The following is a 265460-nucleotide window of genomic DNA, read 5'->3' on the forward strand; positions in this document are numbered from 1 at the left end:
ACACAGTCTAGACCATTAAAATTTAAATTATGAATAAGCAAAAACTATGATCAAAAGAAAAGATTTACAGAATAGAAGCCAAGGAGGCCAGCAAGAAGATACTAGAAGAAATAACTGAAAGTATTTGAGTTCCTTTTGATGCCGTTGTAATTAGCTAATTGTTAATATTAGAAAAGGAGCAAAGGACAAGCTTATTATCAGACATAATAAGCATGTCATTGGGCAGCTTCACCAGGAAGATGCAATTTCACGCACCCCGGGGAACCACCGGCCCATTCCCTGCAGATCCTTGGGGAAATGCGTCCAACAAAGGGGAGACAGACACATGCCCAGTGAAGTGGGTGGCATCGGGGAAGGTACTTGTCTGTCAGTCAAACCTGGGAACAGAGATCATTGGCCAGATGGGCGTGGCCACAGCAAGTGAGCCAACATTTATGAATGCATAATTCCCTAATTAAAGGAATTCTCTCTCTATGAGCTCTTGGCTCTGGGCTCTTGTGAGGCTCTCTCATTCCTACTTCCTTGCTTTCATCTCTATGGCCCATGATCATGTGGAACCCCCACAACCCCCCCCCCAAAAAAAAAATCAACGCACTGATGAACACAGCGGGAAATACAAACTAAGCTAGCCTGAGGCTGCATGGGATTGTTCCAACATGGAACAGAAGCTCTGGACACTCGCTCTGATTTTAGCCCTGCACTAGGCAAAACAGGACTTCTTCCTTGGCAGGACAAGGGGGCAATGGGACCTTGGAAACTCAGGGATGTAATCCCACAGAAATAAAAATCACTCCTTCTCCTGTGCGAGTCTCAGAAAATACCTTTCCTTGCGCTATCACAAGAATTCCACTCCCACAAGCAACAGGTAGAGCCGAGGGCCTCTCCCAACAAGTAACACTTTAATGGTGATATACCCAAAATAGTTTGCTCCTGACCTTCTAAAAGCATCCTCTTTCTGAGGCTGCGTCAAACTTTGGGTTCTGTCCTTGGCTCCCCAAGCAGCTCTTCTGTCCTCTATCTACAATATGCCATCTCCTTTATCCATCCCTCTTCCTTTCTGGAGCTAATCTGTGGGAGTCTCTGATATAGGGGCAGTGATGCGGGACTGGAGCCCTTTCACTGGTGGGACTGGACACCAGCTTTAGGTCGAAAGTATCAGTATCACATTCATTTGTTGGACGCCCAGTTGGTGTCAAAGAATCAGAGAACTGGTTGTGGGTGAGAAGAAGAAAAACCAGACCTTGTTATATTTCTCTGTTCCCTCATGTTTAACTTTCAACCTGTAGTTATTGAATAAACGGACTTTATTTGACTAGTAATCTAACAAATTTGTTGGGTAAATGTATGTGTGTGTGTTGGGAGGTAAGTGGTGTGTTCGTAATCTAAGACATACCAAGTCTTGCTCCTCTGGAAGAATGCAAGATGGTTTCCTAAGCTTGGAAATTAGTAGTGAGGGGAGGCAGAGTTTGCTACCCCAAAATATGCTTTTGGGGGGTATTGATGGTTTCAAGCTGGTTATTTTTTAAGAAACAAAAGGCTCAGAAAGAACCTTTGAATCTCCTCCTTTACCTGAAAGGGAATGTGATAGAAAAACCCGCTTAAAGGAAGGGAGCTATCCTCTTGGCATAATTGGATCTAAGTGTGGCAGGCAGGGAGGATACAGGCAGAGTCTGTTTGATAGACTCTTCTCTGTGTCCCATTGGCCCAGTGAGAGTTTATTTAATATACTAGAGGCCCAGTGAACGAATTCATGCACCAGTGGGGTCCCTCAGCCTGGCCTGCAAGATCAGGCCGAAACCTGCTCTCTGACATCCCCCAAGGGGTCCTGGATTGCGAGAGAGTGCAGAACAGGCCGAGGGACCCCACCAGTGCACAATCAGGGCTGGGGAGGGACACGGAAGGTTATCCAGCCAGGGAGGGACTGCAGGAGGGCTTCAGGGAGTGTCCGGCCCATCTTGCTCAGTCCTGATCGGCCAGACCCCAGCAGCAAGCTAACCTACCCATGAGTGTTTCTGTCCCCTGGTGGCCAGTGCACATCATAGTAAGTGGTTGAACGACCTTAGCATATCATTAGCATATTACACTTTGATTGGTTGAACGGACGACTGGACCCTTGGCATATTAGGCTTTTATTATATAGGATGTGTGCTCTTTCTCATCTACCTGTGAATTGCCTACTTTCCCTTCAAAATCCCAAACCTCTGCCTCCCTCTCCTTACTCCAGAATGGCATGTAACCCTCAACTGCCCAATGCTTCTTAAGCTCTCATATTCTTAGGGAACCCCCCTATGTACATATGTAATTAAATTTGGTTTTCTCCTATTAATCTATCTTATGTGAATTTGACTATTAGGCCAGCCAGAAGAAATTTAGAAGGGTAGAAAGACAATTATTTTCCTCTCCTACAATTTTAGTGAGCCAACTAGGAGGAGGAAATATAATTTCCCCCAAAATGCATATTTTGAGGTGGCAAATTGCTTCCCCTGAGTAGCTATTGAATCTGAATTTGGACTGCACTTGACTGCTACATGCTGCTATTCCTTCGGTAGCTAAAGGGGTAACAAGTGCCTGGGGAGTGATTAAGAAAGAATTAACCTATTAAAGTTAAAAATTTTAATAATGCCACCAGGCACTTGTGTGCTGTTCCGTAATGCAGAAAGAGCTTTCAAATATACTAATTTTACTGTCACGACGCTGTGAATTAAGCCCACATTAGTGTGGGGAAATGAGAGTTTAGGTCATAAAGCTCACAAACAGTAGATCCAGCATTCAAACCCGTTTCTTTTCATGTCAGCTCCAATATTTTCTTCCAGTGGGTGACAGTAAACGCCAAATTTCCATGAATCAGAGTAGCCCACGTAAACCAAAAGAGGGACGTCATCTGTGTGTAAGTGTGGAGGCACGTTCCAGAGCGTAAGTGAGTGGCGTTGTGTCAGGGAAGGACCTCATTCTAAGGCAGAATCCAGGACAGAATAGGGCCCAGGGGTCCACCCATGGGCACGAAGGAAGATTTTCCTGGGAATATTGTGGAAATATATCTATCTCAGTACTCCTCTTCCTCAATCGGAAAGCAGTCTAGGAGTCACTGGGAATGCAAAGTGCGCAGTGTGCAGATTGTCAACTCTGCCGAAAACTTCATCTCTGCTTGGTTGGGTGCCAGCATATAGAAAGGGCATAGACAGGTATTTCTCTCTTTAATAGAAGACAGAGTGTTTTCAAGGGTTTTTCCGCTACACACGTTTGAAGAACTAGAGAACGTGCCTGTGAAAGTTCCTTGGCTCCTTCCAGAGTCCCTGAATGTATTGCTATGTCTTTGTCCATGGATGTGCCCTCATCCAGAATTCTTCCTTTCACACTTGATCTCTCCTCTATGTTCTAATACCATTAGTTACTGTTTTATTTCTATTTTTTATGTTCTAGTAAATAAATAGCTACTATTCGCTGAGGGCTTACTGTAGTCCAGACACTGTTCTATGTTTATTCATATGTTGTCTCAATTTCTTTCTCCAAAAGCTATGGAGTAGCTGTGATTGTTATCCATCTGACCAATGAGGAAACTGAGACTTGGTGAGAATTAGCAGATCTGACTCCCAGTAGTCTGTATCCAAAACCTATCCTCTGACCATGAAGCTATATTGCCTCCAACACCAGCACTTTTTCAAAAAATATATTTTTTTATGGATATCAGATACGAAGAGAGAGAGAGAGAGAGAGAGAGAGAGAGAGAGAGAGAAAGAAACACCAACAATGAGCGATCATTATTGATCAGCTGTCTCCTGCACGCTCCAGACTGGGGATCAAACCCACAACCTGGGCATGTGCCCTGATCAGGAATCAAACCATGACCTCCTGGTTCATAGATTGACGCTCAACCACTGACCACACCAGCCAGGCCAACTCCAGCCCTTTTTGCTCCCACAAACACATCAATAATCTCCCCCCACACTTCTCTGTTTCCTTCCTTTCTCTGACTTTCTTCTTTTGGAAAATGATTGCTTCTCTATGCTCAACAGCCACCCAGTAGGTGTAGTTTTAAATCTTAAGGAGCTCACTGAGGTACCTCCAGTTCAATCTCCATCCCCCCACCCTCTAGACCTTTGGAATGCCCCACTACAAGTTCAAAGCTGGCACTCATTACCAGCTCCTCCCATTTCCTCACCAACATGGATGACAATCCCATTTGTTGGGCCTGACCCTGGGAAGGGCCCAGGACCCTGCACAGGTCAACCAGCACTAGCCGGGTGGCTTCTTTCTCTATAGGCAATCGTTACATTGGCCATAAACATAGCAAGGGACGGGACTCAGCTTCTCCCAACACCCTGTCCATCCCCACGAGAAAAAGCACGACTGGCAGGCGTGTAACTGACCGAAGTCTCTCCCACAGGCCCAGCTTCTCTGTGGGAATCTCTCTTGCCTCACTCTCTGCAGACATTTCCTGATCAGCATTTTCCCTCCTCAGTCATCCCGATTCCTACACCACTGTGGACAGCAGTGCAGGGCGCATTGATTACAAATGTGGATAGCGCCTGGGCAATGTGCTCAGTGGTTAGCAATGACCTATGAAGCAGATCACAGTTCGATTCCCAGTGTGGGGAATGCAGGAGGCAGTCAATCAATGATTCTCTCTCATCTCCTTCTTCTATCTGTCTCTCTCTCTTCCTTCCTCTCTGAAATCAATTATATATATATATAAAACTAGAGGCCCAGTGCACGAAATTCATGCACAAGGGGTGTGTCCCTCAGCCCAGTCTGCACCCTCTCCAAACTGGGACCCCTCGAGGGATGTCTGACTGCCCATTTAGGCCCGATCAGGATCGGGTCTAAAAGGGCAGTCGGACATCCCTCTCACAATCCAGGACTGCTGGCTCCCAACTGCTCACCTGCCTGCTTTCCTGATTGCCCCTAACCGCTTCTGCCTGCCAGCCTGATCACCCCCTAACCACTCCCCCTGCCAGCCTGATTGATGCCTAACTGCTCCCCTGCCAGCCCAATTGCTCCTAACTACCCTCCCCTGCCGACCTGGTCAACCCTAACTGCCCTCCCCTCCCAGCCTGATCACCCCTAACTGCCCTCCCCTGCCAGCCTGTTCCCCCCCAACTGCCCTCCCCTGCCAACCCAGTCACCCGTAACTGCCCTCCCCTGCCAGCCTCATCACCCCTAACTGCTCTCCCTGCAGTCCTGATCCCCCCAACTGCCCTCCCCTGCCAGCCTGGTCACCCCTAACTGCCCTCCCCTGCAGGCCTGGCCCCCCACCAACTACTCTCTCCTCCAGACCTGGTCCCCCTCAACTGCTCTCCCCTGCAAGCCTGGTCCCCCCCAACTGCTCTCCCCTGCAGGCCTGGGTCCCCCACAACTGCCCTCCCCTGCAGGCCTGGCCCCCCACCAACTACTCTCTCCTCCAGACCTGGTCCCCCCCAACTGCTCTCCCCTGCAGGCCTGGGTCCCCCACAACTGCCCTCCCCTGCAGGCCCAGTCACCCCCAACTTCCCTCCTCTGCCGGCCTGGTCACCCCTAACTGCCCTCCCCTGCAGACCTGGTCTTCCCCAACTGCCCTCCCTTGCCGGCCTGGTCCCTCCCAACTGCCCTCCCCTGCTGGCCATCTTGTGACAGCCATCTTGTGTCCACATGGGGACAGCCATCTTGTGTTTGGAGTGATGGTCAATTTGCATATTACTCTTTTATTAGATAGGATGTGGATAGCAACCCTATTGTTTATGTTTTACACTGTGATGTCCCTGCAGATACCAGTTCAGTGACCAGCTTTACCCAGGAAAAGATGAACAAAAGAAATGAGTTCTCCATACTTTTGAGCAAACACACACGAGGAGCAGTACCTTATCTTTTACATTTACTTTTTAGGGATTTCGCTGTTCTCTCCTTCAAAAATGAAAATGCTATCTGTTGACTTTGGAGTTACAGTCATGTGATATACGTGCTCATCTGCTGGTCTTTTTGCTCCTTCATATGCATGCATCTTCCTAACTCTGAGGGGGGTCAAAGCAGGTTCCTGTGTCCATCCAATGGTGCTCGGATGACATCAAGGCCAGAGGCATCAGGAGGACATGGTTCCCTGGGACACGGAGCAGCGGGCATGGCCTGGCTCAGCGCGCGGGCTCACTGAGCACTGTGGTCACACCCCGGCCGCCGGCTGCGTGGGGCAGAGATTCCGCTGCACGCCGCCCCACGTCACCGTGATCCGCAGAGTCATGTTTCCACTTGTCGGGGCTGCCTCTGCGGCATCTGGCTGCTCTCGGTACATTAGGCATTCTCATCACACCGGCGCTGTTTCCCGTTCCGCGTGCCTTCCCAGGTCGCCTTCTGCACGGGGTCTGAGGAAGCAGCAGCTCGGGACAGATGCTCACAGTCACACCCGAGTGTTCGGCGGGGCTGTCGTTACGGATTCCCATTTGCTCAGAAGCTCCTTTCAGTGAGACCTGGAGAGAAGACACGAAAAGCACTTTCTGATTCAAGGTTCGCGAGACAGGCAGGCGCACTGAATATTTTACCCCGAGGGAGAGAGGAGAAGGAATCTGGCAAAATGGCACTGTCTCACATGCAAATGAGGCTAAATCCCTGGAGGAGTGTAAGGTACTGCACGCTGTGGATATAAAAATTAAAAGGCTCTTGCCTTGAGTTAACAACCAGGACCTGCCGTCCTCCACAATCTCTTGTGTCCTCTTAAGCATTTGAATTTGCCTCAAGCAGCTCCCTTTTGCAAGCAGCTGAGAATTCACATAAAAGCACTTTGAGCAAATGCTCCTCTGACACCTTTTATCTTCAAAACATCAGGCACCCCTGGTTTCCTAATGCTTAAAGACTTCCTTCCCCCCAGAAAACTCGGGGTACCATTTCCTCCCGAAGCCTCTAGCCTTGATGTCATCCGAGCACCAATGGATGGACGCAGGAAGCTGTTTGACCCCCCCTCAGAATTAGCAAGGTGCAGGCATATGAATGAGCAAAAAGACAAGCAAATAAGCACGGATGTCACAAAACCGGAACCCCCAAAGTCAATAGGTATCATTTTCATTTTTGAAGTAGAGAACAGCGAAATCCCTAAAAGGCAGATGTAAAAGATAAGGTACTATTCCTCATGTGTGTTTGCTCAAAAATATTGAGAAGTCATTTCCTCTGCAATTAATAGCCTTGTGCGTACATTATTTCTTTCCTGTCTTTTTCTTTTTGCCAGTGTGACTAGGAAAGATTCCTAAAAATGGGGTTGCTGAGTTGAAGAATAAATGGATATAATTTTTGCTAGATATTGCCTAATTCCCATAAATAGAGTATGTGTTTAAACATTAAACTCAATAGCTCAGTAACTTTACATAAGGATGTTTTTTTGTTGTTGTTCATGCTTCAGTTTCAAACCAGATTAGTAAGAGGTGGGCATGCTGAGCTGTGTAGTGACCCAGGGACTAACTCAGTCCCAGCTGATGGGGACTTCAAGCCTTTTTACAGCCACCATCTCAACACTCAACCTTCACCAGGTGGAAGAATTCATAAAGAACTCGACCAAGCTTCTCTGCTTTGTCCACAAAGTGACATAGGTCATGTCTACTCATAGTCCATTGACCAGAACTTGTCACATGAACCTGTTGGACAGCAAAGGGTCAGAATTTATTTTTTTTTAATTTCTTTATTGATTAAGGTATCACATATTTGTCCTCATCCCCCCATTCCCATCCCACACCCCTCCCCACACATGCCCCCAACCCCCCCGGTTGTCCCCAACCGCTAGTTAGGTGCATATGCTTGCACACAAATCCTTTGGTTGATCTCTCCCCTTTACCCCCACCCTCCCCTACCCTCCCTCTGAGGCCCGACAGTCTGATCCGTGCCTCCTTGTTTCTGGGTCTGTTCTTGTTCATCAGTCTATGTTGTTCATTATTTCCACTAGATGAGTGAGATCATGTGCTATTAGAAATACACTTATAAGAACCGAAAATGAGACAAGCAATAACGTGGTCTTCCCATACTAGCAGTTAGCAGCTGTGCATCACTGCAGGTTGCCCAGGACCAAACCAGAGTCAGACCTGCATTACCACCATTTGTCCACCATCCAGAACTGTAATGTCAGTGCTGACATGTACACATAAAGGGTCAAAATTTAGAAGACCACAAATCATGGCCACTTGAGCAAGCAGTTGTCACTCCCAGCCATTGGATCTTCGAGGTCATGTGACAAGATTTTGTTACACAGATGTTCATCAAAGAGTTGTTTATATAAGAAAGAAGGAAGGAAGGAGTATGATAGGAAGAGGAAAGAAGGAAAGAGGGAGGAAAGGGGAAGGGAGGGAAAGAGGAAAGAAAAGAAACAATTGAGAATACCAATAGGGACGAGTTAGATATATTGTGCATGGTGTACACAAAGAAATGCTGAGTGATATAACTCAGGGCATAAACTCTTGAAGATTTATATTCTGTTTCTCTCACTCTCTAGATATGTGTCCTTGCATATATTACTTAAGCTAAATTTTTAGTTCTTCGGATATAAAATTAGGATAATAGCAACTTACAGGGGTATTAGAAAGGTTAAATTTAATAAAAATATGGCTGGTTCTATAAAGCACATTGTTATAATTTTTTCAGCTATTAAATTATGCATAAAAATACTTAGTGATCTGAAAGTGCTCACATTATGATTCTGGAAGAATCAGAAGCCTCATTACTCTTTTTTAGTTTAATATATGTTGGTTATTTTAAATCACAATATATACATAGAAAAATCTGGAAGGTACACCAAAATGTAGATGATGGTAACCTGCAGTGTGTGCTGTTTTTGGATTTTTGTGTAATAAAATAGAATGTGTCAAGAAAAGAAAGGGATTAGATGTAGATTCTATCACAGCCTAAGCCAAATTGCTTGTACATTATGAAACCCTTTTTCTCTTACAATTTCATGGTCTTATAGCTCATTGGGGAGACTGAAAATATGTCTTCAGTTGCACTTAGAAAAAATGTAATGTTTTCTGTTCCAAGAAACTAGCCTTGTATGAAATCAAATACAGTATACGTATTAGCCATGCCCAGAGGCCTTTGACAAGTCTTGTGGATTATTTTGTGGGGGGAAAGGGGTGTATCTGTAAGAAAGAATTGCACCCATTTTTCTATTTTATATATTTATATATTGCAAAATGGTCTTTATTTTTAATCAATATCTTAAAAGGTGCTTTTTTAATATATATATATGTTTTTATTGATTTCAGAGAGGAAGGGAGAGGGAGAGAGAGATAGAAACATCAATGATGAGAGAGAATCATTGATCGGCTGCCTCCTGCACGCCCCCTACTGGGGAATCAAACCTGCAGCTTGGGCATGTGCCCTGACCAGGAATCAAACTGTGACCTCCTGGTTCATAGGTCGATGTTCAATCACTGAGCCACACTGGCTGGGCCCTCTAAGGGATCTACAAGAAACACATGTCTGCAGTCTACACAGCATTGTGTTTTAATCATCCTATGATAGCCACGACTAATTAAGAAGTTACAACCCCATGTTCATGCCATTAAATCTGATTTCAGGTTTAACTTTAAAATCTTTCCCTGTAGAATGGAGGGTTCTGAAACTGTATTCGTACATTGAGATGTACTTCTCTCTTTACAAAAACATGCTCTGACTGCCCTAGAGGCAATTTAATATTTCCATTGAATGAATGTGATCTAGTATTTGATATGCTTCTACTAATGATAACTGGATTCCCAATAGCTAGAGTATATGTCAGTCAACTGTACACATTTTTCAGAATATGATTTGTTATATAAAATCCTATATAATAAAAGCCTAATATGCTAAGTGTCCCGTCGTGGGGTCGGCCATTCAACCAATCAAAGCATAATATGCTAATGATATGCTAAGGCCGTTCAACTGCTCACTATGATGTGCATTGACCACCAGGGGGGCAGGCAGTTGACCGGTTGACCAGTCACTATGATGTGCACGATCACCAGGGGGAAGATGCTCCAACCCGTAGGTGAGCTTGCTGCTGGGGTCCAGCCTATTGGGACTGAGCAAAATGGGCCAGACATGCCCTGGAACCCTTCCGCGGTTCCTCCCCAGCCCCGATTGTGCACCAGAGGGGTCCCTCAGCCTAGCCTGCACCCTCTCACAATCTGGGACCCCTTGGGGGATGTCGGAGAGCCAGTTTTGGCTTGATTCCACAGGCGGGCCGAGGGACCCCACTGGTACACTAATTTGTGCACCAGGCCTCTAGTAAGGAATAATAAAACTGAAAGTCCCCTTTTTGAAAAGGGGGTAGTTATCTATAGAATTCTATAGATATCTTGATTTACCAACTCTACCCTTTTTAGTAGCTCACTTTCATCTTTTTTTATGTATGTTTTCTTCACTGTCTTGAAGCACCTTGATGCATTTTTCTCCTTATTATCACCGTTTTCTAAGAAACTCGTACTTTTGGGCGATCAGAAAAATAATTCATTGATCATGAGAAAGTCAGGCCACGTTTAACAATTTCAAGATTGTAAGGCATCCCAAGAAAGATCATTTTGTTCTAGTTTTCAAGTCTGAAATAACATCAGCTTGTATTTTTCATATTGTGGTATAACAAGTCTCCAGCACAATGGAAAGCTAGCTATGTAATCTGGGAAGGTTGTCTGATATCTCTGCATCTTAGTTATTCTAATCATTAAAATTGGAGAAGTTGTAAAAAAATAAAAAAAATAGACCATTAGGATTCCTCCCAGTTCTAAACTTCTCTGGGTCTACATGCATTTGGGATCCCATTGATCAACTCCTAAAGCCAAGTTTGCATAGTGAAACGTGATCTGAACTGACACAGTCCATTTATATTCTAATGATCCCACTTACACTTAGTCTTTATATGTTTCTCTGTGGACTCATAATCCACACGCCGCCCCTTAGGATTGTTATAGCATGTGGTACCTGGACCACATTACTTTCCTACCACAGAAGGAATTCGGAATTATAAAACATATCTGGCCACAGGATTTAGATAGTGACAAAGACTTGATTCTCACTCTTCTAAATATGAGAAAACTGAGGCACAGAAAAATTAGTTAACTTACCCAAGATCACATAGGTCATCGGACACTGGCCAAGTCGGATTCAAACTCACGATGGCTGCTTTTCACTGCTGTGTCATTATTGTTAACTGCCAAAGGGCTACTACTAATACTACTGCCATAATGACAAAAACAATGATTTTCCAATATATTCTCAGTACTCAATATAAGCTCCACTCATTAAATCTCTGTTTACTGAATAATTACTTTGTGTACGGCTAATGCTTGCTTCTGGAAAAGCAGACCAGTTCTCAAAGTGTACAGTCCACAATAGGTGAAGGATATTAAATAAGAAAAAATAATAATCAGTTAACTACCAATTTTGCCCCAGCCAGTTTGATTTAGTGGTTAGAGTGTCGGCCCGCAGACTGAAGGGTCATGGGTTCAATTCCAAGCAAAGGCACGTACCTTGTTTGCAGGCTCAATCCCGGCCCGGTCAGGGCATGAGCAGGAGGCAACCAATGGATGTTTCTCTCTCTGTGTGTCTCCCCCTCCCTTATCCTCTCTCTAAAAATCAATGGGAAAAAAATATCCTCAGGTGAGGATTAACAAATAATTACCAAGTTTGGTACGTGTTGTCAAGGAAGTTAGCAGAGTGACTAGTAAATTAGACTTGGGTGAGCTGGTTTAGTTAGGTCAGATTTCAAATAATGCCAACAATACACACACTCACCCAGGAGATTTAAAAAAGGGAACTCTCCAAACTCGCATTTTGAAGCCAGCATCACTTTGATTCTAAAATCCAACAGGAACATCATCAGAATAACAGAATGTTCAGCAAAATTTTCTTCATGAATGAAATGGGGAAAACAGCAAACAGAATTTAGTAATATATAAGAAGTAATACATAAGAAGGATAAATCAACTCTGGCTGGTGTCGGTTCATGAACTGAGGGGTCTCGGGTTCGATTCCTGGTCAAGGGCACTACTTGGGTTGCAGGTTCAATCCCTGGTGTTGGAGGCAACCAATCTCTCTCTCTCTCTCTCTCTCTCTCTCTCTCTCTCTCTCTCTCTCTCTCTTCCCTCTTTCTCTCCTTCCCTCCCCCCTTCCCTTCCACTCTCTCTAAAATCAATGGAAAAAATTTCCTCGGGTGAGGATTAAAGAAAACAAAAAAAAAAGGATACATCATGAGCAAGTTGTATTTATCCCACCAATGAATACTTTTTCTGACATTAGTAAAATAATCAATGTAATTCTACATATTTACCGACTAAAAGAGAACTATAGAGTTATCTCATCAATGCCGGTTCTGGACACAGAAGCTCAGGTGAGCTGCCCTGGTTGGCAGTACTCTGTGCATCTTGTCCCACGTGTGGCCAGGAGGAGGTAATGTTGCCCCCAAGACTGCACAGGGAGCGACAAGTGGAAAGACGCGCCTTCCCAGACCCTATGTAACCAAAAATTCAATTATCAGTGCCATCAACAGACACAAAATTTAAATTTTAAAAATAGCATTTTCAGTAACATCCAAAATACCATGTAGCAAGATAAATTTCACAAAAGCTGGACAAATTTCTATGTAGAAAACTAAAGATTCTTAAGAAATTTTTTAAATAATCTGAATAAATTGAGAGATATACCACCTTTCTGGATTGAAAACTCGGTATTTTAAAGGTGTTAACTATCCACAAATTGATGTATAAATTCAGTATAATCTAGCTAATATCTCAAGTTTCTTTGCATGCCTTGATCAGCTAATCTGAAAGCATATAATAAAATACACAACCAAGAATAAGCCAAAACACAATTGAAGAACAATAATAGGAAAGTAATTGTTCCACATGATAGCAATATTCATTAAAAAGTGGGCCAATCTATTATTGTTGTAGGAATAGACAAAATAATGAAAAAGAAGACTCAAATACAGAGTCGCTCTTATATTAGCATGATTTATGACAAATGAGGCATGGCAGAGGAGCTAGAGAGAAGAGCCCTCTTATAATAAATGTACTGAGAACTCTACTTCACTCCAAAAATCAATTCCAGACCCAGGTGTAAGAAGCAAAACAACATTTTTGGAGAATACTATTAGGTAAAAATCTTTAGAATCTCAGGATAAGGAGATACTTTTTAAGCAAAAGAAAACTACTAAGCATAATGGAAAAAATTAATTGAATACATTTAAAAGACAGCACTTCTGCTCATCAAAAGTCATCACTAAGGCCAGGCCAGTGGTGGCTCAGTTGGTTGAGCATTGTCCCATACATGGTTCGATTACTGGTCAGGGCACATGCCCCGGTTGCAGGCTTGATCCCCAGTAGGGGGCATGCAGGAGGCAGCCGATCAATGATTCTCATCATTGATGTTTCTAACTCTTTCTTCCTCTCCCTTCCTCTCTGAAATCAATAAAAATTATTTTAAAAAAATAAAAGAAGGGGAATAGGGGTTTTCATTTGGGATGGGCAGTGGTGGGGAGAGGGTGTGCTTCTGTGGATCAGACAATGGTCCATTCCTTGACCTTGGGGGGAGGGTTTGCCCAGGTGTTTGTTTTTCATTAAGCTGAATATTTAGTGTTCAGATCATTGCATTTGAGAGACTGTGGTCAATAACAGTCCCTGCCTCCCAGGATGAGGATACATAATACATGAAAAGCTCTTTGAAACCTGCTAGGAATAGAATAATCACTGATTGAAAATGAGCAAGTGGTGCTGGCAGTATAAAAGATGATTTTAAAGTGGAATCTGTTCAAAGAAATGGTAATCATGGTATAAGGGAGTTAGAATGGTATTCCGATTGGATATGAAAATAACGAAGCATACATTTTATATAATTTGTGGCACTTCCCTTTCTTCTCAAGGGTGGACCCGGCCTAGTGCTGGGGGCTAGTTAAACCAAAGTGAATAAAACATAGCCCCTGCCTGTGAAACCATAGTCTAGCCAAGAAGATAATTTGATTACTCATCCATTCATCTAACAAACATTTGTTCAGTCTCTGCTATGTGCCAGGTACTAGAGATTTAAGCAACGTTTTCAAGGAATATACAGACAATCCTGAACAGACCTACATAAATAGGCACATCAGAATACAAGTGCTGTACCGGGAAAATGTGCGCAGCGCGATGGGGAAGGAAGTAGCTATGACGCACCCGCTGGGTAAAGGGTGAGCAGGAGACTCCAAATGCACGCACTCTACTTCCATGCCACACCCGGACTAGTTCAAGAAACCCAACAGCTAAAAACTGCCCTTTCCAGACTCCCTTGCAGCTAGGATTCTGCATGTAAATCAGGCTCTCAATTACATGCACTCATGAGATGTGCAGAACTGGAGGGGGCCATCCTCCATGATGACTGGCCCTTTCTGCTGTTATCTGGCATCAGGGAAGTGGGAGGTTTCCCTGCAGCAGCTCCCAGCCTGCACTCCCCTGGTGTCAAGCAGTTGTGGAGGCAGCCTGGCCGGTGTGGCCCAGTAGTTGGGCATCAACTTATGAACCAGGAGGTCACCGGTTCGATTCCCGGTCAGGGCACAAGCCCAGGTTGCAGGCTCCATCCCCAGTGGAGGGCGTGCAGGAGACAGTACATCAGTGATTCTCTCTCATCATTGATGTTTCTATCTCTCTCTCCCTCTCCCTTCTTCTCTGAAATCAATAAATATATTTTTTTTAAAAGAAAGAGTTGTGGAGGCAGCCACAGTTCCAGGATCTGTCCTTGACCCCTGGATTAGAGTTAAGTGTCCACCTCCATCTGCCCAGTTGGTGAGGAGCAGCTGAGGCAGTGGCAGCAGCTTACTGCCAGCCCAGCTCCAGGGACATCTCCGAGGTGGCATTCCCTCCAGTGGGACAGTCATGAATTGTTCTAGAATGTTCTCAAGGCCCAGGTGGAATCAACTCCTTTCAAGAATTAATTGTTAGGACCTACTTCCCTATGGATAATCTCTTTCTACTTCGAGTGACTTCTCTTTTCTGCACCGAGTCACTGGAATAAATCAGTTTGCACACTTCTCATCCTTCTCATCGTCACCGCCACCAAAATGAAGCCTGTTGTTCTCACTGCTGTTGTTGCTCAGGAAATACTGTGTGGGGCCAGCCTACGGGTGCATGACCCAAAGTGAACACAGCATGTGCAGACACACATCTCCCCAAGAACGTTCCTTAGGAATAGAGAGTCCATGGAAACACACCCTTCTTATTGCCAAGCACACTTCTGCATCCTGAGAAGTTGAATAGTGATGTGTGCCAGATGGGTCCAAACGCTCATGCTATGGATTAACTTCCAGGAAACGCCTGGCATCAAAGGGAAGTTGGCTTAAACAAGCAGGGAATATTGGCTGCCACATTTTCATACTTATTGTCAAGGATGAGAGAGATTACCTATGTAAGTAAATAGGACACACACCACCACCACCACCAGGGCGCTGGAAATTTTCCTAGAAGAAATTTGTTTCTTGAATTCCCAACAGCTGAGAATAAAGTGATTCACCCACCCATCGCCTTAGAGAAAATGGTCCTGGCTGTCTTGTATTCTCCTCAGAACTTCCTTAGACATGGAGAGTCCCATTAGGGTCTCCTCTTTCTCCTCCTTCCTGTACCCCCTGGGCAGGACTCAGGAGAGAAAAATAGAGCACAGAGCATGTACATAGTAGGCTCTCTACGGCTGTATCTTTCTTTAAGTTTTTAAAAATATGTCTTTATTGATTTTTAGAGCAAGAGGAAGGTAGAAGGATAGAGAGATAGAAACATCAGTGAGAAAGAGAAACATCGATCGGCTGCCTCCTGCATGCCCCCTACTGGGGATGGAACCCACAACCTGAGGGTGTAGCCCACAGCCCTGACCTGGAATTAAACCCATGTCCTCCTGGTTCATGAGTTGACACTCAATATTGAGCCACAGCAGCCAGGCTCCAAGAATAACAGACCCACTCAGATGAATGTTTAACCAAATATCTGGGCACCCTGTGGCTCAGTCTAGTTGACACACAAAATTAACCATCACCCTATATGATTCCAACTACATGACATTCTGTAAAAAGCAAAACTATAGACACTAAAAATATCAGTGGATTCCGTGGAATTGGGGGGATGAAGAGAAGGATGAACAGGTGGCACAGAGGGTGTTTAGGGCAGGGAAACGATGCTGTGTGATACTACACTGGCCAGATTATTATGATCTCTGAATGCATAATAATCTGGCCACTCAGTGTATATCCTATATAATAAAAGGCTAATATGCAAATTGTCCCCTCGACCAGGAGTTTGACCAGCAGGCAGGCCAGCCAACTGCCCATGTCCCCTCCCCCTGGCCAGGCTGGCCAGACCCCACCCATGCACTAATTCATGCACCGGTCCTCTCAATGTGTATACTGAGTGGCCAGGTTATTATGCGTTCAGAGATCATAATAATCTGGCCACTCAGTGTATAATGCTGGACTCATGCCATTATACATTTGTCAAAGCCCATAGAATATCCAACACAAAGAGTAAACAGCGGTATAAGCGGTGGCCTTGAATTAATAATACTGTACCAATATTGGCTCATCAACAACTATATTGAACTCATGTAAGATGTAATAACAGGGCAGACAGAGGTGAGGGAGGTGGGGTTTATGAGAAAGCCCAGTACTTCCTGTTCAAATGTTTTGTAAGCCTAAAACTACTCTAACAATTGAAGTCTGTCATTTGAAAGCAACATGCAGGCGAAATGAAACTGCTTAGAATGAAAGAAATGCTGAAGTTTCTCAGGCTGAACTGACATGGCACCAAATAGAAACCCATCTTTTGGAAGGAATAAAGAGTTCTGGAATGCGTAAACATGTGGGTAAATGGAAAAGCCCATGTTTTCCCTCTTCATTTCTCTTCTAATCACCTCTATTAGTCAATATGATGTTACCCTGAGGCTTTCGAATGTAAGTATGAGAGAAAGATGCAAAGTGATTTCTCAAGAATAGTTAATAATTTATATTTTTATAATTAAAAGAAATCTTTCAGCCCAATGAAGTGGGATGTATGGGAATTCGCTTAGAGAACTCTAAAAGAGAGAAGTTGGGTTGTAAAAATAGAGGCTCTTCGTTTGAGTTTGGTTCATTCAGCCTGGCCCATCGGGCAGCCGGCAGCCGTGGGCGTGAGCCACCAGGACCCTCAGCAGGAGAGAAACCCTAGGAAGGACTGCAGACAGCGAACAGCCTCGCTACAGTGCCCCGGGGATCCACAGCATGAAGGGGACAGGAGAGCATGCTGCCCTGGGCAGCTGCAGCCAGTGACAGCGGGAGGGGGACACACAAAATTAACCATCACCCTATATGATTCCACATGACATTCTGTAAAAAGCAAAACTATAGACACTAAAAATATCAGTGGTTTCCGGGGAATTGGGGGGATGAAGAGAAGATGTTTCCTCACATCTTGTAAGCCCAGCAATGTATTTAAAAGTCCCCTGCCCCAATGATTCTCTCTCATCATTGATGTTTCTCTCTCTCTCTCTCTCTCTCTCTCTCTCTCTCTCTCTCTCTCTTCCTCCCTCCCTCCCTCCCTCCCTCTCTGAAATCAATAAAAAATATTTTTTTAAAGGTCTTCCCTTCATCTTCTTGTTGGCCATAGAAGAACTTCAGATCTTATTGTGGATGAGATGCGTAGGGGAAAGTATTTTGTTGTTTTTCAAAATATATTTTTCTTGATTTCAGAGAGGAAGAGAGAGAGAGAGAGAGAGAGAGAGAGAGAGAGAGAGAGAGAGAGAGAGATCAATGATGAGAGAGAATCATTGATTGGCCGCCTCCCGCATGCCCCACACTGGGGATCGAGCCAGCAACCCAGGCATGTGCCCTGATCGGGAATTGAACTGTGACCTCCTGGTTCATAGGTTGACGCTCAACCACTGAGCCACGCTGGCCTGGCTAGGGGAGCATTTTGGACAGAGGGGAGAGGTGGTCTGGCTTACACTGTAACAGGATCTCTTTGGCTGCTAGTTGAGCATGGAGTGTGGACAGGCAAAGGGGTGCCTGCCCCACACCCACTCCCAACCAGGGCCTCTATCCTGGCAGTTTCTTTTGCTGGATGCTCCTCTTCCAGACATCAGCATCTCTAATTCCCCCACCTCCCTTTTTTTTGAGGAATTGATTGCAAAATCGCTCAGGTTTAAAATGAAGGTCCACTCTACCCTGCTTTGATTGGGTTTTACTTGAGAGGGAGCACTTGGAGTGTTTCCTCACATCCTGTAAGCCCAGCGATGTATTTAAAAGTCCCCTGCCCCCAAACACACGTGCACACCCAGCTGTTACTGGGTGATGGGCTCTGCCTCAGAATGGGCTGCCTTCCTAGAAGCAGAATCCCCCTGGAATGTGTTCTTTCAGATTTCACCAGTGAAGTAAGTCATGAGCGGTAGAACCTAAGCCCCGCGTGGCGGAACAGTCAGGAAATTGGCATTGGATAAGCAATCCGAGCTTGGCGGTTGGAGGATCCCTCAGCTACGCATTGACCAGGCTTGATGCAGATAACAGAATAGAGAGCAACGCAGCTCAGAGTGCAACTTCTGGGGCCAGAACTGTGGAATCCAAGGTGACAGGCTGTGCATGACCCTGGCACGTCCCTGAGCCTGTCTGTGTTTCCGTTGCATCGTCTCTGAACTTGACATGATGATAATAGTACGTCGTAGGGGATGGGAGAACGAAGCGAGATGATTTCGAGTATTTCAGTGACTTAGCACAGTGACAGAGAGTGCCATGAATGTTAACTCTAGCACCTTTGAAAATGTAAAATGTGTTTCCTTTTGCTTTAGTGCTCAGGTTTTATACGTTAAGTAAATTTAATTAATTTGTGCTTTATGTATGTACTAGAGGCCCAGTGCATGACATTCGTGCACTGGGGAGGGTGGGGGTCCCTCAGCCCAGCCTGTGGTCCCTCTCGCAGTCCGGGACCCCGAGGGGGATGTCTGACTGCCAGCTTAGGTCCGCTCCCCCACGGGGCCTAAGCCTGCAGTCGGACATCCCCCAAGGGGTCCTTTACACTATGGCGGAGGCGAGAGAGGATCCTGCCACCACCCCTGCGCTCGCCAGCCGTGAGCCCGGCTTCTGGCTGAGTGGCGCTCCCCCTGTGGGAGTGCACTGATCACCAGAGGGCAGCTCCTATGTTGAGCGTCTTCCCCCTGGTGGTCAGTGCATGTCATAGTGACCGGTTATTCCACTGTTCGGTCGATTTGCATATTAGCCTTTTATTATATGGGATATTATGCATGTAATTATATGTTCCTTGCTATATTGTTACTGTGTTTACCTAAAAGCAGTAGATCTTCCTTTAGCCCAGAGCAGCTACCTCTTTATAGGATGGCAGGGGGTGTGGAAGGCTGGGTACCTGGGTGTCTTCATTTTACTGGGGTCACAGAAGAAGTTCATATGCTATACTTGCTATACTACCTAAAAAAGTCTTCCCTTGCCCACCCGACGTAGCTCAGTGGTTGAGCGTCTACCTATGCACCAGGAGGTCACGGTTCAATTCCCAGTCAGGGCACATGTCTGGGTCGCAGGCTAGATCCCCAATAGAGGCATGCAGGAGGCAGCTGATCAATAATTCTCTCTCATCATTGATGTTTCTGTCTCTCTCTCCCTCTCCCTTCCTCTCTGAAATCAATAAAAATACTTTTTTAAAGGTCTTCCCTTCATCTTGGTGTGTTAGCCGAGGTGGGGTTCAATGTTTAGGGATGTTATTAGGGGAAATGCCTGTGGGAGGAAAAATATAAGAGAGTCAGAGAACCTGGAGAATGGTCAGTCTGATGCCAAGGGAAGGAGAGAGGGAGACAAGCAGGAAGAAGTGATCTAGACCAAGCATGTCAAACTCAAAGGCTAACACGGGCCAAATAACGAGGCATGCGGCCCGCGGGCCACGAGTTTGACATGCTTGCCCTAGACCCGTGGTCGGCAAACTGTGGCTCATGAACCACATGCGGCTCTTTGGCCCCTTGAGTGTGGCTCTTCCACAAAATACCACGGCCTGGGGGGAGTCTATTTTGAAGAAGTGGCGTTAGAAGAAGTTTAAGTTAAAAAAATTTGGCTCTCAAAAGAAATTTCAATCACTGTACTGTTGATATTTGGCTCTGTTGACTAATGAGTTTGCCGACCACTGCCCGAGACAGTCAGTCTGCTGTCCTAGGAAGGCTCAGCAGCATCTCCGGGAAGCAGTCAAGCCCAAGTCAGCCATCCGAGGAGGCCCTTCTCTTTGGTCTGTTGGTTTCTTCCTCTGAGTTCAGGTTCCGGAGGTGTCTGGGCATTGACTGGGCACAGCTGGCAGGGGGCGTGGCTTCCAGGTGATGTCCAAGTGCAGCTTGTTCATGGGTGGTCTGCGAGGTGCTTTCTCCTGGCTGCACTCCAAACAGGAGGATGGGTCGGAAACAAGTAGCAAGACCATCTCGTGTTGAGCATCGATACAGTCGGGTGCGTCTGTGTATCCGGGTTTGCAGCTCTGTTATCCTTGTTTTAACCAGGAGCTTGAGTTCTCAAGTTTCGTATTTTTCACCTGCTTGAGCGGTGTGTTGTTCTAATGAGGTGATAGCTTATCTACAGACCCTAACAAAATGGTCCTTGCTTGAGGCGCTTCTTGTGATTTATTGAGTCCTTGAACCCATTCATTTATTTCACAATCATGCATCAAGCGCCTCCTGTGTGTAAGGGTGATTGAGACACCGTGCATCCTGCTCTCCAAACGAATATTCCGTACATCCTGTGATGGCCACCATTGCTCAGGGTGTTTGGCTGGGAACCCAAAGATAAATCCCTCAAAAGCTAGGCTTGAAGGATTATAACATTTTATAGAGATAGAGATAGATAGAGATAGAGATAGAGATAGAGATAGAGATAGAGATAGAGATAGAGATAGAGATAGAGATGAGATTTTAAAAATAGATATATATTTTTATTGACTTCAGAGAAGAAGGGAGAGGGAGAGAGAAATAGAAACATCAATGATGAGAGAGAATCATCATTGTCTGCCTCCTGCACATCCCACACTGGGGATCAAGCCCACAACCCAGGCATGTGCCCTGACCGGGAATCAAACCATGACCTCTTGGTTCATAGTCGACGCTCAACCACTGAGCCACACCAGGTGGACAACATTATATATTTTTAAGAATTAAAAAAGTAGCCACACATTTAAAGATTTGATTTTTTTTCTCTCACTGAGAGACCTTGGCAGAGGTGAGAGAAGACGGGCCATTCAGAGCATCATCCACCTCGGGGCCCCCCGAGGTTTCCCGTCGTTAACGTGGGCCAGTTTCTCTGCAGTCGGATTCCATTTGCTGACGGTGGGATGTGACTTGCGGTAACATTTACATTCTTCTTGTCAAGCCCTGAGCTGCCTGATTGAAACCCTGGTCACATTTTGATTAATGTTAGCCCTTATTTATTCTATGTACTCTCGTGGTGGAATTAATTATTTCTGGAGTCCCAGGTGCCAGGCCTGGCATCAGGATTGATGGGCACCACCTGAGTCATGGGGTGTAGAATATTGCTTTCCCGGGGGCCATTCCTCCAGGGATGTATTTGTCAACAAAGATGGAAAATTCTTCACCAGATTTATATACAAGTGATCCTTGGGTAGTGCAGGAAGTAGCGAGCGCCATAAATCTCGGGAAAACTTTACACATATCTGTGCCTGGAGACTTTCATTTCCTCACACCTTCCTCTTCACAAATGTTATCGCTCCTCGGAGGGAAATCAGAGTTGTGCTCTCAGACCCCGTAGTGCTGGTGGAGGAGGAGATGTGCTTAGCGGTTGTTTGAATATGGTAAGCAAGGATTCTGTGTGATATCAAGAGAGGTGTATCGCCCTACCAGCGTGGCTCAGTGGTTGAGCATCAACCTATGAACCAGGAGGTCACGGTTCACTTCCTGGTCAGGGCACATGCCCGGGTTGTGGGCTCCATCCCCAGGGTGGGGTGTACAGGAGGCAGCCCATCAATGATTCTCTCTCATCATTGATGTTCCTATCTCTCTCTCCCTCTCCCTTCCTCTCTGAAATCAAGAAAAATATATATTAAAAGAAGAGAGGTGTACATTTTTATTAGATGTCGAAATCAAGGTCACATACTCTGAACATCGCAGAACTAAGACCTCATTATTGCCGAATCCTGGTGACATGCCCACCCATTGGGCCTTTGATTAGAAGGACTGATGAAGTCAAGAAACTGAGGAAGTATTTCTTCCTCTAAGCCTGTCCTCAATCAGTCATTCTAAGTGGCGAACTTTAATTCTTGATAAATTGCTCATCATTGCAAAGTCTATGGATATATTCTCCTCTGATTAGACCCACGGTGCAGTCAAATTAATTATTTTAAGGGGCATGTCTCTGTCCCACCCTCCATTATATATTTCTGAGTCAGCATACAGTCAAAATACTGCTTTTAAAGGGTATTTGCATTAGTAGTTTTCAGTATTAAAATTGATAGGCCTGGCCAGCCTGGCTCAGTGATTGAGCGTCGACCTATGAACCAGGACAGTGGTTGGCAAACCGCGGCTCGCGAGCCACATGCGGCTCTTTGGCCCTTGAGTGTGGCTCTTCCACAAAATACCACGGCCTGGGCGAGTCTATTTTGAAGAAGTGGCATTAGAAGAAGTTTAAGTTTAAAAAAGTTGGCTCTCAAAAGAAATTTCAATCATGGTACTGTTGATATTTGGCTCTGTTGACTAATGAGTTTGCCAACCACTGAACCAGGAGATTACAGTTCGATTCCTGGTCAGGGCACATGCCTGGGTTGCAGGCTGATCTCTAGAGTGGAGTGTGCAGGAGGCAGCCGATCATTGAGTCTCTCTCATCATTGATGTTTCTATCTCTCTCTCCCTCTCCATGCCTCTCTGAAATCAATAAAAACATATTATAAAAATTGATAGGTTCAGTTCTTTCTGTTGATAAAAAGTGTTAGTGTCTTTAAAATTTATCTTTATTTCTTGTTGAATTATTTTTATTTCTTTACTATGGAGCATATTAACATGGTTCCAAGGCAAAAGAGGTGTTTGAAAAGGTGTTCTAAGAAAAACCTTTCTTCTGCTGGTACCCACTCTCGACCCCCTCCATGCCCCCCCATGGGTAACTGATTTCACTAATTCCAGGTTATCTTTCTGTGTTCTAGTCACCTGATTATGCAGAACCAATGGGAGGGGAACCAGTGTCTCACGCAGAGGAGAGAGTAAAGACACTGGTAGAGCCATACACGGGAATATTATACAGAGTGCAAACGACAAGTGAGCCTGGGAGTCTCACACACATGAAAATTAATACAACTAAATGCTTGTTTAAAGGTACATAGACAGAAATATAGAGGAAAGCAGAGGAATGGCGATCGCAGAAGTCAGTATTGGTGTCTTGGGGTGTGGCCTGGCTGGGGAATACAGGTGACAATGTTCTGTTTGGTCACATGAATAGTGGACATACGGGTGTTTATTTCTTATTCTTCACATACATGTTATAGAGTCCTCTCTCTACATGACATATTTGCAGGTTGAAAAGAAGAATTATAGCCCAAATACAGCATTTTGAGTCACAAAATAGATTTGGTTCTTTTGCTAAGAATTAAACTTCAAAGCATAGTGTTTTATAGCCTTGTGCACTGTGATTACCTTTATAAATTACGTTTTTTCCCTACTAACTCCCCCGTTCCGTGTGAAACTTACATATACCAATATGAAATTGACAAGAAGGGAAATGGCATTCCCTTGTGGTACACTGGGGAGATAATGAGGCCTGGGTTCCTTTCCGCTGTGGGATGAAGGGACTCATGGGGATGCCAGATAAGGCTGCAAATTTTTCACCGTGACATTTAGGACCTGGCTCGTCTCATTGTTTCCACCAATAGACCCAAGAAGGGGTGGGAAGATAAGAAAAGAAAAAAAAATGTCTACTCCTTGGTCATTTCAATTTATAGGCCAGCCCGTTCATTTTAATGGAAAGAGACTGAGAGATGTTGCATGGAAGTCAGCAGTCTGTCATTTTTACGGCCCCGGGATGTGGTTGTTGTGCTCAGTCCCTTATCGCTACAGCGCATCCAGTTCCAGAAACTCGATTCCCTGCAGGCCTGAGTCAGCTGACAGGCTTCCATGACTCGATTAGCAGGAAGAGTGACCCTGGGCCCAGGACAAGGGGACTTCAATGGAAAGCACTCATCTGGAGTTGGTGACCCTTGCCCTTTGGTGGATCTACTGCTCATGGAACAAGAGTGCCAACAGTATGAGGCACAGAAGCCAGCCCATCATCTAATGATGATCAGTGTCTGGAGGTGCAGCCGCCACCCCCCAGCATCCACTGACTGCCTTAGCATGGGGGTGGGGCAGCCTTCAGTGTGAGTCCCTGTGGCTCCCCACTGAGTTTCCCTACGGACTTCATCCAGTCTTGGCCTCTGGACTTGTAGTAGCCCCCTTAACATTGAGGGAGGGCAACTGACCAGACCCAGTACTGCATAGACCCATGTCAGGCACAGGACCAGAGGCACTAAACTCTTTTTAAAAATTCCTCAATTTTCATTCTCCTGTGCCCTCCTCTGCTCTTTTCAATGTTCAGAGTAATTTTACTATCGGTGAATGTTGTATTTTTTTAAAATATATTTTATTGATTTTTTACAGAGAGGAAGCAGGAGGGATAGAGAGTTAGAAACATCGATGAGAGAGAAACATCAATCAGCTGCCTCCTGCACACCCCCCACTGGGGATGTGCCCGCAACCAAGGTACATGCCCTTGACTGGAATCGCAGGCCGACGCTCTATCCACTGAGCCAAACCGGTCAGGGCAGTGAATGTTGTATTTTGACCTTCACAACAACCTTGGTCTGAGTAGGTTCTTGTGCAAATGGAAGAGGAGAATCAGGGTGGTGGAAAGGATTGCACTGGGAGCAGAAAACAGTTTAAGTATGTAGTCGAGGATGGTGCTCAAAGTGGACTTCATGCAGCCCTGGCCTCTGTGGCTCCATTGCTTGGAGCATCATCCCATGCACCAGAAGGTCATGGGTTCGATTCTTGTCGAGGCACATACCTAGGTTGCGGGTTTAATCCCCCGTTTGGGGTGTGTCGTGGAGGCAACCAATTGATGTATCTCCTGCACATCGATGTTTCTCTCTCTCTCCTTTCCTCCCTCTCTTTTAAAAAAAACAACAACAAAACAAAACAAAAAAAATGGACTTAATGCAAAAATATGTATTCAACGGCTGAAGGATACCTCCTTCCTCTCTGCCCCCCTCCCTCCCCTCTGTACTGAGAAGCCAAGTTCAGAGCTGCTAGAGGGGAACATTTATCTCCTCGCCTTGAAGTAAAGGTCTCCGGCAAAGGGAAAATCCGATCAGGCTACTGCTGAGTCCTCCTGGAGCCCTAACACCAGCTGATTCTTGCATCATTTTTAATCCGTGGCGCCGCTCTGCCCTTGTTCTTCTGGAAGGCAGCACGTGTCGGATGGATGCGCCGGCCCTTCGCTCATTACCTAGCCCTCCTTGAGCTGGTCACTGGGTTCTCTGAACTGCATCTCCACATCTGCTCAATACAGAAAATAGTAGCCAGTTGGGAGGATTCTCGTGAGTATTAAGTAACAGGATGGAGGTAAGGACTTCCTTTGCCCAGGATAGACCTTTGACAACTAGCTGTTTTGTAGGAGCTAGTATTTGTCTCCACCCATTTTTTTGTTGTAACTGTACCATGGAAACACCTTTTATAAAGTAGGTGGAGCGCCCTAGCTGGTTTGGCTCAGTGGATAGAGCGTTGGCCTGAGGACTGAAGGGTCCCGGGTTCGATGCCAGTCAAGGGCACATGCCTGGGTTTCGGACTCCATCCCCAATAGGGGGCGTGCAGCAGGCAGCCGATCAATGCTTCTCTCTCATCATTGATGTTTCTATCTCTCCCTCCCTCTCCCTTCCTCTCTGAAGTCAATAAAAATATATTTTTTTAAAAGTAGGTGGAGCAAGTTGATGGGTAGTGGAAGGTCAGAAGGTGCTGAGCCAGCACGGTGTTTGGAGTTGGAGAGTTCGTGTGTCTCAGAGTCTTCACCTACGACAGGCTCAGAGAGGGGATTGGCTAGATTTCCAAAGACTTCCTCCAAGGTCAACAGAGGTCAAAGTGCTGCTTCTCAAGTTTGTCCTTCTAGCCCTAACCCAGGTGACTCGGTGGCCTTTACTGGTATCAGCAAGGACCTGGCCGACTCTTCCATTCCTCCAGAGAATATTTAGGCTGAGAAACGTGCAAACCCACACAGAGAGGGGAAAGTACTGAGTGGTGCAGTCAGGATTTGAACCCAGAGCTCAGGCTGACCAGTGAGTGTTCTTTACTCTCCACCACAGACAGCAGTGTTAATAAAAGTAAAAGGTGAGATGCTATCTTTCCAACCATTAGACTAATGCAAGAGCCGAGGAACAGAAACCAAAACAGCCATCATTAGTTCAAGAACATTCTAGAGTTTGCAATGAATATGTTATGTGCATATGTGTGTATGTGAATACACATATGTGTGTGAGATGAATATAGGTGTTTTATATGCATCTATATTAAACCATTTAGGTATGCATGCATGTATGTATATATCTACAGAACCATATACAGACCGTAAATTAGATAAATTCTATTCATTATGATATTGATTTCAACTTTATATTCCCTTGTCCCTCAAAGAAAATTTTTATATTAAAGACATCATAGTTATGTTTTTTAAGGAGAAAGAACATACTCTAGAAGAATGTTAAAATTTATGGTTTCGTTCATTATAAAGAATTATAATCATATTGAGTAAGTGTGGAACTAGCAAAATAACAATGAGTGGCTGAATTTCAGTGCCATAACACAATGACCATTATTAGCATTTTGATGTTATTCTGCCCAGTCTCCTTCCTTAAGAAATTTTCTCTGCAAGTCTTTTCTTTACACCTCTTGGTTAAAGTATGTTAAGCCAATAAAACAACTCAATAATCTAACTGACAGTATTAGCCATTACTTCCTCTCCCAGTAGATTTTAAATTTCTTTAGACAGGTACCAGGTCTTATTCAGCTTTCTATTTCTGATATTTCTCTCTTTCCCCCAGGCCTACCATAGTGCCTTGTACCTAGCAAGTATGCAGTGAATCTTGCTGAATCATATTTTGCTGAAAATTGTAGAAAACCTAAGAGGCCCTAAGAATAAAGATTCAAGTGTCAAACGAAAGATGGTTTTTTAAATTGAAGACCTAATAATAACACATCTCGGCTGTTCCCAGGAGACCATCCTGATTCAAATATGCACTCAACACTGGGATTTCCCTTTTCTCCCAGGTGAGTGTTCCAATTTATTGGGTCCATTCAAAACTTGGACAGATTCCTCTCATTCAAATCAAGCTGGTCTACAGCAATGGACTTACACAAGAGGAACATGCAAAGTGGATTTTTATTATATATATATATATTTTTAATTGATTTCAGAGAATGGAAGGAAGAGGGAGAGATAGAAACATTAATGATGAGAATCATCCATTGGCTGCCTCCTACATGCCCCCTAGTAGGGATAGAGCCTGCAAACCGGGCCTCTGCCCTGACCCAGAATTGAAATGTGACCTCCTGGTTCATAGGTCGGTGCTCAACCACTCGGCTGGGTGTGAATTTTTATTAACAAACTAGAGGCCCCATGCACGAAATTTGTGCACAGGTAGGGTCCCTAGCGGCTGCTGGCCAGGGCCTTCCTTTGTTTCGTGCCGCCCCCTGGTGGTCAGTGAATGTCATAGTGAGTGATCAAACTCCTGGTTGGTCGAACTTCCAAAGGGACACTTTGCATATTAGGCATATATATATATATATAGATATATAGATATATAGATATAGATATATAGATATATAGATATAGATATAGATGTCCCTGCTCAGTCTCCAAAGAAAGTGGCTGGACTGCTTTTTGCATGAGAAAAGGGATTAACTAAATGAGAATTGCAGTTAATCTGCTGTGAGTCTGCCCTGATTGTTCTGGAGTGCTCTTTTCGAAAATTGGAAGGTCTTGATTTCACTGGAGTTTTTCCATTGTGCCCTCATCGAATGTGCAAAGGAGTTGCAAATGTAGATGAAGTGTGTGTGTGTGTGTGTGTGTGAGTGTGTGTGTGTGTGTGACAGTATGTCCCACTTTTGTCTAAAACTTTTTAATTTTAAAATATTATCATTGTTTCCGAACTAAAGGGGTTTGTTTGTCGGTGAGCATCAAAGCCCAAAAGTCACAAAATGGAGTTGGCAGCAGAGAAAGTAAATGTTTATATAAGGAAATGGTGCTAAACCCGGAGGCACAGGTGAACTAGTGTTCTAACACCTGGCTCCTTGATGGTTTCTAGGGATTGGATCATACAGGGGACTAAGGGAAGTTAGGGTCTTGGTCTCTACTGATTGGTTGGTTGGCACTAGGGTAGATAGTAGTTGATCATTGAATCTGCTCCTGATGTCAGCCATGGAGTCCCTCTGTCTGGTTTCACAAGGGCGGGGTTGATGGCATCCTTTGGCTTTTCTGGGTCTGAAGCTGAAACACTACGGAGGCCTAGATGTTGTCTCTAGTTTGACTGACACTCAGTCTCCAAGGTCAGTGGACAGGAGGCTTTGTTCCTAAGATTATTTGATGCTCAGAACCTCATTGTCCTGAGGGCTCGATGATTAAGGGGGTGTCATGCAAGGGAAAAGGCGGTGGTGCCGGAAGAGGCCAGTGTGAAGCTAAAGGAAAGAAAGGAGAAAGGTGATGTCAAAGAAATGAAGTTTCTGCATAGTTACATAAATGATCATAATGTCAAAATAACATGTAAGTTTAATAGAATCATGGTATCTTGGGTTCAGTCCTCTCATAGGTCCTCCTCCCAGCATTTTGTTGTTGTTGTTGATCCTCACCCAAGAATATTTTTCCATTGATTTCTAGAGAGAATGGAAGGGAGGGGGAGAGAATGAGAGAAATATCAATGTGAGAAAGACATATCAATTGGTTGCCTCCCACATGAGCCCTGACCAGGGCCAGGGATTGGATCAAGCCTACAACCGAGGTATGTGCCCTTGACCAGACTCGAACCCAGGACCCTTCAGTCCTCAGGCCAATGCTCTATCCACTGAGCCAACCTGGCTAGGGCCTCCTCCCAGCATTTAAATCCGTATAGCATTAGTCTCTCAGCTTGAATGTGTTCAGTGTTGGGGATTTACTCTCCCCCTCCCCGCCCCCCAAAAATCCATCTTTGAATGTAGAAATTTCTGAAGACTGTCTCCCTGTGCCTTCTGCTTGCTGATCACCCATTAATGTTCATGGGAAGTGGGACTTGCTTCCTACCCCTCCAGACCCACCAACCCCACCCCCACCCCCAGGAGACTTAGGTCCTTAGCTGAGGGGTGGGAGATACACATCTGGAGACTGTCAGAGTAGAGAAGACACCTTTTTAATGGAAAGATGGCAGAGGTATTTTTAACCCCTTAGGATGGAGCAGAACTGATGGGTGACCTGGAGTTGTGTGTGTGGAGGGTTGTGGAGAGGGGACTCAGTCAGAGGACAGAGAAGGAAGTAAATTCTAAGGGAGAAGGGACCCTGGGACCCAGGCAGGGGGCACAGAATGGGAATGGGAACAAGATTTTGATTCAGATTTTGAGTGGCCTAGGTTTTCTCCTGGATTCCCAACCCCATGGCCCCACTCATCCTGTACTCCCTGGAGCACCAAGGTGAGGGGACAGGAAAATGGGCCACCCTCTGTGAGCTGGCTACACAGGGAAAGGTCTAACAATGATGCCAACAACAGTTACCATTGATAACGAAGTGCCAAGGGCTTCACCTCTGTCCTCTCTTTTAACCCTGCTTGTGGCCAACCCTCTTGAGTTATCCTCATCTTACAGATGAGAAAACTGAGGCTGAGAGAGGTAAATAACATGGGAAAGTAAAGCAAAGTAGTGACTAAACCAGGATGTAAACAGGATCATTGGACCCCAGAGCCGATGATGCAAGCTTCATCCCACACGGCCTCCCTCCACTGGAGCTGCACATAGCTGTGAGCAAGCCGAGGTGGAGGTGGAGGTGGAGGTGGAGGTGGAGGTGGAGGTGGAGGGCGGGGTGTATGTGTGTACACTGTCCTCTGCCCAGCCTGCCTGTGGACACACGCAGCTAAGGTGGCCCAGAGAACCACTGAGATCACAGAACACACTCAACTAAATAATCCGAGTCCATTTGGGAAATGGAAAGAGAGATGAGCATTTGTTGAGAATCAGCTATCTGCCAAGTGGAGTGCTTGGAGTTTAGGGTCTATCTATAACAATAAAAGCGTAATATACTAATTAGACCAGACAGCCTAACAACGTTCTGAACATCCTTCCGGACGACCTTCCGGTCAAAGCCGTGGTGGCAGGAGCTGAGGTAGAAGTGGCTGCCGCAGAGGGCAGGGGTCAATGCAGTGACAGTTAGGGGCGATCAGGCAGGCAGAGGCGGTTAGGGGCAATCAGGCAAGCAGGTGAGTGGTTAGGGGTGATCAGGCAGGCAGGCGAGTGGTTAGGGGCAGTCAGGCAGTCAGGCAGAGGTTGTTAGGGGTGATTAGGCAGGCAGGCAGATGAGCAGTTAGGAGCCAGTGGTCCCGGATTGTGAGAGGGATGTCCAACTGCTGGCAGTCGGACATGGACATCCCCTGAGGGGTCCCATATTGGAGAAGGTGCAGGCCAGGCTGAGGGAACCCCCACCCCCCATGTACAAATTTCGTGCACTGGGCCTCTAGTGTATATATAAAAGCCTAATATGCTAAGTGTCCGACTGGTCAACCGTTTGGTCTACTGCTCGACCAGTCACTATGACATGCACTGACCACCAGGAGGCAAACATTCCAACCAGTAGGTTACCTTGCTGCTGGAGTCTGGCTGATAGGGACTGGTCAAGAAGGGCCAGACACACCCTGGAGCCAACCTCCCACAGTCCCTCCCTGGCCTCTAAAATAGTTCTTCTAATTAATTTCCTTTCAATGTGCATGCATTCGTGCACCAGGCCTCCAGTATTTATATAACATACAATAGATATAATAAACTAAATAATGTATCAAAACTCTCTTTTGAAAACTAAAAATTCCCAAACAGAGGATCCATAGAAGAAGAATTTTTTTAAAATATATTTAAAAAATATATTTTAAAAAAATATATACAGAGAGGAAGGGAGAGGGAGAGAGAGTTAGAAACATTGATGAGAGAGAAACATCGGTCAGCTGCCTCCTGAACACCCCCTACTGGGGATGTGCCCGCAACCAAGGTACATGCCCTTGACCAGAATCGAACCTGGGGCCCTTGAGTCCACAGGCCGATGGTCTATCCACTGAGCCAAACCGGTTAGGGCTATAGCAGAAGAATTTTATTGAATTCAATGCATACATAGACCTCATCATGTGCTTAATACATTTGTTGAATTAATAACAGGTAGATAAAAATCTCCCCAAAAAGGTAAAACTAAGATTAAATTAGTTCTGTTTATGAGCACCCACAGGATCCTATGCTAGTGATACTGGGGCCATGAAATAAATGTGACACAGCCCCTGCCCTCACACACATGCTACACAGGAAGTTACATGCTAAGTATCACACAAGAGTAGACAAATGCAAAAACAAAAGGGAGGGAAGCAGGTTTTATATAAAGGGGGGAGATAAGAGCCATTTCCCTGTCCTTGAATTTCAAGGCTCAGCTTTGCAAAATTGGAAAAAGAAACTCTTTTGTTCCTGCACATAAAACAAGTCCCCAACTTCCCACTCCAGTGACTAATGGCGGCTGTGCCCGGCGCCTTGGGAGCCGTCTGTGCAGACACTCGCCTGTGCTCCTCTCCAGCAGGATTTACAAGAAGAAGGGCCGCTCACTGAGCTTCCGACAAAGCGAACCTGCGACGCCCGGCTTTCCTTCACTGTAACTGCCTCTTGGTCAGATAAACCTCCATCGCCGGTCCCCCTGTGGCCTCCACGCCATCACCAGCCCTCAAACTTATTAGTTTCCCCCTCTAAGGGCAATTTGTTTAACTCTTGGAAGCCAAATACTACTGTATTTCTTTTGTTTGCTTTTTACAAATAATATTTAGAGCACTGGTGACGCTGCTTGATCTATTTTGGCCATTCCATCCCAAGATTCTGGTCCTTTGTCTATTATTTCTAAACTAGAGGCCCGGTGCACAACATTCGTGCACTGAGGGGGGTTTCCCTCAGCCCGGCCTGTGCCCTTTAGCAGTCCGGGAGCCCTCGGGGAATGTCTGACTGGAGGAGCAGTTGGACATCCTTAGCACTGCCACGGAGGTAGGAGAGGCCCCGGTCACCGCCGCTGCACTTGCCAGCTGTAAGCCCGGTGTGTGGCTGAGTGGCGCTCTCCCTGTGGGAGCGCACTGACCACCAGGGGGTAGCTCCTGCATTGAGCATCCGCCCACTGGTGGTCAGCACGCATCGTAGTGACCGGTCGTTCTGCCGTTCGGTCAATTTGCATATTACCCTTTTATTATATAGGATGCCTTCACATTTTCATGTAAGAAAGCTGGAAGATTGGCGTCCAGGGGCATTGCTGCAGCCTGTTGTGTTGTAGGCTAACAGGATAGAGGTGGTATCTATGAGACTCTGAGTTTATTTCCGAAGAAGATGGGAGCAATAAAATCCAAGATGTGCCCTAGCTGGTTTGGCTCAGGGGATAGAGCGTCAGCCTGCGGACTGAAGGGCTCAATCCCCAGTAGGGGGCGTGCAGGAGGCAGCCGATCAATGATCCTCTCTTATCATTGATGTTTCTGTCTCTCTCTCCCTCTTCCTTCCTCTCTGAAATATATATATAATAAAACCAAGATGTAAACCGTATGGAGGTAAATGGGCACTGGAGTGACGTGGGGACTCAGAAAAGACTTCCTGTGGGCACAAGTATAGGAACCCCCGTTGTGTCCCTAACACCAGCCCCCAGGGCCAAAGGCGACACTGGTTGCAACAGTTCCATCTCCTCCTCTTTTACTGATTCTCCTGTGAAGGGACAGACGGGATCAATGCTATGGCTACTTCCTATCCTAACCAACGAGATAATATCCCAGAGTGCTGTTCTCTTGTTCCTTTTCATCAGGAACAGGTAAACGACATGCTGGTTTCAGCCACATCTGTGCAGATCATGATCTAACATTGTAATGAAAGAGGACTGTTGCCCTGTGGTGAAAGTAGAAACCTGGGCCACGGTTATCTCTTCTTCCTCCTCCTGCATGTAGTGGTGTCTGGTGGATGTTTAACCACCAGCAGTTGGGAGTGGGGGTGAGGTGCTGATTTGTAGTGTTTGCCAATTTCCTTGGTGTCAATACTCCCACCATTGCTGATTTCAAGTGAGCAACCTGAAGTCACTGAACACGGATTGGGGAAGAGACGCACACAGCGGCCCTCGCTAGCCTGTAGGTGGCGGCTCCAGCCCCATGCTGCCTGCATCCCGATCTAAGCCAATAAGATTCTACCGGAAAACAGTCCTACAGCGAGAACTCTAATGTTCCTCATGACTGAGCCCCGGCTTGGCAAGCTATTACCTTCAAACTAAGATAAATGAGTTACTTACGGTGATATCATCACAGTGAGCATTGGATTTCTGATGCATATTTCCTGTCCAAGCATTCAGTAACACTGCCGCTTAAAGCCGACTTCACACGGCCTGCATTCACACGTTCCCCTGTGCTTTCCTGGAAAGTCATAACTTTAAATGCTCCGCGTAGCTCCTTCTGGTAAATGATGCTAATTTCCTAGGTGTCATTTGGATTCCCAGGGGAGCTCTGGGAAGAAAGTAACATAATCTCCCAGGGAATCCCTTTGGAAATATTTGCTGCCAGAGGATTCTTGTTGAGTCTCTTAGAAAAACTTCACCCCCACCCCCCGCCCTTTCTCTGGGTAGACTGTCCATGGAGTGCAGATTGCTGCACCAGACGGTCTGCAAAGAGAAGTGAGAAGACCGGCAGAGGCAAATAAAAAGGAATGGTTTCTAAAGGAAGGGAATGAAGATCTTGGAAATTATTCTATGTTCTAAGCTTAGGGACTTGAAGAAAACAATGGAAGCCTTGAGGTTTAAAATCCACAGATTCTTCGATACGTTCTAATAATACAGAAAAAGAAAAAGGGAGGCATGGGGGAGGGGGAGGAGGGAGAGGAAAGGGATGGAGGAAAGAAGACAGGGAGAGAGAGGGAGAGGGAAGGAGGGAGGTCAGAAAGCAAAGATAGTATCTTTCAAATGATAGCTTGTACCAGGCATGCCGTCTTTGTTGCTTTCTTTTCTTTTCTTTTCTTTCTTTTTTTTTTTTTTTTTTTTACCATTAGGCAGCCATCCTAATCCCCTGAATACTTTCCAGGAAGTAGAAACAGAATGCTGTGTATCACACCCTTTGGTCACCATAACATAATGTGAAACATCATGGGCCAGTCATGAAATTCTGTGTTCTCTTCTCACCCCTTGTCTCCCACCCCTCGCCCGCCTCCTGCAGGGGGTACCTTCTCTAGGGACCAGGATCTACAACAGTAACTTGCCTTCCCTTTGAGTCATGATTTCTGCAAGGATTGAAACGGAAGTATCACACTGTCCCCCAATCCCACCAGCGGCGAGCCTCCCTTCCCTCTCTGTCTGGGGATGAGCTCTCGGGATGAGTCTATTCTCCTCTCTCAGCTCTGGGAACGCCCACCCTCTGCCCCCTGGGCCCCGCCCCCTGAGATAAATGAGGTGTCAGGGCAGCGAAGCAGCGCCAGCACTTTGTGAAGTTCTCAATGACTTTGTCAGGCAGTAATGTCGTTACATCCCCTGGCTCCTAATCACATTTTGAGGCAGGAAAATTCATAATCCTGCATCGCCCCGTGCCGCTGCCACAAGCAGAGAAAGGGAATGGCCACTCTGGCTACCAGTTATTGGGTACTTTCTCGATTTAGATCATTCCAGGCCCCCCCGCCACCATGGGAACCATAAAAAGCCTTCCCTTCTAAGAACACAGAAGGCAATGGTCACAATTTTTTCTCCTCTTGGACAGTCCATGCATACTTTCAAGGAACATAATTGGAAGTGGATCGTTGAAATAAATAGAGGCAAGGGAAAGAATTCCCGAACTTCCTTTGGCAATGCTCCCCTGTGCCTTAAAGCACCATGAGATCCTTGGGTTTTTGCACAGAGTAGCTAGCTACTCAATAAAAATGACTTCCTAGCCCGGCCAGCGTGGCTCAGGGGTTGAGCATCAACCTATGAACCAGGAGGTCACGGTTCTATTCCACATCAGGGCATATGCTTGGGGTACGGGCTTGATCCCCAGAAGGGGGCATGCAGGAGGCAGCCGATCAATGATTCTGATCATTGATGTTTCTATCTCTCTCTCCCTCTCCCTTCCCCTCTGAAATCAATTATATATATATATATATATATATATATATATATACATATATATATATATATATATATATATATAAAATGCATATACTGTGTGTGTGTGTATGTTTGTGTGTGTGTATATATATATATATATATATATATATATATATATATACACACACACACACACACATATATGAGGCCCAGTGCATGAATTCGTGCATGGGTGGGTTCCGGCCAGCCTGGCCAGGGGGAGGGGACATGGGCGGTTGGCTGGCCTGCCTGCTGGTCGAACTCCTGAAAGAGGGGACAGTTTGCATATTAGCCTTTTATTATATAGGATATACACTGAGTGGCCAGATTATTAAGCATTCAGAGATCATAATAATCTGGCCACTCAGTGTATATATATATATGTATATTTTAAATGACTTCCTAAATAAATGAATACTTGAGTGATACAGTGTCCCAGATTTATCACCTGGAATCAACCACTGGGGTATCACACAGAGATCTCTTGCTTCCTTAGTCAAGAGAATCAGGGAGAAGATGGGACTGCTTTCCTGTGACTCCCAGAGGGTGATTATTGCTTGAATGTGGTCAATACTTGTGACTATCATTGGTTGCTCTTTGAGTTTATTTCCTGAGAACTAAGGGTATATTGCAAGTGCAAACCACTTCATTGTCTCTTGACCCGACCCATAGGTTAGCCTGGGTTGGTTGCCCCTCCTTCCCTTACTTTGCCATTTGCTGTTTCCTGCTGGCCAAGGAAATAATTAGATGGATAAAATACCTATGCATCTGCAATAAGGCTGATGTAGCAGAAGGGAGCTCTGCTGAGGAGAGGGAATACTTCCTGCTGCTGAATCAGAGAAAAGCCACAATGGGATAGACCAGGCGTCCTCAAACTACGGCCCGCGGGCCACATGCGGGTGTTTTTGCCGTTTTGTTTTTTTTCTTCAAAATAAGATATGTGTAGTGTGCATAGGAATTTGTTCATAGTTTTTTTTAAACTATCGTCCGGCCCTCCAACGGTCTGAGGGACAGTGAACTGGCCCCCTGTTTAAAAAGTTTGAGGACCCCTGGGATAGACGGTTTCCCCTGCTCAGATCTGGATTCTTTGGGACTCTCGGTTGGATCAGGTTAGTGGCAATCAGACATTTTGTCCAGTGGCACATGGTGGAGCTAGTTGCCCCTACATATTCTGCCCAATTATTCATTTATTGTGCCAAGCCGGCATGGCCATGGGGTGAACCTGAGAGGGGGTGGTGACGGATGGAGAAAGACAGACAAGAGAATAAAGCTGGGTCTGGGTGGGACGCTGCTCTCTGATGGAGAGAGACAGTGCCACAGCCTGTAAGCTGTCTCTTTATTGTATAGCCAGATTCCATGAGGCAAAGTAAGGGCGTGGTTACAAGGTTCTCGTGGGTTTCAAATCTATGCAATTACATGCACCTGATCAAGCTTTGTTTACTTGCTGCACCTCCCACAGCCAATAATACTCAGCCACGTGGGACCACAGGTTCAGACCATAAGGTCAAGCTTACAATCATAGCCTTTGGCTATAATTGTGCTGGGACTTACACGTGGCTTTGCCACGTGAGAATCGTGCCTTCTCATTAGTCCCCAGGCTTGAACCTGTCCAAACGCTGTAGCCGCTCTCCACAATTTATTATTATCGTATGAAGCTGCCCAGTTATGCATTGTGAACCGATATGTAAAAGCCATTTTAAAATCCAAAGCACTATTCCAATGTATGGCATTTATTATCCATACTATTTCTAATCATTATAATACCATATGTGTTGTACTTCACTGAGAATTTTTCTAATGTACAGAAGATGTTCCCAATATTCTCCTTGACTTTACACCTGCTTAAGCCAGAAGACTAGGACAATGCCTTAGGTGTTCCTTACACACTGATTCAAAGTGAGAATTGCACTGAGTCTCTGCTAAGTCCCAGAGGGATTATGGGAACTGAATGGAGATTACAAAAACACAGGTACCCCTTGGTAATAGTAACAGGTCCTTGGGATGAAAGCCATTTTCACCCTTACCAGTTAGCGGATGGACACTCCCGTTGGCATATTTTAAGATTTATGTGTCTGAACAAGGTTATGGTGTTGATTATACTGCCCTTGTACAGACTATGTAACCTTGTGAAAAGTGGTTTTCACAGCCAGGGAGAGAACAGATCTTAAGCGCTCTCAAAATGTGTAAGTGAAGGCATGGCCCAGATGGTTGGGGCAAGTCATCAGGTGAAAAGAAACCGTAAATATATTTGATCAGGGAGATTGCTCAGGTCTTGTCTTCAACAGTGTGATGTAAAAATTAAAAGAATGTTATTATAGCCCGGCTGGTGTGGCTCAGTGGTTGCGCATTGACCTATGAACCAGGAGGTCATGGTTCGATTCCCGGTCAGGGCACATGCCCAGGTTGCGGGCTCAATCCCCAATAGAGGGCATGCAGGAGGCAGTCAATCCATAATTCTCTCTCATTATTGATGTTTCTCTCTCTCTCTCCCTCTCCCTCTCTGAGATCAATAAAAATATTTTTTATAAGAGAGAATGTTATTTTAGAAAGATAGAAGTACTTAGCATATGGACTGTGTGGTACCCTTTCTATATTAGCCCTGCTGGTCTTATCGCAGAATAATTGGGCTCTCTGTCTCTGCCCCACCATAGGGGATGCTTGCAGGGCTGTGCCCTCTCCCATAGCTTCTCACGAGCTTTCTAGGATCCAGCAATTCCCGGCCAGAAAAGGCAAGCATTCCTTAGTGGATTCAAATGAAAAATGAGAACACAGCCAGGTTCCTCCCAAAGGGGAGAATGGAGGAAAATGGAGCTGTACTTATAGGGTAGCACACATACTTATACCACACGAAGTCCAAGATCCTCATCGTATTAAGCTGAAAATATCATTCTCAGAACATCTGAACATAGTTTGTTGGCGAAATAGACACTGATCCTTTTTTTTTTTTGATTGAGTGATGGGTCATAAAAATGTGAAACCATATAAGATACGTAAAATAAAGATTAGATGGGGATTAATTCCCAAACCCAATACTCAAGGCCAGTAGTGGCCGAAGTGTGATGCTTGCAAGAACTTCTGTCAGACCCATCCTTTAAGCAAACAAGCAATTTGGGACAGTCTTTGACAGCTGGGGTCCATTAGAAATCAAATAAGTGATGACATGGTGCAGATGAAATACACTCAGCTTGGAGCATTTGGGTCATGCCTTATCAGTCACTATTTCCGCAAGATCCTGACGGTCATGGCATATGACATCAGTCTTTGCATGAACAGCACTTGGGAGAAAATCTGCCTGTTGATATATTTTTCCTACCTACTCACCTTGCACGCTTGTCTTCCCTCCTTCCAATGGGGACCTATAGATACTCCTCCTTGCATTAGAACCAAAGAGGGTTTTCAGGCCAATGTGGGTGAGAGGCAGTCTAATAAGACTGCATGCTAAAAGCTGACTCAGTGTCCCAGAATGTCAACAAAGGCATTGACTGGGAATCATGCCATAGACGCCAAGTACTCCTGGGGTGCTAGACCAACCTTGCAACAGCCCACATAAAAAATAATCCTTCCCGATTAACCCGTCATCTACTTCTAAACTAGACCAGAAAAGAAAGAAAATTCATTGGCAGGTAAAGAGGCTAGTGGTGAGGATTTATCAGGGAAAGGGACATTTTCTCTGGGCACCTCTAGCCAAGTGAGGGGTCTTCTAGAGAACCAGTTTGGGAACTTGAGGGGTGACCCCTGGCATTTGGGGGAGCCACTAAACTTAGTACCCAACCCCTTCCTGGGAAAATCTAGAGAGAAAGTTCATATCTTCCTCTTAACACAAACCAAGTGAGCCACACCAGCCAGGGCCTGAATCTTTTTAAAGTTAAAAAAGGACAGAAATAAACTGAAACCTGCCTGAAGTGTCCTCCTTGAGCCGGGCGAGAACAGACCCACAGTCTGAGTTTACCAGTGAGAAAACACACAGGCTTTCTGCTTACTCAGCCAACTGAGTAACACGGGGAGAAGATACTCGGGGAGAGCCTGCGTTTTGAGTTTAGTCCTGGGTTGTACTCCATATTATGTCACTTGCTTTAATGTGACCTTGAGCAACTCCCTTAACCCCTTGAAGCCACTGTCTCTGGGCTATGGAATGGAGATGATAGGATAGTAGATTGCTGGGAGGACTAAGAGTGTATGCAGCCCAGCCGGCGTGGCTCAGTGGTTGAGTGTCAACCTATGAACCAGGAGGTCACGGTTCGATTCCTGGTCAGGGTACATGCCTGGTTGCGGGCTCGATCCCCAGTGTGGGTTGTGCAGGAGACAGCCAATCAATTACTCTCTCTCTCATTGATGTTTCTATCTCTCTCTCCCTCTCCGTTCCTCTCTGAAATCAATTTAAAAAAAATATATATATATATATATATATATATATATATATATATATATATATATATATATACTAGAGGCCCGGTGCATGAAAATTCATGCACTGGAGGGGAGGTCCCTCAGCCCGGCCTGCCCCCTCTCACAGTCAGGGAGCCCTCAGGGGTGGGAGGCGACCCGGCAATCAGGGGAAGGCAACGCCCCCATCACACCTCTGCTGCTGTCACTGCCGGCAGCGCAAGCCTTGGCCGGCCCTGGTTACCTGAGCCTTGAGTGGCCCTGGGAGGCTGGGCAGCCGCCATCAGAGGCTTCCCTGCGCTTTGGGCTGGCCCTGGGAGGCTGGGGGACTGAGGGGACTGGGAGACTCTGGAGGCAGGTTTGCGGAGCAGCCAGGCGCCTGCCACCCCAGCGGGGCTGAGGGGACTGGGAGCCACCATCTTGTGGCTGTGGGCTCTGCCATCTTTGAGGGCATGGCAGTCAATTAGCATATTCCCTCCTTATTGGCTGTGGGCACTGCCATCTTTGTGATGGTGTGATGGTCAATTAGCATATTCCCTCTTTATTAGATAGGATTTTATTGATTTTTTACAGAGAGGAAGAGAGAGGGATAGAGAGTTAGAAACATCGATCAGCTGCCTCCTGCACACCCCCTACTGGGGATGTGCCCGCAACCAAGGTACATGCCCTTGACCGGAATCGAACCTGGGACCCTTGAGTCCGCAGGCCGACGCTCTATCCACTGAGCCAAACCGGTTTCGGCTATTTTTTTTTTTTAAGAATGTATGCAAAGCTCTTAGCACACCATGAGCCAGGGAGTAATCATTCAAACTTGCTCCTGCACCAAACAGCTTCTGGGGTGCAGGATCTTTCAGGACAGGGAGGCTGGGGAGAGTGACCTCAGGCTGGGCTCTGTCTCTTCTCACAGAAGAGGAGAGCGACAGGCTGAATCCTAAGCAGAGTTTCTATAAATCACACACCAATTTATCTCCCCTAATAAGACTGGAAATGGAAGCAATGATTCTTTGCGATTTCAATTGGCTGGTTGCAATCATATCTTCTGCTAAACTGATTCATGACAATTATATGCAACTTACTAGACCTACTAAGCCAGTTTTTCCTCCTGCATTTTCTAGGCGGGTTCCTGCCTAGCTGCTGACACCTGCTTTAGTTCACCTGTTTCCTGTCTTCTCCTCCCTTCCTGTCTGAGACCCTGGTCTGGAGATGTGTGTCCTCTTATCTCTCCTGCACACTGAGGGACTCCTTGCTTCACCTTCCTCTGCTTACTATGGTTTCTCTGCTGGAACTTGGAGTCTCCCCATCCATCACTTGCACGCAGGTGAACACTGTGATCTCTAAGTGGAGGCAGGGAGTTTCCTCTTGGAGAACCCAGAGGTTTTAGTTGCCTTTCCCTCACAGTGTACACATGGGCTGCGAGAGTCTCTGTCCCGACTTCAGGAAGTGCACATACCCAGAGGTAGCCCTAGATTTGCATTAACTGACGATAATTTATTTTTTCTGTCCATAAAATTCTACTCAGCCCGGTGGGCGTGACTCAGTGGTTGAACATCGACCTATGAACCAGGAGGTCACAGTTCGGTTCCCAGTCAGGGCACATGCCCAGGTTGCAGGCTCAATGCCCCGTGTGGAGTGTGCAGGAGGCAGTGATTCTCTCTCATCATTGATGTTTCTCTCTCCTTCTCCCTTTTTCTCTGAAATCTATAAAGAAATATATTTTTAAAAAATTATACTCACACAATCACTTGGAATAATCCAAGTACACTAATGGTTTATTATATTAGAAATCTAGTTTATAGATCTATAGTAGGAAAATAAATAAGTGGGCGATTTGCTAACAGGATTGAAAGGGAGGAAACTGCATGCACCTGTTACTCTGATGTTAAATATAACATATTCCTCGAGTGTCCATTCCTAATGAAGAGACTGAAGCCTGTAGAGTGTACATTATCATTCTGAAGCTGGAAATCCTACCAATTTATAACCCAGGTGAGCATCCGATTTAGAAGATGCCTTGACATGCATCCTATTCCACAGTAATACCTTAGCTGCATCAATAAACTAGTATCTCTCTTCTAAAATAGGTCATTTTATTTTCTGTTTAACCCTGTTAAACAACTCTAAGAACCAGCTTCTTGTCTACAGTCTACTGTCTTTTTCTTTTCTTTTTTTAAAAAAATATATATTTTACTGATTTCAGAGAGGAAGGGAGAGGGAGAGAGAGAGAGAAACATCAATGATGAGAGAGAATCATTGATCGGCTGCCTCCTGCGCACCCCCACTGGGGATCAAGCCTGCAACCCACGCATGTGCCCTTGACCGGAATTGAACCTGGGACCCTTTAGTCCTTAGGCCAATGCTCTATCCACTGAGCCAAACCAGCTAGGGCGCTACTGGCTTTTTCCATCCTCTGGGACCTGCCTTCCCAAACTAGGTTATAGACCCCAACTCTGGGAATGTGTATTTTTCAATAGCATAGCATGCTGTCTTGTTTGGGGACTATTGATTTAGCATTTATTTTCTTGACATTTGATCATATGTTATTTGTCGTTTCATTAGGAGTTGTCTATTTTGAAGATTGTAAATTCATTTATATCTGGGTTTATGATTTCTCAGGATGTTGAATCTCTGTGATGCTTAATAAACTCTAAATACACACTAGAAACTCAATACATGATTGTCAAGTTGAAAGTATGAGTTCCATTTAGCAAAGCCCAACTCCGTGTCTTTGCTAAGGTCCTCTGAGTGTGTACTTAACCTTTTCTTTTCATTTACTTATTTGTTTATTTATTAGTTTTTTAATCTTCACCCGAGGATATTTTTCCCCTTGATTATTAGGGAGAGTGGAAGTGAGAGGGATAGACAGAGAGAAACACTGATGTGAGAGAAACACATCGATTGGTTGCCTCCTGCAAGAGCCCTGGGCTGGGGAGGAGCCTGCAACCAAGGCACATGCCCTTGACCGGAATCAAACCCAGGACCCTTCGGGCTGCAGGCCGACGCTCTGTCCACTGAGCCAAAATGGAGGGCCCTACATTTTCTTTTCAGAATCTTACCCCCACTCTGGTGTTTTCTGGGCACATTTCCCCCAGCTCAGTCTCCACCCTGACTCGCTCTCTCTGCACCTCTGGTTGTTCTGTTACAACATTCCTCTGTGTGCTTCTCCAACCAGATCGAGCTTAAATAATTTTTAATCTCATTGGGTTCTATTTATCTTGTGTCTCCATGGCCTAGCACACGTCCATTGCTAAAATGAATGCTTTCAGAAAGCACAGGAGTGGCTGAGCATAGTGAGAATAGAAATGTTACAAGGAGGAAATGGACAGTACTTCATGTGCCCTGTCTGTCCTTGTTTATCAGTTTAATAGTTTTTGTAACTTGAAACCCATCCGTCAGGTTGACATGCCGACAGGCAGTCTTGGTTCGTGACAGATGAACAGATTAACTAATTCTTCATCTATTATTTATACTCTGCCTACCTTTAACAAAGCCATTAGAAAAAACAACAACCGGAAAAATAGCCTCGTTAAGAATGAAAACCAGGGTAAAGAACTAGATCCACCTAATAGGGAATGAGAAGTATATCGTTGGCCCAGAAAACCTAAAACCAATGGAGGCTGAGCATAAAAATCAGCTCTGAGCTTTTTGTTGTTATTGTTTTAGCTCTGAGATTTTTGAGTTTCGTTGTGGGGAGCTGAATATCCTACCTTCAAAAGAGATTGTGTAATGAACAGAAGCAATCAACAGTGAATTAGACAAGCATTGAGATGGAACACATCAGCCTGTATTTGTTTAAGTGATTTACAGCAGAAAAAAATGTACTCTAATTGTCAGGAATACTGAATATCTACGGAGTCAGTAAATTAAATTCCTCTTTAGCTCAAGTGAACAAATGGGGGATGTCAGAGGTGTCCAAATAGTTTTATGATATTTACTAATTCCATTTTGTTGACCTCGATAACAGCAGTGGGTTTCTAAAAGGAACCAAAAAGTAAAAGAAATCCATGACCACTGCCAGGGTACAGTAAAAATATAAGAAACCACATTGTCAACGTCCATTCTTCATGGGCACCCAAACACAGCCAATGCACCTCATTCTCACATCGCTCGACTTCATGTTAGATTTCAGTTTTAAGAATCTAGGGATGAGTGAGAATTGTCATTATCATCAGATGTTTCCCTTTTTGCTGTTGAGTTGGCCATACTTTACACTGGACACCACGACAGATTCCTAAAAGATGGTCCCAGGTAATTATAGTGGAATTTAGATTTTGAAGAATCCACAGTTCAAAGGCTTTGGGCATGAAGGCCAAATGAAGTGACAATTTGAGCAATTGTCTGATTGACTTCATCCATCCACACTAGGAATTAAAATAATTCAGATTCTTTTCCCACTAGGAGCTTTTAGTTGTACTAAATATCCAGTTAATCATTTCAACTATCCTCTTTTTTTTTTTTCTCCCAGTATAGACACTGGCTAATTTTTTGTGACTCAGCCAATAGATGTGTTGATATGATGGATCTGTCTCGTGCTCAACTTTGTGATTAAACCGTAGCTACTGGACAGATTCAATTAGGCAAAGCAGCATAAGTGCCCACCGTTGGTTGGTTATCAACTGAACTGGCACTAGAAGCAAGGTCTCTAACGCTCAGAAAGATCCCAGTGCCATCGATTTGGTTCTTTGCATGGATAAATTGGGAGCCTCCGTGGAACTGGATAAACTCACTCTGCTGGGCCTCCTGCTGGAGGCTACTAGACTTTCCCCCACTTCTCTGCAGCTTCCCTCCAGGTCTCTGTGGGGGCTCTCAGCTCCGCAGACATGCAAGGCCAGGCGGGTTGTACATTCAGAGTGGAGCCACCCTGAGCTGCAGCCATAACGTTGTCTCTTGTTAGTGTGTCTCTGTGGCAAGTGTCTTCCTAGGTCTTTGTTTCCTCATCTGTAAGATGGCGGTGGTTATGTGGACTTGGCAGGGGTTGGATGAGAAACAAATGATATAATAATGCCTTTGATAATGGACCAGCCCAGGAAACCGAGCGCAGTGCGCACTCAAAAAATGAGTCGTTGGTCTGAAATAAGTTTGTATATAAATTTACTTTGTTAATAATTTAGCATAACAGTTAAAAGTCCACATTGTCATTTTATAGCTAATCAATAATAGCCACATGGCTAAAGAAAATCTATATGTAGACTAAAAGACCCTTCTCAGAGATTAATGTACTATATTAGTGCTTTCGGGAAACGTGTTCAATCTAGGACTACTTCGGTTTTGTTCTAATGCTATTATTTTATTCAAATATTCTTCAGAAATAATTAACATATGCATTTTTAAAAGTAGCCCCCTGGCTGGTGTGGCTCAGTGGTTGAGGGTTGATCTATGAACCAGGAGGTCACTGTTCAATTCCAGGTCAGGGCACATGCCTGGGTTGCAGGCTCCATCCCCAGTAGGGGGCATGCAGGAGGCAGCCGATCAGTGATTCTCTTTCATCATTGATGTTTCTATCTCTCTCTCCCTCTCCCTTCTTCTCCGAAATCAATAAAAATATATATTTTTCTTAAAAAGGAAAAACAATAATGCTTGGTATTTTCCCAAAGGAGCTGAAAGCTTATCCTATATAATAAAGAGCTAATATGCTAATTACACCGAACAGCCGAATGACCTTCCGGACGACCTTCCAGACGAAGCCAGGGCTGCAAGGGCCAAGCCCCTGGCACGAATTTCGTGCATTGGGCCTCTAGTGTCCACTTAAAAGCCCACGTGTGATGTTTATAGCATCTTTATTTATCATTACCCAAACTTGGACGCAACCAAGATGCCCTTCAGTAAGTGAATGAATAAATAACTGGTACATCCAGACAGGACATTATGCAGAGCTAAAAAGAAGTCTCTGTTCTTTCCTCTGAATTTTGCTGTGAACCTAAACTGCTCTTAAAAAAATAGTCTTGAAAAGAAAGTAATGCTGTCTAAAGCTGCCAGACTCACTTCTTGACAACAAAAAGTGACTTCTGGTGTCAGTGTTTTAATGGGATCTTACACAGTGTGAGAGTGATGAAGGAGGTCGGAATGCAGACTACCAAGGAAGGTCTCATAGTTGAAATGTTTTCTTCATCAGTAACAAACCTTTAATATATTTTTTAATTGATTTCAGAGAGGAAGGGAGAGGGAGAGAGATAGCAACATCAATGATGAGAGAGAATCATTGATCGGCTGCCTCCTGCACACTCCCTACTGGGGATCGACTGCAACCTGGGCACGTGCCCTTAACTGGAATAGAACCTGGGATCCTTCTGTCTGCAGGTCGATGCTCTATCCACTGAGCCAAACCGGCTAGGGCAATAATAAACCTTTAATTTAAAAAAGAAAAAAAACTGATCAATTCAGTAAAAACACACATGACAATAAAGCATATAAGTACTAAGAAGTATTCATGTGTGATTTTTTTTTTATCTGATGTGGTTAAAAAAAATTTTATTTATTTAGAAACAGTGAACCTAGCTTGTCCACCAGATTCTGTAATGACTAGACACATGGCTCTGAGCGGGTCATTTAACCTCCGTGAGCTTTTTTCAAAAACTGGAAATAGCCCAACCAGCGTGCCTCAGTGGTTGAGCATTGACCTATGGACCTGGAGGTCATAGTTCAATTCCTGGTCAGGGCACATGCCCAGCTTGTGGGCTCAATCCCCAGTGTGGGGTGTGTAGGAGGCAGCTGGTCAATGATTCTCTCTCATCATTGGTGTTTATATCTCTCTCCCTTTCTGAAATCAATAACAATATTTTTTTAAAATGGAGATGGTAGCAATTACTAGAGTGATTTCCCTAGAAAGGCATAGTTTAAAAAAAAAAATAATAATCTGTTCAACATGAAAACCTGACTAGATACCGACACCATCTGTTTAAATTCTCCTACAGTGGGACACTTCGTTATTGCTCTGAATTGGCTATCTGTCACTTGTCAAGCTTTGGATATATCGCATGACCCACAGTATAATCTTACAAAGCCAAATTCAGAAGTATCCTTTTCAGAAAGGCAGTCAGGGCTTTCTAAACCAGTAAAAGAAATGTGCAATTGTAGTCATTTATATTGTGTGTTTACCCTTTTAAAGAACAAAATCTGCCCTGACCGGTGTAGCTCAGTTGGTTGAGCAAAGTCCCGGCACCAGAAACAGTGAGCGGTTCCATTCCCCGTCAGGGCCCAGGCCTGGGTTATGGGCTCCATCCCCAGTGGGGGCCATTCAGGAGGCAGCCGATCCATGCTTCTCTCATCGATGTTTCTCTCCCTCTCTTTCTCTACACTCAATACAAACATTTTACAAATACAAATAAAAAAGCAAAATCGGTGAAAGCTAAATTGTAAAAGCAACGAAATAGGAGACAGGACAGTGGAATGTATAGTGTTCACAGCCTTTTAATCCTGGTTCAAATCCTGGCTTTGGAGTGTAATTTCTGCTTGAGCCTCAGTTTCCTCACCTGGAAAATGGGGTTAAAACCTTTATTTGCAAAACTCAAGAGATTACCCACCAGCATTCAGCTCCTAAGAAAACCAATCTAGAATAACCCAAAATTGTGTGTTATTTGCATTTAGTTGCTTCATCCCCAAATGGACTATTCATAGGATTTCACTTCAACTACAATTATTACAATACCACCTCTACTACGGATACTCTAAAAAGGCCTGAGGCACAATCCTTGCCCTCACAAAACTTCAGATCCCTTCCCGGAATTCCTTCTTGGAAACCAGCATGCAACTCGGACAGGGCTGGGGAACACTTCTGCACAGGGCCGGAGGGAGGAGAGATGAGGGTCCCCCGTGGCTGGCTCTCTTTAAAATCTCCAGAATACCTCCCCGGCTTCCATGCGCTCCCCAAGCTTTTCAATGCACCTGAGAAACCCTTAGCCTTTAGGTAAACCCCCAAAAATGTTTTGAGAGGCTGACTCCAAAGATAGTAAAAGATTTTTTTTAAAAAAACTTAACGTTAACTAATTAATTAAAAAATAACGTATCACCTTTCCTTTTATAATCCTCACCTGAGGACATGGGGGTGGGGGGTGGGGGGAGGAGGGAGAGAGATTCTTAGGCGCCGCAGGGGATCGAACCCACAACCCAGGCACATGCTCCTGAGCAGGAATCAAACCTGCAACGCTTCGGTGCACAGGTGAGGCTCAACCCACTGAGCCCCCCCAGCCGGACCAGGACACCTCCTTTCTAAAGTCAGCGCGCCTGGCTGTTTAAGGCTGGGCCTGGGCAGGGAAGCCGGTGGGAAACCCCGGGGGAGTCAGGGCTGGCCGGGGGACTGTGAGCAGAGGCAGCCAGAGCACTTGCTGGGAGCGCCCGGGTGTCGCTGCCTCGGACGGGTGGGTGGGCCGCGGGGAGCTTTGTTCAGTGTGAGCGCGGGGCGGAGAGGTCCCGCCAGCCCGGAGCCCGGCCCCGCACGGCTGGGTCCTGCAGGAAAGTAGCGTGCACGGCTCCAGAAACGCATCCCGGTGGCCATTCTCGGGGGGGTGGGGAGGAAAGGGGGGGTTCTAGGCACCCTGTGCTCTAGGGCCCCGGAGGTGGGAAGTTACTGAACTTTCCCAATAAAGCCCCAGAGTCGGGCGGGGTGCGGGGGCGCTGCGGGCTGGGAGTGGGGGAAGGGCGGAGGTGGTCCCTGGTCTGCGGATCCAGCCCCGCGCAGGCGGCCGGAGCGGGGAGCGCGGGGCCGGCGCCCACTTCCCCGGAGCGGCGCGCCTCCCAGTGGACAGGCGGGAGCTCGGGGTGGCGGGTGGACCGGCGGGTGGGCCCGCGAGCCCGCAGCCTGAGCCGCCCGGCCGGGGCGCGGCGGGAGGGGCGGCGGCGGCTCCTCTCTGCGCCAACCTGCGGGCCGGGCTGGCTCGGCGGCCCCTCCCACCGCCCCGCCGCCTCCCCGAGCTCCCGCCCCGTCCGGCCCGGGTCCCAGGCGGCGCCGCGAGCAGCCGGCGCGCGGAGCGCACGCCCGGGACCGCGGCGGCCGGTGAGACCGCGGCCCCTCCGCTCCCACCCGCACTTCTGCCTTCGCGGAGCAGGCGCCCCTCCCTCCCCGACTCCCTCTCGCCCCCGCCCCTCCTCCCCTCCTCCCCTCCTCCCCTCCTCCCCACTCCCTCCCCGACCAAGCCCGCCCCACTCGCTCCTCTCTCCTCCGGCGCCGCCCCTCCCGCCCGGCCGTGCGCCCCCCGCGCTCCCGCCCGCCGCCCGCTCGTCCTTGGCGTCCCGCTCCCCGACCCTCCCGAGCCCCCGCGCGCCGCCCGCCGCTGGTCATGTCAGCATGGAGATCCGGCAGCACGAGTGGCTCGCGGCCTCCACCCACGAGGGCTTCGAGCAGATGCGGCTCAAGAGCCGCCCCAAGGAGCCCTCGCCCAGCCTGACCCGGGTGGGCGCGAACTTCTACAGCAGCGTCAAGCAGCAGGACTACAGCGCCAGCGTCTGGCTCCGCAGGAAGGACAAGCTGGAGCACGTAAGGCGCCCCGCTCCCCGCTCCCCCGGCCCGCACCTGCCGCGCGCGCGCACCCACCCCGAGGGCGGACCCCCACCCACCCACCCACCCACCCCAGGGCGGCCCGGCCCCGGCGCGCTCGGAGGCAGGGCGTCCGCGCCCCCCCTTCCAACCCGGGCTTCTCCGCCGGCACTTTCTGGCCGTGAGGACCGGGCTGTGTGGGGAGGAAAGGGGAGCCTCCTCTCCAGGGACCGCCTGGCCCCGCGCACCTCCATCCCCCGCAGGCGTCCGCGCCGTGGGGCTCATTGGCGCTGTGCCTTGGGGGGCGGGGGTGCCTAGAAGTGAAGCCGCCGCCACCAGCGTGGTCCGAGGAGCCCGGCGTGGCGCGGTGGTGGCTTTAGAGGGGCGTTTGTGCGGGTTTGGGGGGACTAAACTGCGTCCACAAAGTGACTAAAAGAATCTGGAAAGTTGTCGCCGCTGGCGACTCGCCCTGGGCCCGCGCCCAGGCAGTTCCTGCAGAGCGGCCTCTGGATGAGCCACGGGCGATCCCGCTCCACCTGAGCCCAATCTGCAGGGATGTGCGCGTTGCAAGGAGAAAGGGAAAAGGAACACGCCCCCCCCGCACGCCCCCCCCCCCGAGGGTGGGAGCAGGCGAGCAGGGACCTCCACCCCCGGAAGGTGCGGGCTCCCCCCCCCCCCCCCCCCCCCCGCCAAGCGCCCTGGGCTCTGGGCTGAGCCCCTAAGACTCTTCATTCTAGAAGGAAAAAGTCCCTCTAAAGAGGCGTTTCCTGGACCCACAGTTTCCCATCTAACCCATCAGCATCTCCTGAAAGCAAATGTTAAAAGGAAGCAGTTATCGCAAGAGCGCAGCACCACCAGCTAAGGAGAGGCGATGTCTTCCCACAGAGACACCTCATCTAGTTGAGTCTGTTCATGGAACGTGGAGGTTCCCTTGTATTTGGGTCACACCACCAGTTATGTTAGAACCGTAGGACTTCTGGGACTCACACACATCTACCTGCACCGACCTGAGTCCCCCTACCCCCACCCCCACCCCCCCAAACTTCCCAGGAGGGAGCCTGCAAAGGGATGTTTCTCTTACAGGAAGGTCTCTGCTTTTTCTCCAAGGGCTTGATGAAGCCACTGAACGCTCACATTGAAAGCTGTTAAGTTGGGGACCAGTTTCTGCCTCGGGGTGTAGAGAACCATCCATTTCCTTAACACCAAAAAGGATGTCTCCTCCTTAAGACCTGGGAAGTAATTGAAGGAGATTTCTAGGGTGGCAAGTTGTTTGAGAGGCAACGGTGTCCATTAGGGACCGCTGATGGTATTCCTGTAAAGGGGAGCGAGTGGCATCGTGGTGTAATGAATGGGGCACTTGATGTAATCTGCTGTGAGGACCTGGGAGGACGGTGGAGGCTTAGGATGGTGATGCATCTTCATTTCACTTGCACTCGGAACGTGTGTTCATTTGCAGCGTGTGCTTTTAGCCGATCTGTTTCCTTGCTTCTCCCACTGAAAATCAATAGCGCAATCTCCTATGAGTATGCCTCCTTGAGTCACAGACGCCGCCGCGTGCGATACGTTTAAATGGTTTCTCCCACTCAGGTTTTTATTGAAAGTATGGAGTCATCCCAGGTGGGCCGGGGCAGAGCCAGTACCTTTCTGGACAAGTAGAGCGAGAGACCAAAGGGAGGTGAAATGGTTGTTGGAAGCATGCAGGGACCTATGCTTTCTTCACTCAGGTGCTCCACAGAGAGCATTGCATTCATTAAAAAAAAAAAAAATCAATAGCCTCATTTGTTATTTAAATTAACAGCATGTTTGTGTGCCTTCTCACGTGCATTTCGTGAACCATATTCTGTTTTTTCTCTATACTTGCTTTCGATTAGAAAGGGGCCTTTGCTTCAAAGGAAGCCTTTTATGATATTCTTCTGCTCCTTTGAAACACCCACAAACTTTTTAAATGAAAGAATATTTACGAAAGTGCTATGGAAAAAAATAGCATAAGAATGTAAACTCGTCTGAATTCAATTCCTGGGTATTTAGAATATATATCAGCTGTGTGTACCTGATGATGTTTCAAGTTAGTTAGATATTGGAAATGTGAAAACCCATAACAAATGCTACCTGGTATATTGTGGCCACACAAAACATGAAAATGTAATGTTGACTGTAGGATAGACAACGTTCTGAACAAATGCGGCACCTTCGGATTTGGGTGTTACGGAGAGTAGGATGAGTGAGTCATATGAAGTTCAGAGGTGATGGTAGTTAAAAACACAAAACATCCTTTGTTCGGTCTAATCAACTGGATGACCATGATTTTTATTATGAATAATTATAATGGAGAGCATTTACATGAAAGCAACCTACTGTTATTTTGCTGGGGTTTTAAGAGTCAGTCTGGTAGTATGGGTATAAATAAATTATGGCATCCGTTGACACCCGTGTTCTGTCCTTGCCGTAAAGGAATTCCCTGCAGTGAAAGGTGGCAGGGTGTGGGCTCTGTCCAGACTTTGGAGGCATTGCTTAATGTGAAAGTCAATAGCACAACGTCAGGTGACAGCTAAAGAATATATTTCCACCTGCTTCGCTGGAAATGAGGATACTTAGTAAGTGGTTTCTTTCTCCTTTTCTAGTTTAAAGGCTACAGGACAGGAGACAAGTGACATGAATCAGTGCAGGATTGGAGTGCTTTCAACCCACCTGGAAATCTGATTCCTGTCATTCATTGGTTGCTAGATACTTAACAGTATGAACACCCATCTACACGAATAAAAGAGTAACATGCTAATGGACTGTACCTTCACGACGCCCACCAGCCAATCAGGAGTGAGTATGCAAATTAACCCACACAAAAATGGGTTAATTTGCATACACAGGGCAGAGAGGCTGGGGGTGGGGTGGGATGCTTGCATTGTCACTATGGTGACGACGCAGGCATTCTGCACCACCCCAGCTGCTCTGGGCCTCTGGGCAGTGTGGGAAGGCAGAAAGGTGGCTCTGGGCCAGAGCGAAGGTGGTGCCGGAAGCCAGGGGAAGGAAGGCCCATTCTTGCACGGATCTTCGTGCATCGGGCCTCTAGTTAAGAAATAAAAGCACGTGAGGGAATTCTTCCATTCTTGAGTCGTGATTAGAAGCGACAAGGAAGGTGTGTTTGTACCATGGATTCTGGACCTTGAACTCCAGCTGGAAATCTCAGGGACAAGTGAAATTGCTGGGCATCCCTAGAATGTTTGTTATCTCATTAGCTCCAGACAGTGCTCCTGATCCTATTATTTCGCTTCCATGTCTGTATCATAAGGCCCATGGCATTAGAAGGGTTAGGTTTGGGACACAATGGTCGTCTCTTGTCTGTAGGATCTGTGTGTACTTTAGATGTAATGTCAAGGGGAAATATATGGTCTAGCAAAGCGAGAGGAGCAGGTGAGATGGGAAGCCAAGGCTGCAGGCTCCACCCTGAAACTCCGCCCCATCCAAGCTGAGCACAGAGGCTTTTACGATTTTGCAAGTCTAGTTGAATAAGGCTGTCTCCCGGCATAGACACAGCTGATCCTCACAGCCAATTGGACTGGAGGTCAAATCCTCCCAGTGTACCAACAGCAATCAAGGCTTAACAACACCAAGACTTTGCACTCAGCCCACAAAGGGGGATACCAAGAGCGACCACCTAGGGAGATTGGGGAAACTGAGCTACCGGCCCCTATAGGTCACTGACCACACAAAGCCACTCCATCAACATAGGGAGGCAGCCAAAAGGTGGAGACACCGAAGCAGGTCACGAATAGAAGGGATGAAGGAAAGTAAACTAATGGACGACACAGTGTTCAGAGAGGAGCAGGTGGACACTTCTTCAAACCCCTCCACCCCCCGCCCTCCCCTGCTCTGTCAGCCCTCCCTGGAGCTGGTGCCTTCGGGCCTCCCCGTTGCTCTGTGGTTTGACTACCCTCCAAGAAAGAGCAACATTAGACTGGTGTCCTTTGGTGGCAGATGGCCTGTGTGAACTTGTTTGGTGTTTTTTACAAAGTGGGAGAGGCTACTCTGCTTGGTCGCCTGGCTTCACGTCAGTTGCATGTGGGTAGAAGTTCCCTGATGCATTAACGGAGGTGGGAATGCCGTATTTCCCCTCCTGCTTATTCAATTTGCTTTTGCCATACTGTGGAGAAGAGTGGGGCTCTGGGTAGACAGACCTGGGTTTAGGCCCTGACTCCATCGCTCGTTAACTCTGATCTCGGGCAAAGGACTCAGTCACCAGGAGGCGGAGTCCAGGTTTGCTGGGCAGATTCAAGGAGACAGCCCATGTGTGTGCTGCATGACACACAGTCCCCTGGTATTGGGGGTCCACACCACAGAGGTGCATGTTCCCCTCATGCTTCTCATCTGGCAGGTTGACAGGTGTCTTCGCTCAGGTGGGTCGCTGTAACGGTACCATGGGCCGGCTTAGACACAACGAGCATTTATCTCTCACAGATCTGGAGGCTGAGTAGTTCAAGATCAAGGTGAGGTGCGGGCAGACTTGCTCCCTAGCTCATTGGCAGCCCTCTTTCCGTTGAGCCCTCACGTGGTGGGAGGGGCGGGGGGAGCTCTCTGGAGACTGTTCTAGAAGGGCACTAACCCTAATCCTGAGGGCGCCAGCTTCATGACCTCGTCACCTCCCAAAGGCCCCACCCCTTAATGCCAGCTCACTGGGCGTTAGGACTCAACATCTGAATTTTGAGGGACAGAAACATCTGAATTGGGGGGAACACAAACATCCAGTCTATAGCAACAAGGTATTTTCCTCCTGTCAGTTGTCTGGGCTGAAGGAAGTACCATTCGGATCATTGTTGTCGTGGTTGTCAAGGTAGTTAAAGGGATGCCGGTGAGTCATGTCCCGCCTCTCACTGTGTCCGCCCAGAAGTGGTACACCCTTTGGCTCCTTGTCATTGGCCGGAGGAAGTTTCATGGTCAAGGCTGCTACGGAGAGGGCGAGGGAGGCAGACTCAGCCAAGACCCAGAAGAAAGAGAACGAACAGCCCTGACTAGCTCAGTAGGACACCACCACCCGTCAAGCACGTAGCACCGTGCGTGGCCCGTGTGCCATCTCCCCGCACGTACCCATAAGCGTGATTTCATCTCAGGTGTGGCCTGGCGGGCCGGCCGAGCCCTCACACTCCACCCAAGCGGCTTCCACTTCCCAAGTTTGAGAGCAGGCTATTTGCATTTTAGTTGTGGACGCAGCGTGTGGGTTCTCTGGCCGGCAAAGCCAGCTGCCGGCCGCCTCCTCGCCTGGCCTCCTGTCCCCCGGGCGCCTGGCTCTTTCCTGGGCCAGTGGCTCCGCGTGCGCCCGGCCTGGCCAGCCTGTGGCTGACTCTCCTTCTCACTCTCTCTGCCGGCTCTGCTAGCGGAGCCCAGCTCCTTGTCCGGCCCCCAACCCCTCCTTTCCTTCCCAGCTCTGTGCTGGTTGAATTAAACCTAGCGATGTTTTATTTATCTGCACGGTGACTCACAAAGCCCATTTAAAACGAAAAGAGAAAGCAGAAGAGAGAATGTGTAAAGAGGAGAAGCTAGAATCCTAAATGTTCACACTTGTACGGAGCCCTGTATCTTGCTTGGTTTAGTAAGTGCCTCTTTAACAAAAAAAAATCTCCTCTACCTGTGAATTGGCACCTGCTTCGATAGCGTGCATGTTGCCAGTGAATAGTAAATAAATGCCAAGTACACACTTGCCTCCTGGAATAAATTATTCACGCGATGAGCAAAATGGATAGGCGCGAACTTGGTCACCGTGGTCCAGGCTGTTATTATGTAATGCTGTTTATGTCCCACAGAGCAGAGGATGGTACCCCGCAGCGCCGATCAGGGAAGCACCAAATGACGAAGTTCAGTCTAAGGGAGTGAGTCTTTAAAATGTTCCAATAAAAACCTATCAAACAAGCCGACAAGCAGAAAAGAGCCTTTTCCATGTGTATGTATATTGGCCAGACTGGATCATTTTATTTTATTTTTAAAATACATTTTTATTGATTTCAGAGCGGAAGGGAGAGGGAGAGAGAGAGAGAAACATCCGTGAAGAGAGAGAATCGTTGATCGGCTGCCTCCTGCACGCCCCACACCGGGGTATGGAACCTGCAACCCGGGCATGAGCCCAGACCGGGAATCGAACCGTGACCTCCTGGTTCATAGGTTGATGATGCTCAACCGCTGAGCCGCACTGGCCGGGCAGACTGGATCCTTTTAGTGCGGCAAACATTTAGGAACATTAACGTTTATCAGGATTATTTGCCGTGAGATTTTAGATAAACAGAACGGACAAAGCCGAGGCCGAGGTAGGACTCTCTGCCTCTCTAGCTCATGGGTCAGGGGAGGAAACCAGAGATGTCTCTTGAGGGTGTTCTAATGGAGCTCAGTGTTGTGGCCATTATCGCGCTTGTCACCCCTGTCGGTAGCAAACTTGTTCCACTAATGGGCTTCTCTCACTGTGGGCTGACATTTCCGTTGGTTTTGAAGAACCTTTGACTTCTCTGAACTCTGTTGGGTGTGGCTTATTGACTTACTTTCACATCAGCATCAGTCTGTGATATCATCACAATATATTTAACTTGAGAAGCTCAAGGCGATTGCATTTAAGATTCTTTTTCCCCCCTCCTCCATATAATAGCTACGTACCCACTTCTGGCTAGTTTCTCTTAAAAGGTGTCACTTCTCTTGGCAGGCTTCTGTGTCTGTCTCAGGTTAAACCTACGTCACAGCTTTCAGTCCTTCTATTTTAGCTCTAACGATCAAGAAAACATGGTGCATCTTTTGAACTTCTGGGACAAGGAAGTGGCTGTAACACACTTTCCTACTGAGTTAGCTGATGGGCGGACAGATGGACAGAGGCGGACCTTGTGGTAAGCTGTTAGCTCAGAAACTTGGCTCCACGTGTGTGTCTTGGGGACCCTGGAAGCTTCCGGATTGCCTGCGCTCCACGCCTACACCGGGCGTGCTGTGTGCGTTCAGAGGACAACCTAAGTGTGGAGAGCAGCTGAAAAGCCCAATTGTGGTTGTTAGACACAGACCTTTTTACCCAAAAAAAAAAAAAAAAAGAACATTTCTATTCTTTCAGAAATAGAGAAAAATGAACCCCATTTCTAAACTCACACATCAAGCGCTTAGGCAGGGCTTATGAGAAAAGAGCAACACCTGGAACCTTTGCCAGGTGGACTCGGGCACACGGGAAAAATCTCACACGTGAGGTCGAGCCACCTGCCCAGGTGTCGTGGGACTGACTGTCACGGCCAGTGGGTGGTGTACATGGTTCTCTATTCACTAAAGCGGACAGCAAGCCTTGTGAACATACTGTTCTTGGAATTGAGGCATGATCGTGCTCCTGCCAGTAAGTTGTTAGGTCTGATTCCGTGATAACGTGAGGCGTTAAGTTGAGAAGATGGGCCTCACTGAAATAAAAAAAATAAAAATAAAAAGCACTAACTGGCAAACTCATTATCAGTAGACGTTTATTGAGAGTGTCTTTTATGTGGAAGGCACTTTGTTCGGAGAGGGTGAGTACTTCATTCAGCACCATTTACATGGCGCATACTTTGTTCCAAATCGTAGGGAACATCCAAAGACTAGAGCAGGGTCCCGCCCTCAAGATGTTCAAGTTTTATAAATGCAGTTATAATACAATTGCAGTGTTAGGAATAGTGCAGAATAGTGCAAACTAGTACAAAACACTGCCTTCAAAGGACTTGTTTAGACAAGAATAATATACAGCTAAAAAAAAAAAAAATAAGGAATGCATCCTGCCATGTATAATGATAACAAAGTTGAACTTATTCCAATAATGCAAAGTTGATACAAAATTTGGAAATCAGTTCATGTAATTTATCACATTAACAGAATAGAAGTAAACCCATATGATGATCTCAAAAGATGAAGTAAAAGCATTTGCTGAAGTTATAAACCTGTGCATGATAAAATTCTCGATGAACTAAAAATAAAAAGAAACTTCATTTACCTGATAAAGGATTTTTTTTTTAAATCACAGTTAATGGTGAAATATGGGACAGAGATGTCCACTATCATTACTTCTGTTTAGCATTGTGCCAGAGATCATAACCAATGCAATAAGGTAAGAAATAGAAATAAAAAATAAATATAAGAATTAAAAGGAAGTAATAAAATTGTCATTATTAGCAGATGACATAATCATCTACACTTGAAAATCCAGAGTAAACTACAGATATAGTTAATGAATTAATATAATAAAAGCCTAATATGCTAAGTGTTCGACCAGTTGCTGTGATGCTTACTGACCACCAGGGGGCAGACTCTCCAACTGGTAGGTTAGCTTGCTGCTGGGGTCCTACCGATCGGGACTGGGTGAGACAGGCCGGACATTCCCTGGAGCCCTCCCACGGTCCCACCCTTGCCCCAATCATGCACTGGTGGGGTTCCTTGGCCTGGCCTGTGCCCTCTTGCAATCCAGGACCCCTCGGGAGATGTTGGAGAGCCAATTTTGGCCCAATCCCCGCAGGCCAGGCTGTAGGACCCCACTGGTGCACAAATCCGTGCACCAGGCCTCTAGTGAATTAATAATATCTCTGGGTTTATCACAGCCACCAGATACAAAGTCTATCTACAAAATTAAATTAGGAAAAAACAATTACAAAGTAAAACTGAAAACCATTAACATTATCATGAAAAATATCAAATACTTAGGAATAAGTCTAGCACAAAAGTATCAAATACATAACGAGACTGACAAGGCCTCTTGAATTCTCTCCCAGATTGATCTATAAGTACGATTTCAATGAAAATCCCAACAAGTTTGTGTGTATTGAACAATAATTCTAAAATTCATATGGAAATGCAAAGGCCCAAGAATAGACAGAACCATCTTGAAGAAGAACAAAGTTAGATGATTGCTTCCAGATAACGAAACTTACTAATCAGCTAGGTTCATTAGAGCAGTGTGGTTTGGTGCAAGGATCAGTGACAAGATCAGTTGACACAACAGAGAGCACAGAAACAGACTTGAGTATATTTTGTTATTGACAGGTACTTAATGACAAAGGTGGCAGGCACAGAAGTGTACGGGGAAAGAGATGGTCTTTTAAAAAATGGTATTGAGTCCGTTATATAGCTGTTTCAAAAATGGATCTTGATTTCTCTTTTACACCACACACAAAAGTCAGGTAGATATGAGTTGTAGAACTAAGAAAGTGAAACCATGAGGCTTCTATATAATAAAAGCCTAATATGCTAAGTGTCTGGTCGTCCGTTCAACCAATCAAAGCATAATATGCTAATGATATGCTAAGGCGCTCAACTGCTTGCTATGACGTGCACTGACCACCAAGGGGCAGACACTCCGACCAGTAGGTTAGCTTGCTGCTGGGGTCCGGCAGACAACCCTGGAGCCCTCCTGCGGTCCCTTCCCAGCTGGCCAACCTCCCGCATCCCTCCCCAGCCCCAATCATGCACCGGTGGCGTCCCTTGGCCTGGCCTGCACCCTCTCACAACCCAGGACTCCTCGGGGGATGTTGGAGAGCCGGTTTCAGCCTGATCCTGCAGGCCAGGCTGAGGGACCCCACTGGTGCACAAAGTCGTGCACCGGGCCTCTAGTAATATAATAAAAACCTTCATCAACTTGGACTAGGAAAAATTCTTAAGGAGCTTTAATAATCCCAGTGAAGATTAGTAAACTGAGATACATTAAAATTAAGTAATTTGGTCTATGAAAGAGTCCATTAAGAGGATGAAAAGGCATGTCACAAAGCAGCAGGATATGTATATTTCATATGTATATTTCAATACACACTCTGACAGGGTTTCAGCCAGAATATACAAACAGCGCCTACAAATCAATAATAAGAATGTAGACAACCTAGCAGAAAAGTGAGCAAGACATTTAAACAAGAAAAAGTGCCTGATGTCATCAGTCAACAAGAAACTAAACAGTTAAAACAAAACCATACAACATTATACAATCCCCCAAATGGCTGAAATTAAAATGATTGACAGTAATAAGTTTTGATGAAAATGAGGAACATCTCTAGCTTTCGTAAGTTCTGGTAGGACTATATAATTCATAGAGCCACCTTAAAAAACTTAGCAATACCTAGTAATTTAAACACATGTATACCTTATGACTCTGCAATTTCAAGTATGTATTTATAAAAAAAAATGTGTACTTATGTGCACCAAAGACATGTACCTGAATGTTTATTGAAGTTTTATTTTAGTAGTTCCCAATCAGATGTATCCCTAATATCCAGTATAGTTGACTATCTCATTTTCTAATATCTAATATCCTAATATCCAGTATAATTGAATGGATAATGAATTCTAATTATTCATATAATACATTAAAAAATGAAAAAAGTTTAACTATCTATATATATATATATACACACACACACATATATATATATATACACACACACACATACACACACACACACTGAGTGGCCAGATTATTATGATCTCTGAACACATAAAAATCAGGCCACTCAGTCTATATCCTATATAATAAAAGGCTAATATGCAAATTGTCCCCTCGACCAGGAGTTCGACCAGCAGGCAGGCCAGCCAACCACCCATGTCCCCTCCCCCTGGCCAGGCTGGCCGGACCCCACCCATGCACGAATTCATGCACCGGGCCTCTAATATATGCACTGAGTGGCCAGGTTATTATGGGTTCAGAGATCACAATAATCTGGCCACTCAGAGTGTGTGTGTGTGTGTGTGTGTGTGTGTGTGTGTGTGTGTATGGATGACTCAGACTTTACAATGAGTGAAATCAAGACATATAGACTACAGGATTCTGTTTATGTGAAAAAACAAGCACAGCTAGATTATGGATATAGAAATCAGAATTAATGATTACCTCTGAGGATAAAATGGGCACTGGGGGAAGCTTTGGGGGAGCAATAGTATTGTACCTCCTTTTTTAGGAGGTGGTTATGAAGTCACGTTTATCAAGCTGTACACTGAAGATTTGCACACTTTATCATCTCTCCATGATGGTTTACCAAAGAAAGTCAAATGTGTATAGTGCCCTTCCCTTGCTTACTGCTTATTTCTGGCTACATTCCTCAGACTCTATGCTTCTCCCATCCTACTCTCTCCAGCCCCTGGACCTTGGGCCCTGATGCCTTCTGTCATTGTCCGCATGTGGGTGACTCTTACCTGTCACCTCCCTGGGAGTGGCTTCCTGGATCCTTCCTTCTCATTCCCACCATCTGCTTTCAGCATCAGCAGCCTTCCCTGTCCTCCCTGATGCACATATTACGCTGTGTTCTCATGGTGTGTTCGTCTTTTCTCCTGGACCGCTCATTCCTTAATAAACCCTTATTGAGCTCCCTTCCGAAGCAATTGTTCAGTGAGTTGTAACTCCTGGGGTTGAGAAACCTTCCATCACTCCTGTCCGGAGAAGGTGGTTAAAGAAGGCTTCCCCCTAGGCCCGTGGTCGGCAAACCGCGGCTCGCGAGCCACATGCGGCTCTTTGGCCCCTTGAGTGTGACTCTTCCACAAAATACCATGGCCTGGGCGAGTCTGTTTTGAAGAAGTGGCGTTAGAAGAAGTTTAAGTCTAAAAAATTTGGCTCTCCAAAGAAATTTCAATCGTTGTACTGTTGATATTTGGCTCTGTGGACGAATGAGTTTGCCGACCACTGCTCTAGGCCAACAAGAAGAGCTGCTGGGTTGAGGACCGGCCCGGAATCAAGGGTTTCGAGCAGAATCTGAGCAGCAAACGCGTGTTTGGAAGACCAGTGAGCACCAAGTATGGCTGGAAGACGGGGTTTGTTAAGGGAATGCTGGGTGTGCGAACACAATGGTAGATCAGGGCAAGACCTTGGAGGGTTTGAGGATTGAATGAGCATTGAATGGCAAGCTGGAGATGTTGGGCTTCACTCTATAAGCAGAAGGGGAGATATTTCAATAGGCACTTTAATTAGCAAGCTCAGGCTTCGGTGCTGGTGGCATGTGGTGTCTGGGAGTGAGATCTGGAACTGGGGGGGGGACCCGGGTCCAGTGTCTTTTAGTGGTAGAGATGGGAAATCACCAAAAAAAAAGTGTGGCAGAAGAAGAAAAATGAGGAGGGACAGATGCAAGAAGTACTGTGAAATAAGAGTTCATGGGACTTGATGCTTTGTTGGCTGTAGGCAGGCCAAGAAAGCTGATCCATTAGCAAACATTTGCCGAGTGCCAGGGATGTCCCAGAAATTGTAATTGGCGTGATGGAGACAAGGATGAACAGGGAAAATTACAAGTACTCCTTGAGAGTTGGAATTCTGCCCTATTTATCTTTGTATCCTGGACCTGAGCCATTGATACTGGGTTGATCCATAATACCAATATTATTATGACATTAATTAACAGCATTCCAATTCCTGCTCCCCACAAGGAACGGAGCTTCAGGCTTGGGAAGATTCCAGTGTATATGATTGGACCTTTGACCTCAATTGCTCATGATCTAGTCCCTCAGAACTCAAATGTTTTCACCTTTAAACCTACACCTGGTTAGGTGCCCCTCCTGTGTCGCCCAATGACATCACGGGCAGGCATCTGTTATAGCCCTTAATGCCCTGTCTTCTTAATTGCCTCATTAATTGTTTATCTTTTACCTTCAGCGGAAAGTTTGAGGACAACAATGCTGTCTTACTCATAACAGTGCACCCTTAATGCACGGTGCCTGGTAGACATCCGATATTGATTGACTTGACTATGGAAAGAGTGGACAAATGAGTGAATGAATGAGTGAGTGAATGAATGAATGAATGGTTAGGGATGCAGAACTTACATAGGAGTGATGATCAACCAGGAGCAACACACAGGAGGCATTCAAAAGGCAGGCCCTTGCTCTTATGATTTGCATGTAGTTGCCTTTCTTACTTTATTAGGATAACTTTTTTCTATGTGAATGCATCACTTAGCTTTATATTGCATTTAGAGTATTGGTCACAGAACTGGTATTGAGATCAGGAAAGGAGGTTGATAGGTGGGGAGAGTTTGAGTGTTAAGGAGAGGGACAGGCAGAAAGGCTTACAGATCCCGTGGAACTACTGGGGACGGAGGCCTAGTCACTTGAGTTCGGTCGTTTATGTCTTTCCTGTGTTTAAATGCCAGAAGGGCAGGACGTACTTCTTAAAGGCACAGCGCAAGATGGAAAACTTGCCAGTGGGGATGTCTGGGTTTCTGATTAGAAACTTCATTCTGCGTTTTAAGATTTGTAGTGATCCGGCATCAAGAGAATGTGTAGACATTAGCTTTGCTAAAGATCGCTCTTCTCAGTAGCTGAATTGTCAGGGGAGAGGCAGTGAACTCCAGAGGTAGGCCGTTATGTCTGGGAAACGGGGCCCTTGCCAGGGGTACCACTTTCTGCTGCCCATCAGAACTTGACTCACTGGTTCTTAATAATATTTTTATTGACTTCAGAGAGGGAGGGGGAGAGAGAGAGAAACGTCAATGATGAGAGAGAATCATTGATCAGCTGCCTCCTGCACGCCCCACGTTAGGGATGGAGCCTGCAACCCGGGCATGTGCCCTGACCGGGAATCAAACCGTGACCTCCCGGTTCATAGGTCAACGCTCAACCACACCAGCTGGGCCAGAACTTTCTTCTTTTTCAGAAGCGTGGTAACAGCAGTTCTCGTGAGTTCCTAAGCCAAAGCAAGTGCTACCTATTGGTGTCTCCACTTATTGTCCTTTTTAGTTAAAGCCTCTTTCTTTTTCAACTCCTACACTTGTGTTTGCTGGGGCAGGGCTGTTACTATACGCTCATTCTGTGTAGGTGCGCTGGGCTGGAGGGTGAGAAAGGCCGTGATTTCTCCGCAGGCTGGTGAGCGTGTGGATGTGGGAGTGCCTGAGCTGCAAACTGGAAGGGAATGGCCGTCACCTTGTCTTTCATCGCCAGCTCGGATGAGGCCGTTTGTAATTCACTGCTCAGATGGTCTCCCTTTCTCTGGTCCATGATATGAAACCATAGGATCCAAGATGATGCCCTGTACCTTGCCATGGTGTATTCCATGGTGTCTGTGGGTTACAATAAAATCACAAACATGTCAACAAGCTTAAGTTATAAACTTGTTTTGGGAAGAGTTTAGAATTTATTTTTAGACTAGAGGCCCAGTGCATGACATTCATGCATGGGGGGGGGGGACCTCAGCCCGGCCTGCACCCTCTCAGGGAGGGGGCCTAAGCCGGCAGTCAGACATCCCTCAAGGGGTCCGTAGCACTGCTGTGGAGGTGGGAGAGGCCCCCACCACCGCCACTGCGCTTGTCAGCTGTGAGCCCCCTGTGGGAGCGCATTGATCACCAAGGGGTAGCTCCTGCATTGAACGTCTGCCCCCTGGTGGTCAGTGCGCGTCATAGTGACTGGTTGTTCCGCCATTCAGTCGATTTGCATATTAGCCTTTTATTATATAGGATGTTGTAGTGTAAGAAGTGCTTCCATAGATGGAGGCAGTAATTTGAAAAGGACCCGCCTTGGAAACTGCCCTCGGGGTTAGTGTCTCGTATGAAAATGCATCAAAGAGCCTTCTTGCTCTCTTCTGGAATGATGAGGCCTAAGGGGGCCTGTGGATTGTAGAGTCCAAGAGGTCGGCCCCTCATGCGTGTTGGAGTTTAACAGGCTCTTGAAGGACACTAGTGGACACCCATATTTGTCCATTTCCCCCCAACATAAGCGCCTGCAACAAATCAACTGAAGACAAACCAGCTGCTTTTGACAGAACTTTAGGGACTAAAGTGATTCAAACAATACATTTGGAGCCCAGCTGGTATGGTTCCGTGGTCGGGGCACATGCCTGGGTTGCGGGCTTATCCCCAGTGGGGGGCATGCAGGAGGCAGCTGATCAATGATTCTCTCTCATCATTGATGTTTCTCTCTCCCTCTCCCTTCCTCTCTCTGAAATTTCATAAAAACATAAACAAACAAGAACAGTACATTTTGAGAGGTACCTGTAGGGGTGCTCTCAGTGGAAGTGGAGTTCTTGGGGTACGATGAGGAAAAGGATTTCCTGAGGCCCCCCCATGGGAGGGTGGGATTTCGTGACAAGCTTTATTGATGATGTCAGATGAATGGGGTTTCCTCCAAGGTCCCATCTCTGCCCACCTCGCCGTGGAGAAAGTCCAGCCACGTTGTCAGCAGGACAAGGCCTCTGCCCAGAATTCCTGTCTCATGTGAAAGTCCAGTCCAGCCCTCGCCGGTGTGGCTCAATGGATAAAGCATCGGCCTGCGGACTGGAGGGTCCCAGGTTCGATTCCGGTCAAGGGCATGTACCTTGGTTGCGGGCACATCCCCAGTAGGGGGTGTGCAGGAGGCAGCTGATCGATGTTTCTAACTCTCTATCCCTCTCCCTTCCTCTCTGTAAAAAAATCAATAAAATATATTTTTAAAAAAAAAGAAGAAGAAGAAAGTCCAGTCCAGTCTAGCATCAGCCAGCTTCGCTTGTGTTCCCAGCTCTAGTCCATTGCGTGTGGGGGACGCAGCGCCCACGGCTGCTTCGGGCCACGTGGCAGCCGAGTGTGGGGAATGGGGCAAGAGAGAGTAAGGGGGGGGGGGGGGACCGGAAGGCGAGACAGAAGGAACTCTCGGGGGGTTTTAACCTTCCAGCATTTCTTGCACTTGCAGCGGCTCCACTCTTGTAGCCACTGGTCTTTTTCCCGGGTTAGACTGACAGGCAAGTCACCCCAACTTCCCTGCGCATGCGCCCATCGCCCCCTTTGTCGGACCCCTTCCCCCAGTGACCTGCAGAGAACGGACCCGGGGGCCCCTCCTGGGGAGCGTGACGCTGTAGCTTCCTGGTGAGGCTGCCCAGAGGACCCTGCTTACCACGTCTGCCCCCCCCCACCCCCGCTGTGCTCTCTTCCTATGACTGATGTTAATAACTAGCTAATTGTGCCCATAGCAGGGGCACAGTCATATTCTGTTTCCTCCCACCTGTCTAAGTTCTTCTGCCTGAGCTCGGATGCACATTAACATGGGACATATTAACAGGAGGAAAGGTTTCAGATCTTATTACGGATGTACAGGCGGAGGTGCCGAAAGGATTTGAGGCCGCGAGATTTATTGTGCACTGAGGTTCCTGTGCCATTTTAGACAAAGGAGAAGGGGCTGGACTCGGAGCTAGAGGGAAAAGAGCAAACACAGGGTAATCAAATTCCTTCTTGGCCATCCAGGAACCATAGGACACGGAGGGGAGTCCAGTGAGCAGGCTTTGCTGGAGAGCTCCCTGTTGGGCACATTTTGTTTATATTAAGATGCGAAGGTGGCCCTGGCTGGTTTGGCTCAGTGGATAGAGTGTCAGCCTGTGGACTGAAGGGTCCCGGGTTTGATTCCGGTCAAGGGCACATGCCCAGTTGCAGGCTGGATCCCCAGTAGGGGGCTTGTAGGAGGCAGCTAACCAATAATTCTCTTTCATCATTGATGTTTCTATCCCTCTTTCCCTCTCCCTCTCTCTGAAATGAATAAAAATATATTTGGGGGGAAAAAAGATGTTAAGGTGGTATTTAGATGCTAAGATTTTGCTCCTTTAAGGAGGTGTTTCTATTTGAATTCCTTTAGGCAGATAAAGGGGGAGGGTCAAAGGTTGTTTCTCAGTCTTTTGTTTCCCAAAAACCAGCTTAAAATAATCACCACCCCAAAAAGCATATTTTGGGTGGCAAAGCTCAGTCCTCTCACACCCTCAACAGGCGATTCCTGTGGAACTTCCCTTTAATTGGCCTTTCCTCCCCTCCCCACATGGATATGTTGAATTTCTGCTTGTTCTGTGTCAGAAAGGCCTAACCTAAATCACTTCCTGTAGTTTCCTTTTATGAGAGAAGAAATGGCAAGCACGTAATGTTTTTCAAAAATAAAACACAGCCCTGACCAGGTTGGGCATCGTCTCGTGCACCGAAATGTCGGTTTGATTCCCCATCAGGGCCAGGTTGTGGGCTCAATCTCTGGTTGGGGGCATGCAAGAGGCAGCCGAGCCCTAGCCAGTTTGGCTCAGTGGATAGAGCGTTGACCTGTGTACGGAAGGGTCCCTGGTTCGATTCCTGTCAAGGGCACATGCCCGGGTTGCAGGCTCCATCCCCAGTAGCGGGGCGTGCAGTAGATAGGCGATCAATGACTCTCTCTCATCATTGATGTTTCTATCTCTCCCTCTCCCTTCCTCTCTGAAATCAATGGGGGAAAAAAAATTTAAAACAAGAGGCAGCCAATAGATGATCTGTTCCCACATCTATGTTTCTCTCTCTCTCTTCCTTTCTCTCTCTAAAAGTAAATAAAAAATATTGAAAATAAAGAAAGAAACAGCCCTAACTGGTTTGGCTCAGTGGATAGAGCATCGGCCTGCGGACTGAAGGGTCCCAGGTTCGATTCCAGTCAAGGGCATGTACCTTGGTTGCGGGCACATCCCCAGTAGGAGGTGTGCAGGAGGCAGCTGATCCATGTTTCTCTCTCATTGATGTTTCTAACTCTCTATCCTTCTCCCTTCCACTCTGTGAAAAATCAATAAAAATATATTTAAAAAAAAAAAAGAAAGAAAGAAACTAGAAAACTCTCATGCTTGTTTAGTCCACTTATGATAGGTTCAGCCGTAAGTAAGAGAATGGCCAGGTCAGAATGTCTCAGAGAGTAAGGGCACTGATTACCTCACATGAACAGTTTGGAGGGATAGATGATTCAGCAGCTCACAGCATGGTCATAAGCCATCCTTGCTGTGGCCTGCCCAGATCCCTGACCCACAGAGTCCATGCGTACAAGAAAGTGGTGGTGTTCATGCGACTGCGTTTAGGGGTGGTTTGTTTCATGGCTATCGATAGATACTGGAACGTCTCCTAAAAAAGAAGTAACAGCTCATCCCTTACGTAGTGCATCTTACTGCCAATTAAGATGCGCTACACCAGGCCAAATAAACAAGCAAACAAACCAAAGTGTAAAGTAAGAAGAGGTGAAAATCTTAGAAGAGAAAAAGGAAAACGTGGTAGAAAAGGCTAAAGATACAGATATATTGATATAGATATAGATACAGGGTTAGATATAGATATATAGATAAACATAACTATAAAAATAGGTAAAGGCTCAGGTACATTATTAGCATAACACTTTTTAAAGAAATATTTGTATTGATTTCAGAGAGGAAGGGAGAGGGAGATAGAGATAGAAACATCAATGATGAGAGAGACTCATCAGCTGCCTCCTGCACGCCCCCCACTGGGGATCGAGCCCACAACTCAAGCATGTGCCCCTGGCTGGAATCGAACCCAGGACCCTCCAGTCTGCCAGGCCGAAGCTCTATCCACTGAGCCAAACCAGCCAGGGCTAGCATAACTCTTTATTACTAGATTTTGCTTCCAAATTCTTTATATAATACCCAGTTTACTTAGTTAAGTCCTTTGCTACATTTATTATCCTTTCTACTAATTTGTTTTTCCAGGGAATCTACTTGTAGCTTATTAGGGCCTGAGAAAAGAAGCATATGTGTCAAAATGTTCCCTTAATTATCTTCTCTGAGATATTAATGGGCAATAAATGCCTGAATATGGCTCATTTCACTAACAAATAGATGCAAATCAAAACTTTTAACTCTTTGGGTGGAAGTAAATTGTAAAAACCCTTTCTCTAATGATTTGGCAACATACATCAAGAGTTAACACTGCTAATCCCCTTTCACCCAGAATTGTTTTCTTTCATAAATTTATTTTAAAGAGATTGATATATACACATAATTTTTTCTCCAAGGATGTTCCCTATAACATTCATTCTTTCCTTTATTTAGTCAAAAAGTAGTTCTTGACATTAGGATTCTGAGACCAGTTCCATTGTGTGGGTTCTTTCTCCTTTTTTTTTAATATATTTTTTTTTAATTTCAGAGAGGAAGGGAGAGGGAGAGAGAGAAACATCAATGATGAGAGCGAGCCCTGGCTGATTTGGCTCAGTGGATGAGCGTCAGCCTGCGGACTGAAGGGTCCTGGGTTCAATTCCGGCCAAGGGCACATGCCCAGGTTGCGGGCTCGATCCCCAGTGTGGGGCGTGCAGGAGGCAGCTGATCCATGACTCTCTCTCATCATTGATGTTTCTCTCTCCCTCTCCTTTCCTCTCTAAAATCAATAAAAATATATATTTTTTAAAAATGATGAGAGAGAATCATCAATTGGCTGCCTCCTGCACGCCCCACACTGGGGATCGAGCCCCCAACCTGGGCATGTGCCCTGACCGGGAATCGAACCGTGACCTCCTGGTTCATAGATCGACGCTCAACCACTGAGCCACGCCAGCCGGGCCGTTGTGTGGGTTCTTCCTGCACAACACGCTGTGCTTTGACAAGAGCTGGTGTTCCACAGTTCAGCTCAGTTCTGTGTCTCCAGGTAGACAGTGTCAGGTCCCACAGGATAAGGGCTCAATGCCATAGACTGGCTTCCACGTCAGATGCCGATTGCACGTCCAGGTTCCCTCTGCTGCTGATGGACGGGGTTCCCGCCCTCCATGAGTTCAGTTAATTTGCTGGAGCAGTTCACAGAACTCAAATAGACACGTGACTTACTGGCTCACTGGTTAGTGATAAAAGGATATCGATGCACAGGCTGTGTGGGAAGGGTGTGGATCTCCCGTCTTATCCAGGTGTCCCGCTACCCACACCTCCATGTTCCCCGGCGCACAAGCTCTCCAGCCCCTGGGTGTTCTGTGGTTTTTATGGAGCTTCCTTACACGGGCTCATTGGATTAAATCACTGGACATGGGTGGTTGATCCAACCTCCAGCCCTCCCCCCGCCCCAGAGTTAGGGTGGCGGTGTTGGTGGGAACAAACATTCCAGCCCTCTGATCACTGTGGTGGGCCCCCCTCCCCACCAGCCCTCATCCTGGGGTGTTTTCCAAAAGCCACCTCCTTAACATAACAAAAACCATCTCTATTGATCTCATCCTAGCAAATGCCAAAGGTTTTAGGAGTTCTGTGCCAGGCACTGGGATGAAGACCAATGTGTATCTATTCCTAATTACAGATCACAACAGCACAGACATCTGCTCCGTGCCAGGCCGAGATCTTGGCCTTGGAGCTACCCCAAGGAAGACGACAAAGTCAGTTGTTGTGCTGGGCTTCGATGCTGGCGAGGGGAAGGGGGGGGATAGGTGATAAACCCACCCACATATACAGGGTGCCCCCCAAATGTATACACACTTAACAGCTGATAGCGCAGTTTTGAAAATGAAATGTATTTTAATAAACACCGCCCTTATCATTATTCAAAGTATATGTACACTGAGTGGCCAGATTATTATGATCTCTGAACGCATAATAATCTGGCCACTCAATGTATATCCTATATAATAAAAGGCTAATATGCAAATTGTCCCCTCCAGCAGGCAGGCCGGCCGGCCAACCGCCCATGTCCCCTCCCCCTGGCCAGGCTGGCCGGACCCTACCCATGCATGAATTCATGCACCGGCCTCTAATATATATATATATATATATATATATATATATATATATATATATATTATATATATACATACATACATATATATACATATATATATAATACACACACACACACACACACACCCTGAGTGGCCAGATTATTATGCGTTCAGAGATCATCATAATCTGGCCACTCAGTGTATACATTTTGGTGGGACGCCTGATATAATACTTCTAAAATTTTAAGTGCAATGAAGAAAAATAAAGCAGTTGTGGTGAGTGGGAGCTATTTTAATCAGAAGCATCAGGAAGAGCCTGCTAAGCAGTGTGCATTTTAATAGAAAATGCAAAAGCACACAGGCCCAAGGAAGCCTGGGGAGGGATTGAATATGGTGTTTCCTTGATCGTAGTGATGGTGCACACGTGTTCGCATGTGTCCACACTCATCAAATGGTGCACATTCAATAATTCCTCAGTTCGGCTGTTAAAAAACAGCTCTTGCCTATCTCAAAATACAGACTACTAAATGACTTCCGGTACCTCAGGCAAGGGAATTCCATACAGCAATTGAGATGATAATGCCATACAATTTTCCTCATTAATTTCACATGAGAAAAGAAGATAAAAAGCTGTTTGCAATATGTTTTGTATAACCTGTATGTTTATAATAGAGGATTATAGCCCTGGTTGGCTCAGTGGATAAAGCATCGCATCGGCCCATGGACTGAAGAGTCCCGAGTTTCATTCTGGTCAAGGACACATACCTTGGATGCAGGCTCAATCCCTCGCCCTGGTCAGGGTGCATGCAGGAGGCAACCAATCAATGTGTCTCTCTGGCATCGGTGTATCTCTGTCTCCCTCTCTCTCCCCCTTGATTCCACTCTCTCTAAAATTCAATGGGAAAATATTCTTGGGTGAGGATTAACTAGAAAAAAAAGAAGTTGCACTTCCTCTGTCATTAATAGCAATAATAATAATGAAACATTGTAAAAAATAGAGGATTATATCTCGCTCAGTCCCAATCAGCCGGACCCCAGCAGCAAGCTAACCTACCAGGCCTCTGGTAAATACATAAAAGCATAAACAAAAACATTGAGCGTATGGGGAGAGAAATAAAAAAAAAATTACAAATGACAACGTTGGTGATTTTTAAACTGCCATTTCGCTTAGTCCTTTCATAGGAATAATCTCTTCAAGTCTGATGAAGTAAAAGAAAGTGAAGTATCCAGAAATGCTTCTTTAAAACAAAAACGGCCAGTAGGAACATAATCAAGTGATGTTGGATAAGGCTGAAGTAGAAGCTATTACCTCCTTGCCTTGTATGACATTAAATAGCAAAAAAAACCCCACAAAAACCATTTTAAAAAGTTACTGAAAGGGGTTGTCAGTCTGTGCCTACTGAAGTTGAACTGACTCTTTCAAGAGTAATTGTACGGAGTATTATTTTCTTCAGAGCTGCTTTCCATCTCAGGAGAGCAAAATTCAAGCCAGGGAGGATTTTTTTTTTTCTGGCTTTATCTTCTTTATGCGTTTAAAGGAGAATTAAGGTTATTTTAGTTCTCTGATTTTTTAGATTTTTTATTTTTTTTGGCCACTGCAAAATTTTCTACTTGGAAGGTAACCCAGTGTTCTGAGATATTATTGTGGTTGGAGAAGTGTCCCCGGCTGCACAGCAGGACATTAAAGAAATAACTTCTCTTCCTGCAAGGATAATTGCAAACACAAAATGGGACATTTGGATGTAAGTACGGGTAGTAATTTCTCCTTTAATTTACATTATGCCAATATGGTGCAAGGATGAATGGGAGGAGTCAGATGATATCATTAAACGTAAAATAAGACAACATGTGGAGGGTTAGGCCGTCCTGTTAACATTTCATCTGCAGTTTATAACAACACTAGAGGCCCGATGCACGAAGATTCGTGCAAGAATGGGCCTTCGGCCACAGCCGCCTTTCCGCCTTCCCACGCTGCCCAGAGGCCCAGAGCTGCTGGGGCGGTGCGGAACGCCTGTGTCGTCGCCATGGTGACAACACAGGTGTCCCGCCCTGCCCCCAGCCACGCGGTGCCTGTGTATGCAAATTAACCTGCCATCTTTGTTGGGTTAATTTGCATACTCACTCCTGATTGGCTGGTGGGCATCGCAAAGGTATGGTCAATTTTCATCTTTCTCTTTTATTAGTGTAGATAGGAAGTTTCCACAGGGTCCTGATTGTCAATGACACCTGTGATACTTGGGTAGTTTCTAGCACTTGAATAATGAAAACTTTGTTGGTTTAAATCATTGTTCTTTATGTCACAAGCTTTAACCCCAGATGAGGTCGTATTTGACTTTAAACTAGTGATGGTTAGGATTGAAAACCTAGCTAATCACATCCTACCTCCCGGGCCTCTGTCTTCTTGTTAACATCCTCATTTCTCCCCTGTTTTCTCCTTCACTCCGTTATTCATCCAGCTCTACTATGTCTGTAAACTAGAAACGGCACCTCAGTAATGGTGAAGCCGTTTTCCTTCTCGCTTTAGAGGGATGCTGCGGCTTTGCCGGGCTTCTGCCTGGGATGGTGCTTAGCGCTCATAGCTTCGCGGCCTTTTCCATCTGTGAACTGGTTGGAATCCAGCTCTTCCAAATGTGTCTTTTTCTGGGCCTGGAAAAAGCATCAGTGGGCCTCCTGCAGGAGGAGGTGGTGTTAGTACAGCCAAGCCGCCCGCCACCCCCCCACCCCCCACCCCCGCTGCCAATACTGCCTGTGTGGCTCAGGGGTTGAGCGTTGACCTATGAACCAGGAGGTCATGGTTCAATTCCTAGTCAGGGCACATGCCTGGGTTGCAGGCTCGATCCCCAGTAGGGGATATGCAGGAGGCAGCCGATCAATGATTCTCTCTCATCATTGATGTTTCTACCTCTCACTACCTCTCCCTTCCTCTCTGAAATCAATAAAAATATATTTTAGAAAGAAAGAAAGAAAGAAAGAAAGAAAGAAAGAAAGAAAGAAAGAAAGAAAGAAAAGAAAAGAAAGAGGTCCCATGCCCGCCTCTAGAGATTAGAGACAAAATCCAGGTCGTATACATTTTCACTAAGTCTGGGATCCCGTCGGGGCAGAGCGGCTTGACTCGGTCCAGGGACCTGGTCTCTGCGCATCCGTGTTCCATAAACAAGCTGGAATGATGACCCTGTTTTTTTACCATCTCTTAGCAATGTGGCCACTTGGGTGACAGTGCCAGCTCCCACTTCCAAGGGGGAGAAAGCTGACAGAGGACGAGAGGGCTCACGGGCAACCCCGGGAAGCTGGGCCCACTGGGTGAGGGGGCACGTCCCCCGGACTGTCTCGCTTTCAACCTGACAAAGATGTGACGCGGAACACAGCTCGGGAGGAGTTAGCAGAAGGGAAGAGGAAAGATTGAAAGAATACTAACAAGGAAGGCAAAGGAGGGCCATTTGTATTTATTTACCCATAATGGCAACCCAATTAAGTCAATTTATGGGAGCGTTAGCTGATTTTTTTTTAGGAGTCTGATAAAAGGAAGGTTTGCAGCAAGAGAAGTGGACTCTGAGGCACCCCGGGATGATTGCATAAGAACCCCGTAAAGAAGTAATTGGTGGTGATGGGGCGATGTTCTCTCTCAGTTATTGAGGTTCCACGGATGAGAGAGCCAGGAATGCGTTTGGGACGGTTTATGGTCATTTTGAAACATAAAATAAACATTGGCTGGGGTGGAGGTGGCTCTTAAGTGCCGGCCGATTCTGTTATGTAAACCCGGGGCAGAGATGTGTGATGTGTGACGTGTGGTCGGCGTGCACTGGGGATTGGGTGGTGCCAGTGGTTGGGACAGACTCGGGGCATGGAGAGGGGATGCCAAAGTGGTGGGGGCCGTGTCCACAGACCCCGGGTGGACCCTGTGCTGAAGCCTATGACCTGAAAGCAGAAGGTGGCTGTGGCCTGGCCGGTGTGGCTCAGTGGTTGAACGTTGAATTATGAACAAGGAGGTCACAGTTCGATTCCCAGTTAGGGCACATGCCCGGGTTGTGGGCTCGATCCCCAGTGTGGGGTGTGCAGGAGCCAGCCGATCAATGATTCTCTCTCATCATTGATGTGTCTATCTCTCTCTCCCTCCCCCTTCCTCTCTGAAATCAATAAAAGTATATTTTTTAAAAATCCAGAGAGAGCCTGGCCAGCATTGCTCAGTGGTTCGGCACTGACATGTGAATCAGTAGGTCACAGTTCGATTCCCGGTCAAGGCACATGCCTGGGTTGCAGCTCAACCCCCAGTGGGGGGCGTGCAGGGAGCAGCCGTTCGATGATTCTCTTTCATCATTGATGTTTCTATCTCTCTCCCTTTCCCTTCCTCTCTGAAATCAATAAAAATATATTTTTTAAAAATCCAGAGAGAGAAAAGCAGGAGGTGTCCTGATGCCCGGACAGATCTAATCATGAGCTAGGCCAGTGGTCGGCAAACTCATTAGTCAACAGAGCCAAGTATCAACAGTACAACGATAGAAATTTATTTTGAGAGCCAAATTTTTTAAACTTCTTCTAACGCCACTTCTTCAAAATAGACTCGCCCAGGCCGTGGTATTTTGTGGAAGAGCCACACTCAAGGGGCCAAAGAGCCGCATGTGGCTCACGAGCCGCGGATTGCCGACCACGGAGCTAGGATGAGAGATAAAAGGGATTTCTGGGATACCTGGGGTCTCTATGAGGACCACATTGTGAGTTGAATAACTCGTTGCTTAAGTCCCTTTGGGCAGAGCTTACCTATAACAAAGACTTTCGTGGTCAGGAGTGCTGAGAAGGAAGCCATGGGGAATAGTGTTTACAATGCTCAGCATGCCTGACAGCGTGGCTCAGTGGTTGAGGGTCGACCCATGAACCAGGAGGTCACGGTTCAATTCCCAGTCAGGGCACATGCCTGGGTTGTGGGCTCGATGCCCAGTGTGGGGCGTGCAGGAGGCAGCCGATGGGTGAGTCTCTCATCACTGATGTTTGTCTCTCTCTCTCTCTCCCCCTCTCTCCCTTCCTCTCTGAAATCAATAAAAACATATATTAAAAATAAATAAATGTAATAAAAAAGCTTAGCAATATAGGTCCTCCGTGCAGCTCCAGGACAGGTCCCGGAGGTGACAGCCTGCCCCCCTGCCATCAGGAAGGGCTGAGGAGGAAGTCTGCAGCTGTCCTCTGTGGAGGCCTCCCGGGGAGGATGGAGGATGTGCGGGTGGGATCAGCGAGCTCTGCGCTTCCGTGTGGTCCCACCTGGTAGCTCCCTGCACCACACAAACAGGCCCATCTACCTAAGGGGCCATGTGGCAGCCGCGGGCTATGGGGGCGGGGAGGGGTCTGACTTCTCTTACCTGGCCTCTGCCAGTCCTTTCTGCCCACAGGGTTTCTCATTAGCTCCGGGCCTGCCCAGTCCACCACCTGAACAGGTCCCTTGGACCCATAGAACGGACACTGCCCAGGATGTAACCCTCTGCCCACTTGTCTCCCCTTCCCTTCTGGCTCTTGTGTATTATGCTGGACCGAGCTAGGGTTTGAAGAATGTCCTCTGCCCTTGGGACATTGGGTCTGAACTTCAGGAAGAGGACGGCACCGACCCCTTCATCTGCACGGGGTTTCCCAACTTCTTTCTAGTCAGGTTCACAGGTTGTTGCTCTTTTCTCTACTTTCAAGGAGAGGGTGGGTTGTGATGTATATGACGGTCATGGTAATTGACCAAGCAAGACATTCTGAATAAAATTTAGGAAAATTGGTGACTTTTTTTTTTATACTAAAGATAATAATGAAGTATTCTACATGGGTAAGAATTATTTCTAACTTCTTTTTCTAGTGAGCCTGAACTACGAATTTGTGTGTGTGTGTGTGTGTGTGTGTGTGTGTGTGTGTGTAAATCAGGTTTGTTTCTGATTATTTCCTTTTGTCATATATTTAAAACATAGTGTTGTGGACTGAATGTTTGTGTCCTTCCCAAATTTCATATGTTGAAATCCTAACCCCTTGTGTGATGGTGTTAGGAGATGGGGCCTTTAAGGATGATTAGGTCATGAAGGTGGGGCCCCCATGAGTAGAATTAGTGCCCTTCTCAGGGGAACCATGAGAGAGATGACCCAATCTGTGGTGTTCTGATAAAGCAGCCCAAACTGCGTAAGACACACAGTAGACATGCAGGTTGTTTTGCAGTCTCATCAGATAGATGGGATACTGTACCAGGTGACACTAGAGCAGTACTGCGCATGCTGTTACTATACTGTGTGTCACATTGGTGGCTGGGTCAGAGAGACAGAGCATCAGGGGGTATGGGGGTATTCATGGAATTCTCGGCCTTGACAGTAGACCTCCTCATTAGAAACTATTGGATATATTGGAAACCAGTGGACTACCCTATATAATAAAAGGCTAATATGCAGATTGTCCCCTTGACCGGGAGTTCAACCGGGAGTTTGACCAGGGGGCGGGGCCAGCCGGCCAACCGCTCATGGCCCCTCCCCCGGGCCAGCCCCACCCCTGATTGGCCTCCCCACCCGTGACCCCTCCCCCCTGGCCACCCTGATTGGAGCGGGCCTGCCGACCCCACCCATGCATAAATGTGTGCACCGGGCCCCTCGTGAGATAATAAGAACTAAATAGACATGTAGAGCTTGATATGTTGCTTGCATGGATAAAAATGAGAGTGACTAGCAGAGAGATGAGTTGTGCATTTCCGGCCTGTGATAAGGTGGGTTCTTGAGCTCCAGCGTTCATCACGTGTCGGTCATTTCGGATCCATGTGAGCGGAAGGAAAGGGGAGGTCTGAGCAAGCCAGGTTTTCAGAATGCATGTGGAAGTTTATTCCAGCAGCTTCATGGAGACAAAGTCTGATGGCATCGGGGGAGGCGGTGGATCGCCAAAGCATGGCCCGCCATCAGTCTCCAAATAGAAAACAGGCAACCGCAGAATGAGCCGTACAAAACCCCGCAGGCTCCGGGGAAAGGAGGAGGCAGCAGAAAACGGGCAGAGGAAGCTGAGAGCAAAAGAAAACAAGGGACTCTCTGGAAAACGTTCTGGAACAGAGCTCAATTCACGGGACGATCACAGTGTCTGAAACACTGAGATATAACACATGATTACTATTTATTTTTCTGCTGTTTTCTGCCATGGGGTTTTGAGCCCAGTAGAGCTAAACTATATCTGATGTGTTTGCATTCTCAAAGTTTGATGAACTTTGGAGTTTTATTTTTCTTAAGCAGGTTAATGTGTATATATGTATATATCTATACCTACGTGTCTCTGTCTATAAATAATATGGAAGAGAGGGAGTTCATTGAATTTTCTAATCTAGAATCATGATTAATAACTCAGAGAGGAAAAATTTTTAATGTAAAAACGACCTAAAAGATGAATGGGCGTGGACTGGGGAGGTCTAATACAGAAATAGAAGGTGCTGTGTGTAGGCATACTAAACTAAGAATGTGAAAATGGAAGACTATGAAAGATAAGGAAGATGCTAAGAAGTATTAATCATGCAAGACTACTAGAGAGAATTAGGAACATAATTTGGATCCGCTCAGCCGGAGGAATCTCTCAGTCAAGGACAAGGGGATAAAATATCTCTGAAAGGAAGAGGCTGCTGTGCCCCAGGGTAGCTCTGGGCGGGGAGACCCACGCCTTGAAGTACCAGGAGCTCTTGGTGAGCCTGGCTGCTCAGTGTGGCCCACGGGTAGCAGCGAAGCATCGCTGGAGCCCTGGTACCTAAGGTGCTTTCCTTCCCAGTTACTGAATCACTTACCAGGACCACAGGGCGATCCAGGAGCACGTGACAGGTCGAGGAGCACTGTTCGTATGGGGACTAACTAGCATTTTTTATGTGGGTAATTTTTTTAAATATATTTTATTGATTTTTTTTTTTACAGAGAGCAAGGGAGAGAGATAGAGAGTCAGAAACATCGATGAGAGAGAAACATCCATCAGCCGCCTCCTGCACACCCCCCACTGGGGATGTGCCCACAACCAAGGTGAATGCCCTTGACCGGAATCGAGCCTGGGACCCTTCAGTCCGCAGGCCGACGCTCTATCCACTGAGCCAAACCGGCTTCGGCTTATGTGGGTAATTTTTTGAGGTTATTGACTTCCTCAAGATTAAAGAGGAGATGAGCAGTGGAAAAGTTCTCTAGAGCAGATGTGGGTTCTAGGCAAAAGGGTTACTGACAGGTAGCCTCATATTGGATGGTTTAGAAGTAACGTTAACACCACAAAGAGCTGTCTGATACAGCCAATGAGGAGCCTCGGCTATGAAAGAAAAGAAAACGTATGTTAAGAAGAAGTGTTAACTGTGCAAGACGGAAGAGGGTCAGAGATTGGAAATCCTATATTCAAGTTATCGTTTTGAGATTTTATGTTTCAAGCAGAGATGGAAAGAAAATTTATGTGTACATAGACCATTGCAATACCAGCAAAAAAATGGTATTTGGTTTATTTTAGCAAAGCAATGGTCCCCAAGAGCCACAGAACAGCTTGCTGGTTTTGACTTTCTGGGTTTATTACAACTGAATACATACAAGCCTTGAGGTCAGAGGTAAACTTCTGGAAAACAGATGGTGTGGAAACACCGGTGAGGCCCAGGCCTGACCAGAGCCTGTCTCGGGAGCCACGGTCCTCACTAAGGGTCATTATGATTGGTCAGTGGTGGCATCAGCTCACTGACATCACAGTTGCCATGGGCAGGGGAAGCTGCAGAAGGGGCTTGCAGGGGTGAGCGCAGCCGTTCCAGGGTGTCCTTCGCAATCAAGGTCCCTCCGTTACTGATGCCCCGAAATGCCAGGCTTGAGTGGCACCTTCCTCTGTGTTTCAGCCAAGAATTTGGGGACAAAAAAGCTTCATCTTCTAAGTGACAACTTCAGTATTTAGTCTTGAGGAAGCTTCTATCTGCACATTCCCAGTGCCTTAAGGGAATTCTCATGCACCTCTGCAGAAGTTAAGCTTTAGTGCACAGTGGACGTGTTTATTTTATTTTTATTTATATATATACTAGAGGCCCTTTGCATGAGATTTGTGCAATAGGCCTTCCTTCCCCTGGCTGCCAGCACCAGTTTTCCTCCAGCACCCGGGACCCAGGCCTTCGCTCTGGCCACCGCCTTCCATCTTTGCTCTGGCTGGAGTCTTCAGTCTTCGCTCCAGCCGGAGCACCGCTCCTGTAGCTCCCTCCACTCCCCGCCCTCCCCGTCATAGCAGGCATCCCACTCCACCGGCCACTTCGCACCTGCATGCGTGCTGCCCAGAGGCCCAGTGCGGCTGGGGGAACAGGGCTGCTGCCTTCTTTGTTGGGTTAATTTGCATATTCCCTCCTGATTGGCTGGTGGGTGTTATGAAGTGACAGTCAATTTGCATATTTCTCTTTTATTAGTGTAGATTGATTTCAGAGAGAGGAAGAGAGAGGGAGAGAGAGATAGAAACATCAACAATGAGAGTCATTGACCAGCTGCCTCCTGCGTGCCCCCTCCTGGGGATCAAGCCTGCAACCTGGGCATATGCCCTGACCGGAAGTGGAACTGTGACCTCCTGGTTCATAGGTTGACACTCAACCACTGACCCACACTGGTCTGGCCAGCTGGACCTGTTTTGACAAATGTATGCACTGTTGTAACCAAGGCTTCAATCAAGATGCATATTTAGTGCACAGCTTGTTAGATTTACCCTAAATCATGCATGTTTCAATGATCCTATGAATTGTATTTTTATTTGCAGTTGTCAATTTTTCATTGCATTTGTCAATTTTACATTGTTCTATGGACATAATATAGAACAATGCTTATTGTCAATTGTGCATGAAAATACATTTGTCAATTGCTTGTAAAAATATAATTCATTTTTTATATTGGGCTTATTGCATTTCTTGCCTCATTTCCTGTGCTGTCTGTAGTCCAGTGTCTGAAAATGTTTTTATATATTTTGTTCAGTTTCCTAATCATTAACAATGCAAGGCTAGTCTGGTACACTAATTCATCAGAGCCAGAAGAGGGAGTTTTATGAGTTCTACTTGAGCAGACTTTATCTTATTCCACACCTCCTGTTTTATATGCCACGTTTTCATTTTAAACAGACATTAGCATATCTTTATATCATTTAAATTTCTTCATAAAAACTTGCATTTGGTAGCTGTTTAGTTTTTATCATATGAATGTTCTATAATTTATTCAAGTAGCCCTTTATTCTTGGACTGTGAAGTTGTTTACATTGGTTTAAATATTGCTATAGCAAGTTTTTTATGTCATCTGTTTGTATTTTCTTTTTTTAAAATATATTTTTATTGATTTCAGAGTGGAAGGGAGAGGGAGAGAGAGATAGAAACATCAATGATGAGAGAGAATTATTGATGGGCTGCCTCCTGCACGCCCTACACTGGGGATCGTGCTCACAACCCGGGCATGTGCCCTGACCGGGGATCGAACCATAACCTCCTGGTTCATAGATCAATGTTCAATCACTGAGCCACGCCAGCCAAGTTCATCAGTTTGTATTTCTGATGCATTTTACCTGTTTCTGATGCAGTAATTCTATCATTGCACTGTAATTTTTTTCATGAGCATCTCTGCTAGGGGATTACAAAGGATTACAATTTTTCTATCGCCCCAGTACCTAGCATCCATGGACTGTAAACAGTCCATTTCCCATGGACAGGTGGGACCTGCTACTCCATGAGAGGTCATCAGACTTGATAAGTAACACCTTTGTTTCTGTAAGCTTGGACCTTTCCAAGCAACACCTGCTCTCAGGTGACCCTCACATACTGGGCGTCAGTGAGTTGGAGATGAAGACACTGGGATGCAGAGGTGGGAAGTCAGGCGCTCAGAAAGTCCCTTTCCTCCACCTTTCCCTGAGTCTTGGGACCGAGTCAGCCTTCCAGAGGTCCTCTGAATTCCTGGGCCGCTACAGGGCTTATTCTTCTCCAAGTAATAGCTGGCACAGTGAGCCTCTAAAGGCCTTTTTAAGCCCGGCCGGTGTGGCTCAGTGGTTGAGCATCAACCTGTGAGCCAGGAGGTCAAGGTTTGATTCCCGGTCAGGGCACATGCCCGGTTGCAGGCTCAATCCCCAGTAGGAGGCGTGCGGGAGGCAGCAGATCAATGATTCTTCTCATCAGTGATGTTTCTATCTCCCTCTCCCTATCTGAAAACAATAAAAAAATATATTTAAAAATAAAATAAAGGCCTTTGTAAGACAGTGTTGTCCCCTGGGAACCTGGTTTAGGGTCGGAGCCTTCTCGAGAGCCCCTCGGTGTGATGAGCTGCAACGCCCTGGCTGCCCTTGAGTGTATCCCGACCCCCATAGCCTGTCACGTTCCACTTGGCCGTGGGCCCGGCTTTAATGGCTTTCTGCAGGTTGCTTTACAAGTGCTGCTTCGACATGCGCTTTAAGGAATATATTAACGGAGAGCGTTTGCATCGTCAGTGTCCCCAGACCTCCCAGCCGTGGACACCAGCGAGGACCCCTTTATATTATAACTCTGCAGCCAGAGCTCAGTGCCGTCCACTCATGTGACACAGAGAATGCGGCATGGGTTAACGTCCCCATATCGCTCAGTAGAACTGTGCCCTCCATGCAGCTCCTGTGTTCTTCTGGAAGCTTCCAGGGTTGAAATCATGTTGCTGTCTCTTTGCTCCAGGCTGTTCTTCTTCTTGCTGTTGTTAATCCTCACCCGAGGATATTTTTCCCATTATTTTCAGAGAGAGTGGGAGGAAGAGAGGGGGAGACCGAGAGAAACATCAATGTGAGAGAGGCACGTTGATTGCTTGCCTCCCACCCGCGCCCTGCGACCCTTCGGCATGCAGGCTGATGCTCTAGCCCCGTGGTCGGCAAACTGCGGCTTGCGAGCCGCACGCGGCTCTTTGGCCCCTTGAGTGTGGCTCTTCCAAAAAATACCACGGCCTGGGTGAGTCTATGTTGAAGAAGTGGCTTTAGAAGAAGTTTAAAAAATTTGGCTCTCAAAAGAAATTTCAATCGTTGTACTGTTGATATTTGGCTCCGTTGACTAATGAGTTTGCTGACCACTGCTCTAACCACTGAGCCACACCCGCCATGGCTTCTGCAGGCTGTTCCTAACGTTCCGCCTGGGCCACTGTCCTTCTTTGCTTCTCTTGAGCCTGAAGTCCTGGGGCGGTGGCCCACCTGCCACTTGCCATCCTCTCATCCACCAGTTAATGCTGCGTCCTCAGCCGGCACCATCCCTGGCACCCCGCTGCTTGATCTGTCCCCCCTCCCCCCCGCCCATGCCGGGCCTCACCTCTGAGCTGCTCCTGGTCCTCCCCAGATGCCATTCCACTCCTCTGCTTGACTGGGGGTGCGGCCCAGTCCCCCAGGGGACGCTGATGCATGACCTATTTCCTCTGCTGGGCTCCTTTCCGAGTGGCCCAGTACCAGGTCGTCAGGCCTGGCGTCGTGCAGAGCGTGGGAGGGGAGCTTTACTGATGGACACGTGTTCTGCTCTCCTCGTGGTCGGCGTGGAGCACGCTGTTGGGACACTTCAGCCAACAGCCACCCTGATGCACGGGACCAGCGTTCCCCTTCTTTGGCCCTGACTGAGTCTTCCTCACTCCCTCCTCAGGGGGTGTCTTCTCTGGCTGGTCCCACCTACACCTCGCCTGTATATGTGCGAACCCAATAGGGGACAGGTTTGGGTCCTCTTCTCAGGAAATCCTTCAACCTGCATTGCAATCAGTGGAGGAGGAGGAAGTAGATGGGCAGAGACCAGGAGGTGGAGCAGAAGGTATCTGGATTCCAGGTAGGGGGCTCACCTTGATCGCTGTCATACTGGGAGGTTTTAGACAAAGTATCGCATAAAAGACTCGCCCTTTATGGAGGTGTTTGGAGTTCCTAAAAGGCAAATCTTAGTCCTGTCTGTAATTAGACATCCTTCTAAGAGGAATGTCATTTTAAAAAATGTTTTTGATTTCAAAGAGAGGAAGGGAGAGGGAGAGAGGGATAGGAGCATCCATGATGAGAGAGAATCATGGATCAGCTGCCTCCTGCACGCCCCCTACTGGGAATCAAGCCCACAACCCGGGCATGTGCCCTGAACAGGAATTGAACTGTGACCTCCTGGTTCATAGGTCAACGCTCAACCACTGAGCCACACCGGCCGGGCAAGAGGAATGTCTTTTTTAATGCTTCTAGATATCAGGGCTAGAAAGTATCCTTAAAGTTAATGAATCCTGAAATTAGTCTTTCCTTATTCTGAGTTCAAATACAGTAGCAATCCTAGGGGGAAATGACTGGGATTTTTTTCTACCTACCAGCCTCTCAGATGCTTGGAGACAGCCCTCACGTCTGTCTCCCAGGTCTCTCTTTTCCTTACCAACCGTGCCCCCCCCCCTTTCCCCCTAGAGATTGATTACGTGTCAGTTTCCTGGGGCTGCCAAAGCAAAATGCCATAGTCGGAGTCACTTCAACAATAGAACTTTATCGTCACACAGTTCTGGAGCCTGGAAGTCCAAGGTCAAGGTGCTGGCAGGGTTGGTTTCTTGGAGGGACGTGCGGGAAGGACCTGTCCCGGGCCTGTGTCCTTGGCTGGCGGACGCTGCCCTCCTCCTGCCTGTCACGCGTCCTCCCTCGGTGCACGCATGCACTTGACCCCTGTTGTTTCCTTCTCTTCCAGTAAGGACACTAGTCCTATTGGATTAGGGACACATTAATATCCTCATTTTAATTTAATCACCTCTTCACAGACTGTAGCTCCAAATTCAGTTACATCCTGAGATGCCAGGGCTGGGGCTTCCGCATATGAATTTGGGGGGCACATCACAGTGTGTGTAGTTTTCTCGCTGTTGGGTTTGCTCCGCGGAGGAGGCTCCAGTGAGCTGTCCTGGGCAGGATGGCTTGGTGAACAAGGACAGTTCATCTTGGTTTTAGGTTTATTTGGAAAATTGGTGGTAGAATTTGCATTTGCATGGCAGTATTTTAGATCGGGGGTAACAAGAAGCCACATGGCAGTGGGAATTGAGAGGAAGGAACACAATTGAAGCCTGTATAGGAAGTCATTTTGCACCCGGCCAGTGTGGCTCAGTGGTTGAGCATTGACCAGGAGGTCGCAGTTTGATTCCCAGTCAGGGCACACGCCAGGGTTGTGGCTGGATCCTCAGTGGGGGACGTGCAGGAGGCAGCCAATCAATGATACTCCCTCATCATTGATGTTTCTATCTATCTTTCCCTTTCTCTCTGAAATTAATAAATGAATATATATTTACATATAATATATATATTTTTTAAAGAAGTCGTTTTGGAGGAACTTGAAAACACTGAATATGGGGCAGTGATGGGGAGCAGTCCAGGTTTCTGACTAGAATCCTGGGAGCTTGGTAGACTTTTCAGCTGAGCATAGCAAATAGAAGAGATGACGCTTTGGGGCTGATAATTAATTGCATATATATATATATGTATATTTCATTTAACTTTATTGTTGTCAAAAAGAGTTCCAGTTTTAGTCGCTTGATGGAATAAAAATTTGATATAGTTTATTTAACTTTATTTTTTGTCAAAAAGTAGTTATAGGTTTAGCCATTGGGTGAAATAAAACCCTGTTCGATTGTATTCAAGCCAAAGAGACAGCTGCATTTAACAGACTGAACCCATCTCTAATAAGAATGTCAGCTAGAGAGCTTCACATTTGCACTCTATGATTACATGGCTGAAAGCAGCACTCCACGCCCGGCTGGTGTGGCTCAGTGGTTGAGCGTCAACTGTTAACGTAAAAAACCATTGAAACCTGTAAAGAATTTTTGTGAGTTTATTTGAGCCAAACTGTCAACAATTGCCGGGAAGCAGAACCTCAACAAACTGAGATAATGCTCCGGAGAATGGCGGGCTACATCTGTATTTACACATTGCAATCAAAGGAAAGGGACGTAGGTGAGTTACATGAAATCCACTGGTGATAGGCTAGAGAGGCGGGAGAAAGCAAAGCAGGGAAACCCCTGGGACTGGATAAAAAGTAAAATGATGGACACTTACTTAGGTGGGTGCAAAAATAATTAACATAACAATAAAGGAATTTGTGGTATCTATCCTGGAGCCCAGGTACATTAGGTTATGCCCCAAGGGGTACAGAAAAAGAAAGGGAAGTTACAAGTTACCCAGATATTTCAAGACATTATTATAGATGCAAAAAGACAGATAGGCTCAGTTAAGGTAAAGGTTGACCTTGTCAGTGAAGATACCAGCCTAGGATGTAGCTACCCACCATAATTGCTTTTAGTTAAAGTTTAATTTCATCCTTTGTGGTTACTTTAGGTCTCTGAGTTTGCAGGACCGCCATGCAGGCCTCCCCTGAGCTTGTCAGGTCAGCATGTGGCCCCTTTCGTCCACATGACCTATGAACCAGGAGGTCACAGTTCCATTCCCGGTCAGGGCACATGCCCAGGTTGTGGGCTTGATCCCCAGTATGGGGCGTGCAGGAGGCAGCCAATCAATGATTCTCTGTCATCATTGATGTTTCTATCTCTCTCTCCCTCTCCCTTCCTCTCTGAAATCAATAAAAATATATTTTGGGGGGAAAAAAAAGAAAAAAGAAAGTGCTTCATTCTAATCCCAATGGCCTTGGGAATACAAGGCAGCGGTAGCCAGACCTTGTCCAGCATCTGGCCTCAAGGCTGGACACGGCAGGCTAACCCTAGCATCCATCTCCAAACCCACAGGGTCACCTCCCGCTCTGTCAGCCCATCATGACTTTGAACTAGATTTTTAGGTTCAGTGTCCGTAGATCTCTCTGCAGCACCCAGGAAGATAGATACACAGTGTGGACGAAAGGAGCCACATGCTAACCTGACAAGCTCAGGGAAGGCCTGCGTGGCAGTCTTGCAAACTCAGAGACCTGGAATAACCACAAAGGATGGTTTGAAAATTAAATATTTAACTACAAACAGGTTATAGTGGGCAGTCATTCCTAAGCTGATACCTTCCCTGACAAAGATCAACTTAGATCTTCTTTCCTGAGCCCATTTGCCTTTTCGCCTCTAAGATAACATATCTGTGAGATGTCTGGGTAACTTGTAACTTCCTTCTTTTGCTGGAGCCCCTGGGGCACAACCAAATGTGGTAGGCGCCAGGACAGATGCCTCAAATTCCTTCATTATCCTGTTAATTGTTCCTGTACCCACCTAAGTATGTGTCCATCATTTTACTTTTTGTCCAATCCCAGGGGTTTCCCACCGTTTGACTTTATCCAATGAATTTCATGTAGCCCACCTATGTCCCTCCTTTGATGGCAATGCATAAATACAGATGTAACCCACCATTCTTCGGAGCATAATCTCAATTCGTTGAGGTTCTGCTTCCCGGCATATGTCGACAGTTTGGCTCAAATAAACTCACTAAAATTCTTTACAGGTTTCAATGGTTTTTTCGTTAACATTACTTGGCGTAGTCGTGGCAGGATTCCAAAGAAAACTCACCCAGGATCATCCTATGGACTTGGACTTGGAGCTAGGATCCAGCAAAGGGCCCCTTGAGCCCACCGGTTCTCCGCCCATTGGGTGAACGTGGGTGAGTCGTCTCTTGGATCCAGGACCTTCCCTCGCTTTGGTAGAGGGTCTGACTTTATTTGAGCTGTGTTTTAAAATCCTCGAGGTGGAACCAGGGTTGACAGAACCCCAGGTTAAGGGTTGGCAGAACCCAGGCTAAGGCGGGACTGGAGAAAAAAAAATGGGTGGCTGGTTTTGATTTTGGCTTTTCAATTGGAATTGCTGAGAGTCTGAGCAAAAGTAACTTTCGCCGTATAAATGAGCTGAACTCATTCAGCTCCGAAGATAAAGGGGCAACATTTTCTTTATTTTTAAAGAATAGTCCGATTCTGAGGTGTTCTTAGATGACTAAGAATTTTGTGGAAGTGTCAGAAATGCAGGAGCCCCATCTGGAAGTTCCGACACAACTGCTAAATGGCTTTTCTAGGGGGCCACCATAAGATTTGGTCTGCCCGGACCCCAAAACTTTTTTTGTGGTTTTAGACAGCCGGGAGAGAAACTGAGGCCACATTTGACCTACTACATAACATATCTAAAGTTTGCTCAGACTACAGATATCCAAAAATAAAAAAATTTAACATGGGAAATTGTGCCTCCAAGGCTAGAAGCTCCCAAGACCCCAGCCCTCATTTAACACTCCTGATAAGAAGCCTTTACTTGCAAGTACTTAACAGAAATGAGAAAATTTAACTAGAAAATATTAACTGAGGAATGGCCAGAAAAAAGAAAGAAAAAAAAATGCAGTTTGTTTGGGGTACCTATGTTAATATTTTGCATGCAGAAAAAAAAAAAAAAAATGCCGGCTCTGAAATTAAAGTGAATGAGTATATGGGAAGCGTATCTTGATTTGGAAACTAGAAGCTTCTAAGAAAAAAATTTTCTTCCAATAAGATGGAAATTAATAAAAAAGATTTTCAGAGACTGTTTCAGAACTATTTTGAAGTTAACAAATGTCTACAGCCATTTTTGTATAGTCCTTTGGGAATGTACTGAAATTCTAGAGAGAGGCAGTTCCCGAACCGGGGACAAAAGACACTGCTTTGGTAATTTTAATGCTAGACATTCTCTGGTGTAAATTCTTAGTGTGTTTTCTGCGCGCCTGTATAAGAGTGTTGATGTTTTTGTGTCTCTTTGTTGTTGTTTAATTTGTTGAAAGAAGAGGCAACTTCCGCTTTGGGGAAGCCTAGTTGTGTGTGGTGGGGTTGAAGGCGTGAGAGAGATTGCAAGAACGTCCCAGCAGCTGCCAAGAATTCTTATTAATCTTGGGGGCTCTTCTTGCTCTCCCTCTCAGGGTTCAGCCTCCAGAAACAGCTAGTGAGATTTCTGTCTGTCTGTCTGAAAATATAATTGTGGCTGTCTATCTTTTAGGGATTTGGTTTGCTCTTTCCTTATTTGTTGTGAGAATAAACAAATCATCTTCTCTGTCAAAGAATAGTTTAGACAGCCTCCATTTTGGACTGTGACTTGGCAGCCGCCATGTTGGCCGCATGGTTTGCTTCTTCCCTTGAAAGAGCAAGGGCCAACCCCTCCCTTTGAATTAGCCAATCGGGAAAGACCGTGTGCCTGAGCTCCAATCAAGAGCAAGGACAGGTTACGTGCCTTGTTAAGGCACTCTGCTTCAGAAAGAAACTTGCAAAAATTCTCAGAGCTAAGTTCAAACAGGAAACTTTAGGAGGGTAGCATGTGTCCAGTCAGGGACACTGGCAAGCCAAGAGTCATGATTCCCTGTGGGGGCGTCTGCCAGTGATACTCTGGGTATTTGCGTTTCACATATTGGGAGTTTATGTATTATTTTCAATGCTCAATACACTGCTTGCAATAAGCCATGTGCCTCATTTTAAACTCTTACATATTATTCTTTATATGTTGAAATTATAATTGAATCTAAAGGTATACAAATTTTATATTATTCTCTGTCATTTTACAGGGATTATTACTTACCAAGAAGTTGTTGTCTTGGAATGTTATATTTTATAGAAAAGCAAAGTTTTTATCAAATCTATAACCATGCCACTTTTAAATTTTTGTCATTTGTGGACAGCTTTATTCTGATGCATTTGTAGGTATATATGTCTAGAAAAATCCATGAAAAGGACTCAGATTTACTCTAACTTGCAGGCTTCTAAGCAGGTCATATTTTGAACTGGATGAAGATTTATAGAACTTCAAGGAATAAATAAACAAAAACAACTATGGGACTAAATGAATTGAAGATAATTATTCTTATGATTCTATTTAAAATATTGTTGACTCTTAAATCTCTTGTTTCCTGAATATAGGGAAAAGTAAAGAGCAGACATTCTGCATTATAGGAACTAACAAATTGGTAACAGATTCATTTCACAGTGCGCTCCCGGGAGACGAAGCGTTCAAAGATCATGGCTTACAACCAGGAGATTTGCTGTCTTGGAAAAGACACCAAATAAAAAAACTCTCCAACCTCATTGGAGGGGACCTTACCAGGTATTACTAACTAACCCATGTGCAGCTAAGCTTAAAGGAGTTAGCTCATGGATTCACATTTCTCATTTAAAAAAAGGCATCTGACTGTGAATGGACATCTACTCCCATCTCTGACACCATCTCCGTCTGCAGCAGAGATCACAGACTTTTCAAGGACGAGAAGTCGCTGACCACGGAGGCAGACAGCTATCCCAAGATGACGTCAACAAGGCCTGTATACTCACAAACTGATAGCTTGTTTTTATATCATCTGATTGATACTGATTGAATGTACATAAAATGATTTTCATATTATTATTATCCTTATGGTTCCCTAGTGGAAACAATGTCTACCCCCCAGACCTCTTTCTTTATTAGATATGAAAAATTTAACTTAGATACCTGCTAACCTTTCCTACCTACTACACAATGATGTTCTGGTTATCAGGTATGATAGTGAAATTAATGCCTTGTTAGCCACACATTGGTCTTCTCCTATCAATATAAGCTTTGGTTGTTGTTGTTGTTGTTGTTTTCTGGCTCTATCTATTATAAAGGACCCACCTTAGGCAAATACCTCCAAGAATATTTCCCTGATAATTCCACTGGTAGAATTGTATATGGATGTAATCTGGATGAATATTGTATGGCTATAGAGATGGGTGATGAATAGCTAAGAAAAACACCTGGATATGATGGCCAAAGGCTTGCAGCAGCCTGTCCTATCTGTCATAGCATACCATGTCCTCGGACTCACCAGCCATGCTCTTGTGGCTGGATGTCTGTGAAACAAGAAAGAAATCAATGGATCCCATTTCAGAAATTATTGACATCATTTGGTGGGTAGAGATGTTTATAATTACCCCTCCATCCTTGCATCCTGGATGCTTGTGGGAAGCCCTATGGAATACTCAAACTCTAGCTCATTTGGGGGTCACCTTCCCCATTTAACTATGGCATGGGAAACTCAACATTTTGGGCTCCACTCAGTATACCCTAACTGCTCCCAAGCCATAGCTACCCAATGGCAACAACATTCCTGGTGGATCCAACAACATTGGTCCCCCTAAAAGAAGCAAAAGGGGAATACTTGGAGCAGTAGGGGCTGGCCTTGGTATCCGGGACAAGCTGAAGTTGTATGTAGCTAATGAAGAATGTCATTCATTAGAAAAAGATTTTTATCTCAAATAGGTCACATAGAGGGAATGCTGTTTCTGGAAGAAGGAAAAACAGTGGGAAGCAGCATGGAAAGATAATAAAGCCTTAGTTTAATGGATAGAACAGGCTCGACAGACTAAAAACTCATGCCCAAACCCAACAATGGGAACATGCTTGTGCCCTAATTCAACTGGGCCTGTTGTCTATGCTAATGCAAGGAATCTGAAGTGGCTATGAAACAATGGCCAACTATAATGGCTGCAGAAGCCCAGGCCAGACACTTATGGGACTCATATGGTTCCCCAGGCATTTGGAAAATTTTAAATGGGAAATGTGATCTACAATATTGTGTTTTTAAAAGCCCAGGTGCGAGTTAAATCCTAGGCTTAAATTCCCAGTAGTTCAACTGGCCGGCATAGGGACCATCCTCAATAATACTAGAATACTTCCAATGGGAAGTAGATGGGCCATATTTAAAAATAATAAACAATGTGAACCCATCTCACTGTCTGAAAATTGGAAAAGTGAATGGTTATGCCCTCAATCCATATGGAATACTGAATTCACCCAGTCCTGGCTTATTGTATCTACCCCAACAAATAATATAGTATATAGGAAAGGGGCGTTTTTGCTGGGAAGGGTTAAAAGCAATCTTTACTGTAATATCACCAAGTTTACATTAAATAATACTAGAATATGGTGTAATACTGAAATTATAGTCAGAATGACTTTGCCTGGTGTTCATAAAATCTGTGATAATATTGATACTGAAAAACCAATGTATTGGGAAATTGAACTCCTCCCCATGAAGCCATTTTTATGGGAACTAATTGGCCAGAAGAAAATTAGAGCTCCTAGATAATGAAATAGTAGAGTCTTAATTCATTTGGCCAAACATATCATAAGGTACAAATGACAGTGGATGAAGGAGGAAAGCATAATTAGCTTAATAAAAGATTATGATAATACATGTAAAGGGTTTTTTGGTTAGCTGTGATGCTTGTTCCCCTTAGAATTTTCCTTGTCTAGTATTAGACATTTTCTGTTCCTAATCAGTGTTATTGGTTTACTATTGTTACTTTTGTTCTTGATATGTAAATGTTATATTAGATGCAGAAAAGCAAAACGTAAGACAAACAGCAAAAAGACTCGGATCATGGTGGCTCAAAATTAGAAATGATCCAGAATACTTTTTAACAAGGACATATAGGATTTGACTGCCTCCCATTTACCTGCCTTTTTAAAATATATAATTCGACCTTAAATGCCATCTAAGGTTATGGTCTTGCCCCATCCCCAGTGGTCCACCTGTTCAGCAAGATATGCTGACACTGAGACATCCTAGGAATGAGCCTTCCTAGCACCGTGGGACTCCATTATCCAACCAAAAGGTTGGTCATCAATGCATCCTTTGGATTGATTTATGACCAAAAGGGGAATGTGTGGACGAAAGGAGCCACATGCTAACCTGACAAGCTCAGGGAAGGCCTGCGTGGCAGTCTTGCAAACTCAGAGACCTGGAATAACCACAAAGGATGGTTTGAAAATTAAATATTTAACTACAAACAGGTTATAGTGGGCAGTCATTCCTAAGCTGATACCTTCCCTGACAAAGATCAACTTAGATCTTCTTTCCTGAGCCCATTTGCCTTTTCGCCTCTAAGATAACATATCTGTGAGATGTCTGGGTAACTTGTAACTTCCTTCTTTTGCTGGAGCCCCTGGGGCACAACCAAATGTGGTAGGCGCCAGGACAGATGCCTCAAATTCCTTCATTATCCTGTTAATTGTTCCTGTACCCACCTAAGTATGTGTCCATCATTTTACTTTTTGTCCAATCCCAGGGGTTTCCCACCGTTTGACTTTATCCAATGAATTTCATGTAGCCCACCTATGTCCCTCCTTTGATGGCAATGCATAAATACAGATGTAACCCACCATTCTTCGGAGCATAATCTCAATTCGTTGAGGTTCTGCTTCCCGGCATATGTCGACAGTTTGGCTCAAATAAACTCACTAAAATTCTTTACAGGTTTCAATGGTTTTTTCGTTAACAACAGCCTTGTGGGTGGCTGCGATCCGATGCGTTGGCCTTGCAGAGTCCTTTCATTTCAAAACCATCATCTGTGAAAGCCATTCAGCAAATGACTTCAACAAGTTTCCACCACTCCAATGACTTAATTAGAGCAAATTGCTTTCAAGTACGGCGCAGACTGGGGTGGCTGAGGGTAGGAACATGAAGAAAAATGATAATCTTGGTTTTTCTCTAGCCCATTATGAAGCCAACTTGATTGGCTTCGACGTTCACAAAGGAACGCATTTTCCCTCCTAATTAATGCTGCCACCAACACAGTCACAGCTCATAAAACTCCGCTGCAGAAACCCTGGCTGCCTTTGTTTACTGTGCGTGGGTAGCATTTATGGCATTAGCTGGAGAAGAATGACTGACCCGGGGCAGGCGGGGGATATGAGTTATATCCTTTTGTTCAGGAATGAACTCCCTGAGCCCCAAGGTCAGTCACAGGTGTGGGCCCTCACCTCCTGTCTTCCTGCTGCTCGGATGGGGTCAAATCCCCAGGAGCCGCCAGTGTCTGAGGAAAGTCCCTTGTCATGTGAAAGGGGTAAAAGAGACCCTAGAATGACCAGCGTTATTTCTACTGAAATAATCTCTTGCATTCTGCATCAAAGGACACGGGCTGGGCCAGAGGTGGTGGGACTTCAGGGGAGAGTGGGGGACAGGAAGTGTAGGAGGTAATTGCTCCTGGCGGGGGGTGGGGGGGGTGAAGTGGCAGGAGCCCCCTGGGGGAGGCCAGCTGTCTGGGGAAAGGACCTCTGGGTGAGTCTAAGGAGAGGAGACATTGAGAGCCCCAGCCAGCTCACCAGGGAGCTCTGGAGTGAGTTTAGAGTTAGGCAGGGATGGTGCGCAGACTCCCACGCCGCCCTGAGAACCACTGTGGCTTAGAAGGGGATCTGCCCTCCTGTCCGTGCCAGAGGCCTCTAACCAGACCGCTAACCTCAGACGGGAATGCCCGAGTCTGGCACCAGCCTGCACCACGGGAGCCAGCAGGCTTGGTCTCTGAGCTCAGCTGGGATTCCTGGACAAGGAAAGAGAAGAGAAGGGCAGACAGGGAGACAGACTTCCTCCTCTTAGGGTACATGGAGCTAGAGGTGAGCTTCAATTAGGAAAGTAAAAGATCATCACCGAGTTTTATCCATAGCTAAACTAGCCAAGCCAGTCATGTCAGTTACATTGGGCAAATCAGAACATTGGTTTCTCCTCAATCACCATCAAAGATATTAGTACAGTTGACCCTTGTACAATGCAAGGGCTGGGGTGCCGACCCATGTGCAGTTGAAAATCCATGCATAACTTCTGACTCCCCCAAAACTTAACTACAGTAACCTTCCCATCCTCAGGGGATTGGCTCCAAGATCCCGTGGACACCAAGATCGGCGGACACTCCAGGCCATTATATACAACTAGAGGCCCGACGCACGAAATTCGTGTGCGGGTACGGTCCCTAGGCCTGGCCTGCCATCAGGGCCGTCTTCCCCAGCTGCCCACAGCCAGCCCTGCCCCCCACCGCCACCCACCCCCGGTTCCCCATTCGCCTTTGGGTGATCGGAGCCTGCTGGCCGGGAAAAGGGACCAAGAGTTGTCAGTGCACCTCATAGTGACTGGTCGAGCGGTTGTTCTGGTCATTCCACCTTTAGGTTCAATTTGCATATTACCCTTTTATTATGTAGGATATGGTGTGGAGCCTGGCTGGCGTGGCTCAGTGGTTGAGCATCAACCCATGAACCAGGAGGTCATGGTTTGATTCCCGGTCAGGGCACATGCCCGGGTTGCAGACTCAATCCCCAGTGAGGGGTGTGCAGGAGGCAGCCAATCAATGATTCTCTATCATTGACATTTCTGTCTCTCTCTCTCTCTCCCTCTACTTTCCTCTCTGAAATCAGTATAGATATATATGTAAAATATGGCATGGAACAGTGCATACAATTGGGCTCGTGCATCTGCGGATTCCTACCCATCAATTTATATCCCGGTTGAATCCACGGATGCAAAACCCCGGGATCCGGAGGGCTGACTGTATACATATGAAAAAATGTCCAAGTACAATTGAACCTGTGCAGTTCAAACCAATGTTCAAGAGTCAACTGTATTATCAACCATAATAATAATCAGTATGATCATTCCGTATTAATAATTGGCTACCAGTTGTGTGGCCAGATTCTGTAGTGGAGACTCACAGATCTTGTCCTTCATTCTTATACTAGTAGCTCTGCCTGGTGAATTTTCTGATTCTTGTTCCATGGACACTTGGACACGGGAAGAAATTAACCGATTTGCCCAAAGGCCCCCAGCTCATGAAGTGAAGGCTCCCGAATTCAAACCCAGGCCCGCCCCATCCTCTGGCCCCTCCTGGGTGGTCTTGGAAACCATCATGTTTGCTTTTCCTGACACCTCACCTTGGACCAGTACAACACTTACCGCAAAGGAAAATGATTGCACTTGGGCCGGTCGGGAGCTATACCCACAGTTAAACTCTGTTATCTCTCTGCTCTGCTGGCGAGTTTGCTCGGGAGGAGGCAGCTGTATTGCATGCGTTCTGTTCTCAGCTCCTCGCCTCTGGATCTTACCCAGGAGCCTGTGTGTAGCAGCTGCTCCGAGTGCTGTCGGGGACCCCCCAGGGCAAGTGCCTATGCCCTGCAGGGTAAAGAGCATCTACTAATCCACAGGAAAGGACAGCTCAGTAGAAAAAGGGGCCAAAATATGAGAAGCCGAAATTCAAAGACCAATAAATACGTATGGGCAATACATGCTGAGATGCTGCTCCAGCTCACTGGTGATCAGGGGCCTGGGGGTTCAAGCAAGACCAGGATTGCATTTTGTGTTTTCTGGCTTATCGCAGAAGAAAAACGATCATTAACATCTAGGGTCCGGGAGGTGCAAGGAAACAGCTTTGTTTGGGGGAAATGGCAGTAGGGATAGCTTTACCAGAAGTCAATTAGACCTTCCCAAATTGTAAATGCCTGTGCAAGCAATCTTACTTCTAGAAATGAATCTCCAAGAACTATTGATACACTAGAGGCCCGTTGCACGAAGATTCGTGCAAGAATAGGTCTTCCTTCCCCTGGCTTCACTCCCGGCCATCTGGGAGCCTGCAGTCCTTGCTCCCAGCCAGAGCACAGCTCCTGTAGCTCCCTCCGCCCCCTGCCCTCCCCATCATAGCAGGCATCCCGCCCACCATCTTTGTTGGGTTAATTTGCATACTCACTCCTGATTGGCTGGTGGGCGTCATGGATGTACAGTCAATTTGCATATTTCTCTTATTAGTGTAGATATGCTGAGGGTGTTCACTGTGGCCTTGTTTAAAATAGTAAACAACGGAGATGCCGACTTCGTGGAGACTGGTAAGCAGTTGACAGCATCACCAGTCAGCGTGGTGGTGAAGACCATGGACTTTGGAACCAGATTGTCTGAGTGTAAACCATAGCGCCACCTCTCGGTCGCTCTGTGACCTTCAGCGAGTCATCGGTTCTGTCTGTGACTCAGCTTCCTCACGTGTAAGGCAACCATAGATAGCACCTAACTCCCAGGGTTGTCATTAGTGGTTGAGGTCAACCAGAGTCTGATACAGAGTGAGCCTTAGAGAAGTGTTTTCTGTTGTTATTGCTGTTATTATCTTCTTCTTTGAGAAATACTATTCAGTTACTAGAGAGAAGGACTGTTCTGGCCTGGAAAGTTTCAACAGACACATGTTTCGTGAATGGAAGAATGTTTCAGAACATTGTCTATGGTAAATCCCATTTGGTAAAGTAAAAAATAAAACCATATTTTTATTTTATTTTTAATTTATTTTTATTGATTTCAGAGAGGAAGGGAGGGAGAGAGAAACATCAATGATGAGAGAGAATCATGGATCAGCTGTCTCCTGCATGCCTCCCATTGGGGATTGAGCCCCTAACTCGGGCATATGCTCTGACTGGGAATCGAATCATGACCTCCTGGTTCATAGGTCGACACTCAGCCACTGAGCAACACTGGCTGGGCTCGCCTGTATTTCTTTTTTTTTTTTTTAAACCATATTATTAAAATATGCAAATATATGTGCAAAGCTGTTAACAGTAATTTAAATAATTTGAGGAGTAGGACAAGGAATGGGGCAGAGATAAAGGAAGGATATTTTATTTTGTATGCCTCTAAAGTGCTTGAATTTTGCCTAGCCTTTGTGGCTCAGTAGATGAGCGTCGACCTATGAACCAGGAGGTCACAGTTCTATTCCCAGTCAGGGCACATGCCTGGGTTACAGGCTCCATCCCCAGTGCAGGCATGCAGGAGGCAGCCAATTAGTGATTCTCTTTCATCATTGATGTTTCTATCTTTCTCCCCCTCTCCCTTCCTCTCTGAAATCAATAAGAAATATATTTAAATAAATAAATAAAGTTCTTGAATTTTATCTCAAGCTCATATCATTTTTACAATGAAAAAATAAGAATAGCATACCTGTCTGGTCAGCATACTATGAGCATACTACATGTGCTTGTCTGTTTATTGGATAGGGATTCTAATTATAATATTGGGAATACCAGTTGTAATTCAGGCATCGCTTAAACATTAGTGTTAAATATCTTGTTAAGTGAGAGCTCATGACAAATGCCAAAAGTCAGCAAAGCACTATGAAAACTCAACCATGTGGGGACGTGAGTTGTTTTGGAACTCGAAATGCTTTGGCTAAATGAAAAGACCTTATTATGAAAATAACAGATTTTCCTTTCCTCTAATTTTATAACTCTTGGCAGTACAACTCTGGTTGTGCTGCGAAACGTTTGAAAAGGAAGTGAGTGTAACGCACTGAGCTTTATTTTCCAAAATAGATAGGTTTACGTTTTGTCTGGGAGTTGTAGGATACTGCGATATCGGGATATCACTTAGAAGGGGGTGGCAGGGGAGTGTGGGGGAGGGGCTTTCTTCTGGGCTCTAGACTGAAGTAGGAACCCTTAAGTCACAGATATGGTACAGCAGCTTTAACCCTTTGCACTCGCTTGCTTTTTTCTCGATTCCTTTATTCTAATGCTAACCGTGTCGAGTCACACTCGACATCCGAGTGCAAAAGGTTAAAACGGTGAACGAGGCCCCGTGTTCTATGACAGTGAGAGCCCAGCTGGGACCGGTAGACAGTGGTGACACTGAGGACACTCAGTATTGGGTGGTCTGGTCTAATGGCATGAGATTCAAAGCTGGGGACTCTTCGGGGAGAAGGAGGGAGAGTGCAGGATCTCAGTGGCAATGAGGAGCAGGGAGGACATCCACCGCCCCAGGGGGACAAGGATGAAGGGAGGAGCAACAGCTTCCCTGAGGGGCTGCAGGGAGAGCAGTGGCCCTGGGGCAAGGCCAAGTTTCCCGTGGGGCAAGGAGATGAGGGAAAGGTTGAGGAATAGATAGTATAATAATAATACCACGTGCTCGGCCCGGCCTGTGTGGCTCAGTGGTGAATGTCGACCTATGAACCAGGAGGTTACGGTTTGATTCCCGATCAAGGGCACATGCCCGGGGTGTGGGCTCCATCCCCAGTAGGGGGCGTGCAGGAGGCAGCCGATCAATGATTCTCTCTCATCATTGATGTTTCTCTCTCTCTCCAGCTCCCTTCTTCCACCTGAAATTTTAAAAATGTTTAAAATGTTTACAGTATTCAAAATCAAATTTTCCTTAGGCATTGCCGTTCCCTTGCTAAACATTTGACCCGTGGCTCAGAGACCCGGCAGCTGCATGCTAAGCACACTTCCCGCAGAGCCCCGTGCAGGAAAGGCTCGGGGCCTGAATTCATGTAAATATCATGACGGCAGGTTGACATCAAGGGGAAGGTGGCGGAGGCTTAGAGTTTTTCAGGAAATGTCCCGCTCCCCTGAGGGTTCTGCTTTTCCACCGGACACACGTTTATTGAGAGACACAGGTGTGTGTGTGTGTCACGTGTTAGGTGTTGTATTGTGTGTTTGTATGTGTTGTGTATGTGGTGTTTGTGTGTGTTATGTGTATGTTTTGAGTGTGTATGTGTTGTAGGTGTAGGTGTGTTGTGTGTTTGTGCATGTGTTTTGTCTGTGCTGTGTGTGTTGTGGTTGTGTGTGTGCTGTGTATGTGCTGTGTTTGTGTGTTGTGTGTGAGGAGCAGGGGGCAGTAGACTATGGAGGAAAGAATCGCATCTCTAGCATTTCTCCTCTCTCTTGCCTTTCTTCCTTCAAATTTGAAAGTCTAGAGTGTTGGGTACAGAATTATTAGAAATTAGGAAGTTTGCATTAAGCTTACTTTCTAACTCACTAACCCTATTTTTATAGATCAAAGAGCACCATTTGGATAAGTGAATGGAGTGTATCATTTAAAAACAGAAAGACTAAGCCAGGGTGTTCTGGGTGCCTTTTAGGATGTTGTATTACTAGTATAGATACACGTTTTTCAAAGCTAGAGATGCTGCCTTAGTGCCTGTTCAGCTGCATTTGCAGCAGAAAAGGTGGAAACACCTGGGTGCAGTGGCTGGTGGGGATTTGGTACCGACTGAAGGCACCTGCTTTTGAGGGACAGCAGTTCCTGGTCCCCAGGGCTGAGCTCCGGGGTGGGAACGCGGGCCCGGAGCGGCCAGATCTTCCTATATTTAAAAAGAAATCAGAATACTAGATTTTTAATGAGTTCCCATTTTTTAAATGATGGAGACTAATTCCACCATGTTTACAACGAGCCAGAAGCCAAAAATATTATTCCTTCCCCAGGCAGCCAGTTTGATGTCTTTGATTGGACCATCACCAAAGCAATGCTCCCATTTGTGATGTCTAATATCAGCCAGGGTCACTGCAGACTGTAACTCCAAATAAGCAAACTTACGTGTGGATTTGTCCAACGATAGGAATGTTCTCTATGTCTGTTGTCAGATCCAGTGGCCACTGGCCCCCTGGCTAAAGTACGGCTACTGTGACTAAGGAACTGGGTTTAAAATTTCATAAAAGTGCCCTTCCGGCATGGCTCAGTGGTTGAGCATTGACTCAGGAGGTCACGGTTCGATTCCTGGTCAGGGCACATGCCCAGCTTGCAGGCTCAATCCCCAGTGTGGGACGTGCAGGAGGCAACTAATCAATGATTCTCTCTCATCATTGATGCTTTTCTCTCTCTCTCTCTCTCTCTCTCTCTCTCTCTCTCTCTCTCTCTCTCTCTCTCCCCCTCTCTCCCCTCTCTCCCTCCCTCCCTCCCTCTCTCCCTCCCCCCTCCCTCCCTCTCTCTCTCTCTCTCTCTCTCTCTCTCTCTCTCTCTCTCTCTCTCTCCCCCCCCCCTTCCTCTCTGAAATCAATAATAAAAATATGTTTTTTACAAAACAGTAAACTTTCATTAAACTTTAAATAGCCACATGTGGCCAGGTGGCTGTCACGTCTTACCTCCTGGTCTCCGCACAGTTCTGGTCTCCATAGAAACCCAACCAAGAGTTACTTAATTGTACCAAACCAAGATACGCCTTTGATTCTCAAAACGGAATAAGGAGAGACGGGAGCAAACCCACCCCAGCACTGCCGGGGGCCAGGGCAAAACTTTATACATCTAACGGCATGGAGCTTGTAAACCAAGCTGACACACTCCTTTTTAAAAATATATATGTTTTTATTGGTTTCAGAGGGAAAGGGAGAGAGAGAGAGAAATATCAGTGATGAGAGAGAATCATTGATTGACTGCCTCCTGCATGCCCCACACGGGATGGGGCCTGCAACCCGGGCATGTGCCCTGACCGGGAATCGAACTGTGACCTCCTGGTTCATAGGTCGACGCTCAACCACTGAGCCCCACCGGCCGGACTGGAAACTTATTTTGAACAATTGATGGATCACATTCATTTCCCCAGTGTCCTAACTGGTCAGGGGAGTTCTGTTATCACGCTGAAGGCTGGAGAGCGCCACCCTGATTGTGCTGCAGCTCCCTCTTGTGGTGAAAAGGTGGAGCGGGAACATGATCCCTGATGGTGGAGAAGAAATAGTTGGTCCAGCCCAGAACTGGAAAGGAAGAACTGAGATGGGCTGCAGAGATTGGGGGCTGCTGATCAGCTGTTCCTATAGGTCAGCACGGCCTACGGGACAGGCGGCATGCCTTCTGCAAGCCTGTCGAGACCCTGAGATGAGCCGCTACCCTCCCCGAGGGCACCCCCATTTTACTGCTTCCTCCTGAATGTTTTCCTCCCTGCATCCACTCTTCATGGTTAAAAGCAATCTTGTGTGATTTCATATCTCACACATAATGCAGTCATGGAAATTCATGCAAATATTTCACTGCCGAAATGTGTTTCCCCTGTGGGCCTGTTTCCGTAATAGAAATATTTGGCGATCTTGGGGTGGCTTTCGGAAGAGGCGGTTGCTTTTGCTCAAGGCCTTGACCTAATTTCTCCCGTGCCAACGTCACCTTCAGTCTGCGGAAACAGAGACTTTTGAAGGATTACTAGAAATGGAAAGGCCGCGCTCCATGCTCTGTGATTCTTAGGGTGACGAAATTTGAAAGCACCATCTTGCTGAGCGATTATTGCTAAGGGGTTCGGTAACCACTGGTCCATGCGGAGATCTCTTGAGTCCCATCACTGGAGTGGCTGCAATGTGGGGCAGGCCGGGGGAGCGGGGTGAAGCCAACCTCATCCAACACAGAGCGAACATCCAGGCAACCCGGGATGGTGGGGTTTGGGGTTGGCGCTGGAGGTGGGAGAAACAGGGGAAGGTACACAGCCCCAGCCCAGCCCTCTGTTCTTCTGAGGGGTGGACGGGTGTAGTTCTGCTCTGTGGGACAGAAGGGTCTGCTAGTCCTCATTGCCTCTGCACCAAGCATGTCAAACTCAAAGGCTAACGGGCCAAATAAACGAGGCGTGGGGCCCGCGGGCCATGAGTTTGACATGCTGGCTCTGTGCCGGAGGCCAGTTCCAGCATGTCAGCAGGTCTGAAGCATCTGGGATGGCTGAAAGGCACTTCCCCCAAACCTGAATAGGACATTTCCCCAAACCTAAAGATTTGTGTATATTATCCTTTGCAGCCAGACAGCTCAGAGCATCTTAAATCTGCATGTTATTGCCTCCTGTTGGCCAAACACCTGAACAGCTGTAGGCTATTCCCCAAACTGACCATGCTTCTGTACTCATCTACCCTTTGAAACCTTACCCTTTGAAGTGTATGTCTCCACCTTGCCTTAGGACAAATTGTGTTAATAAATAGCACAGGGTCCTTAGACAAGGGGTAGTCTTCAGTTCCTTTAGCTGAAGATCTTCTGACCCCCCAATGCCTTTCAAAATTATCTTTCATCCTTGGACTCCTTCTTGAATCTACCATCAGCTCCTTTCTCCAGATTGCTGAACCCTTTGTAAGCCTGGGACAAGAACCCCGGCAGCTCTGGACTCTTGCCCACAGGGAAGCCAGGGGTTGTGGTAGCAGGAGCTGGATGTATCAGTGGCCACAGGGAGCTTCCAGTTTCTATTAGCTACCTTTTTTTGGAATATGAAATAAGCTTTTTATTCAGGCAGGACCAACATTAAGATACTGAGTAGAGTGAAGAGATTGGGGGGGGGGGGGAGAATCACAGACAATAGTATGGTGATTACCTACCAGAGGGAAGGGGGGTGGGAGTAGGTAGAAGAGGGTACAGGGGCATAAATGGTGATGGAAGGAGGCTTGATTTTGGGTGTTGAACACCCAATACAATATACAGGTGATGAATTTTAGGATTGTAGATCTGAAACCTATAAAATTTTATTAACCCATGTGATTGCAATAGAAAGAAAAAAATAAAATACTAAGTAGATGCATATTGAACACTTTTTAGAGGGAAGTGATGGTGTCTTGCTGGCCTTCTCAGGTGTGCTTTGATATCTTTTAAAGGTGCAATAAAGATTTTCTAAAAAGATAAAGTGGAATTGTTCTATAAGAAAATACTAAACAGAGTAGGTGCTATTTGTACACGTTTGTAAAAGAATTCCTTTCCTTGCGCCCTTCCAAAGCGGGGGTGGGGGTGGGGGGGTCTCCGCTGGCCCTTTCGCTGTGGATCTGAGACCCTTCAGTGCTGGGCCTGGCTCCTCCAGCTGTAAGGGGGGGAGGAGGGGGCTGGGAAATTCAGGAGGAAAGGACTGGCTTTTTGGATTTCCACATTGTTCATGAAAACATACAGACCACTGTTTGATAGAAATTTTCTTTTTTGTTTTTGTCTACGTCTCACTTCCCGGAGATTCCTAGCTTCCTTGCTGATCATGCCTGGGGCTGGTGTCACGGAGGTGGCTGTGAGTTAGTGATTCATTGTGTTCTGACGCAATCAAGCCGGGAAGTCTAACAATCTCGGTTAACCCGAGTGTCCACACAATTCTTACCGTCAGCAGAATCCTGGTTCGGTCAATAGACAGACGATTCTTCAGGAGTCCTTCTTCATATTCCCGTATGGTTCCTGCCAAATAGTAACTTCTTTCAGAAAAAGTCTACTTTTCTTCGGGGAAAGCAGTGCCAGTCCACTGTGTGAGCATCGCTCGCTGCAGAAAAGGCAGAGTGGGAATCTGCTTAGGTGTGCGCAGGGCTCTGACACACACATGGGGATGGGCACACCGGGGTTGCGTGCCCCCCAGCCTTCGGGTTCCTTGGGGACCAGAGGAAACGGCCCAGGGGGTGGACACTGAGGGAGGAGCTGGGGTTCCCTGGTGGACCCGGCACGTGCAAAGGCCTGGAAGCACGAGCGAGCCCAGCAATTTGGGGGAAAGGGGAACTACAAAGCGTTCTTTGTCACCAAAGCAGAGGTACTGGCAGGGGGGTGATGGGAGAGCAAACTTAGAGGCCCGTTCATGAGGGGCCTTAACTTCCATGGTGAGTAATCATAATTTTTCATGTCAGGGTCAGTGGGATGCCTTTGTGAATTTGATTGATTGGTTGATTGATTTAAAATACATTTTTATTGATTTCAGAGAGGAAGGGAGTGGGGGAGAGAGAGAAACATCAGTGATGGGAGAGAATCATTGATTGGCTGCCTCCTACACGTCCCCTATTGGGGATCGAGCCTGCAACCCAGGCATGTGCCCTTGACTGGAATCGAACCCGGGACCCTTCAGACTACAGGCCGATGCTCTATCCACTGAGCCAAACCAGCTAGGGCCATTTGTGAATTTTATACAGGCACAACATGTCTACCATTTGGTTAGATGGTAAGACATACCTAAAAGGAAAAAAGAAAATATAAACAAGGGCATCCAAAGACTGCCAGAAGACAGGATATGAGTCCATGGGAAATGGTTGGAGTGCCAGTCTTGGAGCAGAGAATTGCTACGGTTCGTAGCCATCGGGGGCGTCTTCTTGATGGACAAGGGGCATTGGACCTTGAAGAGCAGGTGGAAGAAAAGGGAGATGCCTCGTTGATGCCCAGGGCAGTCCATTGCCTACAAAGACCAAGGCTAGTGGAAAGCAGGGAGGCCCTCTTACTGGCCACGCCGCCGTCGATGTCCCCCGCTCATTCCATTTAGAGTACAAGGAATTGGCACGGAGTAGGGGACGCTTGAAGCCGTGTGGCCAGGTGTCCTAGCGAAGGGACAGAGGGGTGGGATCATGAGCCGGGACCCCAGATTAGGCAGTGCCGGCGCCTCCCGGCTGGACGGCAGGTGGCTGGCATCCCAGAGTTCCGAGCAGCCCTTGAAGGTTGGTGTGGCTTCAGTACGTGTCTAGCACCTACTGTGCGCGAGCACCCAGCTGCCTCTTGGCCACGGACGTGGGCTCCGTCGTCTCACCTGGGCACCTGGTTGGCCTGCCGCACCTACTTTTCTGCCGTGAAAGACCGTTACCTGCGGGGAGGAAAAGTGAGTCGTTTTCTTGGACTCAGTTGATTCACAGCTACTTCTTGATGCGATCAGGCCTGATAGATGCAATGGATTCCTATTCTTGTGAAGAATATATTTTTATTAATTTCAGAGAGGAAGGGAGAGAGTGTGTGAAACATCAGTGATGAGAGGGAATCAGGGATCGCCTGCCTCCTGCACGCCCCCTCCTGGAGTTCGAGCCCACAACCTGGGCACGTGCCCTGAGCGGGAATGGAAAACGAGACCTCCTGGTTCATAGGCCGACCGACACTCAACCACTGAGCCACGCCAGCCCGACCGAGATGAAATTTTTAACCAATAAAATGTTTACAAAGCATAGGGGGAGCAAAGAGGGCAAGAGCTTGATGAAGTTTAATTCATAGTTCAACATAGCCCAGCTCGATTTAAAGAGTCTTCGCTGATGGGTTGCTGTCCTTGGAGAAGGTTGTTCCGGAAGATCAGGCTGCGTGTGCTCCGTGGGCTCCTTGAAGGAGCAGAGAACTTCTCTTCCCACGTGTTGGGGGCTGACACCCCGTGGATAAGGTCAAAGAGAGGTCCGATGCTTGCTCCCCGGAGCTCTCAGCGGACTCCCACCAACCCTGGAGCTGCTGACGCCTGGAGACCTCGCAGCTTTGCCCTTTTCCTTCCAGACCTTCTAGAAAGAACGCTCTTCCCTGATTAGAACTGCAGCCAAGGCCGGTCGGGTTGGAGGAGCGGCAGTGGGCTCGGCGCCTGCGTCCCCCGGGTCAGCTGGAGCTCTGGCCACCGTTTCATTCCGCAAACAGCAAAGCCCCGCACGGCTGCAGAGGAAGAGGGAGCAAAATCTCTGCTCGCAGCAGCCACGGGCGTTTGCTGAAAACGCTTTCTGACGGGCCCACCCTCTCCCCAGCACGATCCGGGGAGACTCGCAGGCTGCAGGCTGCAGGCTCCGTGCTCGGCTTGGCTGATTTCCAGAGCATCCAGGCCAGCCAGGCAGGGACTGAAACACAACCGGTGGCCAGGCACTCGCACCACATGGAACATTCTGCCGCCCAAGGCAGCAGCCAGCCGCAGCTCCTCCGGGCCGCCGGGCTCCACGGGGAGGGGAGGTCCCATCGCAATGGTAAGAACCCCTAGTTTCCCACAGACCCTCTCTGCCGCCTGTGAGATGCTTAGCAGGTGCTGACGCCACCGGGGAAGGGTCAGCCACCTGCGCTCTGGGGCACTGTCGGCTTCCCAGGAGCAGGGCAGGGACACCCTCGCCACCAATCTGAAAAGTCAGCCACTGAGTTTTGAACAATGACTCCGTTCGTGTCTGGGGTGCTGCTGCCTTGTAATTGAGGAGGAGTGTTTGCTGGGCTCGGCCCGGGGAGGACAGTCCCGGGGTGACCTCGGTCGAGCCCCGATGGATGCCGGCGCCTCCGAATGCAGGTGTGATTTCCGGGAGGCTTTGGGGGCACGGCTGCCTGCTTTCTGGGTCTGTGCATGTGGATTCAAACCGGAGCAGCTTTCCCTTCTGATGAGTGAATGGTCACCGTCTGCAGATCCACTGCTGGTTGGAGGCATTTGCACGTTAAATGTTACCAGAGCAAATGTCTAAGTGATGAGTTTATTTTTTCCTTTTAAAACTGTCATCATGCCCGGCCGGTGTGGCTCAGTGGTTGAGCATTGACCTGTGAACCAGGAGGTCCTGGTTTGATCCCCGGTCAGGGCACATGCCCGGGTTGCAGGCTCGATTCCCAGTGTGGGGTGAACAGGAGGCAGCCAGTCCATGATTCTCTCTCATCATTGATATTTCTCTCTCTCTCTCCCTCTTCCTTCCTCTCTGAGAGCAATAGAAATATATATATATAAATTATTATTATTATTATTATTATTTTATATATATTTTTTTTCTTTCCTAAGCCTGTCATTTGCAGGCAGAAGTGACAAGAGCCCACACTGTGCAGGAACATGTTGTGGGACTTTGCTGGGAGGAGGTTTGTCGGATTCCCTGTGCAGAGCAAACCAGGCTGGGGCAGGTGCGCCTTGTGGACACGTGAGGTCCTTGGAGGGGGCGTTAGGATTGGCCGTGGACATGACCCGGTGCCCAGTTCACGGTCTCAGCTCCATGTGACTTTTCTCCATCACCCGTGATAGAGGGGGAGGGGCGGGAGGAGGAAGACCGGGTCTAACAAGTGAAGCCGCTGGCTGGCTTCTGTAAGGAGTCTGGGGTGAAGGTGATAACGTTGCGTAACGTTTAGGAGAAAATAGAACCCATTGCTGTGTAGCCTGATATACACGTCTTTGACGGCACAGCTGATGAGTGGGAAACGATTGTTCCGTTTATAACCCCGATGGATGGGGAGTGCTGATGGGGGGAGGGGGGGAGTTTATAGAAGTGGGTCTGCCTGCCCAGCCACTAGAAGGGACACGGGAGGCCGGATGGACGAGAGCGTTTCGATTCAGTTCCTGACCTCCTCGTCCCCCGGGGCATCCGTCAGCAGCTGGGAGACCCCGGGAAGAAGCTGCAAAGATGAGGGTCAGGCTTTCCCCCGATCACTGAGCTCTGCTACCATCTCCTCCGCTGTAGACGCGCCTCTGGCCTGTGGAGAAGTCACATTAAAGGCACTTACTTCTCCTGAACCAGCAGGACGGGGGGAGATCACCTCCCCAGCCTGAGAGGTGTTTTGCCTGATTTCTGGGAGGCATAATCGCTCTTTGCTTCCCTTCAGTAGCCTGAGAACATTCCTTTAAGGATTAGAAAGCGCGGGGCTGAGCTGCCCATGGAGCCCCTGCCAGCACACGTTCAGCGTGGGCACAAGCACAAGGCCAGTGACAGTCTTTCTTTTTCTTTTTTAATATACCGCATTTTCCAGCGTATAAGACGACTTTTTAACCCAGGAAAATCTTCTATACGCCCAGTCGTCTTATACGCCGGAAAATACGGTATTTTTATTGATGTCAGAGAGGAAGGGAGAAGGAGAGAGAGAGAGAAACATCGATGATGAGAGAGAATCATTGATCGGCTGCCTCCTGCACGCCCCCCGCTGGGGATCCAGCCCACAACCTGGGCATGAGCCCTTGACCGGAATCGAACCTGGGACCCTTCAGTCCGCAGGCCGACGCTCTGTCCACTGAGCCAGACCAGCTGGGGCCAAGTGACAGCCAGCCTTGCACGGCGGTCAGGGAGAAATACAAGGAGGCGGTCGGGGGCTGGGGCACGTAGATGCAATAGCGCGGCCTGCTATGAACGTGTTTAGATTTCCAGAGGAGCCAGCTTCCTCTGAGTCCGGGGGAGGGACCGTGGGGACCGAGAGGTGACTAAAAAGCGGGGTGCGGGGGGTATGACTGCAAGCTGCCTGCTTCCAGGCCATCCGCTGGCTCTTTCGACTAAGTACTATTTAGAGAGGGAAAACGGTACCCAGTTGTACATTAAAACCGAAGCTTTGGTCTGCCCGAGCTCTTCCTAAGCGCAGGCGCTAAGGTGGTAACACTTGGGCAGGGAAGACGTCCCGACCCGCTGGCTTTTGCAAAGGGAGCTGTGTTTCATCTTCCCTCGGAGTGGGAACCCGGTCCAGAACGCCGGGGGCTGGCAAACCAGCCTTGGACTGCAGGGAGGGTGCATCTACGGGTTCGATTTGCTCTAAGTCCCTCCCACGATGCGAAGGAACCCGATCTGCTTCTCATCACGCAAATGGGGTCAGTTACCTTCCCAGAGCAAAACGTTCACTGTGGGTCAGACCCTCTCCTGGGCCTCATGAGAGTCGGCACTCGGGACCTGCTGGCTGGTACACCAGATGACCAGTGTGACGTGGGCTCTGGCCTATGGTGGCTTTATTTATTTATTTTTAACTATAAATGTAAAAGGATTGCCGATAATGAAATCCATACTGCATGGCCACAAACAGCTTTAAATTGTTCCAAAGCCGAGGAAACGTCTCGATGTTTTCCAATAATATTTTGTAAATATGTAGGGCACGGGTGCTATGTTTTAATCACTTTAGTAATCTTCATCCTTCCTTTTCGGCAGATGATGTTATCGTTGTTGTTGTTGTTATAATTATCATCATCCTGATGGTGCTGAGGTGAGGCACAGAGACGTTAAGTACTTTCCTAAGGACACACAGCTGGTAAGAGGTAGTGCCAGGGTGGGGCCCTGGCTCCTTAACCGGCCTCATCACATAGCCTTCTAAGAGTCAGTGAAGGGAAGCCAGGCCAGCCTCCCATGACGCAGCCTCTACGACTTCCAATCTGGGACGTGTCTCTTTCCTCCTCATAGCCAGTCTGCTCCCACGTCAGGTGTGTTCTTCCTTCTTGATGTCACCTGCATTGGTGTCCCGGCATTTGCTCAGTGTGATGCTGTGATTTAGGATATGAAATATACACTGAGTGGCCAGATTATTATGATCTCTGAACGCATAATAATCTGGCCACTCAGTGTATATCCTATATAATAAAAGGCTAATATGCAAACTGTCCCCTCGACCAGGAGTTCGACCAGTAGGCAGGCCAACTGCCCATGTCCCTTCCCCCTGGCCAGGCTGGCCGGACCCACCCATGCACGAATTCATGCACTGGGCCTCTAATATGTGTATACACACACACACACACACACACACACACACGCACGCACGCACACACGCACGCACGCATGCACGCACACACTGAGTGGCCAGATTATTATGCGTTCAGAGATCATAATAATCTGGCCACTCAGTGTATATTGGTCTTGGTCCTGCTTCTGGCACAGAGCTCCTAAAACCCTTGGGATTTCCCAAATGATGAGAGCAAAGTATCTCTTCTTCTTCTTTTTTTTTAAAATATTTTATTGATTTCCCAGAGAAGAAGGCAGAGGGACAGAGAGCCAGAAACATCATCGATGAGAGAAAAACATCGATCAGCTGCCCCCTGCACACTGCCCACTGGGGATGTGCCCGCAACCAAGGCACATGCCCCTGATTGGAATCGAACCTGGGACCCCCCAGTCCGCAGGCCGACGCTCTGTCCACTGAGCCAAACCAGTCACGGACAAAGTGTCTCTTCTTAACGTTAGTGAGGTGACTTGGAACGCACCACACAGAATAAAGGGGGGAGTAATTGTATTCATTAGGATGGGTAAAATACTGATTGTCAAGAAAGGGGATCGTGTGGTGACAGTTTTAGGGGGTTGAATGTGTTGGTGTCTTTGAGTTTCTCCTTGAAGATGGTGTCAAGAGCATTACAAATCATAAATTGCTCATACCAGCAATATCCTAAAGATGCATAGCCTCTCTCATTCATTTTCCCGTGGTCTCCTGTGAAGGAATCATACTGGATGGGCTAAAGGAAGTGCAAAACTAAGCAAATATGAACTCGGTTCAAATGTCCATCCCAGTGGTCGGCCTCATGGGTACCGATGACTCCTGATGGATGCTGGACAGGTTGCATTGGGTGAGACGACCCAGGCCTAGTATATTGGGATGATGGATAAAAGGCATCCATTGAAGTCGTTGCTGATTAAGCATAAGGTTGATTGTAAAATCAATGTGATAGATGGAAGACCCGGGAATGAACTAAAAGAAACTAATTAGCTGGATAACCTGGGGATGAACTAGGCTCAAGATGGATGAAATCTCTGGAAGATGCTCGGAGGATCGCAGGAGAAAGGATACAGTTCAGGTTGTTGACCTTTACTGCAACTCTAAGTCCCCCCCCCCCCCGCCCCCGCCGTGAACATGGATACGGTATAACATCAAACACCTCCAGAGGTCCCTCCAGTTGAGCTTATAATAGTTCAAGTTCACTCTCCCCTCCCTTTCCTGTTTTTGCTTCAACACTTCACGTTCATTGGCATTCCCAGGTACCCATTAGTGTTTGCCTCTCTTCCTCATCTCTTCTCCTCTTACTCTTTGCATTTAGCAACCCAGTGTGTGGATCATCTGCCCAGAGGTCGTTGACCCCTAAGGACTTGGCTGTGGGCAGCTGCTTACTGGCTCCAGGAAGGGTTCAGACTCCCCAAAATGTATCACCTTGCATCAACCTCCCTTATGACCTCACCCTAGAAAGGCAGTTCTATCTATTGGGGAAACTTTGGTGTTTGGAGTTTGAAATTTGCTGTGGATTCATAGCCTTTGTTCCAAAAGTTCTTGGATTAATGTCCTCACTTGTTTAATTACTGGGTTTATTTTAGTGTCAATAGTGAAATGAAAATATAGTAAAACATGTATGGAAGTGTTTTAGGGAATGGATAAAATCTCTGATAGAAAGGGGGAAAGTACACCTGTGTATGCTTAAGAAATCTCACTTTTACACTAGCTGTTATGCTCTGATTTTAACGTTTATTTTTTAAATTTGTTTTTTATTGTTAGTATTACAGATGTCCCCCATTCCCCCCCCCCCCTCCACCCAGCCCTGCCCCACCCCAGGCCTTCACCACCCTATTGTCTGTGGCCATGGGCTGTGCATATATGCATATTCGTTCTTTAGCTGTACTATTCCCATCCCCCCACCCCCTCCCCTCTGAGATCTGTCAGTCTGTTCCATTCATTCATGTCTCTCATCTATTTTGTTGGTCAGTTTATTTTGTCCATTAGATTCCATATGTAAATGACATCATGTGATGTTTGTCTTTCTCTGACTGGCTTTTTTCTCGTAGCATAATGTTTCTTATGAACACTATGGCTGATTAATTAGCTCATAGGACGTGTGGCTCATCAGTGTGGGTGTGTTGTCATAGCAACGGCAGGCTATACTTTAACCTTTTGCACTCGGATGTCGAGTGTGACTCGACACCGTTAGCATTAGAATAAAGGAATCGAGAAAAAAGCAAGCGAGTGCAAAGGGTTAATATACCTAAGGCTTTCCCATTTATGTTCACCCAGCGTGGAGATCCTTTGCAAAACTGTGTTTATTATTTATGTTTAATTAAATTGAAGAAAAAAAAATACCATTTACTCGGTCTAGGACTTAGAATTGCCTATTAAGTTTGTGTGAAAGTGCATAAGCAAATAATGGATAAATTTTTTAAGATTCCTAAAATTAAAGACCACATAAAAATTGATATAATTGACTCTTGGATTATATATGCTTCCTCTCCCTGACCCTCTTCTTCGTTTGCTTGAAGTACTGATTTACTTAAATCCAGGTGTTTTCAGTATAATATTTTTACTCAAGTATAACATACAGACTGAAAAAGTGCATAAATCATAAATGTGCAGCTCACATATTTGCACAATGTACAGTATTGTAATTAACACCCAGCTCAAAGAAAAGGGTATATAAAGCTTAAAAATAAGCTTTTTTTTTTCATTTGGGTTTCTAAGAAGAAGCAAAAATTCCCGTTGATGTCAAGTTACATTAGTAGATCTTTGTGTAGCCCGATCGGCCTGGCTCAGTAGTTGAGCTTCGACCCATGAACCATTGATAGAAATAGCCATGATGAGAGAGAATCATTGATCAGCTGCCTCCTGCCCGCCCCCCACTGGGGATCGAGCCTATAACCCAGACATGTGCCCTGACCAGGAATGGAACCATGACCTCCTGGTTCATAGGTCGAGACGCTAAACCACTGAGCCACGCCAGCTGGCCTGGATCTTGTACCTTTGGATGCCTTTAAAGATCAAAGGGGAAATATAATTGACTTATCCAAAGGACTTAAATAAAGTTGGCAGATCATATGATTTTTTTTTTTTTTTTTTAGTTTGAATTAACCCTTGTGAAGTGGGAAGTTGGAGTGGAGAGAGGTAATTCCTTTGTTCTCATCTTAGCCTTCTTTGCAACGTGGTAACATCGGGATGGGGCCTTGCGAATAGACGGTGTTCAATACATGTTTGTTGAATGAATACGTGAAACTACAAATATAGAGCAATATCCTCAGCATATTCATTAGAAAATGTAAGGTGCAGAATAATGGGTTTAGATGCTCTATTTGCATAAAAGGGGGACAACACAAACATGAATACTAGTACATCTCTATTCTGGATTAAATATGAATTCTGGGGCACACCAGAGCCTGGTAAGAGCGGTTGCTTCAGAGAAAGAGAACTCGCAAGGGTGCCCATAACATCTTCTTCTCCCCCCAAAACCAACTAAAAACGTTAAAGAGACCATGTTACTTTAAAACCCTCTGTACTTGGGGGAAGAATTAGAAATTGAAGGTATTGCTGGATTCCTACGGAATATGGGCTCTCGGCTTCTTTTGTGCGCTTTTTAAAAAAATATATTTTATTGATTTCTTACAGAGAGGAAGGGAGAGGGATAGAGAGTTAGAAACATCAATGAGAGAGAAACATTGGTCAGCTGCCTCCTGCACACCCCCTACTGGGGATGTGTCTGCAACCAAGGTACATGCCCTTGACCGGAATCGAACCTGGGACTCTTGAGTCCACAGGCAGACACCCTATCCACTGAGCCAAACCGGTTAGGGCCTTTTGTGTGCTTTGATAGCTTTCGTTTATTTTAAGAAAAAAGACTTGACATTTTTGGGTCATTTTGCTCCTTGCCATCTGCCACAGAAACATTGACATGGGGATGAGACAGGCACAATGTCAAGTTGGCACCATTTAGCGTGGGATTATTTTTTAATGCGAAACATTCAAAGCTTCTATCTCATTTTCAGTGGCCACGTTTTCTTGTTAAAAGTCTGCCTTGGGTCTCTTTGGCTTTTTTCTAACCCCCTGTGGCTTCCCTCCTATGGGATTTCATTTGGGTTTTCTGTGCCACAGATCTCATTGGGAAGAATGGACCCAAATGCCCAGGAGCGTGGCCTTTGTCAGCCGTGGCCCCTCCTTTGCTGTGGTCCTCCGGGGAGGGCCACACTCAGCAGCCCGCTCGGCTTCATGCCAGGGGGCGTTTGCCTGGGGTCACCCTGGAAACAGAGACCGTTTGCTCCTCTGTGGTTGTACGGAAACCCACATGTCTTGTTGATCAAGGTCTCAGAGATGGTCGGTAGTCTTAAGCTTCAGCGTGGACGACAGATTTCTAAAGACACTAGAGGCCCGATGCATGAAGATTCATGCAAGAATGGGCCTTCCTTCCCCTGGCTGCTGGCACCGCCTTCGCTCTGGCCAGAGCCGCCTTTCCGCCTTCCCACGCTGCCCAGAGGCCCGGAGCGGCTGGGGTGGTGCGGAACGCCTGCGTTCCCGCCCCGCCCCCGGCCGCTCGGCGCCTGTGTATGCAAATTAACCCACCATCTTTGTTGGGTTAATTTGCATACTCGCTTCTGATTGGCTGGTGGGTGTTGCAAAGGTACGGTCAATTTGCATGTTACTCTTTTATTAGGTAGATACCCTGTGCCAATGGTCACTGAGCGGGGGCATAGGTCACGCAGATGTGGGTGAGGCCCCGCCCGTATTATCATGTGGTCCCTCAGACTTCACAAGGAATCCCCTGCATTGGCAGCTTCCATTGTGGCCCTGTCTTATGAGAGGGCCACACAAACCTTTCACAAACATGCGTGTTCTTCAAAGTGGGAGGAACCCACTTTGTGTTCATCTGTGGGATGACCCAGGCTCATTTTGTGGAGCAACTTTTCAGCCAAAACTTCACGTCTTTGGAAACAGATAGACTTCTTCAGGGCATGGATGTGAGCTTGCGGGTGGGTCCAGGCACGCAACCTGCCTCATGAGACGGCCCCGGTGATGAGCAGTGAGCATAGAGGCCCAGCCTCAGAGGCCCGCTGTGGAGCTGCTAAAGGGCAAGCAAGGGAGCGGGTTGCCATTTTGAGAGTACCTCTAGAGCCAACAGTGGATTAGGGCTCAATGAAGGGGACCCAGCTCCAAACTCAAACGGGACAGTCACACCTGTGCCTACACCACCACCACGCCTTGGTCTGGGGTAGTTTATCACAGGGACCCCGTTGTAGCAAGGGACAGAGAGTCTACAGTGAGAACCCAGCCAGCCACCAGGACAGGAACCAAGTGGCGTTTCATCACATGATTCGTGGTCATTTCTGGGTGTTATGAATGTCCTTGTCTCCCCTAAATTTATATACTGAAATCCTAACCCCCAGTGCGATGGAGGTCATTAGGTTTAGATGAACCCATGAGGGTGGGCTCCCAGGATGGGTGCAGTGCCCCTATAAGAAGAAGCAGAGCCCAGCCGGCGTGGCTCAGTGGTTGAGCATCGACCTATGAACCAGGAGGTCGCAGTTTGATTCCCGGTCAGGGCACATGCCTGGGTTGCAGGCTCGATCCCCAGTGTGGGGCATGCAGGAGGCAGCCAATCAAGAAGAAGAGACAGAACCGGTTCTCTCTCTCAGCCATGGGAGGACACAGCAAGAAGGCGGCCGTCTGCAAGCCAGGAAGAGAGCCCTCACTCCTCACTAGGAATCAAATTTGCCAGCACCTTGATATTGGACTTCTAGCCTCCAGAATTATGAGAAGGTAAATTTTACTTTAGGAACAAATCCTCATGGTGATTTAAAGATGCAGTAGCAGCGATTGCTCCTGCATATAAAAAAGAAACAATGATTTAGATGCCATTGGGAATGTACTCATGACAAGATGTAAAAGTGGTAATTAGTCAGAAGAACAACAGAAATACTTTATACAGTTTTCCCGGGTTGTTCCTGATATCGGCTGCCATGGGGATAACGGTTGGAAGAACATTTCCATTCTTGTTTGCAGAGCCCGCAGTTAAACTTCGGCTGCTGGTTTGCTTTGCCGTGGGTTGAAGTGTTTCCAGAAAGCGTGTGTTCCCGCTCCTGCGTTAAACGCAGACATCGCCTGCCAAACCGAAGTTATTAAACTGCGTTCGGCAGATGTGAAAGCTGGACCAGCCCCAAAGGAAATTCGATTTGGCTTTGGAGGGTTATTTGAACCTTTTCAAGATCAAGTTTTCCTTTTCGCCTGCGTATTATTGGTGACATCTTATTTCTCAGCGGATGACTTTGTCGTGGCCATTCACCTTTGGGCTGTAACTTGTTGTTCACAGAGCCCTGGCTTGAGGCCAAGGGGTGAAGGCGCCGTGAAATGTCATCTGGTCGGGCGGGACCACATCCATCACAGAGGATGGTGGCTGCCTGCGCCTGAGGCAGGTTGGCGAGAACCTTTGCCTGGATGCCTCGCTTTCCATCACAGAGGGTGTGACTGCCGACCCCAACGCAGTGGACGGTTTTGCGATTTCTTTGTCACATTCCCAACCTCTCTCCTCCTGTTGGACCCACGTACATGTTTATTATCATGGCTTCTTCCCCTCTGATCCTTCCCTCCACTGCTGCTTCTAAAATGAGTGCACTTAAAATGAGTGCAGTTGTGCCCAGCCGGTGCGGCTCAGTGATCGAGCATAGTCCTTGGACCCAGGGGGTCAAGGTTCCATTCCTGGTCAGGGCACATGCCTGGGTTGCAGACTCGATCGCCAGTAGGGGGCGTGCAGGAGGAAGCCGGGCAGCCGATCGATGATTTTCTCCCATCATTGATCTCTCTTTCTCTCCCTTCCTCTCTCTGAAATTAGTAAAAACAGACTAAAAAAATAAATAAAATGAGTACAATTGAACTTTGCAAAACTGAAAGTTCATTCCACAATTTTTCACCCCCTGTGTAGAATGACAATTTGAGATTATAAAGCACTGGGAAAACAGCAGTTAGAGGGCTGGGGTGATGGAGGTAGCTGTTTAGGCTCAGTGTGACATTTAATGAACAGATAACCTGCAGTTGAAGAGCTGAATAAATGAGCCCATGTATTAGGCTTCCGAATTTTAAAGATAATGTGACTTTTTTTAAAAAAAATGTTTTTATTGATTTTTAGAAAGAGGGTTAGGGAGAGGGATAGAGAGATAGAAACATCAATTGGCTGCCTCCTGCACACCCCCTACTAGGGATCAAGCCCACAACCTGGGCATGTGCCCTGACCAGGAATAAAACAGGTGACCTCTTGGTTCATGGGTCAACGTTCACTGAGCCCCGCCACCTGGGCAAAGATAACGTGACATTTTGCACAGATAGGAGACTTGCTTGATCAGATCAGTCTTTTGAAGGAGTTTATAAATAGGGCGGACACCCCCACCCCCTTTTCTAACCATAGCTCACTTGTGACTGTACCTACTAAAATAATGTTTGTCTTACGATAAGTGGGAGAGCGGGTGGGCTATTTTTCTAGCCAGAGAGTGACTGGGTCCTGCTGGAACAGAACTGTGAGACTGCAGTCGGATTCTTAGCCAAGACAGTTGACAGCGAAATCAGAAGTGATTTCGGCTTTTGTTTCTATAACCCACCAGATTGCATTTATTCTTCAACTAGAGGCCCCATGCACAAAGATTCGTGCAAGAATGGGCCTTACTTCCCCTGGCTGGCGGCACCGCCTTCGCTCCGGCTCAGAGCCACCTTCCCGCCTTCCCACACTCCCGAGAGGCCTGGAGCAACTGAGGCACTCGGTTTATGCAAATTAACCCACCATCTTTGTTGGGTTAATTTGCATACTCACTCCTGATTGGCTGTCGGTCATCACGAAGGTATGGTCAATTTGCATCTTACTCTTTTATTAGTGTAGATGCTCGCTGTGTCCGTCTAAACTAGGTGTTTCTCGGGCAACATTTTTGTGGCACCTCCTCTTCCCTAAAGCCTGTTAGGATTCAGTGTCTGCTTCAATGGAGACAATCAGAAGAAAGGTATTTGGATGTTTCTGAAAATTTCTAGGACAACACGTCCACCATTTCAGCTCTAGAGAAGTTCATGGTCTAGAACGAAGAGGGATTCAGTGGTTTCATTCTGGTTAGTGACTTTCCCCCCTGGTCCCCCATCTTTACAGCTGAGATTCTTTTCTGTTTTGACACGAGAAGAAAAGCTACCAAGAACATAGAGGAATGTCTGTCAGTCAGATTTACTCCTTTAAATGGGGGGAAAGAGCCTGGCCGGTGTGACTTAGTGGTTGAGCATCGACCCATGAACCAAAAGGTCCCCGGTTGGATTCCGGGTCACGGCACATGCCTACGTTGCGGGTTCGCTCCCCAGTAGGGGAGTGGGTACAGGAGGCAGCCAATCAGTGGTTCTCTCTCATCATTGCTGTTTCTGTCTCTCTCTCCCTCTCCCTTCTTCTCTGAAATCAATAAAAATATATATTTTTTAAAGAAATGGTGAAGCCTTTACTGGTCTCTCCTATAGTTGGTACCCTCACTGTGTAATTTATGGCTGTCGTAATTGGCTTGCAACTCCTGCCATGGTTTATGATCTTAAGGGACTCTGCCTCCACCTGCTAGGCATCGTACGCTAGTAATGTTGTTAGTTTGTACATCGGGAATTACATTCGCCCCCACAACTTCCAGCCTTCCCATACTCGCTGATTACCATATACAGTGCTATTTGTCACTTTTCAGGGAAACTGCCTCTTGTACATGTTCAATATTAGAAGGGAAAAAATGAGCTTGGACGTTAAAGAATAAAATATACTGGTGTATGGGGAAGTTTTTCTCATGGTGGGCATAGTGAATAAAAATATAGCTTTAATAGAATAAATCCATATTGTGTAGAAGAGTACCAATAAAATTGTTTCTTTCTCTATCGCCAGTTAAATAATGAATGAAGTCCATAACGCTTCCAAGAAACTGGTGTTCTGTAAATTAGGTGACCTTATACTTTGTCTATTCATATTTTAAATTACTTTCTTTTTTGTTATATAGATAGAGCTACCTCAACATCTATAATCATTTCCCTTATTACTCTATATTTTTCCATCTTTTTACAATGCACAAGACATCTTACATTTTTTAAAACAGTTCTTTGTGAACTTCTAACGCATATATGCATAACCCAAGGGCACAGACAATAGGGTGGTGAAGGCCTTGGGGGGGCGGGGCTAGAAGGGGTCAATGGGGGGGTGTGGGGAGGAATAGGGGACTTATGTAATATTTCCAACAATAAATATTTTTTAAAAATAAAAACAGCTCTTTGTAAAATTTTTGATTCATGCAGGGAAGGTCGACATGGTGAAGATTTGTGCAAAAAAGAAAAGTCTTATTTGTATGGTTCCGTTTTGCGATGGGCACTATGAAACTATGAGTAATTCTATTTGTTCCACTTATTCTCAAGTTTATGTAAATCAAATCCTACCGTTACCCTGTCACAAACATCACTGACTAACCTTGCTCCTGAAATGTATTCCAGACCACTCTCCCAGCATGAATGGGCTTGAAATCCCTCATTCATTTTCTCAGCAACCTCGATGGCGCGGGGGGGTCGGGGGGGGGGCTCTAAACATTAGAGAAAAACAGAGCTGTGACCGGCCGAAGCCTGTGTCAGAGAATATTCTATGTGGAAAACTAATATCCCCCTCTTTCCCCCTTTTAAAATACTTCTTTTAATTTTTATGTTTTTCAATTTCCAGTTGACATTCAGTATTGTTTTGTATTAATTTTGTGTCCAGTGTCCAGCTCAGTGCTTAGACAGTCATGTACTTTACAAAGTGTTCCCTCCGATATGTCCAGCACCCACCTGGCACCGTACAGAGTTATGACAATGTTATTGACTCTGTTTCCTGTCTGTGCTTGACCTGCCTGAGGCTGTTTTGTAACCACCAATCCGTACTTCTCAATCCCCTCCCCTTTTTCTTTTTGAATGTATTTTTATTGATTTCAGAGAGGAAGGGAGAGGGAGGGAGAGATGGAAACCTCAGAGATGAGAGAGAATAAACTACGCTTTTCGTAAGGGGGATGGCCTGTTTCTAGGGCAGCCGAAGGTGGGGCAGGTTCTGGGAAACCTCTTTTTGGTCAGATGGCTTCTCGGTTATGGGTTACCTTCACTCCAGTGGTTGGAAGAATGCAGATCTTGCTACGTTAGCTCTGGATGTCTACCCTGCTCCTGTAACCCAGACTCCCTCTCTGAGCAATACTCTCCTCTCATCGTTCCCCCAACTTTAGTAGCTCCCATACCCTCTTCTTCACAATTAATTTTTAAAATTCCCCATTTGTTTTTCTCTTTCGATTTGCGTTGCTTGACCGCCTTAGTGTCATACTGAAATAGTGATCGCTTTCGTACAGCAAACGCCGTGCAGCCCTAAACTGCAAAGAAATCTACCGCCGGGACCCTCCTTCTGTGAGGTGATTCCTATGGTCAGGTACAAAGGCTACAGCAGGAGCCACGACTCTTTTTTTTATTAATATATTTTTTATTGATTTGTTCTTACAGAGAGGAAGGGAGAGGGATAGAGAGTTAGAAACATCGATGAGAGAGAAACATCGATCAGCTGCCTCCTGCACACCCCCAACTGGGGATGTGCATGCAACCAAGGTACATGCCCTTGACCGGAATCGAACCTGGGACCCTTCAGTCCGCAGGCCGACGCTCTGTCCACTGAGCCACACCGGTTAGGGCCCGAGCCACGACTCTCCGCCACCATGGAGACTTTGACCTAGTTCTTTGCCCATCGTTCTAGGTACTGCCGCACCTCCCTGCCACTCCCCTGGGTCTTTGACGTGAGGAGGTGAGGTCCTTTGTTGCGAGGAAGGACATGGTTTTCCTGCGGGCGAAGTCAGGAATAGCCTGAGCTGGTCCGACTGAGGACGGACGGGCGGCAGACCGCAGGTTGAAATGCTAAACCGTTATCTTTCCCTGCGACGGCACCAACACGGCAGCAGAGATGCATCATCTCTGTCGTTTCCAACGTTTCAGTCAATGGAATAAACAATTGCACCAGGGTCATTCTGACCTTGGCATCAAATAGTAGATGCTTTGCAGGACTTGGCTCGTGGAAATGTTTTCAAAGTATATTCTTTATATGCCAACAGAGGGAAATGGATATAAAGATTAAACCTAGGAAGAGAGTGAACGTTAAAAAGCTCAAGCAGCCAGCCAGTGTGGCTCAGTGGTTGAACGTCGACCTATGAACCAGGAGGTCCCGGTTCCATTCCCGGACAGGGCACATGCTTGGGTTGCGGGCTCGGTCCCCAGTGTGGGGCGTGCAGGAAACAGCCGATCCATGATTCTCTCTCATCATTGATGTTTCTCTCTCTCTCTTCCTCTCCTTTCCTCTCCCAAATCAATAAAAATATATATATTTTTTAAGTTGAAGCGGAGAACGAGGAAAGAAGCAGTTTTTAGGATATCTCCCCTTGTTTCTCTCTGCTAAATATCAGCACTGTAAGGTTTTGTTGTTGTTGTTTTCTGTTTCCAGGTGGCCAGAGTCTATCCTTATCTGGGCAGTTACTTGAATAATTTGTACTATTATTCCTAGGAAACTACGTCAGGCTTTTAAACACTCTAGCGATGGCATAGAGCAGAATTGAGGAGCCTTCTGCAGGGCGCCAGGCTTGTGCTGTAGATGAGATTGTGTCTCTCTGAGCCCATAAAACAGGAGGGTAGCCGACATCCAGGGTCGTTGGGTTCCCATAAATCCACGGAGCTCTGACGGGGATGCTGATGTACCTTAGGGGCCACTGTTGACCTTGATCTCCCAGGAAACACGACGGACCACGGTAGAGAGAGCGGAACGGATGTCTGCTCTTCAAGGCAGATGGGCTTGAGTCTTATATCATTTTATATTATTAAAGGGAAGGGCATAAAATGTCAGAGTGGGCATATCTATTTCAGTCTGCTGCTTGGGTACCGCTCAGAAACTCTTAAACTGATATTTGCCCCTCTAAGAGTGTTTGAGGGAATTTTAAATTCTAGCACGGCGAGATACTCATCACTCTATGGGGATTGTAGTAGACATTGTTTTAGATGGTGCATGTTACCATGGCAATATCATAAATAACGTCTAAACAGGGTAAGCAGACATGGTACGGATGACCGGGTTTATGAAAACTGTTGGCATAGATCATTAAAACCGATTGAGAGTGTCAGCAGTTATAAGATGCACATTAAAATGCAAATGCTCTTTTGATTAATTAGAAAATTAACCCCAATGTAATGTGCGTGCCGGGGGTCGAGAATTTAAAATCGGAGAATAATTATATTTCCACACTTTAAAAGGTATTTATTTACTTACACGGATCGGACACTCTTTACTGCTGCAGGTGGAAAAGTGGCCTTCCATTGGTCAGCTTTCCCCTCATTCCAGGCTCATGTTATTAACCCTCCATCGACTTGAGGACTCACGCAACACCCCGGCTTCCCCATGACTTTTAATCGTCATCCCTCTACCCCGTCTCAGTCACCCCCTGCCATGATTACACCTTCAATGTTACTAGCAGGACAGTGTTGGATCTGCTCCGCTTTCAGCTCATGTGCAACATGACTGCGATTTTATTAAATGCACTAGAGGCCCGGTGCACGAAATTCGTGCACGGGGAGCAGTGGGGAGGGTGTCCCTTGGCCTGGCCTGCACCCTCTCCAATCTGGGACCCCTTGTGGGATAACCAGCAGATGGACATCCCTCTCACAATTCAGAACTGCTGGCTCCTAACCACTCGCCTGCCTGCCTGATTGCCCCTAACTGCTTCTACCTACCAGCCTGATTGTCCCTAATTGCTCCCCTGCTGGCTTGATTGCCCCTAACCACCTCTGCCTCAGACTGCGGTTTTATTAAATGCATAGTTCCTTCTGTCCACAAGTCTGTGCATCTCTATTTAATTAGGTCTTTGATATTTTATATACAAGGGAATATTACTCTTCCATAAAAAAAGAATAAAGTCTTACCATTTGCAACAATGTGGATGGACCAAGAGGGTATTGTGCTAAGTGAAATAAGCCAGGACGGAGGAAGACAGATACCATCTGATTTCACTTCTATGTGGAACTCTATAAAACAAACAAAGAACAGAAACAGATCATAGGCACAGAGAATAAACCTGATGGTTGGCAGATGGGATGGGGATTGAGGAACTGGGTGAAAAAGACAAAGGGATTGCCCTAGCTGGTGTGGCTCAGTGGATAGAGCAGGCGTCCTCAAACTACGGCCCGCGGGCCACATGTGGGTGTTTTTGCCGTTTTGTTTTTTTACTTCAAAATAAGATATGTGCAGTGTGCATAGGAATTTGTTCATAGTTTTTTTTAAACTATAGTCCAGCCCTCCAACGGTCTGAGGGACAGTGAACTGGCCCCCTGTTTAAAAAGTTTGAGGACCCCTGGCATAGAGCATCGGCCTGCGAACTGAAGGGTCCTGGGTTTGATTCCAGTCAAGGGCACATGCTGGGGTTGCAGGCCCCACCCCCAGTAGGGGGCGTGAGGGAGGCAGCCGATCAATGATTCTCTCTCATCATTGATGTTTCTCTCTCTCTCTCCCTCTCCCTTCCTCTCTGAAGTCAATTTTTAAAAAATGAGGTAAAATACATTTTTAAAAAAGAAAATACATAGCAGACAACATGTAGATGTCACCTTTAACCGCTTTCTGAAGGCAGCCTCCTCTTCAAATCAAAGCGTATTCCCAGTAACCAAGACTTGGAAACAGCCTAAGTCAGTGGTCGGCAAACTCATTAGGCAACAGAGCGGCAAATGCGGCTCGCGAGCCGCAGTTTGCCGACCACTGGCCTAAGTGTCCTTGGCAGATGATTACATAAAGGCGTGGCACATATAGACAATGGGACACTACTCAGCCATAAAAAAATGATGACATAAGTAATATTGGATTCTCTAGTCTTGGCGAGATTTTGCCCTCCTCAGGATGCCCAAAATGCTAGAGCTAAGAGGAAAGTAGTTAGCACATTTTGTGTTTATGAAAATTGACACAGACCGTTTCCATTTAAAGATAAAACGGAACAAAAGACAGAGGCAGAATCTTTTGCGGCAGTAGAGCAAAGAGAGAACTAAACAGAAAATTAAGAGGGAAAGAAATGAATAAAAAAATAAAACTTGCCCTGGCTGGTTTGGCTCAATGGATCGAGCGTCGGCCTGCAGACTGAAGGGTCCCAGGTTTGATTCCAGTCAAGGGCACATGCCTGGGTTGCGGGCTTGATCCCCAGTAGTGGGCGTGTAGGAGGCAGCCAATCAATGATTCTCTCTCATAATTGATGTTTCTATCTCTCCCTTTCCCTTCCTCTCTAAAATCAATAAAATAGATTTAAAAAATAAATAAATAAGAAATAAAAAAAATAAAACTTGATCAGAGCAGAATCCCCCAAAAAGGAAAAGATGGGGGTAGAAGTAAATTAAACACACGGAAAGGGGGGGAAAAAGAGTTCTGGCATCAAAGATGGGGACATAGAGCAACTTCTTAAATATACAAAAGTCTTGCCCAGCCAGCGTGGCTCAGTGGTTGAGCATCGACCTATGAACCAGGAGGTCAGCGTTGGATTCCCAGTCAGGGCACATGCCTGGGTCTTGGGCTCGATCCCTAGCAGGGGGCGTGCAGGAGGCAGCCGATCAGTGATTCTTGTTATTGATGTTTCTATCTCTCTCTCTCCCTTCCTCTCTGAAATCTATAAAAATATATTAAAAATATATATATATGGGGACCAGGGAGAATTGCTGAGCAGTCTTCAGCAGCTGCTCTGTGTGAGAGAGAGGAAAGTGCTGGACCCGAGGCCGTAGGCAGCTCATGCTGGTTTCCACTGCAGATCAAAGTGGGCATCGGTCAGTGTCCTCCTGATAGGCCGAGGTTGGGGGCTTGGACCCCAGCAGGGCACGTACAGGAATCAACCAATGAGTGTATAAATAACTGCAACAACAAATCTGTTTCTCTTTCCCTCCATCCCCCTCTCTAAAATTAAAACAATAACACACACACAAAAAAAAAACACTTCTATGAAGGAACTAATTCTGCCTGGAAGGTTCTCACTTCAGACCTAAGTGAAATGATTTTACCTGTGAATCTTTTGCTAAAAACGTAAGAGTCCTTTCCCAGCTGGTGTGGCAGTGTCCAGTGTGGGAGGCAGCCAATCGATGGGTCTCTCTCACACTGATGTTTTTCTCTCTCTGCCTCTCCCCCTCCCTTCCACGCTCTCTCAGAAAAAAAAAGAAAACAAAACAAAAAAACAATGGAAAATTATCCTTGGTGAGGATTTAAACAAAAGAAAAAGAAAAGGGAGAGGTGAGAATGAATCTGGGATGTGGATTGATATTTGAAGTGTTGGAGTGAACTCAGGTTTTTATTTTATTTTATTATTTTTTTTAATAGTCATTTGAACTTGTTGGCTATTTTATTATTTTTCAATATATATTTTATTGATTTTTTACAGAGGAAGGGAGAGGGATAGAGAGTTAGAAACATCAATGAGAGAGAAACATCGATCAGCTGCCTCCTGCACACCCCCCACTGGGGATGTGCCAGCAACCAAGGTACATGCCCTTGACCTGAATTGAACCTGGGACCCTTCAGTCCACAGGCTGACGCCCTATCCACTGAGCCAAACCAGTTAGGGCTGAACTCAGGTTTTTAATGTATAGAGACAGATGTCAAAATATAAACAGGAGAGAGCCTGTGTGTTTGTGTGTGTGTGTGTGTGTGTGTGTGTGTGTGTGTGTGTGTGTGTATTTCCTAGCGTTGTGCACTGGGAGGGTCTGGGAGAGGCAATACCCCAGTAATAATAGACATGCTTAGTACTTAGGTCTTGGTTTCTAAATCGTATTCTCCACTAAAAGAAAAAACTGGAAACAAATGTACAAACAAGGAAACAAAACTCAACAGACCAGACAACGTACGGTGGTTCCCAGAGGAGCAGGAGGTGGGGATAGCACAGGGTAAAGGGAATCAACTATGTGGTGACGAAGAGGTGCCTTTGGGTGGCAAACACACATTGCAACATCCAGCTGGTGTGTTACAGAATTGTACTTGATACCTGGAAAGGATCGAGCCCGCAGCCCCTGTGACCAGGAGTCAAACTGTGACCTCCTGGTTCCTAGGTCGACGCTCAACCACTGAGCCACACTGGATCTCACATCAATACGTGTTGCCTCTCCGCTTCGCCTTTTGTTTTTAGGGTAGCGATGCTTACTCATTTTCTCTTCCTGATCCCATCATTCCCTAGTCATTTATTCTGTGGCTTAGGGGTCTGTGAAGGGGTTCTCTTTGCTTCGGAGGGGGTGGTACAGATGGCAGGTAGGGAGGCGTGAGGAGCAGCTGCTGTTGACGGCTAAGCCAGAGGGAGATTGAGGACCAGCCTGACGCAGCTCAGCTCGCCTCCAGCCGAGACCACGGTCACCCTGTGCGAGGTGGCCGCTCTGTGGCTCAGGGCGGTGCTGTGCGCAGATACACGTATGTTTCACCCCACTCGGACCCACAGAGCAGTGTGTCTGCAGTGCCTGCCCATGTGTGCACATGGCTTGTGAGGGGCCTTCCCCCGAGTCTGTGGGAAAGGAGGTTGATAACATAGTTTGGGAGGTGGTGGTCAGAGCAGCATCCAGAAAATTTTATGGAGCCCCCCTGCGTTTCATTTTTAATTTCGATCATGGATCTTGTAGTGAACTTTCCTTGACTGCTTTTTTTTTAAAAAGATTTCTTAGTTCCAGCCGGTTTGGCTCAGTGGATACAGTGTCGGCTGTGGACTGAAGGGTCCGGGTGGATTCCGGTCAAGGGCATGTACTGTGGTTGCAGGCTCCTCCCAGGCCCAGGCCCTGGTTGGGGCTCATACAGGAGGCAACTAATCAATGATGTGTTTCTGTCACATGGATGTTTCTCTCTGTCTTTCCCCCTCCCTTCCACTCTCTCCAAAAAATCAATGGAAAAATATCCAAATATCCTTGGGTGAGGATTAACAACCAATCAATCAATCAATCAATCAGTAAATGGATGACTTTTTAAGGGGAAAAAAAAGATTTTTTTAAATTGATTTTTTGAGGGAGAGAGAGAGAGAGAGAGAGAGAGAGAAACATCAATGTGAGAGTGGAACATGGATGGGCTGCCTCCTGCACATCCCTGGCAGACCAGGAATCGAACCAGCAACCTTTCAGTGCCTGGGACGATGCCCAGCCAGCTGAGCCCCACCAGCCAGGGCTTGGCTACTTTTGATGAGAAAGAAGAAGAGCTAACTCATCTGGAAGTCTTGATGCAGCGGTTGAATTATTTAACAGGCTCTCACACACGGTGTGGGCGTTTGAAGTCTGTGTTGAGGAATGAGCAGGAAGGTCTCAGGCATTTTCCCCAGAGCAGCCCTTCTCTGGCTGTGAGGGAAGGAATTGTTTCCCAGAGGATTCTCGTGGCATCCGAGCAGCTGTCCGACCCTGCGCCCCGTGGGCCACAGCCTTCTCACTCCCCCCTCTCTCCTCTTCTCCGCAGTCCCAGCAGCGGTGCATCGTGGTCTTCGCCCTGGTCTGCTGCTTCGCCATCCTCGTGGCCTTGATATTCTCGGCCGTGGACATCATGGGAGAGGATGAGGACGGGCTCTCGGAAAAAAATTGCCAAAATAAATGTCGGTAAGAGGTAACAAACAAAAATTCTCTCTTGGGGGGTGGGCGAGAGAGCCAGAGGGCCCTGGGCAGTGGAGAGATGTCACAGCCGCACGTGGTCCCCGGCGTTCGCCTCTGGGTCCACCGAGACTCTTATTTTGACAAGGAAATAAAAGGGAGTCGTGATGTCATTCGTTTTACAGTTTGGGCAGATCCTGTCCAGGGGGGTGGGGGACAAAATGACAGTCTGCACCAGTCCGCACTTCTGAAGGCCTCTGCTTATGAGGTTTCCGTCTGTTCTGTGACGGCCAAAAATGAGGACCCCGAATGGACAGGGGACAGTGTGCTAATTGTTCCATCAAATAGAAGTTAAAAGAAAAACACCATCTCATGCCCGGCCGGTGATGCTCAGTGGTTGAGCATCGACCTATGAACCAGGAGGTCATGGTTCGATTCCTAGTCAAGGGCACATGCCCGGGTTGTGGGCTTGATCCCCAGTAGGGGAGTGTGCAGGAGGCAGCCCATCATTGATTCTCATCATTGATGTTTCTCTCTCTCCCCCTCTCCCTTCCTCTCTGAAATCAATAAAAATACACATTTTTTGAAAACTGAAGTCAACCACAAAATGACAAGTTACTATGAATTAGCGCTTGTAATGAATTTTAATTATAATTTTCTCCCATGGGAAGCATCGGTCTAAGTGTCTCTCCTTTCTGGCTTAAAATCAACCACCCGGGAACGTGCATGTGAGTTTTTATCCTGACTTTTCTGCCTCGAGGGTCGAACGTCTGGCGCCCACAAAAAAATGTCTGGAAAAGGCAACTGGAGTTTGATTTCTTTGTAGCTCATGATATATTAGAGTCTTGTTACCAGGCAACTGTATTATATGGAGAACAAAGGATACAGGAGAGAAGTCAGTTCACATTATAGATTTATTCCTTCAGGTTCAGAAGGCGTCCCCTCAGTCTATTTACTTCCCAGACTGGATTTGGGAGAAAAATTGTATTGGGATCATAAAAGCAATAGAACAATAGCGATCGTCATTCCCTTCTCCCTGGAAGCTCCCGACGTAATGTGGACAAGGGGCCAGTGGCCCGTACAGGGGAATGCTCTGCCCTCTCACCTCACCCTGCAATGATTACTGCTGGTGTCCTAGCCAGTTTGGCTCAGTGGCTAGAGCGTCGGCCTGTGGAGTGAAGGATCCCAGGTTCGATTCCGGTCAAGGGCACATGCCCAGGTGGCGGGCTCGGTCCCCAGGACGGGGTGTGCAGGAGGCAGCCGATCAATGATTCTCTCTCATCATTGATCTTTCTCTCTCCCTCTCCCTCTCCCTCCCTCTCTGAAGTCAATAAAAATATACTTATAAAAAAAAGAAAGGCCTATCAAGCAATATGTAAATATTAACCCTCTCCTGTTCCTTTCAGAGTCAGAATCCCCCTCTTCCCACATCCTCCCTTCTCCTGAACCAACTTCCTCCTGATTGTAGTTGTGGGGTAAACAAGGACCAAGCGCGTGAGAACGGGGGCTCTTTATTCGGAGCTTGCTATCACAGGGTGGTCAGCCACCGTCCCCCGCGTCTGGCAAAGTCTCCAAGGCAGGCAGGGGAGGGGGAGACCTTTACAGCAGCAAAAAGGGAAGGTTCGGGTGCCCTGATGGGAGGCTGTTGGTGTGAGGAAGCGGGAGGCCTGCCCACTAGCAGCGTGGCATCCTGGGTGACTGGCTGGGAGTGCGTGTTTGACTCTGATTGGTCCCAGGTCGGAAGTGGGGACGGAAATTAGGGAAACTGGCACTTGCTAAGCAAGCCAGGGCCGTTTGGGTTCCAGAAGTCACGGCTCAGCCCTCTAGATCAGTGGCCGGCAAACTCATCAGTCAGCAGAGCCCAATATCAACAGTACAACGATTGAAATGTCTTTGGAGAGCCACATTTTTTAAACTTAAACTTCTAACGCTACGTCTTCAAAATAGACACGCCCAGGCCGTGGTATTTTGTGGTAAGAGCCACACTCAAGGAGCCAAAGGGCCGCATGTGGCTCACGAGCCGCAGTTTGCCGACCACGGCTCTAGATGATGGCTAGGGAAAGCAGCCTGACTTGGAGCAGGCTGGCTTCCTGGGCAGGTTGCTATACTTTGTGCTCAGAGTCCTGTTTTATATATACTAGAGGCCCGATGCATGAAATTCGTGCAGGGGCTCAGCCCTCACAGCCGCGGTAGCTTGCCTCGGCCCTCGCAGCCCCGGCTTCATCTGGAAGGTCGTCCAGAAGGATGTCCGGAAGGACATCTGGAAGGTCATTCGGTTGTCCGGTCTAATTAGCATATTATGCTTTTATTATGATGGATGGTCTGGTCCATTGGCATCTGCAGTCTCCCAGTTTCTGGAACATCCTCCTGGACCCCAGCCCCTTCTGTTTTAATGTTCAATGTTCTCGTTTTCTTGTTACCCAATCGCTCCTTCCGGCAGCATCCTCCATGCCCCCCAGGTCACTTGCCTCCCTGGAGCTTTGGCTTCAGCCACGATGCCAGGTCACAAACAGGCTGACTCCTGGCTCCACCCATCCTTGTCCTCGGGGCAGCCTGGCCATCGCATCCAGCCCCTCAACAGAGGAGAGCGAGTTTCTCTGTTCTTCAGTCCTAGGACCCTTTTGGCAGGGATGCCCCTGGGAAAAGAGGGGACACGATTTGGGGATGCACCCCAGTGCGTACGCGAGCACTGAGGTAGACCAGGAGGGGACGCGCCCACCTGAAGATGTTCTGCCCAGCCTGCCAGTCCCAACACAGCCCTCTGTGCAGAATGCCATCCACCACCTCACCCCTTTCCTGGCACTAACTTCCCCAGGCTCCACCTCAAGGTGGCGCCAGTGAGCAGGTGCTGCTCAGCTTCCAATTACCCTCTCCTTGGCCTCCTGGCTTTCTGTTCCTGCTTTTCTCCTTAGGGTGTCCTGATCATAGAGAGCGCCGCCCGCCCGCTGAGATCTTATGACGGTGAAGCTACAATTAAATTCCCTCTGGGTTTGCAGCTCTTCCCACTCCCGGGACCTGGAAGAATATAAACTCTGTCAGTGGCTTCTCTGTGTTTTGACAGCCTCTTCCCAAGATCTCTCACCCCGGGCTCGCTCTCCGAAATACATGTAATTCAGCTTATCTCTACTACTTCTACACACCGCCAACTCAGTCTTTCCCCAACGTTTATGTCTTTCTAAAAAGCTACCTTCTGCCCGGCCAGTGTAGTTCAGTGGTTGTGCTTCGAGCCAAGAACCAAGAGGCCACTAGTTCAATTCCCCCCCCCCCCCCCCCCGCAATCAGGGCACATGCCCCGGTTGTGGGCTCGATCCCCCGTGCGGGGCGTGCAGGAGGCAGCCGATTGATGATATTTCTCTCTCATCATTGACGTTTCTATCTCTCTCTCCCTTTCCCTTCTTCTCTCTGAAAAAATAAATAAATAAAATAAATTTTTAAAATAAAAGTAAAAAATGTATCTCCCTATAAAAAAAATACCCTATTTATAATTTTTCTGTCGGACTTATTTTATTTCTTTTCCCCCTTTTATTACTTTGCCGCTATAATACTGAACTAACAGTAGACTGATGTTCCCCTCGGCGCTCATAACTTCCACATGAATCTATAACATAAACACTGCTCGGCACTTATCCTCCGAAGTGCCTTTAACCAACCTCAGTTGTTAGGCTCAGCAACGAGGTCCTCTGACCTCGGTAAATGACCTTGACCCACTGCTTTGTTTCTTCCGGGGGCGTTTCTGTGTGCTTCCCTCCTTTCCCAGTGCGTTTCCAGTTGCTGCTTCGGTCCCTCCAGGGGATGGGGGACAGGTACAGTGACACAGAGGCAAGGCTCTCCTCCTTCCTTTGGTGACTGAGCCAGGTTCCCCCTCCTCCGTCCCCTGCCTGCCTTTCCTATGAGAGACGAAGGACATGGACTGCAGGGCGGAGTTACCTGGTGTGAATCTGGCGGGGCCATTTGGGAGATGGGAGATCTTGGGCAGGTTTCTTGATTTTACGGGGCCACATTTTTCCTCACCCGCCCGATGAAGACACTTGTGGTGCCTGACGTGAGAGGGTTCTGTGAGCACAGAATATGTTCCTGCGCGTGCCCTTCATCCAGGAGCATCTGTGATGTCATCGCGGACCAAGCCAGCCGGCTATTGTGCCTCTAATTAAGGGGCAGAAGTTCACGGCCCGAGTTTGCAGCCCCTTCTAAGTTCCATCTCACTTTGCTCCGAAATAAAGACCAGCTTACAATTCACTTTTCATCCTTTTCTTAAACTACGGGTTTTTCTTTTTATGCACATTAACTTAGATCTGCTATGCGTTAGATTGACAAACCCAGTGATGTCTTTACTGTTGGGCCTAGCTTGTGTGGCTCAGTGGTTGAGCGTCGAGCTATGAACCAGGAAGTCACAATTCGATTCCCGGTCAGGGCACATGCCCGGGTTGCAGGCTCAATCCCCAGTGTGGGGTGTTCAGGAGGCAGCTGATCGATGATCATTGATGTTTCTCTCTCTCTCTCTTTCTCTCCCTCTTCCTTCCTCTCCAAAATCAATTTAAAAAAATCAAGTAAAATAAAACTGGCAGGTGAGAGTGTACTGAAGCGCAGGGTATTTGCATAATCTCAACATCTATCCCTATAAAGTACTTTTTAGTTACAACAGGGAAGTCCTGCCCACAACCCGTGCATGTGCTCTGACCAGGACTTGAACCAGTGACCTCTTGGTTCATGGGTAAGGTGACCAGATCATCCCGCTTTTGGCAGGACAAAACCAATTTTTAACAATTTGTCCCGCGTCTCACGGCGTTTTTAAAAAGTCCCTATTTTTGGAAAGATTCTAAAATAGGGACTTTTTTAAAACGCCGTGGGACGCGGGACAAACTGTTAAAAATTGGTTTTGTCCCGCCAAAAGCGGGACGATCTGGTCACCTTATTCATGGGTCGATGCTCAACCACTGAGCCACACCAGTCAGGCCAGCTACTCTTTTTTAATGGGCAATGATTTCCATGTAACAACAAGTATCTAATACAGGAATAATACTGTTCATTGAGATACTATGTGTTATCCAGATCAATGTATTATCCCTCCATGGGGGAATGCACTTTTGGGAAATAATGGGATTGTGAGAGGGGAGACTGAAGTTAATAGATTATTTGCTTACAGACTATTTTATGGAAATTAGTTAGAAAAAGAAAGCTGCCGAAACCGGTTTGGCTCAGTGGATAGAGCATCGGCCTGCGGACTCAAGGGTCCCAGGTTCGATTCCGGTCAAGGGCATGTACCTTGGTTGCGGGCACATCCCCAGTAGGGGGTGTGCAAGAGGCAGCTGATCTATGTTTCTCTCTCATCGATGTTTCTGACTCTCTATCCCTCTCTCTTCCTCTCTGTAAAAAATCAATAAAATATTTTTTTTAAAAAAAGAAAGAAAGCTGCTGAAGAATTGCTAAAATGAAATAGTATAACTAACGTTGCATGAATAACTTTTCATAATAATGGGGAATGGAAGACAAAAGCTTAATTTTAAATGAAGGAAAGAGAAGTCCTCAAACGTTTAAATTCAGATATGTATATTCTTCCGAACTGTATTCTCATATGAAATGACACATATGGGCGTATTTCACCACTGAGTCAAGTAAAATTCAAATTTCCTGAATTACGAGATATTTGATTAGCTTAGTACCCTGAAAGTATTGTTTCTATTCCCATAGCTAAAATCTCAAAGGCTATTAGTTTTCTTAATATATTTTTTTAATTGATTTCAGAGAGGAAGGGAGAGAGATAGAAACATCAGTGATGAGAAAAAATCATTGATCGGCTGCCTCCTGCACACCCCCACTGGGGATCAAGCCTGCAACCTGGGCATGTGCCCTTGACTGGAATTGAACACGGGACCCTTTAGTCTGCAGGCCGACGCTCTATCCACTGAGCCAAACCGGCTAGGGCTCAAAGATTCTTTTAAAGGTGATATTTTATCTTTAGCGTTTAATGTTCAAAAGGAGGAAATGTGAGCGATCGTGCCACTTCCTAATGGTCCATAATTACCTACCACTTTAGGAAGCAGCAGAAGCTAATCATCTCAAACTATTAATTTTAATGAAACGTATATAATTAATGATGTTGACATTTCCTGTCGCCAGGTTTGTTCTCTAAAAAAAGTTTGAGTGTGGGGTATATTTTTCAAAGAGTTCACGGAACCCATTGGCACAGCCATTCTGATGATCACCAATGGTGCTGAGGACAGAGAGCACAGCTGGCCTTTGCCCTGAGAGCCTGTTTCAGCCGCCCTGGCCTGAGGGCTTCCCATAGTGACAGAGCTGCCCTTTAGCCTGAGGCAAGCAGGACATTGACCGAGGGAGTGAAGAGGAAAAAGAAAGCCCAGGTGCCCTGGCCGGCAAGGATTAGTAGTTGAGTGTTGACCTATGAACCAGGAGGTCATGGTTTGATTCCCGGTGAGGGCACATGCCGGGGTTGTGGGCTCCATCCCCAATGTGGGGCGTGCAGGAGGCAGCTGATCAATGATTCACTCTCATCATTGATGTTTCTATCTCTCTCTCCCCTTTCCTTTCTGAGATGAATAAGAATATTTTTTTTAAAAAGATGTCACATTACTTGTTTTCTCCACTCTTGCCAACATTGTAGTATACACTGAGTGTGTGTGTGTGTGTGTGTGTGTGTGTGTGTGTGTGTGAATGATTCATATATATATTAGAGGCCCGGTGCATGAATTTGTGCATGGATGGGGTACAGCCAGCCTGGCAAGCGGGAGGGGACATGGGCAGTTGGCCGGCCTGCCTGCTGGTTGAACTCCTGGTCGAGAGAACAATTTGCATATTAGCCTTTTATTATAGAGGATATACACTGAGTGGCCAGATTATTATGCGTTCAGAGATCATCATCATCTGGCCACTCAGTGTATTGTCAAATCCTTTATCTTTGCCAATCTGATGATGAAAAAGTGGTGTTTTATTGTTTGGTTGTTTTTATCAATTATGAGTCAGGTTGAAACTCTTCACCCATGTTTATGAGCTGTGTCTACTCTTCCATCTGTGACTTGCCTGTTCATGTCCTTTGTATGGACATGGTTAGGAAAAGCATGGCTCCGGAGAGGACCAGTAAAACACCGGGAAGTATCTGAGAGCAATACAATAATCATTATCATAACAGTAACACAATCAGTGACATCCCACAGAGCCCGTCTGTCTTATCAGAGAGGTAGCATGAGATTTTTGAGCCTCTCTTTTCCATTGAATTAGAAATAATCATTGTAGGAGCTATTCACAGGTCATTATTACTTTGTTGTGCTTTTATAGAGCATGGAACATTGATTATCCATGCATCTATAAGGCGACCTCCCACTGTAATCTCTCTGCATCAATAATGGTGACATCCACTGCATGGGATGAGCCGAGCTTGTCCCGTGTTGTAAATGAAGTACTTCATCCTGAGCTCGCTTTCGGAAATACTGCAGGCTGGGCTCTTTGCTTCCCCAGCTCTGAGGCAGATGCTTTCTTGTCTTACTAATAGCTGAGGGGAGAGTCGGCCAGCTATTCTGTTTTCATTTGATTATCACATTATCCTGGCATCCAGGTCTGATTAGTTAAGGGACTCGGAACTAGACTTGCAGGTGGGGGTTGGCTGTGACCCATCACAAATGACCATGCTTATACATGATTTCGTTTTATTATTACATCTGTCACTTTTCATATACCTACAATATGCCAGCTACCGTATAAGGTGCCTGCCGGAAGCCAATTCCAGCATGTCATAATAGCAAGAGTTTCATCAAAAGGTTGATGGATCTTGGGGACTCAACAAGGGCTGAGTCACATATGTTATCACCTGTTGGGAATGGCTAAAGGCATTTCCCCAAAACCTGAATAGGATGATTGTTTGCTGCCAGACAGCTCAGGGCATCTTAATCTACATGTTATTGCCTCCTACTGGCCAAACACCGTAGGCTATTCCCCATTCTGACAATGCTTCTGTGTGAAACTACCCTTTGAAGTGTATATTTCCACCTGGCCTTAGGACAATTTGTGTTAATAAAAAGCAAGGGGTCCTGAGACAAGCAGAACTTAGCTCCTTCAGCTAGGCTCCTCTGACTCCCAATGCCTTTCAAAATTATCTTTCGTCTCTGGACTCCTATTTAATCTACACACAGCCTTTCTCTAGATTGCTGAACCCTTCTTAATGCTGGAACAAGAACCCCAGCAAGTGCCTAATGTTATCTCACTGATTCTTTTTTTAATTTATTTTTATTTTTATTTTATTTTATTGTTGACGCTATTAGAGGTGTCCCCCTTTTCCTCCTGTTTACCCATCTCCACTGGGTCCCCATCCCCCCCGCTTCCCTCTGGCCATCAGCACACTGTGTGCTGTCTGTGTCCATGGGTTATGTATACACTGTATGTTCTTTGGCTAATCCCTTCACCTAATCCCTAGTCAACCTCCCCCTCCTTTCCCCGACAGCTGTCAGTCTGTCCATGTATCCATTCCTCTGTTCCTATTTTGTTCATCAGTTTATTTTGGTCACTAGGTACAATAAAGCAGATATTATTTTTATTTTCCAGATGAAATGATAGATTCAAAATTATTATTTTTTTAATATATTTTATTAATTTTTTACAGAGAGGAAGGGAGAGGAAGAGTCAGTTAGAAACATCGATGAGAGAGAAACATCGATCAGCTGCCTCCTGCACACCCCCTACTGGGGATGTACCCACAACCAAGCTACATGCCCTTGACCGGAATCGAACCTGGGACCTCTCAGTCCGCAGGCCGACGCTCCATCCACTGAGCCAAACCGGTTAGGGCTCAAAATTATTTTTTTTAAATATATTCTTATGGCCCTAACCGGTTTGGCTCAGTGGATAGAGCGTTGGCCGTGACCTCCCAGTTCATAGGTCAATCAATGCTCAACCACTGAGCCACACCAGCCAGGCCTAGATTCAGAATTATTAAATAACCTACACATCTATTAAGGGGTCAAGCTGGGTTCCCAGCCAGGTGTCGCCGACCCTTTTCTTATTTTTGGCTCAAGTCAGGGCTGCCCATTGCAGGGGGGAGCAGTGCATGACATTCACACACTGTCCACACCCCACACCCCTCCATGGAGCAATGAGCCCGCATCACTGTGTCCTCCGGGCTCAGCTGTATCACCATCAGTCTCTGCCTCCGTACTTTGCCCTGTTTCATCCAGCACCACAAGACTCTTCCATCACTGGGCTTCAGCTATGGGTGCATCCCTGTGGAATGGGCTGGAAATGGTCCGTGGAGATGGATGACCATAGACTGTCTCGTGCCCCGTCATGAGCGGCGGGACGACGCACATCCTGAGTCCTGGCCGCCCCTCACAGACTTGGCTCACATGACAGTGTCCCCTCCACAGCTCGGGCTTCTCTCTGGATTCGCCCATCTCAAACTCTTAACCAGATCCTGGTCCATTCCTGTCCCCTTCCCCCCGGGGAGACCCTAGTCCCCAGGTCTCAGTGTGCTCCCCAGGACCCCCCACAGGCACCCCCAAAGGAGGGGGCCACTTTCCAGTGAAACTGTCGCTGGCGTGGAGCCTCCCGATTGATTTCACTCGTCAAAACACTAAACCTGTTTCTGAATTTCGCAAAGCCTGACCATGCCATGCTCGCTCCGTGTCTTTAACCTGAACTTCACCGGAAGGCTGGCGCCAGGAGGCTGTTCTCTGCATGGAGCAGAGTCTTTCCTGGAGCCTGGCGCGTTGCTTTGCTTTGTTCTGCAAGAAGCTCTGAGCTGCAGGGGAGTCCAGTGCCCGCCTGCCGTGCCTGACTGACATCACCCCCCCTCCCCAGAGGGCATCCGGGCCCTAAAAGCACCCCGCTTTCCCCAGCCCCGGTGCATAGCTACCCAGTGCTTCCTTCCCTGGGCGCAGCTTCCCCTCATCCCTCCATCCCTCAGATGTCACCGGAGGCCACCCCCCTCCTGCGGGAGCTCTCCTGGTCCCCTGGGTCCTGTGACCTTACCACTCTGGGTGCTAGAGCTTGTTATTGCCCCAGCAGGTGTGGCTCAGTGGGTAGAGTGCCGGCCCATGGACTGATGGGTACCACGTTCCATTCTGGTCAAGGGCATGCTCCTCGGTTGCAGGCTCAATCCCCAGCCCTGGTTGGGGCGCATACGGGAAGCAGCCAATCAATGTGTCTCTCTCACATCGATGTTTCTCTCTCCGTGTCTCTCCCCCTTCCTTCCACTCTCTCTAAAAATCAAGGGGGGAATATGCTCCGATGAGAAGTAACAAAAAAAAAGTAAATAAATGAGGACGCGTTATGTGCTGTGAACACCGAGTGTTCGTTTTTCCAGGAATTTAACCAATCTCCACAAAGAGGCTAGTTTTACAAATTAGCATCTTGGACTCATTGCACATTCCCATTACGCATGGGAACTCTACACACTTCTAAGCTTCACTCGGTCCATAATGTTGAGCTGAGCTCCTTTCTACAAACGCTTTTGTGGATTTGATTGTTTTTCCTTTTGTATTATTATTTTTTAAAAAATAGGATTAGGAGCCACAGGTAAGAGAGGGACTTTTTTTTTAAATATTTTTATTGATTTCAGAGAGGAAGGGAGAGGGAAAGGGAAAGATAGAAACATCAATGATGAGAGAGAATCACAGATCGATCGGCTGCCTCCTGCACACCCCACACTGGGGACCGAGCCCACCACCCAGGCATGTGCCCTTGACCGGAATCAAACCCGGGACCCTTCAGTCTGCAGGCCGGTGCTCTATCTACTGAGCCAAACCGGCTAGGGCGAGAGGGACTTTCTGACTTTCCGAAAGTATTAGCACCAGATGTCATGTATGTCTCTAAATATTCTTAGGTGGATGGGTATTGAGTTTGGTCTTGGTTCAAGAGAGAGAATTTATGCGAGTTCAGTCGAGGGGCAGTTCTAAAAATCGACGCCACTCTCGATTTATGTGTGAATCCATTCCGCCTGCGGCGTTGAAGGCGATCGTGTCCATATTCAGGCTCAGGCACAAATGCTTATGGTCTTAGCGGTCTCACATTTTATTCCCTCTTGGGAATCACAGGGTATGAAAAGACCCCCAGCATAGGGCAGATTTTGGCGGGGGGGCAGTTTCATGGCAGGTGAGTTAGGGTGAGACTTCTCAGGCGTGTGCTCTATTATTTTTTTCTGATTGAACTTATTTCAAATTTGGGGAAGAAGGGACCAGTGGCATTTGTCCTCTGTATACATGATCGCCAAACTTCATCCCATGCTTAGGCCCCCGATGCCAGGGAGCGCCCGTGGGGGTAGCTGGTAAGGCGGGCATTTGAGGCACCCAATGTCACTGCGCTCTTTTCTGTCTGCTCTGCGAGCTGGCCAGCTTGTTGGGTGGGGACTCTGTCTCAAGAATATTCACACAGTGGCTGGTGTGTGTGTGCCCACGTGCTGATGGTGGAGGGAATGAAGAAATGCAAGGCTTTGCCCGGCCGGCGTGGCGCAGTGATTGAGCATCGACCTATGAACCAGGAGGTCACAATTCGATTCCCGGTCAGGGCACATGTCCAGGTTGCGGGCTCCATCCCCAGTGTAGGGCGTGCAGGAGGCAGCCGATCCATGATGCTCTCTCATCATTGATGTTTCTAGCGCTCTTTCCCTCTCCCTTCCTCTCTGAAATCAATAAAAATGTATGTAATATTTTTAAGAATAAAAGCTAAAAAAGGCTCAGCTTTGTCCCTGAAGAGCGAGCATGTGGTTCCTTGTGACCGGGGTGAGGAAGGCAAGCGAGGCAGAGGCAGGCGGCGAGGCAAAGAAGACCGTGACGGCCACGTGGGGGCGGGGGGGGGGGGGGGGGGGGGAGTCATGTGCACCGTGCTTAGGAATTTGGACTTTGCTGTGAAGGAAACTTGGGTTGGCAGGAAAATGGACATGATCCTATTTGCATTTCAGGGGAGAATGTTAATCTGTCTGATGAGGTAGCTAAAGCTTGATCCTGGATGCTGATCTAGAATCCCTGGGTGCTTGTTAAAGTGCACACGCCTGGGTTTACGCCTAATCCTATAGAATCAGAATTTCTGTGGGTTCGGCATCGAAACCTGCATTTTGAAAACCCCACAAAATCCTTACAACTGATCAGCTTACAGTGTGGGAACCACTGGGGAAGGGGATGGAAAGGCAGGGGCGGGAACTCAGACCAGCGCAGATATTGGAGTCAGATCAACTCGAGTTTCAGCTCAGTCGTTTATTGGCCTAGTTTTAGCCTAGTTACTTAGCATCTCGGAGACTGTGGTTTTCCTTCCATAAATGGGTTTAAAAGTACCCACCTCGTGCTGGTGTGATCCAGATGAAGTGAGATAACATGTCAAGTATCTAACAGGTTTGAAGGCACATTGGAATCACCTAGGGCAGTGGTCGGCAAGCTCATTAGTCCGCAGAGCCAAATATCAACAGTACAACGATTGAAATGTCTTTTGAGAGCCAGATTTTTTAAACTTAAACTTCTCCTAACGCCACTTCTTCAAAATAGACTCGCCCAGGCCGTGGTATTTTGTGGAAGAGCCACACTCAAGGGGCCAAAGAGCCCCATGTGGCTCGCGAGCCGCAGTTTGCCAACCACGGACCTAGAGGAGTTATTCAATCTCTGTGCTCCCCAAGATCCTGGCATGGGGTGTAAAGGCTTCAAGAGACTCCCCAGATGATTTTGATTCGAAACCAGCAGAACGACACAGCTCTCCTTCCCCCGGAGTGGTGACAGCAAAGCTATAAAAAGGGATAAATTTGCCTGGCCAGTGTGGCTCAGTGGTTGAGCATCGACCTATGAACCAGAAGGTCACAGTTCGATTCCCAGTCAGGGCACATGCCCGGGTTGTGGGCTCGATCCCCAGTTGGGGGCATGCAGGAGGCAGCTGATCGATGATTCTCTCTCATCATTGATGTTTCTACCTCTCTCTCCCTCTCCCTTCCTCTCGGAAATCAATAAAAATATATTTTAAAAATAATAATGAAAAGGAATAAATTTAGGAGATTTTTTTGAAGCGACAGTGTCCAGGATTCTCAGGTGTTTCATCTGGATGAGTGAAGGTGCCCAGACAACAGGAGAAAGCAGTTGTGTTTGACACGTGGAGTTGATGGCTCATCTCAGGGGAACCATGTCCAGAAGTGAGTGCCCCCTACTGGACACGGGCCTCAGGAGAAAGTCTGGGCGTGGAGATGAAGAGTAAACCATGGCTTCACAGGACATGATCCCTCAGCGATAAGATGGAGGATTTAAAAAAGGCCTCATGCCCTAGCCAGTTTGGCTCTGTGGCTAGAGCATCAACCCTTAGACTGAAGGGTCCTGGGTTCTATTCCAGTCGAGGGCACATACCTCAGTTGCAGGCTCGATCCCCGGCCCTGGTCTGGGTGCATGCAGAAGGCAACCAATGGATGTGTCTGTCTCACATCGATATTTCTTTCTCTTCTGTCTCTCCCCCCGCCCCCCCCCCCCCCCCCCTCCACTCTCTCTGAAAATCAATCGGAAAATATCCTTGGGGAAGGATTAACAAACAAAAAAAAGAGGCTTCATGATTCACCTCCAGGTCAACACCAAATTGTAAAGGATTCCGAAAAAAACAAACTCGAGTGAATAAAGTTGAAAATAAATATTAGGAAGAGAAAGAGGAGGGGGTTTTATTTTACTCGCACCCTAAAGAGTCACTCTCATGCCACAGTGACATCAAGAACGACTGTCAGCCGGCTGGTGTGGCTCAGTAGATTGAGCCTCAAAGCATGGACCAAGAGGCCCCAGGTTCGATCCCCAGTCAGGGGGCCTGCAGGAGGCAGCCGATCAATGATTCTCTCTCATCATGGATGTTTCTCTCTCTCTCTCTCTTCCTCTCCCTTCTTCTCTATCTAAAAATCAATAAAAACATATGGAAGGGAGGGAGGGAGAGAGGGAAGGAGGCAGGCTAGAAGGCTATAAGTTTCTTTAAAGCAGGAACCCTGTCCTGCCAGTGCTGGGCACTTGAGCCAAGGCAGATGGTCGCCTGGAGGACTGAGTCTGTAGACACAGTGGTTTCTTTGGGTTTACACTTGTACCTGAAATCCGCCAAACTGCTGGTTTACTGCCGCTCGTGTGGAAAGAACACTTCCAGGCATCTTTTGTTCTCCTGAACCGTTGTACGCAAAGAGTTGACCGAGGTGATCGAGAGAAATCTATGTCCTCTGCAGAATCAAGGTGATAGTTGTTTTTTAAAATATATATTTTTATTGATTTCAAAGAGGAAGGGAGAGGGAGAGAGCGATAGAAACATCAATGATGAGAGAGAATCATGGATCGGCTGCCTCCTGCACATCCCCCTACTGGGGATGGAGCCCACAACCCGGGCATGTGCCCTTGACCATAATCTATCTGGGGACCCTTCGCTCCATCCACTGAGCCAAACTGGCTAGGGCTCAAAATGATGGTGTTGGGGTTTTGTTTTGTTTTTGTAGTAAAAACCCACCCCTGATGGTTTCTTGTTTAGTTCGTTATTAATGACCAACTACCCAGTTACATCTTTAGTCCTTGATCGTCGAGCTTTTAATATGAGGGAAAGCACGCTTGTCTGGAGTATGGACGTTTTGGGATAAAAGAACTCACATTAGGAAAGTTAAAATTCCAAATATGCTGATCTCTGCATACCGGCTTATACCAATTATGCTGCATGCTAGAGCTCATTACCTTGTATTTTTCAGACGGATGTTCCTTTGCCTCCTATTAAATTTGAAATGTGCACAACAGACGAACACTTTCAGGGAGTCAGCATATTTGAGAGGCCCTGTCTTGTTTTATTATTCTGTTAACTCCATTTAAAACTATTAACAAATACTGAGAGGTCGTGAGAACATTGCTGTTCAAGTGCTAATACAGAGAATTACAGCTCACTATGTTTCAAGTTTAAACCAATAGACACTGAAGAAGTGTAACTCATTGTCAAAGATTATTTTATATAGTCACACAGAAACACTTCTAAATCAGATGAGCTAGCCCGCCGGTTTGACTCAGTGGTTGAGCGTCAACCCATGAACCCGGAGGTCACAGTTCGATTCCCAGTCAGGGCACATGCCTGGGTTGCGGGCTCGATCCCCAGTGCAGGGCATGCAAGAGGCAGCTGATCAATGATTCTCTCTCCCTTCCTCTCTGAAATCAATGAACATACATATGCATATAAATCAAATGAGCTATGTGCAGTCAATTTCTTTAAACTTGTATAAAAGATGGAAAGAGATATCTAACAACCAAAAGAGAATATAATTAAATGCCATGTTTTTAAAAATATACAAAATTTCAAGCAGAGGATGGGCTGTACTTTTTTAGTTTTGTCTGTTCAAGCCAGAGAAGGGATGGGGAAGGATCAACATTAGTCTAACATGATTGTATGTCAAGAACCTTAAATAAACATCTTTTCACATCTTGATTAGGCTGAGAGACGTTACGTAACTTATTCTCACGCAAACCAAGTGGGATCACTGCCAAGCTGGGATCCGGTCCTCACCCTAGGATTCCAGCATCACCCCATCTTTCCACCCAGGGAAGAACAATTTTGAGCTACCACACTCCTGTCTTCCGTTTGCAAGTACTTAGCAGAGAGTTCTGTCTTTCAGAAACCAGTAGAAGTCATTTCCTGCAAACACTTTGAAAAACTAGGCCATGGCCCTAGCCGGTTTGGCTCAGTGGATAGAGCATCAACCTGTGGACTGAAGGGTCCCAGGTTCGATTCTGGTCAAGGGCCCATGCCTGGTTTGTGGGCTTGATCCTCAGTAGGGTGCGTGCAGGAGACAGCCGATCAATGATTCTCTCTCATCATTCATGTTTCTTTCTCTCTCTCTCTCCCTTCCTCTCTGAAATCAATAAAAAATATATTTTTTAAAAAGAAACAGGTCATGAACAATATGGGTAATTTGATTTCTGATCAGAAATACGATGTGACTCTAACATAATAAGATCTCTGGCTTATATTTGCCTCTCAAGATTATTTCATGAGTTTCCAGAAAGTTCTGAGAGCTGCAGGATTGGCAGGTCAGGGGTGCAGCTCCCCAAAGTGTAGGTGTGTGTGTGTGTGTGTGTGTGTGTGTGTGTGTGTGAATTCTGCCAGTTGGTCCCTGTAACTCTGGTTACTCCAAGATACACAAGCCTTGGGTCTGGTGTAAGACCTGTATAAGCTACAGCAAGGGTGGCTCTGTGGAGACCCGAGTCCATGCTTGTCAACAGGAAGGGATTCAAGTGTATTATCATTTTTTAAACTCCATGCAGACTGAACCGTCCTCCTGTATGGAGTCCGCCCACAAGCCATGACTTGGATCCTTCCTTCCCAGTTAGAGTAAGTGGGTAACAGAAGTTCATTCAGAACATAGGGGAGGTTGGAAAATGAGAAACTAGAGTATTTTCTTTCCATACACACACACACACCCAGAGTGGCCAGATTATTATGATCTCTGAACACATAATAATCTGGCCACTCAGTGTATATCCTATATAATAAAAGGCTATTATGCAAATTGTCCCCTCGACCAGGAGTTCGGCCAGCAAGCAGGGCAGCCAACTGCCCATGTCCCCTCCCCCTGGCCAGGCTGGCCGGACCCCAGCCATGCACAAATTCATGCACCGGGCCTCTAATATATATATATATATATATATATATATATATATATATATATATATATATACTGAGTGGCCAGATTATTATTCATTCAGAGATCATAATAATCTGGCCACTCAGTGTGTGTGTGTGTGTGTGTGTGTGTGTGTGGATTTCAGAGAGGAAGGGAGAGGGAGAGATAGAAACATTAACCATGAGAATCATTGATCGGCTGTCTCCTGCACACCCCATACTGGGAATGAGCCTGCAACCCAGGCATGTGCCCTGACTGGGAATCGAACCGTGACCTCCTGGTTCATAGGTCGATGCTCAACCACTGAGCTACACCGGCCTGGCTGTTTTCTTGTATCAGGGAGATTTAGGAGGATTTCCTAGACCTGTATGTTGTTTTCTAGCTTTATGCTCTATAAATGTTTCATGGCCACTACATATGTACTCCACAAATGCACTTGCTTTGTTTTTAGCAAAGAGTAATTTGAGTTACTTTTGCTTCGCATGCAAATTAGCTTTTTAATGGAAATGCCTTTGATCACTGAGAGCTTCTTGCTTTTTAGTCACCTGACCCCGCATTATTTGGATTTATCCCGAATCTTGGCCTTGGCTCTCATTTGCCTGATGGTCTTGGCGAGGCTGCCTCTGCAAATGCATCCTCAGTGGATCGCTTTGTGGAGAGGGGGAGGGGAGGGAACTGAAATTGATCATGTTCCTTTCTGTCTTTGTCACATTTCATTTCTCCCCTCATGCCTCTGGTGAAGATAAAGATTTTAATGCTAAAGTGCAAGGACCCGACTCTGCAGGGATGTGCTCCCGCTCTTTGTTGGAAACATAATGATTTCGCAGTCTCTGCCTGGCACGCACTGCGTGTGTCTGCTCTGCTTCTTTATTCCGAGTCCTCCGTGGCTCTCCTGCTCCCTCCTCGCTGCCATAATCCGCTTCTGACCAGCTGGGAAGCCTGACCCCGTGTGCGGAGCCGGTTGAAGTAGAGAAGTGCTGGGAGAGTGGAAACCTTATAAGAATGTAAATTGCCTTTCCCACTGTTCCACTGCGAGCAGAAACGCAGGCTTAATGCGCTCTCCTGTTGAGTGAGGGTTTTAGAGTTGACAGGCTCGCGTGCGGGATTCTGAGAGGGCCCAGCAGCACCCGCACCCGAGGAATTGGGGGGGGGGGTGCTCTGGCACTTTTGTGGCCAGCGTGGGCATGGGAGTCTGTGTGGAAGACCTGCCGTTAGCCGCGGGCTGTCAGCTTCCTATGGATAAATTGAGCAAAACGGCTGTCAGGTGCCACCTTTAAAACTATAAGAGCCCTAGCCAGTTTGACTCAGTGGATAGTGTCGGCCTGTGGACTGAAGGGTCCTGGGTTCGATTCCAGTCCATGGCACGTACCTCAGACTTCGGTTGCAGGCTCAATCCCCAGCCCTGGGCCAGAAGGCAACCGATCGACGTGTCTCTCACATCGATGTTTCTCTCTCTGTCTCTCCCCTTTCTTCCACTCTCTCTAAAAATCAATGGAAAAATATCCTCAGGGGAGGATTAACAAAAAACACAAAACTACAAAGGAACACTAAATTAAAGGGATGGCGGTGACGATAACTGAGGACATAAATCGACCAGCCTCAGCTTTGCAAACCACATACGTGGTCTTTGCATTTGTAGTTCATGAAGTAAAAAAACCCCATACTAATGATCATATTAATGTCATCAACAACCAACCAGGGTATTTTTCTTATCTGTTGTTTTTTTTAATTAAAGAATAAAGCATTTCTTTTTAGCTTTCTGTTATTCAAAATAATAAGAGATTTTGTTAATCAAAATAACAATAACGGCACCCTGGTCTGGTGGCTCTCTCCCTCTCTCTCCCTCCCTCCCTTTCTCTCTCTTTCCCTTCCTTTCTCTCTAAAATAAATATATCCTCTGGTGAGGATAAAAAAATAATGGCAATAATATTTATTTATTCAACAAGTATTTATTGAGTACCTTCTAAATGTCAGGCATAGTTAGGCATTGTTCATTGGGAAGCGGGTGTTGAGAGAGAGAGATTGAGATTGATTACTGACCTGGTGGAACTTAGATTCTAGAGGGCTCTTAGTCTTCCGATCCCAGCCTCATTTAGGGCTGGTTCACAGACTTCAGGTTCAGAGCCAGAGCCGGTCGTGACCAAGCTTTGGTCTGTCTACGGCAGTGGTCGGCAAACCGCGGCTCGCGAGCCACATAGGACTCTTTGGCCCCTCGAGTGTGGCTCTTCCACAAAATATCATGTGCGGGCGCACGTACAGTGTGATTGAAGGAGTACCCTAATTAAGTTAATAACAATGTACCTACCTATATAGTTTAAGTTTAAAAAATCTGGCTCTCAAAAGAAATTTCAATCGTTGTACTGTTGATATTTGGCTCTGTTGACTAATGAGTTTGCCGACCACTGGTCTACGGCATCCTTGTCAGATGCTCAGATTGGACGCTGACTATTCAGGTGTTAGTATGAAGGGTTCCTGGAAGTGGAATGTGCTTGTCAGCACCCTCATTCCTGAAGTTTCCACCCCCTGGGTCCAGCTGCCTCAGCACTCTCTCCATATTGATTAGCCACAATGCTTCCGTTTTCATCGATAGGCCTAGGTATGTGTATATATTATATATTTCAAATATGCTCAAATAATTGTTCACAAGTTAGACATTAGAGCTTTGCTTCTTGTTATGCTGCTCAGCATGAATCCCCAGTTGACGCATTTAAAAAAAATTCGCTCTAGCTTGTTTGGCTCAGTGGCTAGAGTGTCAGCCTGCAGACTGAAGGGTCCCGGGTTCAATTCCCCGCCTTATTCCTGTCCGTGGTGAATTTCTTTGGCTAGTATTCACAATGGCCCTTTTCTCAGAAACATCTCATGATTGCCCCAGAATAGAGAAAGGAGTTTATTTTGAACAGGGAACGTGGCCAAGTTATTTTTTGAAATGAGATTCTTAGCTATGGACCTTTTTTTTTTTTTTAACTACCTCTGACCTAGTTCATCATATCACCAGAAGCAGAACTAACAGAGAACGTGGCTCTTGTTTCATGAGATTGACAAATGAACAAGACATACAGGTTTTAAAAGAAAGTCAGAGTTCGTTCTGAGATGAGAGAGCTGGCTTCAATTGAGGCTCTCTTTATAATTGCTACAATAAGAGAAGTAGATGGGCTTATATTTTTCCGGAGGGAAAGATTGGACATATTCTTGAATGTTTCCCAATTATAGGTTCTTTATAAAAATAAAGTGTGTATGTTACCTAAATGTTCATAAGAGTAGCATTCTAAGCAGAGATATAATATGTCATGGAATGAGAAATGCTAAATGTGAGAAGAAGCTAAAAAGTCATCTCATCCAAGGTCTTCCCAGTACAGGAGACCTTGTGCCTAGTCTTGATGGAAAGCCAGGAACGTCTGACATCTCCAGGGATAGAATATTCTGGTTCCTGAGGCAGCCACTCGGCTGTTGAGCGTCTCTGTTTTAAACTACATTGAAAACAAAAAGGCAGCTTTGGAATGAGCTGCCCCCCAAATAGGCACTGATTTTAATACTAAATGCTTAAAATTCAATAAACCATTTAATGATCAAATAATGATAACTGGTACGTGTGCTGAGTACTTTATATCCATTATGTCATTTACTCCTCACATCAAGAGTACGAAAACCGACTCTTTTCCCTTTTTACGCACAAGGAAGCAGGCACAGAGGAGTTCAATAATTTACCAAGATAACCCTGATGGAAAGGGACTGAAACAGGGGTTTAAGCCCAAAACTCAAGCTTAAAAACCCAAGCTCATAGCCATTGGTTGTCCTTCTCACTTCAACCCTATTGGGCATGTGTTGAATTTCTGTTTGCGTAAAGGACTGATGCTCACTTGTCTAAGTAATTTTTCCAAAGTGGAATCTGATTTATTTTTTTTTAAGACCGGAATCGAACCTGGGACCTCTCAGTCCACAGGCCGACGCTCTATCCACTGAGCCAAACCAGTCAGGGCAGAATCTGATTCTTAAGCCTACTCTTTATGCCAGAGTCATCCAACATGCAATCAGCATGCAGAGTCAAAAAGTTACATGATACATGCAATAAATGGTCAGTACAGCTGGAGTTGAGGACATGAGTCTCAATGTTCAGTAGAACTTTTATCATTTCTCCCTAGCCAGTTTGGCTCAGTGGATAGAGTGTTGGCCTGTGAACTGAAGGGTCCCAGGTTCGATTCCAGTCAAGGGCACAAGCCCAGGTTGTGGGCTCCATCCCCAGTAGGGGGTTACAGGAGGCAGCCAATCAATGATTCTCTCTCATCATTGATGTCTCTATCTCTCTCTCTCCCCCCCTCTCCTTTCCTCTCTGAAATCAATACAAATATATTTTTAAAAAAAGATCAGGGATCAGTTTGGTGAATAAGGAGCACTGGACAGCAGTTCTGGAAGCCTGAGCTGAAACCAGGCCCAGCTCTGTCCCTGGATGGCCCTGTGACCTCGAAAAGCAACGAGATCTCTCTCTCTTAGTTTCTTCCTATTGAAGTAAGGATTGAAGTAGCAAATCCCACAGTCTCTCCCATCACCAACCATTAGTGCAGGCTACCCCTGCAGCACACACTTAGGATATTTTCTGGATCCTTGTATTTCAGCTGCAGACTAAGCTTCACTAGGATGCTATTCACCTGCCTCTCCTTGTCCTGGTGCACAGGAGCTAAGTGCTCTGGCCACATTTGTTCACAGGAACTGAAATACGGAAACATAGCTCCCCAAGAGACCAAGCCTTTTAATGTTTGTGTTACAGAGGAGGCTGAGGAATAGGCATGACCGTTTTTTTAAAGGCACTGTTACTGCCCACTGAGTTCAGGAGGATTCTATTCTATTGAGTTTTGCGGGAAGAGGAGTGAGAGGTTCTCATTGGCCTCCCCAGGAAGATGCTCAGGAGACAGGAGTCCCATATGTGTGTCCATCCTTGTACAAGGAAGAGAGGCAGGCAGGTGCCAAAGGCATGTGCTGTCAGCTCACAGCATGTGTTTAGGGAACACGAGACCAGGCTAACTCTGCCTGCACTGGAGTCTCTAGGACTTGATAATATGCTGTTATAGTCGGTGTTGCTGACATGTCCCGGCCACACAGACCCGTTCAGAGCTCCCGCTGAGGGTGACCTTTGGCTGCAAACAATGGATCCTTGAACCAAGTGAGCTTGGGCATTTAAGTGTGGACGCTAAAAGAACCGTTGAGTGTACTGTTACCCGGATTCAAATTTCACGTGGTGCTTGCCTTTTACCATGTACCTGTGTTCTCGGTGACCTTCTCCAGGTCACATGTTCTTCTGTACTCTAAGAATAAAAAAGTAAAATTCAGTAAGTTCGGTATTCCACTCAGACAGGACCTTGCTCCGAGTATCCATGTTGAACAATATTCAGAGCCCTGGGAATTTCCATCCTTGAACTTGATCACAAAGGACTGGTTGAATTCCAATTAGAGAATCCTGGAGGGAATAAAACCAGGGCAAGAAGTATTTCCTGTACTACAGTTTGAATTATGGAAAGACTGTCTACATGTTCTCTGTAGACTTCCTCCTCCTCCACCTTCTCTTCCTCCTTTTTCTTCTCCTCCTCCCTCCTTCCTTCTTTTATTAATCCTCACCCAAGGATATTTTTTAGAGAGAGTGGAATGGAGAAACATCGATGTGAGAGAGACACGTTGATTGGTTGCCTCCCACAGGCACCCTGACCAGGGCTAGGGATCGAGCCCTTGACTGGACTCGAACCCAAGAAACTTCAGTCCACCAGCCAACGCTCTGTCCACTGAGCCAAACTGGCTAGGGCAGTGGTCGGCAAACTCATTAGTCAACAGAGCCAAATATCAACAGTACAACGATTGACATTTTTTTGTTGAGAGCCGAAAACCGGCTTCTGCGCACGGGCCACGAAGTTTCAATCGCACTGTCCGTGCGCGCCCGCACGTGGTATTTTGTGGAAGAGCCACACTCAAGGGGCCAAAGAGCCGCTTGTGGCTCGCGAGCCGCAGTTTGCCGACCACTGGGCTAGGGCATGCTTCTTGGGTGTATCCTTTCAGTTCAGGTTCCCATTGCGAAATGCCGTCTTCCCCGTCATGGGAATGCCAGAATGCCAGTGTTCCCTTAACTGCCTGTAAGTTTTTTCTCCTTTTCTATTTTTGCCTTAGGTTATCATTTTATACCCTTTCCTTCCATCTTCTCCTCCCCTCACCCCCTCTCACTTTCCCTCCCCCCCCCCAAATCCCAAAATAATAAAATGCAGAAGAGGGTTCATGGCATGTCCAAGCTTGAGAGTGGTTAAACAAGAGAGGAAGAGAATTGTTCCTTTATTTTTCTAAACTTGAGTGATTAGGCTATTGCTGTTTCCCTATGGCAGGGATGGGGAACGTCAGGCTTTGGGCCGGGCCATATAAGACTCATGAAATCATTTGGTCTGGCCCTGCCAAGGCATTAAGGGTGAGTTAATTAAGTGTTTGACCAAATAGAGCAGGCTAATTTTTAAGTAGATAATTTTGTATGGCCCACGAATCTATAATAATAGAAGTGTAATATGCTAATAAGACTGGACGTCCGAACAAACTTCCTGATGTCATTCCTGACGTCCTTCTGGACGAAGCCACGATGGCGGGGGCCGAGGCAGAAGCGGTTAGCGGTGATTAGGCAGGCAGGCAAGTGGTTAGGGGCGATGAGGCAGGCAGGTGAGTGGTTAAGGGCAATCAGGCAGGCAGGCAAGTGGTTAGGGGTATCAAGCAGGCAGGCAGAGTGGTTGGGGCAATCAGGCAGGCAGGAAGAGGCAGTTAGGGGTGATCAGGCAGGAAGGCGAGCAGAGTGGTTAGGGGCAATCAGGCAGGCAGGCTGAGTGGTTAGGGGCGATCAGGCAGGCAGGCAGGCCAGTGGTTAGGAGCCAATGGTCCCAGATTGCAAGAGGGATGTCCCCTGAGGGGTACCAGATTGTGAGAGGGTGCAGGCGGGCTGAGGGGACCACCACCCCTCCCCCCCACCCCTGTGCACGAATTTCATACACCAGGCCTCTAGTGATGTTATAAATATCCAAATGTTCCTGGGCAGAAAAAGGATTCCCCACCCCTGCCCTATGGGATAAAGATTAAGGAGTGTGGTAAAAGATTTTAGATACTTAAAAATAATGAATTGCATTAGAACTTCCCAGTAGTCATAGTTTCAAAACATTAAGATGTTTAGAACTTAATAATTATTTGTGTGTTTTTTAAAATCATTTTACCATTTAAACTGAGAGCACATTGTTCATATTTAACCATAGTGTCATTGGTCAGCAAATTAATTTTTTAATATTTTTTAAATTTTTATTTATTGATTTGAGAGAGAGATTTGTTCCGCTTATTTATACATTCATTGGTTGTTTCGTGTATGTACCCTGACGCGGATCAAACCTGCAATCTTGGCATATCGAGACAATGCTCTAACCCAGTGGTCGGCAAACTCATTAGTCAACAGAGCCAAATATCAATAGTACAGCCATTGAAATTTCTTTTGAGAGCCGAAAACCGACTTCTGTACATGGGACACGAAGTTTCAGTCTCACTGTACGTGCACTCCCGCATGTGGTATTGTGTGTAAGAGCCACACTCAAGGGGCCAAAGAGCCGCATGTGGCTCGCAAGCCGCGTTTTGCCGACCACTGCTCTAACCCACTGTGCTACCCAGCCCAGGCCAACTTATTTCTGATATTGTATCTACCTAATAAAAGAATAAGATGCAAATTGAATGGTACCTTCGTGACATCCACCAGCCAATCAGGAGTGAGTATGCAAATTAACCCAACAAAGATGGCGGGTTAGTTTGCGTATGCAGGCTCCGAGCAGCCAGGGGTGGGGCGGGATGCTTGCGTTGTCACCATGGCGATGACGCAGGCATTCCGCACCGCCCCAGCAGCTCTGGGCCTCTGGGCAGCGTGGGAAGGTGGAAAAGCGGCTCCAGGCCGGGAGCCACAAAGGTGGTGCCGGCAGCCAGGGGAAGGAAGGCCCGTTCTTTTTCTTTCTTTCTTTCTTTTTTTTTTTTTAATTTCTTTATTGATTAAGGTATCACATATTTGTCCTCATCCCCCCATTCCCATCCCACACCCCTCCCCACGGATGCCCCAACCCCCTGTTGTCCTTAATCGCTGGTTAGACTCATATGCTTGCACACAAGTCCTTTGGTTGATCTCTCCCCCCTACCCCCACCCTCCCCTGCCTTCCCTCTGAGGCCCGACAGTCTGATCCATGCCTCCTTGTTTCTGGGTCTGTTCTTGTTCATCAGTCTATGTTGTTCATCATTTCCCCTAGATGAGTGAGATCATGTGCTACTAGAAATACACTTATAAGAACCGAAAATGAGACAAGCCATAATGGTTATGCTGAAAGGCAAATGAATCAGTCTGTAGTGAGTTTCTTTCTGGGCCAACAGTTCTTTTGCGACCCAATTTCAATGTCAAACAGTTCCTTATGTGCACATGTCAGCAATGACATTTCAGTTCTGGATGGTGGAGAAATGGTGGTAATGCAGGGTCTGACCCTCTCTGGTTTGGTCCTGGGCAACCTGCAGTGACGCACAGCTACTGACTGCTAGCATGGGAAGGCGACGTCAGCGTCAGGAAGGCCCGTTCTTGCACGAGTCTTCATGCATCGGGCCCCTAGTATAATGCTATTTATATATACACATATTTACAACTTGTAATTTTTTTAACAAGTTTAAATAGTTTTCTGAGTTTCGACATCTACAACTTAGAATCTTAACTGTGGTAGGGACCTCATTGTTTCATAGGTGAAGTTGTTTTCAAAGAAATAACTTGAATAAAAGACTGACTTTGGGCCTAGAAGCAAGTTCCGATGACCTAGTTCAGCATTCCTTTTCCTAAAGCCTCATGTCTCCTACACAGATTCTAATTATATCTTATGAATTTTTAAACTTCCGAGATTAGAGTATTGCAAGATTGAAGTTTTTCATAGACTGGTGGTAATGAGAGCAAATATAAATTAGAAGGTGATTTGGAAGTGAATCAGGAGCCTAAATTTATAGCTTCTGGGATGCTACTTAAATTAAAAAGTTAATTATAATGTGAATATGAAGGAAAGGTTTATTGCTCATTATTTAAAATATTTACATATTTATAAGAAACTTCATAGAACACTTTAATGTTCATTTTTCTTGCGTCTATAATACCTAATGACTCTTATACTTTATAATAGAGTTCATAAGTTTTAAAATATATTGAAATCCATCAAGAGTTCAAGGCGAGAAATTATACCCCTCAAGCAGTAAACACTCTTTGAAAGGATGGATAACAGCTGCTGGAGAAAATAGACGCTAGATTTGGCTAATTCATATGGTCCTTTCAGGATTAAAAACCCATGAATGGCCCGGCTGGTGTGGCTCACTGGTTGAGCATCGACCCATGAACCAAGAGGTTATGGGTTTGATTCCCGGTCAGGGCACATGCCTGGGTTGCCGGCTTGATTCCTGGTTAGGGGGCATGCAGGGCTGCTGATAGATGATGATTATTCTCTCTCATCGTTGATGTTTCTCTGTCTGAAATCAATAAAAAATATATATTTAGAAAATCCATCAATGTGGATTATAGACAGTTATTGGTAGAAGTAATAAATAAGTTTTATTAGCCCTACCCGGCTTGGCTCAGTGGATAGAGCATCAGCCTGCGGACTGAAGGGTCCCAGGTTCGATTCTGGCCAAGAGCACATGCCTCGGTTGCGGCTCGATCCCCAATGGGGAGTGTGCAGGAGGCAGCCGATCAATGATTCTCTCTCATCATTGATGTTTCTATCTCTCTCTCCTTCTCCCTTCCTCTCTGAAATCAATAAAGAAATATATTTTTAAAAAATATGTTTTATTATACATCAAAAAGAGAACAAAGGAGAAGGCTCGCCCGCTGAAGTTTGTTAGTGTTATATTCACTGTTGACCTTCCCCGGTCAGCAAGAGGCTGGCTTTTCCACTGGTCTCCGTGCACAGCCCCGTGCACACACAGGGACAGGCTTCAAGGGGAACACGTGGAACAGGGCAGATGTTGGTACCAGACAGGACAAGGTTTGAAAACTGATTCTGCTACCAACTTGTGACGTTGGGCCTCTTACATTCCACTGTTCCCCCAAACCTCACTGTCTTCATCTTAAAAATGTGTCACAAGCTAATACGATGATGCCTGCAAAGACCTTGGCACAGGGGCACACTCAGGGAGTGGCAGCTATGTCATCACCGTCATCGGAAAAAGAAGAAAAAGAAAAGTCTTTCCCTCCTGTGTGTCTCCTCTACTACTCACACAAAACACTTCCGTTCTGACACTTCCGGGCACCAAATGTGTGAAGTGTTTCCCCGCAGCAAGCCATTCTGCCCACCACCAGCAGGTTGTTCTGTAATTTAGCTCAGTTTGGTATTGTCTATAGAAGATAACTTCAGACCCCACAGGCTCCTTAACCTCAGTCCCATGAAACGGCCCCCGCTCCAGAGCCCATCCCCAGTAAGAGGTCCCCAGGTTACCCACAACGTCTGCCCTACTTGCCTACAAATTGGACGTTCCCATGACCTCCTCCCTCTTGGATTCATTTACTCGGTGGAGCAGCTCACAGAATGCAGGAAACACGGGTGTTTGCCAGTTTATCAAGGACGTGGAAAGGATACATGAGCCAGATGAGGAGATCCGTTGGGCCTGAGAGGGTCCTGAATGCAGTTAGTCCCTGCGGAGTCGGGTCGGGTCACACTCCGGGTATATGGCTGGGTTTACCCACCCGGAAGCTCTCTGAACCCCGTACTGTTGGGATTTTTATGCACCTTTCCTCACATGGACACGATTGACCATTAACTCCATTGCTAGCCCTTCTTCCCTCTCAAGGCGGTGGGGGTCAGGGCTGAACAGCCCAAGCTTATAACCATGACTTGGTCTTTCCTATACCAGCCCACGCAGGAGCCATCTGGGAGCCCACTCAGTCACCTCATTAGAACAAAACACTCCTATCACCCAGGAGGTTACAAGGGTTTCAGAGCCCTGTGTCAGGAATCAGGGGGAAAGCAATATGTAGTGTCCTATTTTTCCCCCAATATATTTTTATTGACTTCAGAGAGGAAAGGAGAGGGAGAGAGATAGAAACATCAATGATTAGAGAGAATCATTGATCAGCTGCCTCCTGCACACCCCACACTGGGTATCGAGCCCACAACCCGGGCATGTGCCCTGACTGGGAATAGAACTGTGAACTTCTGGTTCATAGGTCAACGCTCAACCATTGAGCCATGCTGTATTGTCCTATTATTTCACGATGGACATGTGGGTATTAACGTGCATTTTTCTAAGTTGAGCAGTAGCATTCTTTTGACATCGATCAGTTAGACAGCCCAGAAGTTGATTCAGCTGCCGGTGCTAAATAGTTAAAGCATGGGAGGATTTGGCTTAATATTCTGCGCTCAGACCACATGCACCGTTAGCACCTGGAGTTTCCTTTTCAGTGACATTTTAAATCCCTCGCCAGGAATGAATTAGCCATTGACCGAAACTTCGCCCTCCAAACTGATAACGAGAAAAGAGCAAATGGCAGCTTGGCCCAGAAGTACATCCCAACCCCTCGATGGCTCCTCTGAGAAGCTTAATGTGATTTCTCTATGAAAAGTTAATGGGGAATGCATTTCCTGACGGGAGGAGTGGGTGTGTGGGTGTCGTGTAAAGGGTTTTATGGGATGGGATCAGCTTTATATGAACTCTCTGTTTTTAGTTTGTACCTTAAAAAAAAGTTTGAGTGCATAAATATGTGTGTGTGTTAACAAACTTACATTTCTCTTGGTGTACGATTGGGCTTTTCTGCTTGTTGCATGGTGGGTGAGTTTATTGGTTTTTGGAACGTTTTTGAAAATGTTTAAAATATATATAAAATTTTTTAAATATGTATGAGATTCAAGATAGAAGAGGAAGGAAAGGGGAGAAATGCATGTAGTTTCTCTTTCATGGAACAAGACTTAACCCTAGCCCTGAGGAAGGGAGGAAGGGAGAGAGAGAAACATCAATGATGACAGAGAATCATTGTTTGACTGCCTCCTTCACGCCCCATACTGGGGTTCGAGCCCGCAAACCGACATGTGCCTGACCAGGAATCCAACCATGACCTCCTGGTTCATAGGTTGATGCTCAACCACCGAGCCACATGGGACGGGCCAGCTCGGGATTTTGGATGACCTGATAGAGAAATGGAAGTAGCCTGTGGGCAGCCTCTGTGTTTGGTCTTGAACTAAACCTTTCCGGAGGTCCTGACTTTCTGCAGATGAATCAGTGAAGGAAATGCATGCCTAAATAAATCATCCCGCATGCTTGAAAGATCCAACATAGAAAGTAGTTGAGTTAGTGAACGTGTATGCAGGAAATACTTAGTTGCAGGAAATAGCAACTGATAGCAGTAGCCAGACACTGGAAGATAGAGTGACCAGGAGTGGGGGCAGGGTCTTACTTGTACACTGGGGATCATCATATTGTTTGGCTGGTATTATACATGTAATACTTTTTAAAAATATGAAGAGGTTTCCTTGAATCTTAAAAAATAAATGAATGGCCCGGCCGGAGTGGCTCAGTGGTTGAGCATCGACCTATGAACCAGGAGGTCATGGGTCGATTCCAGTCAGGGCTCATGCCCAGGTTGTGGGCTCCATCCCCAGTGTGGGACATGCAGGAGGCAGCTGATCAATGATTCTCTCCCATCATTGAAGTTTCTATCTCTCTCCCTCTCCCTTCTTCTCTGAAATCAATAAAAATATATATTTATTTTTTTTAAAAGAAGAATAAATTTAAGTCAGCACCATCTTTCCGCCGGGCCCTAGATTATTGCTGTGGTCTTCTAATTGTTCTCCTGCTGTGACTCTTGTCCCCCTGCAACTTTCTCCCCACAAAAGTGATTAAAAATTGTCCCACCCTTTTAGCATCTCCACTCAGAAGAAACTGAAAGCATATTCAGACTGTGAAAAGACACATTTAGAAAACTATTTTCAATCTCTGGAAATGGCGCATGTTCTACCAGATGACGCCAACTGCCCTTAGTGGACTTGAAATATCGCAGCCAAAATTGTCCCCCGGGCTGAGCGGCTGCACTCTGCAGCCAACTGGCCCCCTGTAGAGACCTTGATTTAAGACTGTGACTCACAGCCCTGCCGGCATGGTTCAGTGGTTGAGCATCAACCTATGAACCAGGAGGTCATGGCTCAATCCCCGGTGTGGGGCCTGCAGGAGGAAGCCAATCAATGATTGTCTGTCATCATTGATGTTTCTATCTCTCTCTCCCTCTCTGCCGGGGTTCTTGTCCCAGCATTAAGAAGGGTTCAGCAATCTGGAGAAAGGCTGTGCGTAGATTAAGTAGGAGTCCAGAGCCGAAAGATAATTTTGAAAGGCATTGGGGGTCAGAGGAGCCTCAGCTAAAGGAGCTAAAGACTCCCCTTGACTCAGGACCCTTCCTTTTTATTAACACAATTTGTCCTAAGGCAAGGTGGAGATAATACACTTCAAAAGGTAAGGTTTCAAAGGGTAGGGTACAGAAGCTTTGTCAGATTGGGGACTAGCCTACAGCTGTTCAGGTGTTTGGCCAACAGGAGGCAATAACATGTAGATTGAGATGCCCTGAGCTGTCTGGCAGGAAACAATAATCCTATTCAGGTTTGGGGGAAGTGCCTATTAGCCATTCCAATAGGTAATTACATAATGTGACTCAGCCCTTGTTGAGCCCCCAAGTTTCATCAACCTTTTGATAAAACTCTTGTAATTATGACATGCTGGAATTGGCTCCCGGCACCTCTCCGTCTCTGAAATCAAGAAAAATAGAGTTTAAAAAAAGAAGAAGAAGCTCCTGTGTTCTCTGAGGAGTCCTTCCCCCTGTGCGCTGTCTTTCAAGGTTTGGCGGGGTCTCATTGAGGCATAGAGAATGACCCCAAACAAGCTGTTGGGCTCTGCAGTAGCCAGCAGGCAGCTTGTCATGTAGCTGGTATCCGTGGGGTACGCGTCAATGTGACATAGCTCATGGTGAGCAAAAAAGAATTAGTCAAATAATGAGATTCGTGAGTGTGGCCCCAGAGTCTGAGAATTGCTGAGATTCAAGATAGAGGAGGAAGGAAAGGGGGGAAATGCGTGTCGTTTCTGTTTCATGGAACAAGACTTACCCCAGCCCTGAACAATGATGAGCAAAGCTTAGCTGCCATGTAGGTACTAGGTAAGATCTCGTATTAAGGTCTTGAATGGCTCTCCTATCCTCATCTTGGTCCTTACTTTGGAAACAAGTGCTAGAAATAATGGATGGTGAGTCTTCAATTGCTATAAACTCTACTATGCTTTCAATGAAAGAGACAGCTTGAATCCAAAAAGTGTTTGAGTCAAGAACTTATTTTACAACAAATTCAGCGATAAATCCTGAACTCTGCCGGGTTGGGCCAACCTCCTGTGTCTTCTACAAGTAGTATTCGGAGGTGTTAAGGCAAAATTTGAAATTAATAAAAATAAATTGACTCAGTTTGTTTCCATTTTAGAAAAGAGTATTTCTCTCTTTTAGAAATATTTTCAACCAAGTTCGAAATAATAATGATTTTCTGGGCAAGGTTGGGCTAACCAGGAAATTATAATTAGCTTCATTTTCTGATTTGCACCAAAACTGTAACTTCGGTTCCATCCTGTCTGCAGCCCTGGTTGTTAGTAGCTGCCTGGAGCACTAGCCTGAGCCGAGGTTGAAGGCCCAGGCCCAGCTCAGGAAAGAATGTCACCATTGATTATCAGGCCTGTGTTGGGCATGAGAGTGGGAGGGGACACACATACTTGTCATACTAGCTGTAATTTCTCTACTAACCCTTTGCACTTGCTTGCTTTTTTCTCGATTCCTTTATTCTACTCGGGATTTAATTTTTTAAATACCCCAGATTTTACAAAGCGCGGCAGTAGAATAAAAAACTGGAGTTTCTTTTCATACAAACTTATTTATTTGGATTTTTTTTATATTTCAAATTATTGATACATTCAATACAATTCGACATACGAGCTGCTACCAATGCTCACCGTGTCGAGTCGCACTCGACATCCGAGTGCAAAAGGTTAAGTCAAGAACAGGATTGGCATTTTTACTCATTGACTAGCCACCGTGCCTTCCTCGTGATCATTTCCGCAACCTGTACTGTCCATTGCAGTTGTTCATTCTAGATTCTGACCTGTGGTTCCTCATCCCATCAAAATGTCCAGGAGAGCCAAAACCGGTTTGGCTCAGTGGATAGAGCGTCGGCCTGCGGACTCAAGGGTCCCAGGTTCGATTCCGGTCAAGGGCATGTACCTTGGTTGCGGGCACATCCCCAGTAGAGGGTGTGCAGGAGGCAGCTGATCGATGTTTCTAACTCTCTATCCCTCTCTCTTCCTCTCTGTAAAAAATCAATAAAATATATATATATTTTTTTTAAAATGTCCAGGAGAATTTGCTGCATTGTGCCGGGACTGACCAGCAGACCGTGAGCGACGGACCAATGATGACTCTGACACACGTTTCTGTGAAAGAGAGGCTAAGGGGCAGCTGGCTATAGGAGCAAACAGCCCCGATTGAGTGCCTCCTTACGCTTTTACTGTAACAGTAGCTTAAACCAAAATTAACTTCTAGATACAGTCAGCAGGGTAAGCATCTGTGAGAAAGCACCTGCTTCTACAAGGTCGGGTTTGAAGACTGAACATAGAGATTCCGGTAAATCACCCGGGGGCTCGGACTTGTTTGGAAAAGTCAAGGCAGGGGCTGCCGCCTTCGGCAAGGTCCCCCTAAGGGGCCCCCGACCTTTCGGAGAATTCTCCTGACAGACTTTTCCAACCAAGTCCCATGCTTCCCCACAGCATTAGAATTCCAACTCATGTCCATGTTAGGGTCCCGGAGGGGGCTCGGTACCGAGCATCCTTCTTCCTGAGCAAGTTGGCAGTTCTGACCAGGAGCAGCCGGTGAGGCTCAGCCAGGCTTAGCACCCAGCCGCAGTCAGCCTTGGATGAGGGTCAGCTTGGCCATGAAGGTGCTTGTCCAGGCACAGCTTGTGGGCCTGGGGTGGGATGGCTTTCCCACGAGGAAGACGTGAGGAAGAAGCTGAATATGTATCTTGATCTCCCAATCCAGTCATTCACTCCCCCTTTGGAGCAGGGCGTGGAAAGGCCTAGAAAAAGGCAAAGTTGTGTCACACCACAGAGCACCCTTGAACCTGGAGGTGATGTCAAGAATGGGGCAGAAGCCCTCGCCAGTTTGGCACAGTAGATAGAGCATCGGCCTGGGGTCTGAAGGGTCCCGGGTTTAATTCCAGTCAAGGGCACATGCCCAGGTTGTGGGCTCCATCCCCAGTGTGGGGTGTGCAGGAGGCAGCTGACCATGATTCCCTTTCATCATTGATGTTTCTATTTCTCGCTCCCTCTCCCTTCCTCTCTGAAATCAATAAAAATATATTTTAAAAAATAAATAAGGAAAGAATGGGGCAGAAGAATTTCCTCCGTAGTACCCATATTCCTATCTGCTTTACCTTCAAATGTCTAGTGTTCATTGCCTGCCTTCCCCACTAAAACGTGAGCTCCGTGAGGGCAGGATCACTGCCTGTGTCTCTCCACTCTTCTCCGTCTCCAGGGCTCACACCCAAGTTGAAGCCACCATCATCTTCATGTAGGACCCTAGTCATTCTTAAATATATATCTATATATATAAAAGCCCAGCGACCAAACGGCAGAATGACCGGTCATTATGACAACGCACTGCGGTGGCCAACAGGCCCAATTGGGCCCCGATCAGCCCCGCCCAACCTCTCGTGGCCCCTCCCCCAGGCCAGTCCCGCCCCAAATCGCCCCCCCACCCCAATTGGGGGCGGGGCTGGCCAGCCAAACTGCCTGTGTCCCCTCCCTGCTTCGCCGACCCCACCTCCAATTGGCCCCCATCGGGGCATTTTGGCCAGACCCCACCTGTGCACGAATTCATGCACCGGGCCTCTAGTATATACCCTGAGTGGCCAGATTATTATGAGCTCTGAATGCATAATAAGCTGGCCACTCAGTGTATATCCTATATAATAAAAGGCTAATATGCAAATTGTCCCCTCGAACAGGAGTTCAACCAGCAGGCAGGCTGGCCAACCCCAATGTCCCCTCCCTCTGGCCAGGCTGGCCAGACCCCACCCATGCACGAATTCATGCACCGGGCCTCCCATATATATATATATGTATATATATATATATATATACACACACACACACACACACACACACATATACATACTAGCGTTCCCGTTGCAGGAAAAACCCTGCAATAGGGTTTCCTGCTGCACTCTACCCCGCCCCGCCTGCTCTCCTCCCTTGTCCCCCGCCCCGCCAGCCCACCCACTCTCCTTCCTTCTCCCCCGGCCCCGCCTCCGCTCCTCCCTTCTCCCCCGCCCGCCTTCTCCGCCAGCCCGCCTGCTTTTCTCCCTTCTCTGCCAGCCCACCCCGCTCTCCTTCCTTCTCCTCCGGCCCCACCTCCGCTCCTCCCTTGTCCCCCGCCCTGCCTTCTCCGCCAGCCCGCCTGCTTTTCTCCCTTTTCCGCCAGCCCGCCCACTCTCCTTCCTTCGCCCCCGGCCCCGCCTGCTCTCCTTCCTTCTCCCCCAGCCCCGCCTCCGCTCCTCCCCCCGGCTTGCTTGCTTCTCTGCAGCTTTGCTCCCTTCTGCAGCTCTTGGCTTCTTTCTACGCTGTCTTGATATGCAAATTAGCCGCCATCTTTGTTGGGGTAATTTGCATACTCATCCTGATTGGTTGGTGGGCGTGGCTTGGGCGTAGCGAAGGTGCGGTCAATTTGCATATTTGTCTATTATTAGGTAGGCTATGTATGTATATGTATACACACACACACACACACACACACTGAGTGGCCAGATTATTATGCGTTCAGAGATCATAATAATCTGGCCACTCAGTGTATGTATATATTATTGATTTCAGAGAGGAACAGAAAAGGAGAGAGAGATAGAAACATCAGTGATGAAGGAGACTCAATGATAGGCTCCTGCACGCCCCACACTGGGGATTGAGCCCACAACCTCATAAGAGCTTTGGTGCCTGGGAGCTGGCTTGGCCTTCACTGGACAGCCCGGAAGTCCGGGGCATCAGTCATTCCCGGGGCAGCTCTTAACTCCAGTGGGATGAGAGTTTTCCCAGGAGGGTTCCACACAGTCCCTCCGAGGGCCCCGTGACACGGAGCTCAGCTGCCCAAGGCTGTGACCTGCTCATTCGGGTTTTATGGGCCTTCCCCTCTCCCTGACCCTGCTCCCTCATTCCTGCCTCCTGGGAACCCTCCTGAATGAATGTCTTGCATCCTTGTCTCGGCTTCGGGCTCGGCTTTGGGGGACCAGAGGGTTTCGGCTCTCTGATTCCTCATGTGACCGGTGCATCTGCCACCTGGGCAGTGGGTCATCTTCTACTTCAAGTCGGAGACCCCAGGATCTCTTGGGGAAGGTCAGCCTTTTTTCCGCTGACCCACTGATGTGCATCCTTTGCTCTGAGTGCAAGTCTAATTGTATTGATGGACTAAGGCCCTCTGCTCAGCTCATTGATTAATGCCGTCAGCCAAGATCTCAGGAATGAAAGTCAATGAATTGACCGCCAAGCAGCCTGTGTAGATCAGCAGGTGCCAATAACGGACCCCTTGTGCTGGCAATGAGAGAACGCACATCCTCGCCGAAAACAGCATGTAGGTCCCGGCTTCTACAGCTCCTTATAGCCAGTGTGTGTAGATCCTTTGTAGTGACTGTGCTGTATCAGTTTGAGAACTTGCAGGCATTTTCATTGTAAGCTTTTAGGCTGTAAGTTACGTCTTTTTTTTTTAATATATTTTATTGATTTTTTACAGAGAGGAAGGGAGAGGGATAGAGAGTTAGAAACATCGATGAGAGAGAAACATCGATCAGCTGCCTCCTGCACACTCTCCACCAGGGATGTGCCTGCAACCAAGGTACATGCCCTTGACCGGAATCGAACCTGGGACCCTTCAGTCCACAGACCGATGCTCTATCCACTGAGCTAAACCGGTTAGGGCTGTAAGTTACTTCTTAAAATTGTCTTTATTTAGCGCTTACTAGGAAGCAGGCACGGAGCAAAGCACTTCACATAGATTATTTCCTCCAATCTTTGTAATAACTGTTTCACTCTCAGAAGTGGAAACAGATTTTAATAAGTTAATCCTGTGTCCAAGGTTTCACAGCTAATAACTGGCAGAGCTGGGTTTCGCCTGCCTTCTTGCAAATCCTCTGCTCCTTAGCATTTCTCTTTGCTCTTTAACCAGTCAAGTGTGAAAGTATAATACCTGATAGAGATTCTTGTGTTACACACACACACACACACACACACACGTACGTTTTAAAGCTAGCGAATGTTGGGACTGCACTTTTTAGTAGCTTTATTCGAGGGGAACTACAGGTATTTCTTTTAAAAGGTGAAGTATTGCCCGGCCGGCATTGCTCAGTGGTTGAGCATCGACCTATGAACCAGGAGGTCATGGTTTAATTCCTGGTCAGGGCACATGCCCGGGTTTTCGGTTTGATCCCCAGTGTGGGGCGTGCAGGAGGCAGCCGATCAATGATTCTCTCTCATCACTGATGTTTCTATCTCTCTCTCCCTTTCCCTTCCTCTCTGAAATCAATAAAAATAATACTTAAAAAAATAAAAGGTGAAATTTGTTCCTGAATTGAAGGAGACATTTTGATGATCCCATTAATTTTGACGAATAAATACACAGTTAATGGAAACAGCCAGAATTCTATTTTAAAATCTACTAACAATGTCAAATGCTTTTTCTTATATTTATTCCACCTCAGCTCCCTGAACTCACATTTCAAACCATTTGTCATTTATCTCAGAGCACTATGGAAAGAAGCATGAAAAGGTAGTTTTTTTAATATATATATATATATATATATATATATATATATGTGTGTGTGTGTGTGTGTGTGTGCATATATATGTATATATATATGTATATATGTATATATGTATATATATGTATATATATACATATATATGTGTGTATGTATATATGTATATATATATATGTATTTTTTTTAATTGATCTCAGAGAGGAAGGGAGAGGGACAGAGAGACAGAAACATCAATGATGAGAGAGAATCATCGATTGGCTGCCTCCTGCACGCCCGTCACTAGGGATCGAGTCCGCAACCCTGGCATGTGCCCTTCACTAGAATTGAACCCAGGACCCCTCAGTCCGCAGGCCGATGCTCTGTCCACTGAGCCAAACCAGCCAGGGCCGTGAAACGATTTTTGCTGTCTTGTGACTGTACATTCAGCCTTTCCCCCTTGTTATTCGGAATCAGAAATAGGGCCACAGCCTTCGGGCTTAGTTCTCTCAGAGGCGGGCTGCTGGCGTCCCTGGGCCTTGGCCAGAGGTGGATGTTAATGAGGTCTGCGCCCACTCCTTTCGCTGCCTGAGAAGCAAGCACAGAGCGAGGGCTGCTGTCCCGTGGAAAGGAGTCCTGCCTGGATGCTAATTACATCTGCCCCTGGAGAGAAGCGGGCTGTTGGGTGTTAGAGGAAACGGAATGATAGGTCACAGAAACAAGCCAGTTATCCCAACGCGGATTTCTAGAAGCTTTTTCTACGGGGGCGTAGGAGGCAGGTGCCGAGCGGCTGCAGGGACGGATGGTCCAGCTTTCCTGGCCGTTTGGGAGGAGGCGGGCAGGGCCTTTGTTCTGGGTACTCGTTACCCAAACCTGAGCCTGCCCCCAGAGCCGCTCCTCTATTTTTACTTCTCGTACAAATTCATCATTGACGCGGTTACTTAGTAAAAACCAAGTAATCATGAACGTGGTCTTCCTTGGCTCATGGGGAATTGCTTTTCCCTCCTCTGCTGGTCTTTCCGGTACTTCCTTCTGTCTCCCCCGCCTGCCCCACTTTCTCTACCAGCCAGACGGGATTAGATGCTTCCCGATCTTGGCTTTGACCCGGTTCTCTGCTCTCGAAAAATCTCTCTTGCGGATCTTATCCACCTCTCAGGCTTCAAAAAGGGGAAATTTTTTAGAAGAATGTGTGTGAAACAGAAAGAAGAAGGGACAGATGATGTTTTATCCATCGGACGAGCACGTAACCCTTTCTGTGCCAGAGACCCCTATGTCAGTCTGAGGAACCCCGTGGCCCCCTTCCTTGGAGAATGGTCTTTAAATTAAAAATACATAGAATTTCAAAGGAAACCAATCATATAGAAATAAAGCTATCAAGTATCTCAAAGAAACAGAATTGTGGCATATTCAGCAAAAACTTCTGAAATAACAAGATCTGATGACCGGACTCGAACCCAGGACCCTTTGGTCCGCAGGATGATGCTCTTCTTTTTTTTTTTTTTTAAACATATTTTATTAATTTTTTACAGAGAGGAAGAGAGAGGGATAGACAGTTAGAAACATCGATGATAGAGAATCATTGATCAGCTGCCTCTTGCACAACCCCTACTGGGGATGTGCCCGCAACCAAGGTACATGCCCTTGACCGGAATCGAACCTGGGACCCTTCAGTCTGCAGGCCGACGCTCTATCCACTGAGCCAAACCGGTCTCGGCAGATGCTCTTCTTAACTGAGCCTAACCGGCGGGGGCTACAAACATATTTTTTAAAAAGAAATATATTATCAGGGGAAGATGCTGGAGCAGGAAGCTCTGAATTCTTTTTTTTTCAAGGCTAGTTTGAAACTGGACATTAGGGACATATACCATGATTTCAGGAAGCACGATTACTAACTGGGAAAAACAGAGCCTAAACTCTCGGGACACAGCAGATTAACAGAGGGGAAATGCTCAGACGTCTTTGGTGGAAACTGGAAATTATGAGAAACATGTACATTCAGAAAGAGTAAAGAGGACTTTTCAGATGTCTCTGCATTTTGCGTGTGTAAAGATCTGTGGCTTCCCATTTGACTAGGTTTTGTTTGTTTTTTCGAAATCTTCCCCAAGAATCGCCCTGGTGGAAAACATCCCCGAAGGCCTTAACTATTCGGAAAATGCACCCTTTCACCTGTCGCTCTTCCAAGGCTGGATGAACCTACTCACCATGGCCCAGAAGTCTGTGGACATCGTGTCTTCGCACTGGGATCTCAACCACAGCCACCCCTCAGCGTGTCAGGTAAGCCGCATCCGCAGGGCGTGGGCGATGATTTTACTGAGGTGCACTCTACACTCCTTAGTACCCTGGCCTCCGCTTCTCAAGTGCAAGCTCATGTTTTTAGTCCACTGTCCCCCATAGTCCATGGACGTCACTGCACATGTGTGTGTATGTGCTGTTGTTCATCACATGTGGCTCGGCTCCTGCTCGAATGCCTGGCTTTCAAGGGCAAGATCATGTTTCATGTTTGCATACCAGAGGCTCTCTATACAGAGTTGTTGTATTGAGGAACTTCAGGGGCACCATTGACATCATGGTGCCTGTTGCTGGCACGCCCCAGAGTTCATCTTTGCACAACAGGCATGCTTACAGTTCTAATTCTGTAACTGCTTGCCAGGGCGTTTGGTTGGTTAATTGGTGTCATAATGTATTTCCAGGATGCAGGGACAACTTTTTAAAATAGTTCTCTTTAGGCCACCAAGTTTACCATTTCTAAAAAAGAAGGCACTGCCGAAACCGGTGTGGCTCAGTAGATAGAGCGTCGGCCTGCGGACTGAAAGGTCCCAGGTTCGATTCTGGTCAAGGGCATATACCTTGGTTGCGGGCACATCCCCAGTAGGGGGTGTGCAGGAGGCAGCTGATCGATGTTTCTCTCTCATCGATGTTTCTAACTGTCTATCCCTCTCTCTTCTTCTCTGTAAGAAAATCAATAAAAATATTTTTTAAAAAATAATAATAAAAATAAAAAAGAAGGCACTGCCCTAGCTGGTTTTGCTCAGTGAATGGAGCGTCGGCCTGCAGACTTAGGGGTCCCAGGTTCGATTCCAATCAAGGGCACATGCCCAGGTTGCAGGCTTGATCTCCAGTAGGGGGTGTGCAGGAGGCAGCCCATCAATGAGTCTCTCTCATCATTGATGTTTTTATCTCCCTCTCCCTTCCTCTCTGAAATCAATAAGGATATATTTTAAAAAATAAAAAATGAAATAAATAAAAAACAAATACTATGAAATAAGGAGGTACTGGCTGAAAGTCTATTTGATTTAAATTTTACCCAATTAGAAGGACTCGGGTGTTGATGCTTTTTAAAAGAGGACTTGGCGGATCCGTTGGGCAGGCAGGAGTGAGAATCACTGCCTTAAACCACTCCAGGCTAACAAACGTCGTTTGCTTTTTATAGATTTCAAGACAAGGGCCAGGTTGGTTCCCTCCCCCATCCAGTTTGTCAACCTGATTTTGCCTATTTCAGCTTAATCCCATCTTTTTCCTACTGTCCTCTCGGTGATGATGTGAAAGGGTGGCGACTTGGCTTTGAATATTACACATATGCCTGGACGCTAGGGCCGGCGTCCTATTAACTCTCGCAGCTTGATCGTCTGGTTCATGGCCAGGAAGAGAAAGGGTTGCTTGTGGATTTGAAACAGATTTCCCTTCTTCAGCCTTCTCATCTCCAGGCTAAATATTACTTCAGGAAAACTGGTGCAGTGTCAGCGTGGAAATTACATAACCTAATGGAAAAAGTGTCCCCCTTCTTTCAAAAAAAAATAAAAATATTTAGCCCTAGCCGGTTTGGCTCAGTGAATAGAGTGTGGGCCTGCGGACTGAAGGGTCCCGATTCCAGTCGGGGCACATGCCCTGGTTGTGGGCTCGATCCCCAGTGGGGGGTGTGCAGGAGGCAGCCAATCAATGGTTCTCTCTTATCATTGATGTTCCTATCTCCCTCCCTCCCCCTGCCTCTCTGAAACCAATAAAAATAAATTTTAAAAATAAATTAAGTTAAAAAATAGCATCTCTCCCCAAACTCAACACTCAGCAAATGCTTATCCATTAGCATTCTCCCGTCTGAAACCTGGCTGTGACATCCTTTTGAATGTGGCTTTATTGAACAAGTATTTATGAAGGTGCTGAGCTATTGCTGGGGACACAACACCCAATGAGCATGGTCCCCGCCCCTCTCTGCACAGTGTAGTGGGGGAAGCACAGAAAGCGATTGGAAGGAAGACAGTGGAGGGCGGGGCCTGCAGGCTGGGGGCGGGGCCTCTGGCTTGGCCTCTCCACTGAGCTCTCTGCTCCTGTGAACTCCTGTCCTCCCTCAGTGCTGTTCTTTCTGGCTCCATTGCTGCTGCCGCCCCACGCTTCCATCTCCCCATCTGTTGAGCAATCCTAATTATGCTCTTGCTCGCTTCCCAGTATATTTCCAAGGGAAATCATCATTCTGCTCTAAACTCATAAGCACTATGATTAGCAGGAGTTTAACCTCTTTAACTTTATTTTTTTTAAATCCAATCACATGGACATGAATAAATCATGAAGCCAGACCATCTTCCCAGTTATTTGGATTAAATAATGAGTTCTGTTTAAAGTTGTTTACTATCTGCTTGATTGGTTTCCCTCTGGATCTTCATCTCTGCATTTTCCATTTCCCTAAGGTCTATTTATGATTTTGAAACGTTCTTTTTAAAAAAGAATAGGTTGAGCCCTAGCCGGTTTGGCTCAGTGGATAGAGCATCGGCCTGTAGACTGAAGGGTCCGGGGTTCGATTCCGCTCAAGGGCATGTACCTCAGTTGCAGGCTCCCTCCCTGGCCCTGGAGGCAAGCAATCCGCGTGTCTCTCTCACAGCGTTGTTTCTCTCTATCTCTCCCCCTTCCTTCCACTCTCTCTAAAAATCATTGGGAACATATCCTGGTGAGGATTAACAAAAATAAAAAGAATAGGTTGGATTTGTTCTCTCATTATAACAGTACTAGAAGCCCGGTGCACGAAATTTGTGCACGGCGGGGGGTTGTCCCTCAGCCCAGCCTGTACCCTCTCCAATATGGGACTCCTGGAGGGATGTCCGACGGGCAGTCGGACATCCCTCTCACAATCCAGGACTGCTGGCTCCCAACTGCTTGCCTGCCTGCCTTCCTGATTGCCCCTAACCGCTTCTGCCTGCCAGCCTGATCACCCCCTAACCACTCTGCTGCCAGCCTGGTTGATGCTTAACTGCTCCCCTGCCAGCCTGTTTGCCCCCAACTTCCCTCCTCTGCCAGCCTGGTCACCCCTAACTGCCCTCTCCTGCAGGGTTGATCACTTCCAACTGTCCTCCCTTGCAAGCCTGGTCCCTCTCAACTGCCCTTCCTTGCAAGCCTGGTCCCTCACAACTGCCCTCCCTTGCAGGCCGGGTGCCTCCCAACTGCCCTCTCCTGCTGGCCATCTTGTGGTGGCCATCTTGTGTCCACATGGGGGCAGGATCTTTGACCACATGGGGGCAGCTATATTGTGTGTTGCAGTGATGATCAATCTGTATATTACTCTTTTATTAGATAGGCTAGAGGCCTGGTGCACGGGTGGGGGCCAGCTGGTTTGCCCTGAAGGGTGTCACAGATAAGTGTGGGGGTTCCCTTGGGGTGTGGGGCGGCCTGAGCGAGGGGCCTGTGGTGGTTTGCAGGCCGGCCATGCCCCCTGGCAACCCAAGGGGAGGCCTTGGTATCTGGAATTTATTTTCCTTCTACAATTGAAACTTTGTAGCCTGGAGCGGAGCCAAGCCTGGGGCTCCGGCAGCCATTTCTGTGGCAGTTAATTCACCTTCTACAATTGAAACTTTGTAGCCTTAAGCGGGTAGGCCCGGCCAGGGTGTGCGGAAAGCTTTGCTTCCCCTGTTGCCGCCGGCAACCCTGGCCTGCTCTCTCAAGCTCCATTCTGCTGCCATTTGTTTGAATTTGTTTACCTTCTATAATTGAAACTTTGTAGCTTGAGTGGAAGCTTAGGCCTGCAACAGCTATGGAAAGCTTGGCTTCCTCTGTTACCTGGGAAACCTTGCTCTCTGTGGCTGTAGCCATCTTGGATTGGGGTTAATTTGCATGCTCACCCTGATTGGCTGGTGGGCGTGGCTTATGTAGCGGAGTGATGGTTAATTTGCATATTACCATTTTATTAGAGAGGATTAGCTTCTTACTATAGAAAGTTTGGAAACTACAGAGAAATGGAAGAGAAACAAAATTATCCATCTGACCATCAACAGAAAATCCTATCTAATAAAAGAGGGAGTATGCTAATTGACCATCACACCCTCACAAAGCTGGCAGCGTCCACAGCCAATAAGGCGGGGATATGCTAATTGACTTTCACGCCTTCAAAGACGGTGGCACCCACAGCCACAAGATGGCATTGCTCAGTCACCTCAAGCCCGCCAGGGTGGCAGGTGCGCGGGTCCAGCCGCTCCGCACGCCTGCCTCCAGAGTCCCCCATTCCCCTCAGCCCCCCAGCTGCCCAGAGCCGCCCGAGGCTCAGGTAACCAGGGTCGGCCATGGCTTGTGCTGCCTGCAGTGGCAACAGCAGAGAGTTGTGATGGGTGCATTGCTTTCTTCTGATTGCTGGGTCGCCTCCTGCCCCTGGGGGCTCCCAGACTGTGAGAGGGGGCAGGCTGGGCTGAGGGAACCCCACCCTCCAGTGCATGAATTTTCATGCACCGAGCCTCTAGTGTTTTAATAGTTTGACATTTTATGCAGTAGTTCTTCCCCTGTAATGTGTCTCTTCTGTTCCAGACTCTTAGCAGGTACATCCAACACAACTCCGCAGCGTATTGCTCGTCACTTGCGTCTTCTCCCCTTCACCCTCCTTGATGGTGACTGGTATTACCTAGTGTTTGGTTAGAGTCCATCCTTGAATGTATTCCTCATAGGGGTTATGTAGGTAAACAGTCTCTAAATCTGTTAATACCCGCACATATTTCTTTCATTCACCCTCGTAAGCGAAATCCTTGCCTGGGCTTCAGTCTTCTCCTCCCATAATCTGAGGAGCTCGATCCCCAGTAGCCAATGTCACAGCTGGTTGGCTCCGTGTCACTCTGATCCAGTTTCCTTGATGGATAAGTGTTTTGTTTTTGGCCAGAAATTTGTAAGAATTCCATTTTCTCGTTGCTGTGGAGTCGTTTTACAGAATATGCTTAGAATATGTCTTTCCACATGCCTTGAGCCTCCATCTTTGATTATTTTTTCAACATGTAGGTCTTTCCTCAAGTTGGACCATTCTTCTTCTGTTATTTGCAAACTTAGTCTTTTTGCCTCTTTTTCTCTTCCAATGCACCTGTCCGTCACCTGTTCTATCTCTGCGATTTATCCATCACCCTAAACCCCTACCCCCCTTATGTTTTCCTGCGCGCTCCAGAGCTTTAGGGGTTCCATCCTGGGCTTCTCACTTTTCTAAGATTGATGGCAGAAATCACCGTTCTTCCTCCACAAACCTCCATTCCCTCTTCTCAGTCCCCAAGTCCTTTCTGTATAATCACCATCAACAGTCCACTCTTACTGAAGTAAGATACGACGTTGCCACTTGGGGGCCAGTAAGACCAAAGCCTTCTTGCCTGTCTGGCCCCCTGAAGGCATTTGAGTTTGTGGCTGAATAACAAAAATTGTGGGAAAAAATCAATCAAAGAAAACCAGTTCCCCTTTATGATCAGGAGAGGGGATCCCTAAAAACACACAAGGGAAAATAAACAGGATGGTGTTGTAGCCCCCTCACCTGAGATCAGACTATGGGCCCAGATTCTCCCTGATACGAAAACTTCCGATCACATTTTCATGCTTGTGAAACTGTTCCTTAAAAACCTTGTTTTACTTTGTTTTTATTTTAGTCATTCTTAGGCTGTGTCAGTAATTACAGATTGTGAGGCAGAGCATTGACTGAAGTCAATAAAACACGTTTTAAACAAGACGGGGAATTCAGGCAGATCTCTGAGGAGTAGGCCTGCCTGATTGTCCCCGTCGGAGTTAACACTTAAAGGTGCTTACCTACCACTAACTCCTTTAATTCTCACCAAAGCCTTTTAAAGTAAATATGAATATCCACATTTTTGCTGAGGGAAGAAACTGGAGCTCAGTGAGATTAAAGAGACAGTTTGTAAATTGGAAAACCAGCTGGAATCCAGGTCTCATTGGACCCAAACACAACTGTTTAATATTCTCTGCTGCCTGTCCATGTATAGATAATGTCAGAATCTCATCAAAAGTAAAACAAGGGCAGCCCTAGCCTGTTTGGCTCAGTGGATACAGCATCGGCCCACGGACCGAAAGGTCCCGGGTTCGATTCCAGTCAAGGGCACGTACCTTGATTGCACGCTTGTGCATGAGGCAACCAATCGATGTATTTCTCTCACATTGATGTTTCTATCTTTCCCTCTCTCTTCCATTCTCTCCAAAAATCAATGGAAAATATCCTCGGATGAAGACTTAAAAAAAAAAAAAAAGGTTCTAAATTTGCACTGTAGCATTGAAACTATTTATTGCAGTAATTGTTGGATTGCACAATACAGTACTCAGAAAATAAATTAAAAAAACACTGTAATCTGTGTTCCTGTTACTGCTCTACATAATACTCCTCTGGTAGAATTTTCAAGAATACCAATTGCTGAAGTGCTTTTCTTTCAAAATATGAATGAGTGGTTTTAATTTTGAATGCGTTATTTGTGCCTATTTAAAGTAGCATCCATTTGGTTTCCTGACTTTCTTTGTCTCTGATTATTTTTCCCAGGGTCAACGTCTTTTCGAAAAGTTGCTCCAACTGACTTCGCAAAATATCGAAATCAAGCTAGTGAGTGATGTGGCGGCTGATTCAAAGGTATTAGAAGCCTTGAAATTAAAGGGTAAGGCCAAGGTTGATACGCTACTCTACCACCGGTGTTCTGCTACCATACCTTTATTCTCATTTAATATATAATTCATTTATAATGAATACATTTCACTTCGTGGACTTCTTATTTCTCCTTTGAAAAATGGTCTGAGTAAAGCCTACAGATGAAAGAATTAATTATTCACTCCTGCTGGGACTTTTAATAGCGTTGTTGCATATTAGTTTATGCAAAAATAATCTAGTTGCCATTTGGTAATAATTAACTAGAAAGAAGAATCGGTCCCTCTCTGATCACTTCCATGATGTGATTAGAAAAAAAGAGCCACTTCTGATCAGAACAGACACTGGAGTTCCGTCTCTCTCTTGCTCCGCATCTGACAATTGTCCCCCTGCTTCTCAGAATTTAAAAGGGGTTAATCAGATGTTTGAGTCTGGGAAACTTCCTGATTCACTTTTTATTTTTGTTAATCTTCACTCAAGGATATTTTTTTTCCCACTGATTTTTAGAGAGAGTGGAAGGGAGCGGGAGAGACAGAGAGCAAGAGAAACGTTGATGTGAAAGAGACACATGATTGATTGCCTCCCACATGCACCCTGACCAGGGCAGGGGATGGAGCCTGCAACCCAGGTACGTGCCCTTGACCAGAATCGAACCCGCAACCCTTCAGTCTGCAGGCCAGCACTCTAACCATTGAGAAAAACTGGCTAGGGCCTGACTCACACTTCTTTATTTTTATTTTTATAATGAACCTTTTTTAAAAATATATTTTTATTGATATCAGAGACAACGGGAGAGGAAAAGAGAGACAGAAACATTAATGATGAGAGAGAATCATTGATTAGCTGCCTCCTGCACGCCCCACACAGGGTATTGAGCCAGCAACCCAAGCATATGCCCTGATCAGGAATCGAACTGTGACCTCCTGGTTCATAGGTCGACACTCAACCACTGAGCCTCGCCAGCCTGGCCTCACAGCTCATCTTGGTGCTGTTTAGACATGCTGGGAATTTTTGCGTGTCATCTACCCTACATATTATATTATATATTGTTCATATTATATTTATATTGCTATAGGCACTATCGCCATGCATACTATTTTTCTATGCATGGGAAAATAAAGAAAAGTGATGAGATATGGCTGAGCCTAAAAAGCTTCACTCTGATAATATCTTTGGAAAAGTAGAAAACACCTACGTTAGTGGATTGACAGATACAATCCACATGGATCAGAAATGCATTATTGCTTTTCCTGTTTAAGAAACATGAAATTGGTTCCCACTGTGGAAACTCTGTTATCTGACACATTTCTGGAAATGGGGTCCCTTTGGCTCCCTCTGGGTACCTGCATCTGCAGATAAGTTTTCTCCTGGAGCTTTTGGGCGTGTCCTTTGGGTTTGATTCACCGTGAGGACAGAATGCAGCTGAGTTAGGAAGAGAGGGAGGAGCAGAAGAGTTGCTTGGCTGCACTCTTCTGTCAACTCCACCAAAGTTAAAGCTAGGGAATATGCCCGGCCAGTGTGGGTCAGTGGTTGAGCATTGACCTATGAACCAGGAGGTCATGGTTCGATTCCCAGTCAGAGCACATGCCCGGATTATGGGCTCCATCCCAGTTAGGGGGCGTGCAGGAGGCAGCCAATCAGTGATTCTCTCTCATCATTGATGTTTGGATCTCCCTTCCTCTCTGAAATCAATAAAAATATATTTTAAAAAATAAAATAAGATAAAAACTAGGGAATACTAAAGCGCGTAACAGCCTTTGTGCAGTGCTGCTGAGTATATGGCTACTCTAGATAGGAAATAGCTCTTACTGAATTTATGGTAAAGGCACGGTTTACGTTTCTGTTGTGAACTATGAATTACAACTTCATTCAGTCATGGCTTCTCACACACAAAAAAGCAGGGTTTGAATTTCAGCTTATGTATATATTACTACACCTTAGGCTCTCTTGCTGTGTAATCGGCATTCTTATAAAAATAAGAAAACAAATGATGTTCCTTTATAAAGATGGAGCAGTAAACCGGACCTTAATTTCTCCGAGTTATATCCTAGGTACTGATCACAGACCTACCTGGCTTTTATTAAGATACATATGTGTAGCCCTAACCGGTTTGGCTCGGTGGATAGAGCGTCAGCCTGCGGACTGAAAGGCCCCAGGTTCGATTCCGGTCAAGGGCTTGTACCTTGGTTGCGGGCACATCCCCAGTAGGGGGTGTGCAGGAGGCAGCTGATCGGTGTTTCTCTCTCATCCATGTTTCTAACTCTCTATCCCTCTCCCTTCCTCTCTGTAAAAAACCAATAAAATATATATTTTTAAAAAAGATACATATGTGTATAACAGTACTATATACAGGGTGTCCCCAAAAAATGTATACACACTTTAACAGCTGATGAGAGAGAATCACGGATCGGCTGCCTCCTGCACGCCCCTCACTGGGGATGAAGCCCTGCCATCCGGGCATGTGTCCTGACCGGGAATGGAACCGCGGCCTCCTGGTTCATAGGTCGACACCCAACCACTGAGCCATCCTGGCCAGGCTGACCAAGGAATCCTTAAAACGTCTACCTAGAGCCCAGTTTTTCCGACTCACTTTTTTTTTTTAATATATTTTATTGATTTTTTACAGAGAGGAAGAGAGAGGGATAGAGAGTTAGAAACATCGATGAGAGAGAAACATCGATCAGCTGCCTCCTGCACACCCCCTACTGGGGATGTGCCCGCAACCAAGGTACATGCCCTTGACCGGAATCGAACCTGGGACCCTTGAGTCCGCAGGTCGACGCTCTATCCACTGAGCCAAACCGGTTTCGGCCCGACTCACTTTGTGTGTCTGCATCGTTGATGCCTGTGTTTTTCGCCTGTGATGGTGCTCTGTGACTTTAAGAAACAGATGCTCTCCTGTTGTCTTTTTTCCATTCTGCTTGTTTTTGAAACTTACCAGAAAAATCTCAGAAGATTCCGACGGGAAGCGAGCCCTCCCGCTCCTTCCTCGGAGGGCCCCCCGTGATTTGTTGACTTGAGTATTGAGAGGCGGCAGGAGACCTGTCATAACAGAGTCACCACGCGGACCATCAAGTGACACCTGTCACGCTGCCACCTGTGCGCAGCCATCAGACGACGCATCAGTGTCAGAGATGTGACGACGGGAACACTGGGTGCTTCAGGACCCAGGGCTGATGGAAATGAGGATTGCTTTAAAATTCAGCAGCAGAGGAGAAAATCCAACTTAGGAACCCTGAACTCTGATTACGTTCAATTCAATTAAACCCGGCCACGCCAAATGCCACTCTGAGGGAGGCTGATTCTAAACCAAACCCTAAAAGGAATGTATATTCCTAAATAAATCTGAGAGTAGGGGGCAGGCGTCAATTTGAAAATTAATACAAGCTGCCCCGATTTCCAACTTAAGACATTTTACAAGGTGACTGTTGAACTGCTTGCTCCAAATAAGTGTAACGTAATTTGAGATCTTTTTTTTGTGCTTGGTGAGGCCTTTTTACTTAGGTTTTACTGGCTTATAATGATTCCAAAGCCAAGCTCTACAGACAAGTAGGTGTGGTTTTCTGTGTTCGTTTAAGGCAACACTATCAAGTATTTTTAGTAATTTCCCCCGAGTAAGCTCTTACCTTCTTCTGGCTTTCATTGCCCCCCTTTGAGAGGTTGCCATTGTTGAGAAACCTGCATGTTGCATAAGGTCTTCTGTTGTCCCGGTGAAGGGCTGTCCTCCTGAATAGGTGTGTGGGGCCCCTCGGTCGGCAGAGCTCATCGGGCGGCCTGCTGTGGAGTCTGATGTGGAAATGGCCCAGACCAAGGTCAAGGCGCTCCTGCTGTCGCCTACCCTTGCTCTCCGTCCCATTCCACTGCCATCGCACCCCTTCTCAGAGTGGAAGCCGCTCTGGCTTGAGTGCCTGAGGCTGGTGCCTTCATTCTGATCTCAGGTATCAGATTCCTCGCAAGGAACTTTGTCCCCTACCTTTCTTTACGGAACACCAAGAACTTGGCAGCGAGGCAGGACTCTCTGTGGACACATTATCCTTTCATGATAATTAGCACAGCCCCACCGGCGTGGCTCAGTGGTTAAGTGTCAGCCTACGAACCAGGAGGTCACGGTTTGATTCCTGGCCAGGCCACATTCCCCGGGTTGCAGGCTCGATCCCCAGGAGGGGGTGTGCAAGAGGCAGCCAATCAATGATTCTCTATCATTGATATTTCTATCTCTCCCTCTTCCTTCCTCTCTGAAATGAATTAAAAATATATATATAGTTTTAAGTTTAATGAGAATTAGCATAGTAATTAGCATAGCATTTAGGAGCTTGGATTTTGGTCTCAGATAGACTTGTGCTAAGATTCTGGACTTGGTATTTGCTGTCTGATGCACTACTTTCTCTGAACCTCAATATGTCTTTCAGTAAAATGGGAATAATAATAGCCTGGAGGGCTCTGAGAATTAAATCAGATAATCAATCAAAAGCATGTGGTACAGGCACATAGCTCATAATAACCTGTTAAGAAATAACATATAGCTGCCGTCTCTTACTCAGGTGTGTTAGTTTGTTTTTATATACTAGAGGCCTGGTGCACAGATTCGTGCACTGGTGGGGTCCCTCTGCCTGGCCTGCGGGGATCGGGCCGAAACTGGCTCTCTGACATCCCTGGAGGAGTCCCAGATTGTGAGAGAGCAGTTCTCAGGTGACGCACCCCGGAATCGGGCTCCCTCCTCTCTGGTTCCAGGTGCATCACCTGAGAGCCACAGCTGCCAAGTCACCGCAGCTCGGCAGCTCCTGCATTGAGCGTCTGCCCCCTGGTGGTCATTGTGCATCATAGCTACTGGTCAGATGGTCGAATGGTTGGACGGTCACTTAGGCTTTTATATATGTAGATTTTTATTAATTTCAGAGAGGAAGGGAGAGGAAAAGAGAGATGGGAACATCAATGATGCCCTAACCAGTTTGGCTCAGTGGATAGAGCGTCGGCCTGCGGACTGAAGGGTCCCAGGTTCGATTCTGGTCAAGGGCATGTACCTTGGTTGCGGGCACATCCCCAGTAGGAGGTGTGCAAGAGGCAGTTGATCGATGTTTCTCTCTCATCGATGTTTCTAACTCTCTATCCTTCTCCCTTCCTCTCTGTAAAAAATCAATAAAATATTTTTTTTTAAAAAGAAAGAAACATCAATGATGAGAAAGAATGATTGATTGGCTGCCTCCTGCATACCCCCCCTCCCGGGGACCGAGCCCGCAACCCAGGCATGTGCCCTTGATTTGAATCGAACCCAGGACCCTTTAGTCCGCAGGACAATACTCTATCCACTGAGCCAAACCAGCGAGGGCTCTGCACCCATGTAAAGCCAACACGTGGCTGGGTGAATCTGTTCTCAGCTCAAGTACATGGGGGGTTTTTCCCATGTATGAACTCCTATCAGTGTCTCGTCCATGTCGTATATCCTACAACTTCATTGGATGCTGCTTTGCTTTGCCTCCTAAGTTGCCCCATTGTGTCTCTCCTGGTCCCATGATCAGGGACCACCTCTGCCGCATTTGAGGACTCCGGGGCAGCTTAAATTTCTGGTGGGGAAGCCACACCATCACATTAAACCCCGGGTTCGAGGAGTGCGTCCCCAAGTTTCCCATGCTGTCCTGAGCATTTTCTCTAGCCCGAGACATTCCGTGCCCAGCCATAGGCTGACACTCCGTATCAGCCAAAATAAGCGGATATTTCCGCGCAGACGGAGGACATCCCCATTCTCACTCAATTTGTTGTGCAACTTGGAAAATGGTCTAGAAAATTCGGGAGTTTTGAGAAACACAGGAGAGCTGCTGCCATATTTCCTTGGTCACATTAAGCCCCGGAAATGGAGGTACCAGCTGCTGCTCACAAGCATCCTGGCTTTAAGGAACTTAGATATTCGTTTGACAATCTAAGAAGTAGCTGGAAGGTGAAGGGACAGGCTAGCACAGTGTTTCAGATTACAAAGCAAAAAGCCCTATGGAATCCTTAACAGAGTAGTGTTAGTGTTAGGGGCAGAGATAGAGTATTGGGGACAAGCTACAATTATCCTGCATAATAAAAGGCTAATATGCAAATTGACCGAACGGCGGAACGAACGGTCGCTATGATGCGCACTGACCACCAGGGGGCAGATGCTCAACGCAGGAGCTGCCCCCTGGTAGTCAGTGCACTCCCACAGGGGAAGCACCACTCAGCCCAGCCAGAAGCAGGGCTCACAGCTGGCGAGCGCAGCGGTGGTGGCAGGAGCCTCTCCCACCTCCATGGCAGTCGGACATCTCCCAAGGACTCCCGGACTGTGGGAGGGCACAGGCTGGGCTGAGGGACCCACCCCCTGAGGGCACGAATTTCGTGCACTGGGCCTCTAGTAAGAAATATTAGTCATGTTCTGTTAACTGTGATGGTTCTGTTCTGATAGAGAAAGCACATTCTAATCTGGCTGGGAGTTGTACGCCCTGGGACATGGGAGCCAACATCTGAATGCAGTCCATCCTCCTGTCCCGAGAACTGCCTGTCCTCATGGAAAGGGTTCCAGCCCCCTGGCTGGAACAATCTAGTCCCAGAGGCACCCACCCTTATACCTTACCGACTGACCCATGCCTATAATTCCTTCTTTCCCACGTAATCTTTGCCTTTCTCCCCAATAGAGGCAGCTGGCTTATGGTGGGGGGCTGCAGAGCAGATGTTTGTGGGTGACCTGCTGCTCTCCCATGCTGCCGGCAGGATTGGCATAAACGCTCATGTAGGTTTCAACCCTGTCTCTGCTGAACTGGCTCCAGTAGTGACAGGCAGCCCGGACCACTTGGTTGTCCGGTTCCACTTGGATGTGCTAACTGGCTTTGTAGCCTCCGGCAGAGGAAGAAGCAAGCCGCAGGCGCACCTGACCTCGGATTCTGTGGGCAGCAGAGAGGCCGCCGTCTGCCGGAGGTCCAGAACGGACCAGAGCTGAGCCCGGAAGAGTTCCCAGAACTCCACGTCTCTCTCCCACCGTCCCACCGCACCCTGACCTGGACGGCGCTTGGTTGGTTAAATTGAATCGAATCCCCTGCCAATAGAGCTGCCAGGACTCAATAGGTACTTCCTGACTTGAATTTCCCAACGGGACTGGATTCGGGCTGTCCTAAACCCAGCGTAGACTCCTGTGATATGAGCATCTCTGCCTGAATGAATGCATGTCTCTGCCCTCTGGCTTAACTCTAAGGTCCTCCCAGTGTGTCCCCTCTGTCCCCATGGCTTCGATGAAGAGCCACCTCATCTTATCGGCACTTCAGGAGAAACGGGGGACACCATTCCTTTCTAGATCCCAGAAGGAAGGTGTCCACACTCCAGGTCCCTTTGGCTGGGCCCAGCGTGGTCACAGACTCTCCTTAAACCCCCTTTTCCCGCCCGAGCCCACTCCTGGCTCCAGCCCCATCTGTGCAGTCGCGTAGGTCCCAGCAGGCGCCCGGCATATGGTTCGGTGCCTGCCAACCCACCACATGGCTCAGCAAGCTGTCTGCTTGGCAGCCTCACACGCCTCCCTTCCTCATGCTTACTGTTTGGGGAGTCTGTTTAGTGACTGAGATAAAATTGCCTGAGAGCCATTTCTTTATTACGTGTATGTTGATTCCTTGCAAGGTGAACATTTTTTTAGAGGCTGAAGAGAGAGAGGGGTGAGGCACAGACACCCCAGTAATAAAAACCTGCCTATACCCACCAAGGGTAGATATACACTGAGTGGCCAGATTATTATGATCTCTGAACGCATAATAATCTGGCCACTCAGTATATATATTAAAGGCCCGGTGCATGAATTCGTACTTCGGTGGGGTCCAGCCAGCCTGGCCAGGGGGAGGGGAAGTGGGCAGTTGGCCAGCCTGCCTGCTGGTCAAACTCGTGATCGAGGGGACAATTTGCATATTAGCCTTTTATTATATAGGATATACCCTGAGTGGCCAGATTATTATGCGTTCAGAGATCATAATAATCTGGCCACTCAGTGTATATTCAACTGTCGACTTGCCAGAAAACCTACTGATTAGGGGTAATATAGGATTTACTAAAAGCCTCTTTATCAAAACATTCGCCACACAAAAAATAACGCTATTTTAGGTACATTTGCAATGCAATTGCAGTTCATATTAGTTGTAACTAATCATCAGGTGTTGTTCTATGCACTTTATCTGCATTCTCTTTTAACCTGCAGGCATCCCTGAGCGGTAGATGCTGTTATTCTTTCCATTTTCCAGATCAACTGAGACAGAGAAAGATGAAATCATGTGCCTGAGGTCCCATGGTTAGTGGGTAATAAAAGCTGTCTGCTGTGCTAATTCTTGGCAGAATGCCCCGTGCCTACGATTTTGATCAATATTATTGGATCTTTGTAAATTACACATTTCGCAGAGGACTTAGAAAATTGCAGAAACATCCATCCCCTACAGCTTAGCTCCATTGCCTTCTAAATTGAATGAAACCAAAAAAAATTAAATGAAGAAAATTGTAAGGAATTTGATTGTGCTGCCACTGTGCATAAAATGTAGCTATTTAATAAGATCTGTCTTGAAATCTGTCAGAGTTTGGTTGTTTGTTCTCAGCCACACATGCTGAAGAGTAAGGGCTGACACCACCCCGGGGTCCTGGGTAAAGATGTATTTCGTGATGAAAGAAGAGACTCGGATTTCAATTCTAGCTCCAAACCTTGAGCCAGTTGCTTTCTCAGTCATCCATCTATTCATTCTTTCTTTCTTTTAACAAATATTTATTGTGTTCTTACAATTGATGAGGCACTGATGGAAATAACTTGATCTAACTTGGATTTTTAAAATATTTGTTTGGTTGTTGTGTGGAGAATGGATTGGAGGGGAATTGAGGCAGGGAAACCAGATAGTGTGCTGTTGAATTACCCACCAGACAAGCGATGTTAAGGTAGAAAAAAATAAACATTTAAAATATATTTTAACCCAATCCGGTTTGGCTCAGTGAATAGAGCATCAGCCTTGGACTGAAGGGTCCCAGGTTCTATTCTGGTCAAGGGCATGAACCTCGGTTGCAGGCTCCCCCCTGGCCCAGGCCCTGGTCAGGGCACATGCAAGAGACAACCAATTGATGTGTTTCTCTCACATCGATGTTTCTCTCTGTCTTTCCCTCTCTCTTCCACTCTCTCAAAAATCAATGGAAAAATATCCTCGGGCAAGGATTTAAAAAAAACCACCACAAATAAAATACATTTTAGAAATAGAACTAGCAGACATTGATAATGTATTGGCTGTGTGGATGGGGTTAAGAAAAAGAAAGAAATCAAAATTACCCCCAGGGTTTAAGTCTGAGCAACTGATTGGAAGGTGCTATCATTTACTGAGACAGAAAGATAATAGGATTAATGGGCTTGGCATTTGGGGAAAATAAAGAGCTCTGTTGTGAGCCAAGTAAATTCTGTTTTTGTGCTTCTTAAAGATGCAAGCAGAGAGATTAATTCAGGTCTGACCTCTCCTCTGAGTCTAAAGCTCAAAGAAGGGTCAAGCCTACAGACATGATTTGTGGAATCATCAGTATGGAGGTAGCGTTTCTAGCCACGGAGCTGAACAAGATTCTCACAGGAGTGGGTATAGCTCTAGAATGGGGCCCAGGACCAAACCCAAGGGCTTTCTAACATTGAGAGGCTTCGTAGCAATAGAGAAACTGAGAGGAGGGACAGTGAGGTAGGAAAAAGGAGAGAAATTTTTTCTTTGCTAAAAAAATGAAGTTAGCTCTAGCTGGTTTGGCTCAGTGAATAGAGCATCGGCCTTCGGACTGAAGAGTCCCGGGTTCGATTCCAATCAAGGGCACATGCCCGGGTTGCAGGCTTGATCCCCAGTAGGGGGTGTGCAGGAGGCAGCAAATCAATGATTCTCTCTCATCATTGATGTTTCTATTTCTCTCTTCCTCTCCCTTCCTCTTTGAAATCAATAAAAATATTTTTTTAAAGAAATGAAGTTAGCTAAGAGTCGAGGAGAAGCCCGGCCAGTGTGGCTCAGTGGTTGAGCATTGCCCTATGGACCAGGAGGTCACGATTTGATTCCCGGTCAGGACACATGCCCGGGTTGCAGGCTCGATTCCCAGTAGGGGGCGTGCAGGAGGCAGCTAATCAATGATTCTCTCTCATCATTGATATTTCTATCTCTCTCTCTCTCTCCCTTCCTCTCTGAATCAATAAAAAATACATTTTTTTAAAAAGAGTAGAGGAGGAGCCATTGGATTTGGCAGCATACATATTCACTGATTAATTTAACAAGGGTATCGACAGCCAGATTGATAGGGAGTGAAAAATGAGTGGCGAGGTGAAGAATTAAAGACAAGTATGGAAAACTCATTGCAAAAAATTTTGCTATGAAGAGAAAGCAATTGGAGAAGTAGCTATAGTAGGAGTAGAAATCAAACTTAGTAGGGAAACTGAAAGGATTGTATCATTAGTGTTGATTGTGATCATCATTTTAAATTGAAATGGATCGCCATGATTGTGAGATTTTCTCTAGCAACCTTTGGCTGTTCTGGTGAAAGTGTAGGGAAGGAAAAAGATTGGATTCATCGGAGCTTAGGATTTTACTAGGAAAAAGTTGCAGAGAGATGACCATGAAGTATAAACTTGATAACGAGGGAAGTAACCGCAAGAGTTGTGTGGTGGACACTGAGGAAGTGGCAAGGTCAGCGAACTGGTCATTTCAATGATGTCGAAGTGGGACTCTAATGCAAGTGAGCTGGAAGGAGAGAAGGAAGAGGTCAGACATTGTGAGACTTGACATCATCCTTTTAAATGTGCACTTACTGGCCATAGCTAAGTCTAGGATACTATGGGAATGGGTTACTAAAGAGAAACGGAGGAAAAGACCCATGGAGGGATAAAGACCAGGTCGCTAAGGGGCTAGAGTGTTGAGTCATCCACATTGTTCGTATCAATGACAGTAATACATGGGTGGTGGTGGTGAGGAAAAGAGAGAAAGCAATTAGCTCAAGTCTTTAATGAATGATAAGAGAACCGGAAAGCTGAGGACGGAGAGCAGCAAGCAGTGGTCATGGGGAACACAGCCAAATGACATGAATTTTAATGCAGCCTGGGATTTTGAAAAATGAAGGAGGCATCGTTTGGAAGTGACAACAGAGACTAAAGAGAGCACGTACTCTACTTTCTAGCCCTGAGGCACGGGAAGTGGAAGTAAGAGATAAAACAGCCTCCCAGTAAGAGGATAGCAAATGAATTAATGGCCTCAGCATCCCGAGAAGGACTTTGATGGAATAACTTGTTTCAGACTAATCCTCCTGCAGAGAGAACACAGTCACACCAAAGAGAGCTATTTGAATGGATCCAGAGCAATTAAAGCACCAGGTCCTCGTGGGGCCTCGACCTGAGAGAAGGAAAACTCATTAGGATGAGCCCTGTGTTCACGACCAACCTTTCTTTTGAGGGATTTGTCAGTAACATGCCAGGGAATAGAGGTCAAATGGAAAGCAGACACCTGGACTTCTTGAGTAGCACTGGACTGAGGAGGCAAAAATTGGAATTTTATAATACAAAGTCCATCAGAAATTACCAGGCATGCCAAGGCATAGCAACAAATAACGGAGGGCCAAGAGCAAAGAGAAGACATCAGAAACAAATCTACAGAGACCCAGATATTGGAGAGGGACTTGGACATCACTATAATTAGTGTATTTAGGGAAAGAGATAACTGGGTAGAGAATTTCACCAGAGTACTAGAGTTTTGGGTGTGGGGGGGGGGGTGGGAGGGGGGGGCGGGTTTGTGTGTTTTTTTTTAAAGCAACTGGTAAACCCAGAACTGAGAAATACAAAAGCTGCAATTTAAAATTTCATAGTAAGGTTTATTGCAGATTAGACACGACAGAAGAGAGGATTAGTGAACTGTTAGTGTAACATATCCATAGAAGTATATCACAGAGAGAAAAAGATGGAAAACATGGAATAGAGCAAAAGGAACGTGGAACATGGTTAAGGAGTCTAACACAGGTATAGTTGGCACTCAAGGACTATAAGAAAGAGAGAATAGCCAAAACCAGTTTGGCTCAGTGGATAGAGCGTCGGCCTGCGGACTGAAGGGTCGCAGGTTCGATTCCGGTCAAGGGCATGTATCTTGGTTGCGGGCACATCCCCAGTGGGGGGGTGGGGGGGGGTACAGGAGGCAGCAGATCGATGTTCCTCTCTCATCGATGTTTCTAACTTTCTGTCCCTCTCCCTCTCTGTAAAAAAACAATAAAATATATTTTTTTTAAAAAAAGAGAGAGAGAATAGCATGCAGCAATATTTGAAGAGATACTGTTTATAACTTTTCAAAACTAACAGAAGACATCAAAGTATTTACAGACACCAAGAAAGATAAATACAAGAACATACCTAGCCATATTATAGAAAAACTAATGGGAACCAAAAAACAGAAAAACTTTTTAAACCATTGAAAGAAAACGGGCATATGACAGCCAAATGAAAAATAATGAAACTGGTAAGTATCTTTTCTTTCTTTCTTTTTTTAATCTTCACATGAGGGTATTTTTTCCATTGATTCTAGAGAGAGTAGGAAGGAGAAGGAGAGACAGGGAGAAACACCAATGAGAGAGAGATACATCGATTGGTTGCCTCCTGCAGGCCCCTGACCAGGGCCTGGCCCTGAACCTACAACGACGGTACGCGCCCTTGACTGGAATCGAACTTGGGACCTTTCAGTCAGCAGGCAGACGCTCTATCCACTGTGCCAAACAGCTAGGGCTGGTAAGTATCTTTTCGACAGAATTTATGGAAGCCAGAAAACAATGTAGCGACATCTGTAGAGTGCTGAAAGAAAAGAATGGTTAACCTAAAATTCTATACCCAGCAATCATGACCTTCAAAAATGAAGGCAAAATAGAGGTATTTTTATACAATCAGAAATTGAAAGAATTTATTCTTATGGAAGGCTCATTTTTAAAAGTAAGGTAAAGTTTTTAGTCAGAAGGAAAATTATTCTAGATGTAAGCAAAGTAAAAAAGGGAGGAATGAAAACCATTGAGAAGGACAAATATGTGGGCAATTACAAAACAACAGTAATAATGTCTTCTGGGAATTAAAATACATGTAGATAAAACAGCACAAAAAGTAGGAGGGAGACAGTGGAGTTAAAATGTGTAGGGACTTTACATTGCCCAGGACCTTGCAAAAATATCAATTTAAGGTGATCGCTAGTATATTAAGGAAACAGTTTATTATAATCACTAAAAGAGCAGGTTGGATAAATTGAAAACTAGTTGCAAGGCGATGTTTGACCTCCAAATATAATAGTAATTACATTAAATGTAAATTGTCTAAATTCTCCTACCAAAAGACAAAAGTTGTCATGCCCAGATTGCGGGCTCGATCCCCAGTAGGGTCTGTGCAGGAGGCAGCCAATCAGTGTTTCACTCACTCTCACATCAACGTTGTCTCTCTTTCTCTCCCTTCCTATCGCTCTAAAAATCAATTTTTAAAAATCTTTAAAAGAAACAAATAAAAAAAATTAAAAAAAATTAAATTAAATTAAATTAAAATTAAAAAAAAGAGAAACAAATAAATGTAAACTAATTTGAAGTTTTTCTTGCAATTTTCACACCATAGGAATAGAGTTTTTCATGGTGTGTTAAAAAGAAAGAAAAAGCCCTGGTTTGGCTCAGTGGATAGAGCATCGGCCTGCTGACTGAAGGGTCCCAGGTTCGATTCTGGTCAAGGGCATGTACCTTGGTTGCGGGCACATCCCCAGTAGGGAGTGTGCAAGAGGCAGCTGAATCGATGTTTCTAACTCTCTATCCCTCTCCTTTCCTCTCTCTAAAAAATCAATAAAATATGTATAAAAAAAAAAAAGAAAGAAAAATTTAACCCCAAGAAAGTAAAAGGGACAAAATATCAAACATAAGAGAAAAAAAATTAATAAAATGAAAAACAAAGTCCTCAGAGAGAAATTCAAAAAAGCCAAAAGTTGATTTTTGAAAAAAATTGAAAATTTCATAAATTACTGAGAAAAATGGTCAAGGAAAAAAGGAGGAGACAATACCAAGCAATATCAGGGATTTAAACAGATCATCATGCAGATATTCGAGACAGTAAAGAGATCCTAAGATGATGTTACAAACAACCATGTACCAATAAACGTGAAAACTTGGGTGAAATAGACAAATACCTTGAAAACTACCCAATAATCAGACATGGGAAGTAATGGGAAATGGAGTGTTCTCGTGAATGGTTGTAGGAATTACAGGTTGTAGGAATTATATGCAAAGCCATTAGCTCTGGTCTTGGAACATAGGATGGTCTTGATGAATGACTATGTTATTAGCATAATCGTAGATGGCAGAAACAAGGTCCCGGAATCCCCGTGAGGAAAGAATGAACCGTATAGACACACAGGCCCCTGGCAGCATTTTGTGAATATCAGGGGGAAATGGTATAAAAAACAGCTGTGTGGGATTTATAGGTGAAGCAGAGCCCCTGCACGGATTAGATGTGGGAGGAGGAGATGGCAGGGTTGGTGCCCAGTGGTGAGAAACAGGAATGTCATTGCCCGGCCAGTGTTGCTCAGTGGTTGAGCTTCGACCTATGAACCAGGAGATCACGGTTCGATTCCCGGTCAGGGCACACGACTGGGTTGTATGGCTCAATCCCCAGTGTGGGGCATGCAAGAGGCAGCCAATCAATGATTCTCCCTCATCATGAATGTTTCTATCTCTCTTTCCCTCTCCCTTCCTCTCTGAAATCAATAAAAATATATTTTAATAAAAACAAAGAAACAGAAATGTCACAGGCAGGGGCAGGCACCACATTCTCTACCCATTAAGAATGTTACACAGACATGAAAATATCTATATATATATATTAAAGGCTAATATGCAAATTGTCCACTCGGAAGTTCGACTGGGAGAGCGGGAGTTTGATCACTCGCTATGACGTGCGCTGACCACCAGGGGGCAGTGTGGAACATGGCGGGCAACCAGCGGTGGCAGCAGGGCACTGAGGGAACTAGAGAAGGAGGAGGCAGAGAGGCCAGGCCTAGGGACCCTACCCTGCACAAATTTCGTGCACCAGGCCTCTAGTATGAGAATAATATACTAGCAACAGTTTGGGAATGAACATAAAAGGAAGATGTGTACAACATTTATCTTGCAGTTCTAACCTGAAAACCTGTTCATTTGTTCCTACAATAGCCTTAGAAATTAATAATAGCTGCCTTCATTCATGGCTGTAAGACGTTGATTAATTCCTTTGATGTTTCAAAGCCAGCTTTTTCTTGAGTTTTAAATAACCATGCTGCCGAGTCCAGGAAGTTACCTGTGAGCGTCTCTGTAATTAGATTGAAAAAGACCATTTGTCAGTTGGAAATGACAATTGGTATAAGAAAAGAAAAGAAGAAAAAGAAAGAGAAAGAAAAGAAAAGAAAATTGTATTCCAGTATTTTGCTTGCGGTCCTTCATTTTTAGGTTTTGGGATTGACTAGAACTCCGGGAGTTTTCGAAGACCTTCTAACTACTGGAGACTCTTAAAAAAGATAATCAGGCAACTTCATTGGCCTGCTGTGAGACTGAGGTTCTGATACACACTTGGTATTCGATCTTATGTAAGAATTCTCGTGATAACCAGAGTAGTCATAAGGGATACAACACATTTCCCCGGCCACATACGTAAAGGGAAAATCTTCAAAGAATGGATCAGCTGCCTCTGGTAATTCTGATCGTTAGAAATCAAAGTTTTGTCTTAATAGATCTGCAGGAGGGCTCCGTCATAGGCAGGAATTCTGGGGCGTGTCCGTGAAGAGAGGGCACCGTGGGCAAGTTACCCCCAGGCCAGCCAGGTCTGAGGGACGGTGTGTGGCTGGCGCTGAGCGCCTGTCCCCATGCCCCTGCCTCCTGCCCTGTCGCCCAGCCCCTCTGCTACGAAAGTGTCACCATGAAAATGAGGCAGTAAATTGATAACCTGCCCATGACGCCTTTGTTCCCCTGCCAACGGCAGAAAGTGTTTGTACCCATTTTACAAGGTCCTGACTTTGATGTAAAATAGACACCAATGAGTGGCTCAGAGGTTGAGCGTTGACCTATGAACCAGGAGGTCACAGTTCCATTCCCGGTCAGGGCACATGCCCAGGTTTCCAGCTCGATCGTTGGTGTTTCCATCTCTCTCTCCCTCTCCCTTTCTCTCTGAAATCAGTAAAAATATATTTAAAGAAAAAACGATGGGGACCAGGAAGAATTGCTCGGTCCCCAGTAGCGGGGGGCGTGCTGGAGGCAGCCGGTCAATGATCCTCTCTCATCATGGATGTTTCTATCTCTCTCTCCCTCTCCCTTCCTCTCTGAAATCAATAAAAATATCTCTTTTAAAAATAAAATAGAAATCAACTCAGATGCCGACATGCTTAGGAAGGTGAACCCATGGGAACTTAGGGGAATTGGGGCAACCCTATCCTTGAAGACCAGATTGGCTGCAAAGAACATTAAAGAGAAAAACTCTGATTTCTCGGATGATTTGAGATATAAAGAAACCGATGACTATTGAATTTGGAATGGATAACAGCTTTGTGATTTTTTTTTTTCTCCAAGAGGAAGAATAAATGTTGAAACGTTTGGTTCTCAAAGCAACTGACGTGTTGGGCATTTTAAGTCGCGTTAGAAAGTCTATCAAACTGCCTACACATTCCTTTGTGATGACTGTTGTTTGGAAGGGAACCATAGTTTCGATTCCCGTAACCATACCTCCCGCATATAAAAGGTATTTTCCTCTAGCTTCCTTCCTTCCCGTGGCTGGGTCCTTCCGGATCTAATATGTTTGCTCAGAATTTGCTCTGGAAATTCCACTGATTTCCTGTGGCCAGTTATTCAGAAAAGGAAAGGTAGACAGAGGGGGTAAGTGAAGGTGCTTACAAACACATTCCCTCTGCATTCACTCAGTTATTTTACGTATATGAACCTCTAAAACATGCCTGGCACCGTGCTATTTGCTAGAAGTAAAGAAATGAATGAAAACCAGCCCCTCAAAGGTCTCCCCAGTGTGTGTGTGTGTGTGTGTGTGTGTGTGTGTGTGTGTGTGTGTGTGTTTTCCATTTCTTTCTCATTTCATTTCCTTGTATTCTTTTTTTAAATAGATTTTTATTCATTTCAGAGAAGGGAGAGGGAGAGAGAGATAGAAACATCAACAATGAGAGAGAATCATGGATCGGCTGCCTCCTACATGCCCCACACTGGGGATCGAGCCCGCAACCCAGGCATGGGCCCTGACTGGGAATTGAACTGTGACCTCCTGGTTCATAGGTCGATGCTCACCCCCTGAACTGAGCCAGCTGGGCTCCTGTATTCCTTTAGCTTTTGATTGGGGAGGCTTTTTAATAGGGATTTCATTCGCAGTCCTTCCTGAGAGACTCATTTGTGAGAGCAACGCCTCTACAATGTCAGAATAGGTCAGATTGTTGTGCAGTTCTGAGCAGGAGGGAGGGATCAGCCTCGAAGCTCAAGTAGGAACCTGGCGTCTCCGCTTCCTTATTAGCTGGGCGTCCAGGCCAGTCATTCACTTTCCCAAGACTCCATCCCTGGCCCTGGCTGGTTTGGCTCAGTGGATAGAGCGTCAGCCTGCCGACTGAAGGGTCCCAGGTTCAATTCCGGTCAAGGGCACATGCCTGGGTTGCAGGCTCAATCCCCAGAGGGGAATGTGCAGGAGGTGGCCGATCAATGGTTCTCTCTCATCATTGATGTTTCTATCTCTCTCTCCCTCTCTCTTCCTCTCTGAAATAAATAAAAATATATTTTTTTAAAGACTCCATCCCTGGCGCCCCGTTTAGCAGACTCTAGGATTCTGGCGGGTAGACGCCAAAGAGTGGGCAGGTTCTCTGTAACCTTTGTCATTCTTTGCAATAACGAGGAAGATGCTGTACAAATACCAGGAAGCCTGTAATTGATTATCTCAAAACCTTCCTGAGCGCCGTTCCCCGAATGACGTGAACGCAGAGCCACGCGGTCATGACAAGTGACTTTTACCCTTTGCTGTTCCCTTTCGCCTCCAAGCCACTGGGTTCCCAAAATGGTGCTGATGAACTTGACTGAACTGTGCAGGTCTTAGGGAAGCTCCCGGAATGGGCTGACTTGACCTTTGCGTCGCTCACACAGCCAGTGTGTTCAGGAGAAGCCCTGGTTGATGGGAAGGGTTCCTGTCGCAAGCCGCGTTCAGGGAAGATCTGAGCGCCTTTCCAGAAATCTGTAGTTATTGACGCTGATGCACTTCCCTGTTTAGACACACAAAAGCTGGCGATAAACTCTTTTTTTATCATACGCTTAGGGGCACATGCACATGTGGTAAAATATTTAAAAACAAGCCTGGCCGGCGTGGCTTGGTGGTTGAACATCGACCTATGAACCAGGAGGTCATGGTTCGATTCCCAGTCGGGGCACATGCCCGGGTTGTGGGCTTGACCCCCAGTGTGGGGCGTGCAGGAGGCAGCCAATCAATGATTCTCTCTCATCGTTGATGTTTCTCTCTTTTTCTCCCTCTCCCTTTCTCTCTGAAACAATAAAAAATATTTTTTTAAATAATAAAAAATAAAAACAAGACAATGGCAAACACAGAATTCAGGATTGTGGCTGCATCAGAGGGGAGTGGTAGGGTATGGGCTCAAGCATAAACTCACAAAAGCTTTAACGCAGGATTTCAAAGTCATGGGACCATCCGCCTGCGGGCAGGCTCGGTCTTTGCCGTGGGGACTGCTCTGCGTGTTAGCAGCAACCTTGAACTCTATCCGCTGGATGCTAATAGCACTCCTCTCGCCAGTTATGACCAATAAAAATGTCTCCAGATATAACTCATGACCCCCGGGGACAGGGGGACAAAATTGCCACTGATTGGGAAGCACTGCTTTAATAGATTGTTAAGCCCTGGCCAGGTTGCTCAGTGGTTAGAGCGCCAGCCTGCGGACCAAAGTGTCACCGGTCCAATTCCCGGTCAAGGGCATGTAGCTCAGTTGCAGGTCCCCAGCCCTGGTCAGGGTGAGTGTAGGAGGCAGTCAATCAATGTGTCTCTCATGTCACTGTTTCTCTCTCTTACCCTCTCTCTCTCCCTCCCTCCCCATCCCTTCCACTCTCTCCAAGAATCAATGGAAAAAATATCCTCAGGTGAGGATTTAAAAAAAAAAAAAAAGAATTATTAAGGTTCTGTTTTTTGGAAAGATGGAAAGTTCACAGATGTCTATACATATATGGTGCTTCCTACTTGTAGTTTACATATATCCTCTTGAATCTATAAATGTCCGGTCATAAAATTCATTAAAGCTGATGATAACGTGCTTTCCACAGGAGACTTTCTGGAAATAAAATTGCAGGTGGGATTTGTTTGATTTTCATGATGATAATCCACAGAGAACGTGGAACTTTATTTTTTTTTTTTTACTTTTAACCACAAGGTACTAGCGTACTCCCTCTTGTGTCATTATGATGAATATTTTGACAGGGTGCTTATTTTAAATCTTCAAAATTTGGGACATTTAATTGTGCAATTACTGCAACTTGCGAAAAATTGCATGAGTGATCAGGCTAGAGCTGAATATTTTTAGTCAAATATTAAATATATACAGGGTGTCCCCAAAAATATGTACACACTTTGAGTAATTATAAAGGCAGTATTGATTAAAATACATTTCATTTTCATTTAACAGCTATGGGGCTTAGTGGTTGAGCATCAACCTATGAACCAGTAGGTCAGGGTTCGATTCCCAGTCAGGTCATGTGCCCGGGTTGCGGGCTCAATCCCCAGTAGGGGGCGTGCAGGAGGCAGCTGATCAGTAATTCTCATTATTGATGTTTCTATTTCTCCCTCTCCCTTCCTCTCTGAAATTTAAAATATATATAAATACACACACACACACACACACACACACACACATATGTATATGTATATAGTGTGTACACATTTTTGGGGGGATATCTTCCTATCTAATAAAAGAATGATATGCAAATTGACCATCACTCCAACACACAAGATGACTGCCCCCATGTGGACACAAGATGGCCGGCAGGGGAGGGCAGTTGTGGGCGATCAGGCCAGCAGGGGAGGGCAGTTGGGAGGGACCCAGGCCAGCAGGGGAGGGCAGTTGGGGGCACCAGGCCAGCAGGGGAGAGCAGTTGGGGGGACCAGGCCTGCAGGGGAGGACAGTTAGGGGCGACCAGGCTGGCAGGGGAGGGCAGTTAGGGATGACCAGGCCAGCAGGGAAGGGCAGTTAGGGGCAATTGGGCTGGCAGGGGAGCAGTTAGGCATCAATCAGGCTGGCAGGGGAGTGGTTAGGGGGTGATCAGGCTGGCAGGCAGAAGCAGTTAGGGGCAATCAGGCAGGCAGGCAGGCGAGTGGTTGGGAGCCAGCAGTCCTGGATTGTGAGAGGGATCCCAGATTGGAGAGGGTGCAGGCTGGGCTGAGGGACACACACACACACACACACACACATACACACACACACACATATATATATATATATATATATATATATATATATATATATATATATATATATATATATACCCGTGCATGAATTTCATGCACCGGGCCTCAAGTGTATATATAAAGGTTGTGGGGATTCTAGAATTATGTGTGCATAAAATAAAGTACAAAATTATCTGATTAATACCTTAAAAATAACAGTAAAGAAATAGAATGCCCTCCAAAACCAGCTTAAATAACAAGTAATTTAGCCTGGCTGGCGTGGCTCAGTGGTTGAGCATCGACCTATAAACCAGGAGGTCACAGTTGGATTCCCGGTCAGGGCACATGCCTGGGTTGCAGGCTCGATCCCCAGGATGGGGCATGCAGGAGGCAGTTGATCGATGATTCTCTCTCCCTGATTTGGGGCCCATGTGCACCTCGAGGATCGGGGTGGTGGCTGACTGGTTGCTAAGTCAGGGTCTGGACACGGGGCTGACAGCATCTCCTTGCACTCCTAGGCGCCGAGGTGACCTACATGAACATGTCCGCCTACAACAAGGGCCGGCTGCAGTCCTCCTTCTGGATCGTGGACAAGCAGCACGTGTACATCGGCAGTGCTGGTCTGGACTGGCGGTCTCTGGGACAGGTAACCTTCCCCCGCGCGCACCCCCCGAGTTTTCTCAGCATCAAAACCGCCCCGTCCCTAAAGCACAGTCGCCTCTGCTGTGGTTGAGGGAAATCAATCTACAGCGTTCATTATTTTTTTTAAATATATTTCTATTGATTTCAGAAAGGAGTGGAGAGGGGGAGAGAGAGAGAGAAATGATGAGAATCATTGATTGGCTGCCTCCTGCACGCCCCCTACTGGGGATGGAGCCCGCAACCCAGGTATGTGCCCTGACTGGGAATCAAACCTGTGACCTCCTGGTCCATAGGTCGATGCTCAACCCCTGAGCCATGCCGGGCCGGGGTCATTGTGAATTTTAACTGTTTATGTGGAATGTTAGGCCTTACCTTGTCAGAATCATCTTACCAAAAACACAAAAACAAAAAAAAACTGCTTTAGGCTTTTGTAACTCAGATGCATTAGATTCTTCAGAGCAGGCCAGGGTGTGATTCCTGTTACCTAAACCTAAATTTCCAGGATCCGATTACGTAATCTACGAAATAGAGGAAAACATGTACATTGTGTAACATAGTATGTTTTAGAATAGGAATTTGTGCTATTCTTTTAATAAGTCTTAAGATGAAGATGTTATCTTTCTCTCTGCAAATAATCAACTTGAAACTTGAAAGTACACTTGACCGGTCTTGTTATTTTCATGTATTTATTTGTGTCCACATGATCCATAGTAGATTACATCACCTTCTTCCCATTGGTTAACCGGTGGCAGGAAGTGCTGGATCATTGGTGCACAGGAAGACTTATTTATCACCCGGGCACGGGCCCACACATGCTACATTTTAGCTCAGCTCTTTAATATGAAGGCGGAGGCAACCTTGGGTAGGCTGGACAAGGGCCGTCGGCTTGAATAAAATGTATGTTGGTGGGAAACCTTTAAGTGATTTCAAGCCATATGAGACATCCCCACAGGGACTTCTTTTGTAGAAATCTGCATCCTTCTGTTGGTTATTAATTTAATAGCAGGTTGAACTTCACTTGGGTGAGGGAATTGGGAAGAGGCGAGTGGAAGAAATTTTTGCGTCTTTTTTTCCCCCAAAAGACTAATATTTACGTGCTAGATGCTGTGTTAATAGCGTTTAGATGTACTTCATTTGTCATAGCGGCCTAAGGGTGGATGTTACTCCCATCTTCCCAATGAAGACAGTATTGGAAGATGAAAGCTAGAACAGATTCTATCGTTGCTCTCCTCGCCTGTAAAATAGTAAAATGCTCTCTAACCTGTTCTCCAGGTGGTTTGGTCTATAATTAATTCATGTGGGGTTTTTGATGTGGTCATGGGAGGAGGTCAGCACAGCATTGACCTGCTCCGCCATCTTGACTGGAACCTAGATGGTCCTTCAATCTTTAAAATATATCTTTATTGATTTCAGAGAGGAAGGGAGAGGGAGAGAGAGAGAGAAGCATCAGTGATGAAAGAGTATCATTGATTGGCTGCCTCCTGCATGCCCCCTGCTGGGGATTGAACCCGCAACCTGAATTCAACCTTGACCTCCTGGTTCATAGGCCAACACTCAACCACTGAGTCACACCGGCCGGGCTGGATCTTAGAATCTTTAGATTGATGGGTTAGTTGGCAGACCTGCGTCTTTCATTTTATTCCTGGCAATTTGAGACTCAAGTATGAATCAGCCCAAAGTTGCCATGTTGTCATCTTTTCTGCTGCTAAACCAAACTCAAAAACTAAAAGAAATCTTGTTTCTATTCTCGTAACAATCTTTCCTGTTTTTTGTTTTTTTTTTCTGGAAGAGACTCTGTTCTTTGATGGGGATGGAGAGGAGACATAGCTGGGGAAGGAGAAGGATTTATAACTCTTCTGACCCTAGCCAGCTTAGCTCAGTGGATAGAGCATTGGCCTGCAGACTGAAGGGTCGCAGATTCAATTCCAGTCAAGGGCATGTACCTCGGTTGCAGGCTCAATCCTGGTCAGGCGCATGCGGGAGACAACCAGTCTAGATGTCTCTTACATCAATGTTTCACTCTCTCTGTCTCTCCATCTCCCACTCTCTCTAAAAAATCAATGGAAAAATGTCCTCAGGTGAGGATTAACAAAAATAAATAAAATAAAATAATAAAACTCTTCTGCATGAACATTTCACATCCCATTAGCTCCCCTGCATCTGTATGTCAACTGCTAACCTACTGGAGACTCCTCTTCCATCAACACCCACCCCTGCTCCTCCTCCCCTCCAGGCTTATGCACAAACGCTGTCTCCCACCTTGTCCACCCCTTCCCTATAGTTCTTCATATTTGGGACAATGTTCTTGCACTTAATGATTCATCTTGAATTAGTTCCCCTTTCGGCTGTGCTGAAAAATCCCCCGACTCTGTGGGATTTTTCTCGCCCTGCCTTGGTGGGTGCGACATAAAGCGCTGCACAGCAGGAGCCCTGCATTGGAACAGATTTTAATCGGAGCGAAGTTGTGTGTCAAGCTAACCATGACATGAAGCACAATTACATTTTCCCAAGTGTCAAACTCAGCCTACATCATCAGCCTTATATTTTGTGAAGTTTTCTAGTGAAATCAGATTATTGCCTTTGATCTATGGAAAGTAGGAGAAATAATAAAACTAATAAAAAAAATATCAGCTTCAGTGTATGGAGGTCTATACTGGGCATTCTTCTAAGCAATTAAAGAGTATGAACTCGTTTAACATTTACAATAACCCTTTCTTGTAAGTACCATCAGCTCTTTATTTTACCAAGGCAGAAGCCGAGATACAAGTAAGTAACATACCCAAGGTCAGATGTCCCAGAAATGTCAAAGCTAGAATTCATACTCGGGCAATCTAGCTCTAAACCCCTCCCTCTTACTTCACTGCTAATAATTTTTTTTAATAAATTATTTTTGAAAAATCATTTTTCTTTCATGATGTTGCTTGCTGTGATACCAAGCTGTTAGATTTTCTTTCTCACATACTTTTCTTTAAGAAAAACTAATGCTAATCTGTAATACTTTCAACACTAAAGATTCATTTAAGAAAAGAAGAGAAAATCTAACACTGTTCGTTAAAAAAAACAACAACAAGCCGAAACTGGTTTGGCTCAGTGGATAGAGCGTCGGCCTGCGGACTGAAAGGTCCCAGGTTCGATTTCGGTCAAGGGCATGTACCTTGGTTGCGGGCACATTCCTGGTAGGGGGTGTGCAGGAGGCAACTGGTCGATGTTTCTCTCTCATCGATGTTTCTAGCTCTCTGTCCCTCTCCCTTCCTCTCTGTGGAAAATCAATAATGTGTGTGTGTGTGTGTGTGTGTGTGTGTGTGTGTGTGTGTGTGTGTGTGTATAAAGAAATATGTCCTAAACTTGGTGATGACGTCGGGGAAGGACTCACGGGGAGGTTGAGGGGGATTGTCTGATCGACCACCATTTCTGGAAATAGGTAGGCTTTCAGGAATATGTGATCCAGGAAATAACCCATGAAAAGTAACTCATGGCCCATCAGGTTTGATGAATGTTAAGAGGGATCCTCAGCCCTCTTAGAGGGCCACAAAGCTCCATAGCATGTGAAGAGCTGTAAGGAATCTGACAGATGAAACCTAGCCAGTTAGTTAGTTAGTTAGTTAGTTTGCTAATCCTCACCGGAGGATAATTTTCCATTGACTTTTAGAGAAAGTGAAAGGGAGGGGGAGAGACAGAGAGAGAGGAATATGGATGTGAGCGAGACACATCGATTGGTTGCCTTCCGCATACGTCCCAACCAGGGCCAGGGATCGAGCCTGAAACCAAGGTACGTGCCCTTGACCGAAATTGAACCCAGGACCCTTCAGTCCTCCGACCAACGCTCTATCCACTGAGCCACACCAGCCAGGGCAGTGAGGAAACGTATTTAAAATAAACCCAGTTTGTCAATCTTAGGGTGTACGGAGTCCTTTCCTCAGATAGTGACCATCACTCTCCCGCTGAAATAGCCTTTCATAAAGACACCCGGGAACACGCTAACTGATTCTTCTCCAAGGGAACCTCCAGTTCCGAGATGAAAAGCTTCAGTCATTCTAGGTACCCAGCCGTTCTGTCCCTGCCCAGGCTGCAGGAGAAGGTCTGGGCAGGTGGCTCGGTCGCGGTGGCCCATCCCAGGTGGCTGCGTGGTCCCACCGCCAGCCCAGCGCTGCAGGCAGTCACCGGAAGTAACTCCTCCTACCGAGCTGGAGTTCGTGCAACCCAAGAGCTGGCCTGTTTTGCTATTGATCGCTTAGGTCTTTTCAACCAAAACTGGACTAAGATTAAAATACACATTAACAGAGTTTAAGTGGCATATTTCTGTTTACTCAATCATTTAGAAAAGATTATTATTTAAAAATCTTCCCCCATTTCTGAATTGTCAGATTCTTGCGATCAGTAAACCTATTGAACCTTCAACACCAGACTAATAGTTCATTTAAGAGGGTGTGTTAAGAAAACTGTAGCCCTAGCCGGTTTGGCTCAGTGGATAGAGCGTCAGCCTGCAGGCTGAATGGTTCCAGGTTCGATTCCGGTCAAGGGCACATGCCCAGGTTGCGGGCTCGATCCCCAGTGGGGGCCGTGCAGGAGGCAGCCGACCAATGATTCTCTCTCATCATTGAGGCTTCTATTTCCTTCTTCCTCTTCCTTCCTCCCTCTGAAATCAATAAAAATATTTTTTTAAAAAAAAAAAGCTGGAAGGAAATGAAACAGGAGAAACATGGCAAAGCTGCCTCCCGGTGACTGGTTGCCTGTGAGGCGTGCCCAGGGGACGCAGTGGGCATTATTCGCGGCCTCTGGAGCTGGGCCCACTGGGAGAACAGACATGGGGACTGTCCGTGGAAGAGGCAGTTCTGGGGTCCGGGGGCAGTTGGAGCAGAGATTGGCTGCTACTGATGCTTTCTGTCTAAGAGCTTGAGCACCTGAGTAGTAAGGGTCCTTGGTTGGCCCTGAAGCTACTGATTTCATCACAGCTGCTGTTTCTGACCATGGCCACCATAACCGTTGTGTGGGATGTTAAGGAGAGTGGCACTCCCGCTGCCTCGACAAGCCCAGATTTCTTTCCAGCCTTCCTAGGGGTTGAAATCATAGCCGCACATTAGCCATCAGAAAGGGCGCTAAGCCTTGAGGAGTCATTGATTCCCTCTTCTTGCCTTTCTTTTTTTAAATATATTTCTATTGATTTCCGAGAGGAAAGGAGAGGGAGAGAGAGAGAGAAACATCAATGATGAGAGAGAATCATGGATCAGCTGCCTCCTGCTCGCCCCCGACTAGGGATCGAACCCAAAACCCGGGCATGTGCCCTGACCGGGGATCAAACCGTGACCTCCTGGTGCATAGGTTGAGGCTAAACCATGGAACCATACCAGCTGGGCTGTTTTGTTTTATTTTTATTTGTTAATAGATTGACTTCAGAGAGGGAGAGGGAGAGAGAAACATCAATAATGAGAGAGAATCATTGATCAGCTGCCTCCTGCTCGCCCCCTACTGGGGATCGAGCCTGAAACCCGGGCATGTGCTCTCGACCGGAATCAAACCCGGGACCCTTCAGTCCACAGGCCAATGCTCTATCCACTGAGCCAAACCAGCTAGGGCTTGTTTCATTTTTAATAGGAGGTAAAACTCTATGGGCAAAAGCTCATTAAATATATACATTCACATTTCATTTCCTTCAACAAACGTTTATTTAAAATGTTTCACTGGATTTCTTTGAGGGCTTAGACCTCAGAAATGCATTTATCTTAACAACTATATTTAAAGAGATTCGTGTAGGTGAGTTTTACTGCCCCATTTTTCTTACTTCATGCCTTTCATATTTTAATTGGGAAAAATTGGAATGTATTAACTTGATACAATGACTGGCGAGAATGCCCATAAATCATTCTTCATACTTCAAGTGTTCCAGCTCCAGCATCCATTATAATTAGCTGTCACTTCCGCCCTTTATTGTTGAAGTCACCAAAATGTAGCTGTCATATTTATCAAAACCTTTTCTGAAGTTCAGTTCCCACAGCAACTGTGAAGAAAATTAGTTCCGTTGCCTGGTGCCATTGTAACGTGGCCTTCTTAACCCCCACCCACAAACTGCCAACCGCCTCTGTGCTGTTTTAGCCCAAGCTGATTGTGCCCTATCTGGACCTTAAGAGCTGCCTGAAAACACCCTTTTGTTCCTGATTGCCCACACGGCGGGATGTTTGCTCTACGAGTGGTGGGTCTGAATTGCATTCTCAGAGTGCTGTGGGGGAAATTGTGCTTAATGGTAAAGCAAGATTAAAATAAACCAGCCCTGGCTGGTTTGGCTCAGTGGATAGAGCATCGGCCTGTGGACTGAAGGGCCCCGATTTCGATTCTGGTCAAGGGCACTTGCCCAGGTGGTGGGCTCGATCCCCAGGGTGGGGCGTGCAGGAGGCAGCCGATCAATGATCCTCTCTCATCATGGATGTTTCTATCTCTCCCTCTCCCTTCCTCTCTGAAATCAATAAAAAGTATTTTTTAAAAGATTAAGATAAGCCAAACACATAGGTACAAATAAGCACTTCCACATAAGCACTTTTCTGCTCCGTTTCTCTTTTAATCAGAAGAGTCTTCCTCAATGCTAATCCAAAATCTGCCTCCCAAACCTTCTGCCCATCAATCCGTGTTCTAGAACATTCTTTTCCTTTTAATCCTGATGGTATTTTTATTGATTTTGAGAGAGAGAGAGAGAGAGAGAGAGAGATGTGAGAAACATCGATCAGTTGCCTCCCATATGCACCTGACCAGGGATCGAACCCACAACCTGGGTATGTGCCCTGACCAGAAGTTGAACGTCCCTGGTGTACGGGACGATGCTCCAACCAACTGAGCCACCCGGCCAGGGCATCTAGAACAAACATTCTTATAGGCTTCAGCAAAAATATGACAGTATACACTTAAACACTTGTGAGCATTGAGCACCCATTCCATCAGGGAACAGAACTGGGAGGACCCTGAACTTCGTGGGGGGCCCTAGGTCTAGGATAGCAGGCAGGCAAAGGGTCTTTCCTCCCTCCCTCTCTCCCTCCCCTCCCTCTCCCTTTCTCCCGGTTCCCACTCCCTGCATCCACTTGGTTTCCAAGTGTTGAAGATTCAGTCCTCACAATCCCACAAGCTAGTCACCTTTCCACCTAAGTGACACTGGAGTGTGCCCTCGTAGACATCCTGGGACTAATTAGCCCACAGCAATGCCTTCCTGCTTCCTCCCTCTCCCCATTGTCACTAGTACTGCACCAAGGCAGTCATGCCCCTGGATGAATCAGCCCTCCAGCACTCAGGAACCTCTAGGGACTTGGCTCAGCCTGACTAAGTTCTCCCCGGCTCACGCCCCCCCATCGTCCTAACCGTAACTGCTCTGGCCCTAAGCGCCCACCAGGTAACATGGCTAACGATGCCTCAGGCAAGATTCATGTTCTCTTCTCCGTGTCTCTGCACATACTCTTCCCTCCACACGGAATGCTTTCCCGGCTCATGCTGCCTGGGGCCATTGCCATGCATGACACGCTCACAGATGTAGACCATGGGATATATGCAAGGGCTCGTTTATAATGGCTTAACGTAGAAAGAAAAGTCGCCTATGACTAACAGGACAGTGGCAAAATAAATCATGCTCCATGCGCTTAGTGAAATACCATAAAGGCATTACATAGTATGTCTTTGAGAAATAATTAATGAAAAATACAAGTTTCAAAATTCTTTATGCAGCCCAGCCGACGTGGCTCAGTGGTTGAGTGTTGACCTGTGAACCAGGAGGTCAGAGTTCAGTTCCCAGTCAGGGCACATGCCTGGGTTGTAGACTCCATCCCCAGTGTGTGGAGTGCAACAGGCAGCCAATCAATGACTCTCTCTTATCACTGATGTTACTTTCCCTCTCTCTCTACCTTTCCATTCCTCTCTGAAATCTTTTAAGCCTCCATTATAATAAGGGGATGATGTGCTTACACGTATGGTTGTTTTTCCCTCAAGTAAGATGTGGAAAGAGGATGGACTTTCGAGTTGGTAAAGCAGGAATTCAGATTGCCTCCGTGTCCATGACTAAACTGTGTAAGCTTTGAAAGCCTCAATTTCCTGTTCTGTCAAATGGTGATCACACTACTTCATGGTGGTTTTGCTAAGGTTGCATGACATTAAATGAGAAAATATAGAAAGGGCTAAGTAGTTTTTCAATGACTAATTCTCTCTCTCCTTCTGAACATTCATAAAACACCCTATCTTTCTCGTGTTGCCTATATTTTGCCTTCTGCTTTAGCTGCTGATTAGTTTTTCATTTCTCAGCTTTCCCCTTATGAAGGACAGTGGCCATACCTTATTTGTTTTTAATTCCTTACAGGAAATAGACTAGTACTTAGTCTATAACATCTAATCCCCTAGGATATTAAAAATCGAATTCATATTTTATTAAAAACTAGAGGCCCGATGCATGAAGATTCGTGCAAGAATGGGCCTTCCTTCCCCTGGCTGCAGGCACCGCCTTTGCTCCGGCCGGAGCCGCCTTTCTGCCTTCCCATGCTGCCCAGAGGCCCGGAGCAGCTGGGGCGGTGCGGAACGCGTGCATCCCACCCCCGGCCACTCAGCGCCTGTATATGCAAATTAACCTGCCATGTTTCTTGGGTTAATTTGCATACTCACTCCTGATTGGCTGGTGGGCGTCGCGAAGGTGCAGTCAATTTGCATCTTTCTCTTTTATTAGTGTAGCTACGGGAGGGTATCCATTACAAGGTAACTGCCAAGAAACTGATCGTATCGCTCCTTCCTCCACACTCTGGTTCCGATGTGGCTAACGCAGTGGAACTGTCGCCAGGCACGTGTTTATGAGGAATCACTGTGCGTTGTGCCGACAGATGCTGCTCCGCAGCGTCATCGAGAAGCCAGGGGAGTCTGGAGGCTTCTGGAAAACTGTCAGCACCCCAAGCTGTGAAGCATTTCCATTCTTTCCAAGAAGAAAAAAAAAAAGAGTAGAAGAATCTCAAGTTAAATTTAAAATGCCATCCTTTTAAAAAGTAAAAAGCAGAGAGCCTTTTTCTTGTCATTTTATTTCACTGATACAGCCAGTGTAGCTTATATTAGAAAATAAGAGAGACCCATTCAAGTTCTAATTAGAGGAGGTAAGAGGCGCGTAAGGGGCCCCTGAAAATGAGTCTCTGACAATAAGCAGCTTCCTTCCATAACATCTCTTTGCCCCAGGCCAGCCTGTGGGGCTGCCTTATCCTTGTTCTGTCTTATCTGAAAACTAGAGGCTCAATGCACGAAATTCGTGCAAGGGGCTCGGCCCTCGCAACCCCGGCTTCATCCGGAAGGTCGTCTGGAAGGTCGTTCGGCTGTCCAGTCTAATTAGCATATTACGCTTTTATTATTGTAGATAAAGCAGATTCTATGTATGGCCATCGAAAAGAGCTGCAAGTATCCTCCTGCCCTCTTACCCCCGACACTGAAATGATGAGAACCCGAGGGAGGGAGTCACAGTTTGTCTTATCAAGTTTAGAATTCTCCTAAATAATACGTGCAGCTGATTATCCCGTTTTAGGAGATTCCCAGCTGATGCGCTGATCATTGCTTTGGCCCCGCCTCCTCCTCCCTTTCCCTCTTTATTTATCTGACATTTTGTAGAAGCGCCCACCCTGCAGTAGGTCCATTGCACTTGGCGAACGAAGCCTTATTCTTTATGATAGCTGGGTGGGGCTTGGCTGCTCTGATTGGATGGGGCCAGTTCATTCATTTCAGGAACACACTGTGATGAATGGGTGCGTCCCCCAGTGGATTCCAAATAACATAAACGTAGGCAGCCAGCTGTCTCGGTGAATTACCATTGTTGCATGCAGTGTGGTCCTGGGTAAGTCAGTTACACTCCCCTGCTTAAGAAGCTTGCTACAAGTGAGAGAAGAAAAAGTCGGACTCAGGAGTGGGAGCCCTAGGGCTTGGTAAGGAAGTTCTTGCACCCACTTTAGGCTGTAACTTCTGAATCGTATCTGTTGATGATTTCCTTTCATCTCAAGAATCCATTTCTGCTATCCCATATGAAAAAGAGCAAAGTACTTGTTAATGTAAGAACATCCAAACCTATAAAAAAAATATATAGATCCCGGCTGGTATGGCTCAGTGGTTGAGTGCCGACCTATGAACCAGGAGGTCACCTTTCAATTCACAGTCAGGGCACATGCCCAGGTTGCAGACTCGGTCCCCAGTACAGGGTGTGCAGGAGGCAGCCGATCCATGATTCTCATCATTGATGTTTCCATCTCTCTCTCTCCCTCTACCTTCCTTTCTAAAATTAAAAATATATATATTTTAATTGTAGAAGAGTTTATTAGAATTTATGGGCGTCAAACTGAAGACCTGCCCGAAAGCATGACCTCAAGGAACTGAGAAAATGCCCCAGAGAATGTGGCTAACGAAGTGGAACTGTTTGGCAGTCCTTTTCAAGCATTTGGAATCAAAGTAGGGAATACAAGGAAGATTACATGAAATCCATTGGTGATAGATTAAAGAGGCTGGAGAAAGCAAGGTAGATGAATGCCAGTGATTGGATAAACAGTAAAATGGAGAGATGCATACTTCTTTTACATTTAATATTTACAATAAATAGGGACGGTATACAGGCAACAAGATCATGTGCTCCCTCGGGGTGGTTACGCCTCGGAGGGGTCTGGAAAAAAGGATTAGTCTGGTATTTCGAGGGTATGTTAACATAGATGCTCAAGAACAACAGAAAGGGCTCTCTCTTTTTTTAATATATATTTTTATTGATTTCAGAGAAAAAGGGAGAGAGAGAGAAGCATCACTGATGAGAGAGAATCATTGATCAGCTGTCTCCTGCACGCCCCCTACTGGGGATCGAACCCACAATCCGGCCTTGTGCTCTGGACTGGAATTGAACCCAGGACCCTTGAATCTGCAGGTTGACTGATGCTCTATCCATTGAGCCAAACCAGCTAGGGCGGACAGGGCTTCTTAAGGCAAAAAATGAACCTTTTACTAAGACAGTTATAGGGCTGGGGCGTGACTACCCACCGTGACCTGCCTGGTTAGGAATTTATGATCAGATCATCCTGTGAGGTTTCTCTCGGTCACCGAGCTTGTCAGACCTGTCACGGGGCCCCCTGAGCTTGTCAGACTTACCACAAAGCCCCTCTTTTGTTCACAAATGTAAATGCTTTCTGCCCTTTTGTACCCAGTCTCCCTTTTTTCTGACATTCTTGCTTTTGTTTTGACAGTGCAGTGGGAGTTGAGTCCCAACAGTGGAGGGTAAGCAGTTTCAAACTTCAAGTTTTAAAATCCTTTGGATTGTAACTTCTCAGAGTCAGAAGCTAACTTAGAGCTGCCTTTCCCAAACCATTCACTGAGGCCCCCTGCATTTAAATGTTCCAGGAGAATACAGAAAATCGATTGGCCTGGTCACAGCAGAGGTTACTATCTCAAAGTGGTGCATCATTTCAGCGTTCTTTGTGAAGCCAGGTTTTTGGTGGTTGCTCTGATAAAAAGCAAGTGCTGGGCAGGAAGTCTTTGTGGAACAGGAAATAAGGCTATGTCCAGTGTTAGTCCAAGTTTTGAGTGGTGCCAAACAGATGCCCACATCCCATTAATAATGATTGTGGCCCGGCAGGCATGGCCCAGTGGTTGAGCCTCAACCTATGAACCAGGAGGTCACAGTTTGATTCCTGGTCAGGGCACATACCCAGGTTGCAGGCTCGATCCCCAGTAGAGGGCGTGCAGGAGGCAGCCAATCAATGATTCTCTCTCATCATTGATGTTTCTATCTCTGTCTCTCTCTCCCCCCCCTCCCTTCCTGTCTGAAATCAATAAAAATATATTTATAAATACTACTACTACTACTAACAATAATATTAATTGTGGTTATTTGGGAGTAAAAAATCATTTTTAAAATTTGTGGGTACAGCTCTAGCTGTGGTTTGGCTCAGTGGATAGAATGTCAGCCTGCAGACTGAAGGGTCCCGGATCCGATTCTGGTCAAGGGTACATGCCTGGGTTTCGGGCTTGATCCCCAGTGCAGGGGCATGCAGGAGGCAACCAATCAATGATTCTCCCTCATCATTGATGTTTCTCTCTCTCTCTCTCCCTCTCCCTTCCTCTCTAAAATCAATAAAAATACATTTTTAAAAAATTTATGGGTACAGTTTTTTAAAACAACTACTAAGTTGTTAGCAAATCAGTGGAAATGAAGTCATTTGTATCTAACTATTTAATAAATCAGACTCTTGGGTGTTTCTTTTGGCCTAGGAGTTCTGTGCAACAACTATTGAGACATTAAGGGTCCTGTGATCTGAGAAAGTTTGGGGAACTCTGCCTTAAAGTTCCGCTAGTCCAACTAACCTCAATGTTTATTTGATGGCATTAAAAATATTTAATAAGGCCGGGGCGGTGTGGCTCAATGGTTGAGCATCAACCCATAAACCGAGAGGTCACCGGTTCGATTCTCGGTCAGGGCACATGCCTGAGTTGCAGGCTGGATCCCCAGTAGGGGGTGTGCAATAGGCAGCAAATCACTCATGTTTCTCTCTTATTGATGTTCCCATCTCTCCAGCTCCCTTCCTCTCTCTCTCTAAAAAATCAATAAAAACACATTTTAAAATACTTATTTTTAATATATTTTATTTATTTCAGAGAGGAAGGGAGAGGGAGAGAGAGATAGAAATGAAACATCAATGATGAGAGAGACTCATTGATCAGCTGCCTCCTGTACAACCCCTACTAGGGATCGAGCCCACAGCCCAGGCATGTGGTTTGACCAGGAATCGAACCATGATCTCCTGGTTCACAGGTCAATGCTCAACCACTGAGCCATGTCAGCAAGGCCCTATTTAAAAATATTTAATAAGGAATGGTATTTTAATAAAAAAGTTAAATTATAATAAAGCAAAAGACGCTATAGTTTATAACATACGATGAGATCTGTGACTTTTGGATAAAGTCAGTTTTAGTACTTATTTTCTAAAGTCAATTATCATTTTTGTTTCATTTTATAATAACACATTCTGCAACATGGCGACAGCTTGTAATTCTGCGGAGATTACATTGTGACTTGAGTGTTAATGCATTTGAAGCTGGCAGCATCTTATGAACATCCTGCTCTCTAAGCAGAGAGAATCATTGCAATGACATCTTGTCTTGCTGAAAAACCTATACTTGTAAACAACCTGGGCAATTCAGCATTATCTAGGAACGTATCTAGGAAGAAAAAGATGGTCCTAAAGCAGGTTCATGAAGAAGAATTCCCATTCTCCTAGGCTCATTTTTCTCCAGGACAGAGTGATGAGCCTCCTAGATAAAAGAAACAGCAAGTGGAGTGTTTCTTTTCAACTAAGATACCGGGTCGCACTGCATCAGGACCTGTGGAGTGGTGATGAATGGGTTGGAGCTGAGCTGAGTCGGGCATTGGAAGTTGGCACACGGGCTAGGCGAGGGCACCGGTAACATTTTACACAAAGGGAGAGCAGCCGGGGTTTATAATGAACATATATGTCGGGTCTATGATGTGGACGATCGCTATAGCATTTCAGTACATAGAGATTGGATAGCGATTCTACAAGCTGGGTAGACTTTAACTTGGAAAGCTGGTTCCAAGCATTGGTCAGCACCAAGGAGAGCTCCAGGATACATTTGTCCTCCATTCACCTGTTTCATCTAGTTGCAGACTGCTGACTAACACCTATTTCCAGATGTGAGCACGCCCGGCGGTGTGGCTCAGTGGTTAAGCATTGGCCTATGAACCAGAAGGTCACACTTCAATCGCCGTTCAGAGCACATGCCGGGGTTGTGGGCTCGATCCGCAGTGGGAGGCATGCAGGAGGCAGCCAATCAACGATTCTCTCTCATCGTTGATGTTTCTATTTCTCTCTCTCCCTCTCCCTTCCTCTCTGAAATCAATAAAAATCTATTTAAGAAAAAAAAAGATGTGAACACAAGTTCAGTGGTACAGGGCTAGTTAGTAGATCCTGTCTGGGTCCTCAGGGTCAGAGCCTGAATCCTCATTTGAACCAGACCTCCCCTGTTCGTCCCTGGCGTGTCTTCTGAAAAGCTTTGCAGACCCTCTGGCAGGCTGTGTGATCGCCCTCTAACTAAGCACTCCTTGGCTCAGTGACGACAAGGGACTAATGGAAAGCTGTCTGTTGGTCTTCCATTGGAGTCCTCTGTCGCCAGGCCTTGTTGCAGCTGGAATCTTGAGCCCAACAATGGGGCTGTGGCCTATTCTTGAAAGGTGGACCTTTATTCAGAGATTGCATGGAAAATTACGAAATTCTCAATAGTTCCCGGTCTGAAAAGGGGTAACTAAGTGGGTTAACCCGCTGTCATTTAAAACCATTGGGTTGGAATTGTTTCCTGTGTTTTGGGAGCTACTAATAGTTGGAACAAGAACGAGAGCCTTGCCCTCACCGGTTTGGCTCAGTGGATAGAGCGTCAGTCTGCGGACTGAAGGGTCCCAGGTTCAATTCCGGTCAAGGGCATGTACCTTGGTTGCAGGCACATCCCCAGTGGGGGGGGGGGGTGCAGGAGGCAGCTGATCGATGTTTCTCTCTCATCGATGTTTCTAACTCTCTATCCCTCTCCCTTCCTCTCTGTAAAAAATCAATAAAATATATATTTTTTTAAAAAAAGAGAAGAAAAGAAAGAGAGCCTCAGCCCAGCTGGTGTGGCTCAGTGGTTGAACGTCGACCCATGAACCAGGAGGTCACAGTTCAATTCCCAGTCAGGACACACACATGCCTGGGTTTCAGTCTCCATGCTCAGTAGGGGGCATGCAGAAGGCAGCCCATCAGTGATCCTCTCATCATTGATGTTTCTGTATCTTTCTCTCTCTCCCTTCTTCTCTGACATCAATAAAAATATATTTTTTTTTAACTCCCTTGTTTCTAAAAAAAAAAAAAAAAAAAAAAACAGAAAGAAAGAGAGCCTTAGTGTATGTTAGCGGAGTCTTTCCAGTATTAACCTTGTTTGTGAGGGAATTAAGGCTCCCCCAGCCATTGGGAGTGTAATGAAATTCTTTATTACTTACATTGTGAGCCTAAATTTTTTTTATTGATCAAGGTATTACATATGTGTCCTTATCCCCTCATTGCCTCTCCACCCCACTTCCATTCATGCCCTCACCCCCATGGTGTCTGTGGCCTTTGGTTAGGCTTATATACATGCATACAAGTCCTTTGGTTGATCTCTCCCCCTTAACCTCACCTCCCCTGCCTTCCCTCTGAGGTTTGAGCATCTGATCAATGCTTCTCTGTCTCTGGATCTGTTTTTGTTCATCAGTTTATGTTGTTCATTATAATCCATAAATGAGTGAGATCATGTGATATTTATCTTTCTCTGACTGACTTATTTCGCTTAGCATAATGCTCTCCAGCTCCATCCATGCTGGAGAGCATTATGCTAATGGTAGGACTTCCTTCCTTTTTACAGCAGCATAGTATTCCATTGTGTAGATGTACCACAGTTTTTTAATTCACTCATCTGCTGATGGGCACTTAGGCTGTTTCCAAATCTTAGCTATGGTAAATTGTGCTGCTGTGAACATAGGGGTGCATATATCCTTTCTGATTGGTGTGTCTAGTTTCTTGGGATATATTCCTAGAAGTGTGATTACTGGGTCAAATGGGAATTCCATTTTTAGTTTTTTGAGGCAACTCCATACTGTTCTCCACAGTGGCTGCACCAGTCTGTGGGCCTAAATTTATTAGAACATCTTTTCTTCCCTCTTTTCTTTGGCTTTATAATAAGTGGTAGAGGCCCAGAAGTTTATTCAGAAAAAACTTCATTAATTCAAAATGATTACAGATAAAAAGCATGAATGAGTGAAGTCTCATTTAAAGAAGTATTATTTCATTATTTAATAATCAAACCAGCTAGCAATGCAACTTTCAAGCAGATGTTAAGCAGCAGTTGTTGTTTTAGTGAGCAGATAACTTATTTTTTTAATATATTTTTATTGATTTCAGAGAGGGAGAGAGAGGAATAGAAACATCAGTGATTAGAGAATCATTGACTGGATGCCTCCTGCACGCCCCCTACTGGGGATCGAGCATGCAACCCTGGGCATGTGCCCTTGACCGGAATCAAACCTGGGACCCGTTGGTCCGCAGGCCGACGATCTATCCACTGAGTCACACCAGCTAAGTCCAGATAACTTATTTTTAATTAGCATGGTTCGCTCTGTGGTACTCAAAATAAGCTGGTACATTTAAACAGGTTAAAGATATACTCCTAAAAAACCTTTAAAATCCTCTTGTCTCATAAGTTGTGCAAAAGTATACTGTACTAAAATAAGTATACTGTCCTTGCAGTCCAATTATCATCTTAAACTTTTGTATTTAAGTTAATAAGGAACTATTGTATATATTCTACTTCTCGTATAAACTTGGACATAAGAAAAGCCCTAGCCCCACCTCCAAATACTATCAAATTGGGAATTAGCCTTCTGCATGCCCCCCACTGGGGATTGAGCCCGCAACCCGGGCATGTGCCCTGACTGGGAATTAAACTGTGACCTCCTGGTTCATAGGTCGACGGCACTCAACCACTGAGCCACGCCAGCCGGGCTCCCCCTTTTCTTTATTTACATTCGCATGGATTCCTTAATTCTTTTTTAATATATTTTTATTGATTTCAGAGAGAAAGGGAGAGGGAGATATAAAAGCATCCATGATGAGAGAGAATCATTGGTCAGCTGCCTCCTGCAGGCCCCACACTGGGGATTGAGCCCGCAACCCGGGCATGTGCCCTGACCAGGAATCGAACCGTGACCTCCTGGTTCATAGGTCAACGCTCGACCACTGAGCAACACTGGCCAGCTTCCTTAATTCTTTTCACACTCCTAAAATGTGTAGGACATTCACAATCATCTGATGAAGGCCAGTAGACAAAAGGATTAGGATGGACCGGTCAGAAAGCTACGAGGCCTCTGACAGCTATTTTTGGCAAGGATGATACGGATTATTGCTAACCTGTTTTTTGGGGGGGGTTTGCATGTATTGCTCTTTCTTCTTTCGTGTTCATAAATGGCCAACTCTGATGCCTGTCTTCATCTTACCAGGCCGGAGGGTAATTTTGCTGTGGTGCTAACATCTGCTCCCAGCAAATACTTCGAACCTGAAGATCACGCATGTGCTTTGTGACGCTGCTGCTTCTCTCTCATGTAGCAGAACCTCTTTTGGCAGGTTTATTATTTTAAGTGAGCCAGAGCAGAGCTCCTGGTCGCTCCTGAGTGCCGCAACCTTGACCCCGAAAGAGAAGCTAGAACGCAGTGCTGATTGGAAATATTCAAATGAGCATGCCGTACAATTCTTGGCTGGGGTCTCATCCCTGGGCAGTTCTCTAAGACATTGAAGTTGCCTGTAGGACTGAGAAAAAGAAGTGCCCACGCCTGAGAAATAAACACCCGCCGGGTTTCGGGGAGCTTAGGGCTATAGACAGTTTTCTCCGCATTTAGCTTCCTCAGTTACAAGGTGAGGATAACCTTATCAGGCTGCTTTCCCAGGTAATGGTGGCAGTCAGTGAGGACCAGCTTTGAAACTAATACATCGGTGCCCTGCCAGGGAAAATAGGTGATGGAGGGTGACAATGAAAAGCACTTCAGCAGGGACAGCACTCAGCCACGGCGTCCAGTTTATTCAGAGGAGAAAGACGGCTCCTGCTGCTGTTTGGGGATTTTATTTTATTTTTAATTATATTTCATTGATCTTTTACGGAGAGGAAGGGAGAGGGAGAGAGAGCTAGAAACATCAATGAGAGAGAAACATGGGTCAGCTGCCTCCTGCACACCCCACACTGGGGATGTGCCCGCAACCAAGGTACATGCCCTTGACCGGAATCGAACCTGGGACCCTTCAGTCCGCAGGCCGACGCTCTATCCACTGAGCCAAACCGGCCAGGGCAGTCTTGGGGAATTTTAATTGGAGATTCAATGTGGGGCAAGATTCAGAGGGGAGTTGAACTTCCAATTCCAATTGGTTAGTTGAATTACTGTTGCCCTTATCTTCATGACTGAATTCATTTTCTATATTTTTTTAAATTTGTGCTGAATAATTATTTCTTGCCTACCTGGTAGGCAAGAAACAGCCTTTGAGCCCGGCCGCTTCAGTGGCTGAGCGATGACCCATGAACCAGGAGGTCATGGTTCGATTCCCGGTCAGGGCACATGCCTGGGTTGCAGGCTCAATCCCCAGTGTGGGGCGTGCAGGAGGCAGCTAATCCATGATTCTCTCTCATCATTGATGTTTCTATCTCTCTCTCCCTCTCCCTTCCTCTCTGAAATCAATTTTTTAAAAATTTTTAAAAAGAGAGATGTGGTAAACAAGATGTACGAGGCTGCTGCTTTAGAGCAAACCTTTTTTTATAAGTAAAAAGACTGTACTCTAAAAAAATAAAAAAGTATAATATAGTAAATACAAAAGCCAGAAACAGTCCTTTATTATCATTACCAGGTATTAGTACCGCACAGAACTGTGTGTGCTACACTTTTGTATGACCGGCAGCATGTTAGGCTCATGTACACCGGCATCGCCGCCAACACGTGGTTTAGGCTCATGCTGGTGTGTACCGTCAGGTGCTGTGCAGGCTTCTAGCCTCGGAGCCATAGGCTGTACCCCGCAGCCTAGGTGTGCAGGAGGCTGGGCCTCCTAGGCTACGCACTCCATGACGTGCGCTGAACAACAAAACCGCCTCACAAAGCATTTCTCAGAACGTGTCCCCGTCCTTAAGCAGCACGTGAAGGAAGGAGAAAAACAGCACCCCTCATTCACCCTACAAATGAGCTTCCTGGGTGGATTCGTTTCATCAGTAAGGCTCCGCTGATTGGGCGAAGGAGACCAGGCCCCGAAATCAAGGGTGTTATTCTGTGACCTTGACTGTCACGTTCCCCTTGGGGTCCTCCGTTTCCTTCCTTTGGAAATGAGGTTGAACTAGCTGTTCTCGGGGTTCTCACGTTCTCCTCTCTTTTCAATGAGTCGCGTTCCCTCTGCCCAGCTTCATTCCCAAAGAAACTAAGACATCAAGAAGCTAAGTGGCCTGGACCCCTCTCTGTGGGGGTCAGGGAGGACTTCTCTGAGCTGTGGGCAGCCTTTGAGCTGAGGCTCAATTCTTTACTTCTATTCCCAGGAACAAACGCCTCACCTTGAGGGCAGAAACAAAATCACATTGGAGCTCCTAGTGATTAAACTCCCTGCAGTAACTCGGAATATAAATCAGCAGCTAACTGGATGCACATTTCGTTGCTCACAGTCGCAGGTTCTTTTGTCTACGTCAAGAACATTAAAGACACGCTTGTTCACGTTTTTATAGAATCATGGGAACAACAAACCGAACATTTGTAAATGATCACTTGAGCTGTGATTAGGCTAATTGGTATTAATCACTTAATGAGAGAACGTGCTGATGCCCCTGCTATCGTTGTGCTCGGAAACCCAGGCCACTAATAGAAATAGAAATTCCAGGGCGGCAGGAAAAGGACACACAGCAGGACTTGGCCCTCACGCACAGGGCGCTGTGGCTTATGGGTACTCCACTTTGTGAGTAGTTCTTCCTGAAATTGAAGCATTAAGCTGGTCTGTGTCGTAACCCCAGCTTCCCTGCTCTCTGGCTGTTGTGCACTTGGGCAGACCCCTTGATCTCTTTGTACCTCAGTGTCCTTCCCTGTGAAATGGGTTGTTGCGAGGTTTAAATGGATGCAGAGTGTAAAGCCTTTAGAAGAGTGCCTGGTGCGCAGTAAGTGCTGCAGATACAACGAATTAGAGCCCTGCTGTGGCTCTTTCTCCCTTCGCAGGGGGATGAGGGCATCTCCTGGACTGGGTCTCCCATCATGTCCAAGTGCAAGGGACAGAGTGGAACCATTGACGTAACTTGAGTTTTAATGAAGTCATTACCCTTTAAAAATATATATGTGTGTATATATATATATATATATATATATATATATATATATAATCTCTCATTAAGTGATTAATACCAATTAGCCTAATCACAGCTCAAGTGATCATTTACAAATATATATATATATGTATGTATGTATATATATAAACATATATATACACACACACATATGTATATGTGTGTATACACACACACACACACTAGAGGCCCAGTGCATGAATTCATGCACCAGTAGGGTCCTTTGTCCTGGCCTGTGGGATCAGGCTGAAACTGGCTCTCCAAAATCCCCCTAGGGGTCCTGGATTGTGAGAGGGCGCAGGCCAGGCCGAGGGACCCCACCGGTGCATGATCAGGGCCGGGAAGGGACACGGAAGGTTTGCAAGCTGGGAAGGGACCACGGGAGGGCTCCAGGGCATGTCCGGCCCATCTTGCTCAGTTCCAATCTGCCAGACCCCAGCAGCAAGCTAACCTACTGGTTGGAGCATCTGCCCCCTGATGGTCAGTGCACATCATAGCGAGCAGTTGAACGCCCTTAGCATATCATTAGCATATTATGCTTTGATTGGTTGACCGGACAACCAGACACTTAGCATATTAGGCTTTTATTATATAGGATATATATGTCTTTTTTTTTTTAATTTCAGAGAGGAAGGGAGAGGGAGAGAGAGAAACATCAATGATGAGAGAGAGTCATTGATCAGCTGCCTCCTGCATGCCCCACACTGGGGATCCAGCCTGGGCATGTGCCCTAACTGGGAATCAAACCATGACCTCCTGGTTCATAGGTCAACATCCAACCACTGAGCCATGCCAACCGGACTAAAGTCATTACCCTTAGAACAGCTTTTTGGCAGGGTTCTCCAGGAGTGTGAAGTCCTAAGCATCTCTCAGTTCCATGGGTCGATCGCTAGCACTCCACCCATTCTGTCAAAAAGACAATCAGTGTTTTCCTAAGAATAATTCTCTACCAAAGAATCATTGGCTGATAAATGTCCAGCTTTTTCAAGATTATTTTATTCAAACAGTTGGACCATTCAATCAACTCTCAACTGTGCGATGGAAGTCAGGGCAGCCCATCAGGATTCTAAGTGGGCATGTGGCTGGTGTGTGGCTGGTGTGTGGTTGGCATGTGACACACCAGGGGAAGGGCCGATGACTTTAAGAGTGATTTGGCATGCCCAGCCGATGTGGCTCAATGGTTGAGAGTTGAACCATGGTCCAAGAGGCCACTGGTTCAATTCCCGGTCAGGAGGCAGCCGATTGATGTTTCAATATTTCTCTCTCATTGATGTTTCTATCTCTCCCTCTCCCTTCCTCTCCCTCTGAAAATCAATTAAAAAAAAAAAACCACATTAAAGAGTGACTTGGCTAATCTATCAGCCAATCAATGTAGCTTTTTTTCCCTTTGAAAGTCTAGACATGGAAACTCTTCAGAATCCCCAAATCCATGTTCTTTTTCCCACGACCAGCGTTTTAAGAAGACTTGCTCACACACTTGCCCTAAATTCTTTGGCTCTGGCTGAAAAGCCTGCGAAATGAAAACCAGTTTCTTTTTCTCCATCTTCAGTCAATAGCAGCCTGAACCAAATACGAACAATTAGAAAGGGGCCTGAGTCATTCTCGGGTTGAGAGGAAGCCACTCAGAGGCACTGTAATTCTCAAAGCTGGCATCTAGTTGGCATTTTAAACATCAAATTTGTACAAAAGCATTTGAAGTGATAAATCTCCTGGCATTCCCATGGCCGGGTGCCTCCATTTTTTACTCCTAAGTGGGCTCCCCAGGGGGAGACTGCGTAGGGGCAACTGGCCACGAAGGTCTGGACCAGGCATCCTCAAACTACAGCCTGCAGGCCACATGCGGGTGTTTTTGCCGTTTTGTTTTTTTACTTCAAAATAAGATATGTGCAGTGTGCATAGGAATTTGTTCATAGTGGGGGGGTTTTTAACTATAGTCCGGCCCTCCAACAGTCTGAGGGACAGTGAACTGGCCCCCTGTTTAAAAGTTTGAGGACCCCTGGGACTCTGGACACTGCGTTCTGCAGGCTGAGTGATGGAAAGGAGGTCCAAGGAAGGTCAGTGTTCCTTCCACGAGGCCTCCCTTCACGTGGAGGCTTGTCATGAAGGCTCTGCGTGTCCAGATTTGAGACTGGTCTGCTGAACTTCAGCAGAAGTTCCTAGAAAGCTGCCATAACTGCCCAGCCGGCGGGGCTCAGTGGTTGAACATCATCCCATGAACCAGGAAGTCACAGTTTGATTCCCCGTCAAGGGCACATGCCCGGGTTGCAGGCTCGATCCCCAGTAGGGGGCATGCAGGAGGCAGTCGGTGAATGATTCTCTCTCATCATGGAAGTTTCTATCTCTCCCTCCCTCTCCCTTCCTCTCTGAAATCAATAAAAATATATAGTTTTTAAAAGCCAACCTTTATATTGCTGCGTAAGTTAAGGATTCACACCAAAAATTAGTGTAAAGGAAACAAACCTGAGAAGACCAGGTTAAAAGTGTGGTGAGTGCGGGGAAGTTCTCTGTAAGAGACCAAATGCAAAAGGGAAGCAGAAGTCTTCCTTAGACACTGACGAGGCCTTGCCATGCTAGCAGTCAGCAGCTGTGCGTCACTGCAGGTTTCCCAGGACCAAACCAGAGAGGGTCGGACCTGCATTACCACCATTTGTCCACCATCCAGAACTGAAATGTCATTGCTGTTATGTACACATAAGGAACTGTTTCACATAGAAATTGGGACTCAAAAGAACTGTTGGCCCAGAAAGAAATTCACTGTAGACTGATTCATTTGCCTCTCAGCATAACCATTATTGCTCGTCTCGTTTTCGGTTCCTATAAGTGTATTCCTAGTATCACATGAGCTCACCCATCTAGGGGAAATGATGAACAACACAGACTGATGAACAAGAACAGCCTCGATCAGACTGTCAGACCTCAGAGGGAAGGTAGGGGAGGGTGGGGATAAGGGAGATACATCAACCAAAGGACTTGTGTGCTTGCATATGAGCCTAACCAGTGATCACGGACAACAGCGGGGTGGGGGCATTCGTGGGGAGGGGTTTGGGATGGGAATGGGGGGGGGGTGAGGACAAATATGTGATACCTTAATCAATAAAGTAATTTAAAAAAAATAATAAAATAAAAAAGTCTTCCTTGCATTTTAAGTGTTTTTATGACGCTTCATTTCCATAGACCAGCCTGCCCATCTCTACATACTTCTGTGTAAAAGTGCAAGAAAAAAATCTCACTACTCCTTCATTCTTGTGCATTGTTTTTTCTCTGAAACGAACACATGGCCTTGATGCTTTTTTTTTTGTCTCAGATGAAAGAACTCGGTGTCATCTTCTACAACTGCAGCTGCCTGGTCCTGGATTTGCAGAGGATCTTCGCTTTATATAGCTCATTAAAGTTCAAGAGCAGAGTGCCCCAGACCTGGTCCAAGAGGCTCTACGGAGTCTACGACAATGAGAAGAAGCTGCAGCTGCAGTTGAACGAAACCAAATCTCAAGCGTTTGTGTCGGTGAGTTGTTGCCTCTGTCTCCTCCTCTACGCCCCCGACCCCCCATCCGGGCCCTTCGTTACGTTGGGATGCTCCAGGGTGGCCATATGTTGGGCAGCGATGGATTTGACAGGTCGGTTTCTGTTCCAGTCCTTGAGGAGTTCAAATCTGTCCACTCTTATGCTCTGTCATATGCTGTCCCTAATGAGGATAAATGTTAATAATCATTCCTAATTCCAGATACTTTGTATTATCTGATTGGACCCTTACAATCATCCCTTAAGGTAGACCTAGGATTGTGACTTTGTTACAAAGGAGGTTATATTGGCCCGGCCAGTGTGGCTCAGTGGTTGAGCGTCGACCTATGAACCAGGAGGTCAGGGTTTGATTCCCTGTCAGGGCATATGCCAGGGTTGCGGGCTCGTTCCCCACTAGGGGCGTGCAGGAGGCAGCTGATCCATAATTCTCTCTCATCATTGATGTTTCTCTCTCCCCCTCTCCCTTTCTGAAATCGATAAAAATCTATTTTTTTAAAATGAGGATATTGAAGCTTATCTGCTATAACACAGGTGCCAGGAGAGCCACCAGCACCCAGGTTTTCTATACCAGACCCTGTCTGTGATGCCCTGATCAATGATGATCAGAGTTGTTTTTAGCAATAGAACCCTCTGATGAAACAAATCTGAGGGAGCCCCAGTGTGTAAAACAGACAGAAGCCAAGCTGTTGTACTTGATCGAGGCTGGAAGGCAAGACCACCACCCCACACACCTTCACCCAACTCCCCTGCCATCCCCCCACCCCCTCGCCATCCCACTGTCCCCACAGTGTTACTGGCAACGGGCAGTGTAAGTATCTGGGCCTATAGCCTGTCATCAAACTCTAAAGTACTTAGGAATCAGCTAGGAAACCTGTTTGTTTTTTTTAAAATATGTGTTTTTATTGATTTGAGTGAGAGAGAAGAAGGGAGGGGGGGCAGGCGGGGAGAGAGAGAGAGAGAGAGAGAGAGAGAGAGAGAGAGAGAGAGAAAATTTTAAATTGATTTTTTTTTAGAGAAAAAGAGAGAAGAAACATCGATTGGTTGCCTGCCATATGTGCCCAAACTGGAGCTTGAACCCCCAACCTAGGTTATGTGCCCAGACAAGGAATCGAACCTGCAGCCTTTTGGTGTATAGAACGACGCTCCAAACAACCGAGCCACCTGGCCAGGGCAAAACACCGTACACTTTTAAGATGGAAACCACTTTGAACAACAAGAGAAAAATACCTCAAGAGTAATTTGCCTCTCTTTCATTTTGCTTAAGTCTCCTAGAATATCTTTTTTTCCCTGTCTCTCCTGATGAACTTGGGCATCTTGGTAACTCTCCCTGTGTTTCCATAGAATTATTGATGACCCTTTCTCAACAACCAGTACTCCTCTTCCTGACTCGATGGAAGATTCGAGGGGAAAACCAAGCTTTTTAGATGGTCTTAAACGTATTTATAGCCATGTCACCGCTCAGATGAAATGGATTCTGGGATAAATTGCTTGTTACATGTATGTGATGTTATATGGTAAAGCCTGAGGAATTGAACAGTTATGTGTGACAGGGAGGTACACCAGGGTCACATAAGTTTAGAGCTGGAGAATTCCTCCCAAAATCAGAGGAATCATGTGTATTGAAAACAAGAATTCCCTCCCAGCCCAGCTGACGTGGCTCAGTGGTTGAGCGTCAACCTATGAACCAAGAGGTCACGGTTAGATTCCCGGACAGGCCACATGCCTGGGTTGTGGGCTCGATCCCCAGTGTGGGATGTGCAGGAGGCAGCCAATCAATGATTCTCTTTTTCTCCCTCTCCCTTTATATATATTTTTAAATTCCCTCCCAAAGGAGACTTAAAGGACAGACTTGAGACCAATCCCACCACACTTTGCTGTCTACATGCCCCAACTTTGATAGGATGGAAAATATATTTGTCTTATCTCCTAAAGAACTGGAAAGTCGTGTTATTGCTCGTCTCACATTCGGTTCTTATAAGTATATTTCTAGTAACACATGATCTCACTCATCTAGGGGAAATGATGAACAACATAGACTGATGAACAAGAACAGACCCAGAAACAAGGAGGCATCGGACTGTTGGGCCTCAGAGGGAGGGTAGGGGAAGGTGGGGGTAGGGGGGAGAGATCAACCAAAGGACTTGTGTGCCTGCATACGAGCCTAACCAATGGTTAAGGACAACAGGGGGGTGGGGGCATCCGTGGAGAGGGGTGTGGGATGGGAATGAAGGGATGAGGACAAATATGTGACACCTTAATCAATAAAGAAATTAAAAAATTAAAATTTAAATTTAAAAAAATAAAGAACTGGAAAGTCAGTTTGCAAAAAAAAAAAAAAGAGAGAAATCCCCAGTTGACGAAAGTTAATGCTCTAAAAGTTTGGTTTTTGTGCTTTCACAGAATTCCCCCAAACTCTTTTGCCCTAAAAACAGAAGCTTTGACATCGATGCCATCTACAGCGTGATAGACGACGCCAAGCAGTACGTGTACATCGCCGTCATGGACTACCTGCCCATCTCCAGCACAAGCACCAAAAGGTCAGTGAGTGCATGACCTTGACTTAGAACCTGGTCTCGGGGACCAGGCACCGAGCTGGGGACCACTGGGGAAGCCCGCCTGCACACTGGGATGCTCTCACGTCATGTCAGGTCACTCATCGTTCCAATCAGCTGGGCGAGCCCGGCCGGTGTGGCTCAGTGGTTGGTCGTCGACCTGTGAACCAGAAGGTCATGTCACGGTTTGATTCCTGGTCTGGGGCACATGCCTGGGCTACAGGCTCGATCCCCAGTAGGGGGCGTGCAGGAGGCAGCTAAGCGACGATTCTCTCTCATCATTGATGTTTCTATCTCTCCCTCTCCCTTCTTCTCTGAAATCAATAAAAACATATTAGAAATAAGAAAAGAAGTTGGTTCTTGGAGCATAGGTAGAGTTGGAGGTGCAGTGAAGGTGACATGGGGTGGTGTGTCAGGGTGTCCATGCCTTCTGCCCTCACAGCCTGAGGCCTGGTGCTGGGAGACCTGGTTGTAGGCAGGGGCAGGTCTCCATAAAGCATCCTCTATCGGTGCCCTAACCCAGGAGGCTTGCTTTTTTTTTTTTTTTTTTCTCAAGGTATCCTACAGTTACATAATACACTGAGTGGCCATATTATTATGATCTCTGAACGTATAATAATCTGGCCACTCAGTGTATATCCTATATAATAAAAGGCTAATATGCAAATTGTCCCCTCGACCAGGAGTTCAACCAGCAGGCAGGCCAGCCAACCGCCCATGTCCCCTCCTTCTGGCCAAGCTGGCCGGACCCCCACCCATGCACGAATTCATGCACCGGGCCTCTAATACACACACACACACACACACACACACACACACACACACACACACACACACAAAATGAGTGGCCAGATTATTATGCGTTCAGAGATCATAATAATCTGGCCACTCAGTGTATATCACAGAACAAAGTGTAATGGTCAGATTAACATCAGTGTTCTCTGAAGCCTAATAAATCTATTTTCCAAAACTAACTTGCTTGCTTGATTTTGATCCACATCGATATTATTTCCACAGGACGTACTGGCCAGACTTGGATGGGAAAATAAGAGAAGCGTTAGTTTTGCGAAGCGTTAAAGTTCGACTCCTGATCAGCTTCTGGAAGGAAACAGATCCCCTTACATTTAACTTTATTTCGTCTCTTAAAGCTATCTGCACTGAAATCGCCAACTGCAGTTTGAAAGTTGTAAGTATTCTGTTGACTTCGCTCTTAAAGAAGAAGAGTCTCTTCCCTTTCCACATCCACCCGTGAAAGCTGTAAGCACACCCATTCCCACGAACTCCCAGTAAGAACAGGAATACCAATCCTCGAGAGAGAAAAACACTTTAAAAGGTAGGGTAGGGCCCGGCCAGCATGACTCCGTGGTTGAGCATTGACCTATGAACCAGGAGGTCATGGTTCGATTCCCGGTCACGGCACATGCCCTGGTTATGGGCTCCATCCCAATCGGGGGCATGGAGGAGGCAGCCGAGCAATGATTCTCTCATCATCGATGTTTCTCTCTCTCCCTCTCTAAAATCAATAAAAATATATTTAAAAAGGCAAAAAACACAAGGAGAAAGAGATTGGAGGACTAGGTGGGAGGCATTTGTGGGTTAAGAGGTGAACATGCCTTTAGACTTCATTCTGCTACCCAGAGACCACTCACCCAGCCACACCTGAGCGCAAGGTGGCCTGTGAGTGTGGTCAGAGGCAGCTGTGTCACCAAGGAGACGAAGGAACAGGGTCGTGAATCATCACAGTCTGAAACCCGGGGCTCCCATTACCCATTTTCCTCTCTTCCCACATAGAGCCCCCCAGCCCCTCATGTTCCCTGCACAGCTCCAAGTTTAGGCCTCCCAGGGATGTGCCCTTCTCGACAGCAGCCTGGATGTGACGCCTCATTGCTCGGTGACATAGAAACTAAAAACTACAACCACCCTAGCTGGTGTGGCTCAGTGGATAGAGCGTCGGCCTGTGGACGGAAGGGTCCTGGGTTCGATTCCAGTCAAGGGCACGTGCCTGTGTTGCGGGCTTGATCCCCAGTAGGGGGTGTGCAGGAGGCAGCCGATCAATGATTCTCTCTCATCATTGATGTTTCTATCTCTCTCTCCCTCTCCTTTTCTCTCTGAAATCAATAAAAATATATTTAAAAAAAAAAAAAACAGCAACTCCCCCAAACCCCACACCCAGGTTAACATTACCCCCTTCTCACAGGACAAGGACAATAAAAACTCCCACTCAGAAAGGGAAGGTGGCCCTGACCGGTTTGGCTCAGTGGATAGAGCATCAGCCTGCGAACTGAAGGGTCCCAGGTTCGATTCCGGTCAAGGGCATGTACCTTGGCTGCGAGCACATCCCCAGTAGGAGGTGTGCAGGAAGCAGCTAATGTTTCTCTCTCATCGATGTTTCTAACTCTCTACCCCTCTCTCTTCCTCTCTGTAAAAAAATCAATAAAATATGTAAAAAAGAAAAAAGAGAAAGAAAAAAGAAAGGGAATGTGGGGCCGAAACCAGTTTGGCTCAGTGGATAGAGCATCAGCCTGCTGAATGAAGGGTTCCAGGTTCAATTCCGGTCAAGGGCATGTACCTGGGTTGCGAGCACATCCCCAGTGGGGGGGCGTGCAGGAGGCAGCTGATCGATGTTTCTCTCTCATCGATGTTTCCAACTCTCTATCCCTCTTCCTTCCTCTCTGTAAAAAATCAATAAAGTATGTAAAAAAAGGAAAGGTAGGTGGGGAAACTCACAGCAGTCACTGCTCCGAGGCAATTGGAAATGGTGCTGGGCAGCTGGTGTGAAGCCCTTGTACTCCTGCTCCTTTGAATCAGGAGCCCAAGGTGGTTTGGTGTGGTTTGTTTGTTTTTTAATATGTTTTTATTGATTGTAGAGAGAAAAATAGAAACATCTCTGAGAGAGAATCATTGATGGGCTGCCTCCTGCACGCCCCCTACTGGGATTGAGGCCCCAACTCCAGGCGTGTGCCCTGACCGGGAACCGAACCGTGACCTCCTGGTTCGTAGGTCGACGCCCAACCACTGAGCCACACCAGCCGGGCAGCAGTCACAATTTCAGCCTCATCCAAGCACCGACAGTGTCACGAGATCCCTGAGGCACAAGCCCACCGCCTCCTGCTGTCAGAACCTCCCCTGCCCTGGCACCTGGCGACCTGGAAGGCGGTTTTGAGGGTCACATCGTTGAAATTCAGGATTTCTGACTTGAAGTTGTGATTTTTTTCCCCCCCATTTATTTGCCCATTAAAAGAGCCTTAGACCTAGGCGTGTACATGCAAAGCATTGGCTCCTTCGGCAAAAATCTCTTTTGACCTTTGCAAAGCCCCAGTTTGATCAGCTAGTCGTGGCCCTGGTCTGATGTATGCAGCCAGTAAGAATATTCATGGAGTTCCTGGGCTCAATGAATGGCTTTGACAGAAGCACCCTGGGGCCGACTTCCGCTGCCAGTGCACCCTGGAGAGTCAGACAGCGACAGCGAGAACTAAGCCACCTTCTGGCCCTCGCCCTATTGAAAGAAAGAACTTTGTGTTCATTTCGTAGCTTAAAAGTGTTACCGTATTTTCTGGCGTATAAGACGACTTTTTAACCCAGGAAAATCTTCTCAAAAGTCGGGGGTCGTCTTATACGCCGGGTGTCATCTTATAGGGCGGGTATATCCCAAACTCTCTATATTTTAACTGGAAAAGTTGGGGGTCGTCTTCTACGCCCAGTCGTCTTATACGCCAGAAAATACGGTAATTACAGTTGAGCTTGCTAATTTTCTCTCTTGCTGCCTAGCTTCATCTAAAGGAGGTGACAAGACTGTGCTTTTAATAACGCAATGTGAGGTCTGTTGTTGATACTGGGATCATAAACCCTTGTGTACTCTTGACCGAGACCAAAAATGTTGCCCTAGCCGGTTTGACTCAGTGGACAGAATGCCAGCCTTCGGACTGAAGGGTCCCGGGTTCGATTCCGGTCAAAGGCACGTGTCCGGGTTGCAGTCTCAATCCTCAGTAGGGGGCGTGCAGGAGGCAGCCGATCAATGATTCTCTCTCATCATTGATGTTTCTCTCTCTCTCTCTCTCTCCCTCTCCCTTCCTTGCTGAAATCAATAAAAATAGATTTTTTTAAAAAAAAAAAAAAGACCAAACGTGTTCTCTGTTCGCCTGCTCTATTTATTTCTTCGTTTGTGTCTTACAGAAGTTTTTTGACCTGGAAAGAGGGAACGCTTGTGCAGCAAAAGAACAAAAGAACCTCACCTTCCCTAAACTGAATCGCAACAAGTACATGGTGACGGACGGAGCAGCTTACATCGGTAGGTGCCCGGGCTGCGCGTGAGGCTCCTCGGGGAGACTGGGGTCCGTGGTGGCCCAGCTGTGCCCTACCCCACGGGGGGCACCAGGGAAGTTGGGATGGGGCCCTGGAGGTCAGGAAACAGAACAATGAGGGTAAAGAGCTCCTCAGCCTCGCACTCCCTATGAGATGTGTTTTTTCTTTTCTTTTCTTTTTTTATATATTTTATTGATTTTTTACAGAGAGGAAGGGAGAGGGATAGAGAATTAGAAACATCGATGAGAGAGAAACATCGATCAGCTGCCTCCTGCACACCCCCTACTGGGGATGTGCCTGCAACCAAGGTACATGCCCTTGACCGGAATCGAACCCGGGACCCTTGAGTCCGCAGGCCGACGCTCTATCCACGGAGCCAAACCGGTGTCGGCGAGATGTGTTTTTTTCAGAAATGATTTGCAGGAGTTCTTTGGTCCCTTTGCCTCATTTTGTGGGTGAGGTGGTGGCTGGCTCTCACCGGTGAGTGCTGGCACCATGCCCCCTCCCTACACACAGGACCCCAGCCAGCCTGTCGTGAGTGACCGAGACAGGCATCGTGGGAGTTCAGTGCCAACACGCCGCCGGGGCGACAGTCCCACCCCTGCCGTTGTTAAGACAGATGTCCAACAACAGAGAGGCCTGGCCTTATCATCTAAATCTCATCCCTTCCCTGTGCTGCCTCTAACCTCAGACCATGTGCTTAAGCCCTCAGTCTTCTCATCTGTAAAATGGGCCCAACAAGAGCTTCCTCCTTCACTGGGGGAAGGTGAAATGGGATCTGATATGCACATCACCTGGCCCGTGGGTCATCCCGAGTCATGTTAGCTCTGTTTACTAAGGCCGTGAGGTTCCAGATGCAGCCATCCCACGTCCTGATGGAATTACTCACTAGCGGGTCAAGTGTATTCTACTTTCCCACCGTGTGTATCCGGCCAGGGCAGCCCCTTCCGCTGGAACCATCACCGGCAGAATAGGAGCAGCGTCCACACATCCCGGAACAGCAGCAGGGTCCTTACGTTGCCCGGATGTGGTGGATTTCACCCTGTGCAGGCGTTAAAGCAGAGAGGAAAGGCATGTGGGTAGAATGAAGCCATTCGGAAACTGTTTTCCAAATTCAGTGAGTGCGTCAAACATGCGCCCTTTTCCCTTTGTAAAGCACTCTCTCTTATTTTATTCTCTCAGCCACGCGGTCAAGAGCGAGGGCGGTTTTTATTACCCGGAGTTTAGAAATGAGGAGACGTGGGCCATAAGATATGAAACAGCTTAAACATGTGATGTCAGGGGTAAGGAGCTGGGGATGGAATCCAAGGTACCCAGGCCCCGCCCCCTCTGCAGCTCTTCGGAAGACACTGCAACACGCACACGCGCACACACACACACACACACACACACACACACACACAATACTCACAGGCACAGACAACAGTATGGTGATTACCAGAGTGGGTAGGGGAGGTAGAAGAGGGTAAAGGGGGATTAAATGATGATGGAAGGAGACTTGACTTGGGGTACTGAACACACAGTACAATATACAGATGATGTGTTATGGAATTGTAAAAAGATAAAAAAATTAAAAAAAAAAAAGAAGACATTGTCATCAGCCACTGGACAGCGACTGCCTCCTGGCTCAGCGGGAAGCTGTTCTGCTGTTTTCCACTTTGGCCAGCTGTGTCACATTAGAGCCGAGTATTGGAACGTATTTAAATGTGTATCACTTGGGTTCTTCTAGAATGTGATAATATTATTCCATCTCAGTGTCCCAAGATGTGGTCATTTGGATTTTCTCATATTCATCAACTTACGCAGAGTAGAATGAACTCTGCTTCTTTTTCCTTTTTTTATTATATTTTTATTGATTTTAGAAAAAGAGGAAGGAAGCGGGAAAGAGAGAGAAACATCAATGATGAGAGAGAATCATTGATTGGCTGCCTCTTGCACGCCTCCTATTGGGTATCAAGCGCACAACCCGGGCATGTGCCCTGACTGGCGATCAAACTGTTGACCGGGTTCATAGGTCAATGCTCAACCACAGAGCCCCCCCCCCCCCCGCCCCACCCCCCGTCCGGCAAATCTGCTTCTTTTTAAGCAACTAACGAAAACAAACTCAAAATCGCTTCATCGGAAATGAGAACGTTTGGCTCCAGTATTGGGAACCACGGGGATGGTCAGGTCCAGGCACCGTGGGATTTTGGGGCTCAAATCTGGGCATGTTACCTGCAGGGTTTCCTAAAAGTAAGGTGTTGCGTGGATGTGCGGCAGTGACTGGTGCCTCACCCAGATGTTCTTGCGATGAATTAAATGAGTGTTTTGGAGTCAGACAAACCGGTTTTGAGTTTAACACTGACCCAAGCCGAAACACGGTGGGAAGCCATGCATCCTCTCTGTCGCTTCCTCGTTTGTAAAATGGGTAACTGTACCCCCTCCTGCCCTCGGGTGGTGGAATGAGGAGTAATTGAGGTAATATATAAAGGCTCTTATCTGTGTAGATCCTAAGTAAAGATTCATTCCTGGCTGTCTCCCTTCTTCCCTCCTGATGCATACCATATTTTAAAATAGACTATTTTTTTTCAGAGAAGTTTTATGTTCCAACACAACTGAGCATAAAGTACAGAGACTTCCTATATACCCCCCCGTCCCCCCACACACAGCCTCCCCCAGCATCCCCCACGAGAGTGGTGCATGTGTTACCGTTGATAAACCAACGTTGACATCATCATCACCCAAAGCCCATAGATTATTTTAGGGTTCACAGTTGGTTTAGGACATCCTGTGGGTTTGGACAAATGTATGATGACGTCATTATGTGATGTAGATGATGTCATCCATCATTATAGTATCGCACGGTATTTTCACTAACAATCCTCTCTGTTCCACCTACTCATCCCTTCCTCCCTCCCCTCCTTCTCCCAACTCCTGGCAACCACAGATATTTTTAGCATCTCCATAGTTTTGTCTTTTCCAAAATACCATAGAGTTGTAGCCAACTCTATGATATTTTCAGATTGGCTGCTTTCGCTCAGTAATGTGGACTTAACCCTTTGCACTCGCTTGCTTTTTTCTCGATTCCTTTATTCTAATGCTAACCGTGTCGAGTCACCCTCGACGTCCGAGTGCAAAAGGTTAAGTTGCCTTCATGTTGTTTAATGGCTTGAGATCTCATTTCTTTTTAGTGCCGAATACTATTCCGTTGTCTGGATGCACCATAGTTTACCCACTCACCTGCTGAAGGGGCATCTTGTTTGCGTTGGTGTTTGGGCAGTTATGACTCACCTGCTCTAAACACGCGTGTGCAGGTTTCATACCAAGGAGCATGGTTGCGGAATCCTGCGTTCAGAGGGCGTTTAGCTTTGTAAAGACACGGCCACACTGTCTTCCGAAGCGGCTGCACCGTTTTGCCTCCCCACCAGCAATGAATGAGAATTTTCTGTTGCTCCACATCCTCGCCTGCGTTTGGTAGTGTCCGTGTCTGGATTTGGGCCTTTCCAAGGGGTGTGTCGTGGCATCGCGTTGTTGTCTTCATTTGCATTTCCCTGGTGACATGTGAGGTGGCGCATCTCTTCGTAGACTTGATTGACATCTGTCCATCTTCTTTGCTGAGGTGTCTGTTAAGGTCTTTGGCCCATTGTCTCATTGGGTTATTCATTTTCTTATTGTTCCGTTTTAAGAGTTACTTGTAACTTTGGACAACGATCCGTTATCAGACATGTATTATTTGCAGGTATTTACTTCCAACCTGTGGCTTATCATTTTCTCTTCTTTTTAAAAAAAATATATTTTATTGATTTTTTTACAGAGAGGAAAGGAGAGGGATAGAGAGTTAGAAACATTGATGAGAGAGAAATATCAATCAGCTGCCTCCTGCACACCCCCTCCTGGGGATGTGCCCGCAACCAAGGTACATGCCTTTGACTGGAATCGAACCTGGGACCCTTGAGTCTGCAGGCCGACACTCTATCCACTGAGTCAAACCAGTTAGGGCTCATTTTCTCTTCTTGACAGTGTCTTTCACAGAACCAGTTAATTTTAATTAAGCTCAGTTCATCAATTATTTCTTTCATGGATCGTGCCTTTAGTATTGTATATAAAATCTTCACCCAACCCCAAGTCATCTAGATTTTCTCCTAGGAGTCTTAGAGTTTTACATTTTACATTTTGGTCCATGATCCACTTGTGAAGGGTGGAAGGTCTGTGTCTAGAGTCTTTTTTTTTTTTTTAATATGTTCTTATTGGTTTTTGAGAGAGAGAGAAGAAGGGAGAGGAATCGAGAGATAGAACATTGATCAGCTGCCTCCTACATGCCCCCCAGTGGGGATTGAGCCCACAACCGGGGCATGTGCCCTGACCGGGAATCGAACCTGTGACCTCTTGGTTCATGGGTCGATGCTCAACCACTGAGCCACACCGGCCGGGCTGGATTCATTTTTGCATCTACCTGCCCTGTTGTCCCAGCACCATTCATTTCAAAGACTGTCTTTACTCCACTGTATTGTCTTTGCTTTTTTGTCAAGATCAGTTGACTCTATGTGTGTGGGTCTCGGTTCTGGGCTTTGTTATTGTAATGCGTTTTTAATTGCGTTTATTTTACCCAGAGCATTTTAGCAAAACATGAATTCCCTAGAGCAAAGCATAGTTCCAGCATAAAACTATTTCAAGGGCTTCAAGAGGAAAATTCATTGATAATTTAAATAATCATCAGCATGTTCTGGAAAGCTCTTAAGTCATCACCCAGACACCCACTGGGAATTCTGAATTAAGAAAAATCCACACTAGACCCTGCCTAGAATTACAGCTCTATTAATTTTCACAAGACTTACAGAAGCATCTCCAAACAGTATCATCTCTAATTTTTAAGTCTCCAGAGTATGTATGAGTCAAGCTTGGCAAACTCGTCTGGAGGATGGTTTGGATGATTCGAGGACTGCCCAGGGGTGGTGGTTGATTGAAGGCATGGGAAAGGCTCACGAGGCCCATATACCTTCCCAGTGAGATGGTTGGCGCCATCGCCATGGCGATCCTGCGGCTGGCACCACAGTTCTGGCCTCTGGGGCCTACACCTGCATCTGGAAGCTGATTGGCCGTCTCTAAAGAGCTGGGCGAACCCATCCCAACTGAGAGGAAGACTGAAGCTTATGATTTTGAAGTTCAGCCAAGCCAGTAGGAAGATAAGAAACCCGTGACCACACTAGTGTAGGAATGCCTCCGTGGGCCTGTGAGAATAGCCTACAGCTATATTCCTAAGAAGAACTAATTAAAGCTTCTGAGAATCAATAGAGATTCTATTGTATTGAAGGGAAAGGCTAAATCTCACAGAATAAGGCTTGAAAATCTCATCCCTCCCCTGTGCTACCTCTAAGCACATTTCTTTCTTTTTTTTAAATTTTTAAAAATATATTCTGACTGATTTCAGTTCGCAGGCCGATGCTCTATCCACTGAGCCGAACCAGCTAGGGCCAAAGCACATTTCTAGGTGTGTTTCTTTAAGAGGGTGTGGTCTGCAGGTGGTTAGAGCAGAGATCCCAGGGTGTGCCCTGATACGCCAACCCTGGGGGCTGGTGTTGAAGTCCAGGGTGACATGCAGTGTTAGCGCCAGGCACGCCTTAGGATCAGAGGTGACGTGGAATGGAAGTTAAATGTGGGCCATGGAGTCAGACCTGGCTTTGAACCACACCCCTAAGGGATGGGGACAAAAATATGATTAGGATCACCCAGCTGGCCTGGCTTAGTGGTTGGAGTGTCAACCCATGAACCAGGAGGTTGAAGTTCGATTCCCAGTCAGGGCACGTGCCTCGGTTGGGGGCTCAATCCCTAGTGTGGGGCGTGCAGGAGGCAGCCGAACAATGATTCTCTCTCATCACTGATGTTTCTCTCTCTCTCCCTCTCTTCGTCTCTCCCTCTCTCCCTTCCTCCCTTCCTCACTCTGACATCAATAAAAATAAATAAATAAAAGTTGACCACATGTGAGTGACTTAGATGTGATTAGCCCATAATGGGACCCATCCCAGCCTTACCATCTGTTATGGGTTGAATCATGTCCTCCCAAAATTCATAGATTGAGTCCTAACCCCAGGACCTCAGAACAAGACCTTATTTGGAGATGGGGTCTAGATAGAGGTAATCAAGCTATAATGAGATCATTGGGGGGAGGTAGCTAATCCAAGTTGACTGGTGTCCTTATAAAAAGGGGACATTTGGCCATAGCCGGTTTGGCTCAGTGGATAGAGCACCGGCCTGCGGACTGAATGAAGGGTCCTGGGTTCGATTCCAGTCAAGGGCACATGCCCAGGTTGCAGGCTCCATTCTCAGTAGGGGGCATGCAGGAGGCAGCCAATCGATGATTCTCTCTCATCATTGATGTTTCTATCTCTCCCCTCTCCCTTCCTCTCTGAAATCAATAAAAATATATTTAAAAAATAAAAATAAAAAGGGGGACATTTGGGCGCAGGCGTGCCCGGGGGAAAGACCATGTGAGGAGGCAGCATCCACAAGCCCAGCAGAGAGGCCTGGCATGAGCTTCCCTCACAGCCCTCGAAGGAACCAACCCAGCCCACTCCTTGACCTTGGACTTTGGACCTCCAGACTGTGAGACAATACTTTTCTGTTGTTGGAGCCACCCAGCCCGTGGTGCTTCATTACAGCTGCCTTCGCAAGTGAATACACTTGCCAACCCGCATGCTCATATTGGGAGCCCGCTGCCCAGCAGCTGCCCCCATTTCTGGGCTGAGGAGCCGGAACCGGAAATGGGGGAATGAGTCGAGCCCAAGAGAGGAGTGTTTTGCCTGTTGGGACAGGAACTGGTCCTCCTCCTCTGGCCTCGGCTTTTCCTTGGATGTGAAGCTTCGGAGCATTATAATCAGCATCCCTCATCTGTCCGTAGGGAGGTAGTAATTGTTCGCCAGAGTTTTTAAGTGGATCCCTGCACATTTTAAACGTTGCTGTATTTAGCGTGTCTTGTGAATGTCAATAAGAAATAACATTGACAAAAACGAGCAGCAGATCCCTTGTTGTGAGTTTCAAGTTGAGCAAAGCTGAAGAGAATGCGGAAATCACACGCGAATATTGATCCGCCGTGTGTAAGCCTTCTCGGAACTGTTTATCTCGGAGCTGTCAACACAGTTTCGTCGCCCTGTCGCCATGCCCGGGTGTTTATTTCGTTTTATATATTTTTAAAAATATATATGTATTTTTTTTATTGATTAAATAGAGGAAGGGAGAGGGGAGAAAAAGAGAAACATCCGTGATAAGAGAGAATCATTAATCGGCTGCCTCCTACATGCCCCCCACTGGGGATCGAGCCCGCAACCCAGGCATGTGCCCTTGACTGGAATTGAACCCAGGAATCTTCAGTTCCCCAGGCCGATGCTTTATCCACTGAGCCACACCAGCGAGGGCCATTATATGTTTAATAGACTCTGCTGTGCACGGCACTGTATGGGGAATATCCCCAGTGGATCTTCACCATTTCTTTACTTTGTTCGTTTGCAGGAAACTTTGACTGGGTAGGGAATGACTTCACCCAGAACGCGGGCACGGGCCTTGTTATCAACCAAGCAGATGTGAGGAATAACACGAGCATCATTAAGCAACTGAAAGATGTGTTTGAGAGGGACTGGTACTCACCCTACGCCAGGAGCTTACAGCCAACCAAACAGCCGAACTGCTCCAGCCCGTCCAGTCTCAGCCCTCCCTCCAGCAAAACTGCCACATACAACACGAGTGGGACGGACCCTGCGAGTGTATAACATGAACGGACACACTGATGGACCACTTGTGTTTCATATCCTATATAATAAAAGGCTGATATGCAAATTGCCCCCTCGACCGAGAGTTCCACGGGGAGTTTGACCAGAGGGCGGGGCTGGCCGGCCAACTGCCTGCAGCCCCTCCCCCGGTTGACCCTCCTACCCCAATCGGGGGCAGGGCCGGCCCACCAACCACTCACGGCCCCTCCCGCCGGCTGGCGGAGCCTGATTGGCCCCGATCAGGGCGAGCCGGCCGGACCCCACCTGTGCACGAATTCGTGCACTGGGCCTCTAGTTTATATATAAAGGACTGGAGGAGAGAAGAACCATTTAATATGTCTTTTTTAGGGGAAAAGCACACTTATTAAAAAATAATCTTTGAATGCCGTGTCATATCTAACCACATCTTAGGGGCGTGTACACCCCCTTTAAGACTTTTGTACTTGTTACTTCTGACGGAGAATGTCATTCCGGCTTGGGAGTTCGTTTTCACGTTTGCATACCAATTTTAAGATCTCTGCTGGCCCACGTGGTCAGTTCTTAGAAAGCTTCGCATGAGGTAAGCTCTTTGCTATTCTGCGAACCACTGGCTTAGAGGAGAGGGAAGATTTCACCTTGGACAGGAGGTCAAGCCAAGAATTCATCCTTGTCAAGCATCTCCAAGACCTGTCCAGTCATCGAGGCGTGAACTTCCCATGCCAGCCTTCAGTAACTCTTGGAAAATACTTTTCTTGCCTCCGTGTTCATTTTCTTCTAATACCATAGATTTTTTTGTATGTCATTTTCTCTTCTCATAAAAGGTTCTCATGATCTAGTGTGGCCTATAGTCACCTCAACACTAGTTCCAAGTAGGATATCTTCTGAAAATGTATGAATTCCTCAGAATGAGTACAAAATGGACATAGCAGTCTCTTTTTTTTTAATATTTTTTTTTATTTCAAAGAGGAAGGAAGAGGGAGAGAGAGATAGAAACATCAATGATCGGCTGCTTTCTGCACACCCCACACTGGGGATAGAGCCCACAACCCGGGCATGTGCCCTGACGGGGAATCCAACCGTGACCTCCTGGTTCATAGGTCTACGCTCAACCACTGAGCCACGCCAGCTGGGCAGAAATAGCAATCTTTAATTTTCAGCTTTCAACTGCATTTTTCTCTACCAAGTAGATATTTTAAAACCCTAGCCAGCAATCTGTATCCTTTCTCTCAAGCTCAGAAAAATTATGTAGCCCCCTGCTAATAGCCAGCAAACGATTCAGTCTGTATTACGGAGGCTAACGTCGTTTTTCACATTTTTGTTTAGTCTGTGGTATTAGAAAGGAGCGATCTCTGTGGGCCAGTGGATTTGAATTTCTTTAGAATCTTTATGCTGTTAAGAGTATGCCAGCAAACATTTATAGAGCTATTTAATATACCTTCTGCTATTTAATATACCTTCTGCTATTTAATATACCTTCTGCTATTTAATATACCAAATGCTTTTCAGAGAAATGCAATTTAAATACTGTGCTTAACATATTTTACTAAGAAACAAGAATATTGGATTATTGTTCTATAATGTCATTGTGTGTTGTTTTCTATCTATCCGATGCATAACCCTATATTAACAGAGACTGTTGCTGCACTAGAGAGTCATGGCCTCCCCACAGCCCAGAGCAGGCGGCCTCGGGACGCCCAGTCTTTTTTTTTTTTTTTTTAATATATTTTATTGATTTTTTACAGAGAGGAAGGGAGAGGGAAAGAGAGTCAGAAACGTCGATAAGAGAGAAACATCAATCAGCCGCCTCCTGCACACCCCCCATCGGGGATGTGCCCGCAACCAAGGTACATGCCCTTGACCGGAATCGAACCTGGGACCCTTCAGTCCTCAGGCCGACGCTCTATCCACTGAGCCAACTGGTCAGGGCAAGGGACGCCCAGTCTTAATGTCGCTCCTGACTCTGTCCTTGGCCTGGGGTTTCTATTGGTCATGCAGGTACAGTAAACACTCACCTACCTCACCAAGATGTTGTTATGGTAGGAAATATTTATAACTGGTTTGGGAATCAAAAGAGCCTCTATAAATGCTAAGCTTTATGATGTGGAATCATTTTCTTGAAATCATCTTGGTGGGATCCTGAGAGAATCCAGGCCAGGTTCTCCCAGAGAGCCTGCAAGGGAAAACCAATTCACAGCTTCCGGTTGCAAATGTGGGGGGGGGGGGAGACACGGCCACGCGGAACCGCTGCCGGACATGGGGACAGTCACCGTCATGTCGGGTCACTTTGGCATCAGTAACATCAGTGTAACACCCGACATTGTGCGAAGGATTGTCCTTTAGGACTGGCACGGACGTGTTTTCAGAGCAAAGGAATGCCATCTTAGTTACGTTTTTCTATTAGAGATTTATTTCTATTAATTTTCTATTATTTCTATTAAATTTCTATTAGAGATTTATTTCTAATGTGCCATAAGAGTGATGGGGAAACCCATGAATCTTATCCATTGGGTTTGCTTGGTGTAGAATGGCTATTGATGGGCAGCTAGCAGCCAGATAACTTCCTTTCTTGTTGTTTCCAAATATCGCTTTACTGGATATTTAACAGATAGTGGAGAGAGCCGTATTTTTTTTAATATATTTTTATTGATTTCAGAGAGGAAAGGAGAGGGAGAGAGAAATAGAAACACCAATGATGAGAGAGAATCATTGGTCAGCTGCTTCCTGCACACCCCTTATTGGGGATCAAGCCTGCAACCTGGGCATGTGCCCCTGACCTAATCAAACCCGGGACCCTTCAGTCCACAGGCCAATGCTCTATCCACTGAGCCAAACAAGCTAGGATGAGAGCTGTATTTTTTTTTTAAGGGTAGCATGTTTTTATGAATGACTGGGGTATCCTTACTGAAATTCTTCATCAAAAATGACCAGCCCATAAGACTAAATATTTACCAATATCAATTCTTGTTTGAGTGGAGTCATTCAGCCAGGCACCCAGTAAAGTAAAGGTGGTTTGGGTGATTTTTTTTTTTTTTTTTAAAGAAAGGAAGCAAAGAGGAGGCGTGGAGACAAACATACCACACTCCATCCCAGACAAAGCAAGCCCCCTGGGCTAATTGTGAAAAGTACACAGGAAGGGAGGAGAGAGGGCTGCTTCCTTCTTAGTTCTCAAGCTGTCTCTTGAGTATTTGTCACAGCTATGGGACAAGCATCGGCTTGAGGTAAGGGGCCCCCTTCGCTGTCACTATCTTTGTTTTTTTGTTTTGTTTCAAATACATTTTTATTGATTTCAGAGAGGAGGGAGAGGGAGAGAGAGATAGAAACATCAATGATGAGAGAGAATCATTGATCGGCTGCCTCCTGCTCGCCCCCTACTGGGGACTGAGCCCGCAACCCACGCGTGTGCCCTGACCGGGAATCGAACCAGGACCTCCTGGTCCATAGATCAATGTTCAGCCACTGAGCCACGCCCGCTGGACTGTCACTGTCTTTGCATAGGATAGAAGAAGAGAATTATGTCCTTTATGAATTGACCATGATTGCCATTTCCCTCTGAGCCCCAACAGAAAGGGAGCCCCAGGAACGGTGCCCTGGGATTTTTGGCCACGCACCAGCAGTATCAGAGCCCTCCTTGGCCCAGCAGCCCCCCGACCCCCATTCAAGGTGGTCCAGGCAGCAGCGACCAGGCCACTGACCAGGAGGCCACGCCGGCCTGTGGCAGGCAGGAAAACAGCTGGGTCCGTGTCTCCTAAGAGGACAGTCGATTCTGCAGAAATTCCTTTTTCATTTGGATGCTTTGTCTCCCCCTCGAGACGTGGTCTTCCTCATTTATTTACTTTTTTTAACATTTTTATTGATTTCCTAGAGGAAGGGAGAGGAAGAGAGGGATAGAAACATCAATGGTGAGAGAGAATCATTCATCAGCTGCCTCCTGCACGCCCCCTATTGGGGACTGAGCCCGCAACCCGGGCACATGCCCTTGACCCGAATCCAACCCGGGACCTTTCAGTCTGCAGGCCGATGCTCTATCCGTTGAACCAAACTGGCTAGGGCTTCATCTCATTTAGACTGTGTCTGTGCTTAATAGACTACCGATCTCCGATCTCTGTTCCCCCGAACAAACATTCCAGGAATTAGCTCCCAGGGGGTGGGGGGAGGAAAGCAAACACAATCTGAGAGCATGCTTTAGATTCCTGTGCCACCTCCATTAACCTAGGGCCTTATTCATCCTCCAGCCTGGGTTGGAAACAGTGGCTCGCTACCTGAGAACACTTCTGCTCACTGTGGACCTACTGATGGGCCTTCGGATGAAAACTTGCCTGTGAGTGTCCACAGACTTCATGCAGCCTGCTCTCCTCCCAAGCCCCCCAATCGGATCACCCCCAAATCCAATCACTGATACACATTCAGATACCCATACTGTTGGTTGGTCCCCATTGCACCTCCACAGGCCACTAGCCTATCAACTGATCACATCACAGCTTACCAAACCACAGGAGAGGACATGGAACATTCTGGATGAGATCCAGGCTCTGAAAACAGCGCATGTTGAGCACCTGAAAATGATAGAAGCGAGGCACACTGAACATGTCCCCACATCTTGAAAGGACCTTCTAGAGAGATGTTTCAGGGACTTCCGAAGTCTCATTGAACATGGAATGAAAACTAGTGTCTTTTAAAAAGTCAAAGCAGGCCCTCGCCGGTTTGACTCAGTGGATAGAGCATCGGCCTGCAGACTGAAGGGTCCTGGGTTTGATTTCAGTCAAGGGCACATGCCTGGGTTGCGGGCTTGATCCCCAGTGTGGGGCGTGCAGGAGGCAGCCGATCAGTGGTTCTCATCATTGATGTTTCTATCTCTCTCTCCCTCTCCCTTCTCTGAAATTAGAAAAAATATATATATAAAAAATAAAAAGTCAAAGCAGACTCTGTGAAGGAAGTGACAGGGCTGTGGACACACTTTGCCTCCATGTCGCTCTGGGCCCCACCTTTCCCATCAGGGCTGCCCTCGTGTTCGTCTGACTCCTGACGAGGTTCTTCGTGCGATCCCATTTTTGTGGTCTGATTTCACTTTGGGTTGATCTCACCCTGTGAAAAGTGTGTTCTGTTACTGCAGTTAAAGTGCCTCGCAGCACCTGGGGCTGACAGGGGCTCATGTCCCACCAGGCTGTGGTTATTCTCAAGTGACTTCAGTTCATTCTGTTTTCTCTTTGTTTTTAAGAACTTTTATGGAACTAAGTTCTAAGGGAAAAAATTAAAAGACTATAAGAATAATCTTTTTAAAAATATATATTTTATTGATTTTTTACAGAGAGGAAAGGAGAGGGATAGAGAGTCAGAAACATCGATGAGAGAGAAACAATCGATCAGCTGCCTCCTGCACACTCCCTACTGGGTATGTGCCCGCAACCAAGGTACATGCCCTTGACTGGAATCGAACCTGGGACCCTTGAGTCCGCAGACCAACGCTCTATCCACTGAGCCAAATCAGTTAGGGCAGAATAATCTTTTTATAATATAAATTTTTACTGATTTAAGAGAGGAAAGGAGATGGGGAGAGAGAGAGAAACATCAATGATGACAGGGAATCATTAATCATCGATCGGCTGCCTCTTGCATCACCCCCACGTTCCCTGACCAGGAATGGAACCGTGACCTTCTGGTTAATAGGTCAACACTCAACGAACGAGCCACACCAGCTGGGCTATAAGAATTTCTTGATAAGATCAGACCCAGGGTCCGGCTGTCTCATGAATTTTATCCCAGAATCTGCCTTTTTATCACACGTGTGACCACTTATGTGAGTTTCTTTGTCCCAAATGCATTCCATTATTATTAACATTTAAGGAATGTAAAGAGCTGTTTCACTAGCAGCAGAGAAGTTATCTTCTCTAATGAAAAGTACTTTGGTTATTCAAACTCAGTCCCTTATAAACAGTGCTGTATAGTGTGGACAAATGTTCAATTCTTCGGTTTTCTGTACTTATTCTCAATGAGCTGGTAGACTTTATTATAAATCTTTTTTAAAATAATTTGTATTTGAGGATAGCTGTTATACAATCTTATATTGGTTATATTAGTTTCAGGTGTACAATATAGTGACAACATATTTATACCCTACAATGTGATCACCCCACTTATTCTAATAATCATCTGTCACCAGATAAACATGACAATATTATTGACTAAGTTCTCCGTCCCCTTTCCAACCATCCCCCACCTCCTCCCTTCTGGTAACCACCCCTTTGGTCTCTGTTTCTTTGAGTCTGATTTTGTTTTGTTTGGTTGGTTGATTTGGTTTTTAGATTCCACATATAAGTGAAACCATACGGTACTTGTCTTTCTCTGCCTGACATTTGATTTAGCATAATACCCTCTAGATCCATCCATGCTGTCACAAATGGCAACATGTCATTCTTTTTTATTGCCGCGTTACATTCCATTGTATACATATATCTCCTCCTCTTTATCCATTTATCTATCAGTGGACTCCTACGTTGCTTCCAGACCTTGGATATTGTAAATAATACTGCCATGAACATAGGGATGCATATATCTTTTCAAATTAGTGTTCTCATTTTCTTTGAATAGATAACCCGGAAGTGGAATGGCTGGGCCATCTGGTATACCTATTTGTAGCTTTTTGAGGACAATCCATACTGTTTTTCCATAGTGGCTGCATCAGTGCGCAGTCCCTCCAACAGTGACCAAGGGATATTATAAGCCCCTTTGAAGGAGAAATTCATATAATGCCCATTTGGCCTAAGGTAGATTGGATAAATTAATTCACATTTAGCATTTTTCCATTTGCTGGGATTTCACATCTGCTTTTCTATGTTGGTAACCAAAGAGCTATTTATTATTTTTATCTTATTGGTTTAAATTGGTGGAAGCTCTCGAATATCCCTGAAGTCAAGCCCAGTTCATAGCCTGCCTTTCCCATTTGAGGGAATTTCCATCTTTAGCTGAATTATGAAGATACTGCTTTTTATGGCGACTACAGAGACATTCTTCAGAAGTTTCTTAAAATTGCAAAAACTGAATTTTCTTATTTTTGACCCATTAGCAGTCTTGTACTTACAGAGTTCTAAAAAAGGTCACTGATGGCTTATGCACCCTTTGGCCATTTGATGAAAAGAAATATGAGGTTGAATAGGCCATAATGCATTTTCTTTTGTTACGTTTAACTACTAAACTTCTAATTCTTTTACAAAGGATATCATGAAATTTTTTGGTTTTTTTTTAATTTCTTTATTTATTAAGGTGTCACATATTTGTCCTCATACCCCCATTCCCATCCCCCACCCCTCCCCATGGATGCCCCCACCCCCCTGTTGTCCTTAACCATTGGTTAGGCTTGTATGCATGCACACAAGTCCTTTGGTTGATCTCTCCCCCCTACCCCCACCCTCCCCTACCCTCTCTCTGAGGCCCAACAGTCCGATCGATGCCTCCTTGTTTCTGGGTCTGTTCTTGTTCATCAGTCTGTGTTGTTCATCATTTCCCCTAGATGAGTGAGATCATGTGTTACTAGAAATATACTTATAAGAACCGAATGTGAGACGAGCAATAATAGTTATGCTGACAGGCAAATGAATCAGTCTATAGTAAGTTTCTTTCTGGACCAACAGTTCTTTTGAGACCCAATTTCAATGTCCACCTTTTTATGTTTTTTTAATGTAAATAGGATAAAGGTGTACCTGGACACACATCTATATCATTAACCTTAAGACACCTAAATAAATTGGGGTGAGAAAGGGCTGAATTTGGGGACATCGTTAACATTCCCCAACCTTTCCTACAACCACGTGCTCAATTTGTTCAGATAAGAATTTTCTTTTCCATTCTGTAAGATGAGGCATTTATTTCCCCACTTCAGCTTGATTTCAGAAACAAACCAGTCTCTCCTGAGTATCCAAGCTGTACCCCAAGTCATGAGCAAGGTCAACACAGCTGCCAATGGGCTGTGTTCCCACCATCGGGTATATTTGCCCGGGGAGGCATCTTTGTAACAATATTCCTGTCTCCATAAAGAAAAAAAGTTTGTTTCCAATATGCCTTGGCTTTGAGTAAATAGATGATGGGTGGGTTGGTTGGTTGGTTGGTTGGTTGGTTGGTTGGTTGGTTTTTAGTGAAGAAAAACCATTGTGGAGACCAGGCTGTGCATTCGGCCCAGGGACAGGAAAGGCGTTTGTGGGTACCATTACAGCTGCCTCCTCTACTTCCCCACCACTCTCTCTTCTTCCCAGGCTTACCTCCATCTTCAAAAACACCTGGTTTCCGTTCACTAAACCCAGATTAAATCATGGGTTCAAAGGATAACCACCGAAACCAACTCCTCCACGTGCACAAATTTCCTTCCCATTTGGCCAATCAGAAGTCGGGGGTCTCCTCAAGGCAGACATGTTTCAGCGCTTAGCACGGTGCCTCTCATAAGACCCACACAGAATGCAATTCCGCTGATTTGCTAAAGGAAATTAGATTGAGGCAAAGTCTGATCTCTGAAAGAATGTGCGTGCTATGTGCATATACCATGGGTGACCTTTTTATAAAGAGGAGAAATCTGAAGAGGCATGCTTTCTAAAAAGATAGAGGATGATAGATAGATAGAAACATCAATATGAGAGACATCAATGCATCGATATGAGAGACAACCCGGGCATGTGCCCTGACCGGGAATCGAACCGGCAACCTTTCGGTGCATGGGACAATACTCAACCAACTGAGCCACACCAGCTGGAGCTCAATCACATACTTTTTAAAGCCGTCCTTTGAGAATTTAGCTAAGACTAATAAAACCAACTTTTGGAACCTGCAATAGTCAATAATAATTTAATTTGATCAGAATTTTCTGAATCCTGTAATTTATTGGCTTTTTTTTTTTCAGTTGGGCTAACAGAGATGAGAGAAGAATCCAGTTAAATGATGGTAGGGTAAAAATGATTTATGATTCATTGTTATGCCATATAAGAGAAAAATTAGTGAGCAAAAACTTTTCCTTTCAAAACCATTCCTTTTAGCTCCAGACATGTTGAAAAATTGTTAATTCTCTTATGAACTTGATTGTCTTCTGTAGGTGGGAAATTCTACGGAATGGTTGAGACACTTTGAGCTCAGAAGACACAAACACGAACACCCCTGGTTTCTAATTTGGGGTGTCCCCACATAGGTAGACAACAGATCTTGGGAGTATGACCTCAAGTACCAGGACCAAAAACACTGAAATTATATGTGACTTTTCTTTTTTCTTTTTTTTTTAATACATTTTTATTGATTTCAGAGAGGAAGGGACACGGAAAGAGAGATAGAAACAACGATGAGAGAGAATCACTGATCGGCTGCCTCCTGCATGCCCCACACTGGGGATCGAGCCCGCACCCTGGGCATGTGCCCTGACTGGGAAACGAACCTGGGACCCTTCAGTCTGCAGGCATCTGACGCTCTATCCACTGAGCCAAACTGGCTAGGGTTGTGACTTTTCTATATGAATGGGGGAAGATCATCTTTGGAGACAATTCAGAAAAGACGTTCCAACAATATTGATGTGAATCAAAGCTTAATCTATCATTTCACTTACTTAAGAGTGGAGATTATCTCCTTCCTTAGGAAGTACGTGTTACTAAAGGCAATATCTCCCCCTTCCCCCTCCCCCCCCCCCACCTACCACCACCACAATGTAAGGAGAGGAAGGCAGCACGTAGTTTCATGAGGTTATGAGGTTACCGTATTGGTGAGACTGAAAATTTCACATGTTTTCTGCCGGGAGCCAGTTCCAGTATATCATAATTACAAGAATTTCATCAAAAGGTTGATGAAGCTTGGGGGCTCAACAAGGGCTGAGCCACATATGTAATCATCTGTTCGAACGGCTAAAAAGCATCTCATGTTATTGCCTCCTGTTGGCCAAACTCCTGAACAGCTGTAGGCTATTCCCCAATCTGACAAAGCTTCTGTAAACCCTGCCCTTTGAAACCCTTCCCTTTAAAGTGTATTATCTCCACCTTGCCTTTGGACAAATTATGTTAATAAAAAGCATGAGGTCCTGAGACAAGGAGAGTCTTTAGCTCCTTTAGCTGAAGCTCCTCTGACCCCCAATGCCTTTCAAAACTATCTTTTGTCTTTGGACTCCTGCTTGATCTATGCACAGCCTTTCTCCAGATTGCTGAACCCTTCGTAATGCTGGGACAAGAACCCCGGCAGTTTTCCATATTTCATGGTGGATCTATAGATTTCCCGGAGTCCAGGACAGACCGTGCCCACAGCTGAAGCCTGAGTAGAATCCCATTTTCTGTCACGTGAACTCTCCACACTGGCCACAGTTCATTGGACCAAGGTTCATACATGATCCTAAGAAACCCATTTAGCCTGGCCCAGTGCAGCTCAGTGGTTGAGCATTGACCTATGAACCAGGAGGTCATGGTTCAATTCCCTATCATGCCTGGAGTTGGGGACTGGATCCCCTGTAGGGGGTGTATAGGAGGCAGCCGATCAATGATTCTCTATCATTGATGTTTCTCTCTCTCCTTTTCTCTCTGAAATCAATTATATATTTATATACTGGAGGCCCGGTGCATGAAATTTGTGCACGGGTAGGGTCCCTAGGCCTGGCTGGCAATCAGGGTTGATCTGTGGGGCAACCGGCAGGGTGATCGAGAGGCCCCCCACTGGCACTCGCCTTGTCTGGCCTGGGGCCTGTGGGCTGGAGGCAGCTCCTGCATTGCGCATCTGCCCCCTGGTGGTCAGTGTGCATCATAGCAACCGGTCATTCCGCAGTTCGGTTGATTTGCATATTAGGCTTTTATTATATAGGAGGATATATATGAAAGAACAATTTATGTGCCAGGGGGTGGCCTGGGAAAGGAGACATACCCAGCACTGGTATTCTTGTTGGATGGCACCTGACCCAACACACCAGAGCCCTCCCTTAGGGAGTCTGAATAGGAAATGGAGAGTGAAGGAGTGCCGCTAAGAGCAGCCAAAATGGAGAGAGGAGCTCAGTGACCCTAATGGTGCTGACTTGGAGCAGTAATGGCAGCAGTTAGACAAGTAGAGTTCTTGTTTGTTTTTTTAATTTATCTTTATTGAAAGTATCACAGATATCCCATTGACCCCTTCTAGCCCGAACACCCCTTCCCTGCCCCCCCCCCGCCCCCGGGCCCAGGCCTTCACCACCCTGTTGTCTATGTCCATGGGTTATGCATATATGCATACAAAGGTCTTTGGCTGATCTCTTCCCACCCCACCCCCAAATTCCCTACCTCCCTCCCCCCACCCCACCCCCACTTCCCACTATCCCTCTGACATTCGACAGTCTATAGTAGAGTTCTTGTTGATTCACCGTTTCTGCTCCTAGGCTACTGGAGTAAGCTTTACTGATTCCTGAACAACAAGACTGGACTTTGTAGTTACTGGGTTGCTTTCTAATCTTCCTTACTTTCGTATGTATCAGCACAAATAAACTCACAGTAATTGAGATAACCTGACTGCACGTCATTCTTGGCAATCCCCAGGGATGTGACTAACACACTCATGAGAGTTAAAGCTATCCTCATTTCTAAGTTGCTTGGAAGAAAATGAGAAAGTCAAAGAAGCACTGTAGTAAACCATCTTTTAATTAGACATGGACTCACATTGGAAATCTTCCTGGTAAATTACCTGGATCCACTCTATAGTAAGTGTTAACAACAAATCAATTTTAACCAAATATCCTAGACTCATAGAGATAAATTAGAAGCATCGAAAATAGAAATCAAAAAGCCATTCAGGCCCAGCCTGTGTGACTCAGTGGTTGAGGGTCGAGCTTTGAACCAGGAGGTCACAGTTCGATTCCCGGTCAGGGCACATACCCTGGTTGCAGCAGGCTCGATCCCCAGTAGGGGGCGTGCAGGAGTCGGCCGATCAATGCTTCTCTCTCATCATTGATGTTTCTATCTCACCCTCTCCCTTCCTCTCTGAAATCAATAAAAAGTTATTTTTAAAAAAAAAGCCATTTAGGAGATGACTGACAGATATAGATTGTTAGAGCTGGAAAAATATTAAAACTCTTGAAGTCCAAACCCATCATTTTTCTTATCTGAGAAAAATGAGGCATAGAATGCACACTGAGTTAAGTAGAAGCAGATGTGTTATAAATTTAGAAATTGTTTGTAAAAAAATATTCTGATGATTGACTTAATAAATGCAAACGTTGCTAATAATATGCTAAATATTGGGGGCAAATGGTTAGTTTACAGGGATTTGTAAAAGATGAAGTAAAAAATACCCCTAAGATGTCTGACCAGGGAAGATGGGTCTTTAGGCTATAACAGGGGGGGTTGGAGGAGGCAGGGGTGGGGAAAGGCACCTTTAGCCGGGCAGCAAATCCTACTGAGTGTAGGTAGGGTTAGGAATATCAGAAGAAGATCTATAATTACATGTTTGGTTTCATAGACTATCCTCATTCAAAAATCAAAAGAATGAAGCCCTAGCCTGTTTGACTCAGTGGATAGCCTGCGACTGAAGGGACCTGGGTTCAGTTCTGGTCAAGGGCACACGCCCAGGTTGTGGGCTCTATCCCTGGTGTGGGGCATGCAGAAGGCAGCCGATCAATGATTCTCTCTCATCATTGATGTTTCCATCTCTCTCTTCCTCTCCCTTCCTCTCTAAAATCAATAAAATTATATATATATTTTTTAAATCAGAACTCTTGAATTCAGTGCTAAGGAGTAAGGACTTCTTAAGCATCAGGGTAGGGAAGTTTGATGCCAGAAGCCAATTCCAGCATGTCAGCAGGGCTGAATCATCTGGAGTGGCTGAGGGCATTTCCCCAAACCTGAAAAGGATGCATAAATGATTGCTTGCTGCCAGACAGCTGAGGACATTTCAATCTACATGTTAGTGCCTCCTCCTGGCCAAACAACTGAACAGCCGGAGGAAGTTCCTCCAATCTGACAATGGATTCTGTATACGAAACCTTGCCTTTGATGTGTATCTACTTTGCCTTAGGACAATTTGTGTTAATAAAAAGCAAGGGGTCCAGAGAGACAGAAGAACTTAGTTCCTTTAGCCAAGCTCCTCTGGCTCCCCAATATGACTTCCAAAATTATATTTCATCTCTGGACTCTTGATTAATTTACACACAGCACCTTCTCCAGATTCCTGAACCCTTTTAGATGCTGGATTAAGACCACCGGCAGTTTGAACTCATTTTTATGGCACAGGAATGTGGCCAGGATCAAATTCTAAATTATTTTCCCTCCATATGACTAGTGGGGCTTGTCATTGGCAAGAGAATTGCTTGCACTCTTATAAACTGTTTTTCCAAGACATTATCTCCCAGATAACCGGCTTGCGATAAGTCTGGAAAGCGTGCTTGCAGGAGGCTGTTTCTCCGGGGAAAAGGTATTGATTCCCTAGCTCAGCGTTCAAGGTCGCTCTCCCGATGGCTCTCATCACCCATGGCGGACAACTCACATCCAACTTGCAATATGGCGTCCCTCGGAAGTGGGGTCAGGAAACGATTTCTTCTCACGCATCCTGTCACTTGGTTTATTGTGACCAGTAGGTATGATACCTTGTCCCCACCACAACCATAACGGACTCAAAAACAACAGCCTCCCAGCTGTAGGGTGGAGGAAGCACCCAGGATGCTCTTGCCCCTCCTTGCTTGACATTCTCCATCGCCGGCCACTGGAATTCGTGTTAGCTGTTCTGCTGGGCGATTTGTATCTCCTCTGCTGCTCTCTCCTCGTGAGAAACAGCTGTTTACTCATCACAGAGCGACCGGAAGACAAACGGGGGAAGAAGGCCTGGTTGTCAGACATGACAGATTCCTACATGAAACGCCCTTTCCCGGCTGTCACCTATGCCAGTCTGGGGTCTGCTACACAGCACACACGTAGGAAAAGGCGCATCTGCTTTGTTATCATTTCCCCAGAGGGCTGAGTCTCCCAAGGGTGCTGATATCCAGTGTTAGGAAAAGAAGCTGGAAAATATCATTGCACCACATTTTACATCTTGCAAAAGTATTTCCACATGTTATATTTGAATTGCCCTCACAGAAGTCTGTGATGCATAGTTAAAGGCAGAGGTTATTATAAGCATTATCATGACGTGTTTGTAGATGAAGTCCAGTCATCTCAGAGAGGTTAATTAAGAAAAAAATGGAGCCCTGACCAGGTAGCTCAGTTAGTTAGAGTATCATCCTGATAGCCAAGGTTATGGGTTCAATCCCAGGTCAGGGCACATACAAGAATCAATCAATGAATGCATAAGTAAGTGAACAACATATCGATGTTTCTCTCTCTCTCCTCTCTCTCTCTCTCTCTCTCTCTCTCTCTCTCTCTCTCTCTCTCTCTCTCTCTTTCTCTCTCTCTCTCTCTCTCTCTCTCTCTCTCTCTCTCTCTCTCTCCCTGAAAATTAATTTTAAAGTTTTAAATCTTCATTTCTAAAAAAGAATGGGAGGACTTTTTGTAGCACTGTTTGCTTTTGAGTAAATCGTATTGAAGATATTCATTTGTGAAACAACTGAAGAATGACCTCATAATTTATTTCTCTACAAACTCATACTGTAATATTAGAGAACAAACAATTGATGAGGCCTTGCCTGGTCACTAACGAAGATGGATAAGAGGGAGACCAATGCCTTAGGGCTGGCAGACACGTCTCAATGCATGTGGCTCCTGCACTCACAGTCTGCTCTGTGGATGGAAAGGAGGCAGTAGTCCTGGGATGGGTCCCGGGAGTGAGTCAGCAAAGGACACTGTTAGTGAAATGCGGATCCTGAAGTCCCCAGAATTGACCAATGCTATCTGAAAATCTATTATTTTTAAAAATATATTTGTATTGATTTCAGAGAGGAAGGGAGAGGGAGAGAGAGAAACACCAATAAAGAGAGAGAATCATTGATCGGCTGCCTCCTGCACGCCCCCCATTGGGGATGGAGCCCACAACCCCAGCATATGCCCTGACCGAGAATTGAATGTGACCTCCTGGTTCATAGGTCCATACTCAACCACTGAGCCATGCCAGCAGGGCTGAAAACTCATTATTTAGGAAATGGGAACTGAGAAAAAGGACCTGCTACCCACTCCCCCCATAATTACTCCTAAAAATTTAAAACAGAACCTGTGGGGTTGGTGAGCTTTTTGTGAATTTTAGGAGGGATATTTAGAAAACCCAAAATATCAAACCAAGCAGCTCATGGAGCCACGCATTAGTCCACTGTGGGTAAAAAGTCAGACATCACACTATATAAAGAAAAGTAGTTATAAAGAAAATATTCCCACCCAACCAGCGTGGCTCAGGGGTTGAGCATCCATCGACCTATGAACCAGGAGGTCATGGTTTGATTCCCAGTCAGTTTTACCCGAGTTGTGGGCTCAATCCCTAGTGTGGGGCGTGCAGGAGGAGCCTATCAATGATTCTCTCTCTTCATTGATGTTTCTCTCTCCTCCCTCCCCTTCCTCTCTGAAATCCATCAAAATATATTTGAAAAAAGAAGAAAGAAAAGATTCCCGTCAGATCATCAGAATTAAGCCACAGGATGGGGTAGACTTGTCATTGTGGGATGAACACACTGAAACACAGGCATGGATATGAGAGTGTTATCGTAAAAAAACCATTGAAACCTGTAAAGAATTTTTGTGAGTTTATTTGAGCCAAACTGAGCCAAACATATGCAGGGAAGCAGAACCTCAACAAATTGAGATGATGCTCCAGAGAATGGCGGGTTACATTTGTATTTATACATTGCCATCAAAGGAGGGACATAGGTGGGTTACATGAAATCCATTGGTGATAGATCAAGGAGGTGGGATAAAGCAAAGTGGGGCAGGGGGGGGGAACCCCTGGGATTGGATAAAAAGTAAAATGATGGACACATACTTAGGTGGGTACAGGAACAATTAACATGATAATGAAGGGATTTGTGGTATCTGTCCTGGCGCCCAGCACATTTGATTGTGCCCCAAGGGGTCCAGAAAAGGGGAAGTTACAAGTTACCCAGACATTGCAAGGGTATGTTATCATAGATGCAAAAAGACAGAGAGGCTCAGTTAAGGAAAAGGTTGACCTTGTCAGTGAAGATACCGGCCTAGGATATAACTACCCACCATAACTGCTTTCAGTTAAAGTTTCATTTCAGACCATCCTTTGTGGTTACTGTAGGTCTCTGAGTTTGCAAGACCGCCATGCAGGCCTCCCCCGAGCTGTCAGGTCAGCATGTGGCCCCTTCCGTCCACAAGAGGAGTATCTCCCATCCACTTTGTGACGTGCGTTACTAGTCTGGTCTCCTCCATTGATGTGATCAATCCTGCAAGTCCTCAGGCCACAGAATGCAGTAATGAGCTGGTGAGTAACCGCCCTTGCAGCTAAGAATGACAGTGTGGGCTTTGATCTCTTCATTCCCAGGGTCAGGGGCTGTGCTGGCTGGGAAAGTCTGGGCCGAGAGCAAGGGTCTGGGCACACGCTGTGGACCAAAAGCCCGCTCGGTGGTAGCCCTGTTAGCTCGCACCCGGGTAAGTGCTTTCAGTCGGCTGAAGTGAAAGGCACCCTGGGATTGCTGCTACTGGGCTCCGAAAGCTGGGGCTGAGCCAGTCCACAGCATCTATAACAGTAACTTGGAGAAATGGGCACAGCCGGAAAGGTCAGCTCCTGGTTCGTTGAGAGTGTGGGGGTGTTCTGAGGCGTGGTGGGTGACTCATAGTCATCACACACCTCCTAGGGCAGTGTGATGGCCATTACTCATTGCTCTGGGTGCCAGAGCCCTGTGCTCGGAGCTGTTCTTAATGTCTTATCTTTGTCACAATTAACTCTTTAATTCCTGCATGCTCCCAACTACTCCTTTGGAGACTTCTTTATAGATAGATGATATAGAGATTGAGATAGAGATAGAGATAGAGATAGAGATAGAGATAGAGATGATAGAGATAGAGAGATAGGATAGATAGATGATAGATGTAGGGGTGAGTTTTTTTCAGAGATGAAGGGAGAGGGAGAGAGAGATAGAAACATCAATGATGAGAGAGAATCATAGCATTGATCGGCTGCCTCCTGCACACCCCCCACTGGGGATGGAGCCCACAATCCAGACATGTGCCCTGACCTGGAATCCAAACGTGACTTCCTGTCAATGCTCAATGACTGGGCCACCCCAGCCAGGCTGGATTAATCTTTTTTAAGAAAATGCTGTCACAACCACCGTGTGTCCCCCACTGGCCAGCCTTGTACTCGGCATTGATTTGAACAGAAGGCTAGAAGGTGCAGGTGGAATGCTGAGCAAACACGAAATCGGCCGCCTCCTGAACCCAGGCAAGGCAGGCTTAGTGCCCTTATTCAGAAACAACAAAAATATATAAAACATGGACTGCAACACGTGGTCTAAGAGCTTAAAATTGAGTGTTTACCTTGGTTGGCTGTGGCAAGCAGAATAATGGCCCCCAAGATGTTCCCATCCTAAGCCCCCCAAACTGAGCCTATGTTATGTTATATGGCAAGGGAGAACAGAGGGCTGAGCCAGAATTAAGGAAGCTACTGGCAGCCATAGAATAAGAAGATGATCCTGGATTTTCTGGGTGGGTCCAGTGTAATCACAAGGGCCTTCAAAGGGGGAAAGGTCAGGAGAATCCAGGGAGCAAAGGTGCGAGGTCTGAGTGATGTGATTGCTGGTCTTGAAGACGGAAGGGGCCACAAGCCAAAGAATGCAGGAGGCCTCTAGAGTCTAGGCGCTGGAAAAGTTTAGAAAATAGATTCTCTCCGAGCGCCTACGAAACGAATGCAGCCCTGCCCACACCTTGATTTGAGCCCAGGGAGACCCATTTCTGACTTTGACCTCCAGAACTGTAATAGAATGAATGTGTGTTGCTTTAAGCCACTAATGGGGGGTAATTTGTTACAGCAGCCATAGGAAACTAATACAGTGGGAGGTCATGCAAATGTTCCCTCAGGCAGTGCATCTTGAACTGAGATCTGAAGGGATCTTAGAGACCACCTGGGGAGACAGGTAGAGGGAGGCCTCCACACAGACCTGGCAGGTGAGATGAGAGCAGCAAGAGGGGGCATGTCAGAGGAGGGGGTGAGCTCAGCAGGTGCCCCAGTACACAGGCCAGCCAGGCAGGGTTCAGCATATTGGTCCTTCTAAAAGTAACGGGGCCCGGCCATCGTGGCTCAGTGGTTGAGTGTTGACCTATGAACCAGGGGGTTAGGGCACATGCCCGGGTTGTGGGCTCGATCCCCAGTGTGGGGCATGCAGGAGGCAGCTGATCGATGATTCTCTCCCATCATTCATGTTTCTCTCTACCTCTCCCTTCATCTCTGAAATCAATAAAAATATATATTTAAAATTTTAAAATAAACCCACTGAAGGACTTAACCCTGACATTGGCATCATCAGACTCACTTAACACATTGCAGACCAGTAGTTTTATTACTAGCTTTACCCAGTGGCCAGATTAAGTTTCTATTGAACGAGTACAAAAAAACGTTTCACATAAATGTTAAAGGCACGCTTAAAATTTAAGTACCCATTGCATTTTGAAGTTATGTATTACATGTTCTTACAAGCTAATACCTTTTTAAAGTATGAGACTGTAAAATACTGTGTAATACGAAGCGAGAATTCTCGTGATCCGACCGCAATGTGTTTGATAGATAGTCCCCTGCTCCACTCCACCTACGTTATCTCACACAGTATTCAGGAGTGTGCATTAATATTAACCAGACACGATAATGAAGGCAACTAGGCTGGGAAGACGTTACATGATAATAAATCCCAAAGTCAATGGCAAATTGTGCATTATCCCTACACATCCTCTCCTCCCGTATAAAGTGAGAAATGAAAAGCTGAAACTTACACCAAGAAACGTCCGGTCCAGACTTGGCTTGAAATGGTTGAGGTTGAAGACTACAGTAACATGAGATTTGCTTTCAGACTGAAATGTAAATGCAATTTGGAATCAGGGTTAGGAATTTTTCTGTTGACTGTTAAGTGTAGTGTGACATCTAGTGGCCAAGGTCACCAATTTCCGGTTCTTCCTGGCGTGACGTAGACACACCCGCGATAAAACATGCACGGAAGCCAGAAATCATGGAGCACCTACTGTGTGTAAACATGAAGCTAAGGGCTGAGGGTGTTCAGAGATGGAAATATGCTGCCTCTGTTCTTCTTGGAGCTCACAGACTCAGTTAAGGATTGGGGGAGAGAGGGGGGAGGCCTAGCTGTTTTTCTCAGTGGATAGAGCATCGGCCTGCGGACCAAAGGGTCCCGGGTTCAAGTCCGGTCAAGGGCACCTACCTTGGTTGCAGGCTCCTCCCTTTCCTTAATGTCATCATTGATTGGCTGCCTCCTGCACATCCCACACTGGGGATGGAGCCCAAAACCCAGGCATGTCCCCTGACCGGGAATCGAACCGTGACCTCCTGGTTCATAGGTCCACACCCAACCACTGAGCCACACCGGCCGGCTGTTTCAGTTTTCCAGCACATCCCCGCCCCGGTCCTGGGTTCCAGCAGCGTGGCGTCCTGGGAAGAGCCGGGGCTCCGTCACCAGGCAGACCTGGGTTCCAAAGCAGGGTCTTCGCTGTGGCCGGGGGCTTATTCCATCTGGTCAGTGTCCTCTCCCGAAAAAGCTACGGCTTGTGCTTCAGAACATGGAGACCTTCTGAGCAGGTTATCGTCAGAACATCAGCGCACTGGCAGCTGCAACGTTTTCAACTCCCGTTTTGTACGAGTTCCCACACAGGGAGGAAACGTCCAAGACAGCAAGAGCTATGCCTGAATCCCTTTCTCTGTCCCTCTAGTCCCAAACCCCGTCTCCGTTGGCATTGAAGGCAGGCCTGACAAGTGCCACCAGGTGGCGCCAACACCCTTCATCACATGGAAATGGCCAAGCACTAAGCATAAATACACCCACCATTTCCAAAGAGAATATCTGAAACTTCTGGCAGGCTGACTCTAGCCCAAGGGGAGACCAGACATAGATGTTGGGGAAACTGGATAAAACATGGAAGGTGCCCCCTTGACAGGAATTCTCACGGCCCACAGAAAAGAACTGCCGAGACCTTCCGGGCAACAAAACATCACAAAGGAAGCATCCTTCTCCCAACTCCTGGTGCTGCCATGGCAACAGGAGCCCTCCTCAGGGCACAAGTGGCCCCGGTGGATTCTGGGAGCAGGGTTAGGGAGTGAGGACCACAGACCAGGGTGTGGGAAAGAAGTCAGGAAAGGGGTAAAAGTAGAGAATTTCTAATAACAAGTCCCAGATGCTCATGTTATTTTATCTTTATACTAGAGGCCCGGTGCACAAAATTTGTGCACGAGGTGGGGGGGGGGGTCCCTTAGCCCAGCCTGCACCCTCTCCAATCTGGGACCCCTCGAGGGATGTCCAACTGCCTGTTTAGGCCCGATTCGGGCCTAAACAGGCAGTTGGACATCCCTCTCACAATCCAGGACTGCTGGCTCCCAACTGCTCGCCTGCCTGCCTTCCTGATTGCCCCTAACTGCTTCTGCCTGCCAGCCTGATCACCCCCTAACCACTCCCCTGCCAGCCTGATTGATGCCTAACTGCTCCCCTGACAGCCTGTTTGCCCCTAACTGCCTTCCTGTGCAGGCCTGGTCACCCCTAACTGCCCTCCCCTGCAGGCCTGGTCACCCCTAACTGCCCTCCCTTGCAGGCCATCTTGTGGCGGCCATCTTATGTCCACATGGGCGCAGCCATCTTTGACCACATGGGGGCAGCCATCTTGTGTGTTGGAGTGATGGTCAATTTGCATATTACTCTTTTATTACATAGGATGCTGCTCTTTACTGTATATTTTGCTTTTTTTAAATACATTTTATTAATTTTTTTTTACAGAGAGGAAGGGAGAGGGATAGAAAGCTAGAAACATTGATGAGAGAGAAACATCGACCAGCTGCCTCCTGCACACCCCCTACCAGGGATGTGCCCACAACCAAGGTACATGCCCTTGACCAGAATCGAACCTGGGACCCTTGAGTCCGCAGGCCGACACTCTATCCACTGAGCCAAACCGGTTTTGGCTATTTTGCTTTTTAACAAAAGATAAATACTAGTTCAGAAAGCTCAGCCACCGCCATGCCATGCTTCTCACACACTAAGCTATGGTATTAGAACGGCTTTCAGTTACTGAAAAATATTAACGCTTGGCTATCAACAGCGTCGACTCCTGGGTAAACGGGAAACAGAAATCTGAATGAGGGTGGGCTCAGTGAGCCAGAATCTCCCACAAATTGATTCAGCTTCTAAAGTAACTCGACATTAAGGGAAGGGTGCCCTGCCCTTGGCTGGTTACGATCAGTGGATAGAGAGTCAGCCTTCGGACTGAATGGTGAGGATTAAAAAACAAACAAACCAGCCCTAACCGGTTTGGCTCAGTGGATAGAGCATCGACCTTCGGACTCAAGGGTCCCAGGTTGGATTCCGGTCAAGGGCATGTACCTTGGATTCGGGCACATCCCCAGTAGGGAGTGTGCAGAAGGCAGCTGATCAATGTTTCTCTCTCATCGATGTTTCTAACTCTCTATCCCTTTCCCTTCCTCTCTGTAAAAAAATCAATAAATTTTTTTTTTAAAGGAAGAAAAAGAAAATGTGATTTTCAGATGGAGACCTAAAGGAATAGCCAGGTGAGGAGTAGTGAGAAGGTGTGGTTCCCGCATAGGAGGGCGGGAGTGGGAGTGGGTGGAAAAGACAATAGAGTTGCACCTCCCTCTGTTCTTCAGGACTAATTCCAATAAAATGGGGTTTGTGACTAGACCTGGAAAACCCTGAGCTGAGCCTCCTGGGGGTCCAGCTTGTTTGGAGCCAAAGGCAACTTTAGCCCGGGGCTCAGGACAAACGTGTGCGCCTCCCTGATCCACCTCTGAGAACTCAATCAGGAGCCTTCCTCAGAGACATCAGAGATGACCTCTCTTGACCTACCTACGCGGCAGGGCCAGCTTCTGTTTACTGAACGTCCGGTCTCCTGATGGTCCTGCAATGACCCGTGGCAGCCCCCGGGTGCATTTCCTCACCCCCGGCTCAGAGTGCCTTGCACCCCCATTTTCCCTTTCCGTCTCTGAGCCCCGCTGGCATGTGGGGTCTCTGACTTTGTCCTGTCCTCGGGGTGCCCATACACACATACGTATGTGAATTTGGTCCTTGTCTCTTGTTCATCGGTCTCCTGTCGATTTGGCTATTAGATCCGCCGAAAGCACCTGCGAGGGTGGAGGCAAGTTTATTCCTCCGAGAAATCCTAATATTGGACATTTAGTGACAGCAATGAGCCAGGCATTGTGCTCAGCTCTTGGCATGAAAGGTTTTTGTGTGTGTTTTTTAAAATATATTTTTATTGATCTCAGAGAGGAAGGGAGAGGGAGAGAGAGATAGAAGCATCAAAGATGAGAGAGAATGTTAGATGGGCTACCTCTTACACGCCCGACACTGGGGATGGAGTCCAAAACACGGGAATGTGCCCTTGACCAGGGATTGAACTGTGGCCTCCTAGTTCCTGGGTTCATGCTCAGCCCCTGAGCCACACCGGCCAGACATTATGTGTTTCATGGAGCCTCCTCCTATGTGCCCGAAGCCCTGTGTATAGTGTGTTTTCGCCAATGGTGCGCCTCCATGTGACTTTTCATTCATTGTAAGCTGTGTGGTTGGGTCCTAGCTCAAGCCACATCCCTCAGACCCTCAGAATTTCTGTCCTCATCTGCCTTCTTCCACCGATACTCGTAATTGGCCCAACAAAATCAACCTCCCTGCCCCCTACTGGCCCTACAGAGACATAGGTAAATCCCAGCTGGGCATGTCTGGCAGAAGTCCCAGCAAAGAAAGCAAATGTCTTGGGCTGCAAAGATCAGATTGATGTCTTTGGGAATTTTTAAAAATCCCAGTGCCATGTTCAGCATCTTCTAGGGACATGATTAATCTAACTGCACGGCATAGAAATGGACTCCAGGCAGTGGAGTATGGGGTGACCATTTCCCCCTGGGTATATAGCCTGTGTTTGGGGTGCAACTGACAGCTGCCGCACCCCGCCAAACATTGTGGATTTCTCTCTTTTTTAAAAAAATATTTGTATTGATTTCAGAGAAGAAGGGAAAGGAAGAGAGATAGAAACGTCAATGATGAGAGAGAATCACTGATCGGCCACCTCCTTCACGCCTCTTTCTGGGGATGGAGCCCATGACCCAGGCATGTGTGACCAGAATCGAACCTGGGACCCTTCAGTCCGCAGGCCGACGCTCTATCCACTTAGCCAAACAGGCTAGGGATCTTTATTTTTTAAATACTTTTTTAAAAAATCTTTAGTGTTTGTTTGGTTTTTAATGAGTCACTTTTGTTATTGTTGTTAATCCTCACCCAAGGACACTTTTCCATTAATTGTCAGAGAATGAAAGGACCCTGGACCCTTCAGTCCTCTGGCTGACACTCCATCCACTGAGCCACACCAGCGAGGGCCACAAACAGTGTGGACTTCAAAACGGCTTCACCGAACGCAGGGGTCAGCACACAGTTTCTCCAAAGGGCCAGACAGCAAATACGTCAGGTCTCAGTCTCTGTCACAGCTCACAGCAGCCAGAGGCAATAGGTGAGTAAATGGGCGTGGCTGTGTTCAGTCAAACCTCTCTGTGGACACCAGAATTGGAATTTAAAATAATTTTTCACATATCTTGAGAGAGCATGCATTTTTGTACCCCACCCCCAAACCATTGGAAAGGTTAAAACCATTTTAGCGTGTGAGCTGTACAGACCAGGAGGCAGCTGGATGTGGCCCTGGGCACAGTGTGCTGGGCCTGGGCCGGACCAGCGGCTCTGCTGGGGAAATCCTTGATGGGTTTATTAAATAAAATAACCAGGCCTCACCCTCAGCGTTTCTTTTTCTTTCCTTTTTTTTTTTTTAATTGATTGGAGAGAGAGAGAATTTGTTGTTCTATTTATTCATGCATTCATTGGCTGATTCTTTTCTTAATTTTTAATTTTATTTTATTATTATTTTTTTAATATATTTTATTGATTTTTTACAGAGAGGAAGAGAGAGGGATAGAGAGTTAGAAGCATCGATGAGAGAGAAACATCGATCAGCTGCCTCTTGCACGCCCCCTACTGGGGACGTGCCCGCAACCAAGGTACATGCCCTTGACCGGAATCGAACCTTGGACCTTTCAGTCCGCAGGCCGATGCTCTATCCATTGAGCCAAACCGGTTTCGGCTTTAATTTTATTTTTATTTATTTATTTATTTATTTGTAATCCTCACCTAAGGATATTTTTCCATGGATTTTTAGAGAGTGGAAGAGAGAAGAAAAGACAGAGAGAAATATTGATGTCAGAGAAACACACGGATTGGTTGCCTCCTGCACAAGCCCTGACCAGGGCTGGGGAGGAGCCTGCAACCAAGGTACGAGCCCTTGACCAGAATCCGAACCCAGGACCCTTCGGTCCCCAGGCCAACGCTCTATCCACTGAGCCAAACCGGGCAGGGCGATCCTCAGGGTTTCTGATTGAGAACCTTTAGGGAGGGGCCTGCAGGTCCCGAACAGGCTCCCAGGGGACCTGCAGATCTGGGGACCACACCTTTGGAGAACCGGAGGCCTGGGATTCTAGAATGGCCACTGCCCGGCAGTCATGGTGCCTAACAGCTGGCAAGTGGCATCTACATTCGTAGTCAGCTAAGACGGTGGTCCAGAAAGGCCTGGCATGGCTTCCCTCAGAGATGCCAGGGCCAGAGGGCAGCCAGGTCAGGGAGAGGGCCTGCAACCGAGATACGGGCCCTTGACGGGAATTGAACCTGAGACCCTTCATACATGGCCAATCGTCTATCCACAGAGTCAAACGGGCTAGGGCCATTGGTTGATTTTTTAAAAATAGTATTTGTTGATTTCAGAGAAAGGGAGAAGGAGAGAGAGAGATAGGAACATTAATGATGAGAATCACTTTTCATCCATCTCCTGCACTTCCCCTACCGGAGATCAAGTCCTAAACCTGGGCATATGCCCTGATCCGGAATCCAACCGTGACCTCCTGGTTCATAGGTCAGTGCTCAACCACTGAACCACACCAGCCACACCAGCCAGGACACTTTCTCATTAAAAAATTGAAGACCTGCCCTAGCCGGTTTTGCTCAGTGGATAGAGCATCGGCCTGCTGACTAAAGGGTCCCAGGTTCGATTCTGGTCAAGGGCACATGCCTGGGTTTCGGGCTCAATCCCCAGAAGAGGGCATGCAGGAGGCAGCCGATCCATGATTCTCTCTTATCATTGATGTTTCTATCTCTCCCTCTCTCTTTCTGAAATCAATTGAATATATATGTGTGTATATATATATAAAGTAAATATATAATATAAATATATATATATATATATATATATATATATATATATATATATATGATCTCTACCTTTCTGTTTACAACTCCCTCTCCTCTTATCCCCACCCTGTTCTTTCCCCTCTACAAAGCTTTATCCCATCACCTTGTCATTTAATCTTTGCTGAGCCATTTTGAATTTTTTGTCCAGCTGGGAAGGAGGAAGGTACTTGAGGATAGGGTTATGCTGAGGAAGATGCATTGGCCTTGATTTGCTGTAGGCAATACTCTCATTCCTCTTAATGTCTTTATCATTTATTATTAAAGTTATAATCCTGTTATACTTTCAGTTTTACAATTGATATATTTTTCAAGCAAAAAAAAATTCCCTCTCCCTCCTAGAAAAAAAAATCAAGTTATTTTTTCCTTTAATTTATTTTGTTATTTTCTATCACCATTTATGCCCCCCATGTCCTCTTACATATCCACCTCCCCCACATCCAATCACCACACTGTGGTGCATGTCCATGAATTCTCTTATTTTGCTCAATCCCTCCACCCCTCTCACCCGACCCCATCAGAGCTGTCTGCCTGTTCTCTATGGGTCTGGTTCTATGGTTTGTTCTGTCTCTTAGCATAATGTTCGAATGCAGTTAATTGTGACGATACCTTAAGGCGACCCAGTCCAGACTCCACTTAAAATTTGTAAGCATGAGCTTGAGGGCCTTTGTCCACCGCTCCTCCCTGTTCAGGTGGGTTCTGATGGAGTGGAATTCACGGGATCCTGGGTCCTCCATCAGGCCCTGCGCCACGTGGATCCTGTAGGGCATAAAGAGACTCGGCTCGCCCTTCTTGGCCTCCTCATTGAACTGCTGCATGCAGTCCAGGAAGGCCGCCATGGCCTGGTCAAACTTGCTGTCCACGAGGGAGCTCTTCCCGCCGGTGCAGAACAAGGGCAGGTCCACGGGGTCCTCGGTCAGTGACTGCAGGTAGGAGTGGTCTCCGCGGGGGATGAGCTGGTACCTCTGAAACCGCAGACCCACTGTGTGAGCCAGGCCCACGAGCAGCAAGGCCGCCTGCCCCCAGGCTGAGTTGATCTCCCCCCAGCTCACAGGGACAGTGGGGGTGCAGCCCAGCCTGAAGCTGTTGATGATGGCAATGGGGCCGTCGCAGCCGATCTCAAACACGGCCTTGAAGGCGTTGGTTTTCTTCAGCCAGGCCAGCTGGGTCTGGGCGTACCTCAGCCGGTGCTCCACGCTCCACAGCTCGTCCTGCAGTTCCAGCTGTTGCCACTGCAGTTCACCGAGGTCCCCGTGGCACTGCCTTTCCTGCTGCTCCAGCGTCTCCGTCTCTGCCCGGGCTGCCTGCAGGGCCACCGCCGCCCTGTCTCGGTTCTCCTCCACCTCCTCCAGCTCCCGCACCAGCCTCGCTTCCTCCAGCTCCAGGACCTTCAGCTCCCGCTGCAGTGTCTCCCTCGCGTCCTCGCCTAACCCATCCCTGGTCTCCAAGCAGCGTTGGTAGGTCTGACTGTCAGACTCCGAGATGCTGAGCTGGCTGTCCAGCTGCTCCAGGAGACCGTCGGTACAGTCCTCGCACAGGGGGTGGTCCAGCCCTTCACCGGATAGGACGTCATAGAGGCCCGTCATGGCCCTCTGGATGCTGCTGAGGGTCCTCCCAGAGGCCAGCTTCCCGAGCAGGGTGAAGCTGTTGGGACCGTCCCCGGACAGCTCGCCATCACCAGGGATGGCCCAGCTGGAGGCACTGCCCTGCAGCTCCTCAAGGTCCGTCTCCACGCTGGAGGCAGAGCCTCCCTCCGGAGTGTCTCCGGGGTCCCTCTGAGCTGAGGGGAAGTTCGAAGCTGCAGGTTCTTGGCTGAGGTCAAGGCCCGAGGTCTCCGAGGACGGAGTCAGCTTCAGGGGCCGGCGGCAGAAATGGCAGATGAAGCGGATGGAGGCCATGGTGGAGGTCTTGACTTTCACCTTGACTCCCAACTTTCCCCTGGCTCCCGTGTTCCTCCTCCATTTATACTTGGTCAGGGCCTTCAGGGAGGGGAGTTTTAAAATGCATATCTCATCTCTCACCTTCCCGCCTCAAACCTGACCCTCCTTAGAGACCAGCCGGGGAGTCCTTCTCCAAGGATTAAAGCCAAGCATCTCCCTCTCCTGAACATGTTTAAGGCTTATCTGAAGAGTAATCTTTCTACACTTGATCTTAGCCGAAGGGCCCAGAGCTGAGTTTAGTTTTAGTTCCGAAAACTAAAATCTGGTCATGGTGCTTCCCTCCTGAAAACATTTAATGCCCTTATCTGACCTTAAGATAAGGCCTTCCCATCTTAACCCGATTCTGCCCACGTTTCAGGTTCTTCTCTCCTATTTCTTGTTTTTAACTTTTAAATTCCCTGGACACCTTCCACCTGATGGAATGGGACACTGAGGCTGGAGGTGGGTGCGTGTGGCAAGGATCATGGTGTACAGCGGGTGTGGCCTGGGTTAGGGGTCCGGGGTGGGGGTGGGGGGCCTCACGGGCAGGGCGGGCACGGAGACCATGAGCTTCTCAGCCTGGAAGCTGGCAATGCCCTTCTGCTAGCACACAGCCTCATTGATGGACACGGGGTACACAGTGGGCTCCCCTCCCATAGCACATCCTCAGCGCTGAACCTCTGGAAGGCGGATGTACCGGGCCCCAGCGGCTGGGAGCCTCGGTCCCTGGTTGAAGAGCTGGGTGGAGTCCGGAGCTGTGGCCACCAAGGCCCTCAACCTGGTGGGAAGGTCAGGGGCCAAGGCGGGGGGGCCCAGCTCCGGGACTGGGACCGGGAGGGAACAGGCAGGTGTTCCAGACACTTGGACGCTCCAGACCCCAGGTCCCTGACCCCGCCCATCATCTCTCCATGTTTCTCGACACCCTCACCCATGGGCTCCCCTGTGTTCCTGAAAACCAATTGCATTTCTCTCTCTCTTTTTTTTAAATTGATTTTTAGAGAGGAAGGGAGAGGGAGAAACATGAATGTGAGAGCAAAACATTGACTTCTGTCAATCACCCAGTGAAGCACACTAATCAGAGCCTTTATTTTTTTTTTCTAATACTGTATATTTTTGATTTCAGAGAAGAAGGGAGAGGAAGAGAGAGAGAAACATCAACGATGAGAGAGAATCATTGATCAGCTGCCTCCTGCATGCCCCCCACTGGGGATTGAGCCTGCAAACCAGGCATATGCCCTTGACTGGAATCGAACCCGGGACCCTTCAGTCCACAGGACTACGCTCTATCCACTGAGCTAAACCAGCTAGGGCTCACCAGAGCTTTTAACCTGCAGTTATTGACCGGGTGGAGCAGAGCAGAACATAAACACAGCAGGCCCAGCCGTTGTGGCTCCGTGGCTGAGCGTCGACCTAGGAACCAGAAGGTCACGGTTCCATTCCTGGTCAGGGCACATGCCCGGGTTGTGGGCTCCATCCAGAGTGTGGGGCGTGCAGGGGGCAGCTGATCAATGAATCTCTCATCAGTGATGTTTCTTTCTCTCCCTCTCCCTTCCTCTCTGAAATCAATAAAATATATTTTGAAAAAAACAAACAGAGACCTCAATTCCTCAACCACAGTCAGGGTGGGAAGCCATAGGCCTGTCAGTCCCAGTGTCCAGCAGAAGGCAGCGTGTCAGGCACCCGGTCCTGGAGGGGCAGGTGCTGTCCTGCGGGCTCACCGGGCTGTGGCCTGGGGCTAAGTCTAGGTGCATCGCTGGATCCCATGTCAGGGACATTGTTCTAGCAGGAAACTATTAAAAATATATTTTTTTATTGACTTCAGAGAGGAAGGGAGAGGGAGAGGAAGATGGAAACAGCAATGATGAGAGAGAATCATTGACCGGCTGCCTCCTGCACGCCCCACACTGGGGATCCAGCCTGCAACCGGGCATGTGCCCAGACTGGGAATCTAACTGTGACGTCCTGGTTCCTAGGTCAACGCTTATTTTCTTGTTAAAAAATTGAAGACCTGAACCTTGCCCCTTACCACCCCCTCTCCTCTTATCCCCACCCTGTTCTTTCCCTCTACAAAGCTTTATCCCATCACCTTACCATTGAGTCTTTGCTGCCATTCTGAATTTGTCCGGGTGGGGAAGGAAGAAGGAGGAAAGTACAGAGGACAGGGTTGTGCTGGGGAAGACGCAATGGCCTGGCTTTGCTGTGGGCAATTCTCTCATTCCTCTTCAATTAATTGCCGTGTCATTTATTTCCAAAGTTGTAAACTTGCTATATATTTTCAGTTTTACAATTGATCTGATAAGATACTTTAAAGCAAAAAAAAAAAAAAAATCCCTCTCATAGAAAAAAAACCCCACCAAAGTTGTTTTATTCCTTTATTTTGTTATTTTCCATCACCATTTATTCCCCCATACCCTCTTACAGCTCCCCCTCCCCTGCATGCAATCACCCACACTGTGGTGCATGTCCATGAATTCCCTTTATTTTGCTCAATCCCTCCACCCCTCTCACCCAACCCCATCAGAGCTGTCTGCCTGTTCTCTATGGGTCTGGTTCTATGGTTTGTTCTGTCTCTTAGCATAATGTTCAAATGCAGTTAATTGTGACGATACCTTAAGGAGACCCAGTCCAGACTCCACTTAAAATTTGTAAGCATGAGCTTGAGGGCCTCTGTCCACCCCTCCTCCATGTGCAGGTGGGTTCTGATGGAGTGGAATTCACGGGATCCTGGGTCCTCCATCAGGCCCTGCGCCACGTGGATCCTGTAGGGCATAAAGAGACTCGGCTCGCCCTTCTCGGCCTCCTCATTGAACTGCTGCATGCAGTCCAGGAAGGCCGCCATGGCCTGGTCAAACTTGCTGTCCACGAGGGAGCTCTTCCCGCCCGTGCAGAACAAGGGCAGGTCCACAGGGTCCTCGGTCAGCGACTGCAGGTAGGAGTGGTCTCCGCGGGGGATGAGCTGGTACCTCTGAAACTGCAGACCCACTGTGTGAGCCAGGCCCACGAGCAGCAAGGCCGCCTGCCCCCAGGCTGAGTTGATCTCCCCCCAGCTCACAGGGACAGTGGGGGTGCAGCCCAGCCTGAAGCTGTTGATGATGGCAATGGGGCCGTCGCAGCCGATCTCAAACGCGGCCTTGAAGGCGTTGGTTCTCTTCAGCCAGGCCAGCTGGGTCTGGGCGAACTGCAGCCGATCCTCCACGCTCCACAGCTCGTCCTGCAGTCCCAGCTGATGCTACAGCTCCAGCGTCTCTCTCTCTGCCCGGGCTGCCTGCAGGGCCACCGCTGTCCTGTCTCGGTTCTTCTCCACCTCCTCCAGCTCCTGCTGCCGCAGTCTCCCCCGCGTCCTCACCTAATCCATCCCTGGTCTCCAAACTGCCAGACCCTGAGATCCTGGCTGGGTGTCCTCCAGCTGCCGCAGGAGACAGAAAGCACAGGCCTGCACACGCGTTTGTCCTGCTCTTCATCGGATAGGATGTAACACCGGCCCCATCATGGCCCTCTCGACGGTCTGGCCGGAGACACTGCCCTGCAGCTCTTCACCGACCGTCTCCATCCTGGAGGCAGAGCCTTCCTCCGGAGTGGCTCCCGGCCCCCCCTGAGCTGAGGGCAAGTTCAAAGCTGCAGGCTCTGGGCTGAGGTCGATCGACAGCAGGAACCGGTGGCAGAATTGGCAGGTCAAGGAGCCGGTGGAGATCATGGAGTACATGGTGGAAGGCTGGGCTTGCAATGCTGATTCTGTTCGCTCTGGCTCCCGCGTTACTTCTCCATTTATACTCCGTGAGGGCCCTTAGGGGAGGGAGTTTTAAAATGCATATCTTAGGCCTCACTCTCCTGTATCCGCCAGGACCCTCCTTAGGTATTTGCATACCTCCCTGAGCTGTTTGAGTCAAGTGAGTCTTTCTTCCAGGAAAATATAATCATCTTCCCCTTTTTTAATATATATTTTATTGATTTTTTACAGAGAGGGATAGTTAGAAACATCGATGAGAGAGAAACATCGATCAGCTGCCTCCTGCACACCCCCCACTGGGGATGTGCCCACAACCAAGGTACATGCCCTTGGCCGGAATGAACCTGGGACCCTTCAGTCCGCAGGCCAATGCTCCATCCACTGAGCCACACCGGCTTCAGCTCCCTTCCTTTTTTTAAAAAAACATTTTTAAGGCAAATCTTAAGGTAATCTTTCTACACCTGATTTTAGCCAAAGGGCGCAGAAGAGATGAGCATATTCTTCCTAAAACTAAAATCTGATCATGGTACTTCCCTCCTTAAAACATTGAATCCTTATTGTACCTTAAGATAAGATCTTAATATCTTAACCTGATACTAAGGCCTCTGCCCATGTTTCCCACTTCTTTCCCCATTTCTTCTTCTTCTTTTAAACATATTTTTATTGACTTCAGAAAGGAAGGGAGAGGAGGAGACAGAAACATCAGTGATGAGAGAGAATCATTGATCGGCTGCGTCCTGCACAGTCCCCACTGGGGATCAAGCCTGCAACCCCGGCATGTGCCCTGACGGGGAATCTCACAGTGACCTCCTGGTTCCTAGGTGGACACTCAACCACTGAGCCACACCGGCTGGGCCACACTTTATTTTTTTGGTGAATCCTCACCTACGGATAGTTTTCTATTTCTTTTTAGAGTGGAAGGGAGAGGGAAAGAAAGAAACATTGATGTGGTAGAGACATTGATTGGTTGCCTCCGACAGGGCCCCAACCAGCGTTAGGGATCTGCCCTTAAGCGGAAACAAACCGGGGACCCTTCAGTAGAGGGGCCCACGCTCTATCCACTGAGCCAAACCGGCCAGGGCCGGAAACAGATTTTCTACTGGCCACCCTTCCCCCCCCCCCCTGGAAAAGTTTTATTGTTTCCATATGGTCTAATGCAGAGGACAGGGCTCCAGGTGGTTAAAAGAATGGGAACCTGTCGCTCAGTGGGTGGAAAGTCAGCCTTCGGACTGAAGGGTCCTGGGTTCGATTCCAATCAGGGCACATTCCTGGGTTGCAGGCTCCATCCCCAGTGTGGGGGTTGCAGGAGGCAACTGATCAATGATTCTCTACAATCACTGATGTTCCTCTCTCTCCCTCTCTCCTCCTCTGAAATAATTACAAATATATTTAAAAAAAAAAAAAAAAGATTAGCTAGTAGTTCAGGGAGAGGCGCCAATAAAGCCAGACTCTAGGGGGTGCAGAGGGGCCCCCAAAGGCCTCTGGGCCCCACAGGCTCCCGGTTGTGCCTGAGGGTGAGCCTGGGGGGAGGAACTGGCCCGGCCCAGCCTGGGGGCCCTGCGGAGGGGGCAGGTGGGGCCCATCTTCCCGATGAGCCTCCCCTCCTCGCCCGGAGGCGGCTCCGCAGGAAGTCCCGGGGCGGGTCTGCGGGCAGAACCGGGGCTGCGGCTCCCCAGGGCCTGGGTCAGCCCCTCTCCAGGCCCCGCGGCCTCCAGGGCGCCCTGAGGGTCCCCCTCCTGCCGGGGAGGCCCCTGTCCTGGGAGGAGGCGGCCAGGCGCCGGGTTCGGTCTCTGAGATGCTCAGCGCCCTGGGCTGCTCCCCCAGCTCGCGGAGGAGGCCCCGCCCTCAGAGCCCCCCCTTCCCCCGGGGGTGCCAACAGGAGCCCCCGAGAGAGGTGGGTGTGGGCGCAGAGGGGTGGCCCGGCGGGCGGCGGGGCCTCCACCGGGTGGAATAATGGGGTGACTGGGAGCTCGTGGCGGGGCGGCAGGGGGAGTTGGGGTGGAAGAAAGCGGGGTGCCTGCTGGTGTGGGAGGCGGGTGTGCAGGGGGAGACTGGGGGAGACGCGGAGGGGGTCGGGGCTGGGGAAGGGGCGTCCCTGGGTCTGTCCCTGAAACCCCTGAAGCCGGGACGCCCAGCACACTGGCCCCACCGGCCGCCCTTTGCTGCGGGTTCAACCCGAGTCTCCCCCTGGGTGAGCGGGTCAGTGATGCCTGTTAATCTCACTGAGCTTCCCTGCAGGCTCTTGTTTTCTCTTTAATTTTTTTTATTGATTAAGGTGTTACATATGTGTCCATATCCCCCCACCCCCTTGGACCCTCACCCCACTCCCATACATGCCCTCACCCCCCAGTGTCTTGCATCCATTGGTTATGGTCATATGCATGCATGCAAGTCCTTTGGTTGATCTCTTACCCCAAACCCCTTGCTCCCCAACAGTCCCAGCCTTCCCGCTGTAATTTGACAGTCTGTTCGATGCTTCTCTGCCTCTGCATCTATCTTTGTTCATCGGGTTATAATGTTCTTTATTTTCCTTAAATGAGTGAGATCATGTGATATTTATCTTTCTCTGCCTGGCTTATTTCCCTTAACATAATGCTCTCCAGGTCCATCCATGCTGTTGCAAATGATAAGAATTCCTTCTTTTTCATCGCAGCGTAGTATTCCATTGTGTAGATGTACCATAATTTTCTAATCCACTCATCTGCTGATTGGCACTTAGGCTGTTTTCAAATCTTAGCTATTGTAAATTGTGCTGCTATGAACATAGGGGTGCATATATCCTTTCTGATTGGTGTTTCTAGTTTCTTGGGATATAGTCCTAGAAGTGGGATCACTGGGTCAAATGGGGGTTCCATTTTCGCCTGCAGACTCCTACCGGGTCCTGTCTGAGGGCTCAGTCACTGGGAGGTGGGAAGACAGGGAGTAGGTTAAGGTGAAGGGAGGTTGACAACTAGTCAAGAGTCCCTCTAGCCCCGTGACCTCGCTGTACCCCCAGATTGATAAACACGGGGATCCTCCTCTACAAGGTGACAGCAGAGCCCCTCCCCCCTCGCAGGCAATCAGTGTCCCAGGATCTGTCTAGTGCGCCTGAGAGTCAGCTCCCCTGGTCACTGGGTGATGGGTCAGCTGCTAAACGTCATGGGTGTTTGCTAGGATTTAGCAGTGAGGATGGCACAGCGCCTTGCAGGGGTACGCGGTACCCCTGAGATACAGCTCTGGGGTCTGTGGGCAGGGTGCTGGGTTTCCTCACCCTGATGCCCCCAGAGGGCTTGGGGAGCAACAGAATAAAAGCTTTCTTTTCTCTTTCCTTTCCTTTCCTTTCCTTTCCTTCTTTCTTTCCATGTTTTTATTGATTTCGGGGAGGAAGGGAGAGGGAGAGAGAGAGAAGCATTAGTGATGGGAGAGAAGAATTGATCAGCTGCCTCTTGCATGCTCCCCATGGGGGATGAAGCCCACAACCCCAGCATGTGCCCTGACGGTGACTCTAACAGTGACCTTCTGGTTCATAGGTTGACACAACTACTGACAACAGAAGCTCGGCCACACTTTAGTTTTTTGGTGAATCCTCACTCAATATTTTTCCATTTATTTTTAGAGCGGAAAGGAGAGGGGAAGACAGAAACATGGATGTGATGGAGACACCTTGATTGGTCGCCTCCTGTTTGCGCCCCAACCAGCGCCAGGGATCCAGCAACTGAGGTTTGTGCCCTTGATCCAATCGACCCTGGAACCCTTTAGTGCATGGGCCCACCCTCTATCCACTGAACCACACCGGCCAGGGCCGGAAACAGATTTTCTGCTGGCCACCCTTTTTCCCCTGGAAAAAGTTTTATTGTTTCCATTTGGTCTAATGCGCGGGAGAGGGCTCCAGGTGATTGAAAGAATGGGAACCCGTGGCCGGTTAGACTCTGTGGGTGGAAAGTCAGCCTGTGGACTGAAGGGTCCTGGGTTCGATTTCCAGTTGGGGCACATGCCTGGGGTGTGGACTTGATCCCCAGTTTGGGGCGTGCAGGAGGCAGCCAATAGATGATTCTGTCTCATCACTGATGTTTCTATCTCTCTCTCTCCCTCTCCCTTCCTCTCTGAAAACAATACAAATATATTTTTTAAAAATAAAAAAGGAATAGCTAGTAGTTTCGGGGAGAGGCTCCGGCAAAGCCAGACTCTAGGGGGTGCAGAGGGGCCCCCAAAGGTCTCTGGGCTCCACAGGCTCCCGGTTGTGCCTGAGGGGGGCCTGGGGGGAGGAACTGGCCCGGCCCAGCCTGGGGGCCCTGCGGAGGGGGCAGGTGGGGCCCATCTTCCCGATGAGCCTCCCCTCCTCGCCCGGAGGCGGCTCCGCAGGAAGTCCCGGGGCGGGTCTGCGGGCAGAACCGGGGCTGCGGCTCCCCAGGGCCTGGGTCAGCCCCTCTCCAGGCCCCGCGGCCTCCAGGGCGCCCTGAGGGTCCCCCTCCTGCCGGGGAGGCCCCTGTCCTGGGAGGAGGCGGCCAGGCGCCGGGTTCGGTCTCTGAGATGCTCAGCGCCCTGGGCTGCTCCCCCAGCTCGCGGAGGAGGCGCCGCCCTCAGAGCCCCCCCCCCCCCGGGGGGTGCCAACAGGAGCCCCGAGAGAGGTGGGTGTGGGCGCAGAGGGGTGGCCT

At 46.8% G+C, this 265460-nt stretch overlaps 3 protein-coding genes across 3 annotated transcripts; 1 reads left to right on the forward strand and 2 right to left on the reverse strand.

Moving 5' to 3' along the window:
* Positions 1–48935: 48935 nt before the first annotated feature.
* PLD5 (phospholipase D family member 5) lies at positions 48936–229868 on the forward strand (the record flags this gene model as incomplete). The annotated part of the gene is made up of 10 exons (XM_079763616.1): positions 48936–49124; positions 125410–125546; positions 164063–164231; positions 170719–170830; positions 191749–191876; positions 215061–215258; positions 217676–217812; positions 218845–219013; positions 222001–222115; positions 229612–229868. 10 exons carry the CDS (start codon positions 48936–48938, stop codon positions 229866–229868), a joined length of 1611 nt encoding a protein of 536 aa, XP_079619742.1.
* A 25905-nt stretch (positions 229869–255773) lies between these two features.
* LOC307094718 (beclin-2-like) lies at positions 255774–257078 on the reverse strand (the record flags this gene model as incomplete). The annotated part of the gene is made up of 1 exon (XM_079763759.1): positions 255774–257078. One exon carries the CDS (start codon positions 257076–257078, stop codon positions 255774–255776), a length of 1305 nt encoding a protein of 434 aa, XP_079619885.1.
* Positions 257079–259692: 2614 nt separating this feature from the next.
* Positions 259693–260802, reverse strand: LOC307094719 (beclin-2-like; the record flags this gene model as incomplete). Its single annotated transcript, XM_079763760.1, is given in 3 exon segments — positions 259693–260328; positions 260332–260445; positions 260578–260802. Coding segments are annotated over 3 exon segments (975 nt in total).
* Between the last annotated feature and the right edge of the window lie 4658 nt (positions 260803–265460).

The sequence above is a fragment of the Cnephaeus nilssonii genome, assembly GCF_951640355.1.
Source record: "Cnephaeus nilssonii genome assembly, chromosome: 23".
Lineage (NCBI taxonomy): Eukaryota > Metazoa > Chordata > Mammalia > Chiroptera > Vespertilionidae > Cnephaeus > Cnephaeus nilssonii.